Raw genomic sequence first — 288358 nt, 5'->3', positions numbered from 1 at the left:
CAGATGGAGTTTCCACAGGCTGCGGTCTCTGGGGCTGAGTGGTTTTTTAACAATGCCGTCTAAAGAGCAGGGTTGTGCTGGGAACTGTTCCTCCAGGCGGGGTTTCAGGCTGCACTGGGTCTGCACCTCCTGGACCTTGTTGTTTAGATACCCCCTCTTGGATCTGACTAACTGCTCTAAGATCTGTTCAATGAAGTACTCATTTGGGCTTGTTTAACCAGAGCCAGCTTCTGTCCTCTGCTCCTGTAGAACCTTAAGCCAATATCATTTCATTTCTTGTAACTGCAGCTAAATGATAAAAGATAGCACAGAAATTAAAAACCCTTAAAATGTAGCTGTAATTATGAAACATACACTTTCTGTAGTTGTAACTTGAAAAACCCTATTAAAACACATGATCAAGAAACACTTTGTGTTGGGGTGCCTGGGTGGCTCAGTGGGGTAAGCCTCTGCGGCTCAGTGGGGTAAGCCTCTGCCTTAGGCTCAGGTCAGGATCTCAGGGTCCTGGGATCGACCCCCCCCCCCGCGCCCCCCCCCCCCCCCCCGCATAGGGCTCTCTGCTCAGCGGGGAGCCTACTTCCTCCTCTCTCTCTGCCTGCCTCTCTGCCTACTCATGATCTCTGCCAAATAAATAAATAAAATCTTAAAAAGAAACATCTTGTGTTAATAGAGCAGTTGCCAGAGTAAAAAGGAAAAGATCTTGGGCGCCTGGGTGGCTTAGGTACTTACTTAACTCAGATACTTACTTAACTAAGTATCTGACTCTGGATTTTGTCTCAGGTTACAATCTCAGGGTCCTGAGATGGAGCCTGTGTCACACTCTGTACTTGGCGGGAGTCTGCCTGAGGTTCTCTCCCTCTCCCTCTGCCTCTCCCCAAGCCCTACTCATGTGCACTCTCTCTCTCTCTCAAATAAATAAATAAATCTTTAAAAAAGGAAAAGATCTGGAGACAAGATGGCAAAATGTCATCATTAAAAATCTCTATCTTATAGATCTAATAATACAAAATAGCATATTAATAAAGTTATTCACTGTGGCATCATTTGCAACACAAGAAAGCTGGAAACCACCTAACTATCCATCAATAAGTAGATGGTAATAAATAAATGGTACACCCATGCAGTGAGATGGTGTGTAGTTATAATACAAAGAATAAGGTCTTTATGTACTGATATGGAACAAACTCCAAAAATTATTCAGTAAAAAAAGCAAGGCACAAGAATAGTGAGTCTAAAATCTGCCACATAGGTTAAGGGGGAAAAAAATCCTATGTATTCTCTTGTTTATGCATTAGGCATCTCTGCAAGGATGCAGTTTGTCACGGTATATTCTTTTGTTCTTTGTGAAATTTTCCTAAATATTTAAAAAATGGATACAACGTTTGGACAGAAGAGGCATAAGACACATATGTGCAGTTTTATTTGGAGTAGAAAACAACACCCCTGTACTTGACCCAGGTCAAGAAATATCACATTGTTGGAAAAACCTACAATCGATCAAAACTTCTACCCTTTTTCTGGAGCTAACATGGTTTAACTCCATTTCACTGCTCCTGGTGGATAAGTTACTGTTATCTGGTATTGTAATTCTTGCCCCTCCTTTTTCTTAACCCCACGTCTTACAGTCAGTGTTTGCTTTTGTTTGCCCACCTCTTTACACCTTTCTTTGTTTTTCACTTGTCTTCTGTCTCAAACCCCCACATGAGCTTATTGTAATTTTTTTAAAAATTAATATTTTTTAAAATGATCACTCTTAATTTCTAATATGATAAATATCAATAAATATAACCAAACCAAACTAAAGCTTTTGGGGGACTTCAATAATTTTTAAGAAGTGTAAAGTGTGCCTGGGACCAAATATTTGTGAACCGCACGTCTAGTGGATTTTTACTATTTTCACCAGTCACACTTTGATTTACTCTCTCTGCAATGAACTGGGCTCGCCCTGCCAGGTCTTCATCTACTTGTTGCCTTGGGTGTAAATGGAACAACACTTCCAACACCATCCTCAGCTTCCAGAAAGCTGGCAACAACTTCTCCTCCTCCTCTTCCTCCTCTTCCTCCTCCCTCCCCTCCCTTTCCCCTCCCCTTCCGCCTCTCCCTCCTCCTCTTCCTCCTCCTCCTTCTTCTTCTTTACTTTTGGGACTTACTTTTCTTACAGATTTTATTTATTTACTTGAGAGAGAGACACACACACAGAGCAAAAGTGGGGAGGAGGGGCAGAGGGAGAGAGAAACAGACTCCCTGCTGAGGACCCTGGGATCCTGACCTGAGCTAAAGGCAGACATTTAACAGACTGAACAACCCAGGCACCCTGGGACTTAATTTTTTAATTGTGATAAAATATACATGACTTATAATTTAACATTTTAACTATTTTTACGTATATACTTTAGTGGCATCAAGTACATACACATTGCTATCACTATTATCCATCCCCAGAACTTTTTCATCTTTCCAAACTGAAACTCTGTATCCATTAAACACTAAGCCCCCTTTCCTCCTTCCCCAGCCCTTTGGCAACCATCATTCTACCTTCTGCCTCTATAAATCTGACTACTGTAGATACTCATATGAGTGGAACCATACAGTATCTTTCCTTTTGTGTCTCGCTTATTTGACTTAGCATAATGTCTTCAGGGTTCATTCATGTTATAGCATGTGTCAACATTCGCTTCCTTTTTAAGGCTCAGTAATATTTCATTGTATGTACAGATCACATTTTGTTCATTCATTCATCAGTGAACACTAGGGTTCCTTCTCTTTGCTGTTGTGAACAATGCTGCTATGAACACTGGTATACAAATAGCTGTTTGAACCACTCCTTTTACTTCTTTTTTTTTTTTAAGATTTTATTTATTTATTTGGCAGAGAGAGATACAAGTAGGCAGAGAGGCAGGCAGAGAGAGTGAGAGGGAAGCAGGCTCCCTGCCGAGCAGAGAGCCCGATGCAGGACTCGATCCCAGGACCCTGAGATCATGACCTGAGCTGAAGGCAGCGGCTTAAACCACTGAGCCACCCAGGCGCCCCTCCTTTTACTTCTTTTGAGTGTAAATCCTGATGTAGGACTATGCATCAAATGGATATTCCATGTTTCCATTTTGGAAGAATTGTCATACTGTTTTTCCTAAGTGCTGCGCCATCTTACCTTGCTGTATTTTTCCACATCTTTGCCAACACTTGCTATTTTCTTTTTTTTTTTTTAAGATTTTATTTATTTATTTGAGAGAGTGCACAAGAAGGGCAGAGGAAGAGAGAAGCAGACCCCCCTGAGCGGGGAGCTCGATGTGGGGCTTGATCCCAGGACCCTGGGATCATGACCTGGTTCCAAGGCAGAAGCTTAACTGACTGAGCCACCTGGGCGCCCCAACACTTGTTATTTTCTGTTCTTTTCATAGTAGCCACTTTCATGGGTGTGACATCATTGTGATTTTGATTTGCATTTCCCTAATGATTAATGATATTGAGCATCTTTTCATGTGCTTATTGGCCATTTGTATGTCTTCTTCGGAAGAATGTCTATTCTAGTCTCTGAGCATTTTTGAATTGAAATTCTACATCTTTTGTGGAATTTATTGTTTCATTTTATAATTGAATAGACTTATAGAGTTGCACGGTGCTAACAGACTACCACTGGATGCTGCTTGGATGACAAAGACCTTGACGGGGTGGCTGTGGCTCTCCTGGTACACATTTACAAGAATTTCTCTAAATGCTGTTTAAATGAGAACTACTTTTTTTATTAAATAAGATTTTATTTTTAAATAATTTCTACACCCAACGTAGGGCTCGAACTCACAACCCTAAGCCTAAGAATCACATTCCACCTACAGAGCCAGCCAGGTGCCCCAAATGAGTCCTACTTGTTAAAGTTAGTTCATTAGTCATTATTTTTATTTTCTGAGAACATATGAAAGTGATTTGGATAATGAATACTTAATGAAGAGGACCTGATACAGTGTTGTGGGGTATTTTTGTTTGTTTGAACTAGTTTTCTGAAACATAGATAACTCTCCCTTTCTGTTAAAGACTTTGTTTTTTTTTTCTTTTTTTTTTTAAGATTTTATTTATTTATTTGATAGACAGAGATCACAAGTAGTCAGAGAGGCAAGCAGGGAGAGAGGAGGAAGCAGGCTCCCTGCTGAGCAGAAAGCCCGATGCAGGGCTCGATCCCAGGACCCTGAGACCATAACCCGAGCCGAAGGCAGAGGCTTTAACCCACTGAGCCACCCCAGGCGCCTTTTTTTTTTCTTTTTTATGAAGAGATTTATTGAGCCCTTCCTTTTATACCAAGAACTTTCCTTACACAGAATCAGCTGTTTAATCCTTATGAACTCCCAACAAGTTCTTTTTTTTCTTTTTTAAATTACATTTTTTTCCATTTAAAAAAATTTAAACTCAATTAACATATAATGTATTATTGGTTTCAGAGGTAGAAGTCAGTGATTCATCAGTCTTATATAATACCCAGTGCTCATTACATCACATGCCCTCCTTAATGTCCATCACCCAGTTAACCCATCCCCCCTCCCCTTCAGCAACCTTCAGTTTGTTTCTTATGATTAAGAGCCTCTTATTGTTTGTCTTCCTCTCTCATTTTGTCGTTTTATTTTTTCCTCTCTTCCCCTAGGATCCTCTATCTTATTTCTTAAATTCCACATATGAGCAAGATCATATAACTGTCTTTCTCTGATTGACTTATTTCGCTTAACATGATATCCTCTAGTTCCATCCACATCATTGCAAATGTCAAGATTACATTTTTTGATGGCTTAGTAATATTCTATTGCATATATATACCATATCCTCTTCATCCATTCATCTGTCGATGGGGACTGTCGATGGACATCTGGGCTCTTTCCATAGTTTGGCTATTGTGGATATTGCTGCTATAAACATTAGGGTGCACGTGCCCCTAAGACTTTCTTTTAGACACTCCCAAGTTTGGGCATCTCCTGACTCCAGGAGAATTAAGGCTGAAGCCCTTAAAAGTAAGACTCCTGCCCCCCATATTCTTCAGGTTTCACTACAGACCATGAGCAGTGTTGCCGGAACACTGGGATCAGCCCGGTTTCTGAGGCCTCATCCTGGAAATGGGGCTGAATCCAAATCTCTAGTGGGGAAAGGGGGCTGGGCATCTCAGCATGAAGGTCAAGTTTAGGAAACTGAGAATGAATGTAAAAGTATTTAGTGCTCAATATGTAATCCACATTATGCGAGGAACTGTTCCAGACACTGAGAATTCCAAACCCCCTACCCTCATGGAACTTCACTGTAACAATGGAGACCATAAGTCAACGCACCACCATTTCTGGGAAGGATAATGCTGTGGTTTCTCTGTCTGGCTTTGATCTCTAGCTCATAGTTTCCAGGCCTCTTGGTGAAAGGGCCTCTTGCACATACTGCCATCTCTTTCCCTACTTACATTTTTAAACTTTGATTTTGTTCTGAGCTCATTGTAGTGGACTTAGAATATAGAGAAATCAGAGTTTGTGTCTTACATTGTATGTATATTTGAATCGTATGCTTTTGAGGTGAAGAATACCAAAAATAATCATGTCCGTTTAAGTGCAAAACTGCACACATGAACTGTACTTTCCATTTAATCCTGTTGCAAACCAGGCTTGAATGATTTGCGGTCCTGAGGAAGCCTTCCTGTGAGTTTCCCACTGGCCAGGCACATATTGGTGCATTCCCTTCCCTTCCCACTTCCCCCCACTGCCTGCCCTGGTTTGTTGCGATGGAGGGGGAGGGGTGTAGCCTATAAGCTGAGTGACTTTCTTGATGCACTGCACCTCTGTCTCCGCAGTTGAAATAGTATCTGGATGCATTTCACAGAATCGTCTGGAGGCCTGAATGGGCATATGACTCTAAAGGGCTCAGTGCACAGCAGACTAAATAACATTTGACAGCTGGAAAACAGTGATCGTTAGATAATACAAAATAATATATGTAATAGCGTGTAATATAAAATAATAAGTTTATACTATTTTTTTCCATACTTGAGATCTTCCTGGAAGCACAGTTTACATCTTTCCTCATTTCTTCCTTCTTTCCTTCCTTTCTTTCTTTCTTTCTTTCAATATTTTATTTTGTCTGTCAGAGAGATAGAGAGCACAAGCAGCGGGATTGGCAGGCAGAGGAAAAAGCAGACTCCTTGCTGAGCAGGGAGCACAATGCAAGGCTTGATCTCAGGACCCGAGGATCAGGACCTGAGCCAAAGGCAAATGTTTAACCAACTGAGCCACCCAGGCATCCCTCATCTTGCTTTCTTTCACTTGGAAATATGTCTTGGGCAGAGCCCCCTAATTCTAAAGCTAAGTCCTGAAATTCAGGACACCATGATTGATTTTGGGGGTACACTTTAAAATTGTCAAATATAAAAAAATTGTTAAATATAGTATTCTATATGCATACATATACAAAGGAATATTATAATTTGCAAAATTTAATTGGCCATTTAATATTTATGTGGTTCACTGTAAGTCATATCTTTTTTTTTTAAAGATTTTATTTATTTGGTATATATAGAGAGATCACAAGCAGATAGGGAGGCAAGTAGAGAGAGAGGAGGAAGCAGGCTCCCTGCTGAGCAGAGAGCCTGATGTGGGGCTCGATCCCAGGACCCTGAGATCATGACCTGAGCCAAAGGCAGAGGTTTAACCCACTGTGCCACCCAGGCGCCCCTGTAAATCATATCTTAATTGAAAAGTTAAATAATAATAAAATAAAGAGCATATATATGTATAATATGTATAATTTAAATGAACTCATGAGTACCCATCACCCAGACCAAGAATACTTCACAAGCCCCCACTGAAAGCTCCCCCATTTACATTCCTCTTTCTTTCTCCCAGAGACAACCACTATCTGAATTTTGAGTTAAATCATTCACTTGCTTTTCTTTTTTTTAAGATTCATTTATTTAGGGGCACTCAGTCGTTAAGTGTCTGCCTTCAGCTCAGGTCATGATCCTGGGGTTCTGCGATCGAGCCCTGCATCGGGCTCCTTGCTCAATGGGAGGCCTGCTTCTCCCTCTCACACTCTCCCTGCTTGTATTCCCTCTCTCCCCGTCTCTGTCTCTCTGCCAAATACATAAATACAATCTTTTTTTAAAAAAATATTTATTTATTTATTTGAGAGAGAGAGATAACATGCTCATATGCATGCAAGTGAGGGGGAGGGGCAGATGGAGAGAATCTTCAAGCAGACGTCCTGCTGAGGGCGGACCCTGCTGGGGCAGGTTCTATCCCCCAACCCATGAGATCACAACTTGAACTGGAACCAAGAATCAGAGGCTCAACCTACTGAGCTTCACAGGTGCCCCACACCTGCTTTTCTTTATAGTTTTGATGGCTAGGTATACATCTTAACTAATACATCATTTGTTTTGCTTCTTTTCACCATTATGGAAATGGAATATCATTGTCTACATTCTTCAGTGACTTGCTTCTTTTCTCACCTTTGAGCTTTGATTCATCTTTGAGATTAATTCATTTTGGCAAGTGTGCTACTTTCATTTTCACTGTTGTATAATATTCCACTGTGTCAATTTCCTACATTTTATTTGGGTTGTTTAGTCTATATTGTTACACACAAGGCTATTTTGAACTTAATTACATAATTACATATGTCTCCAGGTGCACATATGTGAGAATATCCCTCGATATGTGCCTAGAAATAGAATTACTAGATTTAAGATGGGATCATATTCAACTTTATTAAATCGTGCCAAACTGTCTTCTAAAGGTTTTCTACTTGGTCACACCTCTTCCAGAGGAATAATTCCCATTGGTTCTTACTCTCTCAATTTCTAGTACTCATGGCTATTTTTTGCCAGTCTAGTGGATGAATATAGTACCTCATCATGACTTTTTTTCTTATTAATGAACAGATCAGTTGTATTTATATATTTTGAGGCCATTTGTACAAACTTCTCCATGACATTCTTGTCCATTTCTTTTGCCCAGCCTTCCCTTTTGGATAATCTGTCTTCATTCATTCATCTGTCACATTTTATTAAGCATCTACGAGTGCCAGGCTCTCTTCTATAAGCTTGGGATACATCACTAAACAAAACAGTACATTAAAAGGTGACAAGAGTTAAAGGGAAAAAAAGGTAGGGACTGCTAAGAGTATGTGTATAGGAGTGCAATTTTAAATAGAGTAGTCTGGGTCAGCCTCATGATAAGGACATTTGGGTAAAGACTGAAAACAGATGAGGTGGGACACCTGGGTGGCTCCATGGGTTAAGCCTCGGCTTTGGCTCAGGTCAGGGCCCTGGGATCAAGTCCCGTATTAGGCTCCTTGCTCAGTCGGGAGCCTGTTTCTCTCTCTGCCTGCCACTCCCCCAACTGGTGTGCTCTCTCACTCTCTCTCTCTGACAAATAAATAAATAAAATCTTAAAAACAGACAAACAGATGAGGCATTAACCAGGAAAATATCTGGGAGAATGTCATTCCAAGCAAAGAGAATAGCCAATGTAAGGGCGCTGGGGCAGAAGTATGTGCCAGGTTTGTGCGACAAACAGCAGGGAAGCCAGAGAGGCCTAGAGTACAGTGTTGAGGAAGAATTTTAGGATTACTTTATATATTCTAAATTCTCATGTTTTGTTGGCTACATGTTTGTAAATATCTAATGTAGACAATCTTTTTCTTTAATTTTATGCTCTTTGGTATAGAAGTAACATTTTCCTGCCATAAGCTCATAAAGTATTTTCCTACATTGTCTTCTTTTTTTTTTTTTAATATACTAATAATATTTATTTTTTTTTTCAGCGTAACAGTATTCATTCTTTTTGCACAACACCCAGTGCTCCATGCAAAACGTGCCCTCCCCATCACCCACCACCTGTTCCCCCAACCTCCCACCCCTGACCCTTCAAAACCCTCAGGTTGTTTTTCAGAGTCCATAGTCTCTTATGGTTCGCCTCCCCTCCCCAATGTCCATAGCCCGCTCCCCCTCTCCCAATCCCACCTCCCCCCAGCAACCCCCAGTTTGTTTTGTGAGATTAAGAGTCATTTATGGTTTGTCTCCCTCCCAATCCCATCTTGTTTCATTTATTCTTCTCCTATCCCCCTACCCCCCCATGTTGCTTCTCCATGTCCTCATATCAGGGAGATCATATGATAGTTGTCTTTCTCCGATTGACTTATTTCACTAAGCATGATACGCTCTAGTTCCATCCACGTCGTCGCAAATGGCAAGATTTCATTTCTTTTGATGGCTGCATAGTATTCCATTGTGTATATATACCACATCTTCTTGATCCATTCATCTGTTGATGGACATCTAGGTTCTTTCCATAGTCTGGCTATTGTAGACATTGCTGCTATAAACATTCGGGTACACGTGCCCCTTTGGATCACTATGTTTGTATCTTTAGGGTAAATACCCAGTAGTGCAATTGCTGGGTCATAGGGTAGTTCTATTTTCAACATTTTGAGGAACCTCCATGCTGTTTTCCAGAGTGGTTGCACCAGCTTGCATTCCCACCAACAGTGGAGGAGGGTTCCCCTTTCTCCACATCCTCTCCAGCATCTGTCATTTCCTGACTTGTTAATTTTAGCCATTCTGACTGGTGTGAGGTGATATCTCATTGTGGTTTTGATTTGTATTTCCCTGATGCCGAGTGACGTGGAGCACTTTTTCATGTGTCTGTTGGCCATCTGGATGTCTTCTTTGCAGAAATGTCTGTTCATGTCCTCTGCCCATTTCTTGATTGGATTGTTTGTTCTTTGGGTGTTGAGTTTGCTAAGTTCCTTATAGATTTTGGATACTAGCCCTTTATCTGATATGTCGTTTGCAAATATCTTCTCCCATTCTGTCAGCTGTCTTTTGGTTTTGTTAACTGTTTCCTTTGCTGTGCAAAAGCTTTTGATCTTGATGAAATCCCAATAGTTCATTTTCGCCCTTGCTTCCCTTGCCTTTGCCGTTGTTCCTAGGAAGATGTTGCTGCGGCTGAGGTCGAAGAGGTTGCTGCCTGCGTTCTCCTCAAGGATTTTGATGGATTCCTTTCTCACATTGAGGTCCTTCATCCATTTGGAGTCTATTTTCGTGTGTGGTGTAAGGAAGTGGTCCAATTTCATTTTTCTGCATGTGGCTGTCCAATTTTCCCAGCACCATTTATTGAAGAGGCTGTCTTTTTTCCATTGGACATTCTTTCCTGCTTTGTCGAAGATTAGTTGACCATAGAGTTGAGGGTCGATTTCTGGGCTCTCTATTCTGTTCCACTGGTCTATGTGTCTGTTTTTGTGCCAGTACCATGCTGTCTTGATGATGACAGCTTTGTAATAGAGCTTGAAGTCCGGAATTGTGATGCCACCAACTTTGACTTTGTTCTTCAATATTCCTTTGGCTATTCAAGGTCTTTTCTGGTTCCATATAAATTTTAGGATTATTTGTTCCATTTCTTTGAAAAAATGGATGGTATTTTGATAGGGATTGCATTAAATGTGTAGATTGCTTTAGGTAGCACAGACATTTTCACAATATTTATTCTTCCAATCCAGGAGCATGGAACATTTTTCCATTTTTTTGTGTCTTCCTCAATTTCTTTCATGAGTACTTTATAATTTTCTGTGTATAGATTCTTAGTCTCTTTGGTTAGGTTTATTCCTAGGTATCTTATAGTTTTGGGTACAATTGTGAATGGGATTGACTCCCCTACATTGTCTTCTAAATGTTATATAGGTTTGTTTTTCACATTAACTCTGATTTAATTTTTGTGAATGATGTAAGGGGTCTAATTTCATTTGTTCTTTGTCTCATGAAGCACTGTTTTATAGAAAAGTCCACCCTTTCCTCACTGATCTTCAAAAACAACTGTGTTATGGATCGTGTATGTACAGATCTGATTCTAGGGGCCCTGTCCTGTTCCATTAGTTTATTTTTCTGCCCTTGTGCCAATACCACACTGGGTTAACTACCATAGCTTTAAAAGCCCTGTTATAGGGAAAGATCCTCCCCACCTTGTTTTCCTTATGGAAGACTGTCTTGGCTTTTTTTTTTTGTGGTTCCATTTGAGTTTTCTAATCAGCTTGTCAAGCAACACCAAACACATTTGCACTACTAACATTTTGATTAGGATTACACTGAATCCACCTAATACTTTGGGATCTTTTAACCCATCGTTTCTATTTTTTTTAAAGACTTTTAAAAATTTATTTGTCAGAGAGACAGAGAGGGAGAGTGAGCACAAGAGAAGGGAGCAGCAGGCAGAGGGAGAAGCAGACTCCCTGCTAAGCAAGGAGCCCAATGCGAGGCTCCATTCCAGGACTGTGGGATCATGACCTGAGCTGAAGGCAGTCACTTAACCAACTGAGCCACCCAGGTGTCCCTAAACTGTCATTTCTTTATTTACATGTTTTAAACTCCAAGTGGCTCTTGAGATGCTTAGATGGGTAGCTAGGAAATTTGGATCATGGAAATAAGTAACCACCAGTGAGGAGAAGTACGGGGATAACTGAGCATGATATTTGCCTAGAGTTGGAGAAAGGGGAAAGTCTTATTTTTCATTTGTCAGGAGAGAGCTAAACCAAGGTCATCAGCAAGATATGTTTCCTATTGTTGCAACTGCACAAGGATTTATAAAGGGCCACAGGAGAACAATAATGAATGATAATTGTTGCGTTCATTGAAAATGAGAGCTCCTTTCTATATAGCAGCTTTTAAGAAAGACCTTCCCTAAAAAGTTGAGGACAGAAGAAAGTTTTGGGGTGTGGTGGAGCTAATGGAAGTCAATGCAGCATTTGAAATGTCTGTAAGCTGGAGTTTGGGTGGGGTGGGGGTGGTTGAGGGTATATTGGAAAGAACAGGGTTTGGCCTTGAAACTCAGCCTGGCTAATTCCTAGCTATTGGGACAGGGCAACTCACAAAACCTTTTAAAGCCTCACTTTCCTCACCTGTAAAATGGAGCCCATGAGGATCAGTTAATTATGGGGCTTTGATGGCCTCACACAGACAAAGGGCTGGCGGAAAGCCGGGCACACTTTAAACCCCTATTGAGGCTGGTTTCCCCTGACTCCCCTCCTGTGGGACCTCAATGTGGAGCTTAGAGGCTGGACAGAACAGATGGGCTGTTTCTGAATAGTCCCCCCAAATTTCTCTTCCTTCCTATTTCCATACTGGCAGGCACTGTGGTGTATAACCCACAGGGATGGCTCTATTGTCTGCACCAACACAGGTGTGTCCCAGATTACCTCTCCTAACTCTACCCCCTCAGTTTTACCTCGTTCTGCCCTCTTCCCTGCTCTCAGGGTCCCCAGGACTGCCTGGCTTGTGCTGTACAGCAAATACACAGAGACCCTGAGATGGAAGAGCAGGGCCTAGAGAGAGGAAATCTGACTCCAGTTTCTCCCAACCCTCAAGAGCAGAGCCTGAAAGTTCTGGGGCCTCTGTGGGTTGCGGTTCTGCAATTTGCCAGATGATGAGAATCACCTGGTTTTAAATGCAATTTTCTAGGCCTGCGTCCCTGGGAGTCCAATTCAAGGGAGACAGGGCAGGCAGGGAGTTGGGTTTGTCCCAGCCTCCAGCAGTGTGTGTCTTCCGGCAAGCAAGAGACTGCTGAAAATGGTTCAAAGCCAGGGCTCTGCAGGCCTCATCTGATTCAAGCATGGGCTCCCCTGGTCCACACTGCCAGAGCAGCCTCAGAGAGGCACCGTCCTTAACTTCTTTGGGTTTCAATTCCCTCCTTGGAAAACAACAGAATGAGATTTGCAGGTTTAGCACTTTAGCCCTAGGTCTGGCACAAAGCAAACCCGAACAGATGTTAGGCAGTGATCTGTGCTGTTATCCTGTGCAGCTGTGGGTTGGAGCCGGGCAGGGAGCCTGTGGCTCTGGGTGACCATCCTGTGACGGGTGCTCATTTTCCACCCTGTTCTGTAGTAAGGTCTCCTGAGATGCAGCAGAGTGGGGTGAGGGGGGCAAAGTGCGTCCTTGAAATCCCAGCTGCTATGCCTCCCCCACTGGGAGATCTTGGGTGGGTCACATCTCTCTGTGTCTGTTTCCTTTTCTGCCCAAAGTAAAAAATAACTGTGCCTATCTCATAGACTGGCATCATTATGCCTGGCACACAAAAGCCTTCAAAGAATTGTTAGCTAGTGTTATTACTGAACTCTTTAATCACCTGACAAACACTTTTTGGTGCCTACTCTTCCAGCTGGGGCTGGGATGGCGCCGGGCACTCAGGCTTCAGAGCCTCCCTAGGTTTTTAACTAAGTGTAAGGAGCAAGTAGGCAAGACCTGGGGACTGCACTTCCCACACAGGGGCGACGGCCCAGTCCCAGAGGAGGGGAGGGGCTCGGCCCAGGAAGGGCATGCTTTCCAAGGAGCAGGGCAGGGTTCCTGGTTGTTGTCAAGTTTGTGGATCTGCTGAGAGAAGTGAGGGTTCTGCGTGTTCTTTTAAACACAGGTATTGAGGGATGCATGGGTGGTTCAGTGGGTTAGTGACTGACTTCCGTTAGGTCATGGTGGGGTGGGGGGTCCGGTGGTTCTGGGATTAAAGTCCGCAGGGAGCCCGCTTCTGTCTCTGCCTGCTGCTCCCCCTGCCTGTACCCTGGAGCTCTCTCTCTCTGGCAAATTAATTAATTAATTAATTAAAATCTTAAAAAAGGATAAACAGGTATTGAGATACAAAACATGGCTTTGATTTAAGGGCTTACTATATAAAATAAGATGGGAGATATTCTGATTTGGCAAAATCTTTATCTAATGACTGGGAATAACGCAAGGAGGCGAGAGGACTTCCGGGCCAGAGCGGGGCCTGACGAGGTGTCCTGGCTTCTCTTTCTTGGGACAGGGGACTGGGGGGACGCCTAGCCAGGTCTCTCCTCCGCAGCCTGCGCACTCCACTCCAGCCCGGGAAGCCAGCTTTTTTCCCTATTTAATATCATGGTGTATCTCTCATTGTTTTCTAACCGCGGCGTCCTTGTTTGATTTTTAAAAAATTAAATATAACTAGTACCCTTTGTGCTCCCCCTGGCGTTCCGGGAATGCGGGGCCAGCCTACGCCACTCCAATCTCTGCCCGCTTTGACACCTCCGAGGCGGCCCGCACTTGCCATCTATTTCTTACTTTTCTGTCCAGTTTGAATGATCTCACTGCGCGTCTCGTTTATGTAATAATTGAAAAACAAACACTACCGATTTAACGTGGGGAGGGATCGCTGTGTAGGCGTTGTTCGTTTAGGATACTTCTGACGCTGTGGTGCCCGGCCCCGGATCTGACACCCTCCGCCAGAGAGCAGTCCGTGCCCTGCGGCTTCCCAAAGCTCCACGCACTAGTTTGCCTCGTAATGAGCCTGAATATGAAGGCTGACATCCTCACCTTGCTGGTGAGAGAATGGGGTACACTCCGTTCCATTGCCAGAAGCAGGGTCCCGCTGCCACTTTGGGAGAGAAACCAACGCAATGTGGCAGGCTCTCATTTCTTCAACACGCCACCCCTCTGCCCTTGGGGTTGATGGGGCCCTCTTCCTTAGCTTCACGCTAGGGGAATGTATGACCTTGGCCTTTACCATAACCTCCGGTCCTCAGTTTCCTGGTTTGCAAATGAACACAGCTCAGAGAACTCCTGTAAAGCATTTAGCCTAGAGCCTGGCAGTTGGTGAGTCCCGTGCCAGCCAGCCACTGTTACCCGTTTGTGAGAGACTTTGGGGGTCGCTCAGCTGGTCCCTGAAGGGACATGACAGAGAGAGAGTCATCACAGAAAAATCCTGGCCAGGGGGAGGGGGGCCGTTGCCAGGCTGGCTCAGTCAGTAGAGCATGTGAATCTTGATTTCAGTCTGTGAGTTCAAGCCCGTCGCTGGGGAGAGAGTTTACTTAAAATAAACAAACAATTAATTAATTTAAAAAAAAGAAAAATCCTCACGGTATAATGTTAAGTGAAAGAAATATTTTCTCTAAAGTTAATGTCAGTGTGTATAAGATGGAAGAGGCAAACGGATGTGCAGGACCCCAGGAGGTTGTGGGCTAATAGGCTATTCTGATTAATATCGGTAATGTGGGTGAACTCCAGACAGAAGGATTTCTGTGGGCGTGTGAGTTAGGCCGCCTGCACGCCAGGGATGCATGGTAGGAGAGTGCCTTCTGGTTTCAGAGCTGATCTGATGGCCTGGTGGAGCTTCAGTGTGGCCCTCTGCGACATGGGACCGCGGCGTACATCAACAAGATGGATAGGGAGCGCTGAGAGGGCTGGAGGTAAAGGCTCCTAGCAGGGTCATGAGCCCAGAACATGCAAAGCTGGGACTGAACTGAACACATCCTTCCCTGGGTGCTCATCAGCCAGCCGGGTTTGGAACTTAGAGCAGAGGGAATAAATCCTGGGGCCCAGAGTCAAGCCCTGAGCTCAGCCCTTCCCCCTCCTTCATTTAGCCAAGTGCATAACTCTGTGATGGTCGATTGCCCACGGTTCAGCTCAGCACCTTGCTGGGCTGCGGCAAGCAAGCGGTGGAACTTCCTGGCATCCTCCCCTCTTCCACCAGCGGGTATGGCGAGCCTGGGAGCAGCACTTACCCGATGACAAGACAGGCACTGGCAGAGCTGCATGGGCCCGGCTGCAGGAGGGCTCCTGGTGGTACCAGGCCTGGCTTGGCGACTCTTCCTGTTCTCAGGGTACTTTAAGTCGAGTTTGGTCTCTGAACACCACAAACAATGTTTTGGCTGCAACCAGCTCTAGGCCAAATAGGTTAAGACCCAAGGGACCAGCCCAGCGCTTCCTGGGGAAAATCTCAGAAAAACCCATATTTCATAGGAACCCAAAACTCCAAACTCCCTCCCTCCCGCTTTCATCCGTTTTAAAGTAGCGCTGTTAGTTCCTCTGAGCCTGGAGGCTGGGGATAGAGGAGTGGGAGGTCAGGTCCGAGCCCCTGTGTCCGGGTGGGACCTGGGCTCAGAGCAAGGTATTCTTGTTATCCTCATTTTACAGACTGGGTTATGCAGTGAGCAAGCCTCACAGCAAGCAGGTTTTTAGCTTAATTTCCTCGAGCCTTTTTCTCATCTATAAAACCTGAACAGTAGCACTTGTTTGATCAAGACCTGGCAAAATTTGTTAAACGTGGAGAGGAGAGGACAGCCATCAGGTTTGGGTGGGAGTTTCCCTCACCACGTGAATTCTTGTGGCCAAGCCATAGCTGGAGGGGCAGTTGGCAAGACACCTCTCTGTGGAGCCCACCTGTGGCTGGGGCCACAGGACCCCAGGACCTCTTCCCGGCTGGGCTGGGGATTTCAGGGAAGCTTGACAAGAGCTTTGGTTCTAGGTTTTTCCATCTGTAAAATGGAGTAAGATGTTCTTTTAAGCAGGATGAATAATGGTATGCTCCAACTGCGGTGGACCGAGTTCCCTTTGCTCTCCATGTAATGCCCAGCACTTCAGCTGTGCCCGACATGTGGCAGGGTTCAAGGAAGAAAGATTGGGGAGCTCTAGGCAAGTGCCCTCTGTCTGTGAAACGAGACCTCTATTCTACACTACTGCTGTTTGCTCAGAGACCTCAGTCTGCTAAACTTTAAAACAGGACCTCTTTTGGGGAAGTTACTGAAGGTTATGCGAGATAATGCCAGGAAGAATCTAAGGAAGGACCCACGACGAGTTTATTATCATTATCGAATTTGTTCAGTGAATGCCCGTTCCTGCAGCGCAAGACCAGCCAGGCAGTCGGGCTCTGCTTTCTAAAATGCAGTTTCTTAAGCGCCGCAAGCTGAAAGACGACACATGCGGAATCAGTGCACTCTCTTTAATGAGAAGGGGATTCCCATTTCTTACAGCAACAGGTAAAAACATAAATACGGGTGGGTGGGCGGCGGCAAGGCAGCAAGGGCCCGGGCGCCGGGCCCAGGCTCGAAGAAAGGTGCACCCGGGCTCCCAGTCCCAACTGGCCCAAGTTCAGCCGGTTGGGGGTGCCCGTGGGCGTTTGGAGGGCACTCGGGGGCCACGGCTAAGGCACCAGGCTGCGGGATCAATCGCCGGCAAGATCTGTAAACGCGGCCACAAACTCTCCCGCGCTTGGGGACAAAGGCGCCTGGAACGGAGAAAGCTCCGAGGCCCCTGCGGGAGTGAATGTGAAATCCAAGGGACGTAGAGACACGTCAGGGGTCCTCCCTCCCCAGAGACTCAGTGTCCCTCTCTAGAGCTGGGATGGATCGGGGCGCCCCAGATTGGGCCCTTCCCTACCAGGCTCGGATACCGTGCAACGTGGACACTCCCGAGTTGCCCTGCGGAATCCCGGGGCTCTGCACCGCGTTCAAGTCCCCGACGCCAAAGTTCACGAAGTTGTTGTTGGTGGCGGAGGTCGCCGACTGCGCCGGGGGCGGGCCGGCTGGGTAAGCGGCCGCGCAGCTGTAGCCAGGGTTGCAGGCCGCGCTCCCGTAGCCCGGGTAGGCGGGGTAGGTGTTATAGCCGTAGGCGTTGAGGCCTACGCCGTACGCGGGCGCATAGGACGCCGAGTCTCCGAGGCAGGGCTTGCCGTCGCGCACAAGCACTGGCACGGCGATCCTGCGGGCCGGCGGCGGCGGCGGCGGGGGCAGCCCCACCAGCTCCAGAGTCTGGTCCTGCCGCTGCCGCTTGCACTTGTAGCGCCGGTTCTGGAACCAGATCTTGACCTGCGTGGACGTGAGCTTCAGCACGCTGGCCAGCTGGTCGCGCTCGGGAGCCGACAGGTACCGCTGCTGCTTGAAGCGCCGCTCCAGCTCGTAGACCTGAGCCTGCGAGAAGAGCACGCGCGGCTTCCTCCGCCGTCGCGCCCGGGGTCGCTCCGCGCCGTCGGCCTCCGGCTTCTCCAGCTCCACCGCCTTCTGCAGTGAGCACAGCTCTGCGGGGAAACAGAGGGGCAGAGGGACGCTCGGTCAAGTCAGAGCGGCCAGATCCGCGGAGCGCCTGCCGGGTAACTAGCCCTAGTGGGTGCCACCCGGTGCTGCCTGGAGAGCCCCACTGGGCTGCGGCTCGCTCTGCCCAGTGCACTGGGCGCCAGGAACAGCTCGGTTTCCAACTTACAGTCAGCATTTGTTGAATGTTTACTATATTCCAAGCATGGCTATAGGCACTGGAGAACCTAACACAAGAGAGGTTCGTGCCCTCGGGGAGTTCACGTGCTGGTGAGGGAGATGGAGAGTGACTTAAGATTTCAGGCTGCAAAGAAAATAAAACCAGATGATGCGCGGGAGAATTAGATTAGAGCTAGAGTGGTTTGAGAATTTAAATGAAGGGAGACCGAGGCCTCACTCCAGGATCAGTCACACTGTCTCCAAATTACGGAACCGCAAAGACACAGAAGAAGGGGTGTTGGTTTGCTGATCGAAGACTCCGGTGCAGCCACGGGGTTTGTCCAGCACCCATGAAGCCGCGGGTGGGTAGGCAGCCTAGGATCCTGCCCTGCCCGCCTACTCGAGTGGGTTTCCAATTGGTAGCGGTCAATTGAATTGACCCGCCGGCAGCTGCCCCGGGCCTTCCCTCTGTTTCTAGACGAAACTTTCTAGGCTAGAAAGATCCCTTCTCGGTTCACCACGGCCCTTCGCCCAGCGCACCCTGCCACCTCGGATTAGCGCGGACCCTGTGTTGGGACAAGTTCTTCCCAACATGCCCCTTTCCGTGGCACCGCGGGCCTCTCGCCTGTCCCGACCCGGGGCTGGATTGTGCGGCGATCCCGCCACCTTCCAAGGTCCTCTCCATTGCCTGGCGCCTTGAGTCCCGCGGCATTTTCTAACTTCTTCCAGAAGAGAACCCCTCGACCCTGGTAGCGTGGGGAATCGGTGCGGGGAGGGGGCAGGGGTGGGGGAATAAAGCTGAGAATCAGATTCCCGAGAGACCGCAGTATCTCATTTTTAAATCAAGGCCTTTGTACCCAAAGATTCCGCTGCCCTGGCACTAAGGAGAAAAAGCCCCAGAAACCCGGGTTACGGGTAGGATATAGAAGGTCCTGGACTCTTCTCCAGTTGTGAACAAAAGCCTATCTGGCGTGCAGCATTTTTACTCCTGGTTAGCTGTTTTCGGCAGATCCTGAAAAAGACCCTTAAATCCAAAAGAGATTTAATAAAACTCCAAAACCCTTATATAGAGAATATCTCGTTCTCTGTTCTACTACAAACTGATCTCTAACTTCATTGAGCAAGGCTGCTGCCTCCTGCGCTTTGTTAGGACAAAAAAAATATTATATTTCTTTTGTCTTTTGTTTCTGATCGTCTCAATCCAGCATTTCCTCTAAACCTCCGATTGGACGCGGGACTCAGGGGCCCTGGCGGCGACCCCGCTTCTCACACTCGGAGCCCCCTGAGTTCGGCCCTCTGCCCAGGCGCTCGCGTCTCCTCCACCCAGGCCAGAATTTCTCAGCGGCGGTTGGGGACACAAAGCGGCCCCAGGAGGGAGAAGGGGCTGGTGTTTCCTCCTCACCTTTCTTATCAGCTCGAGGGTCCTTGGTGGGGTCAGGGTCGCCATAGGCACGCGGATAGAAAGCGGGGGCTCCTGGAAAGGCAGGAGCACACTTGGCGGGCGAGGGCGCGGGGCCCAGCTCGCCGCGCAGCTCTGGGAGGGCGGGCGCTGCGGCCTCTGGCCCCGCGTAGGCCTCGGGCTTGAAGGCGGCCAGCATGCAGGAGGCGGGCGCCAGCGTGGCCTCCAGGCGCGCGGAGAGCTCCCCGGCAGCCAGGCTGCGCTGCTGCTGCTCCAGGTTCAGGATGTCTTTGACCGAGAACGGCGTGGGCGTGAGCGCGGGGCTGGGGAACATGGTGGCAGCGCGCGTCTCACAGCGCCAGGTGGGCGGCAGAGAGCAGCGCTGCCCACGGCCTTTGGCAGCCTTGCTGCATGGTGCCCGCCGCCTGCCCGCGCACCCGCCTTCCAGCTCGGGTTGTGGCCAGGCGGCAGGTAGTGCGGAGCACAAGGGGCAGCAGAGGCGGGACCAGGCTAGAGGAGGGGGGCTCAGCCTGCCATTGGGCCAGGGGCCCCGATGACAGGAGCGATGAGCAGTTTTGTGTCACCTAATATAGTCATGGGGCTCAAAAAAAAAAAAAAAAAAAAATCCTGTTCAGCTTTTTAAAGGGGCCGCGAGGCATTTGGAAGACTCTCCTACTGCTCCTGCAGCCTGACATTTCTACGTAGTACTACCCTGAAAACCCCACGGAAGCGCAGACGCGGGAAAGGACCTGATTCTTCTCCAGATCTGGCCTCTGGGCTGGGCTGGGTGGATCTGGGATTTGAAGAAATGTTCCTCAGCACCTAAAACAGAATGGGAGAGTGAAGGACTGGTGCGGGTGCTGGGGGAGGGGAGTCATTTCCAGGAGTCCTAAAGGCTTTTTTATGAAAGGAAGAGTTTGTACAAGAAAAGTAGCATGGGGGAGAAGGTTTGCTTTGGGGTGATGACAGAAGGGGGAGATTCTGGACAATTTGGGGGTTCTTTTTGGCTTGACTTACAGGGCCAGTCATGCCCCAGTAGTCCCCCTTTCCCCAGCAGCCCAGGCCCTGGGGGCAAAGTGGGTGGTTATGGGGTGGTGGGTAGCAACCTTCTATAGCAGCGTGAAAGTTACACACACACACACACACACACACACACACAACTCCAGGGGGCATCAGTTACTATCAATCTCCCCTTAAAGAAATGACTTTCCCCTTAATAATGAGACAAATCCAGACTCCCACCCGGTAAGCTCAGCTTCCTAGAAGAGAGCTGTTTTCTAGGGCATCCTAGCTTCCAGCCGCCTAGTTTCTCCTTTTCTGGAACCCACAGTGCCTGCCTCTCACTTGCCACTGCTCTTCTGCCTAGTAGCAAGGCCTCCAGGCCTCTGCGGCCCCAGGACCCCAGGCGGGGCCCAGGTTTAGCTCTCAGGCAGGCGGGGCTCCCTGGAACTCAGCCGGGCCAGGATTTCTCAGAGGACTCTGGGCTGGCTTTGAGAAAGGAACCCTGTGGCGGGGGCAGGTCCAGGTGCTCAGGGCAAGGGCAGGGCAGACGGGGTGTTAATTTTTAGCCCCAGGGTCAGTAAAGTAGGGAATCTCCTATCAAGACAAATCTGCCAGTATTTCTGGAGCACCAGCTACTGCGGCAGATCCTGCACCAGTCCACCTTACCCCTCTGGATCCCTGGGGAGTTCTGGTGAAAGCTCGGGCCATCCCCTGACCCCCAGAACACCGGAGAGAGGCACTTTATTTTGTGTAGTTTCAGGATCCAGGCAGGCAGAAAGGCCCCCCAGGTTAAGGTCACTGCCTTACTCTATATCTGGGGTTGGTAGGACTTGTCAAGGGAAGACCATTGATTTTCACAAGCTACAACCCAGCTTTGTGCCGGGAAGGTGCAGGCGGGGTGTGGGGACTTGCTAAGAATGGAGACTGGGAGGGCTCCGCTCTTAGTAGAGGTCGAGTTGGGGACTAGGGAAGAAGTGCTTGGAATAGAAGAAAGGTGCGCAGGGGCAAAGGCAAGCCAAGACCACAGCTCAGAGCCTGAGAGACTCTGTAATTCGCTCTCAAGGAGCGGAGGAAACACACAAAGCAGAGGGACAAGGTGGTGTCTGTCCTGAACACGGACCTTTGGGTGCTGAAGCCAGACAGCGAGGTATGGGGCAGCATAGCTGGGAGGGGTGAGATCGGATAAGCACAGACCTAACACTAGGACCTGTACAGCCCCTCATCAAACGCACACTTCCAGGACCCGTGGCCTCCGGGATACGGCAATGGAGAGTGGACCACCGCGTGGCTCTCCCGGAGTCTCCGAGCACTGGAACCCGACTGCCCGGAGCCAGGCGCCAGTACCAGGCCGGGCCTTCGCAGCGGAATCTCGCTTCAGATTTTCTAGCCAGGGTCCACGCATGGTTCTGGAATTGTTAGATAGGTCTGCAGAGAGATGCCTTTTCAAATGCGTGTGTATGTGTGTGGCAGGGTGGGGGTGGGCATGGGCGGTGGGGTCGGGGGTGGAGTTCTCAAGCCCTAGGAACCCTACTCATCCACGCACCTCCTAACCCTCCATCTCTGGTTTTCCCACGACGGACCTGCAGATCAGTAGCCTCTCTTTCACCCCTCCTTGCCACGCTTTTGGACAATGTTAGTTAGTGCCCTCAACTAACCTAGCTTGGGGGCCTAGCTCGCCTTTGAAGATTTTGGGGGGGAGTGGGAAAGGATGCCTATCGTCTAGGCGGTGACGTCTGGCAAACGAGCCACATCCGATTCAATTAAATGTCTCATTCAAAAAGAGCTCTGAGCGAGGGTCCTGGGAGCGCTGTTAAGTGAATGGGCTGGTCCGGCGGCTTGCGATGACAGTTTGAGAGATTAGTGTGAGCTGAAGCCTGAAATATTACCGTTTAATGGGGGGACATCGAGGCTACATCCGGGATCCCTGTTCTTAGTTTTTTAATTATTAGTATTACTATGTGTGTGTGTATGTTTAAGAGAGAGTTCTGGAGGAAGAAAAAAAATTTAAAAACCCTGGCATTTCCTCTGCAAAACAAGGCGGTTAAGATTTATCACCTATTTTGGGCTATGGTTCCCAGGGCTGACAGATAGACCTGCGGGTCAGGTGTCATGAAAAGGGGAGGAAAGAAAACCTCCCTATTTGGACGAAGTGACTTCTCCACTCTCTATACCCTAGTGAATCCGGTAATAATTTCCCTTGGCTCTAAGACAGGCCTTAGCGTTGCCGGAAAGAGGAAATCCAGGCAAAATCTAAACTGGGGCGACCTACGCTGGTCTCCACAGAGACATATCCAAGAGCGATTGCTAACTTTTATTCGTAGTTCGCACTTTCTGAATAAAACTTTTTGTTTTCTTTAAATAGAAGTTGCAGTGGTTGGGGGTGGGGAGGTACGAAACTTGATTCTCCAGCCTCACTGGGACACATCTTCCTTCCCAAGGGCGGCTGACCCAACCTGGCCGCCTCTCTAAGCCGCACTTTGGCCAAACCAGCAGGACAAACAAACAGCCTTCAGTCTAGAGAAGAGGAGAGAGAGAGAGAGAGAGAAAAGGAGGCAGAGAGGAGAGATCGAAAATCTATCCCTCTGTTTCCTTGCCTTTTAAAGAATTGGGGCTTTAAGATGAGCCAAATTCCAGATGACTTGAGCGCATTCTCCGCACATAAAATATTATTAATTGAAAAAGCGATCGGCACTGCCCGAGCCCGCCCCCTGTCCTTTCCTGCAATCAACAGGGCCCGCCGCAAAAGGTATATATGATTAATTGAAAGATAAGCTGGAACTATCACCGGGAATGTCATTAATGCGCCGGGGAGACGTCCATTGGAGACAGGCGGCGTTATCCGCGGCTTTATCTTCAACAACGCCTCGCTCTCCGCCCGCGCTGGGGAAACAGATGGGGGTTTCTGTCTGGGACGCTCGCCCCATGTTTATATTTTGGGAAGAATCGCAACTCGTGGGAGTCCCTGGCCGGCCCCCTGATAAATGAACATTAGCACTTTTTCGGACTACTGTATCAACAAAGGGGCTGCGGCCCGGCAATAATTGGCGAGAAAGCAAACAGAGGGCGGAGAGCGCGCCTCTGCTCTTCGTCCGACTGATGGATGAGCAGCGGCGGCTGCGGGCCCGGCTCCCGGCTCTCAACCCGGCTCCCGGGTCTGGCCGCGAGGCCCCTCCGCCGCCCTGGCTTCCTTCCGGGCCCGGGATTGGGGGCGGGGGACGACTCCGAAGGCTACCGCTCTCGTCCTTGGCTCCTGAAGACTACAGGCGGCTTCCCGGGCCCCGCATTTTCCCTGCCTCGGGACGCGCCTCATTCAGGTGGCTCAGCGGATATCAAAATTCTCCTTTGCCGCTGTTTCTAGAGCTCTCAGTGGGTGAGCCACACGCTCTCACCTATGCCCTCGCTGATCTACTTATCTCGAGTACTGGGCAGAGGAGAAAGAGGCTCAGAATGGTGAGATGACTTGCTCAAGGTCACACAGATGGAAAATGACAGTGTTAGAATTCGAACACAGGACTCACTACAGAGTTGTGAATGTTCTCTTTTATTGCACGTCACTGCCTCCTAGAGCCGCACCAACTGGAAAAAGCGATCCTTTTTCCAGTTGGTGCGATCCCTTCCCTTCCCTTTCCCCTAAGTCCCCGCAACCAGAGAAGAGGACCAGGCTGATGCAGGGTTCCCCAGAAACCTTCATCAAGGAGGAGGGACCTCCCACAACGAGATCCGTTGAGAGAGAGAAAAAGAAGGAGAAATTTAAGATTCTTTCTCCTCCTCTTCTTTTGGTAACAGCTTCATTGAGATTTAATAGATGTAAATCACATACTATAAAATTCATCCCTCTAAAGTATACAATTTAAAGATTTTTAGTAAAACCACGAAGTTGTGCAACTATCACTCAATTAATTTTAGGACTTTTTTTTTTTTTTAATCACTCCTGAAAGAGTCCTGTAGGTTTTAGCCATCAACCCCAACCTTCTCCCCCATGTCCTACCTCCCCAGTTCTAGACAACCACAAATCAGTCTACTTTCTGCCTCTATAGATTTGCCTATTCTGGACATTTCATTCAAATGGAATTATATTTCCATTTCTTTCAGCATAATGTTTTCAAGGTTCACCCATGTTGTAGCATGTATCAGTACTTTGTTCCTTTTTATGGTGGAATAATATTCTATTGTATGGATATACCACAATTTGTTTCTACATTCAGCACTCGATGGACATTTGAGTTGTTTCCATCTTTTTTTTTTTTTTTTTGCTATTATGAATATTATGAATAGCAAAACCCTCACCCACTTAATCTAAAATCTGAAGCTTTAGAGGACTGAGGACTTTTCTGGCTCCTCCCCTGATAATTAACCCTATCCTTCCCTGAAGGCTGGCTTAGAAAGGCCCTGTACTGTGCTGTTGCTGTCTTGAAATTCTTGATAAGTTTTGAAAAATAAGCACCATGTTTTCATTTTGCACAGGACCCCACAAATTATGTAGGTGGTCCTGCTTTGGGGCAGTCTGAACAGAGTCCTGGAAATACTATCTTCATGTTCCACTGTTATCTGTCTGGCTTTTGCCCTAGGATCAGCGTCTGCTAGCTAGCCAGGACTGGCAGGAAGTCCCCCTGAAGTGGTTTAAGGGCTGTTTATTGGAAGTTGCTTGGCCATAGGAAGGACCTGAGGCCCACAGAAGGGGTAGCAGGGGACAGATTTACCTGGTTGGTGGATATTGTGTATGTATATGTATGAGGGTTTGTCTTTGTGGAGGGGGGGAGTGAGGAGAAAAGCTACCCCCCAGCCTCCAAGTGACTCCATAGCCTAGTCACTATTGGATGTAGGCACGACTTCCTATATTTCTTCACCCACACTGACTGGGTGCCCACCATGCACCAGAAGCTGGGATTGCACAGCCCAAGTCACACAGACCCTCAAGAAGGCAGACTTATACTAGAAAGAGTACTAGACTATGCACTAGTACTGGGTTCTGGTCTTGCCTCTCTCACTGATTGGCTGACCCTGAGCACATCCCTTTTCCCTCTCTGGTCCCTAGTTTCATGTTTTTCTTTTTGGAAGTATTAGGCAAGTTCCCTCCCCAGCTGTGCTATTCTGGGCAGCATCCCAGGATGTTAAGTGAACTCACCTGGGTGGTGGATCCAGCAAAGAGTCATATTGGTGGTTGTCTAAACTACAAAGTGAAACTGATTAAGATAGGAAATAAGGTCCTTGCCAATTGTGATATTACAGTATTGGGGGGTGTAGTACACATTTAAAATAAAGTGAAAGTGGTGTTAGAGAGAAGGAAATGGATTATTCTTACACTGAATACATTCAATTCGAGATAGGTTAAAAATTTAAACCAAAGAATTAAAACATAAAAGTACTATAAATGATTAAGATAATAACTTTGGAGGGTTTGCATATTTGGAAGGGTGGATGAAGAGAAGTAAAGGACTAGAAACAATAAAAGACAAATTATATAAACCCGATGACATAAAAAGAAACTTGTGAGCAACAAAAACAAGCAAACAAACAAACAAAACCAAAACATAAATAGAATCAAAGAGAAAAAATATACAGCTTAACTGCTGGAAATAACAAAAACAAAAATTGTATTTCTACAATGTGGAAAAAGTTCCTGTAAATCAATAAAAAAAAAATGACTCAAGAAAACAATTGAAAAAAATGGCCAAGAGTAGCAGAACCTTGCTGATAAAATGAAAGTAAGAAAAGATGAAAGGAAGGAAGAAAGGTAAATTAAAACGCGAAGAGGCAAACATTTGCACCTGTCAGATTGGCAAAAATCGAAGTTTGATGATTACACAGCTTAGTCACTTTTAAAGTGTTCATTGGAAATGCAAATTGATAAATCGCTTTGGGACAGTTTGGTACTATCAAAATGAAAAATGCATAAGCCCTTTGAACTAATATTGCCACTTCCAGGACTCTATCCTATAGGTAATGCATACTAGAACAGTATTTTTTTTAAGGTTTATTTATCCATTTATTTTAGAGAGATGGAGAACGAGCGTGTAATGGAGAAGGGGGCAGAGGGAGAGGGAGAGGGAGAGAGAATCCTCAAGCAGACTCACTGCTGAGTGGGGAGGTCCATGTGGAGCTCAATTCCCGGATCCTGAGATCATGACCTGAGTTGAAATCAAGAGTCAGATGCTTATCCACTGAGCCACCCAGGAGCCCCAAGAAAAGTAAGGTTTTTGAAAAGATTTTATTTATTTATTTGACAGAGAGAGACAGTGAGAGAGAGAACACAAGCAGGGGGAGTGGGAGAGGGAGAAGCGGAATTCCTGCTGAGCAGGGAGCCCAATGTGGGGCTCAATCCTATTTCCCAGGGATCATGACAGGAGCGGAAGGCAGATGCTTAACAACTGAGCCACCCAGGTGTCCCCCAAGAAAAGTAATTTTATTGCAGATTTAATTTTTAAAGAATTAAAAAGAATTCTTTAAAAAGAATTTAAATCCCCCCCGCCATATATCTGTCTCAGGGGAATAGTTAAAGACAAGTTATATTCACCAGCAGAACAGAATACTAGTAGCCACAAGAAAAAATTAGTTACATTTATGTGTATTCTTAAAAAAAAATTTTATTTATTTATTTATTTACTTATAGAGAGAAAGAGAGAGAGCGAGCGAGAGCGCGCGGAGGGGAGAGGGAGGGGGAAAGAATCTGAAGCAGACTCTGCCCTGAACTTGGAGACCACCCCGCCATCCCTGTGGGGCTCCATCTCACCACCCTGAGATCATGACCTGAGCTGAAATCGGGAGTCCAAGGCTTAACCAACTGAGCCACCCACGTCCCCCTAGTTATATTTATATGTATTCTTATGGATATGTTTTGAGTACATTAAATATCAAACTGGGTTGCAGAATTTGTATTTTATATATGGGTATATTCACATATATAGAATTATATGGATTTTGGGGGGAAGGATAAAGAAAATGGTAATGAAACCTCCTGGGAGGAGAGCTGAGGGAGTGGAGTCAGGAAAAAACGACATTTTCCACAGTACACCTTTTAAGACAATTTCCTTCTTTTGGTATTTATTCATCATAAGCTTGTATTGCCTTCCACCATCAAGATAAGCCCTAAACGTAATGAATAAAATGCTGCCTTTATAGAAGGAAAGAGACTCAGATTGTGGACATATCTAGGCCAGTATCTCCTGTGGCACATGTTAAAAATGCACATTTCTGAGCCTCACTCCTCAGCTTGGAGTTTACTAATCAAGGGTGGGTATAGTCTGAGACAGCAGCCCAAGTGACAGTCCAGTGAATTCTCAGCGCACATGAGGGGGCTGGAGCTAAGCCATCAGTGGCAAGAAATCTGAATGGGGTGGTCAGTAGAGCCCCAGGGAGGGCAGAGTGCGATGGCCTTTGTCCCACACTACCTAGGGATAGAACCTCAACGGTCCTGACAGCCACTCAGCAAATTTGCCCTCTTGATTTTCCCCTAACCTGTCCCAGCAGCAGACCCACGTCTAAGGGTCACTGGGAATGCAGCCTCCTCAGAGTAGCCTGCACACTGGCTTGCTGGTTGAAGGTCCTGTGGGTCTGTGGCTGAGTGGGGCAGCAGATGAGTTGGCTGGTGGACTTGGTAACCCCACCCAGGCCTGCCTCCAGGTCAGCAGAAGAGTCTGGCAGTTGCTGGTTTTCCTGGCCCTTGGTCTCCAGCCCACTGTCTATCCATCTCTTGAGAGCCAACCTCCAAACACCTTTCTGGAATAGCTTTGAATCTGAACCAGATCTGGAATCTGTTCTAACAAAGCCTCAAAAAGTGACCCTTCCCTATCTTCAATGGCCTGAAGTGGAGATGTTTCTTTCATACCTAGTTCCCCCAGAGCTGGGACCCTTGGAGCTACTGATCCCAGGCTGCTTGCCCTATGGGGAGTTGGGTGGGATGGAGCCCCAAAGCTGTGGATTTGGTGGTGCATAAATGGCCAGGCCTGGGACTCTCAGGCCACTAGGGACCCTACCCGCTTGCCTAGCCTTCGGACTAGTCGGCTTCCACCCTGGGCGTGTCTCTAGCCCCTCCCCAAGCAGCTCTGGGCCTCTGCTTCTTTGCTCTAAGCGGGATAGTGCAGGGCCGGCCCGTGAGGGAACTGGGACACGTTTTCCAGGGCAACCTCCCTCCTGCTCCGGTGGCTTTCTATACCGTGCTTCTGTGGCCCTCCTGCCCTGAGAGTCCTTAGGGAGATGACAGCCACTCACACTGCACATAAGCTCTGGAAAAATCCTGGGTGTTCGTTTTCCGTTGGTGTGTTAAACATATGACCAAAACCCAAAGAAAGCAAATCTGAACATTAAAGATATTCGCCCCTTCCAAAATATTTTCTGGGGTTGGACAGAGCATGCTTTCCCTTAGCCCTACAATGGGGTGTACAAGCACCTTTGTTTTTGCTTTTGTTGGTTTCTTTAACAATTGTTTTGTATTCACATCACCGAATATCCTAACTATATATTTTCAAAAAGTATTACACCATAAAAACATGACAAAACCCAAAACAAACAGGTAAAAAAGTATACAATGTAAAGTGTCCATGCCTCTCCCCCAGCCACCCAGTTTCCTTCTCTAAAGGCAAAGTTGTTAGTGGTTTTATTTATTTTAAAAATCAACTTATTGGGGTGCCTGGGTGGCTCAGTGGGTTAAAGCCTCTGCCTTCCACTCAGGTCACGATCTCAGGGTCCTGGGATCCAGCCCCACATCAGGCTCTCCGCTTGCAGGGAACCTGCTTCCTCCTCTTTCTGCCTGTCTCTCTGCCTACTTGTGATCTCTGTCTGACAAATAAATAAATAAAATCTTTAAAAAAATCAACTTATTAAGTCAGACTGTTGCTAGAACAAAATGAACACAGTTTAAGTGTACGTACAGTTCGATGACTCGTGACACATTGAGAAGCCCCTGTAAGAACTGCCACAATCAAGATAGAAAACATTGGCATCACCCCAGGTTTCCTTCCGCCTCTTCTCAGTTAATTTCCATTCCCATTCAGGAGGTCAGCAGCTTTTAAAAAGTATATCTTTCTAGAGACATTTCCTGCAGATATCAGTATTATTATACATTGGTGGTTTTTTTTTCTTTTCTAAGAGCATCTACATTTTTCTAAGAGCATTTCTTTTGTATTTTTGCCGTGGACAGTTTTCTTGTTAGTATCTTTGTGTAAGTCACTTTCTCAGGCTTTGGCGGGGGAGAGGGGGGGAGTATGTTTCTAAAACCGAATTTGTCTTGCAGCCCTAGATATGACCCGCTTTAAAACTCGTGTTAGGATTTGCCAAATCGGAGGAAGTCGTTTTCAAACTTCCGTTGTCGTTTTCGGTGAATTTGGTGCTTTCATCTCGGTGTTCCGCTGCTCTCCAACCACACCCGCCCCCCCACCGCTGCAAACCGCTTTAGCGAAAAGCGCGCAGAGGCTGCGAGTGCCCGGAGGCTGGAATCCGTCCCTCAGGGTCCAGTCACTGAAGGTCACAGCTGGAAAAATCAGATGACATTTGAGTCAGATGGACGGATGATTTGGAACGCCGCGAAGAGGAAGATGGATTTTCTAGGGACGGTCCATACCTGCCTAGCTTGGGCGCAGCTTGGAGAGTGGTCTTGGAAGAACCCTGGGTGTGGACGCGCAAGGTTGGGAGAAGCCGAGCTAGGCGAAAGGCCGGCCACCCTTTTTTGGTGCAAAGCTTGAGGGGGTGGGTGGCGGGGAAGGCTAGCGAGGCCTAGAGCAGCGCGGTTCCGGGGTCGGGGGTCGGGGAGAAGAGTCGAGTCCTGATCTGCGCGGCGTCGCTGGCTCCGGCGGACACTCGGGTCGCTGCGCCCAGGGCTTCCACCCCTGGTTGCTGCGGCCTGGTCTGTGTTGAATTTCAGTTGGGAATTAAGGGAGAGATGGAACCTTCCTACGGCCGCCACCGTTCCTTCTTCGGCATCTTCCTTTCTCATCTTGTCTTCCAACCTCTCTGCGAAACCGCTGTGAAGTTTTCACAGTCCGGCGGAGCACGCTGCGAATGCGTAGATGGCAAATTGCTGCGTAGAAAGAAACCATTCGATTCCGTGCATGCGGCGCAATCAGTATTTGTTAAGAGCCTCCCCAGGGCATGGCTCAGGGAATCCACAGGCCAAAAGCTGCGGGATTCCGCAGCAAATTCAATGCCATCAGGGATATCGCCGAGGACATTTTACGGTCCCAGCAAACTCGTGAAATGCGGGAATTCAGACACAAAATGAGCGCACGCCAAAGGGTTGTGTTGACATAGCTCCATATTTTAAGTGAACACAGGACAATTGTAGGCATTGAAGCCCTTAAAAAGGAGCACAATGGAGCATTTACGTTGTACGCGTGTGTGGGACACATTGCCAGCGACCAGTAACCGGCTTAAATGTGCTTACTGGTGCGCTTTAAACATGCTGAGATGGCACGGGTACGCATTCTCGTACTTCAAGTGTACACTTTCTTTGTGTTCTAAGTGCACGCGCTCAAAAAGTTTCAAAGGGTACAGAGGATGATCCCGCGAAATGCCCCTTCCTCCCCACTTGGCTCCCGCTGCCCTCCAGAGCTGTTCTTGGCACGCACGCATTTGTGCACCCCGCGGTGTAATTGTGTCTCTGCGCTCCCTGCACCCTAATTGGACGTCGCTTGTGCAGACCCTCCGTTGTGTGTGGAAGGCTGTGGCCTTGTATCTTTAGGTAGGGAACATCTTTTGTCTCTCGGCAAGAAGCTTTCCTCTGGGAAAGATAAAGTAATCGATAGGGTCTTTTAAATAGCTCCGCGTTTCCTGTCGGGAGAGGAGTATCAGCGCGCGCACCAAATCTGCTCTGGTATGTCACCTTATCTCCCGTCCCCGCTGTTGTCCCCAAACGCCGCCTGTCAAGGGAGACGCCACCCGCATTAGGACCCAGACTGGGGCCCTTCCGCTCGGGGTCACACGCTGCGCCCTTGGCCAGGCGTCCCCCCCACCCGCCCCCCGGGGGTCTGGGAGGGAGAGGAGGGGGGTAGGGTGGAGGTGTGGGGGCCCAAAACTTCCAACCCGGACGGCAGAGGTTACTAACAAGCTGAAATCGAAGTGTCTAGGGGAAGCCTTGGGATGCAACACTCGCCTCTCCAGGAAAGGAAATTCTTTTTTTTTCTCCCCCAACCGCGAAAATAGTCGATCTGGTCATTAGGCTAGTGACAGCAGCGCTTTGGCGACTATGGGCAACCTTGTTTGATCGTGTCTGGAGGAAAATCAGGTTTAGTGACCTCCAGGCGACTCATGTCCGGTAGAGGAGCGAACTCCGGAGCCGTAAGGGTCAGCGAGACCACCGAATCTGGTAACCATCCGAGCCTGCGGAGGCTTCACTTCCTCGGTCTGAAGCAAGCTAGAGTCCGAGGTGACTCTAGCCCGCCCCGCGGCAGGGCGCAAGCCGAGTTGCAGACCTTAGTGGACCTTCCCTTGGTGGATACTTCCGCCGAGATCTTCTGCAAGCCAGGCTGGGCACAGAAATGTTTCTGGGTGTGGGTAGACCCTGGGCCTCCGTCATATCTAAGCACTGTTAATCCGCATCTCCTTTCTCCCTTTCTATATTGAAGTCGATTGCATCCAGGTTAAAAAATAATTTTTTTTAAGAAAAATAATCTAAACAACAATATCAAAAAACTTTCAGTCCCCTCCTCTTCACCCCAGAAGTAGGCACACAACCATCAGCCACCTGGATAAGGTGGGATCCAGCCTCCCTTTATTTCCAGCCTCACCATGACCCACGGGGTTCCCGTCTCCTGGGAAGCTGGTGGGGAAAAAATTACTTCTTGGCTTTAATACAGACTTGCTTCCTTCCAAGTTGCCCAGGATCATCTGGATTATTCAACTGCTGAGAGAGGACCACCCACCAAAACACATCTAGGGGGAAATGCACCCGCCTTGGGAAAATTTGGGTTCTCATTTATCGGGGTTTATTCATCCAAATAGGAACTCCTGTGGGGAAGTTAAATAGGGGAAAACATCACTTTCTCCCCCATAAGGAGGAGGCATTTCTGAATCTTCACATCTTTTAAGGCCCTGGTCTAGGCCTTCCTATTCCCTGTGGGCCTTTCCATATTATCTCAGCCTTAATTGAAAACATGAAAAAAATACTGAATTTGATTATCATCAATAAAAAAGGTTGGTGGCTGGGGAGGGGAATCTCTGGCTGTGCTTTCTTGCAGGGTGTTCTATGTATCATGTGCTATGCTGGAACTAGCAGAACGCGAACTGCACATCACCATGCTGTCTTTGAACCAATGGCTGGATGTCCTTCATCTCCTGGCCATTGGAGTTCTGCTGCTGACCTAAATTATTCAGTCCTGGGTAGACCCGGAAATAACCCTCCAACATGGGGAGGGCTGTCTCCCCCATTCTTCCAGGACAGGGGACCCTCGTAGAGGGTTTCCTCTTCTTCTTCTTTTTAAATCTTTTTTTAAAAAAGATTTTATTTATTTATTTGACAGAGAGAGATCACAAGTAGGCAGAGAGGCAGGCAGAGAGAGAGGAAGGGAAGCAGGCTCCCTGCTGATGCGGGGCTCGATCCCAGGACCCTGAGATCATGACCTGAGCCTAAGGCAGAGGCTTAACCCGCTGAGCCACCCAGGCACCCCAAGGGTTTCTTCTGAATGAACACTTGGGTGATTTCTTTTCTTCTGACAAATGCATGGGGTGAGAGATAGGGAAGTTGGGACATTTAGAATTGAGAGTGGTTAGAACAGCCACGGGAGGAACCAGGTATGGACCCCCCCCACCCCAGTACATTACCCTCTCCCTAGATGTGGCAGTCAAGAGCTACGAGCTCTCAGCCCTTTTCCTAATGGAAAGCTGTACTTCCTGTTCATTAGAAAGGGTGCCAGGTGGCACTGGGAACAGTCCTCCGTCAGTTACAGGATCCTGAGCTTGGCAGTGACTCTGGGAGACTTACTGGGAGTAAGAGTGAGCTCTGCTTCCCCATGTGACAGCCCCTGGGCTCACATAAGCTCCTGACCCAGTCCAACAGTGCCCTTACTGAACACGAGTGTGTGGCTTTGTAGCCTTCCTAGTTTTTGGAAACATTTTATTCCAGCATAACACAGAAGTACACAAAATAAAAATGAGCAGCCTGATGATTTTCACAATTTGAACACAGCTGTGTAACTAGCACCCAGTTCAAGAAGTAGAACATTACTTGTACCTGGAAGCCTCTTCCTTTTCTAAAATCCTGTAAAGTCGCTCTTCTGACTTCTAATGACATGGACTAGTTTTGCCTGTTTTTGAACTTCGTACGTATCTAATCATACAGAATGTAAACTCTTCATGTCTGGCAATTTTTACTCAATGTATGCTCATGAGATTCTTCTCCATTGTTTATAGTTGCGGTTAGCAACTTTTGTGTAACATTTCATTGTATGAATATACTACTATTCACCCATTCTTTCTTGATGCACATTTGAATGGTTTCCAGCTTCTGACTGTTGTGACTAGTGAGTGCTACTTCGAACACTTTAGTATGTGTCTTTTGGTGAACACAGGCACACATTGTTATTGGCTATATACTTTAGGAGTGGGACTGCTGGGCCATAGGTATTCTTTTTTTTTTTTTAAGATTTTATTTATTTATTTGACAAAGAGAGAGATCACAAGTAGGCAGAGAGGCAGGCAGAGAGAGAGAGGAGGAAGCAGGCTCCTGCTAAGCAGAGAGCCCGATGCGGGGCTCGATCCCTGGACACCGAGGTCATGACCTGAGCCGAAGGCAGAGGCCTAACCCACTGAGCTACCCAGGTGCTCCGGCCATAGGTATTCTTAAATGCAACTTTAGTAGATTCTGCTCAATTATCTGCTAATTTACAATTGTTGTACCGACTTACACGGCAGTGGATGAGGATAACAACTGCTCCACATCTTCATCAGCACTTAGTATTGTCAGTTTTTAATTTTAAGCCATTCTGGTGGGAGTGTAGGGCTGTCTCAGTGTGCTTTTATTTTGCCTTTCCCTGCCAACTAATGAAAATAAAGCACCTTTCCAATATTCTTTGCCTTTTTGAATATTCTCTTTTGTGAAGTGCCCATTTAAATCTTTTCCTTTTTCTTACTGATTTGTGGGAATTCTTTATATATTTGGATGTGAATCCCTTGTTGGATAGATGCTTTTTCTGAGTATCGTCTCCTAGTCCATGGTTTGTGTTTTTACTCTTTTAATGCCGGAGCACCCATATTGCCTCTGGTCTAGTGACATGTTTCTGACCTTGAGGTAGTAGCACAGTTAGGTTTTATATCTGGGTATTTGTGGTTGAGTTACCTTCCTGGGCTCTGGGCAACCACCCCTTCTGTCCATGGTGAATGCCTTGAAGACAGAAGCTGGGTCTGATTCGGCCTGCTTTCCTCACAGATGCTAGAGTGTCGTCTTTTCTGAGAATATTTCATCCATTTAATAGGGGAAATCCCAATAGGAAGGACCCTTTGGAGCTGAATTTATGCTCATATACCCTTCTCATACATAGAGCTAGGTCAGATATCTGTGGAGCAGTTTAGCAGAAGAATTTAAATTGTAGGAGTTTTCCAAATATAGACAGTATAAATGTAACCATGTAGCTGAGACCTCCCAGTCTCAGCGCAGCCCTGCCTCCCCCAGTGAGTCTTCCCGGATTGCTGAAGCTCAGGAAGAGCCGCTGTCCTCTTGAAACAGAAGTGAAGCACAAATGAACATAATTTTGTACATTCCTTCTGGAAAGCAATCGGGGAATTCTCATCTTAAGGGTCTTTGCAAATACATACAGTGAAAACAGCATATTATAATTCTTTTAAATTATTTTTATTATTTTCAAATATCTGTAATCCACCTGTATTTTTTTTAAATCTATCACATGCAAGCAGGTTTATCTGACTGTTTATCTGCTGAGATCTTAGCTTTGTCTTGTTGATTTCTATGAGCTCTTTATATTAGTTAGTAATGCTTTGTCATTTTATTTTATTTTATGTTACAGATACTTTTACCTTTTCCCGTTTGTCTTCCTAAAGCCTTCATTTGTATTTTTAGGCACCTGATAATTATGTGTAAAGGGGATAGTCAAACATTGGTGAGGTTTTGATTCCCAACTGGGACTGGCCAAGGGTCAATGGCAGAGTGAAGACTGGGCACCTTAGCAGCTGCCCCAAGGCAGTGGGGATTCCAAAGGCCAAAGGTCATTCCTACTCTGGCCCAGTAGAGCGTGAAGAGCCCATAAGTAGCTGACATTAGAGACTAGCAGAACTCAGAGTGCTGCCTTTCTTGAAATTTCCATCCCAGGCCCTGAGGCTGGTGAAGACTGGTTGGAGATGGGGACAGAAGGAAAGTCAGAGCAGGTAAACCAACAGAAAGAGGTGAGGAAAGAAGGCTCATGGAATTTGGGCTGGGGGGTTAGGGAAACTTCAGGTCAAAGGAGGTCATCAGAAATGATAGGCAGTAAGTTGTGTGGGCAATGGTTTGGAGCTCAGACCCTGGAGTTGGCTGTTTGAACCTCAGTGTCCTCATCTGTAAAATGGGGCTATAACTCATACTTCCTCAAAAGATGATCAGATGGGAATGAAATAAGATAGTGTTGTAAATGAGAGCCCCAGATTCTTAACCATGCCTCCCCTTGAGAGGTTGGGTCTATGTCCTTGCCCCTTGAATATGGGCGGGTTTGCCCCTGCTTTGACCAGTACAACAATAAAACACGTGCAGTGACACCATGTGACTTCTGTAGCTAGGTCAGAAAAGCCATATAACTTCTTTCCTGCTTGCTGGAGCACTTGCTCTTGGAGCCTTGAACTACCACACGAGAAGTCTGCCTACTCTGTGGCTTCTATGCTATGAGGAAGCTCGAGCCACATGAAGAAGCCGTGTATGGGCACAGTGATTGACAGTTCCAGCTCAACCTGCCGTCTAGTCATTCCAGCTTGGATGCCAGACCTGTGAGTGTCGAAGCCTCCAGACGAATCCAGGACCTAGCCTGCCCAGTTTTCACAGCGAAGGCCCAGACGTCACAGAACAAGGACAAATCATACCTGCTCTCTCCTGTCCAAATTCCTGATCCACAGAATCAGTGAACATAATACAATGTTTTTTTTTTTTTTCATACCACTATGTTTTGGGATGGTTTGTTACACAGCAGTAGATAACCAGAGCATTGTTTGAGCAAAATGGTCCACATACTGTTTGCTTGGTACCAGTGCTTAACAAACAGTGGCTTTTCGCAGTATTATTGGCAACAGAGTTGTCCCAGAGTAGAGAACAAGTGACTTAAGGGAGAAAAAGAGAGAGGCCTGCTATAGGAACCTTGATCGAGATGATCTCAGACCTTCCGCCTGGACTGTGTCTTCTTTTCAGCTCCGATCTTGGTTCTCCTTCCCCTGCCTTCAGAGTTCAAAACCGCAAAGGGAGGTAGTCAGAGGGCCTTAGCATTTTCTCTTTTTGCACACCCCTCCCCTTGAAAAAAAATCCTTGGCGTGGTATTGGCAAGGGCTGTAGGCTGGCGTGGAGCTTGGGGAATGTGGGGGCGGGGGGCAGAGCAGGTGCGAGAAGCCATTTTGTTGCTTAAACTATAAAACCATAGTAATATAGGAATCATAATACAAATCACGCAGAATAATGACAACACCTTGCCCCTGGGTGCTGCTTTTCAGTTTAAGTGCCTGTCTTCCTGTGCATGGCCTTGTCCTCGGGCATTTGAGGGCAGAGGATACATTCTTAGCTCACTTCTGGGCTGGGCGGACAACACGTGCTTGCAGATGGGTAAATAGGAGATCCATGGAGCAACGCTTGATAGCAAATCCATGTGCCGTGGGCTGTGCCTCTTGAACAGGAAGGGATCTTTTTGTGGCTATGATTCAGATTTTTGGTGGAGCCTGTTCAAGTTCACCTGTTTGTCTCTCCCTCCCCAGGGACTCAGGGTCACATCTAAGCGACATTGCATATGGGGCCTCAGACCTGCTGAAGAGAAATCCTTGAATGTAGCAAAAGCTGTAGAATTTTCAGCGGCAGCAGAATTGGCTGCTTTTACTATTTTACTGTTCTCTGGAGATGGTGTCCCAGCCCCAACAGCATCCTGGGGTGGGGGCAGGGGCGGGGGAGTGCGTGGAGAAGGGGGCCTGGGACTGTGCACCAGATCTTTCAGGTTTCGGTGGTGAGCGCTGCCTAGCACTGTTGGGAATCCCAGCGCTTTCCCCCTCTGAAGAGTGGCAGGCAGAGTGGCACTGAGAAATTTTCCTCAACTTCCAAACATCTGGGCAGATGGCTCCTGCCATCTTGGTGCGCACACTCACTTCTCTTGCCCCTCACTCTGACCTTCTGCGGTGGGGAGGCTGCTGCAGACCTTCTGGGCATCGCTTCTTCATTCTGCTTTGCTGTTTTCTCTACTGGTTGCTTTTTCTAGGGAACCCAAGAAGAGAGGGAGGGTGGTTGAAGGGATTGGAAGAGAAAAGAGAGATTGAGAGAGGAGATAGGTAGACAGACAGAGCCAGCGCCACCAAGGGGAAAGGAAGTTTCCGAGTCCTGGGAATGCTCAGGGCTGGCCTGGGAAGGCTGGGTGGGGGTGGGGAGAAGGAAAACTGGCTAGCTGTCTCAGCCACAGGGAGACTGACAGCGGCCAGGTGTCAGGAGAGGAGAGTGGGCATCAGAGTATTAAAGGACAATTAGCTTTGATGAAAAGGTTCGTCTGCTTGTTTAACTATTGGGAGGAGGACTTTCTTTTAATCAGCAAGATGTGGCTGAGTGGGGGGTGAAGGGAGCCGTCAATCATTTTGTGTCTGAGGGAACTCTTGTGTGTGAAGCAGGGGAAGAGCACTGCGGAGGACTCCGGGGGATGCCGTGTCTCTCGCCAGCTTTGTGAGGTCCTGGCCCCTTCCTTCACGTGTGACCTGGGAAGAGCAGGTCACCACCTTCTCTGCTGGGCATGAGAATTCAGTCTGATCCCTGCCACACCCCTGGCTCAAGACCCAACACAGAGGACGAGCTCCATGACCTTAGTGTTTTCCTCCACCTACCCATCTCTTAACCCTCCCAGCCTTCTGCCCTTTTTGGTAAAATGGGTATAATCACACCTGTCAGCTTCATTGGTGGTTGAGAGAGTAGGAGGGCTCATTGCTTACAAAGGTGTTATAGACATGTAAGCAATAATCTTTCAGTATTGACATTATGTTTTTGAAGAAATTGCCCCCCTCCGTTAAACATTGAATTGTGCATTGGATTATTGAAGAAGAAGTAAGAAAAAGCACGTAATAACCAAAACCAAACTCAAATAGACACAAGACCTCAACTTGAGGGAGAACCTTACTCCACTCAGATGTCCCAAGGACATCTCCTGGTAGGGACAGGGGCTGAGGGGGGCTCTGGTTCCCCAGGCGGGGCTCTCTCTGATTTGGAGAGTAGACGCAGGGCTAACGTTGGACAAGGCAATCATTACCAATGAATGACCTGCTTTTTAGTTGTGGTCTCTGGAAGCATCTTTCAGTAAGTACTATGAAAGAAGAGTAGCCTTCCTCTGGGGTAAGGCAGGGGAAGGCCCAAGAGTTTGGATTTCCTGTCGTCCACTTTTTGTCAATGCGATTGTGGGTGGAGTCTGATCCTAGCCAGGAATCTGGCATTGGAAATTTGGCTAGAAAAGAATGACATCCCTTTGTATCTCCGGGTTTAGAATTCTCTTGGAGTTCTTGGGTATCACAGATTCTTGGAACCTACCTCACCAATCCTTATTTTGTGGGGTTCAGGAGTCTGCTTTTTAAAACTAGCACCCCTAGGCTATTTTGATACATTGGTTTTCCCATCTGTATTTTGTCACAGCTTCAATCTGAATATTCTAGAGCACTGCCTTGTTCCCTGAGATAACAGACTTCTCATGGAGGCACCATGGCTTCCTGTTTCTAGATAGGTAAGGAAGCAAGGTGACCCTCAGGAAGCTTGCTTCTGGGGGCTGGCTAGGCGGGCACAGTCCCAGGGTCAGCCAGCCAGCCCCTGGAGCTGATGGGGATCAAATTTTTAAAAATGCAGACACTCTTTAGTGGTGAATTGATTTGAATACTATGTTCCCTCACAGTTCATTTATAGGTTGTTAGTTTCATATCCCATGTTCTGGTTCCTCATTTTTAAAATTTCAGATTTTTATTGTTTTATAAAATTATAGGTATAAGTGAATGTATTCTCACTGCAATAGTTTCTAATTCTACATAAGTGACTTCATTTCCCTAATACCAGTTCCCTACCCAGAGATAAGTCTAGTTATCTGGTGTGTCTCCTTCTAGCCTTGACCTGTTCTACAATACTGTAGGAAAAAAACCACATGTGGCCACTGAGCCCTTGAAATATGGCTAGTAAGAATTGAGATTGCTATAAGCATAATTTTGAGTTACACAAAAAAATGCAACTAAAGTTAGTTATAATTTTATTAGTACTAAAATGTGGAATATATCATTAATACTCTTTTATATGGGATATATTAGTTTACATAAAATAAATTTTACTTTGTAAAAATGCAGATATAGGGAAATTATAAATTACGTATGTGACTCATTTTATATATATATATATATATATTTTTAAAGACTTTATTTATTTGACAGAGATCACAAGCAGGCGGAGAGGCAGGCAGAGAGAAAGAGGAAGGGAAGCAGGCTCCCCACTGAGTGGAGAGCCCGATGCAGGGCTCGATCCCAGGACGCTGAGATCATGACCTGAGCCGAAGGCAGAGGCTTTAACCCACTGAGCCACCCAGGCGCCCCAACTCATTATATTTTTATTACACAGTGTAGTACTAGATCGCTCTCTATGCATTTTTATACATGGATCTATATGTCTACATATAAACATATAGAAAGATATATGTCTATATATATATACATATATATATATAGGCATATATATATATAGACATATAGAAAGATAACTGGAATCATTCATGTTGCATTGATAAGTCTGCTTCTTTAACCAATCTGCCTTGGAGATCTTTCTGTGTCAGTCCATATAGATCCACTTTTTCTTTTGAATCAGTGCATAGTATTCCATATTGATAAGCCTTTATTAAACCATTTATTAAACCATTTCCTATGGATGGGTAATTGGCTTGTTTCCATGTTTTCCCTGTTACAAACCAAACCAATGAACATCTTTGCCCAATGGCTTTTTTTTTTAATTGAAATACATTTGATCTCTTTGCCTTTTTAATCCCTGCATGTCTTGGCTTGCAGGGCTTCCTGAGGTTTTCCAGATTCTTACTGAAGAGCAGAGGTGGTGACTGGGCCAAAGACAGACTGACTATATAGTCTGTTGTCCAAAAGGGGACTTTTGAGAGGGAAAGGCAGTGATAGCAGTAATGTTTCTGGGCAAACTGGGGCTGTCCTGCCCAGGTCACCAGCGCCATAGAAGGAGTCCTGGTCTGAACCCTCATCTCAAACAAATGCTGGATCCTAGTGTCCAATTCGACCCCCTCCTTCTATCTGATCATGTGTGGGGACTGGAGTCATCTTCTGAGACTGGGAATGGGAAATGGATCAAAATCTCTAGAGAAAGCTCAGTGAATGGGGAGACCCATTTGCTGAAGGCTCTGCCTCATGTAATCTCCTTGTACAGTGGACAGTGGACAAGTCAGGGGAGGCTTTAAAGAGGTTGATTTCACTCTTGACCGCTCATTGCTAACTCGGGGACAATCTGAGCTGCTGTGACCTCGAGGTGAAACACCCCAGATCTTGTTACTGGTTGCTTCAGGAAACCTCCACTGTCTTCCCGCCCTCCTTTCTGTGACTAATTTCTGAAATCTCTGTAACCGAGGAGGCATTGGATGAGGTTTCCCACTCTGGGAGGGCCGCGGGTGCCAGACTGGGCCTGGGCGGTGGTGCCGGTGGGTGAGGGGTAAGACCCCTGTGCACACCACATGCCATCCCTCAAGAGCAGAAGCGGAGGCCTCTGGACTGGGTGGCCGCAGCTGGTGGGGTGTTGGGATAATCTTGCTGATGACTGGGTAGATATGAACCTCTTGTGTTAGTGGATTCCAGAAAGCAACGTGCTCCTTGATGAAAAGGCCATGGTCATTGTCTTGTGGGATCTGCCTGGCCCGGCTTTGACAGTTCTCAGCTGCTCCATAAATCTCCCATCAGTTCCATCTGGCCAAAAAGATGTCATCACCATTTTCTCAAGCGAAGAAGAGGAAAGGTCAGCGATGAAACAGCTCTGCCACTCCTGATCAAACCAAGGAAGATGAACTTGAATTTTTGCAATGGGAAGTCAGTGTTATGTTGGGTTGTTTATGCTATAGTGATAGTTTATATTCACGCATTAGAGACGATGACAATGAGGGTGATTATGGCTTAGGTATTATTGGATACTCTGGACACCCAGATACTTAGTTCACAAGCAACTTGGAATCTGAATGTTGGAAGGAACATTAGTCCCGTTAGTTGTTTCCAGAGTTTTGCTTTAGAGCAATGGAACACTTATCACAAATGATTTTTTTATTTTATTTTTAAAACCATGATGTTTATTGTGACTCATCGCTGAAATCCTTATGATAAACTGGATGCTGCAACAGCTGCCCTCTTGGGCTTAGGTGTTGTTCCTTCATGGAATCCATGCCTCAATCTGCGGTATACAATTTTTAGGTGCCTCATTCGACCAGTCCCAGTGGTGTTTCGTCTTTTAGCCGTGGCACTCCAGTTATATTTTCTCTTGAGCTTGGCAGGATAGCCGCAGTTGCCGCACGTGGACTTCTGAAGGTGGAGGCCTTCGAGCCCTGGCGGCGGCACAACCTGTGCGCCTTCTTGGGACGCTTTCCAAACGATGACGTCCCCTTCGTCCGTCATCTTGTTTCCGCGGCAGCACAAATGATTTTTTTTCATGCAGAATCCCAATTCCTAAAACAGAAGGACTGAGTGTAGGGGGGTGGTCCACCTGTCCTCATGGTGCTTCTGTTTGGACGCCATCATGTTCAAATTCTCTACCCAGGCCCTAAGTCCCCCCTGGAGCACTCCCAACCATTGGTTTTTAAAGTTTTTTGTTTATTTATTCATTTGTTTATTTATTTATTTGACAGAGAGCGAGAGAGTACAAGCAGGCAGAGCAGCAGAGGGAGAAGGAGAAGCAGGCTCCCCACTGAGCAGGAATCCAGATGTGGGGCTCGATCCCAGGACCTTGGGATCATGTCCTGAGCTGAAGGCAGTTGCTTAACCAGCTGAGCTATCCCGGCGCCCCTCAGCCATTGGTTTTTAATGTCCTGGTTCTGGTTGCCATAACTCCGGTGAGAGGAGCTTAGTGCCTGGAGAAGCTGCCTCTCCCTATGCCAGGGACAGGCCAATGGGCAGAAAGATTTACTTGAATACCAACAAAGTCTTACCTTTGGGAGCCTGGAGGCTCCCAAATCTGCCTCCAGGAGGTGCAGTAGCTCATTTGGTGTCCACCCTGGAGATGGTGGAGTTGCCATTTCTGTGCTTAAAGAATGACTGGATCCTTTTGTTGGACTATGTGGTTCGTCAGGGATCTAGAATGTTCATCTTGTCTCAGATTGGATGGATACTGCAACGAGCCGTGGAGGTCCCACACCTCCCTCCTTTAGGAGCTTGAGGACCTGACTGGCTCTGGGTGGAGGGTTCCTTGGTGGGGGAGGGGTAGGAGAGGCTCTGAGCCCTGCACCTTTTTCTTGCAGTAACTCCTCCAGCCCAGGGCCTCCCTGGTTCGTAGGGACTGCCTTGGGCTTCAGAGTTGACCTGCGTAGTACTCTCAGCTGGAGATACTCAGGTCACAAACGGTCTGGGTGATTTCCAGAATGAATAAACACAAAAACAACAAACCAGATGCATAGTCATCAGAGAGGGCTCACAGATAGCTTGGGAACTTGACTATGGCCTACCTTTGGTTTTGCTTTGGGGCTACAGAACAAGGTTTTGTTGGAAGACAGGGATTTTACTGGCCTCTGCGTACTTATGGATGGCGGTCACCAGTAGTGGTTTGGTCTGATTTTACTTCTTGATCAATGATACAAATTTAAGTTCTGGGCTGAGGATTAGAAATTCTATAATGGACTCTGCTAGTATTTTTTTTAGCCTTTAAAAAGACATTATTTTATGTAACATCGATACTTTTTCCCCTGCTAATATTTTCAGTAGCAAAAACAAAAACAAAAATGTCCTCTGGTCCCTCCCTTCTAGCTCCCCAGGAGGGCTGCCTGCCTTCCTAACAAGGGCTGGCTTCCCCTCCTGCCCCCTCCTGCCCTTTCTGCCTGTTCTGTTGAGCAAGAGCTGCAACTCAGGGTCCTGCCCCTCTATGGACCACTGACATGTTTCCGCTGGACTGTTCCTACGAAACTCCATCATTAAAGACAGAGCTCTGTTCTTAGGTGAATGGCCAGAGACCTAGGGAGAGGCGGACAGAGAGAGGGAGAGAGGTTTTGGCCTCCACCAACATTCACGCCGGTGTCCCCAGCATGCATGGGTATTTGCTCTGATTGCTTACTTTTTAAAAAAATTTTTTAGATTTTATTTTTTTAATTTGACACAGAGAGAAAGAGAGAGTGAGAGAGAGAGAGAGTGGGAGGGGCGGAGGGAGGAACAGATTCCACGCAGAGCAGGGAGACTGATGCAGGGCTCGATCCCAGGACCCTGGGATCATGACTGGAGCTGAAAGCAGACGGTTAGCAGACACTTAACTGGCTGAGCCACCCAGGTGCCCCTGATTGCTTACTTTTAGGCCAGTGGTTCTTAAACCTGAATGAGCACTAGAATCACGGGAGGACTTGTTAGCATGTGGATTGCCGGTTGCCACTCCTCTGTTTTTGACTCCGTTGGATTGGGCAGGGACCTGAGAATTTGCATTTCAAGCAGGTTCTCAGGTGATGCTCCTGTTTCAGGCCATGCTTTGAGAACCACTAGCTTAGTGCTCCAGTGGAAACATATTTAATCTTACTTCTTGTCATAGATTATTTACTAGTCACAGATCCCTCCCAGCCCAGTACACACACTGCTTTGAATGTGACTTTGCTGCTCCTCCCCCACCGGACCTGAGTCTATTGCTACACTGTGTACAATCGGGGCTGATTTTCTGACTTGCTTTGGCCAATAAAACGTGATGGAGGTCACCTTGGGTGAGTTCCAGAGCCCAGATCTCAAGGAGCCTTGCACCTTCTACCTTCACTCCCTTGGAACTCAGCCCTGAGACCATGTAGGTCTGAAGGAAGCCGGTCTGGCCTACGGGATGGAGGACTAGAGGCCACATGGAGGAGAACTGAGGCCCCTAACCAATAGCCAGCACCAGTGCAGATGCGTGAATGAGGGCATCTTGAATTTTCCAGCTCTGCTGACCCTGTAGCTTGGGTTTCTCAACCTTGGCACTACTGAGATTTGGTTCCAGGTAATGCTTTGTTGAGGGGGACTGTCGTATATAACATAAAATGTTTTGTGGCATCCCTGTCCTCTACCCATTAGATGAGAAGAACACCATCTGTGACGTCTCCAGACATTCCCAAATGTTCCCCGGGGGGGCAAAGTTCACCCCTGGTTGAGAATCCCTCCTCTAACTGAACGCAGCCGCATAAGTGAGTTTGGGGGGAACCAACAGAGGAATCAACCAGCCAACCCACAAAATCATGACAAATATTAAATTGTTACTTTAAACCAGTAACTTTTGTGTAGTCTCTTTTTCAGGGATAACCTAGATCCTTCCTGCCCGGTCATTTCTCCCAAAGCTCTTCCTCTCTGTAAGCCTCAGTGTCAGACACTAAAAATACTAATTCTTTTTGTTGAAGTGTTTGCTACTTTTTCATTTTCCTTTTATATTTATCATTTGACTTTCCTGTGAAGTAGTTTGACATTGAAAAATCTGTCCCCAGTAGAGGGATGAAATGAAAAGCAAGACCTTAAGTAAGTACTGAAGGTCGTGTAGCTCCTTGGGAAAGCCAGCCTTTCTGATTCATAGTCCAATTTAAGGCAGCCCCTGAGGTCAGGCTGATAAACCTTACTCTCTGGGACAAACACAATCTCGGGCAAGTCACTCAACTTACATGATCTTGTTTTTTTCACCTATAAGATGAGGCAAGTGATATCACTTACCTCACAGGCTCTTAAAGTTTTTTTTTTTTAAGATTTTATTTATTTATCTGACAGAGATCACAAATAGGCAGAGAGACAGGCGGGGGGGGGGGGGGGGGGGGGCGGGGAAGAAGGCTCCCTGCTGAGCAGAGAGCCCGATGTGGGGCTCGATCCCAGGACCCTGAGATCATGACCTGAGCCGAAGGCAGAGGCTTAACCCACTGAGCCACCCAGGTGCCCCAGTTCTTAAATTTTTTAAATTAAAAACTTTCATTTCTTTTTTTCCCCCTTCATGTGTTTTTTATGGAGTTTCAATGAGATAGAACATAGCAGGTTGGTAAAGCTTTTCTGGAAAGTACCAGATGGTAAATATTTTCAGCTTTGCAGACCATATGGTTTCTGTGACAAGTCCTCAACCACGGCTGTAGGTGACAGCAGCCGGACACAGTGCATGCTCCAATGGGTGTGGTTGTGTTCCATGAGACTGCGTTTACCGTCGGATGTAGGCCACATGGGACCCATGGATCTCAGCTTGTTGACCACTGAGAGAGAGCATGGAAACATCTTGGCCTTTGGTACAAGGGAAGCATTCAATAAATGGTGACTACTATTGTTAATATTATACTTTATTTACTTCCTTCTTATTCTTTATTCTTTATGCTTTATCGTTACTTCATTCCTTTAGCAGTCTTGTTCTTCTGCTTTCCATTTTTACACTTTCTCTTTCAGCACCGTTAATTGGTTCCACCTATTGGGATGTGATGAGAAATTCAGTTCTGTTCTGGCCAGCTGTGGTAGCCAGCCCCCAAGATAACCCCCAGGGGTCCTTGCTTCCTGGTAATCTGGAAGGATATGAGGCTGTGCAGAGAAGACTTGAGCCCCCACCATGACTAGGGCTGACCTGGTGGCCAGTAGGGTATTGTAGAAATGACTATGTATGACTTCTGATGCTCAGTCTTTTTTTTTTTTTTAAAGATTTTATTTATTTATTTATTTGACAGAGAGAGAGATCACAAGTAGGCAGAGAGGCAGGCAGAGAGAGAGGAGGAAGCAGGCTCCCTGCGGAGCAGAGAACCCGATGCGGGGCTCGATCCCAGGACACTGGGACCATGACCTGAGCCGAAGGCAGCGGCTTAATCCACTGAGCCACCCAGGCGCCCCCTGATGCTCAGTCTTAAAAGACACTGTGACTTCCTCCTTGCCCCTTTGGAACACTTGCTTTGGGCAAAACTAGCCACCATGTAGTGAGGACACTCAGCCCTGTGGTCTGTGCGGCACAGAACTGAGGCCTCTTGCCACCAGCTAGCTTGAAATTGGTGACCATATGAGCAACCTAGAAAGTGACTCTTCAGCTTCCGTTCAGCCTTCAGATGAGTGCAACTGCATTCAATCTCAGGCGATATCTGAAGCCAGAACAACCCAGTTAAGCTGTCCCTGTATTCCTGACCCAATTACTGTATGAAATAATAAATATTCTTTGGTTGTTTTTTTTTTTTTAGATTTTATTTATTTATTTGACAGAGAGAGATCACAAGTAGGCAGAGAGGCAGGCAGAGAGAGAGAGGAGGAAGCAGGCTCCCTGCTGAGCAGAGAGCCCGATGCGGGACTCGATCCCAGGACCCTGAGATCATGACCTGAGCCGAAGGCAGAGGCTTAAACCACTGAGCCACCCAGGTGCCCCTATTCTTTGGTTTTTAAGTTGTCAGTATGCGGAGTAGTTTGCTACTCAGCAATAGGTAACTAATACTCCAACGTAATAATTGAGAGTGATTATATGAGCTGATTGCTGTTTAGCTTGCATAAGAATAGAAGCTGGCTTTCAGGTGAGAGGTTGCTGATCCCCTAATGCTTTGAGTAATAGGATAATTAGCAAAACTATGATCACTTGGCCACTGTTGCTATGATTTGGAGGATCCCCTGACCTCAAATGATCTGCCTTCAACCTGACCATCTAGTTACATCTTCCAGAAACACGTCATACAACCTATATTGTAACCAAGCCAAATTATTAAAAGTGTTATTTGTTTGTTCCTTTGTTTATTTAAAGCAGGCTCCATGCCAACGTGGAGTCCAGTGTGGGGCTTGAGCTCATGACCCTGTGATCAAGACCTGAACTGAGATCAAATGTTGGACACTTAACCGGCTGAGCCACCTGGCTGCCCCAATTATACATGTGCTAATATCAATAAAATGACCATTTTTTGCATACTCGCACTGTGCTATGCCTGTTCTTATTTAATTCTCAGGACAGCCCTATGAAGACTGTACTAGTATTAATTCCATTTTATTCAAATCAGGAAACTACTTTTCAGAAGGTTACAGAACTGGGGGCTAAGCTAGAATTTGAACCGAGCATGCTAACCTTTAGACTCTGAACTTCTCAATACTCAATGCTTTTTGTCTTTGCTTCCCTGTCTTTGCTCATGTAGTTGGTTCCCTCTTCTGGGCATTCCCTTCCTCCTTCTCCAGCAGGTGAGTACTTGCTTATGTTTCAAGACCCAGCTCAAATATCACCTCCCTGTGACAGTTTCCTTGACATTCATAGCTAGTGACACATATTTCTTACAGGCTTGTTAAATGACAATCATTGGTCCAGAAGCTGGGTATGCACCAGTAAAAATAAATCAAACCCCAAAAGAACAACAAAAGTTTCTGCTTTTAAAAAGATAACATTCTAGTGGGAGAAAATGAACAAACAGATTCAAATAGTGAAATAAGATCATTTTTTTGGAAGTAGAGCACACTGATATGCTGATGGATTGGTTTGGGGGACAAAGGAAGGAGAAGACTTGAGGCTAACACCTTAGTACTGAGTGCCAGGCTTAGGTAACTACGATCACTTCCTGGGGTGGGGAAATTTTCAGTCTTATCTTTTATTTCCTAGAACATGGTATGCATAGTTGCTTAAAAGTGTTTGATAACTTCAAAATCTAGAGCCTCTGTGGGTCTCTTTCTATTTTTTTGTTGATTTTTCTATTTTTCCTTTTCAAAAATACTGCTTTATACCCCTCATGCCTTATTATTTTTTATTGTGTTTTGGGCATTGTATTTGAAAGTTGCATGCAGGATTAATTTGAAGCCTCAGATGATATTTTCTTACCAAGATTTGTGTTTGTTTCTACCAGGCTCTGGGGCACCAATGATCTAGGATTACTTAAATCTAATTTTGGGGCTTTAGAATACTTGAAGCTGAGCTGTGGTCCCTACGAGCATTTGTCTTCTTCTGGTTCACACTTCCTTGTAGAGAGCATCTTTTCAGAGTTTCAATCCTTTCAAGTCCCAAACTCTTGGTGGGCCTTAGATAGAATCTCTGCCCCTTTATCCCTGTGAAGCTGTCCAAAGTGCTACTCAGCCTCTCAGCCACCCTTGGTAGAATTAGCAAATGCCCCCATGTCTTCAAGCAGCTCAAAGAATGGACTTACTTCTTCTGGGCCTCTTTCTTCCCTTGGATCCTGGCTGCTAATTCTCCATTATTTTGTGAGCTCTCTGGTGTCTTTAAGCAGGTTTTTTTGTTTGTTTGTTAAACTGAATAATCATCAGTTCTATTAAAAACATAAAACAAATGTTCTTAAACAACGAAGTAAGCTGACAATATATTTCACTGAATTTATCTCTTTTCTTTCTCAAAAGGTATTTTGGCAGACAAAATTCTCATGAAGAAACCCCTTCCCAAAAAGGCACATTTAGATTTTCTTTCCATTTATTTCTACCTTTGTATGCCTTAGTGATAAGTCTTCATACCTAAACAAAGTGATCACTATTTAGGAATAATAATAATAACAATAATAATTGTAGTAGTAGTAGTAGTACATACTTGTACTACTGAGAAGAGTGGGTCGGTAATGTGTTCCTACTTTTGAGTCTCCTGATACTCTCCCAGTTTAAAATGTGCTGGGGAAAGTAACAGAACTTAGCAATATTCCTCTTCTTTATATGCTCCAAGAAAAATCATGAATTTCGTCCATTTGTGCAGTTAAGGATCTTCTGTTTCTGCAACTTTTATATTTGTCCGCAGCAGAATGGGGTTTGGTCCGAATTACCTAGCCCGTGATTACTGGTGACAGATGTTCGCTCTTCCAGATTTTGGTTCTCATCTCAGCTTGGTCACAAATTATTTGTAGGACCATGGGTCCCATGTACTGTGGTTTCCTCATTAGTTAGAAGAGGACAATAGCACTGGGCTTACTTGCCTTGCAGATTACTGTAGGAGCAAATAAGATAAGCTACTTGGAGACAGGCAACCCCGTCCATAGGCAAGGTGCTAAAGTCCGTTTCTCCTTGATTCTCACCCCAGGATTACCTGAGGCATCTGAACTCCTTGGAAAGAAAGGCCCTGCTGACTCCCAGCTCTGGGTGGTGATGCTCAAGGCAGTTTGGCTCAGGCAGTCCCCCTGTGACTTCCGAAATCATCAGAGCAAGCGAACCTGAAATCTGGATCATTGGGTGAGTTTTTAATCACAGTTTTCTCACTCCTTCTTTAAATTTCTTGCATTTCAGGAAGTATCCCTGGCTTCTTTCTTTAGCTTTTGTCCCTAATAGCTTTCCTGGAGCAGACCCACAGTATGCAGCAGCCAGGAACCAGGGACTAAGCTAATGGAAAAAGCCCCCAAGCCTTGACCTCTCAGCTAGCCACCCCCAAGGGCCCCTCTGGGTTGCACTTTTATTTTGGCCTTTGTGAACTGTGCAGAACCAGGGCTGACCCTGCCGATCTGTGGATGTGTGGCCAAGACAGGTCCCAGTGTCCTGCCGGGGCCGTGCGTGTGAGGGGAGCCTGGGATGCAATGTGATGGCATTTGTGACAGGGTGAGGGAAAGAGATTGCTGGCTGGGCCTTCAAGGGGTGCGATTAGATTACAGCTGGAGTTGCCTGTCTGGCAGACATGGGAGACCTGATCCTGTTCCTTTCGTATGCCGTGGAAGCCATATTTACGTGCTGGCCAGAGGGGTTCATGTCTGGAGCAGGGGGCACCAGCCCAACAAGCGCAGAGCCAAGAAACTAATTCCATAGTGCTGCCCTGTGCATTTGCTTTTTATCCTGGACTTTGTTTCCTTATCTGGCTTTCTGCGTCTGAGCTGATGTGTTTCCCAGTGCTAAAACGTCAGGAGAGAAAGACTGCCGACTACCTGGAGTCTCGTCACTCTCAGCCCATCTTCTTACCCCCTCCTTGCTTTCTGTGCACACACACATGCCCCTGCAGAGGTGGGGAGCAGGGTGGTTTGGGGCAAAGACCTTGGACTTTGGCTTCTGAGTCACCAGATTTGGATCTTTGCTTGGCTGCTTCTAGCTGGGCGACCTTTCACCAGTTAGTTAACCTCTCTGGGACTCAGTTTTCTCCTCTGAGAAATGAGGGTGTGATATATCAGATGTTGTGGGGGCAGCTTTACATGAATACATCCTGTTTCTAATATAATTTTTGGCACACAGTGTGTCTTCAAGGAATGGCATTTCCCTTCTCTTTTTATTCTCTCATTTTTTTTTCTGTTAAACATATATAAGGAAAAACTTTTTGATGAGGAGTAAGAGATTCAGGTATAGTTAGGATGAATTGTATTTATTATCCCAGCTGTCGTGTTTAATCTCAGTTGGTTCCCAAGGATCTGTAATGCACAAGCAGCGTCTGGACCAGGGTTGAAGCTCACTGGATCAGGAGAAGACTCCAGATGGAGCCTCATGCATTCACCTGGGGATGAATAGTGACCTCCGTTAGGGGCCTGCTGGCCTGCCACCTGCTCATTATGGAGCACCGTCCCTCTCTCTGATCCTCTGTGTGGATCCCTCTTTGTGTCAGGAATCTGAAGGGTGGAAATGAGTTCTCCCCCACCAAGTCAGACATTTGTACATATTTTTCAAAATTTAAAAAAAGATTAATACACGGGAGTTTCCTAAACTTTAGTTGTTTGTCATAATTAGGCAATATCTGTCTTATTTTTTATTTAATATTTTAATTTAAATTGACTCACTTTTTTTTTTTTTTAAATTTGGGAACTTATTTTCAGCCTGGACCTAAGTAATCCTATCTAAGAAATCATGGATTTCTCTTAATGCGCAGTGACTCTCAGGTCAAATGTCCCTTCTTTAGAAGGGTTAAGAAATTGGGGGAGAAACCCAGTTTTTTTTTTCACAAGAAAGAAGAAAAAAATATAATTTTACCAAGCAATGAAAAGCATGGACTGTGTTCAGGTGTGTGGCTTTCCATTATCTTTTTATATGTGTATTTTACATAAGTGAGATCACACCATATGCATTTTCTGTCCTGATATTTGTACTCAATATACAAGTTCAAGCATTTCCTCCTGTCATCGAATACTCTCTTCAGACTTGGTCTTGGTGGCTGAGCGTCCTGTGGTGGCCCAGGGAGGTGATTCAACCTCACACGCCCCTTTTTGACAGGTGGGTCCGATCCCTGTCACCTTCAGCTTGAGGCGCAGAGATTTGTGCAGCTCGTGGCTTACTCTCCTCTGAAATGTCTGTGGCAGATCTCTATGACCTTGTTCGGGGTAGAGAACACGTGACTCTCATCTGTGGTTGACTCTATGGAGCTCTTGTGTGAGAAAGTGACATGAAACTCCAAACAAAAATAGTATTATTCCCAATGAGTTGGGTTCTCCAAGCTAGAGAATCAGAGAACAGCCTCTCAGAAACCAGTCAGGAGGAGTCTTGTTTGCTGCCACCCCTAGAATGTGTGGAGATGACCAGTGATTCCACCTCCCATTGTTTCTGGTTTGTTCTGGAATGTTCCTCTCCCCTTTTCCTCTGCATACAGTGGTTGGTAATTATGGTTCCATAGGGAGTCAGCTATCTCAGGGGCTCCCTGAGGACATATTTCTGAGGCCCTACCCTTGCTTCTGAGTACCTCTGTGGCCTGGCCCCATTACTGTTCTTCTAGGGTGGCCCAGCCCAAGCTGACCTCATGGCTGCCAGCCTCTGTCTGCGTTGTCTGAGAGAGACAGCATGCCTCATGACCTGTCAGAAGGGACTGGAGTGTCCAGGGCCCTTCAGAGGCACAGCTGAGGAGCTGGGACAAAGCACAGAGTGTGAGGAAAGACATGACTGACGGCTGGGGATTGCTTGTCCATCAACTGGCAGCTCAGGAATCAAGGAATGCACTAAGTAGGACAGAGGAGGCCTGAGCTCTTTGCACCATCTCAACAAGCCCTAATTAAATGTCTTATGTGAGCAAAATGGCTGGAGACAGCAAGCCCGGCAGCTTCTCCAGGATGTGTGGCGGTCATCACAGGAGCAGTGGCTGCAAGCAGTCCTGTGGAGGAGCCGCGGTCCCCACTAGGCCACTGGGTATGTCAGCCTGTCAGAAATGAGGTCGGGAGCCTGGAGTTGGTGGCCATGGATCCTCCAGAGTGTGGGAGAAGCGTGGGAGAGGCCCCCACCCTCCCGGGCTGTGGGACGGGTGTAAGACCAGTGATGATCCTAATGCCTGGAAGTCAAAGTAACAAACCCCCAAACTAGATGATTCCATGTATATCGTCCGATCGCAGCGGAGACCAGGGAGACCAGGTTGGCATCACTGCACACTCAGGATTTCCACGGTGCTTCTAGAAAACGCATCTCTTCCCAGGCAGAACAGCAATCTGAGGTGTTTTTTCATCAGGTCTCTTTCTTCCAGTTGCTCTGCGCTCCCCAGCTTTGTTCTGGCTTACACGCTGGGCCCAGGCCACCCAGGGGCAGTGGGCTGCTGATGGGGGCAGCCCCGGCAGCTGCTGCCTCCAAATTCTCCGGGATTCCAGGCCGGGCGCTGGGTGATTACACCGCTGTTATCTGGGATTAGCTATTTTCGCTCCCTGTATTTATATCATGGAAGCTGCAGCGTGATGCTGCCAGATGCCAACACAGGCAGACAGTGCCTTCCTTTGGACCCACCTGCTGTTCTGCTCACACCCGGCAAGGTGGCAGTTGGTGGGGACCAGACCTGCCAAGCCCTCCGCCTCCGCGCCAAACGTGTACGGTGGCTCACTGAGACCTAGGGAGAGGCTCGGCTCTGCAGGCAGCTCCGTGCAGGGGAGGCTGGACCCAAGCCTGGGGGAGGGGGCAGGGGCTGGCAGCGTTCCCCCGCTCAGGACGCCTGTCACTTCCCTAATCCCCTGAAGTCTTGGAGTCTAGGAACCCTCTTGCCCGCCCCCACCCCTGCTCCACTCCCACCCCATGTGTGGCTTTCCAGCTTGCACGTGAGGAGTGCTGAAGGGCCCTCATTTTAGGCTGCCCAGAAAAGCACCAAGTGCCCAAGCCTCCCAAACTGAAGTGCAGGGGGATTAAAAGGCACTGCTGTGTTTAACTGGGTCCATCTTTGTTTCCATCCCCCCCACCCCCTTAGAGGAGCTGGGGAGATCTTAGCTTGTCAGCTCTTCTTTCAGGAAATGGAGAGGATTCTCGAAGGTATGTTATATCTCACTAGGATTGGACCAGATGACCTCAGCAAAATGACTTAAAAATGCAGTCTGTTATTTAGTGAGTGGGGGTTGCTCCCAGCCCAGCCATGTGCTGAGTGAGGCTTCTTTCTCCGTGCCTGGGAAGGTGGCTTACAGATACATTCCCTCTCCCGGGTTAGAGTGGACAACACCAGGCCTTGGCCCCAAGCTTGGGAGCTTTCAGACAGGGTCAGAAAGACGCCCTGGATAGAGGCAGGTGGAATTCTGCCCTAACGGAATTCACTGGGAAAAGCGGCACATTGAATGTGATCTTCTGTTTAGATGCCCGCTGGCGTTCCATGTGCCCGTCGCAGAGCCCCACCGCTGTCTGCGCTTCTCTGCCCAGGCCCACCTGTCAGGGTAGGACTCTCCAGGGTGGTAATGAGTATCTCTCTCAGATGTGTATTAAAGCATTAAAAACATTAATAGCCTGATTTAGCGTTTCCTAAACCTCAGTTGTTTGCCACAGCCAGGTGAGATCAAGAATGTATAAACACATCAAATAATGATAAAAGAACATATTAAGTATATGATATATTTATTGAAATACTATTTTTTGAAATAGATGTACTTTGTTTTTACTTGAAAACTTATTTTAGCCTGGACCCAAGTAATAATATCCAATAAATCAGAGGTTTGAGACCCTACCTGTATTTTATCTTAATACACTTATCAGAAAGTCAATTTTGTATTTTATCTTAATATTCTTTGAAATAAATCAGTTTTTAGTAATTTTTAAAAATCCGGGCACTACCATGCATTGGAAAATGCTAGCCTAACTCGAAGAAAAATGGAAAAGTGGGGAGAATTCAGGGAGCCCTGGTGGGCTGGTATGAGGTGGGAGGGGGACATATCTGGATGGGGGCTGATTGGTGGGCGTGGGCTGTGGGGGGAAGGAGAGGTGGGCTTGGGGAAAGAGACATTTGTTGATGGACAGAGAAGGTAGAGCAGCATCTTGTTTGAGGACTATCCATTCCTTAGGGCGGAAGGAGAGATAAAAGGAAAGCTCCAGCCCACTAATACAAAGGGTCTGATGGGGCTATCTTAACCTGGATTAGGGATTTTCCAGCACCAGCTACACAATGGCATGTGTACATATTACCTATAAAAATTCATTAGGGACAAACCTAATAGATGGGCCTGGGCCGAGGAGTTCCTATTTCCAAAGCGGAGGAAAGGAAAATACAATTCAGCCCTTACTCTATCCCACTTCAGTTACCCTTACACACAAAGGTGCCTGGAGGCCTCAGAAGTATCTCTGCAAGGAGGTCGGGAGATTTGTTTCTATCCTTCCCTGCCTCTCCCTCTCCCCTATTTTGTAAAAGAATTGAGCACATTTTCATGTATCTGTTAGCCACCTGGATGTCTTCTTTGGAAAATCATTCATGTCTTCTGCCTGTTTCTTTTCTTTCTTTTTTTTTTTTTTAAGATTTTATTTATTCACTTAAGAGAGAGAGACAGAGAGAGCACAAGCCGGGGGAGGGGCAAAGGGAGAGGGAGAAGCAGGCTCCCTATTGAGCAGGGAGCCGGATGCAGGACTCGATCCCTGGACCCTGAGATCATGACCCATGCCAAAGGCAGATGCTTAAGCATCTGAGCCAACCAGGCGCCCCTTCTATCCATTTCTTAATTGGATTATTTGCTTTTTGGGTGTTGAGTTTAATAAGTTCTTTATAGATTTTGGATACTAGCCCTTTGCCTGATAAGTCTTTTGCAAATATCTTCTCCTATTCCATATATTGCCTTTTAGTTTTGTTGACTGTTTCCATCACGGTGCAGAAGCTTTTTATCTTGATGAGCTCCCAACATCACTCATCATCAAGGAAATACAAATCAAAACCATGATGAGGTATCACCTCACACCAGTCAGAATGGCTAAAATTAACAACACAGAAGACAACAGCTGTTGGTGAGGATGAGGAGAAAGGGAAACCCTCTTGCACTGGTTGGTGGGAATGCAGACTGGTGCAGCCACTCTGGAAAACAGTATGGCCGTTCCTCAAAAAGCTAAAACCAGAACTACCCAATGATCTGGGAATTACACTACTAGGTATTTACCCAAAGGATACAGAAATACACATTCGAAGGAGTACATTTACCCTGATGTTTATAAGCAACATTACTGACAATAGTCAAACTTTGGAAAGAGCCCAGATGTCCATTGACTGATGAATGGATAAAGAAGATGTGATACACACACACACACACACACACACATAGTGGAATATGTATGTATCCATATATACAATGGAATACTATGCAGCCATCAAAAAGAATGAAATCTTGTCATTTGCAATGACGTGGATGGAGCTAGAGTGTATTATGCTAAGTGAAATAAGTCAGAGAAAGACAAATACCATATGGTCTCACTCATGTGTGGAATTTAAGAAACAAAATGGCATGTGTACATTCTGCTTATAAAAATTCATTGGGGACAAACCTAATAGCTACTCGATTGTGGAACTGAATCAGGGCTCCCTCTATAACTTGCTCCTGTGTTTTCGCATCGTATCCAGTGCTGTGTGCTCATGGTCAACAGTTGGATTGGATAGGCTGGTGGGGGCTCTCTGTAGCTGGGCCATGGGACCAGGAGGCAGCTCAACTCCACGAAGGCATCTGGGGCCCCAAGTTTCTTCTTCTTTTTGGTCACCATGTCTGTGTCCCAGCTTGTGTGATATGGGGCAGGGAAAGGGGAAAGAAAGTGGAAGGCAGGCAGTTTTCTCTTGGGAGGGGTGATGTGGAAGTTGCATACACCACATCTTCTCACTGTCGTTGGTGAGCACTTGGGCGGGGGCCACCCCCCTAGCTGCAAAGGAGTCTGGGAAACATGGTCTCTGCTTGGGCAGCCAAGGGAAGAGCAGGGGTTCTGTGATGAAAGAAAGAAGGGATGTGATGAGCACTGGGTGTTATATGTAACTAACAAATCATCGAACACTACATCAAAAACTAACGATGTACTAAAGTGGCTAACTGAGCATAATAAAAAAAAAGAAGGGAAAATGAGATTGGTAGATAAATAGTGGCTTCAGCGTGGGGGCTTTTATTTAAAAAGAATGGCTAAAATTTTTGGCTGTACAAGATTATTTTGCAGTCTTTTACTTTAACCAAACTCATGAAACTCTGTTACTGTGGGGGCAATGAAAAGGATGTAGTAGTCATGGTATTATCTCTATTTTCCTGTAATTATCCCTCAGTGAAATACTGTTTCTCACATGAGCAGCTGTAATGGAAGTTGTAACAACCAATTATTCAGTTAGGCAGCTTTGTCAAATGATATCCTTTTCACATACTTTGCTGGATGCTGGACTGGTTACAAAAGGAGCAAAGGACACAGCCTCTGCCCCACGCACCTCTTCCAAGATGACATTCATGCCAAACAGGGGGGATGAGAAGGGACCTCCCATCTGTATACTATCTACAAAGACATTGTGTTCTTGTTATGTACTAGGTAGGGATTATTTTTTGTTTTCAAGGGTGCCCGGCTAGCTCAGTTGGTAGAGCATGAGACTCTTATTTTTTGTTTTCAAAGATTTTATTTATTTGAGAGACAGAGAACGAGAGAGCACAAGCAGGGGGAGCAGCAGAGGCAGAAGGAGAAACAGGATCCCTGAGCCTAGATTCTAGGATCCAGGCCCCGGGATCAGGACCTGAGCCAAAGGCAGACACCTAGCCGACTAAGCCACCCAGGCGCCCTAGGTAGGGATTATTAACACAGAAGAAACTGAGGCCAAAGAAGAGAAAGAATTCACTCAAGATCGCCATTCAAGCTTGGGAATGGGAGAACCAGGTCAAACCGGTGTCTTGATTTCAAAACCACTGCACTTAAAATAGTTTTAACAATTTTGTCAAAATTATCTTACTCTATCTCCCCCAGCCCGCCAAACTAATGGTAACTCCCTTCTCCCAGAAACATTTTCAACCTATTTATTGTTGCATTTGTTTCAAAATAATATGCATCTCTTGGTTCATCAGTTTGACCATTATTGCTTGTGCCCACTTAAATCTTCTTGTTCCCTTTCCCCCAATATAATTTATCTCAGTATTTTATAAGAGCTTTATTCAGTACTTATATTATTATGACATTGTAAACATTATTCACTGCTGAATCTGATATATCGTCTACTATGGTTAAATTTCCTTTCTTGTATAATTTTTTGAAAGATTTTATTTATTTATTTGACACAGAGAGAGAGAGATCATAAGTAGTCAGAGAGGCAGGCAGAGAGAGAGGGGGAAGCAGGCTCCCTGCTGAGCAGAGAACCTGACGTGGGGCTCGATCCCAGGACACTGAGACCATGATCTGAGCTAAAGGCAGAGGCTTAAGCTACTAAGCCACCCAATCACCCCCTTGTATAATTTTTTTAGTTTTCTTCCAGTCTCTGACCAGCCATGCCCTGCTCTTCAATGGCTCTATAAACCTAATAGATGTGAAAATCGTACAATTTTCTATGTGGTCACATCTGTTAGGTAATTGATCAGTTCAATAGTTTTCTCAAAGCCCTCCCTCCTTCTGCACAGCTGTTGGCTGTCCTGGCATTTCCTTTCACTGCTACCTGGGATAATTGTTTGCCTTTCTCTCTCTCATGTTGGTTCCTTTTCCCCCTGATCCTTTGCCTTCTTTTTTTTTTTTTTTTTTTTTTTTAGAATATTCTTCAGCAGTTTGCTTAGAAAAGATGTACAAGAGGTGAATTCTTGAGATCCCAAAGGCGTAAAATGGCTTACTTTTAATCTTTTCATTGGATTTTTAGTCTAGTTGGATGTAGAGGCTGAAATGAATTTTTCCTAAAATTTTGAGGTCAGTTCTCCCCTTTTCTCTAGCTCTTGAGAAGTTGGGTACCATTTTTTTCTTGATCTCTTTGTATGTGACTTGCTTTTTTCCTCTGTGGATGCTTGTAGTATCTATTTATGTCACTGCTCTGAAATTTCAGAATAATGTTCTTTGGTACAGTTATTATTTTTTTTTTAAAGATTAACCTTTTATTTATTTATTTTTTATTTTATTTTTTTTAAGATTTTTTATTTATTCATTTGACAGAGAGAGATCACAAGTAGGCAGAGAGGCAGGCAGAGAGGGAGAGAGAAGCAGGCTCCCTGCTGAGCAGAAAGCCTGATGTGGGGCTCGATCCCAGGACCCTGAGATCATGACCTGAGCCCAAGGCAGCAGCTTAACCCACTGAGCCACCCAGGCGCCCTGGTACAGTTATTTTATCATTTATTGTGCAGGGAACTTTGTGGGCTTTTAAAACCTAGAGACTCATGTCTTATGATTTTGTGAAACTTTCTTATATTTTTTTGGTGATAATTTCCACCTCACCATTTTCTTTGCTCTCATCTTCTAGAACTCTTATTACTTGGATTTTCGTTGTAGGCTTCTTGAATCAATTCTCTGATTTCTTTTTCGTCTTTTCTCATCTCTTGTCGTTTCTTTGATTTTCTACTAGAGGAGGGGATTTCAGAGGGATACACTTAACTTGATCCTCCAATCCTTTCATTGAAGAGTTTGTTCATTTCAGCAATAATTAAACAAAAAAATTATTCTGAGAAATTTCTTGTTCTTTGGCTTTTCCTTTTGTGTGGTATGCTACTCTTGCCTCACAAGATGAGTAGCTTTCATGGGAGCTGAGGATAGTAATTATTAATCTTTGAAGTTTTCTTGGGCTCTGAATCACCTCCGTTTGTTCTGAGTTTCTTCATTGCCTTCATATGTTTTGGTCTCTGTCCTTTATGATCAAGATGTTCTTTAAGATTCTGGAAATCCTTGCCTCTCAGTTCATATTTAAATCAGAAGAAGCTGGGGCGCCTGGGTGGCTCAGTGGGTTAAGCTGCTGCCTTCGGCTCAGGTCATGATCTCAGGGTCCTGGGATCAAGTCCCGCATCGGGCTCTCTGCTCAGCAGGGAGCCTGCTTCCCTCTCTCTCTCTCTCTCTGCCTACTTGTGATCTCTCTCTGTCAAATAAATAAATAAAATCTTAAAAATAAATAAATAAATAAATCAGAAGAAGCTGATTGTAAGCTCTGCATGCTTTTTGAAAAAATTGATATAATTCATATACACAAAATTTATCCATTTAGTGTCCAATTCAGTTGTTTTTAGTGTATCTATAAGGCTGTACAAAAATCACCACTCATTCCAGAACAATTTTCATCACCCCAAAGAGAAACCTGGTACCCATTAGCAGTCACTCCCACTTTCCCCTCCTCTAGCTTCTAGCAGCCACCAATATGCTCTGTCTCTATAGATTTGCCTATTCTGGGCATTTATGTAAGTAGAATCATTTAGCATGTGTTCTCTTGTGCCTGGCTTCTTTCACTTTGTCTTGTTTTCAAGTTTCATGCATACTGCAGCCTGAATCTGGACTGCGTTCCTTTTGATGGCTGAATAATATTCCACTAGATGGATAAATCACATTTTGTTGCTCTATTTAACAGTCGATGGGCTCAATGTACTCTTTAAAGAGATTTTTCAAACTATTCCTATTTTCATTCTTGTGTAAGAATTGGTGAATCCTATACCTGAACCTTTTGGGCAGTTTTATAGAACGAATTCTGGATCCCTCCACCAGACCCTGCACGGCCTTGAGTCTGACATGCTTCCTCACTTTGGGTCATTTACGTTTCTCCAAGTGGTTGTGGTTCTATATACTGGGGTTGAGGATCACAGGCATCTCCTGGCTTCACTGAAGACACATTTTGTGCACGTTTCTTCTTATCCCCGTGCCATCTTGGAGAGGGGGGTTATTGTTCCACCATTTTGGAGCCAGAAGTCCACTCATGCGCCTCTCATTAGGCTCTGCAGCTTCGTTTAAAGTACAGTATGTGTCTCAGATGGTAAGTGCCAAAAAGAGGCATTCATTCAATCCATCACTCAACAGATATTTACTGATCGATCACCTGTTACATCTGGGCGGTGAACTAGGTCCTGGGGAGTTAGGGACAATAAGAGACACGTGTCCCTACCACGTACAGTTCCACAAGAGCACATGTTAGGGAGAGATCTAGACAAGGAAACAGACAATTGCAGTACTGTGGTATGTACTCAGATGGTAAGGTCAGAGAACATGCGCACCCAGGGCAAGCACTTACCCAGGCTTGGAATAAAGCTCTAACCTTCCAGAACACTTTCCTACACCCAAAGGAATTGGTTAAGTTCAGAGATGAGAAAGCAGCCCTCTATTGTGTCCCTCCTGCCATCTAATAGCATCTTCCTGTGGCGTGGAGAGAGCTCCCTGAGCTGTCCCAGCTCCCTGCAGCCCCTGGGAGAAAAAGATACTTAAAAAGCCAACTCTCAGGGCGCCTGGGTGGCTCAGTGGGTTAAAGCCTCTGCCTTTCGCTCAGGTCCTGATCCCAGGGTCCTGGGATCGAGCCCCGCATCGGGCTCTCTGCTCGGCAGGGAGCCTGCTTCCTCCTCTCTCTCTCTCTGCCTGCCTCTCTGCCTACTTGTGATCTCTGTCTGTCAAATAAATAAAATCTTAAAAAAAAAAAAAAGCCAACTCTCCTCCTGTGGGAAGTGGGTGCAGGGCCAGGTCCAGCCCTGGATGCGGAGAGGACGCAGTGATGACTGTTGGTGGAGGGGTGTTCGCGCTGCTAGGGGGACCCGGCTCCTGTGGTACAGGCTTGTGCGGACAGAAATGTGTTTTGAACCCAGCCCCGTTGGCCCCATTTATTCTCTAGTGCCTGTGTGTGCTAGAACAGGACGGTGACAGTGCAGAGATCCTGGGAGACAGAAGGGAGGCCTCACTGTCAGGGAGAAAGCGTGGGGGACAGAGGCTGAGAAATCAACCAGTGTCTCACCCTGACATTTGTCACTTCCCAAAGGGCTCCAAACACAGCGTCCTTTTTCTTTTCAGTATCGTACCTGCCCTGTCTTCCCCCCTTACCCCCGACTTGGTCAGGGTTAGACAAAGGGAGATCATTTTGCACAGACACTGGCCCAGGTCAGGAAGGAGGTGGCCCAGCTGGACCCCTGCACCCTTTTCTGGGCTTGTGAGGCTTGGGGTGCTGAGAGTGAGGGGGCCTGGTGGGGGCAGGTGGAGGGCTCTGAGGGCACAGGCGCTCAGCTTGGAGGCTCTGCCAAGTGAGAGAGGGCCCGGCTTCATTCTGTCTCTCTTCCAGGGCAGAAATAGACTTGGGGGAGGATGTATGTTGTGCGAGCCAGATTTAGCCAAATATATTAGGAGACATTTCTAATCATGAATGTCTTCATGAAGGAACAAGCTGCCTCATGCAGCAAGGATGGCCCCTCGGAAGTTTAAGCAGAGACTGGAAGTTGTTACTGGTTGTCAGCCGGGTTACCTTGGTCTTTCCGAGGCTGGGCTCCATGGTCTCGACAGTGGGAACTCATATCTATGGAGCGCAGACCAGGTGTCGCTTTACATATATGACCTTACTTCGCTCTCACAACAGCCCTCTGACGTCGAATGTTATTTTTAACCCATTTTACAGATGAAGACCCTGAGGTTCAGAGAGTTGCTGTGTTTTTGTCTTTGCTCTTTTTACCATCTAAGTGGCCTGCCCTCATGAAAGACACTAGAGTGTCATGGTTAAGAGGGAGCCTCCGTGGGCTTGGACTCTGGAGGCTGTCATATTTCCCAGCTGAGTGGCCTTGGGAAAGTTCCTTCCTGATTCTGAGCTTTGGTTTTCTCACCTGTGAAACAGGTATGACGCCAGAGCCTCCCTTGCAAGAACTCCGTCTAACACACAAACAGTAGCCAAAACCCAGCCCACTCTGACCCAGATTATGTCCCTTGAGAAGTCCTTTCTTTTGGCACATTTGCAGACTGGACGGCACCGTCTTCATGGGCTCTGCTCCCATGAGTTCCAGGGAAATGTGGCTTGAACTCTACTGTTTGACCTTGGAGCTTTCACACGTAGACAGGACTCTGGCTTCAGGGGCCAGTCGGGCTGTGTACACTCACTTGTTGATGCCAAGAGGCAGGAAACCCAGAGAGAAGGAGCAGTTGACAAAGCAAAGAGTGAAAACCAGGACCCACAAGTACCTTCTGAAGACCTCCCCCTCCACAGCCTCCTGCCAACCAAACACTTGGCTTTGATTCCAGCGGCCAAAGTGTCCAGATGTCATTCTTGCTGCCACTGGGATGAAGACAAAGGTCTCTGGTGGAACTTTTTGCCCCTTGCTTGGTGTGGAAAGCCAAATCCAGGTCCTGCCCTCCCTAGGGCCCTGCAGGGTGTCCTCTGGCTATTTGTGTGGCAGAAGGAGCATGGGCTTTGGGGAGGGACACATCGGGGTTCACACCCTGGACACCAATAAACTATGCGACTTAAGGCAAATGCCTTCTCACTGCCTCCATTTTTCATCTCTGAAAGGAGGAAGGTAACACCTGCTCTCTCATGAGGTTGTTTCGTGCACTGAGTGGAGGAACATACGTGAAGTGCCCAGTGTTCTTGGCACCTAGCGAATGGGTGTGTTTCATAAATGGCAAATTCTTCTGATGATGACACAAGCAGGAGAGAGGCCAGGTCTGCTCCAAATAAGGAAGCACTGTTCCTGAATACTACCTCCTTCCATTGTCTTCCAACATGTCTCATGTTGACATTCTGCTTTTCTACAGGGAAGAGAGCTAACCTATGAAACACACACGTTCTTATTTTCCAGTGCGCTTGAACGAACCATGGAGCAGGGCTTGTGTCTTCCTGCTGGCTGCACATTTTCTTAGTCACTCTCTAGAGTCCACTTGTATCTTAACCCCAGGGGTTTAGAAGTGACTTCAGGGGCCAGAAGCTTCAGGACTGTGGCATTACCTACTCTGCGTGTTTTCTGCCCCACTGTGCTGCACTAACACCCACTAACAGTCCTGGGGATTCAAAAGGGACTTAATATAAATGCCAGAGTATCTGAAAAAGTAACTTGTGGTCTGGTTACCTCAACAATTCCATTTCTATTTCCATTTCTTTTGCTTCTTTCCTACAAGCATATAAAATTTTCAGCTGGTTGCCATATATTGAACAAAATTTGCATCTTCTGTTTATATAATTGTCCCAAGTTGCTGGATAATATTCATCCTTAGGATTCAACAAGTCCATTCAAGGATATACCGTGATTGACTTAGTGATCGCAGTCATTTACATTGCTTGCAATTTTTTGTTATCCATAGCTAGGTCTGTGAAAGTGCACATAGCTCCCCATGCATGGCCTTGCCTTATTTTTGGTCTCCTTATCTTCTGACATCAGCTAGTACCACTTTTAGGGGTAGCGTGTTTCATACACTTACTCACAGGCAGCATTAGCCTATTTCTACTTTGCCTCTAGAATCACGCTCAGAGTGTAAAGAGTGGCCCAGTTTTGTGTCTGTGATTTGGCCCTTGAGGCTGGAGAATCGAGGAGACCCGGAGCCCGCCCAGCAGGTTGAAATCCAAAGCTCAATGTTGCCTCCAAGTGAGAATACTTGGAACTACAGGCTTCGGAGCGAGGGTCAGTGCCTTGAATGGGGGGGGTGCTTTGGTTTCAGATGTAGGGTTCAGGGAGGAGCAGAGTGTCCTAAATTTGAGGAGACACTGATCTGGTTCAGGGAAGGACCTGGAACAATCAGAGGACAGTCACCAGGCTGGAGACTTTCTGCATTCAGTTTTCATTCCATTCGGCTTTATGGTTGATTTCCTTTCCAGAAGAAAGAGATAATAACAATGGTAAGGAGTATGGTCACTATTTTTTTTTTTAAGATTTTATTTATTTATTTGACAGATGGAGATCACAAGTAGGCAGAGAAGCTGGGGGGCGGGGGGAGCAGGCAGAGAGCCCGATGTGGGGCTGGATCCCAGGACCCTGAGATCATGACCTGAGCTGAAGGCAGAGGCTTAACCCACTGAGCCACCCAGGTGCCCCAGTATGGTCACTATTAATTAAATGCCTGTTACATGCCAATCTTTTTGTTAGGCGGTCTGTGTATATCAATGCTAAGTTTTATAACAAAGTCCTTAGAGCTGCTATTTTGCACAGGAGAGAACTGCGGCTCAGAGAGGTCAGGTCTTTCACCTAGAGTCACCCAGGTGTCAAATGTGGGAGCCAGGTTCAAAGTCAGATTGGTTGGGTTCTAAAGCCCTGCCCATTTTATTAGATCAGGCCCATCTGCTGATGAACCTGTTAGGGCAGCACTCACCCAAACCCAGGCCGGATTGGCAGATCCCAAGGTCATACTGTTCTCTTTGCAACTCCACGATCCTGCTTTTCTCCCAGAGCTCTGTTTCACAGGCTGGGAAGCTCCATTTTCTATGTCAGCAGCCCAGAGGGCTTTCCTAGTCAGGACTGTAGTACAGACCTCAGTACCCAGTGACCCTGTCCTGGTTCCTCAAATGCGGCCACCAAAAATAAAATGGTAGCTCAGGGTGCCTTGGGACCTGTGGTCCATGGTGGAGTTTCCCACCCTGCTCTGGAGATAGAGGGCATCGTGGTGCCCACTGCTGCCAGGTGCCCTCCGCCCTTGCTCTGGGGGCTAAGGAGGCAGGGTCAGCAGCAAGCCTCATGTGGCTGCTCTCCTCCTCCTTTATAAACAGGATTGATTAGGTTAAAACTAAAAACACATGAAAAAGGAAAAGCAAGCAAAAAGTCTCCACAAAACCTGATTTCCGGACCACCCCTGTTAGTTAAATTAAAAAAAAAAAAAAACACAATACATTCCAATGGCAAAAACATAGTTCAAACAGCACAGAAAGGCAGAAAAAATAAAGCTCCTTCTTCCAGAGGTAGGTTTCAAACAGCTACTTGGATTTCCTTTAAGAATCTTCTTTTGTATGGACTAGCAGACAGGTAATATTTGTACTTATTTACATGTATTTAAAATTTACACAAATGAGGCACACTATGCACATGTTGAACGCTCTGCTTTTTCTCATTCCATGTATGTTGGGGACTTTCTGCATCAGCAGGGGCTGCACAGGGCTAAGCTCTACCTGCCCTGATGGTTTTAAGCTGCCCCCTAATGGCAGGCACTGATATTTTGGTTATTCCAGGGTTTTCTGAAGCAAGTCCAGTATGGTGACCTAACGCCATCAGCAGGTACAGGAATGAACCTGCTTGGAGGGGCTGGGCGGGGCCACCTGGTGAAATCTGCTCCCCTAGCCGGAGCCTCCCACGCCGGCCTGGGGTGGGTGGATGCCAGGAGATGCTGAACTGCTGCCCCCTTGTGGCCCGGCGAGGTGGAGCCTCTTGCTTACCGCGTGAGTCCCAGAAAAACTGAATCCCCCCTAAATCTTCTCCAGGGAACCTCATCTCATCGGCCTGTTCTTGGTGTGAAGGAGGGAGAAGGAGAATCCTCGGTCCCTACCTCTCATGGCTCACCCATACCTGTGGCTGAATCGAGCACCGCTCTTGGAACAAGGATGCTCTGGGGCTATTGTGCATGGGAGGGAATGCTTGGCAGTGACTGGGTGCCGGCAGTGTGCCTGGTTTGGGTGCTGAAAACCAGCATCTCCCTTGCTCGCAAATGCAGAGATCTTGTTGGAGTCAGGTAGACCTGGGTCTGTGATCGACCTACTGCCTATTCATCCATCCATCCATCCATTCAATCATTCGAAATTGTGTATTGAGTGCCACTGTCTTGAGTGCTAAGCTCTGTGAACTTGGACGAGTTACGTCACCTCTCTGAACTTTAGTTTGTACATTGAACATACTGACATTTATTTTTTATTTTTATTTTTTTAAAGTTATATCTGTATTTTTAAAGATTTTATTTATTTATTTGACACAGAGAGATCACAAGTAGGCAGAGAGGCAGGTGAGAGAGCGAGAGAGAGAGGAGGAAGCGGACTCCCTGTGAGCAGAGAGCCTGATGTGGGACTTGATCCCAGGACCCTGAGATCATGACCTGAGCCGAAGGCAGAGGCTTAATCCAGTGAGCCACCCAGGTGCCCCTAAAAGTTATATTTTTAAGTAATCTCTATCCCCCCAATGTGGGGCTTGAACTCACAACCCTGAGATCAGGAGACTCGTGCTCTTCTAACTGAGCCAACCAGGCACCCTTAAGCATACTGACATTTAAACCATGATGGGAAGAGTAAATGAAATAATGTAGGTGAGACACCTGGTGTATAGTACAGACTCAGTAACTGATATTTATTGACTCTGACAATTAGCAGATGCCTCATGTTCCAGAAGCTTACATTTTAGTCAGGGGGACCTGACATAGGTACATAAAGCAGTCAGAAACTTCTAGCAAGCACGAAATACTGTAAGACCATTGTGTGTGCATGTGTGTGTGCACATGTGTGTCCAAACTGTAGGTCTGTGGGCTGAAGTGATACAAAATCAGTGGTGGTGGTGGGGGGGGGTGGTAGACTGGGGTGGGCTTCCTGGAGAGACAGGAAGCTCTTTAGTCAGGCTTTGAAGGGTGGAATTGCTGGAGAGAAAAGACAGTGTGCCAGCAAGAAAGAACTGTACAAGCACAAGTCCTTTCTTCCACAGAAGTGCCACACCATGGTCGAACTTGCATCTCCAGCCTGTTAGCCACTGGATTTGCCCCCAAAACAATGGCGGGTCCTGTCAAGACTGCTTGTTTCCTGGGGCAGTGAGGCAGCCAGCCTCTGCCAAACTCAGAGTCAGTTGCAGCCATTTCTTTTAACTTTTTTTTTTTTTAAGATTTTATTTATTTATTTGACAGAGAGAGATCACAAGTAGGCAGAGAGGCAGGCAGAGAGAGAGAGAGAGGGAAGCAGGCTCCCTGCTGAGCAGAGAGCCCGATGCGGGACTCGATCCCAGGACCCTGAGATCATGACCTGAGCCGAAGGCAGCGGCTTAACCCACTGAGCCACCCAGGCGCCCGGTTGCAGCCGTTTCTTACTGCCCGAATCTGCCAAGGTCACTAATGCTCACAGTAACTTTGCCCCAGTAGCCTCCCTGGGAACCCAGGCAGACATTGTTAGATTAATTGCAGAGGACAGTTCAAGGGTTCTGATTTAGCTAAAGATTACTGAGCACTTGCTCTGTGCCAGGCATTGTGCTGGATCCTACACGTAGCTGTAAGGTCGAGCTATTACACTCATTTTCAGAGGAAGAGACTGAGGGTCAGAGTGGATAAGTGACTTGCCCAGGACCACAAAGCTAATAAATGTAGACTCGAGATTCTAACCCAAGCCTCTGGACTTCCTGGCTTCCCCCTCTATTTCCTGTCCTCTCCCATACTCTCTCCTGGAATTTAAGTCTAGATACAAATTAATTCCCCATAATTGGATCTTCTTTGTTGTTGGCACTAGTTTCCCTCCCCATGGGGGAGGACATAAGTGGCCTCACTTCATCTAGGATAATTGGAGGGGGACTCAGGAAAACTCCAGGGACTTCCCTCTCCTGAACATGTAACCCTAGGCACAAGCTCTGAGTTTCAATCCTGGAGTCTTTTAAATAACTACACACACACTATTATGGTAAGTCATGGTATCTTTGTGGGTCACAGGGATATTTTTCATTAGTTCGTGATGTTTACCTTAGGTTTCTTCACTTTTCTTAGTAAATGCATTTTTAAAAAGCAAAATAACTTGAAAAAAATCAAAGAAAATGAAAAGACTCATAATTTTAACAGCGCTTCTGACTCTAAGAGTCAGCCATATAGAAACCTCCCTGCCTCTACCCCCCTCCCCAGTCCTCGGGGCGACCTGAATTACAGGTATAGGGATACTCCTGGTAGCTCTGTCGTGTCAGCAAAAAAAAATTGGAAGTGACATCCATCTACAACGGACTGCTTGAAAGTAAAACAAAACTCTGTGGCAACGTTAGTAAGAATACAGTAGCATAGGCCAACATGGAAGGACCCCCTTTTTTTTTCCCCCATTTTTTTTTATTTGTTTCTTTTCAGCGTAACAGTGTTCATTGTTTTGGCACCACACCCAGTGCTCCATGCAGTACGTGCCCTCCCTATTCCCACCCCCCGCCCCTTCAAAACCCTCAGGTTGTTTTTCAGAGTCCATAGCCTCTCATGGTTCATCTCCCCTTCCAGTTTCCCTCAACTCCCTCTCCTCTCCATCTCCCCATGTCCACCGTGTTCTTTGTTATGCTCCACAAATAAGTGAGACCATATTGGAAGGACCTCTAAGATAAGTACAGAAGGTAGCTGTCATGTGCACCTGATTCCAGTGTCATAAGCAGTATACCATGTGTCATTTCTGGTTTTGTGTATAGAAACAGTGACTTAGTTGAATATGCACCAAATTACGTATGGGCATGTGGGGCATTGTTCATTTTCTATATTTTTCATATTTCTCTAATTTAAAATTCTGCATCAGGTGAGAGGCCGGCCTGCAGTGTCTGCTGGCCAGTGCAGGCAGGCGGTACCCATCCTGGGGGGTATGGAGACGCGGAGGGCGGGGCCTCAGGGTATACAGGTTCCCTGGCTGTGTGAGCAGAAGTGTGGAAGGTGTGGGGAGCAGCTGTGAGATAGGCTGTTGGTTGCACGGGGTTGGGGCTGCTTCTCTTCTACCTATCCTGGCAGACTGCAGGCCAAGACCACCTGTGCAGGGTGGCTCCCACATCTGTGAGGTACCTCGTAGTTCACCAGGCTTGGTTCTTGCCTCCTTTTCATGCAGACCCCCAACAACCCTGCGGCACAGAAATTATCATCTCTATTCAATACATGAAAAAACAAAGGCCCAGGGAGGGTAAGTGACTTGTTCAAAGTCACACGGCTGCTGGTAAAGCCCAGACTGGAGCCCAGATCCTTGGACTATGGGATTATCAATAGTGTTTTATACACTTAGGTTTGAGAAGTTCAATGCAAGTGCCAGAGACTCAGCTCAATCCAGTTTAAGAAAGAAAGAGGGGCAGAGTATAGTATGTTACAATGCTGAAAACTACAGAGATTAGGGTTTCAGATACAGCTGTATCAGGGTGCTCAAATGCTGTTAATAAAGATCTGCCTTCTCCATCTTTCAGTTCCTCTTTTCCTTGTCCTGGCTCAAATCTCAGGAGGGCTCTTTCCATGTGGTGGCAAGACAGTCCTCAGCATGCTCAATTTCTTTCCTTAGAGCAACTCAGACTGAATCCCAATGAAGCCAGAGCTGGGACCAGTGAGTCAGGAATATTATTCTGCATCAAGACTCCAAAGTGGTGGCCCAGAGACTTGCTTTGTTTGGTCTGCACAGTGTTTTCATTTACTAATTTATTTCACATTTAAATATTCACATTTATTTATTTTGCACAGTGTTTTAAAAATTTTTTTGTATTTTAAAGATTTATGTATTTATTTGACAGAGAGAGAGACAGAGAGAGGGAACACAAGCAGGGGGAGTAGGAGAGGGACAAGCAGGCTTCCTGCTGAGCAGGGAGTCCAATGCCGGGATCCCAGGACCCTAGAATCATGACCTGAGCTGAAGGCAGACGTTTAACGGCTGAGCCACCCAGGCGTCCATGCACAGAGTTTTTAAAAACTTTGGTTTAGTTGTCAACATTTGAAAATCAGATTTCATGTTAAATTCATATTTCTGGCTTCTTTTGGGGAAAAAAAAATGGAGTCCTCATCCCTTCAACATTGGCTGGTGGCTGCCCCCTCCAGGCTGGGTGTACACACCACAATCCTCACCGCTCCTTGTTGTCTCCTATCCCTGCTCTTCTTCACTCATCCACTGAAGTATGAACCATAGAAATAGTAGTTAATAGTATGGACTTGAGCCAGAGAGTCTGGTTTTGAATTCTACCTACTGGCTGTGTAACTTAGACAAGTTAGTTGACTGTTTGCTGCCCTAGTTTACAAACCTGTGCAATGGGGACAATAAAAGCACCAATCTCATGAAGCTGTGTTGAGAGGCTTAAATGAGTTAATATATAAAATGTGTCCAGTGCACCGACCACATTTTATAAATGTTAGCTATTACTATCATTGCTCTGTGACTGTAAATATTTGCATTTTTTTTTTTTTTTGGACTGCCACTTTCCCCTTACACACATTTTTTTCCCTTCTTGAGCTATGAAACTGTCTCAATCCAATCTGATAGATAGAAGGGTTTGCAGAGAGCGTTAAGAACTCGTCGGAGATGTTGACCAAAGCCAGGCAAATGGAGAATGGATGCCAGTGTGAGCTTCCCACCCTGGCTGTGCCTTTGGGGGCTGCTGTTCCCGGCCAGGAGCCTGCAGTGACCTGGGAACCACGGAGCCAGCTGTCACTCAGCGTCCCCAACACCCCGGCCTGTCAGGTGGAGCCCAGCCCCTTCTGCTCAGCACCAGACACCTTCAGACCCTAGGATGGGGGGAGTCAACGGCACCAAAGACGTTTATCTGGGCCGGCTCTCCTGCGGCTCAGCTGGCCTGCTTGGCCTGCTCTGGACAGGCTCAGATGACAGAGGCAGAATTTAGAGCCCTTCTGGATGGCAGCTGGGATTCAAGCTGTCAGCCGGAGGCGAGTCGACACAGCCGGGCTGCGGAGACCAGGCAGGCGTGCGGAAGGGCAGGGGGTGACGCTATGCAGGTCTCCCGCCCTTGCGCTTTCTTCTATTTATAAGTCCCCTTGATAATAGGGCACATTCATCCCCCTGCAGGCCACTAATTGCTCTGGAGCGAAGGGATGACAGCCTAATTATTCACTTCACGAAAATTAAAGTTGGGCCGTGTCAACAAAGTCCATTCGCTGTCACCCAGATGCAATCCGTTGTCCTTCATTGGGGCAAAGGGCAGTTGGAAAAAACCCCCAGCCCCTGGCCTGCTTCCAGCGGGAGCAGACTTTTATTTTCTGGCCTCAAATGATCTCTGGGAGGTTCTGCTTCGAGGAGACAGAATGCCTCTTCCTCCCGGCCATAAATTGCCGTCAGCCGGTCACTGCTCCCTTGATAGGAGGTGACATTTTGGTCCCCGGAAATGAGGCATCTGAGAGAAGGAGAGAGATCAAAAACCAGCAACTACAGGGCCCAGTTCAGCCCACGGATATGTTTTATTTGGCCAGTGGAGTATTTAAATACTTAAAAAAAAGAAGAAGAAGAAAAGAAAAAACCTAAAAAAACCCGAGTTAACATTCGCGTTACACAAAATTAAACATTTTGAAATGTACAATTAAGTGGCATTTAGTATATTCACAATGTTGAACCATGTCTATCTGGTTCCAAACAACATTCCTCACCCCAGAAGGAAACCCCAGTCACTCCCCATTCCCCGTTCCCGCCAGACCCTGGCAGCCACCGCCTGCTTGTTATCTGCTAGTCTGGATATTTTACATAAATGCAACCATGTAACAGGTGGCCTTTTGTGGCCGGCTTCTTGGCACTTTGCATCATGTTTTCGAGGTCAACCCATGCAGTGGTGTGTATCAGTACTTTATTCCTTTCAAGGCTGAATAATTTCAGAAAGATCTGAATTAGTTCATGACAGCCTTATTGAAATATAACCTACATACCGTCCGGTTCACCTACTGAAGCATTCGGCTCCATGCATTTCGCGACGGCGCGCACGATTCACAGAGGTGTGCAACCATCAGCACAATTAAATGAACTTTTAACATGGACAAATCGGGAGATTTCACAGAGCGCCTTGGAAAACCAAGAGATGTGGTCACAGCAAGGCCCGGGCACAGCACAGTCCTGCAGCCCAGCCCTCTGGATGACACTTGTGCTCCTTCCTTCTTGTGTGGAAGCAGCCACTTCCCTCATTTGCTTACAGCCGGGTCCTAGAGGCATGTGAGTGTGTGAGCCTGTCCAGTGCCCAGCATGGACAGATGAAGAAACCAAGACTCGGCCAGGCCAGGCTGCTTACTCAAGGACATGTGAGATGAGCTGCGCGTAGAATGCCGGCCTTCCAGCTCTCAGCTCCACATTCCTCCCACTACTGCGTGGCTCTTTCCACAGGTGTGGAAGCTCATTGTCTGACTCTCTGTCTTAAGGGAGGTGTCAGCCTATGTTTGTGACAGCTTTTACACCGTGTTTTTGATTAACGCGGGCATTGAGGATGACTGCCATTTCTACCCTCCTCTGGTAACTAAGCTCCAGGCTGGAGCTTGGGTTCATGGTTTGGGTGGGGCAGGCCCTGAGCACCCCTTTTGTAAAGGAGAGCTTATAACTTCCCAAACTGACAGTCAGACTCTTGCCATGGTGTTTGAATCAGGGATGAGGAACTTTTGTTCGATTATTGGGAAAGAGAAGCTCCTTCCCAGGTAAGGGTCCTGAGATGGCGAGATGTGAGTGGAGGTCTACGGAGGGCTATCTCACTACCTTGTAGAAAAAATCTGTCTGAGACACGAGCCAGTTTAGGGGAAAGAAGAGCTGAGAGATGGGGAAAGCAGATCTTCAGTAACATTTGAGCACCCTAATAGAGCTGTACCTGCAACCCTCATCTTTTCAGTTTACAGTGTTGTAACCTAATATATTTTGCCTCTTTTTTTTTCTTAAATCAGATTGAGCTGGGTTTCTGACACTTGCATTGAACTGCTCAATCCTAAGGGTATGAAACACTGTTCATGCACAGAATGCTTATTGAGCACTCATTCCATATCAGTGTTTTCACATACATGAGATCATGTGAGGTAGGTAGCTACAACTATTTCTCATGTAGAGGACAGAATGGGAAGGTTAGGGAGGTGACTTACCCAGAGGTACTGAGACTGTGAGTGGGTGACCTGGGTTTTCAACCTCAGGTTTGAAGCATGTTCTTACACCACAGCGCCCCAGTGCATCATGAGAAACATTTGCCATTTTCCAGAGTTTAAGCGTATTTTCTGCCCCCACCCCCATGATAAATTATGGAAAAGTTGGAATATATAGAGAGTATATGAAAAATTCTACCACTCACGAATAACCCTCATGAACAATTTAACGTCTATAATGTATCCAGGTTTTTATTTATTTATTATTATTTTTTATTGTTATGTTAGGCACCATACAGTACATCATTAGTTTTTGATGTAATGTTCCAAGATTCATTGTTTACATATAACACCCAGTGCTCCATGCAGTATGTGCCTCCTTCATACCCACCACCAGGCTAGCCCACGCCCCCTCCCCTCCTCCCCTCTAAAACCCTTAGTTTCTTTCTCAGAGTCCACAGTCTCTCATGGTTCTTCTCCCCCTCCGATTCCCCTCTTCACTTTCCCTTCCTTCTCCTAATGTCCTCCATGCTATTCCTTATGCTCCACAAGTAAGTGAAACCGTATGATAATTGACTCTCTCTGCTTGACTTATTTCACTCAGCGTAATCTCTTCCAGTCCCGTCCATGTTGATACAAAAGTTGGGTATTCAGCCTTTCTAATGGCTGAGTAATATTCCGTCGTATGTATGGACCACATCTTCTTTTTTTTTATATTTATTTTTTTTGTTTATTTACAGCATAACAGTGTTCATTGTTTTGGCATTACACCCAGTGCTCCATGCAGTACGTGCCCTCCCTATTACCCACCACCTGGTTCCTCAACCTCCCACCCCACCCCCCACCCCCCTGCTGCCCCTTCATAACCCTCTGGTTGTTTTTTCAGAGTCCATAGTCTCTCATGGTTCATCTCGCCTTCCAGTTTCCCTCAACTCCCTCTCCTCTCCATCTCCCCATGTCCTCCATGTTATTTGTTATGCTCCACAAATAAGTGAGACCATATGATACTTGACTCTCTCTGCTTGACTTATTTCGCTCAGCATAATTTCTTCCAGTCCCGTCCATGTTGCTACAAAAGTTGGGTATTCGTCCTTTCTGATGGAGGCATAATACTCCATTGTGTATATGGACCACATCTTCCTTATCCATTCATCCGTTGAAGGGCATCTTGGTTCTTTCCACAGTTTGGCGACCGTAGCCATTGCAGCAATAAACATTGGGGTACAAATGGCCCTTCTTTTCACTACATCTCTATCTTTGGGGTAAATACCCAGCAGTGCAATTGCAGGGTCATAGGGAAGCTCTATTTTTAATTTCTTCAGGAATCTCCACACTGTTCTCCAAAGTGGCTGCACTAACTTGCATTCCCACCAACAGTGTAAGAGGGTTCCCCTTTCTCCACATCCTCTCCAACACACATTGTTTCCTGTCTTGCTAATTTTGGCCATTCTAACTGGTGTTAGGTGGTATCTCAATGTTGTTTTAATTTGAATCTCCCTGATGGCTAGTGATGATGAACATTTTTTCATGTGTCTGATAGCCATTTGTATGTCTTCATTGGAGAAGTGTCTGTTCATATCTTCTGCCCATTTTTTGATATGATTATCTGTTTTGTGTGTGTTGAGTTTGAGAAGTTCTTTATAGATCCTGGATATCAACCTTTTGTCTGTACTGTCATTTGCAAATATCTTCTCCCATTCCGTGGGTTGCCTCTTTGTTTTGTTGACTGTTTCCTTTGCTGTGCAGAAGCTTTTGATCTTGATGAAGTCCCAAAAGTTCATTTTTGCTTTTGTTTCCTTGGCCTTTGGAGACATATCTTGAAAGAAGTTGCTGTGGCTGATATCGAAGAGGTTACTGCCTATGTTCTCCTCTAGGATTCTGATAGATTCCTGTCTCACATTGAGGTCTTTTATCCATTTCGAGTTTATCTTTGTGTACGGTGTAAGAGAATGGTCGAGTTTCATTCTTCTACATATCGCTGTCCAGTTTTCCCAGCACCATTTATTGAAGAGACTGACTTTTTTCCATTGAATATTTTTTCCTGTTTTGTCGAAGATTATTTGACCATAGAGTCTGGGCTCTCCACTCTGTTCCACTGGTCTATGTGTCTGTTTTTATGCCAGTACCACGCTGTCTTGGTGATCACAGCTTTGTAGTAAAGCTTGAAATCGGGTAACGTGATGCCGCCAGTTTTGTTTTTGTTTTTCAACATTTCCTTAGCAATTCGGGGTCTCTTCTGGCTCCATACAAATTTTAGGATTTGAAAAATACCAGTGGAATTTTGATCGGAATGGCATTAAAAGTATAGATTGCTCTAGGCAGTATAGACATTTTAACAATGTTTATTCTTCCAATCCAAGAGCATGGAACGGTCTTCCATCTTTTTGTGTCTTCTTCAATTTCTTTCATGAGTGTTCTGTAGTTCCTCGAGTACAGTGGACCACATCTTCTTTATCCATCTGTCTGTTGAAGGACATCTCAGCTCTTTTCACAGTTTGGCTATTGTATGTCAGGTTTTTAAAGTACAATTTTGTGACATATGCAAGTTTATATGGAAAATATTAGAGGTCAGCTGGTATGTACAATTTCATATTCTGTCTTTATCATTTAAAATGATGTTGTAAGAATGGAGACAGCTTTCCATGTGTTTCCTCCTGGGTCAGAGGAAAGAGGCAGCTTGCTAAAGGCTTTGGGGTAGACTTGGGGCTGACTGGCCATAGGCTGGCATTGAGCCCTGTGTGACACCTCTGCGGGCCCCCGGGCGGTCCCTTCCCCGCCTGGGGTCTGGCAGGCCCGTGGGGACTGCACTGAAAGGCCGGCATCCCCTGGTCTGTACTGGACTCTGCCTAGCACCGTGGGAGACCAGGGGGCAATTTGGGGGGAAGGCTTCCGTTACTGTTAACTACACGGACAGGTTGAGTTGTAGTGGAGTCAGAGCAAATGTGCGTCCCAGACGGAGGTGGAGCCTGCTGTGCTGGGAGCGTTGGTTATGCTCTTGGTGTGACATTAGGGTCACCTCCAGACCAAGGAAGCGCGGAGCCTCTCTCCCTTTGCCCACTTGGTCGAAAACACGCTGTGTTCTCCGTGGCCGCAAGGTGGCGCTATGGAATAGGAAACGAATTCGCGCCCTAGTGGCGGAAGGAGAAACAGAGGCAGAGCGAGATGAAGTCTTCCAAGAAGAGAAGAAAGCAAGCTGACAATGTCCAGCTACTGAGGGTGCACCATGTAGGGTGAGGAGGGAAGGTGAGATCCCAGACAGAAGTGGGAACGTACTGAGGAGGAAAGATACAGCGGTAATGAATTAATGAACATGTCCTCATGGAAATGAGAGGCAGCTGATGTAGAGGGAATTCCTGTGGGTTGTGGGGTCAAGCAGACTGGGTGTGGACCCACGTTCAGGCACTTACTGGTGTGATCATAGCAAGTCACTCTGTTTCTGAGCCTGAGTTTCTTCATCTGTAAAAGGTACGTGAGCCTACCTCTGGGCTATAGGGCAGATGAGAAAAGATTGAAGGGGGCTCTTGTCTGGATGGCTCCCATTGGCTGCCTGCTGAGAAGGGGTGATTAGTTCAAGGTTCTCCATGGTGTTTCAGCCCTCTGTGTGTTCACTGGAGCCTCAATGGTGTCATTTTTGCATAATGCCTGTCCTGCTGCCTCATACATATAATTTGCCCAGCACATTGTGTATTATATTGAATCAGCTGAGTGAATGTACAGTACAGAACATGACCATGGGTTTCAAGTTGTGAGATGGACAGTGGATCCTGGCCATCAGATGAAGGCATCTAGGAAGGCTTCTTGGAGCATGTGAGGTTTAGAAACAGGGGAAGACTGTATAGGGAGATGCTAATCCCAGTGTTCTAGACTAGGGGGCAGCATGAGCAAAGGCCCTGAGGTTGAGTGGGGGACTGGATGCAGTGCAGGATGGAGCTGCCTTGCTGGTGCTGGGAGAAGAGTGAGGAGCTGGAGCAGCTAGGATGGTGAAAGCCATAGGATCCTAGCTGTGAAGTGCTTGGATTTGACTTGGTTGGTGCAGGCAAACCACTGGGCAGTCAAGTCCAGGACACCTGTCCCTGGGCTAGTCACCAAATTAAGCTGGTCTTGGTTCCAGACACTCTTGCCTTGCCCAGAGGCTTAGGGCCTAGAGGGGCTGCTGTCAGTATAGGCGCCCGCCAGGTCTGAAGGGTGTCATTGCTGGCAGGCGGAATGGATGTCCAGCTGAGGTTCAAGGTCTCTTGCTCTCCCTCATCTGCAAGAAGGGAGGAAGAGAGGTTAGGGGACTGTTCTGAGGTTTTGAGAGACCCTAGTGGACCACTCCCATGAAATGGGAGTGACTACAACAGCCTTCCTCCTTGTGGCATGTGGGACAAGGAGCCAGGACTTCAGGTCCAGGGCTCCCCGACCGGGTGCGAGCTCAGTAGGCCCGTGTAACCTGTAGAGCTCTGGGGCCAGGAATGAGCTGGAGGATAGCTGTGTGCTGGGAACAGGCAGCTCCTGGACGCTGGCTGTGGACCTGCTAATTCAGGGGTTTGTTGTAAGGACCTCAGTGCTTCTGATACAAGTGGCTGCTGGACTGTTCTGGGAAGAAAATGGGGGACTGAGTTGGTAGAATTTCCTGAGAAGAGGAGCTGAAGTTGGCCTGCACCTGCTTTGTGCCAGGAACACAGACGTTATCTTGTCTGACTGTTTTCAAGCCTGGTGAGTTAAGTACTAATTTACCCTATTTTATGGCTGAAATGGGGCTCAGAGAGAGTAAGTGACTTGCCTAAAGTCACACAGTTAATCTGTGACCCAGGCCTGCCTGTTCCAAAGCCTCCTTCTAACATTACAATAATGACTTTGGTAACAATGGTCACACACACACACATACACACACACACACACACACACACACACAGTGATCTAATAAGAGTTTTACGAGATATAATTTACACCCCATATAATTCACCATTTAAAGTCTATAGTTCTCCCATGACAGTTTATATTTGCATGGTATTATTTTTCCAAAAGTGCTTCCCCATCTAGATATTATGTTAGTAACAGCTCTGACACCTAGCACTTTAAAATGCACAGAATGCAGAATGCAAGACGGCTGGGCAGCTCAGTTGGTTAAGTGTCTGCCTTTGGCTCAGGTCATGATCTCAGGGTCCTGGGACTGAGACCCACCTGAGGCTCCCTGCTCAGTGGGGAGTCTGCTTCTCCCTCTGCCTCTCCCCCTGTTTGTGCATGCTCTCTCTCTCTCCCCCCTCTCTGACAAATAAATAAATAAAAACTTTAAAAATAAAATACACAGAATGCTTTTGCTCATTCTCTCTCTAGTCTGTTTTTTAATCCTATGATACCCTGTGAGTGAATAAGGCAGTTAAAAAAAAATTATCCCTCTCATTTTACGGATAAGGAAATGGAGGCCAGGGAAGCTGTAGCTGGTCTAGGAGGCAGCTGACTTGTGAGAGGAGGGAACAGAAGCAGCCTGAGTCACAGACCCCAGGTCACTTGGTGGCCGCCCTTCGATCACAGGCAGGGCCAGGCCACAGTTCCTGCTCCTGTGGGAGGCCTGGCACAGTCTGGAGTTCTCCAGAAGTGTACGTGTGCCTGTTCTGGCTGGTGGGAAAGAGCACCTCAGGCCTGGGCCCTGGAAGGCACTGAGGGCAGGACTGTGGCCTGGGGTGAAGGGAAAGCAACTTGCCTACTGTTGTATCACTAACGTTACCTTTGGCAACGAGTAACAGGAAACCCCACCAACAATGGCTTGACCTACAGAGAATTTAATTATCTCATGGACACAGAGTCTGGTGGAAGCAGCTCCAAGTTTGGCTCAGTAGCCCCACCATGGCCTTGAAGATCGAGGGCCTCTCTTTCTTTCCACTCCACCATCTAGCATGTTGGCGTGTGGGCCTTTCATGTGTCCTCTAGGTCACTAGATGGCTGCTGCTGCTCCAGGCCACACATCCTCATGGAGTAGGATGCCAAAGAGGGCATTCCCCGCAGTGCTCGTTTTTTGGTCAGCGACCTCAGAAAATCTTGGCAGACTTCTTACATCTCATTGACCAGAGCTGGATCACATGACGGTTCCTGGACTCTCACTGGCAAAGAGGAACAGGATGGCCAAGATTAGCTTAGACAAAGCAGAATTTATCTGCTGGGCCTGGGAGAGAGAGTGGCTTTACTTAGCAAGACGTTTGAACAATGTCCATTTTTGTTATCCAGGAGGAAGCGGTAGGCAGTTGGGGGGTGATAGAGAGGAATGTTTGCTGGGTAGGAGGGCAGTGTGCCTCCCTCAGTTGTGTGGGGCTGGGTCTAGCCTGGCTTGGCAGGGGTCCTGGTTTGGGCAGGGGAGGGGGCTGTCATGGGAGGTGTGTACCTGTGATACAGTGGGCCCACCAAAGAGTGAGGACCTGGGGAACTCCTAACTCAGCCGCCAGCCGATAGCACAGGTGGGAGGGCCAGTGCGGTGGCCCTCGCCTGGCGGTGGATTTAATAAAGCTGGGGCCACAGCCCCTTTAATGAGGGGGAGGGCAGGCCTGGAACTTGGTGTTTCAGACTCTGTTCATCCTTCCTTGGGCTTTATTACTTGCTATTGTGATCACTCTTTATCTTTGTCTCAATGTCAGGGGCGCAGCTTGGGCGGAGGCTGCCAGGGTGAAAGAGACAGAGTTGGAGGACAGTATCCAGTGGGGATGGATGCACTCCAGGGTGGGGGGCATAAGGCTGCTTAGACTGTTCACTGCACAATTTAATAGGTCATAGTATTTACGGGCCCTCTGGCGCTGTGTGGACACAATCCATAAGATCTGCTAAAGCCATCCCTGCCATCAGCAGCGTGTAGACACAGGGCATGAATTTGGGATAGTTGGCGACACTTGGTTGATTGTAGTCTCCATCTCTCCTCTTTCTTCCATCCATCCTCTTGCCCCTTCCCTGCCTCTCAGTCACCTTTCCCTGCACCTCTGTCATCCAGCTGTTCTCTTCCATTCCCTGGAGCCACCACTCCCTTTTCTGGTCACCTTTGCCCATAAGGGAAGGCTCTGCTACTGGAACCTGTTGGTGTGAAGATAGGGAATGTTTCTAGTCCTCCTTGGATTTTCTCCAACTGTGCACTATGCATCTGAGCGGCCTCCATCTCCCCTCCTGTTCCTCTTGGCTTCTGCGCTGGTGGTCCAGCCCTGCTCCAACATCGGTGAGGGAACAGGTGCTCACGGACCCGTGGATGGGTGGTGCTTGGCCCCTGTGCTGCCGAGGTAGGCTGAGGTCCTTCCTCTTGCCTTCCCTTCATCTCAGGTCTGGGGCTGTCTTCTTGATTTCTCCAGCTGACTCACAGAAGATCCCTGCTGTTCTTGGGCAAATGGGGGGACAACAGGTGGAGGAGCTTGGACAAGGATCTGCACAAATTCCTCCCCCATGCTTGAGGGGGCTTCTGGGTTTGCAACCGCAGACCAGTAACGTCATCTTTACAGAGGAAGAATGACGCTCTGTTGCCATGTGGAAACTACCATCTTGGCTCCTTTGTTGTCTACGGGCCCGCTTGGAAAATGTGTGTTATCTGACACGAGGGATCCATGTCAGATGACACACACCACCGGTGGTACTGCCGTCAGCACTAGCCAGTACGGGAGGCCGGAGCAAAGCCTGGCAGGAGCTCCCTGGGTGCACGCCCCTTTGATCGGATGCTGGTGTTGGCGCGTCAGTCTGGTGTTCAAGCCGCTGTCTGATACTAGCTTTCCCTATTTCTTTGTCTGACTATTTTTTTTATTTTTAAATTTTTAAATAAACATATAATGTATTATTAGCCCCAGGGGTACAGGTCTGTGAATCGCCCGGTTTACACACTTCACAGCACTCACCGTAGCACGTACCCTCCCCAATGTCCATAACCCCACCACTCCTCCCCCCCGCCCCCCCCCCCCCGCAACCCTCAGTTTGTTTTGTGAGATTAAGAGTCTCTTATGGTCTTTGTCTGACTTTTAACACCCACTTTTGTATTGCTGATCTATGGAGAGCGGATATCTGGACAATCTGGCACAGAAGATGCCTAGCAGACATGAAGTGGAGAGATGGGAATGATAAACAAATGATCAAGGAACGTCAAAGGAGCGCTAAAAGGGACTGTTAAGTGGTGAGCTGCCTCTCTTGAATTGGGAATTTGAAATATTTTGCTGGAGACCTCTTTTCCACCCATGAGCCTGAAAATCATCATCATCGTCGTCATCATCATCACCATCAGGGACAACGATGTCAGTAACAGCAGCGACCATCACTGAGTGATTTTTTTTTAAGATTTTATTTATTTATTTGACAGACAGAGATCACAAGTAGGCAGAGAGAGAGAGAGAGAGAGAAGCCGGCTCCCTGCCGAGCAGAGAGCCCGATGAGGGGCTCGATCCCAGGACTCTGGGATCATGACCTGAGCTGAAGGCAAAGGCTTTAACCCACTGAGCCACCCAGGCGCCCCTCACTGAGTGATTTTTTATGTGCTTGGTCACTGAGCTCATGTAATTGAAATAGCAGCTGTTGTGATCACCATTTTACAGATGGCAAAACTGAGGCCCGGAAAGGGGAAATGAGTCACCCAAAGTCACACGGCTATTCAAGACTTAGAGGCAGTATTCGAACCAGGCAAGGGGGCTGTAAGACACAGGTCCTGAGCTCGGAGGCACGGCCGCCTCCCAGCAAGTCGCACTGAGGAATTCCAACTCACAGAAGGCCAGAGAGGCATGAGCTTTGCTGCCAGGGGTGGACCGAATGAGGAAGAGGTAGAAGTCTTTTAAGAGTTGCCCTCAGGGGTGCTGGGTGAGCTGTTCTTGCTCTGGGTGGGCCCTGTGTTTGCTGGCTGGAGCGGCAGGAGAGCCCCAAAGCTTCCAGAAGCTCACGGCTCTCATTGCCTTCTCTGCCAGATCGTAGCCTTGTCTGGGACTCGCCACTGCTTGGAGGGCACAGGTGGTGGTTCCAACTTTCCATACTAGGAGATGAGACTTGCCCAAAGTCCTGCGAGCCAGAAGTGACAGGAAGCCATCTGTCACACCTGGAAGCTGGAGTCATCTGTCACGCCTGGTCTCTGGGAGAGCCCACCTCCCCTGTGGCGCTTCTCTGCCTGTGCTTGGGAAGGTCTGGAGGGAGGTTCTCGGTGAAAAGAATCTCCTGAAGGGGAGGAGAAGGGAAGGAAGGACCTGTGACGGTTTGGGCATCGCCTCCCGAAATTGGTGGCTTGCTCTCTCTTCCTTGGGACTGCTGCTCCCTGGGTTCCCACCCACATCTGGGCCATGATTACTGTCATCGTGTGGCCCTTTCCAGGAACAGTGGGTGGAGTTATCCTGATGTTTTTCTGAATTCAAAGAATTTCTCCAATCTCCTAGAACTCAGGGATGGCCTTGACTTGGCCTGTGAGCTCTCCTGGGCTGTGTTTCCCTGGTCTTTTGTGAGGGTCAGATTCTCAAAGTCATTTTTCTATCCCTTCCCTCTGCTTCCCTCTCCTGTTCCCACCTTCTTCACCAGGCGGCCCCTACCCATTCCTTCCTTGATGCCTCCACACCAGAGATTCATGCTTGGAGGCTCTGCCTTTGGCTTGCCTGGTGGTCCTGCCCTGGCCCTGTAGTTCTTGATAGTTCACGATGCCTCGGGTGGAAAGTCCTGCTCCAGCCACAGGCCCTAGGAGCTCCAGCTCAGCCTCAGCCCCTTGGGGGCACATGGCAGGCCCCATCCCTGCCTCCTAGTCTACAGCTGCAAGACAGAGCATGCTGAAGTGAATGGGGGGGGGGGCTTGGGTGTCATGAGGCCCTGTAGCCCACGCACCTTTCCTTCTCTTTACCCCAGCATTCCCAGGACACTGAGCCATGCGGAAGGGTAGGGAGCCTGTTAGCAGTCTTAAGATAGAAATAGGGAAAAGGGAAACTAAAGTGAGAAACAAATGGAAAATAGAAAAAAGAATAGTAGCGCTATGGTTGAGTGAGGTACAACCTAGGTACTTTACAAAGGTTATCTTGCTCTGTCTCCATAGTAGCCATCTGCAGCAGGCACTGCTAATTCCATTCACAGAAGAGGAAACAGGTTCACAGCGGGACACTGACTTCCTCAAGGCCCCACAGCTGGGCAATGGCAAAGCTGGCAATCCTGGCTCTATCTTTATCCCAATGAATCCCTTTTAAATCTCCAGTCCAGGCCTTTCTCTCAGAGTTCCGGGCTCTTATATCAGAGACTCTCTATGTGGTTCTGCTCTGAGCAATCTTCTCCCTGGCCACAATGACTGTGGAAAAAACAAAACAAAACAAAACAACAACACAGGCCAGTGAGAACCCTTGGGAAGGAGAAGCTCTTTTTCCTCAGTGAATGCCAGTGGGAAGGAGGCTGTAAGCCTGCAGCATCCAAGGGATGCCACGTGGCATCCTAGAATGAAACTGGCATGGAGAGAATCAGGCCTGAGAGATGGAGAGGAGGTGGCTGAGTCCTCATGGCACTGTCTGAGCCTGGATCCAACTATGCCTGAAGCTGGAACCTGAACTTTTTAGCCAATAAATTCCCGTTGTTGGCTTAAACCAGTTTGAATTGGGCTGCTGCCACTGGCAACCAAAATCGTCTAATACAATTGCCAGAACTTGCCCTAATTCCCACTTAAGTGATTTTGTTAGGTCTGTCCTTTTGAAGCACCTTGTACACAAAGGCCTTATAGTTAGTCTTGCTCCCAAGTGGGGTCTGGCCTTTATAAGTAGTTGTATACTCCCAAGCCTGGTGCACAAAAGGTGCTTTATCCAAACTTTGTTTCTTTTAATTTTTCTTTCTGTCTTATTATTATTATTTTTTAAATAAATAACATTTGAGTTCTGGACTACCAGCCAGGAACCACCTCCCTCTTGCCTGTTCTAACCCAGCCATATATTTAGTTTTTTTCATCCCTCTCCTTAAACTTTGTAGCCTCTCCATCTCCCTGTTTTTGTTGTCTTTATAAATACATGTAACGCTCTGAGCGGCAGGTCATGAATCCGCAGAGGCCCCCTGGACTTCGGGGTTCCCACACACAATGTAGGAGCCTAGGCCCTAGAGTTTTGGGACACTCTAGCCTGTCCTGCTTCGGCCCCTCTGCCAGCCTCTGGTCACCTCTGAGAAATGCTCAGGGAGCCATTGCCTGCAGCTGGTGGCAGAGTCCTCCAGATTTCTGCTTTATCCAGTGCCCTGGGTAGACGGAGAACTGAAGATGCAAGCTGGGACAGACTGCAGTTCTCGCTCCTAAGGTGGGGCTGGGAGTCTAGAAAGTTCCTTACGAACGTAGTTGGCTTGGTTTTGAGGTCCTGTTGGACCCAGCAGAACCTGGACGGAGAACTGTCTCAAAGCCCAGCTCACTTCCTTGAAATGATCTTTTTCAGCCTCCTCTTACCCATGGGAAAACCAAGGCAGGAACCGAAAAATGACCTGCTCGAAGTCCTGACTGAGAGTCTGACCTCCGGACTTGGAATCCCACGGGCAGCTTCTCTGCACACGTAATTCCTCCTCCTGCTTTATTTGGTCTCTTCCCTTCGGAGCGGGGGTGGGAGGGACACACAGCTGTTGGAGCTCTGGGGAAGGGTGGAATGCTTATTAAGACCCCTGCTCCCCAGGCAGTGGTTCAGCGGGTGAACTCCTGACCCCAGGGAGGCTGCAGGAAGTGTGACATACTGGCTCCGGCTGGATTCTGAGGTCTGTGGGGAGAGGCAGATGAGCCGGATTGGATTCTTTCGTCCAGGAGGCTAAAAATGTGTAGGAATGGCAGAGCGAAAGCTGCTGATACACTTCTCTCGGCTCCTGGAGGCCTGGGCTCCACTGGAATGACATGTGAGCGTCTGTGCGCCTGCAGCTGGGAGGGCCCTGGTGGGGGCCGGTGGCCCGCAGAGGCTGCAGGTGTGGCCTCTGGGCCTCTGGGCCGCCGCTGGACACCTGCAGGCCGGGTGGTGGCTGCGAGGGGTTGGAAGGGAGTGGGGCTGATCTATCCCGGCTCTGGGAGCTCCAAGCTCTTCTCCGGAACCTTGGCTTTGGCTTGGGAATCTCCTACGGGGAGACAGGGGAGGCAGGGAACCTTCCTATGACTGCCTGGGAGCCAGGGGAGTCCTTAGATGGAAGGTTGGGCCCTAGATGCAGGAACCATCAGTGTCAAGTCTGCCCAGCCTCCCCCTACTCCTCTACCCGGTGCCTGTAGGGCTCTGTTGAGCTTTGCTCCCTGGTATCCATGCCCCTTTCTTTTTGGTAGCCGCATCTCTCAACTTCCTTTGGGGAAATCTCTTACCACCTGCTTAGGGTGGGGCTGGCCTTAGCTCCGTGATTCGAGGGTTGAGCCCTTGACGCAGCCGAGTGGAAGAGAACGCCACACCTTGCTGGCTGCAGGGGTGAGTCTGGTCCCGAGGTAAACTAAGGACACATGTCGTAGTGAGGGTTTTCCAGGTGAAGCTGTGGCAGTAGCAAATCAACCCCCGGGATTTCTTTACAACCACAGTATTTTTTTTTTTTTTCCTTTTTCTTAAATCCCCTCTCAACTACCTGCTGTCTTCCTGCGGAGGTGACAAAACTGTGAGATCTAAGTCTAGGAAGCCCGCTTTCAGGGAGCCTGCCTTGGAATGAAGCCGCCACAGAGGAAAGTGGAATGGAGAGAGGCAGTTTCCTGATAACCTAGCATTCGAGCACCTGGATGTAGTCTAGATCCCGTTACCTGAGCAATAAAGCGGCCCTATTCTTTCCTCTTTCATCCCTCCCTCCCTTCTTTCTTTCCTTCCTTCCTTTTTCTTTTCTTGTTGGGCTTAAGCTACTTTGAACTAGATTGCTGTTGCTTGTGCCAAAAGAACTCTAATGTATAAGTCCAAACTCTCTTTCTCCTGCAGGCTGGCTCAAAACTCACCTTCTCCAAGATTAATGGCTCCTCTTTCTGATTCACTTATATTTTCAACGCTTCCTCAGAATATACAACTTTTCTTTGCATGGCATCATTTAGTGTTTATTTATTTTAAAAATGATTTTATTTAATTATTTGATGCACACACACAGAGCATGCACAAGCAGGGGGAGCAGCAGAGAGAGGGGGAAGCAGGCTCCCCACTGAGCAAGGAACCTTATGGCCGGGGCTCGAGCCCAGGACTCCAGGATCATGACCTGAGACGAAGGCAGACACTTAACCAACTGAGCCACCCAGGCGCCCCTCATGCTTATTTATATATTGTCATTTTCTCATATAGTTGTTTTTAAATTTCCTTGATTAGGTTATTTTCAAGTCAAGTCAAAAATAAAGATATTAACCGGGTTCTTCTGAGTAAATGGCATTGTGCTGGGTGGTGGGGTGCAGTGAGGGTAAGTCATTTGAAAATCACAATAGAACATTTGAATTGGGTCAGAGATAAAATTCACGCATTTGGAAGTCCCATTCAAGCTGGAGGAGTGCAGGAAGGGGTGATGCCGGAGCAAAGGACTTTGTCCTGGTTGCTGTCACAGTCTCAGGACTGGTCTGGAGGACCCTTACTTAGCCTCTGATGATTTGGAGAAGAAGGACCTGTAAGCAGCGGGACAGGAGGGAGGGAGCCCAGCAGCCTGAATTGCTTTCCAGGCTCCCTCTCCTGTAGTCTGTGAACTTTTGAAGCTGCCTCAACTGCAGAGGCAGGCCTTGTTCCCACGAGCTGTCAGGGAGTGTGAAAAGTCTGTAAGGTCTCTCTGGCTGAGTCAGCATGCTATCACCTTGCTCTGACCCGGAGCTCGGCAGGCCTGTTTCCTGATGACCAAGCTTTGACTGACTTCCACCTGGATCTCTTGCCTGATAGAAGAGTCTTGCTGGGTGTGGGGTCCTACCTTGACCTGGGTCTCTGCAGGTGCTGAGCCCTGGGCTGAGTCCCTCCTGCTGGGCTCTACCTGCTCTGCCTTGCCCTCTGCTTACTTCTGTCTATCCGGTTCTCCCTGACCCACCTGCCACTTTCCTGTTGGGCCTTCTGGGCTCTGGGCTTTGGGTGGTTCTCAGAAGCCCATTGCATCCAGACAGATCTGGCCAAGATGGGTTCTGGGGCTCCAAAAGCTCCCTCTGCCCCCTGCCAAATTGCCTCCATCTCTCTGAGAACCATCTGCTTCCCCACTGAGACCTGGGATTCAGGGAGAGGAAATGACCGTCCCAAAGTCACTCGTGGGGTCTGTAGTTTTACCTAGAAATGTTGGTGAAACATTTGAGATTCTCAGATGGAAGGCAGCAGATAACTATCCTTAAAACAGCAGAGAATGACTTTTCTTTCTGGTTTTGGAGAAATTGGAAGGGAAAGGCTTGGAATTCTATATGCTCAGGCTCATAGCCCAGGCTTGACAAAAGCCCTTTCAGGATTGAAATAACTCTGCAGCTCCCAGCTTGGCCGCCCCTTTCTGGATACCAGCAGCACTTTCTCTTTGTCTGCAAACTGCTTGCTGGTGTTTGCAGAAGGGGTTCCTGCCGGCTGACTGTGTACTCTCGCGGCCCTGCAGAAGGCAACTTCCTAGGAAACCGGGCCTCTCATCCCACTGGGCCTCCCTGTTGTTTATCTTGTCTTCAGATGAGTCACTGCTTCTTGTGACTTATTGACAGGCCTGATGTGGCCCTGCAGAGAATCCAAAAGCTGCGGGTGGCCGCCAGGCCCCTTGGAGGAGTGCCTGTCTCGTGGAGGAGAGAAACCGGGACTCGGTCTCGGGGATTCCTGAGGTCAAGTCTCGGCAACTGCTGTTGTGACCTGGGGAAGTTGCTTAACTTCTGGGCATCTGTTTCCTTATCTGTAAAGGAGGAATAATAATTTCCATCTTCTGGGGGCATCGTGCAACTCTCTCTTTTTCAAACCCCGGTCTAAATGTGGGAGTTGAGGAAAGATTCCAGAGCCTGGGGCTACTCGCAAGGGTGTTGTCAAGTGGTCACTCATGGTAGGTCATGGCCCCGTGCACGCCACTCAATACCTTCCCTCCACAAGGCCAGCTTCTCAGTGATCCTTCTGCGGGCCTGCTTCTGGCTCCTGGGGCCTGGTGGGAGGCCGGAAGTGGTGATCCTGCACCCACTAGGTGTCTTCAGTCATCTGCCCAGGTGTGTCCTCAGGACCAGTGAGCCTGTTGTGCCGGTCCACCAAGCAAAACCGCTCCTCACTGGGCTGGTGGCTGCTTGTTCTATTTCTTTCCTTTTAAATTTTAACTTTTAGCTAACTAGTACCTATATATAGTTTAAAAATTTTAAACACAAGTTCTATTGGCAGAGACTCCTTTTTCCATCACTGGCACATGGCTTTTCAGAATAGAGATTTTTTTTTCCAATCTCCCTTGCAACGAGGAGTGACCATGGGACTCAGTTCTGGCCAGTGAGGTTTACACAGAACTGTTGTGTGGTCACGTCAGGGAAACATCCCGAAAAGACAATGGGGATACACCCTTTATCCGTCCCGCTGGCAGGAATATGGATTTGATGGCTGGAGCTGGAGCAGTCATGTTGAACTATAAGGTGATCTTGAAACTGGAGGCCACGTGTGTGGTAGAGCAACAAGAAAGAGGAGCCAGAGTCTCTGCGAACTTTGTGGAGCAGCCCTGAGTTACTTATCTGCAGAATTTTACCTGGCACAGAAATGCCTTTCTGGCTTAATGAAGGGATTTTGTTTTGCGTTTCTGTTAACTTTCTGCCAAACTGAATTCTAGCAGAACCACACTACCTGCCTCACTCCTCCCCACCAACAACCCTTTGCTGTCCTTTAGCTTTTTCTTCCAATACTTTCCTCCAGATGTCTGAATAATATGCCTCGCTGCTATGACTTTGTTTTTCTGATTTTAGACATTGTCTATGACTGCCAGCTACACAGTATTTGTATTTAGCTCTCTTTGCTCATCCCCTAACCCTCAGCTGTTCTCACATACATACTGCCCTCCTGCCCATCCAACCAGTACGGATTCTGGTTGAATCCATATAGATCGTGTATTTATCCATTGTTACCACCGTGTAATTACCATTTACCGCTGAGCCCCGTCTATACTTACAGGGAGTGTGCCACGATTACATTTTCTTATTAAATATAACTTTTTACTTTTCATGGAATTAATGATGTACCTTTTCTGATTTGTTTAGTTTCCTTTCAAGACTTTATTGAGGAATAAATCACACGTAGTGAGACATATTCATCTCAAGTGTGTGGCTTCATGTCTTTCACATACGATACACTTGTGGCCCAAGAACTATGACATCCCCAGAGTGTTCCCTCGCGTCCCTGTCAGTTAGCACCTGCCTGGCCCTGCCCCCTCCCCCTCCCCATAAGAGATAACCACTATTTCGAATTCCAATTCCACAGACTAGTTTTTCTTCTTTTTAACCTTATATCACTAGACTCAGACCCGATGTATTCTTTTTTGGCTGGCTTCTTACTCTCCTTATGTTTTAAAGATTCATCCATGTGATCGTGTGTCTCCGTCATTCATTCCTTTCATTCACAACGCTGAGTTGTGTTCCTGTATTCCTTTGCTTTGTTTATCCATGGGCATTTGGGCTGGTTCCAGATTTTGGCAGTCAGGCACAGAGCTACTCTGAATATTCTTGTACTAGTGTTTTTCTGGCTCTATGCACTCATTTCTGTGGACACATTCCTAGGAGTAGGGCTGCTGCCATAAGATGGACAGACATTCATCTGTATAAGAAGTTGCCAGAGAGTTTACCGGTGTCGCCATAGGCACCATTTGTGTCCCCATGTGCAACATATGAGAAGGCCAGTTGCTTCTCTGCCTTCTCAGCACTTAGGATTGTCTGTCGTCCTCCATTTGATCAATTCTTCTGGGTGGAGAGTGATTACCGTTGTGGCCTTAATTTGCATTTTCCTAATGACTAATGTTGTTGGGGTCTTTTTCATGTGCTTATGAGCTAGCTGGATGTCGTCTTCTCTCAAACGCCTGTTCAAGTCTTTTGCTCATTTTTGGTTCGCTTAGTTTCATGTAACTAATTTAACCATCACTAACTTATTCCTAAGCTTCCTGACAGTGCCTTGGAGTGATCACCTGTGGTCAACCTCTGTCCTCTGCTCTGCTCCCCCCCAGACCCTTCTTACTGTCCTCCTGGGAAGTCCCTTCCCTTTCTCCTGTGCTAGATCTCGGCTTCCTGGATCTGATTATGTCTTTGTTCTCACTTTACTCCCTCATGTTGGTGGAGCACAGCCTCCGGGAGCTTCCTGTGGAAGGATGTTTGAAAGGGAGATGTTTTGAGACTTTGCATGTTTTAAAAAGTATCTGGATTGTACGCCCACTTAATTGGAGATCGGACTGGGTGTAGAATTACTTTCCTTAGCATGCAGAAGTCTTGCTCCTTTGTCTTCTGGCTTCTAAAACTGTGAGAACTTTTGAGAAGTCCAAGTCCATGCCGATTCTTGATTCTTTTTATGTACCTCCTCCCCCTGCCCCTTAGAAGCTTCCGGGATTTTTCTTCTTTATTCCTAGGAGTCTAGAAATTTCACAAAAATGCATATTATGGGGCTGGCTTTCATTCACTGTCTCGGGTCCTCCTTAGGCCTTTTTGGTCTGACGAGTCATGTCCTTCAGTTCTATGTTCTTTCTTAGACAATTTTCTCCCTACCATTTCTACTGTTCCCTTATTCTGGAATTCCTGCTGTTTGGATGTTAAGTCTCTGAGACTGATCTCCTTTCTTATATTTTTCTTCCATAAATCAACTCTTTCTGAGGGATTTTACCACATTGAGCTCCTAGGTATTTTATTGTATTTTTCATTTTTCTTGCTTATATTTTAATTTCCTGGCACTCTGTTTCAGTTTTCTGAATGCCCCTCTTTGTATCCCCTTAGGAAATGGAATGACCATGAGTGGCTTGGATGCATCCATGAGTGTAGGCAGGTGGTCTATGGGGGCCAGGCTCATCAAGTACATTAGCGTTGTCCTGTTAGGACAACAGGGAGCGGTAGGGACTGTGGGGAACTGGAAAGAGGACTTGGGATCGATCGGTGGATGTTTTTATTCTTGAAGAGAAGCTGGAAATCTGCATTTTTATGGCTTGTACCTTCTGGCAACTAATCTGGCTTTTAAAAAAATCACCATGTGAGTCAAACCAAATACATGTAGGGCAATATTTGATCTGTGAGCCATGATTTTGCGAACCTCTAGTGTGGGCCTTCTGGGTTGAATATTACTGTTAGATTCATTCTCTTATTCATTTCTCACAATAACCCTGTGAAACCTCTTGCCCAAGGGCTGGCCGTAGGTAGAACCATTCTTAAGAACTGAGTACAGTGCCCTGCTTAAATGTATTTTAAAAAGTGCTGGCAATGGCGCCGCGGTGGGAGGGTGGGAGAGCGAGGCCCAGGTCTCCCTGCGGCGCTCTGTAGCTAGCGAGGCCCAGGTCTCCCTGCAGTGCTCTGTAGCTAGTGAGGCCCAGGTCTCCCTGCAGTGCTCTGTAGCTAGCTTGGCCTCCTCCTGCCTCTCCTTTGGGGCCCATCTCAGTGTCCAGGCTGCTCTCAGCAGGACTTACCACACGGGGTAGGGGACCAAGGAGGCCATGCCTTCTCAACACAGCCCTCCTCTAGGTGTACCCATTGCTCTTTGGTCCCGTACCCTCGCTGACACTTTCTCAGAGCTTCTCTGTAGTCTTGCGCAGCCTTCCCTCTGTCCTCCTCCCCCTTGGCAGGTGGCAGGCCTGCACCACGGTCTGAGGCTCTGCCTGCCTGCTCCAGCTCCAGCCCGCTCTGCGTGATCCTTCCCAGCCTTTCCCCAACAAATCTCTTGCACATTTAATTCCGTTTCTGCTTCCCCTAAATGACATAGCTTCTGAGGCCGCAGGCCCTGGAAACATATGTATTGAGCTTACTTCCATCTCTGCCTGTGGGGGTCTGTGTAGAAACCCAGAGGTTGGGAAAGGATTCCTGGGACATTCATGCCCAGCAGAGAAGGGCCTCGAGAGGGCAGCTGGCCCCATTCCTTGGCAGAGCCATGACCACTAGGAGGCCAGAGGGCCCCGCAACCCAGTCCCCACACCCCCTTCCCCTGTGGGCTATTGTTTGAATGGGTCAGAGGGATGGCTTCTCTTCTTGAAGATTCTGGGATGACTGTAGGGTCTGGTGGGGGAGGGGAAGGAATTCTCTGCTGGTTCCCTATTTTCTGTTAGAATGTAGTCCATACTGAGCTGAACTCTTCTTCCCAGACTCCCCTTTTCTGGAAATGTGAGTTTCCATGGAGTTCCATGCCCGTTCTATGCCCTGGAGGGGGTGGAACCCCATTGTGAACCCAGCACTTACTGGATGACCCAGGGGAAGGGAGACACAGAGCTGTGGCTTCTCTTTGTTCTCTCATCTCTTCTCATTATCAGGCTTGCTCACCACTGAATATTTCAAGATGAAGCTTTTGCAATCGGTCATCTGACCTTGGCTGTCGGAGGGGATGGAGTTGTGTCAACCTCTGAGGAGGGCACTTCCTTCCACCTCCCTCCCTCGAGGTGCCCCTGTTTCGTGAATGTGAGAGAGCGAGGGAGGAGTCCTAGGGCTCTCCAGCCCCCTTCGAGGTGCCCGGGCCGAGGTCATCTTTCCACCCGACTCCACCGTCACAGAACTCACTACACTTTCCGTATCAAAAGTGTGGAGATGCTTCCACCCTGCTGGATGGTTTTTAAGCGTCTCTCCTGAAGAGGTGGGCACCAGCCCCTGGGGACCACAGACCTGGCCAGCCCCGAGGATGCTCTTCATTTTCGTGGTGTTATTCTCGGTTTAGAAACCCTAGTGAGTTCTCGAGCTTTTTTGCAGATTCGCCCCACTTACTCTGAGAAGGCATTTGGACCCCATCCTGGGGCTCCATTTTGTTCCTTTGTGCCTTTCATCGTTTCGCTTTTTATAAAAATACATTTCTCTTCATTTCAGCTGAGTCATTTTCCTCCTCCTCCTTCTCTTCTTCTTGACACTCCCGGGAGCCGGAAGGAGCCCTGTCCCAAATCCTTGGCTCCACCAGGCCAGATCTTTTCCAAATGTCAAAGTCTCAGGAGCCTTGGCACGGAGCAGAGCGGAGTGGGCTCTGGCCCTGAATCTTCTCTCTCCCTCATCTCTGTCAGCCTCTGCTTTCCTTTCTCATTAAGGAGGTTTATGAGCTGGCTTTTTTGTGGGCACCTTGCCTTGAGGTTTGCAGACAGAGCCTGGCAGGAAGGCCCTCCACTCCCCTAGCCTGGTCCTGCCCCTGTCTGGCTGAGTATGCCCTTCGGAGCTCCCCTGGGAACTCACGTCTGGCAGGAGGTGTAGCTGCTTTTCGGCCACCGTCACATCTAGGGAGAGGCTGGGCCTTGCTCAGGGTCCCCACCTGGTTGCTGGTTGGCCTTGGGCTCTCATGCCTGGCTCAGGCAGGTTCCCACTCTGCAAAGCTGTCCCCCCACCCCCCGTCCCCAATCCTGGCCATGAAAAGCTTTGTAGCTGCCTCTGAGAGCCACCAGGACAGTGGAAAGGTTGGGTAGTTCATCTCATCTGGACTCTTGGCTATAGCAGGGGGAGCTTTCCCAAATGCAGGAAAAATTATACCCACCGTTTGCAGGACAGGCCATGGTCTTCAAAGCATTTCCTGTGTATCCTGACCCTTGTACAGCTCCAGATACTTTATCCTCACTGACCCCTGTAAGGGAAGCAGGCGATTAGTTTCCTTATTTTGTGGCCGAAGAAAGTTTAACTAATGTACCAAAATCTCAGGGCCAGTCCTGATTTATGTTTCTCAGTTGTTATTAAAAAAGAGAGAGAGAGGGATTTACCTAGTGCAAGAAAAGGAAGATTGGTATTCTTATGTCTCCTGATTCCAAAATTACAGGCTTCTCAGGGATTTTCAATTCACCAATTCTATGACATGTGGGTGCCCCTTATAAGGACAGAAGGTCATATTTACTTTAGAAGTGTGTTGAATTTTATCTGATTTGACAGCTTGGCACCCTTTTAGACATTCATTCATTCATTCATTCATTCACTCTGTGCAAAGACTGGCTGCTGGGCAGACATGAAATTTTGTACAAGTGACACGGTCTCATCTCTCATGGCATTTGGATCCTGGGGTTCTTACAAAACCAAGGATGAAATAAAAATCCTAGCTTGGGGTTGAAGAAAGTGCCACAACGTTCTCTAAATTCTCTTATGGCAGCCCGTCCGTGTCTGTCACCCTGACAAAGCCCTGCTTTGAGAAGACCTGGGGGATGGGGGCCAATGGAAAGACAAGAGAGGGAGGCCAGGAGCGCCTGAGCCACCATTCTGACGGGGCCACCAGGGAAGGGGACCCCCAGCCCTGCTTGCCCCTGTGGTTGCCATGTGGATAAGAAACTGACCACCTGACTGAGCCCTTTCTAAATTTCTGACCCACAAAACGGGGAGCAAAAGAAAGTGATGGTTTTAATTTGCTCCGTTTTAGAGGTAGCTTGTCGAAATAGTAGTCAACCACTAGGGCAGAATTCTAGCGCCGATCAAACGTGGGCGCTCCCCTTTTTGTGTATGTGGGAACTTGAAGAACCCTAAAAAGTCCTGGGAGCCAACTAATGAGAAATGGAACCAGCTGCTTCTCCTCTGCACCTGATGAATGATTGCCCTGCCTCTGAGCACTCCTCGAGGGAGCTATTCTTGTCACTCCCAGTTTTCATTCACCTGGGCAGACCCGCTGGTACGTGGCGGCTGGGGGACCGCATGCCCTCAGGAGCCACAAGGCTTGGGTTCTGTTGAGCAAGTGTCAGGCTTTATCCTGGTGGGCCCATTTCATCCATAAGCTTAGGTTGGCTTTGTGGGGTTTTTTTTTTTTTCCCGTTCTTTTCAGGGAGTGACTTTGTGTGTGTGTGTTCTTTTTGGGGAGTGAAAACAACTGAGTCGCTTATGCAAGCGGCAATGCATGACTCCTACTCTTTTCTTCTCCTCTCCGCCCACAAAAAATAATTTCACATGAAACCTGTGCTCTGGCCAAGGCTTGTCCCCTCCTCGGCAGGGGGCTTTCTCTTTTGTTGACTTTAGAACAAATTCAGATTTCTGTCTCCAGATTTTGGGGCGCGCAGCTCCAGCTTCCTTTGGAAACTTTGCTTAAATACCAGCATACTTGGAAGCCCTTCTGTCTTCTTCCTCCCACAGTCTAATAATTTCTGGACTGATGGATTGGAGCTGGTCCGAGAGTTGGGGGCAGGGAGCCAGCTGCTATGTTTGAACGTGGTGTGTTTCACCTACCTTTTCACACCTGGGCAGAGACACTGCAAGTAAGACTGAGCAGAGTGAGCCCTGGGATGGGTTGGCGTGCCACCTCTAGAGCTCGCTGGCCTTGGATGAGCTCCAGGCATATTAAGATGCCTTTGAGCCTCAGTTTCTCCATGTGCAAAATGGGGTTCTAAATAGTGCCGGTAGAACACATGGGGGGCACATCATACATTCAGAAGAAACTGCAGGTGTCATGAGGAGGAGGATGATGGCAGTGATGATTTCAAGGGAGCCCGGCTTCTCAGACAGAGCTGGCGACTGGGTGGGCTTAGCAGACAGAACTCTAGCCACAAATTCACAAAAGCCAGCTACTCCCCAAAGTTTCCTGCAGCTGCACCTGAGAACCTTCAAAAAATTACCTACATTTGGAGCGCCTGGGTGGCTCAGTGGGTTAAGCTTCTGCCTTCAGCTCAGGTCATGATCGTAGGGTCCTGGGATCGAGTCCTGCATTGGGCTCTCTGCTCAGCGGGGAGCCTGCTTCCCCCCTCTCTCTGCCTGCCTCTCTGCCTACTTGTGATCTCTGCCTGTCAAATAAATAAATAAAATCTTAAAAAAAATTACCTACATGCACAGAAAAGTGATGAGACTCCGTGATTCTTCTGCTTTCCTTTATCTGAACCAAAATTTGAGCCTTTGCAGAGAGGAAAGGTGAGGGCAACAATTTTCCTTTCTGTTCTAAAGCAGAGCTCCTCGGAGGTGCTATAAATATAAGAGTATAATTATTCTTTCTCTGAGCCGCATGTAAAATGGGAATAATACTCATTGGCTTAAATCAAGAATAAATCAAATGTGGAGATTCTAAGGCCGAAGTGGGGGAAAGCAGGGGGGCTTAGAGTCGCAGAGCTGGGTTTGGCTTCAGACCCCCACTCCCACCCCCCCACCAACCCTCTGTTCACTAGCTAGGGTTTGTTTTGGGTCCAGCTGCTTTAGCTGTTCCTATCTCGGTTTCTTTGCCTGTAAAATGTATACCCACTACTTGTAGGGTGTAGTCAAGGTGAGATGATGTATGTGAAATGTGCGGCAGGACGCCTGGCACGTGGTGGGTACACTGTGGGAAACGGGGACTCCAGCTCTGTATCGCTGTGGTGAGGCTGAACTGGGGAGGAGGCAGGAGCTTTCCTGCTGGCACCGGGCCGCTGAGCTGTCGTGCTGGTGGCATCGGCCACAAACTCAGTCTGCAAGAAAGGGTGGCCAGGCCGCAGGGGAGACCAGGGTCTCATAGGTGAGACCAGAGGGAGCTGCGAGGATGTCCCTAATGGTTGGGGGGCTGGCGCCCCCAGGCAGGCTGCATGAAGTTCGTTTTCCTCTGTGTCTTGGTGACTCAGGCAGTGTTTTGGACAGAGTCCCTCCAATGGAGGAGAAACCCAGGAGGGTCGTCTTCACCTGGTTTCCCTTCCTGTAAACCAAGCGTCCAGCATTTTAAACGGACTCAAAACTCACTTGCCCACAGCCATTGCACTGGCTTGTCCAAAGCGCTCTCAGATAACAATGCTACTCAAGGGAAAGCCATTTATTTGAAATCTTTATTAATGAATGGAGAAAAATAATGCAATGTGACAGTGTTCAGGTCCTGCTGCCTAAATCCATAACAGAAACAGACATTATTACTTAACAAGCTCACGTGGTGCCAATTCTGAGACCAGATGAGGTTGTTCTTCCTTAGGAAACGGGCTCCGGTAGCATTGTTTTTCCATGTTGTTTTAGCAAAGCCTTTTACTTGGTTCAAGTTTAAATGTCTCTGTGTGTGTGTATGTGCGTGTGCATGTGTGTGTGTTTATGTGCACGTCTAAGTATGACTACAGCTCTGGGCTGGAGTTTGCTATTTATTTGGTTTTAGGTGTCAGCATTTTGGTGTACTAGATCCTCTCCTTTCAGAATAACAGAGCTATTTATTGATACAAAGGAGAGGTGTTCAGATCATCTTGTTAAGATGCAAAGCTCAAAATAAACACCGTATCTTTATTTGGAAATCCACATCCTTCCTTAAAGGAAGGCTCAAGAGTAAATTTGTATGAAGTATGAAGTCTAAGCTGAGTGTCTATTTTTAATGACGACTTTGCTTACATTTTAGATTGTACAAATGCCGTGTCAACTCTTATAGGAATTTGGACTTTATTCCGTTTTGAGCCAAAGAACCTTCACGATAAATACTACTGTATGCTTCAAAAACGTTAAGAACCAGAATGAAATGAGACCTACCTGACTTTTGAGAAGCAACACGCTAGTGGTATGAAATATACACAACAGAGATTGGTGACAGGTTTCAAATGAACATGGTAAGCAATTTTATGCCTTGGGGGTAAACACTTGAGATAATAAATACAAATGACAAATATTTACAATAGAAGCAACAAATGGGACATCAGTAGGTGAACACATAAGACATTTACACTGAGGAAAATATAAAAGTGATGCCTTTCACACATCCAGCCCAGGAGCCGACGAACAAATGAACAGCTGACCCAGCAACGCGGGAGAATGTTATTGCTTCAGCTTTTGAGTGATGTAAGTAAAACAGTAACACGCCGCAGTGGCCCAAGGCATGAGACAGCCATGGTTTACGTTCGGTTCCCGTGGCAGAGCCTGACACACCCGTCCTCCTCCCCCGGAGGGCAGAGCGGGATTAAGCGCACCATCTCTCCTAGCTTTCTGCAGCTCTCTTTTTAGGTGCTTCTCCCAGCATTTTGTCCCTTCCCCCCTCACCCCCACACCCAAATGGTTTCTTTCTAACCTGGATCATGGAAGATTGGGGAGCTGACCTTCCAGCAGCAGCATGTCCGGGCACTGATGAGCTTGGGTTTGGGGTAATAAAAAACACTAGCCGGGTTTTGGGTAAGGGCATTCCCTGGAACAAATTAGAGTAGATAAATTTAGCTTTTTTATCTCTGGCTTCCGGTCGCTTTGAGGGAGAGCTATAAGCTGATCAAACGGAGGATGAGTATTTTGCCAGCTCATTAGAATGGGGGTCCCAAAACTCGGATCCAAGAGCCAGATCCAGGTGGGCACCTGCTAAATGCATTCTTACTGGAGCAGAGACAAGCCTGTTGGTGACATGTTGTTTTATATATGCCTGCTTTTCAGCCACAGCGACAGAGCGGAGTACTTGGGACAGAAACCGCATGACCCGCCAAATGAAAAACAGTGTAATTTATTTTCTGGACCTTTACAGAAAAAGTTTGCTGCCCACTGCTCTAGAAGGAACTGGCCCAGAACACCTGTCTACGCCTTGTAACCCTGGCCTCCTGTTTGAGTACTACCTGCAAGAGAGAAACTTTAATGTTGATAACTCAGTAGGCAAGAAAGAAAAGGCCTATCTGTGCAACGTTTTGAACAACCCCAAGAACCCCATTCTGCTGACCCTTTGTTACGGTCCTCTTTCCACTCCCCACTCCTTGCCTTGGATTTTTAGCTCTGTCCCTCCTCTCTGCCTTTATTTTGTCCACTCGGACTGCTTTCTTCGTTGTTACATTCCCAGTCCGGATCTGGAAAATCCTGTCCCTCAGTGCTTCCTGGCGGTCTCCTCCATTTATGTAAAAGGTCAGCCTTCCCTGCTGAAAACCACAGCCCCCTCTGCTCTCTTCTCCCCCTTTCTGTCCTGCACACCGAGAAGCCCCATTTCCGACTTGGCCTCAAGGCATCAGGTACAAGGCTTTATCGATCTTGGCTGAGGGTCAAGGTGGGGTAACCAAATGCTAAGGAAAAAAAAATCTGTCGAATGTACTTCTCACGTGTGCATTTTCTTCCAGGGATGTGGTTTGCTCTGAGTGGCCGTGAGCCCACGCCGGGCAGGCAGACACATGGCTACATCGCTCTTTGATTCCTTTTAAAAGAGCACTCAAAAGAAAAAAAAAAATCATCCCCAAAAGATGGGCTGTATTTCTTTTTCCTTTGAGCTGGTTTTAATGACCCAGTTGCTTTGTTCAAAAGCCATTTATTTAGACGACAGGTATGTAGATGTAACCAGATAAATAAAAAAGTGAAATAGAGATTCGAAGCAGTGGTTGATATACAGACACACAAGGACCACTCCCTCGGACATGGTCCCCCAGACGGAACAATGGCTCAGAAATTACACTTAGAACCCTTGCCCTCCCCATCCCCAGCCACTCCAAACCTCAAGGTCCCATGCAAGAAACTGAACTTCCATTTGGCACCAAGCACCCACACAGCCCCCATCTCCTCTCCACCCTTCTGACTCCCAGCGTGGTTTTCACATTCGCTGCTGCACCCCGATCCAGCCCGCCCTCTGCCAAGACAGCACCAGAAGGTGCAGGCCTGGGGCCCAGCACCGAGTGTGCGGTCCAGTCTGACCCCTGCCCTTCCCCGGCCCAACTCCCCAACAGCAGAGCAAACCGCAGGCCGCCGCCCAGGGGCTCCACGATGGAAAGAAGACAAAGTTGCAAGGAGGCCGCGTGCACGCTCACTTAGGGATGTGCAAGTGTGGGAACCCCCTGCGGGCCAGCCAAGACCTCGCTGCTGCCCAGGTCGCCTCTGCCTCACCTGTTCATTCCGCTAGCACACACCTGCATCAAGTCCGCAATCCCCACCAAATCCTGCGTGTAGACATCCCCCCTCTTTAATGGCAAATGTTTTGGAATGTCCATAGAGAAGAAAATGGACGGCATGGAGGAAAGATTTCCCAGCCAGGCCTTTCGTTTCACCTCCGGATATCGGAATACTCAGACTGTTCCTCCTCCCACTCGCTGCTTCCAGAAGTTCCCTGGCCCCTGTGGCTGGCGGCTCGGCCCTGGGCATGGGCGTTTGGGTGGCTTTTGCTACCTCGCTCGCCCTTGGCACCTCGGCTGGTCTCCCGACTACTGGGCTCAGAGAGGGGGTGACCTGCCTCCCCGTGGTGGGCCCTGGAGAGCTTGGCTCTGTCCGCCTGGAGCTGGCGCTCAGGGGACACCGTGGGGGGCCTCTGGATGGCCGAGGTACAGAAGCTCAAGATGGAGCACAGGCCTCCCCAGTTCTGCTCGCACTGCGCCTGGACGCTGTGGGTGACGGCCTCCTTCACCTCTTCCCCGCACGTCAGCAGCAGGTTCACCAGGTCCACGTACGGTCTGGAGATGGAGAGCAGGGAGAGAAAGAGAGAGAATGGAACCAGTCCTGAATGGGCCACAGAGGACATTGAGGCTACCAGGCACAAGGGACATATGGCTGAGGCCTTAGTTTGGTGAAAGAGCTTTCAGGAATTACTTCAGGTCTTTATCCATATCCTAAGGAGCGCTGGCCACAGCCACTATTTCCTAGATGGCCATTATCTCCCAGGCTCCATGCCAGCCACCAGAGACAGGCTGGTGCTTGAGCCTACCACCAGGAAAACGGCCAGTGATGATTTGCAGGTGCATAGTGCCTCTGGGGAAGGCGGGGGAGAATGCCAGGTAGGGCGGCTGTGTGAGTGTTGAAAAGGACTGTAGGAGAGCTCTGGGCATGTTTCCCGTGTGCCAGCTAGGAGAGTTTCAGTGGGAGGAGTAGAGAAGTGTCTTGGGGCCAGTGGAATAAGAGGCAAATGGTGAAGGGTGGGAACTACCAAACTGAGGGCTCTCTTTGGCAGGGGAGGAAGAGCCATCAAAGATTTGGGGCTGGAGAGCTCCGCATCGCCTTCCTGCCACGCGGTGTCAGTGGGGCCGGTTAGCTTTACACTTGGTGCCACTCTCCCAGGTCAGTCTTCTCTAAGTGAGGCTCCCCAGAAGCCATTTCCCCATGTCTGTGTTTGCCCCTGCTTTAGGCTCCTGATGAAGGGTGTTTCTGGAAGGTCCTGGAGGCACTTCCCTCTGTACTCAGTGGAGAAGGGTGGGAGGCAGACCACGGCCCTGCAAAGTCACTTCCCATGGAGTCTCCCTCATTCCTGGTACTAAAGGTCGAAGATGGGGAGTGGCTATCTAGGCATCGCTGTTCTTGCAGTCTGGCTTGGCTAGAACTGGAGGTGAGGGCTGGCCACAAGGGGCCTAGGTGTTAGGATGAGTGCTGGCAATCTGTGAAATACACACATTTGGTTCTGGCTCAGGCCATCCAGCTGCCCTGGGTTGTTCTTTGGGAAGAATGCTGGAGGAAGAATGAGCACATCATGCCGACACAGGGGTGGGAGGTGTGTGCCGCGGGCAGGAACAGTGTACCAGCTCTTTACAGGCCCATCTGGTAAGAGGTGTCCCCAGCAAGGGGCTCTCATAGCCCACTCACTGAGCCTTTCTTACATCTCACTGGCCTTCCAAAATGCCCAAGGAGAGTATAGAATGTTTCATGTGGCTAACCAGCATTCTTCAGCAGTCCTTGGCCAGCAAAGTTTCTGGGTATCTCTGCCCAGGAGCACTGCAGCTCTGGGCCATTGCCTCGGGCAGGGCAATCGCTCTGGAACGTGAGATCACTTATGAGGAACAAGAATTTTTTCCTCTGTGAGCCGGGACCACCTGGGTGGCTGCCTGTTAGCCCACTTCATCTTCTCTTTGCAAGCTGGCAGTTGCTAGGCAGAAGAGCAGATTGTGTTTTAGGACTTGTGAAGTAGTTCACTGCCATTTTTATGAATTAGTCCTCAAGTTGTAGTTGAACTGTCCTCATGTCATAGATGTAAAAATGGAGATGGCTGGTGGGGGGGGAGGGCGGGGGAGAGGAGAAAGTCAGTTTTTGGAAGCTTCTGGGCTGGGAAGGCCTAGTGCTGGGCTGAGAGCAGAGAAGAGGAATGTTCCGGCTGATAGAGATCAAGCTGCCTTTTAAGGCCTACTTGATGCCTTTGGAGTCAGAGAGTCTGTGCATGGCTGATGGACAGGGTGCTTCAACTCTCTAAGGCAGGCCCCTAACAGCGACAAGGACAGTGATAACACTCTTCCTCTCGGGCTGCGAGAGGGGGCCATGGGGCAACACAGAAGCAATGCTGCACGCATTTTTGCTTCCTTCTATCTTTTGACAGCTAGCAACCAACTGCCTCAGGGAGCTCAAGGTCACGGAGCATATCTGCTACAGCAGCGTCAGGATTTCAGCGCCTGATTTGTACCTGCCCCTCTCTGGGGCGACAGGAGCAAATTGCGGGAGCTCAGAACCTGTCTTTTGGGGACCAGCCCAATGATCTTCGAGTTTTCTTTCCCCAGAGTAAGGGGAGGGCTCTCTTGGGAATGTACGTACTGCCTCCTGGCCTCCTTTGCCAGGGCAGTCTGCCTGCCAGATGAGCTCTCAGAACCCCAAGGCAGATCCGAGAAGGCTGGACTAGCGAACGCTCTCTCCTGCCTTTGGCGCTCTCTCCCGAGGAGAAAGCTGTGAGCCACGGGGAGGGGTGTGTGTTAATCTAAGCCGTGTTTTGAGCTGGCATGGTGCCTTCTCAGGCTGCAAGCTCAGCCCGTGTCTAATGACAAAGCCCAGCTTTCTCAACTGGGTGTCAGCAAGGCTAAAGGATTTTTAAAAATACTTGGAGGGGGACGTGCCTGGAGGCTGCCAGCACCCAGTGACAGGGTGTGTGGTGGCCAAGGCAGTTGATACGGAGAAAGTGGGGCGGGAAGGGGTGAGAGGAACAGAGGGAAGCGGAGAGCTTGAAGGGAGCCACTTTAAGCAGACATGAGTGTTTTGGGGGTGGATAGGGATTGGGTTGAGGAATGGGGGTGATGTGGATTCTGGAGCGACTGTGACTTCCTCTTCTCTAAAGGGAAAAGCAAATTCAGTTCTTATTTTCTTATCTGATACCAATGCCACGCATTCTTAAATGGCCTTCTTGATATCTGGGGACTGATGGGATCCTTTGTGCCCAAATCAGTGAAGACAGTTAAAGAACAACACCATCCGTTCAGCTTGAAGTTCTAGTTGATGCACCCCATAGTCATGGCTTCAGAAGGAAGACAGTGGGGTGCTGGGGGGAGCTGGGGTTCAGTGAGACCTGCTGCCTGGAGACACTGGCTTAGCGAGAGGAAAGAGGACTTGTGTGCAGGCACAGCGAGTGTTCTTAAAAGAGGCCCAGGCTAACTTACGGGGTGAGTCGCCTGCATTCCCAGAGCGGGCTGGGGTGGAGGGCTATGTGTTCATTCTATTTTTTTTTTTATATTTTATTTATTTGACAGAGAGAAATCACGACTAGGCAGAGAGGCAGGCAGAGAGAGAGGAGGAAGCAGGCCCCCTGCGGAGCAGAGAGCCCGATGCGGGGCTCGATCCCAGGACCCTGAGATCGTGACCTGAGCCGAAGGCAGAGGCTTTAACCCACTGAGCCACCCAGGCACCCCGTATGTGTTCATTCTAAATGATGTGAAGATTCCCTAAGAAATAAAAATCTCATGGCCCCATGGACCATGTTTCCACGGAGGAGGTACCAGAGAAACCATAGTGCTTTACCCCTTCTTAAATTCCAGAGGGAGCAAAAATCCCTTCAAAACCTTTGGTTTTCCCGAAGAAGACTTTTCTCCAATCTTGGAAAAGACAAAGTTTTGTTGCACTGCAGGAATGCCTTACTGATGTATAAGCTCATGCCCTTCCTCCATTCTTGAGGCCAAGAAGCTGTAGTGGATGACAGTGGACTGAGGACAAAGGAGCATTGGGAGTCTCTCAGCCACGGAGCATTTGCGTGGGGTGGGGAGTCGCCTGCTCGGTGGCATAGCTGGGGGAAGGTCATGGCACCAACTGAGGAGCAAGAGTTCATAAAATTGTACTGATTTGGCTCCATGAGCCACTGTGTAAAGACCAATGGTGCCATCAAGCTGGTTGTGACTTGTTTCACTCCGCTTAGCTAGTGGCCTGCTTTCTGCCCTCAGTCTCCGAGGAGGAAGCCATTGTGACCTACTGCCCAGGCTGCATGTCAGGAGTACCTGGGTACCACATGCTCTATCACTTTGCAAAGTTTAGGATCCTACAGATGGGATTTTTTTTTTTCCCCTTAAGGGATAACATTTCCGGGGTTTATTACTGAATTGCGAGTCTTTGAATAAGTAAGTTCATATTTACCCACTTTGGCAAAAAGGTGTTTAGCTGGGGGCGCCTGGCTGGCTCAGTGGGTTAAAGCCTCTGCCTTCGGCTCAGGTCATGATCCCAGGGTCCTGGGATCAAGCCCCACATCGGGCTCTCTGCTCCGTGGGGAGCCTGCTTCCTCCTCTCTCTCTGCCTGCTTCTCTGCCTAGTTGTGATTTCTCTCTGTCAAATAAATAAAATATTTAAAAAAAAAAAAAAGGTGTTTAGCTGATTCAAGTTCTTAACATGGGCCTTGTGTTTTCTCTGGGAGGGAATCAATGTGTTAGAGAAGGTGAACTGGACCTTCTGAGGGAACAGAAGGCCATGGGGGCAGGAAAAAGGGCTATTGCTCTCAGTTCTTGGCATTGAAGCCTCCGGAGCTGGATGACCGGCTTTGCCTCTCATTCTCTGTATGACCTTTACTCTAGTGAATCTCAGCTTTGTGATCTGTAAAATGGAGATGAGAACCGTACCTCGCCCCCAGGACTGCTGTGAGGATCTGGGGAAAGATTCCCGCAAACCACTGAGCACAATGCGTGGCACTTAGTAAAGGCTCAGCCGCTGGGATGGGCTCTCGGCTGTCTGCTGGGGCACCTTCGCTGCCGCTTGGAATAGTCAGAACTGTTCGGATCCGCGCTGAGGGGAAGGGGAAGCGTATTTCTGAAGCCTACAGTACTATCTCTCGCTTAGTACGATATTTTCTATTTCTATGGCTCATGCTTTTGAAACCAACAGTGGACATTTCTTTCACTTTTCCTGGAGGCCAGCAGGAAAGGGCCTCCCAGGGGAGTCCGCGCAGCTTTCTGAGGTAGAGGGCAACCTTTCCCATTTGGTGGGAGGTCGGCCTCCAGACACAGGCCCCTCAAAGTCCTCCATACCAGCCTGAGGAGCGTGCCCCCTCCTTCCCACAGCCCCTGTGGGGCGGCACTCACTCGTGCAGCAGTAAGTCCTTGAAGTGAATCATCTCCACCATCACCCGCGTGTTCTCCTGGGCGGCAGAGCACAGGTCGTGTTTGAGGTAGCATTCCCGCTGTAACTGGAACACCATTTCCTTAATGGCGGGGCACTTCCGGCTTATGCAGCCGAACCTGTGCCGCAGAGCGTGGGCCTTACACTTCAAGGCATCTTTGATGAATGACTTGCCCTGAGAACAGAGAGGACAGAGAAGAGAGAGAGGGGCAGAAGAGACAAGTCCTCGTCAGAAGCTTGCAAGTCACACTTCTTGGCCTTGCATGGGATTTTTGTCAGACAACCGAACCCCAAGGTCCTGCCTCAGACTGACGCCCATGCAGGCGACAGGCTGATGACCGTCAGAGGGTACGTCTGGAATGACAGGACACCTCCAGCATTTGGTCAAAAAGGATGTTACTTCGGGAGACTAAAAAATCTGCCTCCTTCCTCCCAGCTGCTCTACTATTTGCCCTCATTCTGGGGCTTCTATGGCCGTCTGTCCTCTAGGCAGCCCAGGGTTGGCTGCTTGGGGACAAACTTTCTGGAACCCAAGGGGAATGTGGCCAGACATAAATCCCGAACTCCCAGCAAGAATGTTTCCCAAGGAGAAGGTGCCTGCTGATCCAAGTCTCACACCATTGCTTTTTCCTCTGACCCCATGAGGGACATCAAAATTGGGTGCTATCTGTGCCTCAGTGCCTCCCACGGCCCCCAACCCATACTCATGTCTCCTCCTATCCTTCAAGGAGGAGCATTCTTTTCCTTCTTGAAACTGTTAGGATTACTGCCTCTAAAAGGTCCGCCTGGCACTCTGCCTGGCAGCATCTGGAGTCTAAACTGCCCAACTGACAGTCCCTCCCCCACATCCCTGCCTCTGAGTGGCTAAGGCAGCCAGGCATACATCTGGGCTCCAGTTCTCTTTCCTGGCAACCCCACGAGATTGTTCTTATCCTAGAAAGGAGACAGCTGTTGGGGGTGCGGAGGCAGGCTGGGGCATGAACTCCCTTATCAACCTCTCAGGGCGGGGAGGCATTGTGGGATACCTACCTAGGGATCCCCACTCCCCCATTACTATAGAAACACACTGTCATTGGAGAGGGCACCCCTCTGTTTTTAGACAGATCTGGAAGTAACTGAGTGGAGAAAGAGAACGGGATTAGGTTGGAAGTGGGAAGTCAGCCAGCACATTTAATTCAGTTCTTCCTTTAGAAGCAACTGAAATGTCTACACATAGTGTCCGGTTGCTGAAAAAGCCCCTCCCTTTGGCCCCTTTTGCTCTGACTTTCCAGCGGGAGCCAAAGACGATGGAGGGTGGGGTGTGTCAGTTCATGGAGTAGTCACATGCTGGGAACCAGCTTGAAAGGGATGCTTCTCACTTGAGAGCATACTCCTCTTGGTTGAGAGAAAAAGGAAGATTAATGTATTCGAGGGCTGCAGCAATCTGTTTTGGTATTCTTCCCTGACATCCTGTGGGATCGCCCTTAAATACACATCTTTCCCCCGGATTTCCTATTACATTTCCTAATTCCAGTTAATCCAGAAGGGATGCTTTATTAGGGAACCTTGAGGAGTTCAAATGTTCTACTCTTTCCTTCCCTGGTCTCTGTTTCCCACCCCCTGCCACCCCACATCCTCTGCTGTGTCGGCTCCCAGCCCTGTCGCATCCCTTTCTGGTTCCCAGGCATTGCTTTGTCAGGCTCTCTACAGCATGTCAGTAGATGGCGGCGGGGGCATTTGTAAGTCACACTGTAACTGTTGGCCTTCTTCAAATGTTGTCCCCACTCTCCAATGGTAGGGGAGAGGAGGTTGGTGAGATAGAACAACAGAGGGCTTTGTAGTGCACATATGGGCTGGGGAGAACATGGAGAAGGTGAGCCTGATGCCACCTGCCACCTGAAATGTATTTGGGTTGTTAGCACTGGAACCATAGGGTGGCTTGCTGGGTTCTTGCCATGCCCCAAGCCACCACTAGGCTTTTTTTTCCCCCTGGCTACTCTGGGATAGCTGGAGTAGGTCAAGCCTTGTTAGAGGACTCCATAGAGTGGGACTCATTCGGGGTTTTTAGGTTGGGTGAGGAGGGTCTGCTACTTAGGAGGAAGAAGTCCGTTATTCTGGAAGCCCTGAATCATCCCTGTTACCTGCTCACACATCCATTGGAGATGATGAGTTTTTCTGAAGTTTGTGTCTCATTTATTCTCCCCTGGTAGGTGAAAACAGGTCTTGGAATGTATAATTGGAGGCCCTGTCCTCCCCGCACAAACCTGTTTCTAACGTGATGGGCCTTGCAGACTGAATTCTGGGTGGCCAGACATAGTGTGTCCCTTTACAAGATGTTTATTATTTGTTCTGCCTTTTGTGTTCTCTGCTAAGATTGCTTAGATGACTGTTTAACTTGCTCTCCATACCACTCTGCCTGTGTAGACACAGCTTAAGGGTAGAAAAGGACTTCACCTACTCCACGACAGTTCTGGGAACAGAACCCCATGAGTGGTGTGGGAAGAAACTGGCACCCTGCTCTCCACCAAGAATGGCTCTTGCAAACGCTAAAAAACGCCATAAAGATCAGCTAAGGAGACCCATTCACAAGTCCTTCCAATGAACACTTCAATCATGCAATGCCAACCTAAAACATTTTGTGCTCTATGTGATTTTTACCTGGGCATCAAATTTTCCAGCGTTGTGCAGAAAAGTCATGCAAATCCCATGTAAACCTCGAATCTCACAAGAGTTGTTCTCGAAACATTCAAACACACCACACCCCACATCGCCAGCGTTGACCAAACAGTGTTGAATTTCCGCTAAAATGAGAATGACATACAAATATATACAAAATTCTCAGCCACGCTGGGGAATGCAGAGAGATCGGCTGAATACAAACTAGTAATGACTACAAGAAAATTTAAGAAGATAAAGTTAGAAATGACTATTTCAGGATCTAAAAAGCTGGGCAAGGAAATGTCATCGTTTAATGTCCTTATGAAAGTGTCAGTATTTGTAAATGCTGTATCTGTAAAAAAATCAGCCAAACCTATGTTACAGAGATCACAATCAGAAGTTAGGTCTGAGCACTCCATTTTTCATCCTTTCCATGGTCTTCAAGTCTTTGTGAAAATACTTAGTTTGAGGGTGCCTGGGTGGCTCAGTGGGTTAAAGCCTTCTGCTCAGGTCATGATCCCAGGGTCCTGGGATGGAGTCCCATATTGGGCTCTCTGCTCGGCAGGAAGCCTGCTTCCCTTCCTCTCTCTCTGCCTGCCTCTGCCTGCTTGTGATCTGTCTGTCAAATAAATGAATAAAATCCTTAAAAAAAACACACTTCGTTTGAAAGCAAAAGCAATTTCAGCTTTCCAAACCCACAGACACAAGGAAGATTTTAAATGATTCGCGTGCTCTCTCCCTTCTGTACTTCATCAATGAAATACCCTTCTCTACTTGGAACTCAAAGCCGCTGCTGTTAAATCACAGCCATTTCCTTCCTGACCCCAAATGCGAGCGTCCAAAAAGCAGTTTCAATTCAGCTTTATGATTCAACACCTAAAAATCAAAACAAAATTCCTATTAAGGCAGCGCCTCCAAACCATCAGCATTAAAAATACCAGGCTAGGGGAGCTGCGGTTGCGAGCAGGCTCAGGAATGAGCCAAATGGGGGCTAGCCTGCAGAAACGCAATTTCGCACTTAGAAGCTCCTTTTAAATAGAGATCCGGTGTGAGATATCACTTAATCCCCTAGAAATTCCCGCGATCCGGGAGTTTGCTGCCGTCCTTCGCAGAATGTGGCCCTAATTCATCTCTCCAAAAGGATAGACTGAGGGAGTTAACTGTCAGGCTGTCGCGTGCAAGAGACTCTCTTCGTCCCTCCCCCCCACCCACCCAATTCACTGATTTAAGCCAACCACAAAATTACATCAGAAAAGTATATTTTGGAAGAAGGGCGGGGTCCGAGTAGATAATCCGCATTCAGATTAAATCTACCGAGAGAATGAGTGGAGTGTATTTGTGGAGGTCACCAACTACGGAGAATCACGTTCAGTTCTCAGGGAAAGCGCTGGAGAGGGGGAAGGGTGGGCGCCGGTCCTAGGCTGAGCCCCGCGCAGGCTGGGGGTGCGGGCGCTCGAGCGTGGAGGTGGGAGACTCCCGGATGATCCCACGCGCGGCCCCGACGCGCCGGGCAGGAGCGCGCAGGGCGGCGATTCACTCGCTGCGGGCGTCCCTAATGGGCACTCGTGCATTCCTGCTCGTGCGGTGAGCGCACGCACGCTGCAGCTGGGTCTCAGGCCCCCAAATCAAGGCGGCGGCTGGGGGTGGGGGGCGCCGAGTGAAGGAGCTCCAGGCAGATTGTCTTTCTCTGCCAGGAGCTGGGAAAAGGGCCAGCCCCCTGCCCTGCACGCCTGGCTCTGCTCGGCAGCTTGCCGGTGAGCGGAGAGCCGATGGAGCCGCAGCCGCACACGGGTCGGGCCGTGTCACCATTTCTGCGCCAGCTGACGGCCCTGGAGAGGGAGAAGGCGGCAGCACCTCAGAGGTACGCTTTGCGCCACCTCCCCCGATCCTTCCCCGGCAAGCAATGCACCCGAGGGGAAGTCCACAATACAATCTGTCTCGCCTACAAAGTTCTTGGATGTCGGGCATCTTTTGAGGAGTGGGGAAAGCGGTCCTCTCCCGGTCGGCCGGACCGCTGGGCAGAGAAGTTCTCCGGGGTCAGGGCGCAGGCTGGCTCCGGGGACCCTCCTTGCCTCCCGTGGGCGGGCCAGGATGGAGCAGGGAGCTTTGCACCCGACCGGGAACTCCCGGGCCGCCACCGGCCGTGTCAGGCGCTGCCTCGTTTACCCTCGACCCCGGGGAGGACAGCAACAAGTCCTGCTCCAGCCATTTCATCACCCTGCCAACACGTGCGGATTCCCGGCGCGCGGAACCCAGCGCGGACCGCGTCTCGCCTAGCCTCGCTCTTTCCTTTGCATGTCCCGCGCCACCCCAAGAGTTTGCGCGGCCCTAGATGGGCTCCCAGTTCCGGGCAGAGCGCCCGGGGCGCGCTGCTTGGGTGCACCGTGTTATCTCCCAGTAGCTCCCTGCCGCGGGGGCGCTCGCACTTACCTGTGTTCTGCAGGGACAGGCGGCCTTTCTGCTGGGAGCCCCTGTCTTGGGGACCCTCCGGCGGGTTGGTGGCGTCGGTCCCCCGCGCCGGGTCGAAGGTGACCAATACCAAAGCCAGGGTCACGAACTGGCCCAGCCGCTCGGCACACATGGTTCTGTGTGTAAACCTCCCGCCCGGAGACCTGGATTCTTTGTGCTCTCCTCCTCCTCTTCCTCCTCCTTGGCCGCTTCCCCTTCTCCTCCCACTCTTCCTCCTTGCTCGCCTTTTCCCTCCTCCTCGCGGTCGCAGCTCGGATAGAGGTTACCCAGCGCCCTCCCGTAGCTCTCTGGAGAGCATGTGACCAGGCCGTTAGCAGCGCCGCGAGTGCCCGGCAATGGCAGGGATGGTGCCTCAAATATCCCTGGAAGCTCTGTTGTCACTTGAATGAAGGAGTCGAGCAGGTGTTGTCCCAGCGGCTGGACCAATCCGAGACCCCGGCCCGTTTGACAACACGACTGGGAGGCGGGGCCTGCGCCCAACTACTACAGGAGGAAGCCGAGCTCCGCCGGGAGCGCCCCACAAAGTTGCCGACCTGGCGCCGGCCACGCGTTTGCGTGCGTGTATGAGTGTGTGTGAGCGCGGCCGGAGACGCGTGCGCGTGTGCGGGTGATCCAGGGCAATGGCCGAACGCACTTTAAAAAATAAAAGCGAATACCAGCTCCGATTCCGGCTAAGGAAGAGCGGGAGGAGACTGTTTGCGCTGGGACAGCGTCGTTCCCCCACCTCCCCCCCCCCCCCCCCCCCCCGGGCCCCTGGCTCTCATCACACCCGCATCTTGCTGGGAAAGTTTCCTCTTACTGTCGTTTGGAATTCAGTGAGCTCCCCAGACCCGAGTCTTGACAGATTGGAGTTTCTTGGGCACAGTGACGCTAGGGGCAAACTGAGCACAGATGGGAATTCCTGGCTTTGTGACGCTTTGCATTAAGAAAAAACCCTTTCGAACTAAGATAGGAGAAGTATTAGATAGGACTTGGCCTGCGCAACTGTCCCATCTCCCTTCTCTCTCTTTTTTTTTGCTCCGATTTGGTGGGCCGTGCAACACTTAGTGTGCCAGTTCCTCACCCCTCCCCCAATCCAGACGGATTCCGGGCTGGGCTACAGGGATCCAGGTGACCGACTGGACTTGCATCATTTCCAGGCGGGTGACAGGGAGGCCCAAACCGCCCTGAGTCAGCCCGCCGCGGAGCATCGCTTGCCCCGGAGGTTGGAGCTTGAAAGGCAACTTTACGCGTCTCCAAACACACTCTTCCATTTCCCCAAAGCGCTACTTGCCGCCCGGCTCCGGATTCCCTTTAGTCTCCAGTTATCGATGGAAATGGGCAAAAAACAAAAACCAAAAACAAAACCCTCAAACCAAACCCGGAGAGATCCTCTCCATCTCTTCCGTCTTGTTGCAGCTTCCTCCCCAAGCACCGCCGGGGCTGGATGGCTCCGGCTTTCTCCCCCGGCCCGCGAAAGCAGGGAGAAAGTTGGGCGCCGCTCTGAGCGCCTCTTCCCCCGCTGTGTGTGTACGTGTGCACGCTCACGTCTCCCCGGCGCCGGGGCCGGGGACAGGAACTGCTCTGGGCACCGTCAGTCCGACGGCTCAGCTCTGGGGGCTCGCGCAGCTGGGGGAGGGCGGGGACGCGAGCGCGGCGGCAGAGAGCCCCGCAGCACGCACGCACCCGGGTCGGCCCGCCCTCGCCCCTCCCCCGCCGTCCCCACCCTCCTCCCGGAGAACAGGTGAGCTCGGGTACCAGCTCCCACCCCCCACCCCCACCCTGCTGCCAGCCCGCCCGCGCCCTCTGCGGTAATGCGCCGGGGAGGTTTCATCACCCACTGCCCGCGGCGACGCGGCCCCGGGTCTCCGCGGCGGGACGCACTGCTGCGCCTCGTTGGGGCCGCCATGTGACACGGTTGGGGGAGGGGGGTGCGGAGACGCAGGGGCCAGGTCGTCCTCAGGCCGCCGCCGTTGGGCCTCCGGAGCTTCCCTATCTGGGTCCCGGTTGCACTGGGGCTTAGAGAAGGCGGAGGCGGGAGGCCGGGTGGCCGCCGCTGACCACAGCTGTACGGCGCGTCGAGCGGCCCCGAGTCGGGAGTCTGGGGGGTGGGGGGAGGGCGCCTTCGGAGTGGGCAGTCCACCATCCCCGCCCGACTTTCAGAGTCCCAATAAATGGTCACTTTGAAGGTTTGACTCTGCAGCCGTGACAAGAAACTGAGCGCTCATGCCCAGGATTCCAATAGCAATTACTACTTGCAGCCTCAGATCTTTGTGGAAGGAGGTGGGGTACAAGTACATTAAAATGGGTGGTTCGCATTTCCCACCCTGCTTTTGTTTGCATAGTTAACTTAGCTTCCTTTATTGCTTTATGAAAAACGCTCTCGCGTAGATCCTTAAGAGACAAAACATTAACAAACAAGGGCATTCTGGCCTCTCCAAGAATTCCATAAGCCCCTGAATTTCCAGTGTCGGCTTTTTTCCCAAAAAGCCTCTTTTGTAGGTGAGGATATGAGCAATATCGGCATTAAAAAAGGTATCTGGTCACTTGGCTCTCTGAGCAACAGAAATAGGCGAGGTCCAGGGGCAGGAGTATGCCCACATTTGCTGGATGCAGACACTGTTGAGTCTACTTGGCAGAAGGCTCCAGGCAGGTGTAGGTCTCCAGGCTCCCACTTCCTCACTGCCTTTGGTTAGGCACTACCTGGTGCCATGAGGCCCTCAGGGGACCTGCATTATTCAAATCTTCATCTTGAGGCTATTTGCTCTAGGCTCATGGGACATTCCTGTCTCTCCCCTGAGCCGACTGCCGACTGCCTCTTTATAGAAGGAAGAGTAGTGGCTAGATTTTGAAGTATTGTGAGCACAGGTACTCGTTCTTAAAGGCTTCATTGGTAGGCCACTTGGCTGGGGCCAAACATCCAGAGAGGAATGCCCATCCTGTTGAGTTCCATCATGGCTGAGAAAATTCTGCTCAACTATTAGGCAGTTTCCTGGGACAACTATCCCAGGCCCTGGGTCTGGGGTGGGACCTGGGAAGGGGAGAGCGACTGGTGACTTTGTTGTAACTGTCCTCCTCATTCTTCTGGCTCTAGAACTCTAGCCTCATTTGGCAGATTGTGGCTGATGAGAGTGAGGGTGGGGAGGGGACAGTAATTATTTTATTATTATAAAGCTAACATGGATGGAGAACAGACAACGGTACCACATACCGAATTTGTGGCTTTGGTGTCTCCCTAGACCTGAGTCCATCCTAGATGGGAACTGGGGACTTGGGAGGAGCAAGGACAGGACAGCTGGTGTTGTCCCAAGGTTCAGCAGGGAGTCTGGCTGGATGGGCCCTCCTTCTCAGTTTAAGACCCAGAGAGTGACAGGAACAATGAAACTGCCCGGGCTTCTGTGGTTGGTGCTCAGGACCCATGTTTCCCTCCAGTTAGATTCCGCTGAACACTTAGTGAGCAGTTTCTTTTTTGGGGGGTGGGGTGGGGTGGGGTGTGATATTTGGGTCAGACTATGAGAGGTAGGAGAAGATATTGACAAACATGGGTAAGGAAAAGTGAGAGGGCACCACAGTGGGGAGGACCTCTGTGGGATTTGTATCAAGAATAGGGGTTTCTCAGTTTGGTGTTAAAGTGGGAGATAACTGGTGAGGGCATCTGGGGCCCCGTTGCCAAGGCCGTTGGGACAAATCTGTGCTCATCATGGACGATCTTGTTCTCTCATTGTGATGGTATTTAAGGCTGAGACGCCAGCACGCTCCTAGACTAGATTCCCCTTTGGAAATAGGAAACGTGGGAGGCCCAGTGCTGCTGTGGTGAAGGAGGAGGCTGGAGAGAAGAATGGGAAGTAATTAGTTTGAATCCTGATGTGGGTTGCGATGCCTTGTTCCTGCTCAGGTGCGAGCAGGTGGGGCAGTGGAGGATGGGAACAGCCCTTAGGTGTTGAGGCAGTGATGTGTACGCAGATAGGGATTGTCTAGTTAAGGCTTACTGTGAGTTCCAGAGCCTGAGTGGAAAACGTGGCTTCCACGTGGAGAGCTCCTCCTACTGCACTCTCCGCCCCCTTGAGGCTGCCTGTCTGGGCTGATGGCACCACCTTATGGTCAGAGAGGGAACTGTCTGACCACAGAGTGGACTCTTCTGACTCAAGGGCTTGGGGCACTAATATGGGGTCTCCTGCCCTCTTTTCAATTTCTTTGGCAAATCAATTCATGCGGTCTCCTCATAACAACTGCTTTAGTTGTCTCTTCAAGGAAATATCTTTTAAACTTTCTGCCTTTCCTCCCCCATCCTTGCTGTGTAAGCCCCAAATCTACTCTCATCCTGGCTTTCCCCCATCATGTCTATATGAAGGAAAATGTGGGCAGACAAAAAGCAAACTGTTGCTATCAGCCTCCAAAATTCTTGAAAGCAGAAGTCTGTCCCTAGAAAGTCTCCATCTTTCCCCTTGTCTTCTTTCAATGAAGTGGTTGTTACATTAAATAAACTTCAGGATAAAGGAGAACATGTCTTCAATATTTGGGTTTGTTTATTAGTACTACAACAAAATTGCTTTCTACTAATTTTTACCGTAAAGTAAAGGGCTTCAATAACGTTATGAGTTAAGGCTTTTGTGGATCTGGTTTGGAAACCTCACCGTCATTTATAATGTTATTTATTGAAGGAAAATAAATTCTGAGTTCCCAAAACAACCAACTCCCAAAGATTTGGAAAACATCACTTTTGTGAATTGGACATTTCCTCTTGTGTCTTGGATTAATAGTCAAAGTGTATTCATGGATTGACTGGAAACAAAAGATAAAAAAGAGTTTTTTTAAAAACCCCAGGAGAATAGGAACATTGTCTCCCTCACCATAAATTCGTTTACTGGAAAGAATATAAAGCAGTACACGTCGGGCGTCTGATTATGGTCTGAGTTTTGTTGATGCCTTGCTTTGAAGCCTGAGTAGTATTCCGGAAGTCCTCTCTGTTTTCCTTGGGTCATCATTTTTGCTTCCTCATTGTGTGCCAAGACAAACTCCAGGAGAAAATGTCCCAGGCGAGGGGGCTGCTTAGTCTTTGTGGGGGGCGCTGGTGGAACCCACAGTATTGGAGAACTGTGCAGCTTGCATGGCTGGTTTTCCATGCTGGTCTGAGAAGTGATGGATTTCAAGTGGGTGAGGAAAGAGTCTTTTTGCAGGGCACTTTTCCAGTGGCCGGATTTTGAAACTCTTCATGAAAGAACCATATCTGTAAATATGATTTAACTGTCCATGTACTGTCAGGGTCCATTGGACCTAATTTTGGTTTCTGAGGGTTTTTTTTTTTTTTCCCCCTTAGCAGTTCTAACTGTAAAGGTTGATGTTTCATGACTTTTGCTCTTTTTAAAGAAATCTTCCAGGGATGCCTGGGTGGCTCAGTTGGTTAAGCGACTGCCTTCGTCTCAGGTCATGATCCTGGAGTCCTGGGATCGAGTCCAATATCGGGCTCCCTGCTCGGCAGGGAGTCTGCTTCTCCCTCTGACCCTCCCACTTCTCATGCTGATTCTCTCTCTCAAATAAATAAATAAAATCTTAAAAAAAAAGAAATCTTCCAAAGAGCAAAGAAAACATTTACTTTAAAAAAAAACAAACAGACTAAGACTCATTCTCTCTTGAATTTACCATATGGGACCATTGGAACCATTTATAAACCTAAGGTACCTCATGGGATCTTAGTGATCTTATTTTTCTTATATCTTGAAACATTTCCCATTTTATTTTTATTTTATTTTTTTGAAAAAGGTTTTTTTATTTATTTGTCAGAGAAAGACAGAGAGAGCACAAGCAGGGGGACCAGCAGACGGAGGGAGAAGCCATGGGACTTGATCTCAGGACCCTGGGATCACGATCTGAGCTGAAGGCAGACACTTAACCGAAGGCAGACCCTTAACTGACTTAGCTACCCAGGAGTCCCAACATTTTCCATTTTATTACCCCAGGAATTATATCATCATTACCCATATTACTGCTAGTTATTTTATGCTAAAAACACTAAAATAATAAGAAAATGGGAGAGTGATAGAATCACCACTTAGAAGGATGATACAACAGTGGAATAAGCCATCACTACTGCACCACCTTTCTGTTTTCTTACTACATTCCTTAGCATATTACATCATGTTTCCAGAAGGTGTAGAAGATGGAAGACACCATCTTTGTTTCTTTCATTGCATCCAGTTGAGAATCCAGGATTTTTCATTTCCTGTACAAAACGGTAAAGAGGAGAAAATCAACAAAAGAGAATTTTTTTTTCAAAGATTTTATTATTTATTTGACAGAGATCACAAGCAGACAGAGAGGCAGGCAGAGAGAGAGAGAGAGCAGGAAGCAGGCTCCCTGCTGAGCAGAGAGCCAGACGCGGGACTCGATCCCAGCACCCTGAGATCATGACCTGAGCCGAAGGCAGAGGCTTAACCCACTGAGCCACTCAGGCGCCCCACAAAGGAGAATTTTCATCATAGTCAGACACATCAGAAGGGAGAGCAGTGCTGTTGACTCTAGTAATGCTAGTAAAATTGCTTTTATAAGCAAAATCTCAGACTATGAGTCTTACAAGATAATAATCTGGATGAATTTTTCTCAAACTTCTGAATCAATGAATAAACAGTATCTTTCTGAGGACAAAGAGAAACTATGATATTCTTATCCAGTTAGTCATTCATCAGGAATGATTTCATCACCCAGTATTTTGCAACAAGAACCTGGACCATCCTGTTTTGCTAAAAGAATGGGAGCCAGTATTCTTTTACCTCTGGTGTTTGGTTACAAATGTCCCTGATACAGTCTGCAGGTGATGAAGTCAGATGTATTTACAAAAGCAATCAAAAGGAGATAAATGACATAGAAATGAACAAAAATTATTGGACTCATTCTTGCTGGTGTTTATGCATATAAACATGCTTTGCAATTTGAAGAAAAGAAGATGTTCATCTCTTTAACAAACTTATGAGCCATCAGAGGTTTTGAAAAGTACCTGGTTTTGTCATGTGAGTGCAAGGAGAACCAGAAATAATGATAAGCTAGAATTTATTGGAGATTTACTTGAGATCTGGAATCAGTATTGAAGAGATGGATCTGTCCCAGTTCCTCCATGACAGGTGATGAACAGTTAGTGGCGTACAGAGGACATTGTACATTTTGAGCTTATATGCCTTCAAAGTCAACAGAAGGGAATGAAAATTTGCCATATTTAAACCATTAAATTTTGTAATAAGGTTTTATTAAAAAAATTTTTTTTGACAGAGAGAGGACGTGCACATGTGCACAGGGTGGGGGAGGGGTAGAGGGAGAATCCCAAGCAGGCTCTACACCCAGCACGGAGCCTGACAAGGGCTTCAGTCTCACAACCTCGAGATCATGACCTGAACTCACATCAAGAGTTGCATGCTTAACCAACTGAACCACTCAGATGCCCCAAATTTTGTAATAAAGTTTTAGACTTTATTTAAATTTACTAAATTTACCCTGATAGTAAATGATGCTGACAATTTTAACCCGGTGTACTGGGGATGTACTGGGGGTTAAGGTCAGTGAGGCAAAATATCAATTACAAAAATCAAGTAAACCCCACTGTGTTAGTATTCGTCCACTCCCAGTCATTTCCCCTTCCCAGCTTCCCATACATGCTCACCATTAAGGACTGATTGTTTTAAATCGGGTGATTTGAATGAGAGACATTGTCATATAGCCTCTCAGGTGATTCTCTCCTTTGAGAGAATCTCCAGTGCTTCCAAAGTTCAGTGAGGATAAGAATTACTGTACAGGACACATAACATGGATACTGTATTTTAGTGTATGGTATACAGGGCTTTCAAAGTTAATTTTGAGCATTGAAGTCTTTTGCTTTGAAACCTTTAGAACCTGATTGTCTTAGTCCATTGGGCCGCTGTAGCAGAATACCATCGATTGCGTGACTTACGAGCAGACATTTCTTTCTCAGGGTTTTGGAGGCTGGAAGTCTGAGGTCTGGGTGCCAGCATGGTTGGGTTCCTGGTGAGAGCCTGCTTCCTGGTTACATCTGCATATGGCTTTCTTGGAGTGTCTTGGAGTGTGTGTCAGGAGAGAGAGAAAGAGAGAGAGAGGGAAGGGGAGTGAGAGCATGAATGAGCAGGCGGATTGTAAGCTAGGTGTTTGGGATGGCTGGGCAGGACGGTGTTTGTGGAGGAGAGGACTCACAGTTGTGCATCGACCAGAGCTAGACCCCTTAAGCGATAGAGGCAAGCACGTTACCCCCCATTCTGGGAAGTCCTGGGTGGTGGGGCTAGTGTGGGTGCAGCAGATGGATTGGACAGGGAGACCTCTGAGGAAGGAACACCCCAAGAAGTCAGATGGCAAATTAGAGACAGAAAGGAAGAGGTGATTTTGAGAAGCTTGTGGGGGACAAACTAGCAAGGTGACCTGCTTGTGCACGTGATGCGTAAGTGGCGAAAATGATGGCCGTTTAGGTCTCTCTTACCATTCCCTCCTGCACCTGCACCATGTCCCTCCCCGTCTCCTCCACGACATCTCAGTCAGTGCCATCATCACATTTCGGGATGCTCCAACAACTCCCCATCCCCCACACTGCCACCAGGAGTCGTCTTTGATTCGAAGTCAGTCTTTTCCTCCTCCCTTCATGCTTCTGTGTGGATTTATCACAGATTCTTATTTCTGATTGCAAAATACGTATGATTCCATTCACCTCCCACCCTTGCTGCCATCGGCTCCTCTTTGTCTTGTATACTGCTGCGGGATCACCCAGCTGGTCTTCTGCTTCTCCTTTTGCTCACCGGCACGCTCTCCAGTCCAAATTCTCTGCACAGTAGCCAGACTGAAGAAGACCAAACCAAACGAACCAACAAAAATAAACCCCAAACCAAATCATACCGCTCAGCTGCTTAACCCTAGAAGCCTTCTCAGAATCCCTTTTATAGTCCTGACCGTGGGCCTGACGGCACGGCAAAATCTGGCTCTGCTGGTTTTGAAGTCCTCGTGGGAGCCACTCTCACCCTTCCTCATTCCCTTCCAGCACCTTCTTTTCATACTGCAAACAGGCCAACCTCTTCCCTGCCTTAGGGCCTTCATGCAGCTGTTCCCACAGATCCAGGGCTTTGCCCGGTTATTACCTTGTTTGTTTATTTAAACGGTTTGTTGTGTCTTTTTCGTTCTCCCACTCAAAATGAATTATAAGTGCCTGAAGGAGATGGTGTCTGCCTCGGTCAATGTTCAGTCCTTAGCGCCTGCTAGAGTCCCTGACTCATAGCAGATTAAGTGTGTGTCTGGTATGTGTGTATGTGTGGTTATTGGATGACAGAATGCCTCCTGATTCCATTAGCGGAACTGAGACTTAGGGAGGGGAAGCCCAGGCTGGTGGGGAGGGGTGAACTGAAGGGTCAGTGGGTGTCCTTCCAACTCTTGAGGCATTTCATAGTTAGGCCGAGGCCCGATCCCATGCTGCTTTGTGCCGGAATTATTTGTGGGTTGAAAGTGCTTTCATGCATGTCACTCCCTTAAACCTCTCTATAACCTTGGGAAGGATAGAATCATTATTCCCATTTTACTGATGGAAAATCTTGAACTCAGAGATTCTTGCCCAAGACACACACACAGCTGGAGAGGTCCAAGTCCAAATTTGGACATGAGTACCCAAACTCCCAATTCTTTGTTTTTTTATTATTGTCCTGGAAGTCATAACCCACTTCTCCATCCCTGCCAGTGAAAAATAAAGGTTATAGATCATATTGCAAAACACTTTCATTTTGATGCTGAACAAAATGATTTTAGTTAGCATGACAGTCAAAGGAATTCAGTACCTCTATATGTATATATAATACTTCTATGTCTTTTTTCTACAAGCTCTTAAAACCTTGAAAAAGGCAGAAGAACTAGGAAGAGAAATAAGTGAAAGAGAGAAAATTAAGAGAAGACCTCAAAGCAAAGAAATGGAGAGGAACAAAGGTAAGATTATAATCTAAAAGGAAGCCAAAGAATATTTTCCCAAACTTGTTTTTTTTGGCAAGGTCACAAACTAAGGAAATGGGTAACAAGATAAGTTAGGCACACAGAAATAAAGCAAGAAGGCAAATAACTGGTGAGAAAAAAGGGAGAAAAGTGCCCCCCAGGGGAAAGCAGAGGAAAGGAGAGGCTGACCAGATGGGGTGACTCTGAGAAGCATGGGTACGCTGTCATGGTAGGCCTGGCACGTGGGGCGTGTTTATTAGTCCTTGGTGTCAGCTGACAGTGGAGATGAAGAGCAAGGAGAGTTAATCTATGGAGTGTGCATGTGGGGAACCCCTTCTGGATGGGTGGAGAGGGCTGGGGCTTTAGATCAAGATGCCGTGAGGTTCACATCTCAGCCTTGACATTGATTAACTGTGTGACCGAGGCCAGGTGACTTAGCCTCTCTGAACTTCAGTCCGTTCAACATAAGCCCAGGGATAATACCACCTACTTTGTAGGGTTGTTGTAGGATTAAATGAGATAGTGTGTCAAAATGCCTTGGTCCGTGCTTGGCACCTGCCAGGCACTGAATAGCCATTGTTTTCCACAGTGATCAAAGCAAGAGGTGATGGTTGCTTTCTGACCCACATTCGAGTCTCAGTAGAAACTGTGACCTTCTGTTGCTTTGGGCACCCTCAGATCCTCAGAAGGCAGAAACAGAGTTGGGGAGCTGCCCCCTCCTCCTACCTTGGTTCCAGTGTGCCTTCCAGATGGTGAGATCGGGGTGGGTTTCTTCTCGGGGCAGCTGTATGGGTAGTGATTGGGTACGTTTTTATTTGCAGGTTACTGTGTGCAGTAACTTCTCACATTTGCTTTTTAAAAGTGCCTTAATGGACTGCTATAGTAGAAGGAGAAAAATCTTTCATTCGTATGTGTATGTCATTCAAATGGTATTTTTAAAGATTTATTTTTGTGTGTTCATGATGTTCTTGAATAATGTTTCCATAAGTACGGTCAAAGATAAAACTTGCACGGTGCGCAAAATCTGGTCATGCATATTTTAGAGTGTGACCGTCTTTTGGCCGGCCTCGGGCTCCATTTGCCCAGCTCTTCACTGGCCATGTTTCCTTAGGAGGGCTCGCTTGAGCTGGCTCACCTACCCAGAAACTTCTGAACACTGGCCAAGCTGATGGTGGTGCCCTCTGCTGGTGTCACCCCTCTCCCCTCTCCCCCTCCAACAGCCGGGCTCTCCAACTGAACCAGTGGAGGCCAGACACTTGTGTCCCAGTCATTTGTTCAGTAGATAGCCGGTGGGCTTCGTTGATGTGCTGGGAGCTGTGCTGGGCTTTGTGGAATCTGGTGGTGAGTAAGATGGGCAAGGTTGCTAGTCTCATGCAGCAAAGGAAGTAAGGAGAAGATACAGTGTCTGAGGGCCTCTGTCAGGGAGGAGTGTCTGGGATGACCTCCTTGAAGAGAGATTATTTCTTGAATGACACAAAAACTTGAGTGATGCAAAAAGACTGCCCGTTATGAAGATCAGGAGAGGCTGCTTCCAGGCAGAAGCAGTTAAATACCAGGGCGTCGAGGTTGGCATTCGGTTTGGCTAGTTCACAGAACTGGAAAGAGGCTGGCGTGGCTGGAGCCTGGTGAGTGATGTCTGGAGAGTGGCAAGAGATGAGTCCTTGAGGGCCAGTGGCCAGGGTAAGGAGTATGGATGTCTTGGCTAGCTCCGGATGCTACCACAAAATACCGTCTACCGGGCAGCTTAAACGCCAGACATGGATTTCCTCCCAGTTCCAGAGACTGGAAGTCTGAGTTCAGGGTGCCAGCAGGGTGGGTTTGGGAGCACGTTTCCTGGCTTGCTGATGGCTGTTCTTAATGTGTCCTCCCCTGGTGGAGAGAGAACGAGAACAAGCTCTCTGGTGTCTGTTCTCCTAAGGGCACCAATCCCATCATGAGGGTCCCACCCCACGACCTCACCTAACCCCAGGCACCTCCCAAAGGCCCTACCTCCAGGTGCCATGATGGGGCACCAAGAGGCACCCAAAGGTGTCAGCTCTCAAGATGCAGAGGAGAGTGCAGCGGCTGTGAATGCCTGCCTCTGTTCCCACTCAGTAAGGCTCCGGTCCCTGGATTCCTGAGTCAGCCTCAGACTGGGAAGGAAGACAAGTCTCTCACAGACCGGGCAGCGTTCAGAGTTTGAGAGCAAGGAGCACCACCTCGGGAAGGCACAGAATTGGTGGAAGCTGGTTAGGCAATGGCCCTCAGTCAGGCCTGAAGGACGGAGCGGAGGTTCTCTGCGCCACCGGAGAAGGACCTTCCATGCGGGCTCAGGGCAGCCCGGGAAATGACTCACTCGTGTCCCTCCTTTTCTCACGCTTTTAGAAGCACCGTCCTCTGATGGCTCTCTCTGCCGCCAGGACGGCACCAGGGGCCTAAAGTGACTTCCTGGGAGCCAGGTGGTGAGGAACGCGTCAGGGCTCTTCTGCTCTGAAGCGGATTTCCGTAGCTCCCGAGCCCCGCTCTGCGGTCACCCAGCCAACCCTGGGGTCTGTTTTCTTGTCCCTGATGCCCCACCGCTCTCCATCTGCTTCTCCCCTGTACATTCTGTTTTGCTTCATTCTGTAGCAGTTTCTGCAAATTTGAAGACCTGCTCTTTCCAACAAATGCACGATAAGCTTCCTGAAGTCGGATTGCTTCCGTGTGATGCTCTGGTCCTGGATGCAGCTGCGGCTCTCGGTAAACACTTGTCTGTTGAATCAGTTGGTGGTGCTGACCTGTCCTCAGTTAACCAAGGACCAAGATGGGTCTGTGGGGTGGGGGGGTCTGTATTTAGACAATTTATGTCAGGATCACCAGTCATCTGTTGTTAGCTTGTCCCCTTTGTGCCATACATGCATTCCACCGTGCAATTCCTGGCTTTCTGCTTTTCTTTAAATTGGCTCACGTTTTCCCCTGACATAATTAATTCCAGCTGAAAACTTGATAGAATGACTGTGTGTGAAAACCACTATCACCTCCCATAAATAAAAGGTGATTGTAAAAAGAAAGCCAAATCTCTGAAATGGAAAGTACGTGTTTCTTGCCCCATGAGTCATCTCAAGGGTTCTAGGAATCCGCACGCCACACTTCGGGGAATTGTGATGTACATGACAAGTGAGGATGCGTTTAGGAAAATGACAGCCATCCCCGGACATACTTCTGGATCTTGGGCACCTTCCCATCCCGTGCACTGTAGGCGTGACAGTCAGGGACTGCCACTTTCCACGGATTGCACAGGGAGGCAGTGGGTGACAAGTGAGCAGTACTCTGCTGCCGTTCTCCTGTCTTCGGAGACACCTGGCTCCTTGACCTTCTGACCCACGTCAGGCTCTTCCTGGGACTAGGACGCAGTATTCTTCCTCCGCTAGCTGCTAGTCTGAGAACAGTTGGGGAGGAGGGGGAGGAGGGGACGGGAGGGGACCAGAAAGGGAGGGGGAGGAGGTAGGGGTGGGTGCAAAGGGAAGGGGAACTGGCTGTGGAGCAAAGGCTGGTCAGTAGCTGCGAGGAGGAGAGAGCACGATGAGGGACCAGAAAGGGATGGGCTGAGAGTTGTGCCTTGCTGCAGAAAAGTGGTTTTGGCCGAGAACCAGGGGAGAGTGAAGTGTGTATTTGTCTGCTGAGCCTGGAGGCGCTGGCTGGGTGGACAGAAGCAACACTTTGATTCTTACACTGCAGTGTGTAACCCTCTGTAGGATGAAAGATTTTAAGAGGAAAAGGCAAGGTACAAGTGTGAAAATAGTATGATTATTATTCAGGTAACGGCTTTCATTCTGTGTTAGATGTTTGGACTTGGCTTAATTGCCAGTTTGGATCAAATGACACAGCAGATCATCTGCGAGCCTCCAGATTCTAAGTCTGTTGTGTCCTGACTCACTGTAGGTGCAAAGACTCAGAGGGGACAGGGGCCTTGGTGGGAAGCAGCTCCCCAGAGCCCCTTAACTGAGCCACTCCCAATGTGTCTGACATCCCCAGATTCTGAACAGAAGTCTGGTTGGGGGGGGGCCTTCCTAACAGGTGACCCCCTAGCTTCCCAGGGCCCCTCTAGCATTGTGCAGGTTAATGCTAGTGCTTAAAGCAGCAGCCCCTGCCCTCTGCGCTCTGGGCTCCTATGCAGACATCATTCTGGTGGGGGACAAGTCTTTGCGAGGCTGTTGGGAACCAGTGTGCCTGGTGGAGGACCTGGAGGAGGCATTGCAAGCTTCTTTCACCTCTAGACCAGGTTGCTCATAGGGTTGAGCCAGGCTGGTGTGCTTGCAGGTGGGCAAACCAGGCACCATATGTGTGCTTGCAGCCTGCGTTTGAGTCCTGAATTTATCTCCTTGCCTTATGCTTCCAGACAAATCATCTCACCCCTCACACTTAAGGTTGACTACCTTGAATCCCAGCTTTGCCCCTTGCTCCCTGTGTGACTTTGGGCAAGTTGTTAACCTTTCTATTCCTCTATTTCTCTGTAAAATGGTGCTAATAATCATACCTCTCTCTTCGAGTTGTGATGATTAAGAGACTTGATGTATGTGAGTCTGCAGAGCCCTGAGAGGAGCCCTGCTTCTCAGCGTCCCCAGCCGTCCCCAGGCTCCAGCCAGCTTGTGCTGTTGCCTGTATCATGGGCAACCTTTAACAAACTGCAGAGGCCAGGACACAGGCCCAGGACCTCTTCACAGAGTCCTGCCCCTGCTGACACTCCTGTCTTGTGGCCCCTGCGTTTGGCTCACTGTCCTCAGCACTCTGTCATGCCATCGTCTCCTAGGCCAGCCTGCCTTGGCACCCTTCATCCTCACCCTGCCCTTTCTTGCTCCTGAACCCAAAGCTTCTTGTCAGGTTAGCTTTATGGAGTAATTTGACTAGGTCAAAGGACCCAGTCGTTGGTTGAATCAGATGCTGCTCTTAGTGTTGCTGTGATGATATTTTGTGGCGATGGTTAACATCCACCCTTAGTGGTCCTTAAGTAAAGAATGTTACCCTTGATGTTGTTGGGGGGGGGGGGGTGCGGCCCATAAAGTCACCTGAAGGCTGTAGGAGCAAAACTGAGGTCTTGTCGGGATGGAATTCTGGACTGTGGCATCAACTGCTGTGTGTTTCCCAGCCTGCTGCCCCCCCCGAGTTCCGCCGTGCCAGCTCCCCATGACCACACGAGCCTGTTCCTCCCAAGTGTGTGTGTGTGTGTGTGTGTGTGTGTCTATATCTGTGGGCATGTATGAGCAGTCCCACTTCTCCGCGGCTTCACTTTCCATGGCGTCCTTTACCTGCGGTGAACTGTGGTCCAGAAGCAGACGACCCTCCTTCGGATGTGTCGTCAGAAGGTCAGGAGCGACCTCATGCTACGTCTTGGTGCCTGTGTCATTCACCTACATCATCTCCTCTTGCAGGTGTTTTGTCATCTCCTGTCTTCACAAGTGAAGTACAGTACAATATTTTGAGAGAGAGAGAGACCACATTCACAAAACGTTATCTGTTTTATGAAGTAGTCATCATTGTTCAGCTCTTACTGTCTCCACTCTAGGAATCAAATATGATCATAGATATGTACATACAGGAAAACCAGAGTATATGTTGGGTTTGGTACCACCAGCAGTTTCAGCATCCGCTTGGGGTCTTAGAATTTAACCCCTGTGGATGGAGGGAACCGCTCTGTGTACACATACATGTATGTATCACTGAGTCTGTTTCTCCGGAGATCCCTCACTGATAGACCTTCTCTGGCATGGCCCAAGCCTGGCTTTCTGGAATCCTTCTCTGATATCCAGCCTTCAGGAGCTGTGCCCTCCCGCCTATCTCTAGTGTTAACGATTGTTGGGAAGCCTCCTTGACTTGGTTCACATGGTGACTGGTGGGGTTATGTATCTTTAAGGTTATACACCCATTTTCATATTCGTACTTCTCTGGAGCTTCCTCAGCTCCCAAGGGAAACTGGGCACATAGTAGGTGATTGATTTCCAGATATCTGCTTACTGAATGCATGTGGGCCTCAGTGGGGAGTCGGGGATTATAAACACTTCCCTGGATTTGCAGGGGGAGAATCAAAAGTGTCTAGCCCAAGGGCATACTTCAAAGAGTTGGCTTATTCTTTTCGTGTTGGAGCCCCGAGGCTCTAAAATATACCTTAACTACATTTCTTTCCCCTTGTCCTCCCTCTCCCTGCCCAGCATGGTTTCCAGAACATAAAATACAAGTTCAGACATGGCCGAGGAGACTAGAACATGAAATTCCTGAGCTTTCAGATGGTTATTTGGTTGGTAGACACAGCTTGATTGTTGTTGTGCTTGGGAGAACTATGTCTTGCTCGTGGTGGAATATTCTGAGATTTGTCTTCTAAGTGGCCATCCCTTGGGTATCTTCAAGCAGTTCCAAGTGGAAAACCACACAAGTGCCTGTGTAAATGCAGATGGCTGAGTAGACTTCAGAGTGGTGGCATCCTGGGGACCTGGAGGCCAGCCTCTACCATGTAGGCCGGCCCCTTCCATGTCCCTGGCGATGCTGCACCACATGACCTGGCATCCTCGGTGAACATTCACTCAAGAAGTTCCTGCCTTGAGCTAGGGAGCTTTTCAGTTTTAACAAAAGCCAAAGCCTTCCTGGAATTTTCTTTTAAAGTCCCAGTACATAACCCTGCTTTACCTCTACTGGGACTTTTTGGAATTGACAATGCTTTTAACCAAAAACACCCCTCTTCTTGGTGGGCGAGGCGGAGTTAATGAGCACAAGGAGGGCATTGCAAATGAGTTTTGAAATGGCAAAAATTCCTTTTATTTTGTCCTTTTTATGGAAAGGTCAAATAGTTGAAAAAAAATGTCCTCGATGAGGAGTTATACTTAGGGTTTACAAAAAAGCACACTTTGTTGATAAAATATGAACTGTTTGAAAGATTTATAAGAGTCTAAAATCCTGCATAGCCCTTCAGAATTTGAAGCAGCAGGAAACCACTGTGATATTTTTAAAACAAGTATTTATAAAAGTAATTGGGTACTCTTGATGTGGAATAAGGAGGAAAAAAAAACTGCTAAGGAAGCTATATTGGACTTGACATAAAAGCGAGGTATGTAATTTGGGAGCAGAATGAAGGGCGAGGAACGTGTGCACACAGTACCTGCGGGCCCGTCTCGTTCAGAAGAGCCAGAGGCAGCGACGCAGTGCAGGGAGAGAGGGCGGCTCTTCGGGGCCCGCGGGCAGCACCCAGGTAGCGCAGCTTGTTGCTGAAACCCTAGTTTAAAACTCCGAGGCCCTCTGAAACTGATTACATGCAAACGGGACAGAAAACACATGTTTCTGAGAACATTTTGGTTAAAATTAAAAATGTGGCAGAAACAGTGCCAATAATTTACTCGAGAATATCTGAACCAGATGCTGCTAGCCCGTAATTCCGAGTAATTTGCCAAAATTATGTATTTACTTTAATCCCAGAGATGAAGCTAAAATATGCATGGTTTTTGTTATTTGTGATGCAGAAAAAAAAAAAAAAACAACAGAACCCCCCCCCCCCCCCCCCGCCAAAGGCCCAAACAAAACCTTAGGTGACTTCAGCACATATGGGAGAGAGCACGAGAAAGGGACAGGATGTCTATGAGCTGCGGCTCGAACCTGCGCCGAGTTAAGCTAAGGGCTGTCAGAAATGGATCCTCAGAAAGCAGAGACCTTAGGAGGTTAAGCAGACATCTTGGAGTAGGTAATTTATGAAATGACAACCTCGTATTAAGAGTGTCTCTAGGGGCGCCTGGGTGGCTCAGTCGGTTAAGCGGCTGCCTTCAGCTCAGATCATGATCCCAAAGTCCTGGGATCGAGCCCCGCATTGGGCTCCCTGCTCAGTGGGGAACCTGCTTCTCCCTCTCCTACTCCCCTGCTTGTGTTCCCTCTCTCACTCTCTCTCTCTCTCTGTCAAATAAATACATAAAATCTTAAAAGAAAAAAAAAAGAGCGTGTTTCTACTGGGGATGGTTCCTGAGTTGCTCCCACCTATGGGCCTATTCTCTTGTTTAGGTGATGCCAAACATCTGGATGCAAATGGAAAAAAAAATTGGTTAGCTGTCTGGTTTCCTCTTCTCTGTGAAGTCAAATAATTGAATAGTGGGGCTGGTTGATCATTAGACAACTGGTTTTTTTGTTCCTGTTTAGATAGTATCTAACTGGACAGAGGCTGTTTAGTGTAGTGGGTAAGCCTGCAGGCTTTGAAGTCAGACTGGCTGGGTTTAAATCCTGTCTTTGGGAAGCCAGCTATGGGGTAGTTCCTTAAGTTCTCTGTGCTTAGTGTTCCCACCTGTGAAATGGGCGTGATAACAGTATTTCCCTTGTAGGGTCTTTTTTGAGGATTAAATGAATTAATACGAGTATGATACCTGAGTACAGTAATTGTCCTCGATAAACATTACTCATTTTCATTCTTCCTAGTATTTGAGAAGTATTGAGACCTAGGAGAGGTCCTTTTGTCTTTTTTTTTTTTAAATATTTTTTTTTTCAATATTTTATTTATTTGACAGAGAGAAATCACAACTAGGCAGAGAGAGAGGAGGAAGCAGGCTCCCTGCGGAGCAGAGAGCCCGATGCGGGGCTCGATCCCAGGACCCTGAGATCATGACCTGAGCTAAAGGCAGAGGCTTTAACCCACTGAGCCACCCAGGCACCCACCTTTTGTCTTTTTGACAAAATAAGTAGTCTCACTTGGAGAGGGAGAGGGTTGGTTTTTTTTTGTTTGTTTGTTTGTTTGTTTTTAGTTGTGGTAAAATATACAAAACAAACTTTACCATTTTCACTATTTTTTAAGTGTATAGTTCAGGGCCGTCAACTATATTCAGAGTGTTGTGCAATCATCGTCACCTCTACAGAAGAGAATTTTTTTTTTTTAATTATAAAAATAATCCTTAGAATCCATGGCTGGCTTTCGACACATCAGTTTGGCCCTTGTCCGCTCTCTCTCCTGAACCGTTATCATGGCCTGGTGGCAGGCTTCCTGCTCTTCTCTAGTTCATACTGGCTCTAGAGCCATCTTTCTGAAATGCTGATCTGATCTCTTAGCCTTTGGGGATCTTTCCGCACCCTCCCACCCCGTGTATTGTTCCTGCGAGACAAAGGTTAGCCTCATTAGCATGGCCTTTTCGGAAACTTCATCCCTGATGGCCCTATACTTGGTATGCAGGCTCTGAGAAGTGTTTGGGGGCCTCTGCATATGTAGTGCCCTTGGGATAAGGATCTGGGAATCATGCCCATTTTACAGATGAGAAGTGGTGTCTACTTCAGCTTGGGATGGTGCCCCATTTAGAACTGGGTGCTTTTTGGAGTCTATCTTACTGCACGCAATTTGAGGGCCACCAGGACCCGGCCAACATTCTCTGCTTCCACACTCCTGCTGGGGGTTGGCCCTTGCATGCGCAGTGGAGCTACCAGTGAGTTGGGCCTAAGGAGATGTGGGTTCTAGTCCTGCCTCTGCCCCTCATTTGTGGTGGGACCCGATTTTCCATCTCTGGTCGCTTACATGAAGAGGTTGGGCCTTGTTCGTCTATGTGGGGGTGGGTGAGGCCTGGAAGGGTGAAGGATGCTTCCTCAGAAAGGTGGAGAGACATGGTCAGAGGGAGAAGGACAGACCTTATTTACCACTTTGCTTGGTGAGATGGTAGCTGCTCACATTCTGAGAATGTGCAGCCCAGGGCCTGGTCCAGCGCTGATGTCCACTAGGTACCTGTGGAGTAAAGGGATGATCTTGGACCTCAGTGATACTTTAGTGACACTTTGGACAGTCACTCACTGGTGAGCAGACTCTTTTTTTTGGCTTTGATCACTGATTCCCTAACCTCGTCTCCCTCTGTGTTAGCTACGATGCCCTTCATTAGCTAGCCATTGGCCTGTTCTTCTTCTTTTCTTTTTCTTTTTCTTTTTTTTTTAAATTTTATTTATTTATTTGACAGAGACACAGAGAGGGAACACAAGCAGGGAGAGTGAGAAAGGGGAAGCAGGCTTCCCACCAAGCAGGCAACCTGACGCAGGGCTCAATCCCAGGACCCCAAGGAATATGACCTGAGCTGAAGGCAGATGCTTAACAACTGAGCTACCCCGGTGCCCGCCACTGGCCTGTTCTCATTCTGCAGTATCAGTCTACCTTGGGGAATCGACGCCTTTCTTCTGCATGCTTAGAAAGCAACCGAATGTCAGGAGGCTACATGCCTGCTCTTTGCTTTCTATTTCTTACAGGTGCTCCCATTATTTTGGAAATGATCCCAGAGTTTTCTGGATTTACAGATGGGACAGGGATCTCCCTGGAGGGGCATGACTTCAGATTCCCCCAAGTCTGTGGAGAAGCTGCTCTTCGGGGTGTCTTTCCTTCTGACCTGGGTCTCACACACTCCCTCATTTCTCTCCTACATTAAGCTGACCCTGGGGAAGGCTTTGCTTGTCTTGAGTAGAGAAAAGGCTACGAAATGACTTTTTTTTTTTTTTTTTTTTTTTTGTACTTGAAAGATGCTGTCAGGTTGTTGATGGTGTTGGGATTAGACAAGGAAGATCCCTGCTTGCTAAGAAGTTTCTGCTATGTTTCGCTTTTCTGCTGTTTGCCTGGTTTCCAGAAAGGCCCCCAAAGTGAGGCCCTGTCCCATGGAGTCAAGAATGGTGCCATCCGTAGGGTGGGCTTGAGGACTTGTGTGACCGCTGTCCCAGCTGGGGGATCCCAGCTTGCCTCAGCAGAAGGAGACCTCAGAGGTTGGACACGTGGTCTCCTTTCCGTGCACAGGCAGTCGGGCCACACAGGGCTGCCTGGGCCGCTGCTCCTGGTCATTTAGACCCCAAGCATCTGCAGGGAGGCTGGAAAGAGCAAGCTCTTTCCTTCTTTCCAATCTGAGGAATGTGTGAAAGGCAAGTGTCAGACCAGAAAGGAGCGCCCTTAACTCTGCCTCTGGGGCTGCCAACCGGCCTGCCCCGCCATAGCCCTGCTTTCTGTCAATGTGTCAGCAAGTCAGCTTGAGCTGCTGCGCCGGGCAGGAGTCATCTGCTGCCTCCAGGCAGGGCGGAGGGCCGGCTCCCAGGAGGCCGTTTATTTGGATGAACAATTTTGCTGGCAATTAGGCCAGGTTGCCGCTGGGAAAGCACCAGTGCGTTGGTGAGGGTGTGGGCGATCGGGCTGCCTCTGGGTGTGGCCGCTTGCACGGACACATGCGTGTGCCACGCCCTCATGCACATAAGTGCATCACGGACACACGTGCCTCCCACGGAGGCACATGGATGCATGCACAAGCACGTGCTCACACACGTGGATACCCACCTTGCAGCTCCTTTATTAAGCAGGTCAACGTAAGCACCAAACACCCTGTTCATAGAAATAATAAAGCTTGCAGAAATTAATTAATTAAATGCCAAGGCAAAATTTTGTCTTTTTCGCTCTACTGTGTCTCCATTGACACTTTGTCCTTCCCCTTCTTTATTTCTCGTTCGGCTTTGAGAAGACAGGCCCCTTCTTCCTCTCACCCTGGCTTTGAAAGCAGCCCTTGAGTGTGATTCTCGGCTCTCTGGCCAGAAGGAAGGTAGTCACTCTGCCTTCTCCGGGCACAGTGTCGTTTTATGACATCTGGAATCAGGCTGTCTGAACTCATAGGCCAATTTTGACACTTATTGGCTGTGTGACCTGGGGAAATTCACCTAACTTTTTGTGGCTCAGTGTCCTTGTCTGTAAAATGGGGATAATAATTGTCCCATCTTTTGGGGGCATTGTGAGAATTAATAAATGCTGAGCACAGTGCCTGGCACATAGTGAATATACCATGAATACTAGTGTTTATTACCTTGCCCCTGGCCCTGATTATTTTCTGGAGATACTCCTGGCTGTCTTGGGCTTTCAGCCTCTTGTACTCAACTATGCAAGTGTTTATGTCTGGGGAGCTGGAAAAGAAGGAACCAGCTGGGAGCTGAAGAAGGAACCAGGAAGGTTAGGCATAGACCTCGTGATTTCTTTCTCCAATTCATGGACTTCTGTCTACCTGACTGCCTCTGTTTATACCCTTTGGAGCTGTAGTTGGGATTATTCCTAATTTACTTCACATGGTTCCTTAGCAACACTCACTAATATAGGATTAGGTACAAAAATACTTTTGGTTAGAATTTCAAGGATCTTGATTTATTATAGACTGTTGCTTTAAAAAAATAATTACTTAGCTTTCCCCTTCCTTATTTCAAAATTAATTGTAAAATATTTAGGATACCTAGATGACCAGGAAGAATAAAAACCACCCTTCTGTCAGCATCTTCGCATATAATTTTCCAGTTTTAAAAGTATATATATACATGCATCTGTCAAAATGGGAATTGTTGTACATGTCCTTTTTGTGAATAGCTCCCCCCACAATGTCCACCCACCCATAATGTTTTGAAATGATTTTTTGAAAGAACATGATATTTCCAATCACATGAAGCGTGGCTTCCCCAGGAAGAATGTGGTACCCATGTACACTCTTTTTTTTTTTTTTAAAGATTTTATTTATTCATTTGAGAGAGAGAGAGAACACAAGCAGGGAGAGAGGCAGAGGGGGAGGGAGAAGCAGACTCCCTGCTGGGCTGGGAGCCTGATACGGGGCTCAATGACAGGACCTCCTAGAGATCATGACCTGAGCCGGAGGCAGACAGTTAACAATCTGAGCCACCTAGGCACCCCTGTGTACACTCTTCATGGAGAGGAGGTGGTTGTGTGTTGGCAGAGGGCTGGATTGGTGGGTACGTGGCTGCAGGGGCACCCCAGCAGAGCACGCCTGTGGAAGAGGCAGGGAGGATGCATTTAGGTCATGAGTGGGAACAACATCTTTCTATCCTGATTTTCTCCTCCACCTGGAGATGGCTTTCAGCCCATTTCAGTGCAGCGGAATGGATGGACAGCCTGCGGTCACTGTCATTTATGGACACCGGGCAGTTGCCAGGGAATGTGAACCCCCTGGGACTGGACAATAACAGAGGGGTCTGGGGCTGACCTTCCAGGGAGGCAGGCAGAGGTTAGGCACACAGACACTGGGACGAGACTGTTTCTGTTCAGGTCCTACTACTGTTGCTTGTAAACTTTGTGGCGTTGGGCAGATGACCTCCTGTTTCTCTGTGCCTCAGATTTCCCATCCGTAACATGGGAATCATCACTGTAGCTATCTCCGAGTGCAGTTGTGTGGATTAAGTTCACAGGCACATACAAAACATCTTTAAAGCCAGCAGTGGTGTGGTTGAGTCTTGCCCAGCACCCATCTGATCTCTTCTGCTTCCTTTTCCCCCTCTTAAGAACCTCGTTACATCAGGCCAACCTGCATAACCCAGGATACTCTCTTTATTTTAAGGTCAGCCAGTCAGCAACTATAATTCCATCTGCAACCTTAATTGCCCTTTGCAGCATAGAGTGACATACCCACAGGTTTTGGGGATGAGGACGTGGACACCTGTGGGGGCCAGTTTCTACCACATCTGTTGTCTTGAGCAAGTCTTTGTGTCTTCTGTGGTGATTCATCTGGGGTGGCGTGCTCAGAGCGCATTTCCTTCCCCAGATGTGAACTCCTGGAAGACTGAACTTATGTCTTGTTCTTATTTGAATTCTCTATGACTTGATCTGCAGACCTGGGCTACAGGTATCCCTCTAGGCGTGGGAGAACTTTCTAAGGGGACGTGGACAAAGATAGTTTTAAAGGGACCCATTTATGGATGTACCTGCTATGGAGGCCAGTTTTCCTTTTCTCCTACTCTTTCCAGATTCTTTTCACTCACTTTCACAAAGAAAGACTCAGGCCTCCCTCGCCCTGAAATATATAGTGCCAAATAGTGACATTCAAAATACTGGTGTCTGAGAAGCCTCCACGCATCCCCTCATCCTGAGTAAGACTTGTATTTTCAAGTTCTATGTGTGTATTTAACAAGCACACAGCAACCTTTGTAATATATCTTTATGGCCTCGATCAAACATGTGCAAATAATAATTGCAGTGATAACTCAATCCAGAGGAAGAATTTTCAACACTCAGAGCCCCACTGTTGTAGAAAAGAAAGAGTAAATGAAAATTTCAGTTGATATACATTCTTCTTCCGTAGAATTATGATAAGGTGAATGATAAAGGACTTGCTACCATAAAAATTAAATTACAATAAAATTCTGTGAGGAAAAGTAAATACGCTTTCAAGGAGGGAAAAGGAGGAACTGTAAACTTTTCCAACTTGTAAAGAAGAGTTTGTTTATGTACTTTTTAGAAGAACTGATGGTGGGTATCAAATTGCTGTGGCATTTAAATTCCGGAAATGTTTAAGAGAGTGATGTAACAGTTTTGTATTTATAAAATGTCAATATTTACAATACAGTAGGAACTGCAGCCTTTGCATTATTTAAATTTCTGATAAAAAATTTTCAATGCTGGGGCGCCTGGGTGGCTCAGTGGGTTGAAGCCTCTGCCTTTGGCTCAGGTCGTGATCCCAGGGTGATCTCTGTCTGTCAAATAAATTATAAAAAAGAAAAATCTTAAAAAAATTTTTTTCGATGCTAACCAAAAATACACAGGGGCCTACAGAGTGTATGAAAATTCCTTTAGGAGGAATATGAACTTGACTGAAGACCACCTGCTTTTGGCACCTCCCATGCAGTAGGTGCTTCAAATGTTTGTATTTGAGGAGCAATTTCAGTGAAGTTTGTAAAACATTAGAAAGGATAATTTTTTTAAAAAAGATTTTATTTATTTATTTGACAGAGAGAGATCACAAGCAGGCAGAGAGGCAGGCAGAGAGAGAGGGGGAAGCAGGCTCCCTGCTGAGCAGAGAGCACGATGTGGGCCTCAATCCCAGGACCCTGAGATCATGACCTGAGCTGAAGGCAGAGGCTTAACCCACTGAGCCACCCAGGTGCCCCAATGAGAGAGTTTTAACAAGATTCTTGGGTGGATGGCTTAGGTGTGCATCTCTTAGCAGCTCAGAGGCATCTTTGGGGTCTCTGTGTGTTTCATTGTCCCCCCAACAACTGGTTCTTCGGTTCTCTGATACCAGTTGGGAGGGGTCCCACAATTTGCTTTGATTCTGACACCAACTATGCAGAGGGGCACAGACCCTGTGGTCTTCCAGCACTGCCCCTGGTGCCAGGTGCCAGGTACAAACTGGGTCCCCTGGCTACCTGCACTTCTGCCTGACCAACTACACATTTGTGGGGTTTCATGACCTTCATGCCCCTCCCCTTTGATAATTTGCTAGAATGACTCATGGAATGCAGCCAAGTGCTGTACTTAGGATTATGGTTTTATTTTAAAGGATATACGTCAAGAACAGCCAGATGGAAGAGATGCATAGGGGAACTCTGGGAAGGGTGGAGACAGAGCTTCCATGCCCTTTGTGGGGTACCACCTTCCCAGCACATCCATGTGTCCACCAACCTGAAAGTTCCCCTAACACTATGTTTCAGAGATTTTTAAAAAATATATTTTATTTATTTATGATGGAGAGAGATAGCGAGAGAGGGAACATAAGTAGGGGGAGCAACAGGCAGAGGGAGGAGCTGGCTTCCCACCCAACAGGGAGCCTGATGTGGGGCTCGATCCCAGCACACTGGGATCATGACCTGAACCGAAGGCAGCAGCTTAACCCACTGAGCCACCCAAGTGCCCGTGTTTCAAGATTTTTAACGGTTTTATTATATGGGCACGAATGATTAAATCATTGGCCATTGTTGCCATTGTTGACTAATCTCAATCCCTGGTCACTCTCCCCTCCCCAGGGGTGGGGCTGTGCAGGGTGGGGTGGGTTCCTTGGGCATCCAGCTCCCATCCTGCAACCTTTGAGGGGGCCTGCCAAAGATTACCTCAGTGTAAATTCAGGTATGTTCACAGGGCTTGCTAGGAATCACAAAAGACTCCCATCACCCATAGAATTCCGCATTTTTTAGGAGCTTCATGCCAGCAATCCAGGACAAAGACCATATATATATGTATCATAACACAGTGGGATTCTCAAAAATCCTAAACTTTCTTTCTTAATTTGGGCAATTGGGGATTGGCTTACAGTAGCAGGGATAACCATGACCTATGTCCTTTGCCAAGTCTTGGAGGAATAGCACGTGGGAAGGGGATTTAGGGTTCTCATTAGAGATTTTAGTTGTTCATTTAACCAAGTGACTAACGAACTGACCAATTCACCAGCTTCACAGAGCTCTAAGTCCTCAGCTAGGAGCCCAGGGGCCTGGAGGCAGAGGTCAGAGGGGAGACCAGAAGTACAAAGTTGAATTAAGTTTGGTTCCTGCCCTGGAGGAGCCCGCGGTCCATGGTGAAATGCATGGCTTCTTGCCTTCCCAAGCTTTTCCTGGGGACCATCTCTTTCTGCCTTCCTTTATTCCTTGTGGGGTCATGTTTCGCTGGCAGAACGTGCCTCTGGTGGGAAGGCATCTGCTGGACACTAGCAGCTTTTGGGAGCTGGGTCTCCAGCATGGCCACTGTTCTCCTCTTGCCCTCTGCATACCCCCTGGGATGACTCCCGTACCCTCCCTCACCTATGCTCTGGGTTGCCTTAGCCTCTTGATTCCTCCTTGGCAGGAATGAGTCCATTTTTAGGAGTGATGAGTGGATGGAAAAATGTCACCAATCATTCATGACCGATGTCTCCAAAGCTTAATTAAGACCAGACAGTTTCAGCTCAGCGACTGTGGCGATGATGTTGGAAGAATGCTGGACCCAGAGCAAAGATTCAGGGTCTCGGGAAGGATTCTTCTGTTACCTTTGTCTCACCTTTGTGCAAAGAGGTGTGCTCTGCAAGGTGGGGAATGCAGAATGTGTTAGATGGAGTTTCTGGCCTCATGGAGGTTACAATTAAAAATTTAAAATTTGTGTGTGAAAAGAAATAAGATCAAACATAACATTGTATTCACACTCCTGCTGCCATTGGCTCTCTAGAGGGGAATGGGGGATGGAGAGAGATAAAGAGAGATGGAGAGAGACAGAAAGACAAAGAGATCGGATTGTGGATTCTGGCCCTGGCTGCTCAGGCTCTGCCTTCTCTCTGCTGAAGGAGGCTGTCGGTCTGTCGGCTGGGCTCTGGAAGAAGGTGTAGTGGGTGAAGGCATCAAGAACCTTAGGCTGGGGTTTTGGGAGAGGTTCTGATGGGGAATCAGCCACGACTGGGCTGAGGAGGGAGGCTGCTGAGGAAGGTGTGGGGTAGGAGAGACGAGGGCTAAGAAGGGGAGAAGTGGGGGAAAAGGGTTTGATTGAATGTCAGTATGGACTATGAATTAGATCCTTCTTGAGCTTCTAAAAGATTGGAATGATTTTTCTAGAAAGATTGGAATGACTTTGAATTATTTTTGGTCTCTAGACCATACTTCCTAAAATGTGCTATCAGATAGATACTGGAGCAATACAATAAAAATAATAACTCCTAGTTTAGACTGAGGCCAGCTACGCTATGGAAAATATCCTCCAGCTAATCATGCTAATCTTCCATTCTCATTGGCACTGGAAGTGAAATCCCATCTCCTTACTGTTGCTTCAGGATAGGCCTCTGTCCACCCACCTCTCCCAGGACATCTCAGGCCATTTTATTCATTGTGCTCTGGCCACACTGGCCTTCTTTCCAGTTTCTGGGGCACTGTTCATTCAGCTCCTTGCCTGGGCCTTTGCACAGACGGTACCCCAGTCAGCAGTGCCTTTGTCCCTGTTCCCACTTCTCTACTGTGCATAATATGTTCTTCCTCATTCTTAAGGTCTCTGGTTAAATCTCACCACTGAAAAGGCCCCCCGACCATGCCCCTCTGATCTAAAATCAGTTACCCTGTTATTATTTCTTACAGTGTAGTGTAATGGGTGGCCCCCAAGAGGTAGGTCCTGGAAACTGTGAATGCGACCTTATTTTGAAAAAGGGTCTTTGAAGATGTAATTATGTTAAGGATCTCAAAATGAGATCATTCTGGACTACCTGGGTGGGCCCTAAAACCAAAGTGTCCTTCTTGATCCTTTTTAGATCCTTGTTTGTCCAAAGAGACAAACAGAGGAGAGACACACGGGGAGAAGGCTCGAGAAGGCCTTGAGGCCATGTGATGATAGAGACCTTTCTTTGCCATAAGTGCCATAAGGCAGGAAACACCTATGACCACCCCAAGATGAAGAGGCAAGGAATGATTCTCCCCTAGAACCTTTGGGGGGGAGTGGCGCCCTGCAGACACTTTGATTTCAGACTTCTGGTCTCCAGAGCCATGAGACAGTCAATCTCTGTTGTTCTAAGCACCGAGGTTAAGGTACTTGACTCACACACACAGCAGCCTGTTCCTTTCCTTCCTAGTGTTTATGGCGGCTTACTTTCACATCACGGACTTGGTGATCTGTTTACTCTCTACTCCCAGCTCCCCCTCCACGCCGCTCGGCACTGTCAGATCCAGGTCCTTTCCATTTCCCACGGTCTCTGCAGTGTCCCGCCCAGTATGTGACACACGGCAGATGCTGGAGAGACATTTACTGAGTGAATGAAAGTAAGTACCACACCTCATGTAGAATGGTGGACGAAAGCACCACCTTCTTGGAGAACCTCAGCCCTGTTGAGGTTGGAATGTGTGCCTCTCAAGTGCTTGATGTCACCTGCAGATGTCCGGTGACAAAAGCCTGCAGCTAAGGGCTGAGAGGGGTAGAACCGTTCCCTCCGAACGTGAGCCCACTGGTACTTTTCCTTGCTAATCCTTTCTAGATGGAGACAGTTAGCTTCCCGAGGTCCTTGTCCCAATGAGCCCAGAGGGCAGTGTGAGATGGGGGCGGCCTAGCTCTGAGCCTGGGGGTGAAGTGCAGGAGGCCTGGGCGCATTGTGTCTCAGCAGGGATCAGCGCCGAAGAAAACACATTCTTTGAAGAGAAGGGAAATTGTTGAAGGCTTTGTCTAATGTGAAGGCAGAGGGGATGGACCATTTGAACTGGGTTAGTATTCATGATAATATACGGTTCAGGACTCAATAAAAGGGTATAATTCTATTGAGGGATTCCACTGAGCTCATAAACCACGGGAGTGTGGCTCGTCAGCAGAATGCTGAGCCTGGGTTACCACGGAGCTTGTCAACAGGGACCACTCTGGGCTGTTGATCACTCCCGAGAAAGGATTTTCAGGGGGCCCCTCTGGACTGCATGCCTAGAGAAATCAGGGCCCAAACAATTTAGTTAAATCGTGTGTGTGTCTATGGTCCCAAAGGATACCGTGGAACAAATGGTTTTATTATGTGGGATTTGTTAATGGAATCGATGTACAAAAATTTTTGTCTCTAAAGATGCTGTGAATGAGAAAGTGGGTGTTTCCTGAACTGTGGGTGAAACAGCCTTTACCTTTACTCAGAATCATGACAGTAAATATGAACGTGTCATGGTATCAGGGTAATAGAGAATAGTGGGGCCCATGGTCAATAAGAAGGTGAAACCCCAGGCTTCAACCTGGGGTTTGCCAAACAAGACATGTCTGAAGGCCTTGGTTTACATGTTTATCTTTCCTGTAGACCCGGAGTTCCCAGACTACAGCCCCTGGGTCCGATCTGGCCTGCCACTTGTTTTTGTAAATAAAGTTTTATTAGCACACAGCCACACCCATTTGCTTATGTTCCATCTGTGTGTGCTTTTGAGCTTCAAGGAGGATGAGCAGTTGTGCAAGAGGACAAATGATCCTCAAAACAAACGAAGTTTGCCAATTCTTGCACTAGACTGTGAGCTTCTAGGGGGCATCTTGGCAGATATTCTAAACTCAGTATTTATTTATTTTAACTTTTTAAAAAAATTTTTAAAAAATTTTTTATTTATTTGAACAAGAGAAATCACAACTAGGCAGAGACGCAGGCAGAGAGAGAGGAGGAAGCAGTCTCCCTGTGGAGCAGAGAGCCTGATGCAGGACTCGATCCCAGGACCCCCGGGATCATGACGTGAGCCGAAGGCAGAGGCTTTAACCCATTGAGCCACCCAGGCACCCCTATTTGTTTATTTTGAGGAGAGATTTTATATTTTCTGAGGCGGGTACAGGGGTTGTTTAACCCAACAGCCATTCCCTCTTCTTTGCTAAAAGGGCAGCCATGGACTTTGGGAGTGGTGGATGGACTTCTCCCAGCCCCCAGAGGGGAACTTTGCTTAGTTCAAGCTAACGGTGGTTGTTTCCTCCTCCTGCTAGGTCTGTGGTTAAGACACAGGGTTGTGATGGGATTGTGGCCAATGAGATGTGGAAAAATGCTGATTTTCCCCATGATGGAAGTCTACTGAAGGTTTCTGAGAAGTTAGGTCTAGGGGATGGGTTCACACTCTTAAAAAGGGGCCCAAGGAGTGCTGTCTTTCCTTCTTTTGCTGTTGGACCTTGTTGAAGGAGGAAGGTGCTTGCAAAAGCTGTAAGATCTTGGGACCAACCAAGGCCAAAAGCTGAAGGTGAGGATCTCAGGGTGAAAATAGAAGGTGGGATCTCAATGACATAATGAAAACCGAATTAACCAATCCAGGATCTGTCCTACTGTGTATGTGTGTGTGTGTGTGTGTGTGTGTGTGTGTGTGTGTAAATGTCTTTTTTGCTTATTCACTTTTTAATTGAGTTGATTTGAAAACTTGTGTGCTAAGTAATTGGAAATGTTACATTGTTAGATCTGGATTTCTAACTTTCATGTCTGTTTACTAGGAAGGGCTCCCGTAGATTTTATGAAAATGTTGTTTGGATGTTGTTTTATTTTTCATTTAGAACCTTACTCCCTCAGGAATTCAGTTCTTTCTATGGTATGAAGTAAGTGCTTTTCATGTTTCTTCTTGATGGAGAAATACATTTTTTTTGAGTGCATAGTAGTGAGTGAAATCCGGTGTGCTTATAGAATTTTCATAAAGATGGTATGTTATTTTCTACACTGGAAAATGGTATGGCAAGACTGGTTTCTCATAGATAGCTTCTTAGAAAACAGCTAACCTAATGGATGTTTTTAAGGGTGATACTGTTATAACTGGCTTGTTTGCTGTTTCCTAACAAAGAACTTAAGGTAACATGAAGATCTTGGCCAGAAGTTATCAATTTTAAGACAGACCATATCATGTAAGGGAAACACCAGCCCTGCTAAGTATATCTAATCTGGCCCATCCCAAGGACAGATAATTGAGTTATTTCCTGGTCCTGATTAGAAACGTTGAAAGAAAAAAAAAAGTGAAAATTTATCAGCATCTTGCATTGATTTGAAGGAAACAGTTTGATTTTGGACTGCAGAAGTTTCCCATATCTGGAGATAATTGGTACTGGGAAACAACCTTTCAAGTATATTTTTCCATATACATGACCAAAGATTAGTATCAAGAATGTAAAAAGAATACCTGCAAATCAACAAGAAAAGAAAATAGAGACATGGGCAAAAGACATTAACTGTTATTTTTCAGAAGAGGGAGTACAAGAAGCCAATACATTTATGAATTCTTGTTCATATGGTTAGGATCAGGGAAATTCAGGTCAAGATCTCAATGAGATCCCCCTATCATGCCCATTTAACTGGGAACAATGTACCATACATTTAACCAAATTTAGTTTATAATTGCAACTGTGCACTAACTCTTAGCATGTGCAAAGCAAGGGTCAAATATTGATTTTTTGGGGATATAACATTTTTAGGACCATAAGCTGTGTAATTTTTAAAAAATTGTAAGGCAGTGCTCGCTTTGGCAGCACATATAATAAAAAATTGTAAGGCAGCACTAAGTCTCTAAGAGTCATCTTATAACAAGGATCGATGTTGACAAAAATATTTGAGGACATCGAGTTCTGATGTTTAAATCATTCTTTTAAAAAACTTCTTGTTTTGGCATCATCCCTGTGGACTTTTCCCTTTGAGTTATAACCAGGCTAACTTTGGCCAGATCCTCCTTTGCCAAGAGCCCTGCGTTGGGTTTGAGCAGCTCTCCGTCATCACTCTTCTGGAATTCATGACTTCTTACATCTTTGTCAGTGTCGCTTTGCAATCTGTTGGCAGTGAAATCATGTGGCATTGTAGAGCCTTTGCAGTTTCCCTGCGACGCTGACAAAGAATTTGACTTATGATTGATGAGATTGGGAATGTGGGAGAACACCGGCAGCTGGGGTGGCTAATTGTGGCTTTGGTCTCTCTAGTAATCAGTTTCTCCTTTTTGGAAATAGCACCCTGATTTTCCTGGGGAGATGTACTCTCCTCCAGCTCTCAGTCCACATGGTTTGACTGAGGCTGCTCCCACCTCCAACTCCAGGGCTGCACGTGTGTGCCCCAGGCCTGACCAGTCAGAGCATGGACATTACCCTGGTCACATTGATTGGTTCAGGGATGGACATGTGACTGAAACTAGGCCCGTGACATTCCACTCGGTAGCTTTATGGAACCCTTGGAAGAGAGGGTGTTCCTATCCCCTGGGGCTGCTGGAGTATAAGCCTGGACATACTGTGACCACTTTGCTGTCATTAGGGGAAAGCGGATCTGAGAATAGAGCCAACAAATAGCAGCATGCTGTCACAGAGGGAGATAGCTTCTTCCTGACATTTTTTTGGGAACATGGAGAAGTTTTTGTTTCTATTTTTCCCATGAGTTGTGTGAGTTGGATTTCTTTCACTGGCCCTCAAAAGAGGCTGGTGGATGGGTAGGATGGCAGGATTTAGACCTGAGCACACAATTCTTAGTCCTAGGTCACTGCATTCCCCTCCACACTTGGGTGCTTCCCCCAGAGCCATTGTTCAATGGTCATAGCTTCTGGATCTGTAGTCCAGTGAGAGGTGATCTCACACGTGGAAGAAACTGCCATCCCTGCTGACAGAACTCAGCCCACATCAGGCAACCGGTTATCTGGGAACACGTTTTTTCCATGGAAGGGTGGACCTTACTTGACTTGCCCTCGGCCCTCTCGTACAGTACCTTCAGAATGAAACTGCCTTGTAAAAAGTGACTGGGAACCAGAGCCGGCAGGGGAAAGTGTAGGCCCTTGAAGAGGGTTAGAAGAACCACTGTGTGGGTCCCGCTTCAGCTCCTGTGTGCTCAGTAACAAGTAGGGAAACACCATGGGGCTTTCTTTCTCTTCTTCCCATCTTACCAGATTCTGTGCCACAAACGTGACCTGAAATGGTTGTTGTAGGTTTGGGAGGAAAATAAGCAACTTGATGGGGTGCCTAGTTGGCTTAGTGGTCCTAATTCGGGATCCTTAGTGAGGATCCTGGTTCAGGTCATGATCCTGGAGTCTTGGGACTAAGCCCTGCAGCTGGACTCCCTGCTGAGCAGGGAGTCTGCTTCTCCCTCTTCCTGTGCTCCCCCCCATTTGTATGCACTCTCTCTCTCTTTCTCTCTCTTCTTCTCTTGCATGCTTGCTCTCACTGTCTCTCAAATAAATAAAACAAATACACAAATACATAAAGTCTTAAAAAAATAAGTGATTTGACAAAAATACCAAGTGCTTCTGTATGCGAAGTGCTGAAGGATAAAGGGTATGACACTAGGGTGTATGTATCAGTCAGGCAAGACTAGGTTTTGCTGCAGTAACAAAGAATGCCTAGATCCCAGCAGCTTTTAACAACAAAAGTTGTTTCTTTCTCACGCTACACGTCCACTGTGGGTTGGCAAGGGGACAAGGCTGCTAGAGCAGCCACCACCTCAGTTAATAGCCAGTCTCCTTCCCAGATGGGAAAAGAGAAATGAAATAGCATGTGTTACTTCACTTAACTCATGGGCCAGGACTAGGCTCTTCCCAACCATAAGGGGACCAGAAAGTACACTCCTCCTGTGAGTTAGGGGAGGAGAACTCGAAATATTTGGTGAACAGCACTTGTTATTTCCATGGTAGGTAAGTTCCAGCCTTGTGTTTGATGGAGGGGGGAATGAAAAGGGCACTAATCCTTTTGGGGCAGGAAGAAACGTATGGGTGGAGGAGGCTGGGGTGGGATGAACAGGCCTCAGTGTCATATGAGTGTGGGATACAGTCTGCTGAACCTGAAGTTACTCTTTTTTTTGCTTAAAAATACAGCATTTCGCACCTCACCCCAGACTGAACTGAATTAGAATCTGCATTTTTAGCAAGATCCCCAGGCAGTTTGTATGCACAAAGTTTGAAAAGTCTGACATGTACAAGAAATGAGAGTATTTTAGGTGGCATATGGACATATTTTGTCTTGGTAATTATTAAATACCTATTTGTTTTCATAATATTTGATAGTTACTGGTTTTATTACAGACTTTCCACATTTTCATCCCTAGCCATCCCTCCTCCCACATTCCCTGTCTCCCCCCAACTCTCTGTCTGCTTGCAGAGTCACCTGTAACCAGCCTATAGAAGTCACAGGTAGGAGGTAACAGGACAGAGACACACCTGGGATCTGCTCATGGAAAGGGAAATGACCATTCAAGTTCAAAACATCTGGCTGGGAGGGGGAGTTATCTGGAAGTATCAGGCCTAATAAATATTAGGATCCTGAATCATTCAGCCAGTTTCCTCATTTCCCCAGGCACTGTGTACGCATCTGTGTGTACAGCCTCAGAATTCTCCCCATTAAAGCTTATCAGACTAAAATAGAAAATCTCAAATGAGAACAACGGTGTTCGAAGAGTTCTCTGCTCGTTTTCCATTTTAAGCTGCTCCGTTAGAGATCGTGTCTTTCTGAGTCCTTAATGGTAGGTGATGGTGATTTTATAAGGTGATGCTTTTTTAATTAGCTTTAATGTGGTAGTGGACTCCTCCCAATATCCATGTCCTAATCCCCCAAATGTGACTCTATTGTATTACATGGCAAAAATGACTGCCAGTGTGATCCAGACTCTTGAGACGGGAAGATTATCCTGGATTATCCAGATGGGCCCAGGATAAACACAAGAGTCTTCTAAGAGGGAGGCAAGGGTCAAAGGCAGAGAGGAGATGTGACGGTGGGAACAGATGTTGCTTTAAAGGCTTTGAAGGTAGAAGAAGAGGCCACTTACAGAGAGTTGTGGGAAGCCTCTAGAAGCTGAAAAAGACAAGGAAGCAGATTTTTCCCCTAGAGCCTCGAGAAGAAACACAGACTTGATGACACCTTGATTTTAGCCACATAAGACGCATTTTGGACTTCTGACTTCCAGAATTTTTGGATAAGAAATTTGTATTGTGTTAAGCCACTAAGTTTGTGGTGCTTTGTTCTAGCAGCAAGAGGAAGCCAGTTTCCCTCAACCCCCACTGCCCACTGCAGGGGCAGACTCCAGCAGCCCATGGGAACAACCTCAGGGCCACCTTCTCAATTAAGACCCCCAAATGGCCATTATCCCATGAGCTGGGCTCCTGCCCCCATCCCCATCCCCACCAAATAACCTGCAAGGTCAGGTGCTCCTCCCAAGGAAAACTCACTTGAGTGCATTTGCCTACTTTAATGCTGTGGATGTCCATCTGGATGATGGACAAGGCAGGCCAAAAGATACCTCCTTTCCAAAGATCCTGTTAGCAAAACAAAACAAAACAAAACAAAAAACCTTTTAAATCACTCCCACAGTAATGTCCAAGCATGAAAAGCTTTCTCTGGAGGAGGTGGGGATGGGGGGGAGGGTTCCATCTTCCTGCCCCCAATCTAAGTAGGATTTTGTGCATTTAGGGAGAAGAATGCATGGTGGCTTCCTCAGAATTCCCCCAATTCTCCTCGTCCCATTTTGCACTTTATTTTTAAATTTTGACAATGTTTTTTTGTGTGTGTGTTTTCCCATGGACCAGAGGCTGAAGGTCATTTATTTCCTGCTTTCCAACAATAGTATTAGATTCATATGAAATTAACTCACACATCCTACTTTTGTTTCTTGAAGTCGACCAAGCGAAATGGTGTGCTGGGGCTTTTTCCACACAGAGATCCAAGTTTGTTTTCCCACTGCGTCCCTCTCAGCTGTGTGACTTTGAGGCAGTCACCGTACTGCTCAGAGCCTTGTTTCCTCCTCTATAAAACAGGAGTGACAATTCCAAATTCTAAGGGTTGCTGTGAGGATAAGTTAGTGAAGGACGTGATGTAGAGAAAGCATGCACAACTGTGTTCAGATGCTGCTGCTCAGTAATTAGGAACTCTGATGGCACTTTCCTCCTGAATTACACGTGAGCTCATCTTACAGTTTTGACTTAAGAGGTAGGGCATTTTGTGAGATTTTCCCCTGGATTCCCTGGCACCGTCGTATCTTACTGTGCTGCTCCTCCCACTCCACTCTCCTTGTGTCCCACGGTAGGCATTGTCCCCTGAGTACCCAGCATTTACTCCTCCTTTCTCCACTGCCACAGAACTGCTTTTCTGGTTTCCACTTCTCCCTGGAGGAAAATCTGAGATGCCCCCACCTCAAGGGCTTGGATGACCTAGGATGGTTCCCAATAATTGGTTTAGGGATTTGGATTTGAGTCAGTGATCATGTGGCATGGCCCTAGCAATAGTGATTGGGTCAGCATGGGTATGTAGCCAAAGCTGGAATGAGCTAAGTCATGATCTCTGTCTCCCCTGATGTATAACAAGTGCGCAAATTCATTTGCTGTAGACTGCCATGAAGGAAGCCAGCGTGAGGTGCAGTCAACATGTGGAGGAGGTCTAAGCTCAGAGACCCACAGAGAAGTTCAGATAGAGCCCTGATCATACCACACCTGAAGCCTATACCATCTGTCGACTCCCTGTTACAAGAGATAGTGTGTCTTCTGACTGTTCAAATCAGTTTGCCTCAGGATCAACCCTCCATGGAAGAATTTTCTCCTCTATGTAAGTGGGTATTTGCTATACAAAAGCACTATCCTTCACATTGTTCCAACCCTAAGGAGTTCCCCTTAAGGGGTCCGGATGGGGCTGAAAACTGCAAGTCTAAGTGAATTTAACAAAAATATCCAGACTAGGGATTATGCTTTCTCCTCACTGAGGTAAGAAGTCCACTGAAGATGGGTTGATGACAGATCCTCAGAGAGCTTCAGTGGGAAGTGAAGTGAGGCACTAATTTACCCCTTTTTACCTCTTTGAGAAGCAGCATGGCTTGGTGGGAAGAATCATTCAGAACCTCGACTCTGACTTGGGTCTGGATCCTGACTCTCCCATTCCCTAACTGTATACCTTTGGACAAGTCACCCATTTTCTCTAATTTGCCATTTATTTAATGTCTTTGAATGTATTCTTTCTGTTGTTCTGGGTGCTTTCCATGGATTAGCTTACTTTATCTTCCTGCCCCCGGAGTGGGGATGTTGAACCGACAGGGAGATGGGCTCAGGTAAATGAATAACTCCCCCAGAATCACAGAGCGGCAAGCAGCGATGCTGGGATTTGAATTCAGACAGTGGGACACCAGAGACACATGGTCTGACCCAACCACCACACTGTACTCCCACCAAGCTTTGGAGAGGTTGGAGTGGCTGGTCACATCTAGGCAGGAGTGCTGAGGTCAAGTGACAGGGAAGCTCTAATACCCAAAGCTCCAACAGTCTTTTAATTTATTATTATTATTTTACATTTTATTTATTTATTTGAGAAAGAGAGTGAGCACGAGTGGGGGGGAGGGGCAGAAGGACAAATAGACTCCCCACTAAATGGAGAGCTGTATGCAGGGCTTGAACCCAGGACCCTGAGATCACAACCTGAGCTGAAGTCAGATGCTTAACTGACTGAGCCACCCAGGTGCCCCTCCATCCTTTTATTTTTAACTTCCTTCTATAGACATCCCCAAGGCTAGGAAGATTTGCTTTCAGCTTTCCAACTTACAGCATGGCACGGGTGATCATGACCTTCTAATTCAGGCATGGCAAGGACACAGAAAGCTGAGCTCCCCTGCAGTGACACTTCCCTAGTTCCAGTACACCAATAAGTAAGACCTGTGTACACCCAGCAACAGAGGCCCCCCCCGAGAGGCCCCCGGTGATGCCGAGAGATCAAGCTCTCTCTTTTTTTTTTTTTTTTTTTAAGATTTTATTTATTTATTTGACACAGAGAGATCACAAGTAGGCAGAGAGGCAGGCAGAGAGAGAGAGGAGGAAACAGGCCTCCTGGCGAGCAGAGAGCCCGATGCGGGACTCGATCCCAGGACCCTGAGATCATGACCTGAACCGAAGGCAGTGGCTTAAACCACTGAGCCACCCAGGTGCCCCTCAAGCTTTCTCTTTAGAGGCTCTGGGTTCCCATGCCTCTCACGTGCCTGGTCAATCCCAAGCACCATTCTGCCCCCCAACCACAGCCTGCCAGCCCATCCTGCAGACCGGCGAAGTGAGTCCCACACCTCCCAGGAAAGCCCTAGCCAGGTCAGCATCTCTAGCTGGAAAATAAGACCTAGAGATGCTGGGCCCACCCTCACCAGGTGCCAGTCAATCATTTCCATCTAATAAGTGGGAGGGGTCATAGAGGTCTGCCTTCCTCACACATGTCAGGGGGACTGTATGTGTGAGATCACTTTGTAGACTAGAAAGTGTTCTGTGAATGTGAGGGTTGCATGACTAGTAGTAATGTGGCCATCTCAAATTCCTTCTCATTTTCCTGCATCTTGAAAAAGGGTGACAGAAGGCCTCCGGATCCGCATGAGACAACAGATCACAATGGTATAGGTACAGGCCCTGGGGTCCCATCGAGTTAGGCCTTTGACACTTCCCAGCTGAGTGATGTTGGGGCACCGATGAGGCTCAGGTGCTCAGCTTCCTTGTGTGCAAAAGGGAGTGGTGATGCCCATGTTGTGCTTGCGAGGCTCCATTTGGACTTAAAGTGCTGTTTGAACCTCTGTTTTGCCCGCGTCGTCACCAATCACTACCCCTTGCTCTAGAAGCAACACATGATTTCCCTCTGAGGTGCGTCTCTCCTGCATGCAGTCTTAGTGGGGTTGCCCCTCAGAGCACCCTGATGGTGCACCCCAAAGCCTGTTGCACCTGTGTGACGAGAAGACAGGAAACGTGGGAGCTGAAGAGGCTGTGCTTTGATCCTGCTGCGGACAGCCCTGGAGCTGACCTCGTTGCCACCGGGAGGCCTGCTTCATCTGCTCTTCCTCTTGTTCTGGGAGCTCCCCTGGAGTCTGCCAGTAGCCCCCACGGTAGCTTGTTGGCCAGAGTGGATCTCTGTTGCTGACCTCGTGAGCAGGCTACCTGTGTGAAGGTTCTCACGGGAGCTTAGCAGCTACACTGCTCGCACGTAACAAGTGGGAGCTCTACATTCAGCGGGCTGTGTCACGCACTCACGGGACCCTGCGGCCTGTTCACTCCACCCCAGCGCCCTCCACCCTCACCTTTCTTTCCTCCTTCATATGTTTGCTGCCATTTTTACTCCCCTTCTGCATGTCATTCATGCCCCCTGAAAGATAGGGCCCAAGGCCCAGAACTTGCCTACTACGGGCATCATGAGAGCTGCTCACAGATGTTTTTAGTTCTCACCTTCTAACACATGGTACCATTGCACTTTCTGGTCTCCTTATGGTTGGATGGGGCCCAGTCGGGCAAATGAGTTGTGATTGGAAGTGACATGTGTCACTCAACTGCTAGGATGTGACACTCCCCCCGCCCCACCCATGGCGTTTTAATGCTTTCTGGGATGCTGACCAACTATGTATGAGACAGGGGCTAGGTACCCTTGCCAACCTATAGTGGATGTGGAACGTGAGAAAGAAATCAACCTTTTTGTGGTTCAAAGCCCATGGGATTTAGGGATTCTCTGTTACTGCAGCAGAACCTAACCCACCTAGTATATAGGCCCACTTTACCTTTCAGCCCTTTGCATGTGGGGAGCACTTGATAAGTGCTTGTCAAATTGTTTGTTTTCCTCCTTAAATCTATAACCACGATATTGGCTTTTTTTTTTTTTTTTAGATTTTATTTATTTTTGGAGAGAAAGAACATGAGCATGAGCCGGGGGGGGGGGGGCAAGACGGGGGGAACAGAGTGGGAGGAAGGAGAGAAGCAGACTCGCTGTTGAACACAGAGACCAACGTGGGGCTCGATCTCATAACCCTGACATTATTATGACCTGAGCTAAAATCAAGAGTCAGGCACTTAACTGACTGAGCCACCCGGGTGCCCCCATATTGGCATTCTTCTATCATTCTGGCCATGTTCAGTAGCATTGAATTTGATAAAACAGGAAGAAGAGAAAGAAGGCCCAATCCTATTTCCTTGCTTCTTTGAGTCATGAGATGTACATCACACTCTGGGAATCACTGCAGTGGGGTCACAGAGATGATGGGGTTCTCAGGTGTAGACATTCATCGCACCATTCTAGTGGGGACTCATTTAGCCAACATGTACCAACTTAGAACCCTGCACTGGGTGATGTACTAAGTGTAGGCAGGTAGGAAAAGATGTGAGTAGGAAAACCAGCAATCTCAGCTCAGCACTCCTCTGGGCATAATCCACATGGCTCAGGAGTCGAGAGGTAGGAATGATTAACCCCAGTTTTGGAGATTCACGTGATATTTGAGTTGAGTCCTTAAAGAGAGCAGGACTTACCTGGGCCAAAAATAGTTTTGGAATATAGTGATCCAAAGGGTACGTGCACCCGGATGTTTATAGCAGCAATGCCCACAATAGTCAGACTATGGAAAGAGCCCAGATGTCCATCAATAGATGAATACATAAAGGAGATGTGGTGTATACACACACACACACACACACACACACACACACACACACACACACAAGAATATTATGCAGCCATAAAAAATGAAATCTTGCCATTTGCTATGAAGTGGATGGAACTAGAGGGTATTATGCTAAGTGAAATAAGTCAATCAGAGAGGGACAATTACATGATTTCACTGATAAATGGAATTTGAGAAACAAGGCAGAGGATCATAGAAGAGAAGAAAAAAATGAAATAAGATGAAACCATAGAGGGAGACAAACCGTAAGAGACTCTTAATCTCAGGAAACAAACTGAGGGTTGCTGGAGTGGAGGGGAGTGGGACGGATTGGGTAGCTGGGTGATAGACATCAGGGAGGGTGTGTGCTACAGTGAGCACTGGGAATTGTGTAAGACTGATGGAGCACAGACCTGTACCCCGGAAACAAATAATGCATTATGTGTTAAAATAAATGAATAAAATAAAATACATAAAAGAGTTTAAAAAATAACTTTGGAGCAAAGCCAAGGGCATCAGCGTGTTGAGGGGGAGATTTCTTGGCTTCCAGCTCCCTGGGTATAGTAGATAGTGAACCCCCAGGAACCATGGTGTTCTGAAAATATGTGTGTACTGGGCAGATCATTTCTTCTAGCACTTTTCTTGTTGTTGTTGAGAGATGGGGATATGGGCAGCCGAGGAAGCAAGTTTTCATCAAGTATTTAGAAAAGAGCAGGACTTGATCTAACATAATGCCAAAAGGAATGGGAACAACTAAAGCCAGATTTTCCCTGTGGTGCTTGGAGGAAACTAGCAGCCAGGGGAGCCAAGAGGGTGTCAGGCTGGGCCCTGGGGGTGAAATGTACACGAGATGGAGAGACTTGGGCATTGCCTCAGTTCCAGGTTTCAGGCAGAGTTGAGCCACATGGGCACATCACGTCAGAGTTACTGTTTTAAAAGAATGCTTCCAGAGACTGAAGGGTCATAGGAGTGAAGGTTTTGTGTTCAGAGGGGAGGCCCCTCTAATTTTGGCAGATCCAGGAACAGCCCCTGCAGTAAACAAGTTTACATGAAAGAAAATATATCCTCCCCTCATTGTGCACAATAAGCGTGAAGTTTTTCAATAAGATGAAGTTAACACACTTTAGTGATATCAGTGCCAATAAACACATAGAAATGTGATCAATCTTGTCAATAATTAGGAAAATGAAGAGCCGTGATTCATGCTCATGCTGTTACGTTGAATTCTCAAGCTTGTGCAGGATCCGCTGAGACCTAGGTTGTCTTCTTTCCTGCTGGACTGAAACCTGAGAGGATGTAGGCTGATGTTGTTGCAGCCATCTTGCCACCATGAGGGGAGAGCCAATTGAGAATGGAGCCATTCCAGAGGAAGGAGAGATTAGAGATGGAGAGAGAGAGATAGAGAATAGGGCCTCCCTGAGCCACTGAGTCTCTGAATCAAGCTAAGCCTGAAGCTAGGACTGCCCTCGACTTCTCAGTTATGTGAATTAGTTTGAGCTGAGATTTTCTATCTTTGGTAAGAGTTCTAGCTGACATGATCATAGTGATGGAGGGAGAAAGGCTCATGATATCTCTCACTTACTGAGTGATTACTACACACTGTTCTCAGCACTTTTCTATGTCTTACTTCATTGAATCCTCCCAACAAGGCTATGAGGTAAGGCACTCTAATCCTCATTTTACACGATGCAAGGAAACTGAGGCATATATGCTAAAAAGCTCGCCCAAGATCCCACGGCCAAGCTTGGAACTAGGCACAGGCAGTCTAGCTCTTAACCACATCCACACTGGAATCCTAGGGCACAAGTCAGGAAGGTTTGGAGCTTCCTGGGGTTGAATGAGGCCGGCTTTGCCTGCAGGTTTGTGTATGTGAGCTCTGCCCATGGGATCCTGGACATTGTCTGCAAGGAAAACCCACAAGATGTTTTCAGATCTATGGTCTTCCTCCATGTAGAAGCTGCCGCTGATTTTCCATCATGCGGTACAATGATATGGGATTAATTTGGTAATTAAATGTTTGTTGCTGGGAATGTATAATCGTCCTTCCTCACTGGGAGAGTTTGTCATGTCACTTTGAAGTTGGAGAAGCAAGACGCCTGCTTGTTTATTGTGGCATTCACTTCCACTTTGTAACTTCGTATAATATATGCTGACAGTATTTCCCCGTTCATATTCTCTGGGAAGATGTTATTTACTGTCCCTGACGGTAGAGGGGGAAAAAAAAATGAGGTCATTGCCTCACACGTCTTTCTTAAACCATCTGAGCACGTGCTTCGTTAGGCAGAGAGGCATTTTCTGAAGAAGAGAAAACCGGTCCTGTCTTTTTTCTGTTCCAGCCCAAATTTTCTCCAAGACTGCTGTGTTTGCTGATAGCATTTGAAAATGATGTCAGATAGGTTTCTTATTCTTTATGAAGTGCGTGGTCTGCATTCTCTGGCCCAGCTGTAACATTATCGAATTTTAGGAAGTCCTAAAGTCCTTTAACCCCCAAAGCATTGACTTTGTGCAGCTCTCCTGCCTCTCGCCATTGGAGGAGGCCATCTCCAAAATGTCCTGGCAGGTAGCCTGCCCCCTATCCCCTGGGGACATCTCTGACATGGCCAGGTTTGCATTGCATGCCGCATGCAGCCTGGGCGACAGACTTGTGCAGGTGAACTCTTTTGAAAGCTGCCATGTCCTGTACTGGTGTTTTATGGATGACACTTTGTTTTTTTATTTTTTAATATTTAAAAAATTTTAAAAAATTAACACATAATGCATTATTTGCCCCAGGGGTACAGGTCTGTGAATCATCAGGCTTACACATTTCACAGCACTCACCATCGCACTTACCCTCCCCAGTGTCCATCACCCACCCACCCCAACCCTACCCCCACTACCCCCCAGCAAGTGGATGACACTTTGTAAAGAGTCGCTGGTCCAGCTTGTTACTACCAAATTATATCAATGTAGAGTTAAACGTCTTGTTCTTGGTTTTGATTTGGGGGAAATAATTTGAAGTAATTTACTTAAAAAATACATAGGACATTGGAATGTGTTTTTTGACTCGTATTGTACCCTAAAATAGTATAGAACTTTTGTCACTTCTGAAAAACAAATGTTGCATGAAGCTCAGTCATTAAAGTCCCTTGGGAATCCCATGCAATATTTATTCTCAAAATATTTTACTCAGGTTGGAGGAGACACTGGGTGAGCACGTATATGTAGGTTTTTGAGTCCAACAGATTGGGTCAAATCCAAGGGCTTTACTTAGTAGCTGTGGGACTTTGGGCAAAATACTCCATATCCTGAGGCTCTGTGTCCCTCCTCCATAAAATGAAGGAAATAGTATCCCTGTGAGAGGAATAAAGAATAATATGAGTATCTGAGACATAAGAGGTACTCGTTGAGTGAGAGCATTTTAATTATTGCCTTCCCTTGTGGCTTCGTCCCCTAGGTGAGATTCCCACAGGAACTTGAATATCGACCTTACACTTAAGATGGGGAAGCGGGGCTGAAAGGTAGTGTGATGCCCCTGGGTACTTTGTGCTAAGCAATATTTCATGAAAATTAGGACTCAGAAGCAAAACACAGTGAAAGGATGTTGGAAGCAATCACTTGCTTCCAGAAAGATCTTTCTATAAGCTCTCAGCCTTCCTGATTTATTTAAAACATGAGTGCATTTTCATGCCCCTTTTGGGAAGGTATTTCAGACATCTGGGGTCTGTACTCCAGGATGTTGCCCTGGATCTAGAAGATCCTGGGGTTCTCTTGAAAAGCAGATTTAAGGTAGAAGCCAGGGGGCGCCTGGGTGGCTCAGTAGGTTAAGCCTCTGCCTTCAGCTCAGGTCAAGATCTCAGGGTCCTTGGATCCCACATCGGGCTCTCTGCTCAGTGGGGAGCCTGCTTTCCCCTCTCTCTCTGCCTGCATCTCTGCCTACTTGTGATCTCTCTGTCTCTGTCAAATAAATAAATAAAATCTTTTTTTTTTAAGATTTTATTTATTTGACACATAGAGAGAGATCACAAGTAGGCAGAGAGGCAGACAGAGAGAGAGAGGAGGAAGCAGGCTTCCTGCTGAGCAGAGAGCCCGATGCGGGGCTCGATCCCAGGACCCTGAGATCATGACCTGAGCCGAAGGCAGTGGCTTAACCCACTGAGCCACCCAGGTGCCCCTAAATAAATAAAATCTTAAGGTAGAAGCTCGGGCATTACTGGTTCATAGGAGGAGACAGAAGAACAGAAGGGATCTGAAGGGAAGAGGGAAGAGAAGTGGGCCTGGAGGAGGGGCAGCCTTGGAAATCAGGAGCGTCTCTGAAGGAGACTCCTGGAGGAGGGGCAGGAGAGGGAGAGGAGAGGCCAGAAGACAGGCGGCCCTATGGCTGTGTGAGAAAAGCCACACACAAATGGTTAAAATATTGCTTACTTCTATTATATCATGAAAAAATGGCAGTGGCCAGAGCTGCCTGGATTAGGAAGAAAGGGTGTAATTCCATCTTGGGGCTTCTGGTGAGTTGAGCTTGTGGTTCTGTGGTTTATGATGTCACCAGAATCCCTGGCTGGAATTATAGCCTTTTAATTTACAACTTGGTAAGTGGGAAGGCCGAGGGTCCATCCTGCCTCCTGGAAATGTGGCGAGGACCCAAGGGTCGAGGTTGCCTTGGGAGGTCAAGTTCTGGAGGCTGGCCCCTTCTGCCCTTCATGGGTGGTCTTGCTTAAGCCACCTTTCCTGTTCTGTCCTCTGTTTCCTCTCTTCCTGTCTTCCCATCCCTCCCTCCTCATTACCCCCAAGTTGCATAGCTTGATTTTCCCATGATTTATTTTATGAAAAACCCATGTGAGCCAGATTCCTCTGGCCTTCCTGCTCATTAAGCTCACAGTTCAAACATTTCCATCTCAAAACACACCCAAGAAAGGCTCAAGTGTGACATCTTTGACTTTTGGAAGAAGAGCCCTACTGTGAATTAGGAGGTTCACTTCTGTCTTTTGTTCTGCCTCCAACCTCCCACTTTACTGAACTTGTCAAGGTCAGGAAGTGATGGGTTAGCCTCAACTGAGTGACTGCTCGTGGCCTCCCCAAACATGGCGGCATGTTGGTACCTCAGGGCCTTTGGTTATCCTCGTTCCTCAGTCTCCATTTATCCTTCAACCAGTAACAAAAGTTTCCTGAATATTTCTTGCTGACAGGACATGCTAGGGTGAGATCTGGGGATATAATAGAAGACAAGATAGAGGCGATTGCTGTTCTCATGAAGGCTCCACCATTTCGGGGTTGCAGAAATCTTAGAGTTAGTATGTCTCAGCCCTTGTCTCCAGCTCTGCTCCTCCTCAAGTGTCCCCCATTCAGCTTCTGCCACTATCATTGCCTTGTTGTCTCCTTTTCCCTCATCCCCACCCTCTACCCACCCTCTAGTCTGTCAGCTAGTCTTGTCCGTGGTGTCTCCAAAATAGAGCTCTTCGGGATCACTTTTCTGCACCTCACGGAGATCATTTTATTCTACCAGCTCTTAACAATTGCAACAGCACCAAGTGGCTCCTCCCACTTTTTTGTTGTTCTTCCTAACCCAAGAGTTCTCAAAGTGGGGTCCCTTGGATCAGGAGGAACCGCATCACCAGGGAACTGTTAGACATACATCTTCATGGGCCTCCCCTGACCTATTGCATCAGAAGCTCTGGCAGTGGGGCCCAGCAATCTTGAGTTTAACAAACACCCTGGATTATTTTGATGTAAGCTCACATTTCACAGCATCTTCTGTCCATTTGCCAACCAAGAAAGGCACTCAGAGCTTTTTATGAATTCTTTTATTTACTTTCATTTTACAGGGGAAGGGACTGAGGTCTGATCTTAGAGAGTAAATTGCACTGTATCACTTCTGAGCTGAAGACCATGCCAGAGCTTCCCACACCCTTTTCTATGGCCTCTAAGATGCTATCCCATCTGACCCCAGCCTCCCCTTGAGCAACACTTCTTTGGATGCACTTGCTTTAGCACATTCCAATCTTTCAGTTTCAGGAACACATAGTTCTCTTTTCAGTCTCAGGGCCTTTGCACATACTGTTCCTGGTGCCTGGAATACTCACGGTCCTATTACTTTACATGGATAATACCTTCACTTCATCATTCATGCCCAGGAAAAATGTCACCTCCTCTGAAAGACTGCCCCTGACTGTCTTAAAATAGGTTTCTCCATTTCTTTTTTTATTCTTTTTAAATTTTTATTGTGTTATGTAAGTCACCATACAGTACATCATTAGTTTTTGTTGTAGTGTTTCATGAGTCATTGTTTCTTTATAACACCCAGTGCTCCATGCAATCTGTGCCCTCCTTAATACCCATCACTGGACTCACTTTTCCCCCACCCCACACCCCCAAAACCCTCAGTTTGTTTCTTGGAGTCCATAGTCTCTCATGGTTCATCTCTGTTTCTGTTCCTTATATGTCTCTATACAGCACACACTTAGTAAAAACTTCATTCATTTATTTTTAATGTCTCCTCCACTGGAAGGTAAGTTCTTTGGGAGTAGGGGCTAGGTCTGTTCACCGTGGAATTCCTAGTACCTACCATAGTCGCAGAGATATAGTATGGGACAAATGAATGAGTGAATGAACAAAGGAACAAAAGTAGTCTAGATTATTTTGTCAACAAAATCCTTACTTGTCCTTAAGATCTCAGGCCAAATACTACCTTCTTCAGGGAACCTTCCCTCGTTGCCCTTGTGGAATTAATTCTGTGTTCTTCCAGGGTTCTAGAAGGCACCATCATGCCAGTCATTTCCTTGCGAGGCAGCATGGGTGGGGGCAGTGGGGAGGCAAGAGTGTGGGCTTTGAGACACAGAGACTTGAGTCCATAAAAGAGCCTGTGTCACTTCTGGGCTGCTTGCCATCTTGTGTCTCTGAGTTCTCTCACATGTAAGATGGAGAGTCTCTTGTGAGGATGGGTGTGATGTGCCCAGCACAGAGTAGGCCCTTTAGAAGTGGTGGCTCTTAGTGTTTTAAAGCTGGTTATTCATGTAACTCTCACTCGGGGAGAATGAGAGAAGGAGCTCCCGGAGCACTGGACTTTGCCTTGTTAGCTGTGCTGATTGAGGGTGGAGGCAGCATGAGTCCTCTGCCCATCCCTCCCCTTGTGTGCCCAGGGCATGGTTTTGGTGGCCAGTCGGCCAGAGGACAGTGAGAGGTCTGTCTGTGTCTGTGGGTGAGCCCCGTCTATGACTCACAGGCAAAGGGAACACAACTGGTTTCAAAAGCAAGCTAGACCTATTTACTGATGGCCTCCTCCGGTGAACATCACAAACAGATGAGCCCCAAACTCAAAGAAAACTATGGGGTCCTAGTTTGAGCCAAGTGTCCCATTTGCCACAAGACGCCACCGAGTTGTTTTGCAACACCATTTGGAAAGGCCCACCCAGACTTCTTCCTCCCAGCGCTTGGCCTCTGCTGCGTGGGTGGCACGGGAGGCAGGAGACCCCGGCTTCCTGGGAGGACGCGGGCAATCTGCCCTATCCTCATTCAGAGATGAGCGACGTCTGCTTGTCTCTGACTGAGAATCCTGGCCTCCGGGTAGATGCTGACGACTGCCAGTCCCTTCTCCATTCTTCAGCCTGCTCTCTTTCATGGAGCTTCCTGAGATGCTCTCCTAGTATTGACTTCTGCCCGTGCCCGTGACCAGGGTCCCATCTCCAAGTTCCGTGGCAGCCGCCATCTTGTGCTGTGTTCAGTTGCAGGGCCACTCAGGAAGGCCTTGGCTTCTTCTGGAGGCAGGATTCTGCCACTGGTCAGCTTCCCGAGTGCCCCCTGGTCACAGCACACGGTCTTGGGACTTCTGCCTCCATCCCCCTCCCCGCCGCCTCCCCAGTGTCTACCAGTGTCTCCCTCATCTGAAGCTTTTGGATCATACCTTAATGATTTCTGCCTTAGTATGTTTGCAACTGATATTGTTACGTCATATTTTTCTTCGAAGCTACTCACTGTTTAATATCAATAGACATTTTACATGGAAAATTTATACCTCTATCATAGGTAGAAAACCCATATCAATTGCCATTAAATATGAATAGTAGTACAACAAAGGTAAAATCACTTTGTTTCAGCTAGATCTTTCTGCCTGTCCGAGACTTGAGCTTGGAGCGTGCTTTCTCTCTGTTAAGAGGGAGAACAGCAAGTTTGAGAGATGTGTTAAAGTTGGATTCGCAATAAACTGTGACCTTTTCCTTGATACAGAAAATTTGAAAGAGAATCGAGAACCAGGTCACTCCTTGATTTAATGTTATTTAAGGCTATGTGTGGGTACCCCCCTAACCATTTCAGGTATAGTGATTTTAGTCAATAATACTATATCCTATATTCCAAAATTCCCAAGACCCTGGATTACAGGTGTTCTTACCACAATAAAGAAATGAAGGTTATGTGACCTGATCAAGATATTAGCCAAAGCTACAGTGGTAATCCTGTTGTAGTATATAAATGTGCCAAATCACCATGTTGTATATCTAAAGGTATACAATATTGTATGTAAATTGTATCTAAGAAAACCCCGAATACTTACATAGAGAAGGCACTAAGTTTTTTGCAGAGATTATCTCCCTGTATTATTTTTTTTTTTTACAACCCTATGATGTTTATCATAATTATCCCTGTTTCAGATTAGGAAATTGGGTCATCAAGAGGCTAACATGTCTCTTCACAAAGCTTGTACTAGTGGAGGGAGAATTGGAGCCTAGCTGTCTCATTCTAGAAGTCTTGATCTCAAATGCTAGTCTCCATGGCCTTTTGAAGCGGTCACTTTTCCCGCCATTTTTGGGAGATGCCAGCCCCGTGAAAGGTTGCAGGCAGTGAGGTCTCATCCCTGAGCAAGGTGGGTCTGGGGTAGGTAGAGCTGCTTCCTGCCAGGGCTGGGGGCTGTCGTGCTCTTGTGTCTTTAGGTCTGTTCTCTTGGTTGAGTGACTGCTGTGGGCATGGCACTGTGCTGGGCGCTAGGGTTGTGGACACAAGTGCACCCTGGCCTTGGTCTCAGGGAACTCCAGTGGGGGGTGGGGTGGGGATGGGGAGAGATGTGTAAATGACCCAGACAGTGCCACATGTTGGAGTTCTATTACAGAGGGGAGCAGGGGGGCGAGGTGGGCTGTAGGCACCTCCCTCACCTTGGGAAGCAGAGAGGCAGGTGGGTTTTGGAAAATGCCTCCTGAAATGACGAAGGATGCAAAGGTTATGCAGAACACAGGGAAAGCTTGAGAAAAGGCCTGGGACTGACCAGCTGGTTACGGGGAGGGCAACCTGCTTCTTGACTCCCTTGAAGAGTGTAAGTCATTCTCTGAACATTCTGGGGGAGAAGTTGTGCCGACTCTTCTTTGTCATTGATTTTTCAAAGGACCATCCGGGATTTGTGCATGGTGACCAGTGAAGACTCTGGCTCGACAGAGAGAACCTGGAGGCTTCGGTCCCCCGCCATTCCCCAGAGAACCACAGATCACTGCAGCCTCTGTAGCACTATCACAGCCCGTGACTGAGATGCAAATTTGGCCAGGCCAGAGAGGTAATTTTAGGGGTAAGTTTGTTTATATGAAACCCCACACTGGCAATTGGGTCCAGTTTTTATGGGAGGATTTTGTGTTCTGCATATAAGGATGTACTGCTCGTTAGCTACTACAAATGTGCCCAAAACCTCCATCTCCTGAATAAACTGGTGCTTTGCAGATGAACTGAAACATTCTGGGGCCACACTCAGAATAGAACGTCCTTGGCTGGGCGTTGTAATCCCTGGTGAGCCGCTGACAAGAACCCTGGAGTGGGGACCGCCACGCTCCATACTTGGAGCGCCTTCCCGAAGGCAGGCGGCTTCAGCACGCGGAGCCGAAGGGCCGTGATGAATGGCAGGCTGTGAATGTTTGTGGGGAGAGGCAAACGTTCCCTGGACTGTTTCAAGGATGCACATACTCTGGGGCAGCGTTTGATAGGCCAGTTTTGGCACCAGTTGGGAGGAAAAACAGTCACAATTCAGACCTTCTAACCAGAGCAGCTGAGGTTGTATCTCCATGGAAAAGGGAATTGTTTGGGAATCTGCTCAGGAAGCAGAGGCAGGTGGGCAACCAGACTGCCTAACTTTTCAAGAAAACCATGTCGTTTTTTCTTTTTTTCCCTTATAAAAGGGGAAGGTGAGGCCAATTGGGAAGCTTCCAGGTCACTTTCGATTTTAAGTCCAGTGATCATCTGGGGACAGTAAGTAGGAATTTGCTGTTGTTTTGCTCCATGTGTCGGGCAGGTTCCTTAGCTGCAAGTTATAGAAATACTCGGGGAGTTTCTCAGCAGGACATTGAGTGCACTGGCAGGATTGATAGCAAAGCTGAGTGCCTGAATCATGCGAGGGAGGGGAGCTGGGGAGACACTGGGGATCTGGGGAGCTGAACTGAGATGCTGTCTCCTGGGGCTTCAGTGGTAAGTCCATCAAGCCTAACCTTTTGGGTCTTGTGTTATTCTACTCTAGCCTCAAAATTCCTGGGTGAGAGAGGGCCTAATTGACCTATCTTGGGTCCAGTATCCACTCCTTGGGCAAGGGAACACAGGGTGCCTGGAATCACAGGCCCATCAAGACGGAATGCAGTGGAGTGTGGCCTGGAGGCAGGGAGTGGAGTCAAGAAGAGAAGGATAACTGTCCAAGAGGAAAGTGCATTGTTACCAAAAATAGGAGGCATGGATACTGGATGGGCCAAAATAACAGATTTCCATTACCCTGACATGATGGATGAAAAGGAGATAATTTGGACTGTTACAATGCCCATTTTTAAGGTCACAGTGAGCAAGGCAACTGCTCTTCTCAGCCCAATCCTATCACACATTGGCTTACATATTCCACCCGGCTGCCTACAGACGAGCTTTTCTACATGTGGCCCAGGAGTTAGTCAGGGCAGGATCCTGGCTCTTGCAGCTGTCTGGTCCACCGATGAGCAGAACTACACACACACAGTAGTAAGCAGGGCTGCACAGATGGCAGTGGTAATAGTGGGGAATGTGTATTTGTAGTTTTGGAGTCATAACCATAATCGTTTGCACATGTTCCTTGGACCAGAAGGGACAAAAAGAAGAGGAGGAATATGAGGGGAAATGATAGCAGTCCCAAAGCCCTTGGTTTACTTTATTCCTTTGCCCTCTTGGGTTAGGTGAGCAAGGGAGCAAGTTACATTGTTAAATTTCCACCAAGTGCTAGTCTTACCATGTACTGTCAGTGGAGAAACAGTTTCCAGCAGCATTTTCCAGAGCAGTTCTATGGGATCTAGGCTTTGAGAATCTCAAGACAAACAAATAAAAAACAAAAACCCCAAGCCCCAACAATAAAAGAAACGAACAACAACAACAAAAAGGAATGTGTTAGAGTCAATTAAGCTTGGAATATGTTGCAAATTATATTCTTTTGGGTATTCATGATAGGCATTGGCACTGATAAGCCCTGCAGCATACAAGCTTGTTTAGTCTAATTTGGCATTTCCCAAACATTCTTGACCACACAGCATTTTAAAACAACACCTATTACTAGGTAACATCTTTGGTTTTGAGGAATGCTCACAGTGCTCTTGCACTTCCATTGATCAGGAACCTGTGGGGTCATTGGTCACCTCTTCCTCTTATAGGCACTTGGAGATTTCTATGCAGTGATTTCGGACACCGTGTTTCCTTATATTTGATCATTCTAAAGCAAGCCTAGGGCCTCAAAGCCTACTTACATGTTGCTCCAGATTTTCTGTGACAAGGTTGATTTAGCCTCCCACCAAATGTTTGTCTGATGCCAAGATACAATGTTCTAGGAGGCATAGTTGGAAGTAGAGAAATGAATAATGGATGGGCGCCTCCTTATAGAGCCTCTGGGCTCAAAGGGCAAGAGTGCGTGCAAAAAAAAAACACAAAAAAAGAGGTGGGATGACTAACAATAAAAAGATGGTCTAAGCCAGCTCCGGGAGGAGCTTGGTGTCTCATGTGCAAGCTAAGACACTCAAATTAGGCACATTGTACCTAAAGCCCAGCAACACTGCTCCGTGGGTATTATGTTCCCTTTTCACAGTTAGGAAAACTGAGGTTTAGAGAGGTCTCTCTTTTGCCCGATAATGTGTGGCCTGTGAATGATGGAAGCAAGTGTTCAAACTAGCTCTGTCTGACTCTGAAACCCAGGGTCTTCCCAGACACCCTGCACCGCTGCCATTTACTGACCAGATTTCCCAAATCCCAGAGCCCGGTCATTTTGGAGACTCTCAAATATTAGAGTGGGATCAACTGTTTAAATGAGTATTGTCCCGGAAAACCTGAGCCGTGATCTTTGTCACTGGTGGGAATTGAGAGGAGGGCAGCTTTCACCTCTAAAAAAAGTGATTTCTAATTGTGTGACCAATTCATAAATGCACTCATGAAGAATGAAATTATTGCTCCAGGCAAGCTAAAATATGGCTGCTAATCCTGGCCTCCTCCTCTGTGTGATCAATTTGGGACGTATTCCTCTGAACCTTTCTCTGTGTGTTACTTTATGTACAAATGCCTATAATCATGGAAAGCGTTCCACTGAGTGAAATATCTTGCACATTTTTTTTCACTTAACAATATATTTGGAGCTCTTTCTATGCTAGAACACATAGCTATATCAGTTTTTTTAAGCAACGTTTCCTTTTGAAGCAGTAACTTTAAAAAAAGATTTATTTATTTAGTTTAGAGAGAGAGAAGGAGTGTGCAGGTGGGGGGAGGGCCAGAGGGAGAGAGAATCCTCAAGCAGGCTCCCCGCTGAGCAGAGAGCCCTACTAGGGTCTCGGTCCCAGGACCCTGAGATCATGGCCTGGACCGAAAACAAGAATCAGCCACCCAGGCGCTCCCGAAGAAATAACTCCTTAATTTTGAAATATAAAATTTGCATGAATACGATGAGTAGTTCACAGAATTTTCAAATACCTTTTAATATTTTGCCCTATCTGCTATCTGTATGTGTGTGTATGTATATAATGTATATACACACATATTGTAGACATGATGTGGTTTTCTATTCTGAATCAGTTGAGAGTAAGCATTATACATTGTACTCCTTTCCCCCTAAATACTTCACTGTACATTTCCCAAGAGTAGAGATATTCTCCCAAATAGCCATTAGTAGTTATCAACGTAACTACATTTGATATTGATATGCTGCTTTTATGCAGTCTTCCATCTCTATTCTATTTTTTTGTCAATTGATTTTCCATTTTTTGTCAATAATGTCCTTTATGGTATTTTCCCTGCAGTCTAGGCAGCCATCTGGGACCAGATATTCTTAATCATCATGTCTTTTTGTTCTTAATTAAGATGGAACATTTTTTATAGTATCTCTTTGGGTTTTGTGATATTGACACTTCTGAAGAATATGGAATGGACTGTTTCTTACCTGGGGTTTTCTAATTTTCTCTTATGATTAGATCGATGATTAGATGCAAGGCTTGCATTTTCAGCCGGGATATTATAGATGGGATGAGTCCTTCTCAGGATGCCACATCGGCACACGCATGTCTGCCCGACCCTTGTTGGGGATGCTCATTTTGATCACCTGGTCAAGATGTTGTGTGACTTGTCTCCTAGGAAGTTACTGGTTTTTTTCCCCTTGAAACTAATATGCATTCTCTTGGAAGACACTTACGGCTATGCAAGTGGCCTGCTCCTCATCAGTGTTTCTCCCCAGATTTAGCATCCCTTGATGATCTGTGCCTGAGCCAATTGTTATTAAGATGGTTGTAAAATGATGATTGTCCAGCTGTAACAATCCATCCACATACACCAGTGGGCTTTGCATTCTGCTGTAAGCCAGGGCCCTCCTTTCCCCCCTCTCTGTTTGTTTACCTATTTATTGTGGACTCATGGGTTCTAAGTTTTTAAGGGTCTATGATTTGTTATTATCCTTAATTATTTTGGTGCTCAAATCATCTCCCATTTGCCCAGTGGAAGTCACTTCTTGTGTCCTTGTGACATGTACTCAGCATTTTTTGAGTATGTTTTTACTTTCTGGCATTACACAATGTTCCAGGCTCATCTTGTACCTCCCCTGTCTTAGCTCCAGAATCAGCCATTTCTCCAAGGAGCTCTGATTTCTTTTAGTAGGGAATGGTATCAGAGACTGAGATCTGCACACTAAAGTGCTTGTTGCTATGGAGTTTCCATCTCCTATATTCTTTTTGACTACTGCCTGGTATTTCATAGAACAGTTGCATGATAGTTCATGTATCTGTTGCCCTATTGATGGATGCTTAGGTTTGCTTCCAGTTTGTGTCCATTTCAGGCAACTCTGAATGAATAGTCTCATCAATGCTCTTTGCACATTTGTAGAAGGAGCCTCTCTCCAGGGTGAGTGACAAGAAGTGGAATTGCTTGCTCGTAAGCTGTGCATGTTTACCATTTTACTACATACAGCCAGTTTATTCTCCACAGTGGCTCCACCAGCGTTGGACCCAATAAACAGGATATGAATGTCTTTATTTTTCCACACCCTTTCTGATGTCTGGTATTGCTCAATATTTTGTTTTTACACAATTTCAGTGGTGAAAAGTGTTGTCGTATTGTCTTAACATTCATTTTCCTGATTGTGAGGGCAAGCATCTTTCGTGTGTTGATTGGACATTTGTCTTCTCATTGGAGGAAATAGAGAAAGCTTTATGAGGGATATCATGGTTGAGCCAGACCTCACTAGACAAGAAGACTTTTTGGAGGTAGGCAAGACAGAGAAGTTGTTTCAGACGTAGGAAACAACAGAGCAAACCACAGAGTAGTTAGGCCAACTGGTCGTAGACTTTGGATCCCCCACTTTCCTGGGGTGGGGCCTGCTATTTCATCCCAGTGCTGCCTGGTTCACGGTCATCCCTGTGACAAGCTTTGAAAGAGATGGGAGGGCAGCTCCCTGGCCTTCTATTTTAAGGTCATTTTAGAGTTCACACACACCTTCCTTGTCTGAGCAAAATGTAGCTGGGGCTGAGGTAGCTAGATGTTTTTCTTCGGTGGTAAAACCAACTGGGCTCACCAAAAATCAGATCAAGTGAGGGCACTGTGGATGGAGGAAAGAATACGGGCTACATGACCTGCGGCGGGAAACAGATTGATCATTCAGTGATATCAAGCAAACCAAACTCCACCCACAAATGACAGGTGGAAACCCAGCACAATGTGTGTGTAGGATCAGGACTTAATGAAAGGCTAGCTTTTCATTGTGGCCCGGTGGTCAGAGGCTTGGAGGAAAAGCAAGAGAGTGTTGAAGAAAGAACATCTTATTGTGACCACTTTGCAGTCTGTACACACATCAGATCATTAGGTTATACACCTTAAATTGGTACCTAATTATATGTCAATTATGTGTCAATAAAAATGGGTCAAAAAAGGTAATAAAAAAGAGGGAGAGAGAGAGAGAGAGAGAAAGAGAACAATGATGGTGTTCTGCCAAGAGAAGGGTGCCGGATAATTTAATAGGGGTTGGGAAGACCTTCCTTCATAGAAAGGGGGCCCTCTGTGAGAGGAAAGGGCAAGAGGAAGGGATTTCATCTGGAGCATGAAGGATTTAGGTTGGAGGTTTGGAACTGATGGGGACGATCATAACTATATAAGTGATTTGGTAGGGGAGTTTGTGGAAGGTCCTTTTCCTTTTTGACAAAGACACAGATTCTCTTCCACTGGAATGATCTGAGGCATTGTGTGTGAAAGCCCCCGTACCTGGCTTCTCTGCCCAGTGAGGGTCTCTGGGGGGGGTTGCAGGTGTAGTACCTGTGGGCAGACTCTGGTTTACGGCTCGCACATCCACAAACCTCTTCTGTCAAGGAGAGGGGAGGGGCCTACCCAGCAGGACCCGAAACTCTCTAGGGTAAATGGCTTTTGGGACTGCAGATGTACTTGGGGAAATGGCACAGCAATTTTTTTTTTTCCTCATTGGTATCTCAACTTACTTCTAACAGTACTATGATTTAGGAATTTTTATCCTTTTCTCCCCCAGCCTTTTAGTATGACAAATTTTAAGCTCACAGAAACATTGAAGGTCTAATAGGAACACTGCTCTGTTGATCACCTGGAGTCAACAATTTCGTCTCTATTTCCTTTGTCTCAGTATGAATTTGTGTACATGTGTGTCTGGTAGAGCTCTACGTACACACATTTGAGTTTCTGTACTTTTTCCTTTTGGCTGAACCTTTCTTTCTTTTTTTAATCTTAAATTTTTAATTTATTTCTTATTTTTTATAAACATATAATGTATTTTTGGCTGAACCTTTCTAAAGCAAGTTGCAAACATTATGGCACTTCACCTGTTGGGGAGACAGAACTCACAGCTGCTGTCTGAGTGGAGAGAATGGACTCTAATGACTTAACGAAGCATAAAGTTATAACCAGGTAACTGAAAGAGTTGGAAGAGAACTCTAATTGGAGGAGGCGATTTCAGGAAGCCATACCCTCTTTGGAGCTGGTGGCCTAAGGACGAAAGGCTGGGGTCATTAAACCAGAGAGGCAGCTTGGCTGGCGCTGGCCTCTGAGCTGTGGGGCTGGGACCTGGGTCTCTGAAGAGGAAAGACATGCTGGTGCGAGGGGGAAGAAGCAGTGCTGAGAGCCAGAGCAGGAACCGGAAGTAGACAGGAGGAAGCAAGGAAATCCTTTCCTCCCCTTTCAGCCTTGCAGGCTCTCTCTAGCGCCCTCTTTTGGCAGAGTCTATTTTAGGGTTTGCAGAGTCCCAGACCCAGCCAACTATAGAAGAGTGAGTTTGGAGTCAAGAGACAGCATTTTGCTCACTGGCACAAACCTTAAATACTTTAGCGTGTATCTCCTAAATTAAGAAGGCACTCCTACCTATACGTAGTAGCATTATCATGCCTAAGAAATAGTAATTTTCTAATATCTAATGGACAATCCGTGTGATAGTTTCTCTAATTATCTCCCAAATGGTTTTATGGCTTTGATTTTAATCTTTTTTGGGAATAGAATCCAGTCAGGATTCCTGCATTGTATTTTCTCGATATAATTGAGTCTCATTCTAGAACAGTCTACTGCCTCCCTCTCCTTTTTAAAATTACTATGATGAGAGGCTAGGCTCACTGAGCTGTACAAAGTGTTTGTTCATGTTGTTTCTTTACCTATTCTTCTGTCCCCAGTATTTCCTGTATCCTAGAAGTTAATTCTGAAGCCTTGATCAGATTCATTCATTTTGGTCAGGAATTTGTAGGGGGTGTTTTGTTCTTCATTGCAATGTGTATTTTAGCATATAAATTCTAGTGTCATCTTTTAAGACATTTATTAACCTCAGATACAATTTTGTACCCTTGGGAGCAAAAGCCAAACAATTCTCATGGAGGACAACCATTTTCACTTGACAGGTGCTGTCCATTAGTTCTGGTAGAACTTGCCCTTACCACTATCCACCCCCCACCCCTGACCCCGTGCATGACCTGCACCCCCCCCCCCCGCCACCTCCCGGCCATCCTCTTGCGTCATCTGGAGATGTTCTGTACTGGAACTGTTATGTACTGGAACTTCTGCTCATTGAGGCTGGGTTTTATCCCCGAGCATCCTGTTTTGCAATCCTTTGGGTTCCCTACGTGACCTTCCAATGTACAGTGAGTGTGGCATCACCACTTCCCTGCACGTGTAGGGCTTGGCTCTCTGTTGCCCCTGAGTGCTCGGCAGCAGAGGCAGTTTGCTAATTACCTGTGAAAGTGGAGTTTTCTCTTTTCTTGCTTGTGGTTGAGTCTTTGTGAGTTCTTCTGGGGGCTACCTTTCTGGACCTGCACTGTGTGATGCCCTCCCTCTTCTGTGGACATGCCTTTCTCACTAGAGATTCTGGACTTTCTCAGCATTCCTAATGTTCTCTTTGACTTGCCATTCATCACATGGGATCTTGGACATCCTGACATTTCTTTGGCATCACCAAACAGAGCCTTCACTTACTACTTTGGATCCTCTTTCTATTTCCATCAAATCTAGTTTCCTTCCCATGTGCACGAGTAGAAAGTCAGGCATGCTTGTGCCGAGCCAAGTCATAGGACAGGAGTTCTAGGTTCACTTCTTTAATTTGGATACGTAGAGGGTTCCAGGTATAGTGAAGTTTCAAGGAAGACCCAGTGTAAGAATGCCAGGAGTTCAAGTTAAGGGAGAGATGGCAACTGACCCCCAGTGTGTGCGAGGTGGGGATGATGGTGAACTGGAGATCTCATGGGAAAAATAACCATAGGCTCCATGAGCTTCTCCCCATCAAGGGATGAAGTCTATTTAGGTAACCCTTGAATCTGAGTGATCTTGTGTCTTGCTTCAACCAATGAGACATTAATAAAAGGCATGCAGTCAGAGGCTTGAATAATGCTTGTGTTTCAGGCTTGCCCTCTCTCCCTGGTGGAAGAGCACCGAGCTAGCCTGCTGGACAGGGCACGTGGAAGAGAACTGAGATACCTCTAACACCTGTCTGCTTCTGACCATAGTCCTCTGTGTGAGCCCTGGTGAGACCAGCTGAGGAAACACTGAGCTGGGCCCAATCCAAATTGCAGATACTCATAGCTAATGCATAATTACTGTTTCATGCCATTAAGATTTGGGGTGTTTTCAGCATGGAGGTTCCTCAAAATGTTGAAAATAGAACTACCCTATGACCCAGCAATTGCACTACTGGGTATTTACCCTAAAGATACAAACATAGTGATCCGAAGGAGCACGTGTACCCGAATGTTTATAGCAGCAATGTCTACAATAGCCAAACTATGGAAAGAACCTAGATGTCCATCAACAGATGAATGGATAAAGAAGATGTGGTATATATATATATATATATACACAATGGAATACTATGCAGCCATCAAAAGAAATGAAATCTTGCCATTTGCGACGACGTGGATGGAACTAGAGGGCATCATGCTTAGTGAAATAAGTCAATCGGAGAAAGACAACTATCATATGATCTCCCTGATATGAGGACATGGAGAAGCAACATGGGGGGTTAGTGCGATAGGAGAAGAATAAATGAAACAAGATGGGATTGGGAGGGAGACAAACCATAAATGACTCTTAATCTCACAAAACAAACTGGGGGTTGCTGGGGGGAGGTGGGGTTGGGAGAGGGGGAGGGGGCTATGGACATTGGGGAGGGTATGTGCTATGGTGAGTGCTGTGAAGTGTGTAAACCTGGCGATTCACAGACCTGTACCCCTGGGGATAAAAAATACATTATATGTTTATAAAAAAAAAATTGGAAGGGGGGACGAACCATAAGAGACTATGGACTCTGAAAAACAACCTGAGGGTTTTGAAGGGGCGGGGGTAGGAGGTTGGGGGAACAGGTGGTGGGTAATAGGGAGGGCACGTTTTGCATGGAGCACTGGGTGTTGTGCAAAAACAATGAATACTATTCTGCTGAAAAAAAAAAAAGATTTGGGGTGTTTTCTTACACAGCAAAGACTAAGTGTACATGCACTGTGGGATGAGGGAAGTGCCCACTCAGCCCCAGCCCAGGACTGCCATGCCAGAATATGGGCCCAGGATCGCCATATCTTCCAGTTTTCCAGAGAAGAGAAACATTCAATATTAGTTTTATGTGAAATATTCTAACTTTTAAATTGGCTTCAATGTTTGCCCCACATCATTCTTGATCCAGGGGAAGTGGTCATTTGAGGGAGACACACGAGCCAGCAGCTGTCTCTAGGGACCCATGGCTGAGGGCTGGAATGGGAGCAAAGACATCTTGGCCGGCTTTGGAGCACTGAGTCAGTGACAGACATTTGTGGCAGATGAGGATGCCTTTGAAAAAAAATCCCTGAGAAGGGCATTTCTTCTGCTCATTCTTCAAGACTCAAACAAAATGGCATCTCCTATGAGCTTCTCTGCCACAGAGTTCATTCCTCCATCAGGGCACATAAATCCTCTACCCCCACCATCTGCTTCCCTCACTAGACTTGAGGGGGCTCCTAAAGAACTTTGTCTGGGAGACTTACTTACCTTCCCACCCAATGGCCAGACTGATGCATGCTGAAGGGACAGGTGACCTGGTAAATGCTTGGAATGTTCTTGTGTGCCCCTCCTTTCTTTGGGACAGGCTGCATCTTGTCACTGTCCCAGTCACCCTTCCTTGAAGCCCTGCATCAGAGTGAGTCATTGAGCACAAATGTTCATCTAGCTAAGGAATTCAAGAAAATGGAATTTTCTTACATTTTTGCCAGTTTATGGAAAAGCCACAAAGAAGCCAAACACAAACCCCAAAACCAAACACAAAGGTCCTCCACATGTCAAGTATGCCAGAGGTTAAGCCCCCAAGATGAAGTGTCAAGCTGGCTTTTGGCCTGGGGAGGATTTGCCTCCTTGGGGTCTTGGGGCTGGTACAGCCATAGGGCAGGCGACGATGTAGGCCTCTGAGTGAGGTGATTTACCCCGAGTGGGGACTGCGGGACTCTGTGGGGCCTGTGTAATTCGGGCCAGCCAAACATCTGGCTGATTATGGAAGAGTAAAGCCTCCCAGAAACTGGTCCCCTAATTCCTTGTAGTCCCGTTGAGAGAGCAAGTGCACAGACACGCGTTTTCCATTTTCATTTACATACTTGACATCTCATAGTCCGAGGCGTGGCGTGATCAGAGTAGGCCAGAAAAACTTTGTGTGAAGGTCATTGAAGACCCTCAGGGGAAGCCTGGGGAGGAACCACTGTGCCTGGCCGGGCCTCCTCCTCTTTTCCACAATAGTCCACTCTACTCTGCTGGCTGAGGGCTGCTCTGACTCTGCGGAGCGGGAACTGGAGCCTAGCTGGGCGGTGCATGGCTTCCCTCTCTCCACTAGGGGGTGGGGGAGTTTGGATGTCCAGAGAGGAGGCTGCTGCCTTAAGCTCCAGCGGGCTCGGAAACCAGGCGGCTAGGAGAGCTAGTGAGACACAGGGACCCGATGAGGTTGAGGCCTTTTGATGTGTTGCCTGTTGGAGGCAGGTCTGGTTCCTGGGGAAGAGTGGGCTATTTTGGGTCTTTCCCGGGTTGGCCGGAGGCAGGCCAGTGAGGGCGGCTGCCCTGGGCTGTGACTCCTGCAGTCCCCACCTCCAGGCTAGCCTCCATCCATGACAGCTCTGTCCCTTGTCCTAGGCCAGCCATCAAAGGTGACTGTGAGCTGGGTGGAGGGCACAGGGATGGGCTTCCTCTTCTTCCCTGTACCCTGCGGCGTGGGTCCCGAGGCGTTTCCCTGGCAGGGCAGTCAGGGTGCCAGGAAGCCTGCTGCCACTGGGAGAATCTTTCCCCAGCCTCCTGCTAACTGCCCGAATGCTCCGCGTTTGAGAATAAATTTTATTCCTCTGGTCAAGGTGTGGGTGCTTCCCTGTGGTGTCTTTGAAAAATGCGTCTCCCTCTGAGAGACAGAAAATGTTAACAAAGGGCCGGCATAGTTCCCTTAGAATGAAGGAATTTCTCACACTCCTCTCCCCACCAGGGTCCCTCATCATGTAGCAGAGGACGAAGGGAGAGGAAGGACCAAGACAGGAGCCTGGGGAGGCAAACCACGGTTAGGAGTTCTGGGGCAAGTAGGGAAGAGTGGTGGTAGAGGCCTCTTGGCAGTTTCCTAGGGAGGGAAAAGATGGAGTAGAGAGAGGATTTTTGGAACGCAGGCGGGAACTGAAGCACGAGGGGCGCGACGCCGACCAAAGCATTCCGTAAGTTAACCTCACACTGCCTTTCTGTCAGAACTCCTGGAATTCCGAGCCGAATGTTTTGTTTCTCACCCTTCCCAACGTCCTGGTCACTTGTCACTTACTGAGGGACTGACGAAAGCTTGAAATGCAAACTCAAGTGAATTCATGTTCCAAGTTTGGGTTTTCTTCTTGGTAAAATGGAGAGAACTCTACCCATCATTCTGCATGGAAGGATCCAAGCATAGTATCTGCAAGGAAATACTCGTTTACCGCTGCCATAGAAGGAAGTGTAGAGTGTTTCCCTTTACCCCTATATGGAAGAGTATGAAAAATAAAAGGGCTGCCCTTTCTGGGAGGGTGCAGCAAGGAGTCTAGTGAGAACGGAAGGCCCGGAAGATGCTGGCCTCCACTTGTGAATTGCCCTCCAGTTGGACCGGATGTTACCATCAGCTGAGAGTATGGAAAAGGGTCCAGATTTGGGCTCTGGATTTTCAGAGAAGTGCCTCAATTTTAAGATTTTTATTTAGGTGAGCTACACGTAGACTCAGGTTCTAAGGACACAAGAATTAAAGAAAAAAATTCTCCAAACAAAAATAGACAAGTGATATACAAACACCTCTTTTGATGATTGACACCCAGACAAATAATTTCAGAAAACCAAAATCTACTACAAGTACAAAAAGCAAACAATGTAAAAATGCACCATGTTTTTTCCTGGGACAAGCAAGATGTCTGTTTTCCTACGTGCAGGCAGACTTTTCCCGTCCTGTGGCCCATCTTCATGGAGGGAAAAGAAGGGCTGAAAGATCTATGAATCATCTCTCCTTCATTCAGGAGCCTTAGGACAAACTCACAGTACACAACAGGACAACCTATGTAGAGAAAGATGTGAGAGTAAAAGGAGTAAGAATGACATGGGAGAACCTGCCAAGGGTAGACCTGTATGCAGACACCGAGCCTTCAAATCCAGTGCAGTTTCTAAAGGCGAGCTGCAGATCTGGCTCTGAGCACAGCGGTGGCCAAAGCGAAGACGGAAATCAGATCTTCAAGAGGGCATCCCACTGCTGAGCTCCCAGACCCAAGCCAGCTCACTTCGGAGAAGCACAGGTCTTGCTGGAACCAAACATCTGGCTGATTCTGGAAGAGTAAAAGTTTCTACCCAGGGCTTTCATGGAGGAAGCACTGAGTGAGGAAGTCGAGGACCTCTTTTCCACAGCGCGGCAATACACGGAGCGGTGAGTTTTACACGCCTCACCAAAAAAGTCCCTCCATGGAGGCAGATGCCAGGTAAGCAAGGCCTTGCCAATGAAAACGATCGCACCAGAACCCAAAACACTCTGACCCAAACATTTAGCTTTTTTGGGCAGTTGGATTTGGCCCAAAGGTAAAATTTAGAAAATGTGGAGCAGTAACTTGCAAGGTGTGTCCTGGGGGATAATAATATGCAAGATGTGAAAAAAGGTTAAGCAAAGGTCAGCAGGCTATTTTTGTAGCTGCCAACCCTCTCAGAACATTTCCTGGGCTGATGCATTCAGACCTCTCTCTCCAAAACCCATTTACCTGCTTAACTGCCTGTGTGTCGGTAGGATGTTGGGGGTGGAGCAGAGAGGGGAAGCCTGGAAACAAAGAAAACTCCCCCAAGCCCAAAAGTGAGAGCTCCACTGTCTTGTGTCCCAACTATACCCCTGCTTCTGACTTGTTTTTTAAAAGGGAAGCTTATACAGTGTCACCAGGAAGTGTTCATCTGAGGCAGTGTTTCATGGCTTGGCTATTATTTTATGGGAAATGTAAAGAAATAATCTAAATAAATTTCTAACTACTTTAACAATGAATGTTCAACTCAGCCCTATCTGGAATGATCTTACATCTTAGCAGCGGTGATGGCCATCCCTTTCTGGGGATGTGGGGGTGTGGACCACCACATGCCTTTCTATAAATCCTCTACAGATTCAGGGTCTCATCCCGGGGACGGTAGGAGAGTTGGCAGAGAAGAGTCTGTAGTTCTTCTGTGGCCTGGCCTTGTGCTACCGCAGCCCTGGGTTTGGCATGCCCGGTGCAGAGAGGACCTATTCACTCTGGACTGGCATGGAGTGTGAGGCAGGGAGGACGTGGAAAGAGGTTCAGGGTCAGAACCCGCCAGTGCTTGACCCTTGTGGGTATGAGCTAGAAAACGAACATTACTCCCAATTTCTTAAACTGCCCAGTGTGTCCACTTCTTCTCCTTTGTTTGCATCTTTTCTTGTCTTCTTCAGGGGGAGATTTCCAGATGGGATCCTTCAAGTTGTAGGACAGTGGATCAGGTTCATATCCTATCAGATCTTCAACATTCCCCCCAGTTTTGTGGCCAAGTGTTTGGAAATGTTTGCTTTCCAAAGGCAGCCATTCATTTATCTCTTGGTGCAGCAAACATACATTCAGCGCTGACCATATGCAAAACCAGAGTGAGCAGATTCTCACAAATATATACAAAAGTCATCTGAAAGTTACATAAATCTCTGTATAAATAGTATAAACCACATTTCTAGCCAGAAATGGCAAGCATCATGTATTTGACAAAGAACATTTATACAACAAACTCTATTCTTCTAGTAAAGTGGTTTTTAAATAATTTACACTCAAAGATCGTTGCTTGCCAAACCCGTCTTGTCATTAAATACAGACATCCTGATTTGGGACAAATTGATGTGGTCAAGGTTTTTACTTTTCTGTGTCTGATTTTAAGCATCTTCCCTCTGCTCTGGCCATAAGGCCTTTTTCTGTCCCTTTCCTTCAGACTATTGCTCGGGACTAACCCCCTTCATGTACTCGCTAAGCCTATTCAGGGAGCATTTACTGGCCAGGGTGGCTTAGCACCTTCACATTGGGCAAACGTTCATCCCCTCCCCTCCGAAAACCTCTGGGCCCCACCTCGTGTATGAGAACTTTCTCTCAGGAAATTTTCTCTGTAGCTTTCTGCCCGACAGGTCTCTGAAAGAACACAGAACACCCCCTTCTGGGAGAATTATGTGAAGAGAGGTTTAGCTGCAGATCATTTCCAAGCGAGATGAGGTACTGCGCTCATAAGCCACCTGAACAGGCTGCGATCTGGTCGGTAGGAAATGCGCAATCAGTGGGACGAAGCCCCAGCGTGTTAAAAGCCAGTGAAGATGAATTTCTTTTACCATCCCATTCTTCAGTTAAGAAATAGTACATTAGGAATAAAATTCTCTCTACATGGTAGGTCAAAGATCAGAAGGGGTTATTGTCTGGATCCTGGAGAAGATCGATAATACGAAAACAGGAGACAGAATTCTAGGGTGCACACACTCGTTCATTAGATGGTAGGACAAATTCATATACGAATGGCTTCCTGACTTGCCCAAAGGACGTGACTGGACAGTGAGACATTCCTCCCAGCGCACGGGTGTGTCTGACAAGAGTAATTACTGAACTTGCCAATCATGCTTCAGTATTCTGGAGGTTAGTGCCTACTTGGGAGGGTCTCCATAGGGACGGTGGAGGAGAGGCATCCATGGATTAAGCCACTAACGTCCTGTTGACCCATTTTTCCTGTGTCTAACCTTCCCCTTCATAGAGATGTTGTATTGTCCTACCTGTCTTAGTCCTGTGGCCTCAGTGCTTTGTGCTGGCCTCTGCTGAGAGGGAAAATATTTCTGGTTGATGATGTGAGGTCAAAGAGGAGTTTTGAGAGAAATCTAGTGAAATCCGCTGCCAGCGTGATCCAGCCAGTATTTCATGGGCAGCTACTATGTTCGTGGGCGTGCTAGCCCTAGAAGAGCTCTGCAGGGCAGGGAGGGTCTCTAGTTTCCCCTGGTTAAGGTCTCATCTCTTTTCTTGCCATGACACATCGATATTTTTCAGCTGGTACATGGCATTTTCTCCTCAAATAGACCCCTTTCTTTATCTGAAAAGTCAGAATTTCACACTGGCACAAGACAGTATTGGTGGTCCAATACTGGGCCCAGATATTGGGGTCCCAGAACCCCATGAAATCTGCCTTTCCACCTTGAGTTTTAAAGATACATTTGTTTTCTTCTAGGAAAATAAGGGAGCAAGCTTCTTTTCTTCTTTTCTGTGGGTAAGAGTAGGTTATGATTTTAGAATGTTGTCCCGGTCCAGCAAGTTTTGCAATGCAATGACCTCATCTGTATGAACTCATATTCTGTGGTCTAAAGGCATAGAAGATTAATTGGAGGGGTTATTTGGAACAATTGATACTACTTTATCTTATTTGATATGCCTTTGGTTCTTAACTTGTTGACTTAAAGATGTTTGTTTCCTGATTAATTACTTGAAACGACTCTTGGATGTGTTTCAACACTGGTATTTTCAATGGCAGAAAAACATAAAGGAGAAAATTAAATAACCAATAATTGGGTATTTAAAAATTTTCAATGCATATATATATATATGTACATATATATAGCTATCTTTATTTATAAAATAAACCATTTTATAAAATGATTTATTTATAAACCATTTGTAACCAGTGTTTTTCACTCACTGTATCAAGAACATTTCCATATTGTTTCATATTTTTCTCTATTATCATTTTAATGGCTGCAGTTATTCCCTGTGTATAATACCATAATATATTAAACCAGTCCTTCATTGTTTGGACAGTGAGGATATTTCCAACTTTTTGCTTTTATAAACAAATGTTCACGTGACATCCAAATACATGTATCTTTAGTCATGATGATTTTCCTTAGGGATAAATGCTTAGACGCAGAATTGCTATGTCAAAGTTTATGCATATTTTAACAGTTGTTAATAAGCTTTGCAATATTGCTCTCCAAAAAGGTTTTACCAATTTATCCTTCTAAGAACGGGGTTGAGGTTGTTTACCTGTCTGTCTTATCAACAAATATTATAAAAAATTTTGAAACATATTTGCAAAGTTTGAGAGGCAAAAATGTGATCTGATTTTCATCATGTGCCCTCAGTTATTAGTGGGGATGAATATTTTCTGTTTACTGGCTATTTGTATTCTTTTCTTTTATGAATTACTTACTTATTTTAAATATTTTCCCTCCTATCATAGTTTAAGGTAATACCTTTTTTTGCAAATAGAAAATTTTCAATTTTATGTGGTTAAGTTCATCAGTCTTTCCCCCTGTGGTTTTTGCCTTTACCATGTGCTTAGCTCATAGTGTGTATATATATGTGCATTTTAGCCTTAATTTCATTTTTTTGAGAGATTAAGGGGTGGAGGGGTATAGGAAGAGGGAGAGAGAGAATCCTAAGCAGGCTCCAACCGCAGTGCAGAGCCTGAAGTGGGGCTTGATCCCACAACCCTGAGACCATGACCTGAGATGAAATCAAGAGGGGGACACCCAACTGACTGAGCCACCCAGGCACCACCTTTATAGCCTTTCCTTTAAACACTGTAAATGCAATGCATGCTCCTTATGAAGGCTGCAAATAATGGGTATGAGTGTAAAAGAAAAGAGTTTTCTCTGCCTCCTACTCTGCGACCCCATACTCCAGAGTAACTGCTGTTTGCCATTTGGAAGCCTTGGGTCTTTAAAACAGGTATAGTTGGTCTTTGGTCTGTGGAGGGATCGTTTCCCCATGTTGATGGCGTGATGGTGCAGAGAGCTGCGGGTGGTGCCCACCTCACCTTCACTGACCTTCCCATTCTCCATTCTGCATTTGCTTTCTTCCAGCTCCAAGACTAGTATGTTAGCATCTGTTTTGGGCTGGGGGGTCCTCTCAGCAGACAGGCCCTTTGGTTCTTGCTCTGGGACCCTGAAAGTAGCTTGTCCAGAGGCTGAGGTAGGATGAGAACAGCACAGTCCTGCTGGCCCAGGACACTTTCTCCCGGGGCATGAAATTTGCTGTTAGATGCTTTGTGCAGACCAGGCCTTCTACAAGGGACACGCCCAAAGGGATCCTCCATGGCTAGCATTGGGTGGGCTGAGTCAGGCTGTCTGGGAGTCACACCTGCCCTTGACTGCTGGTGACCACAGCCCCAGAGTCATGTGCCTGTGCTCAAGGCTCTGTCTGCTCAGCTGGTGCTTTTTATGCTCTGCGATTATAATGGATCAATCCTTGAAATGCTTTTGTCAATATGAAGGGAACTGAATGTTCTGAAAGTTTCACATTCATCTTTATAGAGGGTTAAAATAAAATAACATTTTTTTGTTGTTGTCGTTGCAACATTAAAGAGAAGCCAGCCTCCATTTTTCACACAGTGTTCCTTAGAACACTATTACATCCTTCACCGAGCCACACAGGAGGTATAATGCTCTTTCCTGAATGTTTTTTCAAATCAAGAACTTGGATTGGATGGACATTGGTTTCACGCACAGAACATTTTGATGTCTGATTTTTGTTCCTGTCCAATAGTCTTAGAAAATACTCAGGTTTTAGTCCAGGTTCAAACTGTTCTGCTTTTTTTCTTTTTTCTTAAAAAAAAAAAAAAAAAAAAACAAAACCCAGTTCTCTTTGTTTCACTCTTTCATAGCAAGCTGAATTTGGGCGCCCAGCTCAGGGTTCAGCTAGAGAGTTTGGGTTGTTTTGGTTAGAGACTGACAGTGTGAGCTCTTGATTTGGACTGAATTTCTTCTGTTCTAGGGGGAGAATCACTCATCTGTTAGTCAGCAGCCTTCACAGCTCCCAAAGCTGCTCAGAATTCCCTAAGGATAAGACTTCGGCTCCTGGCCAAGTGGGGAACATGGCCCTGAGCTGAGGAGATGGGGCTGGGCCATCAGCACAGATATGGGAGAAGCCATCGGCAGGGCCCTTGTGCTTCCGATTCGCAAACCTGGGCTGCCTAGCGAGACAGCCCCAAAGGCCATTTGGCCTGTCCTCTTGCCTGACCTGCACCTTCCTGAAACACGCTCACAACAGATGAACCCATCTGCAGATGTTTGGGAGGAGCGGAGAGGTGATGAGCCTCACTGAGCTGAAGCTGTAAGTGTCTGTGATCTAGAAGTTTGCCATCTCAAAGGATCCATGTTCTTGGGATACTTGGCTGGGTAACCTCTGGCAAGTGACTTATTTTCTTTGAGCTTCTGGGCCTCATCTTTAAAGTGGGGATAATGAGATAATAACCATCTCATGGGATAATGAGATGAGAACCATCCTCTCCCTACAGGATGGCTGTGCGTGTCATATAGGAACCTGCATGGGATGGGTTTAGCACAGCGCCTGGAATATGGTAATGCGCTTAACTATACTAAGGAATTTTGGGGGAGCACAGCACATATGCATGGATTGTGGCCTAATAATTTCAAGGCACTGTAAGAACCAGTGAGTGGTTCTTGGACAGGCAAATGTTGTAGGAATTCAGAGGAGGGAGAAATTGCCAAGGACTTGGGAGTGAAGGGCAGGTTTCTTAGAGGTTTGAACTAGGATTTTTTTTTTTTTTAATTTAAATTCAATCAGCCATCGTTAGTTTCTGACGCATTGTTCATTGGTTCACTAGTTACATGTAACACCCAGCTTTTGAAGGGAATTCTGTGGAAAGTAAAGGCAGAGCAAACCTGGTGTTTTCTGCTCAGAGTCTGGGAAGAGATCTGTATGTTACTTCTCCATCCCCTTTGTTTTCCATGTTAAGGGCCTTGACCAAAGCTGGATCACCAATTAGGGGCAGAGCTGCAGCGAGAGGTGGTTTTCTTCTTTCATGCTTTATCTGTTGCTATTTCTGTTAGTTATTGTGTTTTTGGGTGCCAAGGACAGAAAAAACCCAACTCGTGCTGGTTTAACCATAAGAAAGCAGCAAGAACAAAACCCCAACAACAGGGAAGGGAGTGCCTTGACTTCGCTCTTGAACAGATCTTTCCCACGGTGGCTCGTGGCATTGGCAGGCTTATGTGCTCCTGGCCTCTCATCCAGCAGAAAGGAAGCATTCCCTTTCCCCCAGTCTACCATCAGGTCTCACTGGCCTGCCTGTGCTCATGGGTCCACCCACGACCAACCACGGTGGCCAAGGCTCCCCATGAAGCCTTTAAAATGACATGGTCTAGGAGGATCTTTCTGGTAGGAGGGGGAATGGCTTTTGAGAAGACAAGAGTAGCCATGCTCAAGGACAAGGCTCACATGCTTCTTGTGGTCATTTTGTCCACAGAGTTAGGAGGGGCACTGTAGAGGGGCCAAGAGGCAAGAGCTTCCTTTCTCTGGAGTTCTGAGTAAAAGTTTATCTAGTGGCAGCAAAAGAGGCAGCTCTGGCTGCCTGCGCTCCCAGAAGTAGATGAAATCAGAGGGCCCATCATGGGGTCCTGGCACATGGCTTTAGGGGCCTATCCAAGATGGGTCTGGAGAGCTGCCTAGTGGAGTTCTGGGTAAATGGACTTGGTAGTTGACCCACTGACTGCTGAACATTCCAGAGGCACTGCAGTAAGACAAGGAGAGCTTGAAGAGGGCAAGAATCCCAGTGCCTTGAGTCCAGGGCTCAGAATGGGGATGAAAGACAGAGTGCCTGAGTGTCCCGTGTCAGCCCCGCTGTCCTTCTTCTCAGGCTGGGAGTCTGGTTGGTTTCCCTTCCTGTGTGGTGGTCCTGGCTGCTGGGTACTCCGGGGGCCACTTACTCACTGCTCTGTGGCTGTCAAGAAGTGGGAGGCAGGCCCCAGGTTGTGCCGCTGAGGTAGTCTTCTGGGGGTTGGTAGGAAGCTGCTGTCCAGGCCCCATGGCCCCCTGCTCTTTGCAGTGTGCGGAGCGCACTGGCCTGGCCTGTTTGCACCCGGGTCCTCAATTATGTCCCTTAGAGGACTGGTGGGCAGCTGATATATGAAGTGAGAGCTCCCGAGCAAGAGCAGTCAGGGATGGAAGCGGGACCCAAAGCCGAGCAGGAGAGGGATTTCAGACAATGCGTGAGCGTGGCTTCAGCTCCATCCTGCAGGGGACTCTGGGGTGTAATCCACCTCTCAGAATTGGTTCTGAGCAAGAGAGCTGGGCTTTGATAATTGACTCTCTCTGCTTGACTTATTTCACTCAGCATAATCCCTTCCAGTCCCATCCGTGTTGATACAAAAGTTGCATATTCATGGGAAGGTGGAGAGGAGAAGGGAGTTGAGGGAAATTGGAAATTGGAGGGGGAGATGAACCATGAGAGACTATGGACTCTGAAAAACCACCTGAGGGTTTTGAAGGGGCGGGGGGGGTGGGAGGTTGGGGGAGCCAGGTGGTGGGTATTATGGAGGGCACGCATTGGATGGAGCACTGGGTGTGGTGCAAAAACAATGAATTCTGTTACACTGAAAAGAAATTTAAAAAAAAAAAAAAAAAAGAGAGAACTGGGTTTTCACACCCCCATGACCTGCAGTCTTAGGGCCACCTGGAGGAAAGAAAACTCCTGCACACTTTTTGCAAGCTCACGATTTTGTAAACAAAAACACATGGGGATTGGGTACCAGAAAGAGCTAAGAGGCTCTGGGGTAGGAGTGTGGTCTGGATGGAGCAGAGACACTGTCTACCCCTGTAGTTTCTTCTGTTCACAGAACTCTACCACATGTGTTCCTGTGGAGAACTCATGAGCACACTTCTTCCCCATGGGGAAGGAAATACCCAAGTCTGTATCTGAAGGCTCCCTGTATTAACTGGGTCTAAGTAAACTGAGCTAAACATAATTAGCTCATCACAGTGAGCAGGACGGAATAGATCTAGCTTCAGGCATGGCTATATCTAGGTGTCCAAATGGTACATCAGAAACTCTCACTGTCTCTTGACTCTGTCTTTTTCCTGGCTCCAGCCTCAGGTTGGTGCTGTCCTCATGGTGGGAGGATGGCTGCCAGCAGCACTGGGAGGATTTAGGTGCAATGCAAGAGAGCACTTTGCTCTTAGGCCTCCAGCAAGAGTCATGGGACGATTTATGATTGGGCTGTATGCTCATCTATGAACGAATCTCTGATGTTCTGGTGACTAGGCCTGGGCCACCCTCACCCCTGGAGTCGTGTGCATGTGTGCGCGTGTGTACAGAACCTTGCCATGGAACACTAGGGAGATGGATAGAGCCTAGGTTAATGCTGGGGCTCAGGCCCCAAAGCCAGGCCTTAGGGACTGTGTGGTTATACCCCAAGGACCTCTTCCTCTCTCCTGATGCTCGTGGTGACCTGTCCCTGGAATCTGGGGCTCGGATCTGAGGGGCCAGTCTCCTGGAATGGTTTGCTGTGTGCACTTATTCACTTCATTTTTTCAATTTATTTTATCATTTTATTTTTAAAAAAGATTTATTATTTATTTATTTGTTTGTTTATTTTATTTGTTTATTTATTTATTTATTTGTCAGAGAGTGAGAGAGTGAGAGTGAGAGAGCACAAGCAGGGGGAGCGGCAGGCAGATGGAGAAGCACGCTCCCCGCTGAGCAGGGAGCCTACTGTGGGACTGAATCCCAGGACCCTGGGATCATGACCTTAGTTGAAGGCAGACACTTAACGACTGAACCACCCAGGAGCCCCTCACTTTTTCAATTTAATATTATAGAAGTTATATGGAGGAGTGTTACAACATCAAATAATATATAACCCATATAAACTCAAAATATATAAATATTATTTTAAATATAATATATAATATATAAAAGTATTTTCTTATCTATTATCTATTATTACATATATTTATATTTACATTATTTTACACACATGTAAAATACAAAATGCCAATTATTCATAATCTCAACCCCAGAGCAAGTCATTGTTAGCAGCTTTGGGGAAAAAATCACTCTCTAGGTAGCCCTTTCCCCATCTCAGTGACCCAAATTTCTACCTTTTTTTAAAATATCTGGATGAAGTCTCTCTAGCCCTTAACTTTTGTGACAGCAAGGAATCCTATTTTACCTAAGTAGTAACTCATCGTTTCTTGCCCCGAGCCCATCCATCCACGTGTCCCTTCATGCCATTTTTACAGAGTGCCTATCAGACATCAGGAGTGTGCTCTAGGCACCTGAGATGTGCTGGTGATCGAAAAAGGCTAAGATGCTGCCCTTGTAGGGTTTAGGTAGTAAATGATGAACCCAGCAACTGAACCAATGATCTCACCTACGAAAAGATGCTAAGTGCTGGAGGGCTGGAGCAGGGTGAGGGGCCAGGATGGAGGCTGTGGATGACAGGTGGCAGGGGTACCTAAGGGAGGGCCACCTTAGGGAGGCAGGGTTGGAGCAGGGACTTCAAGGACGAGCATGGCCATCTGGGCAAAAAGCATCCCAGGCAGAGGGAATAGCCAGTGTGAAAAAGTTGGGAAAGTGTCTGGAATGTTCTAGGAAGAGAAAGGAGGCCAGATGAAGGAAGCCAAGTGAATGGCAGGGTCTGTGTGTAGGAGGTGGTCCAGCTGGGTAGCCGAGTTGGGTAGGACTACACAGTGGGAGTCTGGAAGGCTGTGGGGACATTGGCTTTAATGACACAGAATGGCCCCCAAGAGCACGTTCTGCTGGAGGAGAGAAGCCTCTGACTTGTGCACACTTGATGGGGGCTCCATATTTTCCCTGGGCTTCCTCCTCTGCAGTGGCCTGCAAACTCGGCAGGCCTCCCTCCTCCATTCACCCATGGCAGGACGGAGCCTAGGCTGGCTAGAGGATTCAGAGGCTAAGTGGCTTTATCACCACTGAGGTACAATATGGGCACGTGTGTGATGGTTGTGTAAATGCAGAGACGTACTTGCTCTTGACAGGCTAAAAAAAGACCAGGAGGTTATACAGTGCTGGTCAGGAAGCAGGACTTGGGGCAAAGAAGGGGAGACTTCTTGACTCCTGTATTGTGGCTGCGATCTCGTCAAAAGTTATGGCTCAAGCAAGGTGCTTCTGTCTGTGTTCCCACAGTGCCTGTAGCTGCCAACCTGGCCTGTCCTCACCTCGATGCTTCTGCTTGTGGCTGGCATCCTCAAACTTCTCTCTCTCCTCCCCCCTCCCCAGCTGCTGATCCTCTCTGTAAGTCTCCCATTCATTTTCCCCAAGATCAAGGATCTGCATGGTTCTATTAACCACCTTGACCCTACTCCAGGCTGCGTGGTAGATCACTAAACTGGCTCTGAATAAAATAGAAAGGTGCCTGTGTGCTATCCCAGTCCCTGGGAGAGTGTGCATGAGAGGTATTCCTGTCTCACTCTCCAGGAGGTCATTAGGGATCTGTATGCATGGTAGGGAAGACAACGGTGGCTCTGTTCCTTGGGAAATTCTGCTTTGCTTTGCACCTGTAGCCACTGTCCAAAGAGTCTGTTGCTTCATGTTTCTGGTTTCCACTTGTTTAGTCATTCCACAGATGCTTTTAGAGCATCAAGGGCCCGTGCTGGAAATTGGAAGCATACCGATGGTTTTAATCAGAATCTTGACCCCTGGGGGACACATACTTGTAAGCTGGGGGAAGTGTTCCAGTGTATGGGGTTGTAATCATCATCATCATCATCATAATTGCCATCATATTCTTCATCTTTACCACTGATATTTATTCTAATTTGTCTAAACATTCCACCTGCATTAACTTACTTACTCCTTACAACCATTCTAGGAAGCAGGTGCTGTTATGACTCCCATTTTATAGATGAGAAAATCAAAGCATAAAGAGATTTAGTAATGTGCCCAAGGTCCCATCACTAAAAAGTGCCAGGGCAGGGATTTGAATGCTGGTGGTCTGGATTCCAGAACCGGAGAAGTAACTGTGGTCCTCAGTGCATTACCGTGTCATTCAATACTCTGATGAATGTTGGTTTCATGAGATGTTCATAGACATTCCAGAAGGAAAAGGGTATTTAAATGGTTTGGGAAATGCTGGGCCAAACAGGGAGGTAAGCAGCCTTTTATTGCAGGCCTTCTCAGAGCCTTTAATTTGCTAAGGTATGAATCTCTAGTGGCAGCAATTTCTAAACAAAGCTGACCATGCTTTTGGGGAGTGGGAACACCTATCAATATTGCCTGGGACTGGTATTTCATTGAATGAAATTTGAAAGAGCTGTTTTGTGGCTTGTTTTTCATTGCCATTCCTACTTGTAGCTTTCTTTCTTTTTTTTTTTTTTTTAAAGATTTTATTTATTTGACAGAGATCATAAGCAGGCAGAGAGAGAGAGGGGGGAAGCAGGCTCCCTACTGAGCAGGGAGCCCGATGCAGGGCTCGATCCCAGGATCCTGAGATCATGACCTGAGCCGAAGGCAGAGGCTTAGCCCACGGAGCCACCCAGGCACCCCTTACTTTATCTTTCTATGACAACTTCTGGGGTATTCTTTTACCACTCATTCTACTCATGTGACCCACCCAGTGTAGGTGGAGGATTTCATGCAGAGGATATTGTTCTGACACTTGATGCTCGATAGCATTTTTCATTGATAGGAATGATACTGGTGTGGAGTGGAGCAGTCAAGTGCTGAGCTGGACTGGTGGAGTGGCCCAGAAGGGCAGGAGGGCACCAGGAGGTCAGCTAGTATGGGCCACGTGTGGTCTACTGAAATTCCACATGGGAAGGTAGGGGCCATGTCTGGGGTCCCAGAGAAGGTATGGGGGATTGGCCTTAGTATCCAGAATGGACCTGAGGATCAGGATGTCCACTATGTCTGTAGGTCTAGTCTAGGCTGTGGCTTCATCTGTCAATGGGGCTCACTGTTAATCCCAGCTGGAGTGGCTTTGCCCTCCCCCTGGCTTTTGGCACCTTCCCTAGGGTGGACCATAAGGGCTGGAAGATTTATGCTGATCTCTGAATGAAGCAGGAATGATGCAAGACTCAAGATTTGCTTTCAAGTTTACTTGTAGGGATCATTCTGGGACCGTTTCCATGCCTGGTTTTAAGATCCTCAGAGCAAAGGAAAAGGCTCATGGGACAAGGATTTAAGGCAAGATGTGGTCAATGGCTGAGAATGAAGTTTGAATTCAGTCTGGTGGTCCAACTTCTTGGAATCCAACTCTGAGAAAGAGAGAGTGAAGGATAGCAAGTGAATTTTCAAGAGAGGGGATGAGAGAACTGAAATTCCCTTCCTCTTCTTCCTTCCTACCTACCTTCCTACCTTCCTACCTTCCTTCCTTTTGAATTTGTATTTAAATTCTAGTTTGTTAACATATAGTGTAATATTGGTTTCAGGAGTAGAATTTAGTGATTCATCCCTTGCATGTAACACCCAGTGCTCATCATAACAAGAGAGAACTGAAATTCTTTAGGGAAAGAACAGGCAGGACTGTGTGAGAGTTGGCCTCTATGGGAGGTGATCGGAGGCAGTCATCATTGAGGCTGAGATGGCTAGTGGCCTCCCAGTGTCCATCCTCCCTTTTAGGAAGCATTGCTGCCGAGCAAGTCACAGCCTCCCTTGCAGCTAGGGGAGGACATCTGACTAAATTCTGCCCTGTGAAGTATAAGGAGTATTGCATGGTAATTCAAAAAATGACCATAAATGGGAGGGAAAAGATCCTTCATCTCCTCTTTCTTCTTCTGGCTGCTTGGAATGCAGAGATGATGCCTGGGCTTGAGCAGCCATCTTGGACCGTGAGGTGACATGCCAAGGATGGTGAAGTACAAAGACAGAAGGTGACACGGTGGAACCACCACACCAACCATAATCTGGCTGTCTCCAGACTACTTGTATGTAAAAGAGAAATAAATTTCCATCCTTTTTTAAAGCCCTTGTTACTTGCAGTGGGCTGATGGGGGGAGTTCTGTATATCAGTGAAACAGAGATAGCCATAATTCTACCTTCTTGTCCTAGATGGGTGATGGCCTGTGAAGTAAACTTCTGGAGATCTGAGGTCAGAGTAGAAACCCTGAAGGCCTGGGGTGGTGTGGTATGTTCTCCCAACTGGCTCAGGCTGCTGCTGTCCACGGCCTCAGGCACTCCTCCTTTCTGGCCAAAGCAGTGAAAGAGATGGACGTGGGATGAGGCAGGGGAGAGGGGTGGGGCCTCTGACTGGTCCTCGTGAGCCTGGGCTGCCAGAAGTCTTGTTCTGAAAAGGGAACAGGTTTCACACAGACAAGATGGAAGGACTGCTTGTTCCCTCTGGAAAGTTCTATTAAAATGACCAACCCAGACACACTTTAATATTAATGGGAAATTCCTCCCGTTGTTTATGAAATCATCTTAGAGTTGATTTTAAAAAGAGAGGGGAGAGAGAGAGAGAGAGAAAGCCGTTTGTTAGCTAAACGAAGGCCAGACAATTATTTATAGATGCATCGATGTGGCTTGTTTTAACATGGAGCAACTGTCTGAAAAGACTCCACTTTGACACCGGTAAGCACCCCTGGCACTAAGAATAAATTTATGAATGTCTTTTATGAGAGTCAACACACTAGACAAATAGCCCCACAGACCGCCCTTCACATCGAGAACCAGAACAAAGACAGTCGTATTCGCCATTTGCTCAGGGCGGGCACGGCGCCCAGCAGCACAGCCCTCACGGGGCCGGATGTTCCCCTCTAGCTAATGCCATTCCTTCGGGCACTGCCACGGTGGCGGGCAGACGCCTGGTTTATTTCCATGGCTCCACTTCTCCGATTTGTTTGGGTAGCTAAATATCTCTTTCCCAGGAGAACATCTGCTCTTTTAAAAATGGAAAAAAAAGCAGGAAGACCTCCAAGCCGTTAGGGCTGGAACTCACTGCCTGGTGAGACAGACCAGAGCCTCATCGAATGTGGCTTCTGGGGTCCGTGCCACCTCGTGAGAGGGAGTGTGTACCACCCAGGCATCTGTAGGGCTCCCGGGACTCCGCTCGCTTGCACGGACTTCAGGGCAGCTCACATTCCACGCTGGGAGGCATTAGGCTGAGGCACTGCCTTGACCAGGTGCAGGTCATTCTTGCTGTCTCATTTATGGGCGACTTCATACCATCAGCACACCACGCTTGGTTGGAAGTGAACCCACAACAATTCAGAGGTGCCAAAAAATATGGTTCAAAATCCTCATGCTTGTCAGTTAAAGGTAACCTCAGTGCTTCGGAGTGAAAACAGTCTCTTTGGGGGGAAAACAATCTTTCAGAGCTTTTTTTCTCTCGTGCCCTCCTGCCCTTTCCAGGGGGTCTCCGGCTGCTGGGGGAGGGGATGCTCACAGAGCACTGTGGCAGCCGGCCCGTGGGCCTTGCTGTGGCCTCGATGATCTGGCCTGGTCCCTGCTGCCCTGACTGGGTCCTGCTGAGGAGCTGGGTCTGCTTACCCTTCCTGGTCAGTCTGTGGGTCACGCCAGCACCCACTAGTGAATTAATTCTCTGATCTCTCCATTTCCTTTAGTAGTGAGGTGCTGGTGTTTGGATGCAGCCTGGTCCCACCTTGTGGGCCACTGTCGGTTTACTGATGCTCATTGGTGGGAACAGCTAACCATGCCAGATGACATTTCTGCATTTCTTGCCTTCTCCTGTGGCCTCTCTCCTTGCATGGCAGATGGCAGTCTTATCTCTGTGTCTTCACAGGACCGTCCCTCTGTTTACTGACACCCTGCTGACCCTTCTTATAAGGACGCCAGTCAGATTGGGCTAGGGCCTTATTCTGATAGCTTCATATTTTTAAAAAAGATTTTGTTTACTTATTTACTTACTTATTTATTTTAGAGAGAGAGTGCAAGTGGGGGGAGGAACAGAGCGGGAGGAGAAGAAGGGAGAGGCAGGGGGAAAGACTCTATGCTGAGTGGAAAGCCTGACATGGGACTCGATCCCACAACCCTGACATCATGACCTGAGCTGAAACCAAGAGTTGACGCTTAGCTGACTGAGCCACCCAGGTGCTCCTCTGATAAGCTTATTTCAATGCAGTTACCACTTGGAAAACCTTATCTCCAAATACAATTATACTTTGAGATACTGAGGGTTGAGACTTAAGCCTATGAATTTGAGGGGATGTAAACACAGTCCAGAGCAGTTCCCTTCCCTTCCATGTATCTGGGCTTTCTGGGCTTTCTCTTGTCTTGCTGGGCCCTTCCTGGCCCCCTGGCCAAGGCCCAGGGACGGTTGGGGCTGCTGGGTCCTTTAGAGATCAGGCACCATCCTCGTCTGCATCTCTCTCTGGTCCTCTAGACCAGAAGGGCTTTTCCTCCTTCCTGCTGGACAGGAAGCCTGGAGAACTCCCCTCCTGTCAGGTCCCGACTTTTCTCTAAATATAGCTAAATAGGTTTGGACCATCACATGTTGTGCTTTGCAGGGGAAGCAGTTTGGAATTTAGAAATCCCTTTTCTCAACAAAGCTCGACTTTCAAAACAGTTTTCTTGCCGCTGCCATTACAAATCTTGTTGGAAATTCACAGCTCAGCAACTGCTTGGCCTTTTGAAGCACTGACTGGGGAGGGAGCTGCAGGATAACTTGATTTATAGGGAATGCAAAATAAATCAGTACGATATTGTCATAATGACAATTTCTGCTTTATATGTCATGTGACCCAATTTGTTATTTTCTTCAGTTCAGATATTTTTTAAGTTTATTTTGTCTTATTGTGGAAAAGCAATACATGTTCATTTTAGGAAATTTGGTAAATAAGGTCAAAGGAAAAAATCATGCTTAGGTGTAACAGAAGATACCTACTATTATCATTCTGACCTATTTCCTTCTAATTGTTCTCCTGTGGATGATTTTTAGGCTTTATTTAAAATTTATTTTTATTTATTTCTTTTTAAGGATATATATATTTTTTAAAATATTTTATTTATTTATTAGAGAGAGAGGGAAAATGGGAGAACGTAAGTGGGGAAGGGACAGAGGGAGAGAGGGAATCTCAAGCAGACTTTGGGCTGAGCACAGAGCCTGACACCGGGCTTGATCTCATGGCCCCAAGATCATGACCTGAGCCGAAATCAAGAGTCGGATGCTTAACTGACTGAGCTACTCAGGTGCCCCTAGGCTTTATTTTTAACTTAATTTATATTTTAAAACCTGGTAATACTTACAAATGGTTAAAAAATAAAAACAATACAGAGGTGTACAATGAGAAGTTCTGCATACACTATAATTTCTCCCCTTTCTTACCCAAAAGTTCCTGATGCTCTAGAGCATTCTGTATCTGGAGAATTTCCCACACCAGCATTTCTTCCATAGCTTCCTGCAGCTCTCTTCCTTCCAAGCTGTGACACTTTGGGCAAACCCCTTCACCTGCCTGGGTCAAGCTTCAGCAGTGATGCAGGTCTTTGAATTTGGGGGAGCTAATACTACCCGTCTCCTTTTCCCTCCTCCTAGTAACAAACCCTGCCAGCTGCTGTCCCACCGTAGCCTGGGTCACAAGTGTGGACACATGTCGCAAGTCTGGGCAATCCACTCATTGTCCTGCTGACAGTCATTGGTATGGTCATGCGACTCTTGGCGCTGGTGGGAATGCCTGCCTCTCACCCCTCAGGGCTTGCCATGTTGGTGTGAACGTGGGCCTGCTCGTGGTCATCTTCCGCATCGTGGGGAGGGCCCATCCCTGGTAGGACAGACGTGGCCAACATTCAGAGAGAAGCAGAGGGGAGATGTAAAATGCCTGATGACTCCTTGGAGCCCTGGATGCAGTGCTCCTGCAGGGTCCACCCCTCTTTCCAAGCTCTGAGGGTTTAAGCTGCACTTCTGTCACAGCAGGGGGCGTCCTAGCTTGTACAAGTTCAGTGAAGCTATTCAGGGAAGGAGGGGTGTTTACCCAGAGGGGAGGGTTAAGGGCATAGGCTCTGGATTCAGACTGGCTGGGTCCACATCCTGCCTCCACCACTTAGTATGTGGCCTGGGCCAACCGTGTGACCTTGCCATGTCCATTTTCACACTTGCAGGGTGATGTGATTGGATGAGTGGATGTATGCCAAGTATGCAGCCCTGGGTCATGGTAAACCAGTGATAAATGCTATTGTTGTGTCCATCTGTTTGCACTTCCCAGGTGTCCTTGCACGCTCACCAGCCCCATGTCCATCCTGCCCGGTCTCACCCTGCCTTCTCGCCAGCCGAGGGGTGAACATTCACGTGAGCTGCATCAGGCTGGCAGCATCAAGATAGTAGGAGAGGACGGCTGAGGTTTTTCAGCCAGCAGACTCCTAAGGCTGGGCAAACAGACAAAGACCAGTTTCCAATGAAAAACCCTAAAAGAGAGCAAAATTTTAAGGACAGACTGAGAAGGTACAGCCCCAATATACACCCACAGGAGACCGTCTTTCCCCCTTTAAGAGTTCTCTTTCTTCAGGAGGGGCCTCTTGTCAAGATGGTTTTCCCAATACCAGGTTGTTCATTTATTTATTTTTTTAATCTCCCTATATTAGTTTGTGAGGGTTGCCATTCAGAGTACCACAGACTGGGTGATTTAAACAACAGACAAGGATTTCCTCTCAGTTCTGAAGGCTGGAAGTCCGGCTCACAGGCGTCAGCAGGCTGGGTTCGTGCTGAGGCCTCTCTCCTTGGCTATAGATGGCCGCCTTCTCCCTGTGTCCTCACGTGGTCTTCCCTCTGCGCACACGTCCATGTCCTCATCTCTTACGAGGACATGAGTTGCATTGGGGTAGGGACCACCCTACTAACTTCATTTTTAATTTAATAAGGGCCCTGTCTTCAGATATAGCCCTATTCTGAGGTGCTGGGGGTTAGGACTTTCACATACAGATTTGGGGGACACACAGTTCAGCTCATAACACTTCCTGAAACGGGGTTGTCACTCCTGCCCCACTTCTCAGACGTCTCTCCTGCTTAGCACCCGTGTTCCCCGTCCCCGAATCCCAGACACCACAGCATGGTATTTTGGTAGAAGCAGCAAAGGGGCTTTCATGAGAGTCCCAGGCTCCTGACGAGGGCACGCTGTGAAAAGCCCTCCTGAGGCCGTGGGCGTGGAGATGAGGAGGTGTGGGCAGGAGTATTTTGGGACTGTTTGTCCTTCACATGTATTAAAGGCTGGCTTAGTTTAAAATGGAGTCTTTCCTATTTTTTTTTTTTTTAATTGTAGTTTTGAAAGAGGGTGGATGATTAGAGTGTGTGCCCAGGAGCCTGTCTTGGGGTAAAAAATAAGCCAGTGGACAGTGTCCATAACTGGGTATAGACGATCTCAGGGCGCTGAATAAAGGAACACGGCAAAATTCTTGCCCTTCTGTTTTCTAGTTTCTTCCAAATATTTTTAGTTGATCTATCATTTTTAGCCTCAAATCATAGGAGGGATGGTTTCATTTAGTTCTGTCACCAGGAGAGTTAAGATCGTTGGTTGTCATCTTGACACAGTGGGGATAAGGGACAAAGAGCACCCCTTTTGTTTGGGTGGCTGAGAGCTGAGGATGCAGCCTGGGGACTGCGACTGCAGGGGGCCCGGCACCTGCAGGCTCCGCTCCGCCTTCCTTTTCCATACCCGTAACTTCAGGTTCTTTTGTTAGATTAGATCTCTTTGTATCAGCTGTCTTCAAATCCATTCATCCATCCATCTCTCCATGCATATTAAAATGATTATGTATATGAAAATATATAAAAATACATAAAATATACATAAGCATATATAAATATTTGGGAATATTGTTCTGTATCTTGATATGACGTTGGAAGCAATCCAGCTTTAACCTTATAATTGGAGGTAGGAGCCTCATAAATATTGTATCCAGCCGTGTTTAGGTAGTGTCTTTCAGATTGAGATTAAGAGTAAAAAGCAGGGGTGCCTGGGTGGCTCAGCGGGTTAAGCCTCTGCCTTCAGCCCAGGTCATGATCCCAGGGTCCTGGGATCAAGCCCTGCATCGGGCTCTCTGCTCAGCAGGGATCCTGTTTCCCCTATCTCTCTGCCTGCCTCTCTGCCTACTTGTGATCTCTCTCTGTCAAGTAAATAAATAAAATCTTTAAAAAAAGAAAAGTAAAAAGCAGAGTTTTTTTTTTTTTTTTAAAGGATGAATGTATTATGTTGAGCGAAATAAGTCAAGCAGAGAGAGTCAAGTATCATATGGTCTCACTTATTTGTGGAGCATAACAAATAACATGGAGGACATGGGGAGATGAAGAGGAGAGGGAGTTGAGGGAAACTGGAAGGGGAGATGAACCATGAGAGACTATGGACTCTGAAAAACAACCTGAGGGTTTTGAAGGGGTGGGGGGGGGGTGGGAGGTTGAGGAACCAGGTGGAGGGTAATAGAGAGGGCATGCGTATTGCATGGAGCACTGGGTGTGGTGCAAAAACAATGAGTACTGTTACGCTGAAAATAAATTAAAAAAATAAATTTTTTTTTTAAAAAAAGGATGAATGTACTTTCTTTGGCTTTGAAACATACCCTTTGCATAGATATCTTTGAGCCTGCACATCTGCAAATATATGTACACACATTATATACAGACATAAATAGACTGCTCAGTAATATTTAGGATTCTGTCATTTGGCATGATTAGGATTTGTGAGATGTTTTGGTTAGTGGAATATTCTGGCTAATGGTAAATTTTTTGTGTGTTATGTAAAAAACTACCAATTAAAATAAGAAGTTAGACTGTGCAGAATTGGACTTTTCTCTGTCATTCAGGAGGGACTCCACTCTTGGGATGATGTGTGTAGCTATGTCAATGGACTAGAGATAAACCATGTAATTCCGGACATTTTCTGTTAAGTTAGAGGAATATACACCAGAAATCGCAAATTTGTGGTTTTGGGCTGTCTTTTATGATGATGGCACAAGGTTTGGATTTTTTTTTTTCACAGTGTTGGAAATTTTTAAATGAGGTGCCAACTTTTACAAATTGAGAACTCACATAATCTAGATTTGAGGATAATCTTGAGTGATAGTGGTCCTAGACTCCAGAGGCCCGGCTTGTCTCTCTGACCTCCCTGGTCCTTGGTAAGTTTGATATCACAACTCCTGAGCATGTCTTCCCAGCTTATTGCAAGTTCTTTTTTTTTTTTTTTTAAAGATTTTATTTATTTATTTACAGACAGAGATCACAAGTAGGCAGAGAGGCAGGCAGAGAGAGAGAGGGGGAAGCAGGCTCCCCACTGAGCAGAGAGCCCGATGTGGGGCTTGATTTCAGGACCCTGGGATCATGACCTGAGCCGAAGGCAGAGGCTTAACCCACTGAGCCACCCAGGCACCCCATTATTGCAAGTTCTTAATAAACAATGATTAAATTCTTAAAATAATCTGTGTTTTACATCTATTTATTTGTTTGTTTATTTTTCAAAAGTGTATCAAATCCATTGTCTCCTGGTTGCAGCCCTGTGGGATGGGCAGAGTGATAGCATTGTACCCATTTCCCAGATGGAGAAGTTAGGCTTCCTGGACAGGAGATAGCAACTTCCATATTTAATGGCCCCTAATGCTCTTTGGGACGCAATTTAGAGTCTTGTCATTCATGAATTTTTAAAACTTGTTTTGGACTCTTAACTCTAAGAAACAAACTGAGGGTTGCTGGAAGGGTCCTGGGTGAGGGGATGGGGTAACTGGATGACGAGCATTAAGGAGGGCACTTCCTGTAGCGAGCGGTGGGTGTTACATGCAACTGATGAATCACTGACCTCTCCCTCTGAAACTAATAATGCGTTATAAGTTAATTTATGATTTTAAAGAAAACAAAATTTTAAAAAGCCTCTTTTGAGGTTATATACACGTCCCTGCCAAATGAAAATATATTTGCTATTTTTTTTCTGATTATGTAAACAATACGTTTTCAAAGTAAAAAAGCTTAATGAATGCAGAAGTGAAAGAAGGGAGGTAAACATTACCCCAAAATGTCTCCACACAGAGATATCACTGTTAATTTGGTGAAGTCACTTCAGAACCTTCCTAAACGTATCTGCAGATGTTTGAGGGTATGTAAATTTACCTGAATGAGATAGTACTGTTGATGGGTTTTATAACCTACTTTTAATTTCAGTCAGGAATATGTCACAGCTTTCCATATCTGTACACCAAGATATATGTATCATTTTTAAAAATTTTGTTTATTTATTCATTTGAGAGAGAGAAAGAGTGTGAGCACAAGGAAGAAGGAGAAGCAGACTCCACACTGAGCAGGGAGCCCGACGTGGGGCTCGATCGCAGGACCCCGGGATCATGACCTGAGCTGAAGGCAGACGCTTAACCGACTGAGCCACCCAGATGCCCCCTGTATGTATAATTTTTAAAGCAACACAGCATTTTGTTAGGCATGCACTGAGGTATTTTTTACCGAGGCGTCTGTAATCAGTCCTCCCTGGTCAGCCATGTAGGATACTTCCATTTTCCATTATAAAAAAGGCTGTAAGGGACATTCTTATATATGTATCTTTGTGCACCTGTTCAGTGAGCCCCTAAGGGCAAATTACTAGTTTGAAACCGTGTACCTGTGCACATTTTAACTATTGACAACTCTGGAGAGAATGTTCTTCAAATCCACATGAGGAGCAAGTTAGTATTGGTGGTGTCCTCTTTCTCCAAGTATAAGCTTTGTGACCAAGGACATTACAAAATTTAACAAAGCCTTATTGACCATCTTTTACATATACTAAGCAATATACAAAGAAATAAAATACTATTTTGGCCCTTCTTGAGCCTGACTCCTAGTGTCGAAGCACACACCCATACACACACACACACACAATGAACTATAATACAATATGGTAAGTGCTGAACTTCCAGGAAAATGAGTCAGAAGGCAAAATGGGTAATTATGCCTGGGAAAGTCTGTAGTGATAACATTCCCGCTAAGCCTTGCGGGATGAATAGTGTTACAGCAAGCAAAGATGACCAAAGGCATAGCAGATGGAAGGAAACATGGGACAGCCTGATGGTTCAGAAGTTCAGGGAGATGCATGGGAATCCTGGTAGGGCTAGATCTTAGCAGTGAGATGTGAAGAGCCTCCCTTGGGGACTTGTTTGTAAAGACCTCTTGGTCTCATCTTTCTCATCCATGTAGGTAATAATGTTGCCTGTTTCAAAGGGTTGGAGGATTTAAAACGTAGTAGGTATAAGGTGCTTAAAATGGTGTCTGGCACATACTAAATGCTTAATAAATGTGGTCCCTTTGATTATGATTATCTGTTCCCATCACAGTTTATTTGAATGCTCCTTTCAGCCATTAGCTTTCTGAGCAGAAGTCCGGACACCTCCCAGGACAGCACTCCTGTGCCCAATGCTCCGGGGAGCTCTCTGGACCATCTCCAGCTCCATGGTGACTGTCCCTGAGACCTCCAGGTTCAGATGTGGAGGGAGAGAGAAAAGAGGCTCACTGTATTTGGTTTCAATAGCTCAACTTGGGAAAGTTTGTTTTTGTGCTAAGGACTCTTGTACAGCACACTGGACTTCTAATTTGGAAATGTGGAAAATCCATATAATTCAAATATTTTCCATGATGTTCTATAAATTTTTAGGGCCAGGCAATAGCGTTGTCTCAGGGTGATGAAATGGAAAAACCCACTGTTTTGTGTGGTGTGTGTGGGGGGAGACTTTGTTTTGCCACAAGCCACAGCTGTCCCATTTCAGACAATCCCTTCATCTCCCTGGGCTTCAGCTTCATCATGCTATCAATGATGGTGATGATGAGGATGATGAAGACGATGAGGGTGAAGAGAAAAAGGAAAAAGCAGAAGCCGTAGAGGGCATGTGCCAGGCTCTCAACATAGATTATTTAATCGTATTTACTACTTGCCACAACCCTAAGGGGTTGGCACTATTATTCCCATTTTTCTAATGAGGAAACTATGTCCCAAAGGCAATAACTCAAGTTGTTTAAGACAATATAACTAGTAAGTGCCCAAGTCAAGTTCAAATTCAGGGCAGTTGACTCTAAAAACCAATAGTCATCACCGCTGTCTCTCAGTGTTTTGTTTTTTTTTTTTTTTTGTTTTTTGTTTTTTGGGTTTTTTTTTGTGGGGGGAAATGAAGAGATTTGGTGAGATGACGTCAAAGGGTGCTTTAAACTCTACAGTCCACAGTCGGTGGAAGCCTGCCCACCGCTGTCCAAAGGTCGTTGATGTTATTGAATACAATGCGGCATCTTTGTCACAAACATGTTGCTCTCGCCCCCTGGCGGAGCAGGGTAGCACAGCACGCACAGAGGACGGAAAGTTGGTGTCACCAGCACCTATGTTGACTCAGCCTCAGAGTAGGAAGGGTGGAGGGGACAGTTCCCGTCCACACTCCCTGATGCCCGGTGGGATTAAATTCATCATTTGATTTGGGAGTTTTTGTTCCTCCTGGTTTGAGCCACAGCCTCTGAGGTAGTTGCTTTTTATAGACAAGGTTGCTGGGGCATGTTCTGCAGGCAGAGCCTCTCCACGGGCACCTGGGAACCAGTGAGGACTCAGGAGGGACATGGGTCCCAAGTTATCCAGGTCGTTTGGCTCTTGGAGCTACTCAGAGGGAGAGGGGCCAGCAGCCGTGGCTCTCGCTGGCAGGATGGGGGCTGTTCTCAGCCCCAGCGGAACCAGATTTACCAGCTTATTAGAGAGAGGCTGCTTTACCAGGTGAGGGGAGGGGAGAGCTTTATTTCTGGTCTCTGGATTCACAGACCAGGATCTGTCACACTACCTAGGGAAATACCTGGATTCCGAGGTGCTTCCTTACTGAAAAGGGTATTTAGGGATCTTCATGTCAGTGGGGCTGATTTCTTAAACTGCGGCATAACATGCATACGTGAAAGTGTAATAATCTTTTTGTGTGTGGTAATATATATGTAACATAATACTTCACATTTTAGCCATTCGGAAGTAGACAATTCAGAGGCACTGGATACGTTCCCAGTGTTACGTAGCCCCCACCACTATCTACCCGAACCTCTTTCATCATCTCCAGCCCGAGCTCTGCCTGTTAACCAGTAACTCCCTCTTCCTCCCTCTCCCAGCCACTGGGAAACTCTGTTCTACTCCTGTCTTTGTGAATTTGCTTCTTCTAGGTATCTCATAGAGATGGAGTCGTGCAATATTGGTCATCCTGCGTCTGGCTTACTTCCCATAGCATAATGTCTTCAAGGTCCACCTGCATTGTAGCAGAGATCAAAATTTCATTCTTCATAGCTGAATACTGTTCCATTCATTGTATGTCTATACCACATACCCCCTCCTCCTTTTTTTTCACTGTGGTAAAATACATCTAACACAAAATTGATCATCTTCACCATTTTTTAATGGCTAGTGATTATTTTATTTGATTTGATTTTTAAAAAACATTTTTATTTAAATTCCATTAGTGAATAGTCGGTGTTGAATCGGAACCGTTTCTGCACAGTCCAGTGGTGGTAAAGACATCCACACTGCTGTGCAGCCTGTTCCGCTATCCATCTCCAGGACTCTTTCTGGTTTCTCTCCCCATTAGACAGTATCTCTCCATTCTCCCCTTCCCGCTGCCCCTGGCGACCTCCAGCCTCCCCGGTTTCCATGAGTCTGACCACTGGGGGAGCCTCACAGAAGTGGAATCGTGCAGTATTTGTCGTGCTGTGACTGACTGACTTCACTCGGCATGTCGTCTTCACGGTTCATTCATGTTGTAGCACTTATCAGAGTTTCCTTCCTTTGTAAGGCTGAATAATATTTCGTGGTATGTATGCACTACATTTTGGTTGTCTGTTCATCGGTTGATGGACACTGGGGTCATTTCCACCATCGGGCTATTGTGAAAAATGCTGCTGTGAACATGGGTGTGCAAATATCTGTTTGGGCCCCTGCTTTCAGTCATTTGGGAAATATACCTTCGTTTGGATTTGCCAGTGGAATGTCCCAATCTTAAATATACAACCTGAAGTTTTATATATGTTTACGTTTGTGGACCCACTACTCAGATCAAGGTGTAGAATATTTCCGTATTTCCCTCGGGCCATCCTTGTTCCTCTCCCCAAGGTAATTATCATTCATTCATATTTGCAGCCTCAGGGTTCCTCACTGGCCAGGTGTAGAAACTCTGGAGGGTTAAACAGGACTACCAGATCAAAGAGGAAGACCACACACGTGTGTACACACACATGCACACACTCACAACTGGTCTCTCTGTCACCTTGTAGCCAAAGACATGCTTTTGATCCAGCTTTTCATTTAGGCTTTTTGGTTTCTTGACTTCTGAGATATGTTTACACGACACAATGATTCTCAACTCCTTCGCTTTTTGAGGAAAGAGGATAGACTCGGTTGTCCAAGGATAGACTCAGATGTCATCTTGCTGGGATGGATTTTCACTTCCTGGGCCTGAAAATGTCATCAATGAGAAATGTTTTTATGAGTTTGACTTTTAGATTTCACATATAAGTGATGCCATGTAGTATTTGTCTGACTTGTCTCTCTCAGCATAATGCCCTCAAGGTCTGTCCATGTTGGGTTGTCCTTGGGCAGTGGCAAGCTAGGGGGCAGGCAAAAGAACTGGGGTCCATGCCTGTTTCAGGCCTGTAGCGTGCTCCATGGAAATGGGTTATTTTGCATTCTCTGCCCCTTGGAGCAATCCTGGGACTGTGTTCCTACATCCATCCCTCCCCTTACCTCTCCCAGGCTCCTGGGGGAAAGCTATGGAGTTTCCATCTTGAAAACTCAGTCATTCGTGCCCAGCCAGAATGGGACCCTGGCACAGTCAGACATTGCTTGCTCCTTTGTGAGTGGCCACTGGCTCTTAGACCCACATTTTGTGTCTCTATGTCCAGGCCTGGAGTCAGGAAACCTGAATTCTAGTTTTGAGTCCACTGTTGAATCATTTATGCTTCCCTGTCCCTGAAGAGGCCAGAGGTTCACTTAGTTTTCTGAGGTATTTGTGGAGAGCCGATGGTTTGCCCACAGCAGTGTCCAGGGCTCTCCAGAAAAGTAAACCAAGGTAAACCTAAACAGCTGCTCCCTCTGCCCCTGGAGTCTTTGCAGTTGTGCACAGACTCAGGATTCGGACACCAGAAGCTCTCCCAGGCCTCAGAGGTCAGGGCTGGGAGCATCTGCTGTGGGCCAGGCCCCATGCCATGCACTCTGCTTGCAAACTCGCTTATTCCTCCCCCTAAGTGGAGGTAGGTGTCTTAGCCCCCACTGCTAGATGTGGGATCCTGAGGCTCGCTTATTCCTCCCCCTAAGTGGAGATAGGTGTCTTAGCCCCCACTGCTGGATGTGGGATCCTGAGACTCAGAAGCTTGGAGGGACCTGCTTAGGGCCATAGAGCCGAAGAGGCAGCGGAGCCAGCATCTGGACGCCGGCCCCCTGCACTGCTGTGCCTTCCTCTTCATTCAGCTGATGGCGGAGTCCTCATCTCCGCTCTCTGGCTTCCATATGACCCATCTCCTTTGTGGGAAAGGAAGTTGCGCGGGACAGTAGTGTTAAACCAACAAACAAATAAACAAGCATGGGGGATTGGAGCCCAGGGAGCCAGCCCGGACTGGCCCCTGCTGGCCGCGGAGGCTGCCTCAGTCCCTGTTCCTCGGGGGAAGAGAGTTGTTGAATATTGTTAGTGTCAAGATTTTGTTTTTCTTGTGTGGGCGGTAAGGCAGGGTGTGTCTTCTCCATAATGCACCTGTGTGTTCATCGAGGAAATATTTATCCCATCATACTTACTCTGTGTGAGCCACACAGTGCCAAGAGCCAGACAAAGATTTGGGTCAGTGATTTCTTGAGACGCCTCCAGTCTAGAAAGCAACAGTGGCGATCCCATAGGAAAGGATGTGGTCTTTATCTCATGGGAAATAGTAATAGTGATAATAATGAAAATATTAATAGCAGCCACCAGCAGAAAGTGTCCTTCGCGTCTGGCTCTGCCCCTCCTGTTCTATACATGTTAACTCATGGTGAGAGCATCCCTGAGAGGGAGGTTTTGTTATTTCCCATGTTTCATAGGCGAGGAAGCTGAATCGAGAGGCAGGAGACTCGTTCATAGGCACACAGAGTTAGTGGGAAGCAGGCATTGGAACCCCAGTGGCTCCAAATTGAACCCCAGGCTCCAAAGCCCACTGTGTAAGCACAGTTGCACTCTGCCTCTCTCCATGCCCCAAGCACTCAGAAAACCAAGTTCACTCCCAGCTGGGGGGAAGTCTGAGCAGGCTTCTGGGAGGAGGGAGCTTTGAGATGGCCGGATATGGGGGGTGGGGAGAAAGGGGGTTTTCCCCCACTGGACATATGGGGGACAGCCACTCCAGGCCACCCTTCACCCCCTCATGCCCTCTGTGGCAGGAACTGAAACCTGATGTTTTATTTTTCCAACGAGCTACACCGTGTCACACAAGTGTATTAGTGTGGATAGTCATAAATCAGCTACACCTTTAAAATGTCGCATGTGGCAAACACACACGGGGTCCCAGAAATTGCTCCTATGATGCATCTGAAGACCTTTCCTCCATTGCTTCTACGTCTCCTTCAACTGCTGGGGGCAACCGTGTGCACTTGTATGGCAGGACAGGATAAATGTGAGGGACTGGGGCGTTTTCCTTCTGTCCTTTGATTTGGAACCCTTTGAAACACTTGTGTTTATCTTTGGAAGGCTAACATGTGTCAGATCATTCTGCCTCTCTCCCTAGGGGCATGGATCTCCCTCCCTCCTGTAGGCGTGTGTGTGTGGGGTCTCTTCCGGGCTAAGCACCCTGTGAGGTGTTGGCATCTGGAGGGAAAGCTACTTCGAGACCCCAGAGAGGTTAGACGCTAGTGGGGAGAGTGTTGTGCAGTTGGGTGATCTTAAACCAAGATCATACTCACTTGGAGGCATGGAGAACGTGTACACTGATCAGGGGCCAGGGTGGGCTTCAGTTCTGGGGTGATGGCAGGCTTCCAGGGGAGGTGACGGTGACTGACTTACCAAGGACAGGCAGGCAGATAAGGCAGAGCCGTGTGTTCCAGGAGTCACAGAATCGGTGCATTGGCAGCCGGCCATGAATGGTGACAGGCGGTGACACTAAATGGTTGCCGGGGGGTTGGGCTGGTCATCAAATCCCGTGTGGGTCTCACCTCAGTCTCCATCCTTCCCCCCAGGTGAGGTAGAAAATGCTGGTTCTGACGACCCCTCAGGGTGCCTGGGCTCTGGTTGCCCTTTTTCCTCTCCCCCTACCCCCCTACCCCCTGGCCCAAGGCAGTGGCAGAACCTACAGCCGAAGCCGGGCCACGGCAGCAGTATGTGGAATTTCCTCGTGTGTTGAGAGCAGCAACTGGAAAGAAGGCTCCGATGGAGAATCGAATATATATTTTGTCTTACTTTTCTGTAAGATGGATTACTGAGGAAGGATTCCCTGATGCACCACACGTGGACACATTCTGTTCCTGACGTGGGCTGGGCAGAGCCCCTTCTCCCCACGCAGCCCCTCCCCAGATCCCACGAGCAGGTCTCTCTGAATTCTTACTATTTCCCATCAGGGTTGGCTGTGATACAAGCCAGGTTCTTCCCCCATCCTCAGCGGCAGAGTTCAGCGTTGTCTGGAGAGATCAGGCAGAGGGGTTTTCTGGGAAGGAGGCCTTAAACCAGAGAAAGCCCATCAGAGGAGCAGAACCTCCATGCTCTAGAGTGAGGGATAATTTTAGGGATCTGGCCTTGCCCAGTGGTGCGAGCTGGTACAGACTCTCTGTGAGGCATTGCTTTGGCATCTGGGTATGGGCCTGAAGTCAGCTGGCCTGGCCGTCAGAGAGGAGGTGGATGGGAGGTGGGGGAAGCCAGGGCAAGCTGCGACCCACGAGGAATGGCTGGACTCATGGGCCATGGTTAAGTACTAAGACCCAGTAGCAGTCCAGGAGCTGTTCCTCAAAAGGAGAGTAGTTCTCCGCAGAAGACGGCAGGGCCTTGCTCCAAAATCCTAAAGGCCTGTGCTGTGGTTTCCCTCAAGGGTCCTGCCACAGGTTCCCAAGCACACCCCTGTCTGCCACTGCCATGTCAGGCACCATGGAATCCTCTGGATCGTCTGCCCGAGTGGCCGGGCAGCTTGCACAGTGGCCCGACCTCCTGTAGAAACTTCTCTTGCTTTTGTCCTGGGCCCCACTCAAACCAAGCAGTCTTGGGGGTCATTCGTAAATGAGCCACAGCCACACATCCAAATCAGGAATGTGCTGCCCCCCAAATCCAGAGGCTCACTAGGCGTTGTACCTCTTTCTTGCTTATAGGACAGGTCAGAAGCAACAACTTGTCCTTCACCTTAAAAAGATACCCCCACATGCCCACACCACTGGACCCCTAGAAGTTTCACTGAGGTAAAAAAAACTCCTGGATTTTAGTGAGATTTATTTCCCATCCCTGATATGCAAACATCTAGCCTAGAATAGTTGCTACATCTCCCCGACAAGGTACGATCAGCACCACACCATCCGTGTGCCCACCCAGGCCATGTCCTGTGGAATGGGAAGGCAATCGACACCCCTGCACACTCAATAACGAGTGACATTCACGCATCCCCTGGTACCCAGTCTGTGGCCATTGCTGTGGCCAACGCCTTTTCCTCCTTCCCCATCCATCAGGCCCGCTGGAGGCAGTTGCTTTCGCCGGCGAGGCTGGCAGTGCCCATCCCCTGTCCCACATCAGGGGCATATCAGCTGGGTACCCCTGCAATTGTCTTGACAGAATGGCCTTTGGAAGACTCAAAGTAACAGGTGGTGATACCTTGGAGGAGCTTTGTGGGGCTGAGTCAGGGCTCTTCGGAAGGCTGGATATGCTCTGAATCAGGATCCAAGTCCTGATTCAGACAGGCTCTGAACCAGGATTCCCAGGTCCAGGAATCAAGGGGTGGACCTGGGAATGACCCCACTCACTATTACTCCCAGAGACCCACTAGCAAAATTTTACTTCTTGTTCCCACAACTTTATGGTCTGCTGGCCTAGAGGTCTTTGTTCCAGAGGGAGGAATACTTCTACCAGAAGACACAATGATGATTCTGTTGACTTGGAAGTTAAGACTGCTGCCTGGCCACTCTGGGCTCCTCAGACTTCTGAATCAAGAAGAGAGTTATGGTGCTGGCTAGTGTGATTGATTCTGACTACGAAGGGGAAATTGTGCCACTGTTCCACAGTGCAGGGCAGGAAGAGTATGTCTGGAATACAAGAGATCCCTTACCATGCCCTGTGATTAAGGCCCAGGGAAAACCACCACAACATGATCCAGGTAGGCCTGCTAACAGTCCAGACCCTTTAAGGGTGATGGTTTGGGTCACCAACCAAGTCAAGACCTCCTGACTAGTTACAGAAACAAGGACTGAAATTGTCATGAGTATTTTCTCCCAATTTTGTTATAAATATGTGTCTCAAATATCTTTGTTGTGTCTTTGTTTTCTTCTCTCTCTTATTCCCTTATCATATATGTAAGATCTATTGACCTTATGTCTTACTCCTTAAGTATTACAAATTTTATGTCATAGGTTTAAATTACATCATAGATTTAAGAAGAGTAAATATTACACAAGGACTTTACCTCTTTTTTTGGGAAAGGGGTTAGTGCATTGTTGGTTGTTTGCAGCGTAGTTGTATCGTGTTCGGTGGAATTGTGTTATTGGTGATGTCTTTATTTGGAAGACTGTCCTCCTTGGGCCCCTGCTCTCTCTCAACCTTCTCTTTTCCCACTGATCTCTCCCGCACCCCTCCAGAGACAGATGGCTCCTATTGGCTCCTCAGACACTTTGAACTTTGCACTTGCCCTTCCATCCTCCTTGACCAGTAGGTAAAATGGCCTCCCCAGTTACTCGTTGGCTTTTCACCTGTTTGTTGCCCTCCCAGTTGTCATTAGTCTCTGTTGGCTTGTTTCTCTATGTGTTACCTGTCTCCGCTACTAGAATGCGGCCCCCTGAAGGCTCAGCCTTATCTGTCCTATTGACTGTGGGTTGTCCTCTTGCCTAGCAGATGTTGAAGGTACTCTGTAAACATTGGTCAGATTGTTGAGTGGAGAGTGTGGTGATGCAGTGGAGAACTTGTGACAAACACAGATGTAGATCTGGGTGGGTGGTAAGGGGTGTTAATGATTCTGTTCGTCAACCACACCATGGGATGCCTGCTGGCTCAGATGCCAAACAGGCCCCTGAAAGCTTGCAGTGCAACTTTTTAGTATGAGAGAAAATATCATAAACCCGATTTTCCAAATGAATACCCTGGTTGTATGAGTCACATGTAATTTCTCATGCCAGTAATCATGATATGAGTAGCACACGTTTATTGAGTGTTTACTATGCACTCAGCCTTGGCTCTGTAATAAGCAAATACAGGATCTCAGGGGTGTTCAGCTCATACATCTTCAGGTCAGCTGGGATTTGCCTTATCTACAGGGACTTGGCTGTGTTGGGCTCTGGCTATAGTGTGGTTCCAGACCTATTCCATGTGAATCTCGTCCTCCTTACATTAGCTGGTTCTTTGGGCCACGGCAGGATCACAGGAAGGCATTGCCAGTTATGCAGGCACATTTCAAGCCATTGCTAGCATCGCATTGGCCAGGGCCAGTGATATAGTCAAGTCCAAAGGCAAGGGCAGGGGAGGTTCCTCCATAACCCCTGAAGCCATGTAAAGTTGGATGTATAACACTAGCACAGGGGCATGGAGAAATGTGAACAGTATCTCAGTCTTTGTCAAGGATGTAGCTTAATCTACCAACAACCCTATAAAGGTTATTATTATTGTATTACTATTATAATATTATATGTTATACTATATGCTGTATTATTATATTGTTCTATTTTACTATACTATATTAACTGTCATCTACAGCATAGTATATATAAATTTGTACATAATATGATATACAAGTGTAATATAACATTGCATAACATATGTAACATATAATGTATAGTTAACATATATTCTTACATAAAATATATGCAGTATAATATGCACTATAATATATAGTATAATATTGTATATATAGTATAATGTATCATGTATACATATACATTATATATTATGTATAATATACATGTAAATATTTTATGTTACATTACATAATATGGTTTAATGGTATATATAGTGTATATGTAATATATTATACTATTTATTATAGTATACTAGAATATATACTATTTAAGAAAATATATAATGGTATGTACAGTATCATATACTATATAGTATACTATAGTATATTATATATTTAAGTATATATTATACAATACTATTAATAGTATAGTGTATTTGTATGTATTTTATATTATAACATTATCCCATAAGTTCTTATTATTATCCTCTCTCTGCTGGTAACTGTTGAAAAGATTTGCACAGAGTCACACAATTAGAGGCAGAGCTGGAGTCTGGACCCAGTACGTCAGACTCTAGAGCTTAATCACAGCTCATGCTGCCTTTCATTATTTTGATAAAAGGAGCAAAGTGCCTCCCAGTTGAGATGCAAGAAATGTTGGATACTGGTGTTTTTTCATCTCAAATTCTGGCTTTGTGCTCTGCCTACTTGCTGGTGTCTTAGAGTGTTCCTTGGCCTGGTGTTAGTACAAAGCCCTCTTTTCCTCTCATTAAGATGTGCACATCCAGGGCTTCATCTCTGCAAGGTCTCTAACACCCCAGGAGTCAATGGCTGGTAATGGCTTAAGAGGTAATTTTCTAGAATTTTCAAGACCCTAAATCCAAAGGCTTGACTGATGTGTGAATTTTAGATTCCAGGCAGACTCGTGGAAGAGGTAGTAGGAGATAAAAAAGCTTTTTGGGATCCTTAAATCACTTTCAAATGGGAAGTTTATTTACTTGCCTGGAACACTTTCAACAGAGCAAAGATTTCCTTAGCAGTTAGTCTGTGGTAGTCGTGCAGAGAGAAAGAGAGTGAGATAGAGAGTAAAGAGAGCAGGAAGCCTCAAGATTGATGCTGTGGGTCCACATACATAGATATGTCCTTACATAAAGGCATTCTGTGCTGTGCAGAGGGCAAAGCCGCTGCCTGCTGAGAATCTGTTTCAATTATGATGGAACATTTCATCCATCATTTGGCACATTCTCTAACCAGAGGTCTTTCGGCACAAGACAGGCTGGTGGGAAAGGGATCTGTGTGGAGGACTTAATGCCATGCCCTGCTCTGTGTGTCTCTGTGTTTGTGTGTTTATAGAAAAATTCAGTACTTAATTGTATGCTTGGCCTGCTCACCACTAGTTTCTAAAAGAGGCGTTCTGTACTCTTGGTTAGATTTGCTCATATCTCATAAAAGCCATAACTTGACTGTGGGGGCCCAGAACTTACCCTGTGTGGGGATGGGTTTAGCAGTCACCTTGGAGGGTTTGAATTTCTGGGCGACCCGCTTTGCTGAGAATTACTGGTCATCTTCCTAGCATCCATTTCCCCTCCTTCTTCCTAAAAGGACTCTAAATTGCCCAGCCTATGGTTTGGCTGGCTCCATCCCCAGGTCTAGAAGTGGATCTGTATCAGTTGAAGGCAATTAGCTTAATTACTACAGCCTTGAATTGGTTCAGGACTGGGAATATAGTGAGTGGCTCCAATAAGAGGGAACCCAGGAGTTCTTTGAAGGTTGGGGGGAAGAGAAACTCTCTCCCTCTTGAGATGTGAATGAGAGAGATGAACCCTGTTATAGCTCTCTTGTGACTGTGAGAGGAGTCAGTCGTAGGATGAAGCTGACACTGGGGTAGGTCCTTAATGAGAAGGAAAGAAATGGATACTGAGTAACATTGTTCAGCTACTGGATCAGACCATTCCTGAAGCCTATACTACCTCCAAAATCTTTAGTTCCTTTACAGGTTGAGCTTTGGTTAGTTTTTGGTTAGGTTTTCTGTTACTTGGAACTAAAATAACCAGCACTGTTAAACCCAGCCAGCCAAAATATTATCCTTTGCTGGTCTGCTCTGGTACTGGAAACATCTTCAAATAAAATCCCAGCTCTGGCACAAATCATACTACCCAAAAGACCTCATGAAGCACTTTAAAACATTACCCTGGAATTCCGGCTCATCCTAAGAGGAGTTCCTAGTCTTGTGGAGGAGACAGATGTGTCATGTCATGACAGGATGGCATGTGAGCACTAAGTTGGAGATGGACGTGTGACGTGTATACACAGAGTGAACAATGACCCCAGAGCATAATCTAGCCCAATGCTGCCTCCCATTGTTTTGATAAAAGAAGAAAAGTGCCTGAAAAATGGAATATAATCTCTTCCCACAGGACTATGAGAAGGTTTCACTCACAATATTTATGGGGTCTCCATCAGCCCCCAAGCACTGTTGTAGGTAATGGAGCTATCACAGTTTGTCTTAGGTAACAAAATGCCATGGCTTATGTGGCTTACCAACAGACACTTGATTCTCAAAGTTTTGGAGGCTGGGAAGTCTAAGATCAAGGTGCTGGTCTGTTTTGTTCCTAGTGGGGGCTCTCTTATAGATGGCAGCCTTTTTGCTGTGTCCTCACGTGGTGGAGAGAGAAAAAGAGCAGGCTGTCTGGTCTCTTCTTATAAGGACATGAAACTCTTTTTTTTTTTTTTAAAGATTTTATTTATTTATTTGACAGAGAGAGATCATAAGTAGGCAGAGAGGCAGACAGAGAGAGAGAGTGAGAGGGAAGCAGGCTCCCTGCTGAGCAGAGAGCCCGATGTGGGACTCGATCCCAGGACCCTGAGATCAAGGACATGAAACTCTTTATGAGGACCTGACCCTCATGACTTCATCTAAACAAATGACCAAAGACTCATCTCCAAATACCACCACGTTGAATATTAGGGCTTCAACTTAATGAATCTGGGAGTGGGGGGGGGGGCTCAAACATTCAGTCTATAGCATGCAGTGAGCAAAACAAAACCCCTGTCCTCATAGGTCTTACATTCTGTGAAAGGAGGCAGACAGTAAAGAAATGAGCAATGTACAATTGATGATGGGAGAGTATAGAAATGCTCTGAAGAAAAAATGAGGCAAAGTAAGGGGGATTAGGAAGTGGCAAGAGTATTAGGACGTAATAGTGGAGAAATGACTTGAGAGGAAGTGAACCATGAAGGGAGCAGAGAAAACAGGAAGGACAAAAGCCCAGGGATGGGGTGAAATGGGGGTGGGGAGGGGAGGGGACTGCAGCAGAGGGAGGGAGGGGCGGGGGGGTGATGAAGTAAGGGAGTTAGTGGGGACAATGTCCTCGGGTCTTCCCGGCCATGGTGAGGACCTCTGATATCACTGATGAGATGAGCACTTATGGAGGGTTTTAAGGCACAACATGTTGTGATATATGGTTTTAAAGACCCTTGACTGGGAGCTGAATGGAGAACAGACTCCGGAGATGTTTAGTGTGTTGGATGGTGGCCCCCTCAAAAGCTACCCTCATCCTCACCCCTAGAGCCTGTAAGTGTAAGCTTATTTGGAAAAAGGGTCTTTACAGATGTAGTTAAGTTATGGATCTTGAGATGAGCTCATCCTGGATTGATTGGATTCTAGTCCAATGACAAGGGTTCTTAAAAAAGAGATAGAAGAAGAGAAGACACAGACACAGAGCAGAAGGCCACGTGAGGATGGAGGGAGAGATCGGAGTGCTGCAGCCATAAGCCAAGGGATGCCTGAAGTCACTAGAAGCCCGAGTAGGTGAGGAGGTGTGGTCCTGCTGACACCTTGATTCTGTGCTTCTGCCTTTGAGCGCTGCGAGAGAATACATTCCTATGGTTTTAAGCCACCTGAGTTGAGGACATTTGCTGTGGCAGCCACAGGAAACTAATGCGAGAGGCAAGAATGGAGCAGGGAATCTGGGAGAAGGAAGGCTGTTGCCGTAATTCAGGTGAAAATGGAACTTCCTTGGCCTGGGCTAGGACCAGTGAAGGGGCAAGAGGTTGTCCTGTTGTGAAAGTGGGCTTTGCTGAGACGTGAGATGTGGAGTGTGTGAGAGAGAAAGGTGTCAAGGAGAACTCTAAGAGTTTTGGTCTGAGTAACTGTGAATGAATAGGACGCCTTCAGAAAGGGCACTGACTGAGAGAATCTGATTAATGTGTGTGGGAAGAAGTGGAGCTTGAGATGTCTCTTAGATGTCATGCAGGTGGCAGTGCCAAGTGGGGAGTTGTTATATGAGCTTGTTACCCTGAGCTTGCTGGGTTCTTAAAGCCAAGAGCGTGGAGGAGCACACCAAAGACTGAGAGTAGACGGGAGAATGAGAAATGGATGGAGCTCCTGGGCACACAAGGCCAAGGAGGTAAGAAGGACTTGGTGAAGGGCACTGAGAAGGAACAGCTGGGGAGGCAGGAGGAGAACCTGGTGAGTGTCCCTGACGTGGGTGGAGAAAGTTCTGGCCAATTCCAGATAAGGTGGCCATAAGAAGAATTTTATTATGCAGTAATCAAAATAAAACTTTTAGGACTCAAGAATCTTGGTTTATGCTATTTCTTCCAACCTTGAGGACAGAAAGAAATGTATTATGTCTGCCATTTCATTTTAACTGTAATGTGCCACACAGGCCTGGGGTAAATACCTTCTTGGATCAATATGTGTCATGGGACATGAGGAGAACATGTTGAGCCCTTATAAGATGATAAGCAGTAATTAGGATAATTGCTTGAAGAAGAGGTTTTCACTACCTGTTCAGACATAATCCAGTTACTGAGTAATACATTTTTCAAAGCATCTGATTCTTTTTGGATCGTGCTGTATTTTAAGAGGAGGGCATGGTCATCTGTGTCATTGCTAATGGTCAGGCAAGGCAATGGGGACTGAGTATTGACTGCTGGTTTGAGCACCATGGGGGCCTTTGGGAAGAACCATTCCAGGGGGATGGAGAGGCTGAGAGCTAATTTGAGTGGACCTCAGAATGAGAGGGGAGAAACTAGATAGTTTGAGTTCAGTGAACATTCTAGAAAATCTACTCTGTGAAGGAGAAGAAAGAAATGGCAGTAGCTGGAGGGGAAAGTGGGGTTGAAGTAGTTAAAAAGTATTTTTTTAAGATAGGAGGAAGAACAGCATGTCTGTAGGATGACGGAGATGCAGATGATTCAGCAGAGAGGGGAGACCCAGTCATGTAGGAGCCAGAGGTTTACTTGCTAGAGTAATGTCCTCAAGGAAGTGAGAGGTGATGGCATTGGTGGCCTAGGGGAGCTGCTGGCCTTCGCAGAGAAGAAGTGACAGAGGAAGGCAGGAAGATGGGACAGAAGCGGGTGGGGTAGTAGTCCGTGGGGGTTGCATGAGGAGGCTCTCCTTGGGCTCCTTCCACTTACTCGAAGTGCAAAGACAAGGAGATCAGTTGAGAGTGAGGGAGTAAGCATTGGAAGTTTGAGGAGAAGGTCCAGAGAATAGTCCCCAGGTGAGGGGACTGACTAAGGAAATGTGGGGTTGCTGGGCATGGCCAGGGGGTGTTTCAGTGAGGCCTGTTAGCATACCTGGGTGTGTGTCTCCACCATGTTCAGCTGCTAGGAACAGACACAGCGTAGGCTGGTGGGTGGGCTTCACCAAAATTGCATTTTGCTAGGCAATGAGGAGGAAGGAACTGTATGCACTGGGATTGAGGGTATATGAAAGGGGGTGTAGACCTGGAATCTAGCCAGGCAAGGTGGGCAGATGCTCTTGGTGCTTGGGTCAATGAAGGAGGTCTCAACGGATTTTTAAGATGATTAGAGTTGGATTCATGGAAAGACTGGGGATAGTGGTTTATGCCTGGGGTGTTTGAAATGGGAATTATAGAGAAATTGAAGGGGATTAGTCTGTTAGGCCTGTCATAACAAAATACCACGGGTTGGGTGGCTTACACAGTAGACATATCTCCCAGCTCTGGAGGCTACGTCCAGGGTCAAAATGCTGGCAAGGCAGGTTTCATTCTGAGGCCTCCGTTCTTGCTTTGTAGGAGATCTCCCCTCTCTTTGTGTGCTCACGTGACCTCTTCTTTGTGCATGTGAAGGAGGGGAGAGAGAATGAAGGAGAGAGAAGCAGGGGGATGGGGAGGGGAGAGAGGGAGAGAGGGAATGAGAGGACATGCAAGTGAGCTCTCTGGTATCTCTTTTCACAGCGCACCAATCGCATTCGTAGGGCTCTATCCTTATAGCCTCACCCAACGCTAATTACCTCCCCCATCTCCAAATACCATCATATTGGGTGTTAGGGTTTCAGCATATGAATTTTGGGGGGACATAAGCATTCGGTCCATAATGCGCAGTTATTGCCAGTGACCCGATCTGAGCATCTGGCTGAGGTTATAGGATTATAGGATGAAGAGCAGGAAAACTGGAGGCAAGGAGGCCAAGGAATGAAGTGGAAAGTGTGCTGGGAGAATTGTGTTCGTGGAATTGAAATCACTAAGCATTATGACAGGAGTGGTTTTAGAAAGAGAGTCAGTAGGGCAGGTGCTAAAATCTTCAAGAAATGGGGGTGAGCGGAGGGTGCCACCATATCTGGGAGTGAGTGGGTGGGGCTGGTTAAGAGGCCAGAGTCTAGTGCAGGTTCCCTGAATGTGAGTCTTATCTGTGTGATCCTTGGCAAACTGCTTAACCTCTCTGTGCCTCAGTTTCCTCATTTGTGAAATGAGGATCATCCTACCTGCCCCGTGGCTGTTTTGTGGGGTTAATAAATGAAAAGCCCAACAGAGTTGGGACAGGAAGGGGCTGGGTGGTGTAGTCTAGTGGTTCGAGCTTCTAGGTCCATGAGCTTTTTCAGGGAAGCACGAGAGAGAAAGTCCTGAATATGGCGAGGAGGACATCTTGTCTACCTATGGGTCAGTGGCACAAGGAGTTTAAGCAAGAGAAGAGCTACCCTTGAGCAGGCAGAAGAGGAAGTAGAGTTTTTAGGTTTTGGGGAGGGGCAAGGTGAAGGGGAGCTCCAGGGAAGGGGTTGAGAATAGAGGATTGTGCTGACAATGGACAGTGAAAGGCGCAGGACCTATGAGAAGGCTGGGACACTGGCATGGGGGGACAAGAAGGTCACAGCAATGTGTGCATGGAGCCCTTTGGGGATGGAAGAGCAGGCGATGTGGGATGATGGTTGGGAGCTGTGGGCTCCAGGCAGGGGCTGAGGCATGGTGGAACTGATCTGGAGGGTTTTTAGACTGCGGTATCGGGATGGAGTGTTGGGATATGTGTGTGGTGGTGACAGGCGGGCTGTCTTGCCGAGAGCCCTGGGGGTGTCTGCTCTGGAGCACCAATGGCACCATTGAGACCCCCTGCGGGGAGCTTGTGGAGCTGAGCAGAGGGTGAGCATGTCACTGGAGCTGGGGTCGGGGGTGCCTGGGGACGCACAGGGGAATAGGAGTGCTTGGCCTCGTGAACTGATGGGGACGTGCATCTTGAAAGGCCCCCTGTGCATTTTTCACAATGCAGACCTAAGCCTGAGAGTCATGGAGAATGAGGGTGGTCGGTGGATGATGGAACAGGGAGAAAACCGTCTGCATCATAGGGACCCGTTAAGGGACTATCGCAGTGGATAAGGCAGCAGATTGTGAAGGCCAGAAATCAGCAGGGGGAGGGGGCAGGAGAATGGAGGGTAGGGGAGCAGACTTGAAAGAAATTTCAGGATCTGTTTCTTGGTGATACTCAGAAATCTCTGAACAAACAGGCCCTAGTAGAGTCATTGGGACCCAAAGTTGCTAAAAGGAGGCCGAAGAGGGGCAAGGGATATGAAAATTTCGCTCTTTATGGGGTCGCCTCACCACGTCAGTAAGTTGTCACTTATAATGATTCTCCTACGTTTTCTGGAACCTCCTTTCCCTGACTGTTCCACTAGCACAAGAATATATCCAGCTTTCCCTCCCCTGGCATTTTGTCAGCGGGGAGTGAGTGGATGGGATGTCGTTACACATTTGAGCACTTCTGTGAAAGATGCCTTCTCTTTGCAAAGCACATTCATGTCCATTATCTCCTGCAGTGCTCACGGTTCTGTCAGTCAGTGGACACAGATGATGATGGCGAGGGTCACGATGAAGGCCCCTGCTGTTTATGGTGTACTGACGAGTACTAGTCACTGTCCTAAGCATTTGCCAACACGGTTTTGATTCCCACAGCAATGCCTCAAGGTACGCGATATTTCCTCTCTCCATTTTAAAGATGAGAATCCTGGAGCACGGAGAGGTTAGCAGATTTCCTGAAGTTGTACTCAGGGTCTGGAACTGGGTTCTGGACCCAGGCGGTAAATGAACACCACCCTCACTTAACCACTTCTGCCGTATATGTTCTCATTCTTGCATGAGAGGAAGGGTTGGCAGATCCAGCCCACTGATTGTTTTGTAAATAAAGTTTGAGTGGAATCCAGTCATGCCTGTTCACACATGCGTTGTCTGGGGCTGCTTTCCTGCGGTGGTGGCAGTGTTGAGTACCATGACAGAGACTGCATGACTCGCAAAGCCTGAAATACTTACCTTCTGGCCCTTTGCAGAACATTTCTTGAGCTCTATGCTACACTGTTTTTTTGTTTTTGGTTTTTTTTTTTCCGTCTGTTTCTCCTTCCTCTTCCTGCCTGCTTTTTTCTTTCCCTCGGCCATATAATAACATATAAGATATAAAAGTGAAGAAACAGTATTCCTAATGCAGTGTCCCATTTTCATGGGCATTTTACCAATGCCAAGGTGAGAAAGAAAGAGCTGTTAATGTGTCATCTGGTGAGTTTTTTGATGAGGACTACTTTTTTTTTTTTTTTTTTTTAAGACTTTTAAATTTGTTTGAAAGAGAAAGAGAGAGATTGGGGGGTGGGAGGGCAGAGGGAGATAATCCCCAGGCAGGCTCCCTGCTGAGCACAGGGCCTGATCCCACAATCCATGAGACCACCGGAGCAGTAACCACGAGTTGGATGCTTAACTGACTGAGCCACCCAGGCACCCCAGTGAGGTCTACTCTTAAAGTTAGGACAAGGATAAAAAATGGTGCCTCATTCTCATAAAAATGTTTAGGAGATACTTACTGTGTGTGTACCAAGCACTATTCTAAATGTGGTTGGGATTTCCCCCATCCGTAAAGTGAAGGGATTGAAATTAAACAATCTGGATTAGGGTCTACCCATCTCCAACACATCCTAAGTTGTTTTTTAAAAGAAACCTTCTGTCTGTAAGCAGCTGTCATGTGCACACGAGTGGTATACACAATCAAATGCACCCAAGGGAAGAACCCGCTTTTTAGAGATTAATTCATAAAGTGGGCTAGATCACAAACATGCAGGTACTGGGTCATAGGAAATGTGTTTTAGCTCATTTGGCCACAGCAAGGGGAGAGAAGGAAACCTGTCTTCTCCTTCTCTCCTGACACGGTTAGCAGAACCAAACCCAGCTAAATGAAGGTCGCCAGCAACCGTTGGGCATCCTGTGCTGGGACTCACATAAAAAGTTGTAATGTCACCTCCTGGCCACTAGAGGACTTCATCCTATTTGAGCAGAAAAAAGACTTGCTAGGGGCCTTTCTGCCCTGGGGGGGAGGATTGCTCATCCTTCCTTCGCTGAATTCTGCCCTTAGCCTTATGGGGTGATGCTTCGTGAGATAGAAAGCATCCAGCTCTGGGGTTCCATTCTTTATGATTTTGAGCACAAAAACATCTCCTGCAACTTCCACCAGTTGGGTACCCTCAGCATGAGGTTTGTCTGGATTCTCTATCACGTTCCCTTCCCAGATGCTCCCTCTGCCCTGGTGGAGAAGGCACCGTGAAGTGGCTTGTATTTACCACGAGCTTACAGAGCACTTACGGGGCACTAGGCACAAAGTTCTTTACCAGTGTTAACTTAGTCCTGTGAAACAGGTGCTCTTATTAGCCCCTACTTACGGAAACGGGGGAAACGTCAATACAGATTTTTAAGGAACTCATGGAGGGTCATGCCATGTTCAGGGGGTAAGGCTGGGATGTGAACCCAGACGGTGAAGTTTCGAGCTCATACTTTTAACTAGTGTGCTCTGTTTCGCCCTCTGCCAGGAGAGGGGCCAGAGAAAAAATGAGATATGTTAAAAACATTTTAACCTATTTTTTTCACTATAAGTACATAACAGGGAATTTGGAACATCAAAAAAGAGAGGAAAACTCACCCAGGCTTACCACAATCGCAGCCAGCAGTCTTGTGTTATTTGCTTTCATTTTTTTATTATAACCCTCAAGTGAATATTTCTTTTAAAAAATATTTATCTATTTATTTATATTATGTTATGTTTGCTCTCATTTTTTTTAGGTGCATGTGTGTTTTTTCCAATCTCCATGCATGCATTTGGTGTTCTGCTTTTCTGCTTTGCATATAATGTCCTGATGTGATTACATACTTTTTGTAACCATTATTTAAAATATCGCAAGAATGTATGTGTGCAGTGACCTAGTTAGAGCTCTGGAGGAGACAAGAAATGGCCACAGAAGGGAAGGAGCGGGACAAGCCATGGATGCAGAATGCCTGTGGGACCTCTGGACCTGCATGAAAACCGCGAAAGCTGACGCGTCACGTCAGTGGCGTTGAGCTAGGAGGTGAGAGCTGGCCAGCCAGTGCCTCACAGCATTTGGAGACTACAAACAGCTCTGTGAGGTGACAACATGTGGTGAAGACTCCATGGGGAGAAATGGCTTGTGCTCACTGGGGTGTCTTTTCCCCACATGTGTGTGGATTCCGAGAAGTCCCTGAGTTCCAGTTCCAGACTTGTTGGCTGTGTGACCAGAGATACGTCCATCTGCTTCTCTGGGTATCAGTGTCCTTAACTATCGCATGGGAAGAGTAACGTGGGTAAAAATGATCATTGCATCCATTAGGGGTGCTTTTGGCTGCAAGTGACAGCAAATCTGATTTATAAAGCATCGAGCAAGCAAGACTTTTAATTAGTTCAATGAACAAGAAGTTTGGAGCTGAGTATTCCAAGGCTTGTGTAAGGGCTCAGCAGTGTCATCAGGGAACCCAGACCTCTCTTTGCAATACACCATTCTCAGGGTGTTGGCTGCAGTTCTTGTTTTTTCTTTTTCTTTCTTTCCTTTTTTTTTTTTTTGCAGTTCGTGTTTTTGAGGACATTTTGATGACTGGGTCCATGGTGGAGTAATAGTAACCTTTCCTTATATAGGTGAGTTTCAGGAAGACACTCTTATTCTATCTGACCAGTAGCAAGGCGCCTATCTTTCCAGGAGGGCTCAGTATCGATCCTTGCACAACTAAGGCAGCTTCTCTGTGAAGGAGCCTTCTAGCATGAGGTGAGAACTACTTCCAAAACCATTGTTTTAGTCTGCTCTAAGACTAGCTAAGTGGGTACTGCTACACACACACACATGAACACACACACACGCACACCCCATAAAACAAAGCAAATTAAAATGGAAATAACTAGAAGTGCATGAGACTAGTATGATTAAGTCCTCTCTCCCCTGGGCGTGTGCACTCCATCTTGGAGACCTGTGATCCAGGACATTTCAAAATATAGTCTCAGTGCTTTCATTTAGCAGTTGATTTGGGGGGTGGAGGCGGGTTTAAATTTTGAATTGGTTTTTCTACTAAAATATTTTTGTAGTAGAAATCCATACACGTGATAAAATTTCAAAGTCTATGGAGGAAAGTATGAAGTAAGAGATACATCTCTGTTTTCCCTACGGCAGTGGTATGGGTTTAAATTTGTCTCCCTCCCCCAATTTATACGTTGGAAGTCCTAACCCCTGGTACTCCAGAATGTGATCTTATTTGGAGATAGGGTCTTTATAGAGGTAATAAAGTGAGAGTGAGGTCGTTAGGGCGGGCACTAATCCAATATGACTGGTATTCTAATAAAAAGGGGAAATTTTGACTCAGAGATCCATAGATGGAAGCCTGTATGAAGAGACAGGGAGAGAAGATAGCCATGGACAAGCTGAGGAGAGAGGCCTGAAACACATCCTTCCCTCACGGCCTACAGGTGGACTCCAGCCTGCCAGTGCCTTATTCTCAGACTTCCAGCCTCCGCACTGTGGGACAATGCATTTGTGCTGTTGAAGCCTCTCACTTTGTCGTACTTTGGTATGATGTCCCTAGGAAATGAATCCAAATAATAGTTCTTTGTGTGTCCTTCCAAAAATTAAAAATCTGCCTATATCCACGTATGTGTTTTGTTTTATTCTTACGTAAGTGGATCATTTAATAATACATTTCTAGACGTGGGTCTCTTCACGTTCTGGTTTATCGTGCTAATCTTTTTATGTAGGCGCATGTGGCCCCATTGAATTCCTTTTAGCAGCTGCGTAGTATTCTGCAGTGTGGAGAAACCACACTTCATTTAACCACTCTCGTGTTAATGGACCGGTTGTGTGCTTTGAGGAATCCTAGGAGTGCACAAGTACCCCAGCCTTAAGTTCGGTCAGGTTGCTGAAGGACAGATGGACAGCAAGTGTTCAGGACCCAGGCAGGAGAGCAGCTCAAAAAACAAAACAGCCTTGGCTTTATCGGCTGCTTCTGTAACACTGACTACAGCCCATGCTCCGGAACTCAGCCGAGACCTCTTCCTGTGATGAGTCAGGGCATCGTGTTTCTATCTGCTCTTAGCTGAGTTGGGGTTTTACTGGTCTATGTGGTTTTCTGAATTTCTGTCTTGCTCCCCAGACACCCTGACATTGCTTTTCAGTGTGTCTGGCACCTTGAACATCATCTTGTTCGATCAGAGGGGATCCTTAAGATCCTCCTCCCCCCCACTCACGTGTGTGCTCTCTCTCACAAATAAATAAATATGGTCTTTTTAAAAAAAATGAGTTACCACAGCAAGAACATAAACTGGGAATCAGGAAACTTGGCCACTACTCATGGGACTTTGGCAAGTGATATAGTAAGAGTAAGAAAACACCGTCCGCAATCACTGCTAGCGTTTATTGACCACTTACTGTGTGCAAAGCATTGCATCTGGCATGTGTTATCCGGCTTAATGCTCACAGTAAGGGAGAAGCAGAGAAGCAAAACACAAAATAGGAACACGGCTTCTCTGCTTCTCTCCTTGCAGAGAAGCAAAACACAAAAATAGGAACACAGCTAAGAGAGGCCAAGAGACAGCCCCACAGTCACACATCTGGGGAGTGGCAGTCAGGTTTTCACTCCAGGTTTGAACCACTACCATATCCCTCTGGAGACCTTGATGTCCTCCTCTGAAAGGGGGAAGGTAGTTACTGAAGAGCAGCTCCAGGCCCCTGGGGCTTTGAGGCAGGAGATCCCTCTTAGAAGAAGTTGGGCCGTCTGTAGCAAGTCGGTTGGGCACTGAGGATCATGTGTCTTCAAAGCAAAATATGCCCACACCTGAAACATTAAGAACCAGACAGCAGAAAGTTACAGCATTGGCCATGCTGAGCAGAAGAGTTCGAAGTAAGAGTAGTAAGAGAAGTTAAAACCAAAACCACAAGGAGAGATCATCTCACACATGCAGTAGGAGAGCTGCTGTAAACCACAATCACCCCGACTGCCGGGAAATAAGTGTGGACGGGGACATAGGTGTGGGCGAGGGCGTGGAGAGATTGGAACTCTTGGGCGCTCCTGGTGGGAATGTAAAGCAGTGCAGCCTCTCTGAAGAACGGTATGGCCCTTTCTCAGAAAATTAAGCATGGAACTACCACACGCTCTGCCAATCCCACCCCCGGGTGTAGAGCCAATGGCACTGATGAAGAGAGACCAGCACTCGCGTGTTCGTGGCAGCGCTCGTCATGATGGCCAAGATGTGGGAACAACCTAAATGTCCTTCTGTAGGTGGCTAGGTAAAGAAACCGTGGCACATACATGACATGGAATGTTATTCCTCTAAAAGGATGGACCTTCCGACACCTGCTACAACATGGTTGAACCTTGCGGTTGTGAGGCTGAAATGAAATAAGCTGGAATCAAAAAGACAAATAAGGTACGATCCCCCTTATATGAAGTACCTGGAGTCGTCAAATTCAAGAGACAGACAGTGGAACGGTGGTGATTGTCGGGGGCTGGGGAAGGGAAGTTATTGTTTAAAATGGGTGCAGAATTGTTTAAAATAGGCGCTTGGGTGGCTCAGTGAGTTAAGCCTCTGCCTTCGGCTCACGTCATGATCCCAGGGTCCTAGGATTGAGCCCGGCATTGGGCTCCCTGTTCAGCGGGGAGCCTGCTTCTCTCTCTGCTTGTGCTCTCCTTCTCTCTCTCTGACTAATAAATAAAATCTTAAAAAAAAAAAAATAGAATGGGTGCACAATTCCAGGTTTGCAAAATGAAATAGTTTGGAGATTCAGTATTAACGCTACTGAACTGAACAGTTAGAAGTGGTCAGGATGCTAAACTCTTGATATGTGTACTTTATTACAATTTAAGATATTAAAAAAAGAATGATGATAATGACTATGATCTCAGAGGGTGGCCACTGGCAGTACAGAGAGCCACAGGGTTTTGCTGGAACATCAGGAGCTTGACTCTGGGGGCGGGGGTTGAGTCTTGTCTTGGGAGCTCTCTGAGCGAGCCCTTGGTTGTGCCGGTGGCCCAGTTGGCTGTGACAGCTGAGCAGAGAGCCTTCAAGGGCCGAGGCTGCTTTCATGCCTTACATGAGCCCTGTGGCATCTGTACTGCCCGTATCATTTCAGGAACTTGAGGACTCCAAGTGGGGAGCCCTGACAGCTGGCCTGGGGGATGGCTGGAGGGGGAGGAGATGGCTCCCAATCAGCAGCCGATGGCATCTGGCCAGCTACATGCATTTGTGACATTGCTTTGGAATGCATTTCAGGGGAGAGGACCCTCTGTGACAAGATAGTTTCCTTTCGTTTAGAAGGGGGTTGGTTTGATCGGTTTTTAATGCTCTAAAGTTCAGAAATATCCTGTTCAGCTTTGTCATATTCCTGAACACTGAGGGAGGCAGGGATAGGAGGGGATGACATGCTCAGGCGTTTTTTCCCCCCAAGAAAAATGAGAAAATTACTAAGAAAATCGCAAGTGTCTGCATATACAAATAGATGCTTTGCAATATTCCCGACCAACGATGATGTCCTTTGCCATTGTCAAGGATTTGGAACCACCGGCTCAACAAAATGGCAGAGGTCAGCAACAGAAATTCCAATGGAGGACCTTGAGAATTCTATGCCCTTTCTTAGCATTAAACAGACTTCAAAGATGCAAGATGGAGAGGAGCAATTGTACAGGGTGCCTGATGAAGGGAGCGTCCTCAGTGGGGGAGGGAAATAACCCAGTTTCACAGGCTGAAGAAACAAAAATTTATGGGCTCATACATCAAAGGTGTTCAGGATACTGTTAACTTAAGGCATAGCTGGATCCAGGTGTTCACACAAGGGCTTTAGGCATCTGTCTCTTTCCGTCTTTTAGCCCTGCCTTTCCTCAGTCTGTTTGGGGTGACTTCAGCATCTCTGAGCCCAGATCTTACCAGAAAGAGCTCCTCCTCCCAAGAGGTTCCTGCAGGAGTCCCCTGGTTGGCTCTTTTGGGTCTGGCTTGGGTCATACGTCCATCCCTGACCTACTCACTGTGGCCAGGGGAACATATGCTGCATAGTACGAGCCCATGCCTACAGCCAGAGAGCAGGGACCCTTCCGAAACCACAGGGCTGATGGGCGGTGGCTCCCCAGAGGGAGGATGGGGGCTAGTGCCAGAGGAAGGGAAAAGGGATGTGAGGCAGGCAAGCTCAGTCATTCATCACATGGGGCATGAGAGGCGGAAGCTGGGTCCATTCAGGAGTCTCATTTGTTTCCTTGGGGAGTCATCATTGCCAAGTGCTGTGGGGTTATTGATGGAGTGGCTGCTCTTCTCTCTTCTGTCCTGCAAGGATGGCAGTCTATTTTTTAAAAATAAAATATTTATCATCCTTTTTTTTCCAAGATTTATTGAGCTATAATCAACATATAACATGGGGTAGGTTTTAGGTGTAGAGTGTAATGATTTGATATACCAATATATTGTGAAATGATTACAACTATAAGGTTAGTTAGCACATTCCTCATCTCACATAGTTACCTTTGTGTGTGTGTGTGTTTAGGAACTTTAAAAATCTATTCTCTTAGCAACTTTCAAGTGTGTGATACGCCATTGTTAACTCTAGTCACCACACTATCCATCACGTCCCCAGGACTTCTTCATCTTATAATGGAATTTGCACCCTTTGCCCACCTCGCCCATTTCCCCTGCTCCCATCCCCCCACCCCCAGTAACCGCGGTCTCTTCTCTCTTTCTATGAGTTTAGTTTTTTTAGATTCCATGTGTAAGATGAGATCATATAGTACTTGTCTTTCTCTGTCTGACTTATTTCCCTTAGCACAGTGCCCTCCAGATTCATTCATGTTGTCTCAAATGGCAAGATTCCCTTCTTTTTTGTGGCTGAATAATATTCCATCTCTCTCTCTCTCACACACACACACAGACACACACACACACACTCACATACCACATTTTCTTTATTTGTTCATCTGTCAGTGGGCACTTAGGTTGTTTCCAGATTTTGGTTACTGTGAATAATGCTGCATTGAACACACGGGTGCAGATAGCTCTTCCAAATGTTGATTTCATTTCCTTTGCATGTATACCCAGAAGCAGGATTGCTGGATCATGTGATAATTCTATTTTAAAATTTTTGAGGAATCTTCATAACTTCATAACTATTTCCTATAGTGGCTGTACCAGTTTGTGTTCCCACGAATAGTGCACAGGGATTTTCTTTTCTCCACATCCTTGCCAACACTTGTTATTTCTTGTGTTTTTTTTTTTGTTTGTTTGTTTTTTTTTTTTTTATAACAGCCATAACAGCCATTCTAACAGGTGTCAGCTGATATCCCAGTGTGGTTTTGATTTGCATTTCTCAGGTGATCATTGATGTTGAGGACCTTTTCAATATACCAGTTGGCCATTTGAATCTCTTCTTTGGAAAAATGTCTATTCAGGTCCTTTGACCATTTTTTAAAAAAGATTTTATTATTTATTTACTTGAGAGAGAGGGAGAGTATGCACACGTGCACCAGGGGGAGGAGGAGAGGGAGATGCAGACTCCCCGCTGAGCAGGGAACCCAACACGGGACTCGATTCCGGGACTCCAGGATCGTGACCTGAGCCGAAGGCAGATACTTAACCAACTGAGCCACCAGGTGCCTGCCTTTGACCTTTTTTGAATTGGATTATTAGTAACTATTGGACTGTATGATTTCTTTACATATTTTGGGTATTAACTCCTTATCAGAGATGTGGTTTGCAGATATTTTATCCATTTCCATCTATAGCCTTTAAATTGTGTTGATTGCAGTCACCTCCTGGTTTGGGGCAATAAGGAACTTTGTGGTCAGGATGCCAGGAAGGTTGTTTTGGGGCGATGGCCATTCTGTTTGCGTTTTTCAGCATGTAGACAACTACAGACATTTGTTTTCCTGCTCACGAGTCTGGGGGTTGACTGGGTCTTGTTGGGATTGACAGCTTGGCTCTAGGCTGCTGGTTGAGTCCTAGTCTCTTTGGACTAGTGGCTGCTTGGGGCGTGCCTTTCTCATGGTGGGTCATGAAAGTGTAAAGGGGCAAACCAAACTGTGCAAATCCTGGGAGAGTTCCTCTTGTGTTACATCTACTGATATTAGCTTGGCCAAAGCAAAGCATGTAGGCAAGCCCAGTGTCCGTGCGGTGAGGTTGTGCTCTCCATGTCACCCTGCTCTGCAAGGTCACATGGCAGAGGGCGGGGAGAAGAACGGGAACAATTGTCGGATCTCCCATGTGTTCCATCTGATCTTCCGTGTGATGTGCTTCTGTGTGTACCAGATGGACCCTCGTTGATGGGTCAGTCGTCCTGCCCAGAATTAGCTTCATGGCCCACCCAGTCCTTTCTGTGTCCGATGGTGATGGTGATAAGGGGGTAGTTTTGCAAGAGTTTGAGTTTCCTCCTTGAGGTCAGAACCAGGGTTGAGATGGGTACCCAGAATCTTCTCAGGTATTGCTCCACTTAGGGTGTAATGGGATGATCTTCTCTCATATCTGTCTGGAGTCACCTGCTGGACAGCCGAGTGCAGGGCTGGGACAGCCTGACCGGCGGGCTGCAGAACATGGAGTCAAAGGTGAGCTGGGAGAGCCAAGTCGACAGCTAGGAAGCCAGTCTGGCTAATAGACCTGTCTGGAGGGGTAGACAGAACGAGATTGAATCAGGGCAATTGGACAGAGCTCAGGGGACAGGCCAAGGCAAGAGGGTGCTGGACAGATTGGGGGGTGGAGGCTCAATAAAGTTCCCAAGAAACAGGAATTCTTTGCCCAGAAGGGAAGGAAGTGTTAAGATTTGAGACGTGACCCATTTTTTTTTTAAACCCCAGGGAGGAAACAGTCACTGGGCAGTCAATCTCCCCTCTAGTTCCCGCCTCGGCAAATTTCTTTAAACTGCTTAAAAATATCGATATCCACAATCACCATAAGAAGCTCATATACCATAAGAACACTTGCAAAGAAATAAGAGTGTGGTAGTTATTTTTCTTTTTTAGTTCCTGGTGAAGGCTGATATTTTCCAAGATGAATGGTTACTACTGAAATTATCTTTCCAGAACTCTGAGTTTTTTTTCCTTATAATTAACTTCAGGATTGCTGAAGTGGGTTTGTTGCATTTGAGTAATGGAGGCACAGAGGAGCAGCTGCAGTTGCAGAAAAAAGGGCACCGTTACTGTAAATGGGTATTTCTCTGGTGACAGAGCTGCTCTGCGTAGTCCTGTTCCATATCGGGAGTCTGGGAGGCAGAGGGCAGAGGCAGAGCAGGTGGAGGGGGGGAGGGGAAGGCTCTTGGAGGGCAGAGAGCAAGTTTCTGCTGCAGAGAATGTGGGGCCTTCTGCACAGCTGGGTGTCCGCAGATGGCAAGGATCATGTTTCCGGATCTGGTGTGAGCAAAGGAGGAGCAGAAAGCCTCTACTTTTCTGTGCAGTTGGGGGCTGATATTGGTACCAGATGGGTGAGAACTCACTTATTATCATTGGTGATAATACCACAATCTACGAGGCACTTACGATCCTCCACAGAGTGGGTTCAGACTGTCCATGCTTTATCTCATGACAGTAACCTGATAAAATATGTACTATTATTATTCCCATTTCACAGATGAGAAAACCTGGGGTGACCATGGTGAAATAACCTATAGGGGTTATATATCCAGTAAGTGGTAGAGCAGGAATCCAAACCCAGGAGCCACTGAAGCTCACGGTGAATCAGCCAGTGTAAGCCCCCAGCATGGCATGACTGTGGAAGTCCCAGGTGAGGTTTGGTGAGTGTCTCTGGGTGCCCAGGGTACTGACAGGCACAGCTGCTCTCCACAGGCTTAGCTGGAGAGGGCAGCCAGACTGCAAGTGGCCCCAGGCCCCCTACCTGCGGAGGATCAAGGGAAGGGACTGGATTTTTCAACCAAAAAAGGAGAAGAACCATAGAGTAGACATGGTCGTTGTGTCTCTGACATTCACCATACTTCTCCCCCCCCCCCATTGTGTGACACCAGGAGTGGGGGAGGAGGAGGGGTTTGGTAGATTGACCCACAGCTTGGATGGACCCTGGTTGATCTATAGCTAAGCCAGTCATGGAAGTCCCACCCCCCTTGCCTCTGTGACTGTCTTAGAGATGGTGGATTTAAGACATTTCAGGCCAATGAAACACAAGGAGGGGTTTGGTAAGGGCTTCTAAGAAAGTAAGTCTGTGCTTTTTTGAGGGGGTTCAGGAAAGGGCCAGCTCTCTGTCTACCCCTTCCTTCAATAGTAAGCAAGAAAGCAGGTAGCTTAGCTGGCTGTTGGCAGCCCCCCTCTAACCACGAGGTCATCCAGCCCTGGGAGAGGGCAGAGCCACTAGATCAATCCCCTCCCCCACACAAGCCCATGCCGACTCAGGGCTGCCCGCAGGCAAGTCTATAAATCTCCTCATTGTTTTATCCTCATTGAGCTGTTTGTTTTCTTGAAGCTACTGCATTTTAACTGGCATATCCCGGGTTACGAAAGGAAGGTAAGTTCAATGTCTTTGTTTCCAGGAAAGCAGATGAGAACTATGGGGAGCTAGGTATCTGTCTCAGTGGAAGGAGCTGACTTGTAGTGAGTGCTCTAGCATTTGAAGCATCCAAGCTAAGACTGGGGAATCTTCAAGAGATTTCTCCCTCTTTCTTCCTTCCTTTCTTTCTTTCTCTCTATTATGTTCAGTTAGCCACTGTATAATACATCATCAGTTTTTGATGTAGTGTTCAGCGATTGATTAGTTACATATAACACCCAGTGCTCATCACAAAACCATAGTCTCTCATGGTTCTCATGGTTCATCTCCCTCTCTGATTTCTCCCCCTTCAGATTTCCCTCCCTTCCCCTATGGTCCTCCACGCTATTGCTTCTGTTCCACATGTGAGTGAAACCATACACTCATTGTCTTTCTCTGCTTGACTGACTTCACTTAGCATAATTCCTCCCAGTTCCATCCATGTTGATGCAAATGGTGGGTGTTCATCCTGTATACAATGCAATCAATATTGTCCAAGAGATTTCTAAGAGGGAGGAGACACATGGCTACTGGTATGCTCACCACCATCAGGATGGGGACTCCTGTGCCACTTAAGAGTGGGAGCGGAACACTGAGGCAGGGAGCTGCAGGACACTGCTGCAGGACAGTGTCTCAAGGACAACTGAGGGCACCCATGTAGTTTTTCCTGCATCATCTTCAAAGACACCAGAATTTTAAAAGTCGTTTCCCCCAAAGCTCCCATATATTAAGAAGTTGAGTCAAAGTGGTGCTCACGTGATTGTATATTATAGCTAACATATCGGCTGTAGGTCAAGTTGGTGGTGCAGTTGCATTGTATTTTTTTTAGTTTTTGGTATGCTTTAGAGTAAAATGGGACTTTTCGTATAATTAATGCAGCGGATACAGCAATGTCCATCATATCGGGCATGCTGTGTAAATTCTTAGCATGGCAGATTGTTGTAAAGGTTTATGGTTGTGATATATTTGCTTTCCTAACATATTGAGTCATACTTATGATTTAATCATTGTGAGGTCCAGAGGTCGGAATGCTTAATAACCTTGCCACAGCAATATTGTTTTTGCGGGGTAGAGGGAAGCCAATCTGTTTTAGTCATTGTGCTAATTTATAAACACATTGCCTGTTCTAGGTTCCTTTCATAATCCCTTCTGGAACTGTCATCTGTGAATTTATTTGAACATTTAAAAAGCATCAACTATTTCCAGGGTGTACCACCCACTTCCTGCAAGAAGCCATGCTTTCTTTTATTTATCCTAAACTTATATCTCCTGAGATGCCAGTATCTTCAGCGTTCCCCAATTCGGATTACTCTCCAGGGGCATGACAAGCACAGGATGACAAGCAGCAGTGGCCTCTCTCATTCTCACCGAATGCCACCTTAACTTAGTTTTGAATAAGTGGCTCATTTACTCTCCTCCACTGGGTCTCAAAGCAAATTAACAGTATCAGGAGATTTTGCTAAATGAAGATGGAATTAAGCAGAGACCACAGAATATATTGGTGCTACTTTGGCAGCCTTTCATGTGATGAAATGAGGGAGAACTTGGCTCTTGGCTGCCTTGCCTGGCACGTGACTTTATGCAGGAGGATGGCTGAAAGGAGGGCTGTATTGCAAGCAATGTGTTCTGGGTTGTTACTAAGTCCAGAAGGACTCAGGTTAGATAGTGGGGGTCCTTATTTGAATTCATAGAAGCAGCTTATTTTGTGATCTAAAATATGGGCACAGGACAAGAAGAATCAGGCATGTTCTCAAATGTCTGGGATAATAGGCTTCATTTTCTTAAATTATCTCTGCTTCCTGTAGAATTAGTTTTTTGAGCTCAAAGTCCCCTGGGTCACTTGCTAGCTGCCTCAAAGCAGGCGTGTTGCACCCCTTTCTTATCCCAGAGCTGCAGATGGATGTCTGAGGTCTTTTCTTCTTGCCTAGTGCCAGAGGGAGACCACACAAACTGCTTAAGCTTTGCCCAAGGAGCTGGGTCCAGTGTGTGGTCCATCAGCCCCAGTGCTCTGTGTGGCCAGCTCCACACTGAAGCTCCCATTCCTGTTATACAGCTAGGAAATGAGACTGTTTGCAACTTGAAAGCCCATCCTTGGCGAGGGCACTTGCTAGCACAGATCTTAGAGGAATTAAGGACTTCAGCTTTTGCTCTCCAGCCCAGAGGTGCTACTCTGTGTGTATTTTGGTGCACGCTTGTCTTTCTCTCTGAATTTTTGATAGCAATTGCTGGTCCTTATCGAAGGCTGACTTTGACCATGCATTCACTTTCTCTAAAGCTCCCAACCACCTTACAGGGTCTGTGTCATTCCTCCACTGGATGGTTGAAGGAAAACTCATGCTCCAGGGAAGGAAGTACCTAGCCTGCCATTACACTGCTTCAGGGTGGCAGAAGTGGGATTTCCAATGCTGGAATGCCACTGTCTACCGATTTGCTTATACAAGATTGGAGGAGCACTTTAAAAAAGATGAGAAGAAGTAGGAATGTGTTTATTCTAAGTTCCTTGCCTATAACAGTTGGCTGGGCTTTTCATTTCTCCAGGTTTTGATGCATTTGTAAAGGCAAGACCCATACTTCGTTCTCTGTCCCATAAGCACTCCCTCCCTTGGCAGAGCAGGGAGCAGCGAGCTCTTAGGGCCCCGGGAGGTGGTGCGTTACTCAGAGGATTATTGACCCTCATTTAGTGAAGGGCCTTGGGGCTTAGACTGAGGAGGCTAAGGCTCTCTACATGGTCTCAGGAAGGGATGAATTTAGTTGTGTTGCTTCTTTGAGTGTGAGGATAAACCTCGATGGGCTTCCTTTTCCTGCCTCCCTCTCCCCCTCTCGCTACTCTTGTGTATATTTTCCTGTCTTACTTGATCAGCATTTTCCCCATGATTTTCGGGATCATTTTTATTTCTTCTCTTGTAAATGATCAGTTTGTGTTTTCTAGCACCAATTCTAAGCCTACATCAGTAACACAGAGAGGTCTCTCTGTTTGAAATGCTGTATTCGCTTTCTGTCACTGGCCTCCTTTTTGGCCAGAATAATAGGCATTCTGGAAAACATGCATCTCCTAAGACCTTCTTCCTGCCTCGCCTGCTGGCATCACTAGGTTTTCTCTCCTCACATCTTTTTCATTAGTGACAAGTTCTCTTTCCCTTGGCTCATGATGGTGCACCAAGGAATCCTCTTGCCACTTAATAAGATTCTACCTGTGTTGGAAAACCCTTATCAGATGCTGTTGCCGCCATGTGGTTCTCCCTGAGTTATCCTCAGCTGGGCATATCCTCGTCCTTCTTCATACCCTCAGTGCTGATATTCTATCTCTAATCATTTTTTCTTTAAAACATGCTGTTTCTCCATATTTACCTAGTTGCAAAATTAGCACATATCCATTACAGAAAATGGAAAATTCCTGAAAGGCACAAAGAAGAAAGTAAAAATTAGCGAGATAATGATAAGCTCTAGCATTGAGGGGTGTCATATGTATGCATCTTCAAAGCTCCTCACGTGTCTTCGTCTAGCTCATTTTCACAGCTGCTCCTGGAAGGTGCTATTACCAGAATCCTGATTTTACACACGAGGAAATGATGTGCAAGGCGGTCATAACCTGTGTCTCAGATGTCATCGGGTCCCTTGTGTGACATTGGAGATCTTACTGAACTCTGCTGAGCGGGTTCCATGGCTGGGAGAGTTGGGGAGTCCTGGGTAGAGCCCCTGGGCTTCTCCCAGTTCCTGTTCTGGACTCCATGCTGCCTGGGGTTCTGCTTGGAAGTCCAGCTGGAGAAAGCAACTTTCAGAGGCCACCTCTGTGTGTTACTTTCTTCCTGCTTCTCCCTGTGTGACTTCTCCTCGGGTCAGACGGAGGCTGCCACATATAAAGAGAAGCTGGTTTTAATTGTGGGAATAAAAAGCACAAGAAGTAATAACCACAGCAAACATTTATGGAGCACTTACCATGTGCCAAACCCTGTTCTGAGAGCCGTGTGTGTGTGTGTGTGTGTGTGTGTGTGTGTGTGAACTCCTTTCCTCCTCACACAACAGCTGTGTTCTGGATGAAGGGACTTCAGCACAGAGAGATTAAGAAACTTGACCGAGTTACACAGCTAGAATGCGGTGCATTTCAAACTCAGGTGGGTTCATTACTTCTGTAACCTTACAATTAGAAGAGTCTCACGGGCCTCTCCCCACCCCAGACCACAGGGGTGTCTCTGGGCTGGAGGGAGGACTGGCAAAGAGTGGGTGTGGGGCATAGTATAAGATGGGGGACTTGACTGAGGTCCAGGCAGAGAGGGGAAGGTTAGCAATGCGAGACTGTCAGAGACAGCCTGGGAGCTGACCAGATGCCCAAATGGGAGTCCCGAATGCCCTTTGTCTAGTCACTCCAACCTGTGGCCTCCGGGACACCTGTGGATCACCCCTTAGAACAACACTCACCTGAGCCCAGAGACTTCACCAAGTCCCATCCAAACAGCCCTGTGTGGACACCCCCGTTCTTTCAAGGTCCATCACACCTGTAGCCCCTGGAGATAGAGGGTAGGGGGTCTTGACACCCAGAGGGATGGTAGCTGTGCTCTTGAACTTGGGTAAGAACAGCAGTGAAACCCATTAACTCTTCTCATCTTCAGAGGACCAACTGAACACCTTTCAGGTCACGGGAAATCAGAAATGGACAGTCCTGTGGATGAAGGCTGGGAAGACTTCTCAGAGACAGAAGAGCATAGCCTGGTTCTAGAATGACAGAGATAAATTCACGTGGAGGAGGAGTGAGGAAGGAGCACACACCAGGCCAAGGAGAAGGGCTGAGAGAGGGGAGAAGCTCGGCATCCAGGGATACAGACTAATAGGACCTTCCAGAAGCCAGGCTGGGGTGGATGGTAGGTCATGTACCACCTGAGATGGGGGTACACATTGAGGTCAGGGAGAAGTGTGGATGTGAGACTCAGACAGACCTGGGTTTGAATCCTAGCTCTGCTACGTATTAGTTAGCTGATTTCTGACAAGTCACATGTCCTACCCTCATCCTACCCTCAGTTTCTTCATTTGTAAAATGGAAGCTGTAACAGCTACCTGAGGAAGCCCCAAGCAGGACTTGGTGAGGTTGTGAACAGACAATGCTTAGCCCAGTGCCTGGCACATACGTAGGACTTGCATAACCAATGGTATCCATTACTCTTGCTCTGCTGGGAAAGCTCCTCGAACTGCTGCTTTGGTTTATATGTCTTCATGCAGCGGTCCCCAAGAAGACACCTTCTAGCCTCCACATATGAAAGAAAGGGGGGGAAATCTTAGTGGCCGTGGATGTTCAGCTAGAGGAAAATTATACAGTGGGCATAAAGAAAATGTGGGGATGCCATTCCTCCATCTTAATTTGCTTTTGGTTTGCTTTTTATGGGAAACTGTATTCATTTGCGTAGTTTTCCTGGCAAACACTGGAAACATATGTCTAGTTCCTTCATGCACAACAGGGACCACTTCTGGCTTCCGTCCTTGAACAGACCAGGCTTCAGGAGAGCTGTTTGTCTTGTGGTAGGGTGGGATTTGACCTAACCCACCTCACCGCCCTCTACTCGGCCCATTTCTGGGAAATAGAAGGCGATGGACCCATGTTGCTGCTTCTCGGCCCTCAGTGCTTCACAGTGACCGCTGTCCCACCCAGACCCTCCCCAGGAGCTGGCCACCCTGGCAATGAGACAGCGGCAGAGAACCTCTCAGATTCAGGTGAAATGTGCCAGGTAAAATGACTACTGGCCAGATTGCATTAACTAATGAGTTTTTACATCAGAATCATAAATATTCAGTTGAGTCCAGTACTCTGTTAGTGACAGCACCAAGCCAAGATAGAATTCAATGGGAAATTAGAGGTCATTGGCTCACGACTCTCCTTGTCTCTCTCTCAGCAGAGGCATCCACATGAGGATCCTCTGTCTTCTAGAAAATGTCTGTGTCTCTGTGTTCTTCAAAGTAAACCAACAAAGTTCTGCGTGTACTTGCTTCCGCAGGTAGCATTGAAGGCCTTAATAAGATAAAGCCAACTTTTGGTTTTCCTGCCCCTTTCCTGGCCCCATCCACCATTTTTTGGCTGTGTTCACATCTGGTCCGTGTCTCCCAGGGTGTGTAGCCAGTGCCAGGCATGTAGTTGGCATCCAACAGGACAAAGGTCATTTCCAATATCTCGTTTATCTTTACTCCACTTCTTCTTGCTCTGTAGCTCCTTCCCTGGTCCTCCTGTCGGAGGCATCAGTGTTAAAGATCGTCTAACCCGATACCTGAACCTCACTCACCACAAATAACTCCCAGTTATTTGTAATATATAAGTACTGGTAGCCATGAAATAGATTATGTTATTTTTTTGCAGTTTTGGAAAGAGTGAATTCCTTTTAAAAAAAAACTTTGATTCCAGTCTAGCTGACATACAGTGTTACGTTAGTTCCAGGTGTTGAATATAGTGATTCAACAATTCTGTACATGGCTCAGTGCTCAATATAAATGTGCTTTAAATCCCCTTCAACTGTTTCACCCATCCCCCCACCTCCCCTCAAACAGATTCTTAAAATGAACTTCAAAAAAATATATGCATCTCATTTTAAAGGAAAACTTCAAGGCCTCGATGAGCTAGTTACGTTTTTATAAGCTGAAAAAGAAATCTGAATCTGTTGGAATGAAATAAAATTAGGGAGTGTTCCTTTGCATTCCACCTGTGGAATCTGTCTCACAGTCAGCTGATACGGTTGTGAATGAATCTCTTCATGGTGCGGGTGAGGAAACTGAGGCCCAGTGGTATGAAGTCCCTTGCTCAAGGCCACACAGCTAGCCAGTGGCTGAGCTTGGACTTGAACCAGATCGTCTGAGTTATTTATGCGTCTTGGCAGCCATCTATCCCTCTGATTCATGTGGTCCCACGGAAATGTTTGGAGTGCAAGCACAGCTCCAGGTGTTGTGGCAGATGCAAAGAGCACAAAGGAGGGCCTGTTCTGGTAGACTCAGGAATCGGTGGGGGAGACAGTGTTCCAGCAGGCCATCTCAGTGCTGAGTTACGTGACAAGGGCTGTGATAGAGACAGGCCAAAAGGATCACGGGAGAGAGCAGCTCAGGGTTTGGGATTGGGCATCTGGATTCTTGTGCTGCTCTTATCCAGGGCTGTGGCAATGCCACTCTCTCTGCAACAAGTAACACTCAGGCACCCGTTTCCTGCCCCACAGTCCTGTCATGTGGCAGAGTGTGTAGACTAAGGGAGAGTACCACCTCTGGTGTCCCTCTGACCTGAGTTCAAATTACGTGTACACATGGCTAGCTTGTGACATAGCCACCTCGCAGCTGCGGGCTTCCATGTGTAAGAGCTTTATGTGGCCTGCCTATATTTTATAGATGTGGAAAGGAAATTAAGTCATGCATGCACTGAACATTGCCTGGCCTATCATAGATATCCAAGAAATGAGAGTTCTTATGTGTTCTAGACAGATAGTTGCTACACATGCCTGCCATATCCCTTCCTCACACCGAATCATGAGCACCTTTTTCCTCTTCCCACCAGTCTATCTGATAGTGCAGAGCCCTGGGGCGAAGGTCTTTCACACAGCCTCTCATGTGATCTAGGGCCCTCCAGTCAGAGTTCTGGGCATGTCCTTTATCAAAGCACTCATCTCTCTTGCACATGCAGGTGACAGGTTGGCCCTTAAACACAACTTGGGAAGTGACTTCCCATGAACAAAAGTCGGCATAAAAACATGGTGGCCTCGTGGTCTTTGGGCCCAGCAACAGGAAGTTGGGTTGAGTCTGTCTGACTTCATTTCTGGAGGCAGACGTAGCTCCAACATTACCCAAATTGGGCAGTGAGGGAATTCTCATGTTCCCAACACTTTCAACAATGTCCCATTATGCTTAGTGAGTCACAGTTGGGCCCTTGTCCATGGAACAGCATGTGTCTCTCTGTAGTGAGTACAGTGCCTTGCTGTATGTTTGAACTCATTTCATAGGCTTGTCTCCACCGCGGATGTTACTTGCCTTCTCTTCTGACGGTTGCTGGAAGCTTGTTGTATCAGAGAAAGCCAGAAAAGAAAAGTGCTGGGATTCTTTCCACTGGGCAACTGTGGGGGTAGTGCCCGGGAAGGAAAGTTGGGTTGAAGATGAATTAAAAGTGAAGTCTTGGGTATCTGCAGCAAGGCACTTACCTTAGTTGGCAGGTCAAAGAGAACTCTCAGGTCACCTGTGATTGTTGTGGTTAATGCTGAGGGCTTGCTTTCCCTTGACAGGCAGAGGAAGGGACAGCAGGCTATTGAAACAGTTCCCTGGACATGCCAGGGTCAAGGAGGCACTGTAGACTGTGTGCAGAGACAGCTGATTTGCTTCTTGTGTTATGACGGTGAACTTGGACAATTGCATAGACAACGGAGAATCTGGGGAACACAGACTTGATTTCTAGCATTCCAAAGGGAGGGAAGAACTGCTGGCATCCACTGAGTTCTGAGGACACCGTGGCCGGTTGTTTTTTCCCACTGCCGGGCCCATGTGCCTTGGCTGTGCCGAACATCGGCCCCTTAGCAGGGCTGTGTGAAGCTGGTGGCCCATGGCCAGCCCTGCTTGCACCCTCTCAGAACTCTGCGCTGTTGCAGATACTGATTGCCTACATCCCCTTGGTTCCCTGGTGAACTCCTTGTCAAATGGCAGCAGCCAGTGGAGATGGCAGTTTCTCTAGCATGCCTCTGGACCTCCCGTCCTTTGCGTAGCTGCCTCCAGTCCCCTTGTGGGTTCGCAGCCTGTCCTGCAGTACTAAGACGGAGACTTAAAGCTCCTTGACAAGGTCTTTGCTGATTGCTCTGTCTTCTCAACTAGACAGTGTGCTTTCTGAGAGCAGGGAGCTTTGCTGTCTCTCTTACTCTCTTATTAGCACACAGGATACTTCCTAGCAGGCAGAAGGTGCTCAGTAGAAGCTCAAGTGCCACAGGAAGACAGGAGTGAATGAGTAACTTCTGCAGGAAATGCTCTGTGTCTGGTGAGGCATTGTCAGTTTCCAGGAGACCCGAAACTCCTGCAATTAGCCATTCTGGTGTGTTACGCTATTGTCACTAGAAGGTGCCCTTTATTTACTTTATTTTATTTTTTATTTTTTTTAAAAAAGATCTTATTTCTTTATTTGACAGAGAGAAAAGGAGTGAGAGAGGGAACACAAGCAAGGGAATGGGAGAGGGAGAGGCAGGCTTCCCGCTGAGCAGGGAACCCGATGTGGGGCTCGATCCCAGGACCCCGGGATCATGACCTGAGCTGAAGGCAGATGCTTAATGACAGAGCCCTCCAGGTGCCCCTAGAAGGTGCCCTTTAGAAGTTCCGTTTGTGAGCTGTTGTTATTCCTCAGTACTTAGCATGAGTGAGTTTGCAGGGTTACAAGGTACCTGAGGAAATAGACTGGGCTCCGTAGTGATTTTGGGGTGGAAAGAGGGCACTATAAGTGTGAGAGGCAAGGGGTGAATAAGATCTGGAATGAGGCTGTGGGGTACTATCCAAGCGGGTCCCTGAACTGAGGGGCTCCTTCTGGGCATGACACCTAGGGCAGTGTCCTTGATAGGGAAGAGCAGTGGGGAGGAGAAGGCAAGAGGTCAAATGTTCCTATTAGCCTGAGGCAAAGCCTGGGGCAACATTATACCTGGAGATGGGGGCAGGGGAGGTGTCCCAGATGAGTTCCTGGTCCTTGTTTCTGGTTTCTTAGACAAGGTAATTGCCGAACCCACTTCCATTCATTTGTTCATTCATTCATTGACCTAAACCACACTGAGCTCTTGTAATGTATCAGAAACTGTTCTAGTTGTTAGGGTATGGTCAAAAGCAAAATAGACAAGTCTCCTGCTCTCACGGAGCTTATGGTCTAGCTGGGGAGAAACAGATACTAAACTCTTGTGATACCAGATAACCAATATGTGTCCTGAAGAGAAATGGAGCAGGGAAGGCCAGTGGGAAGCCATGAGGTGCTGCTTTAGAGAGGGCAGTCAGCAGGGCTGTGTTGAGGAGGGAGTACCAGGATAGAGAGTAAAGGAAGGGACTCTGCTATGTGGTCTGGTCACTGGTGGGAGACAAAGAGACTGAATGCCAAGTCCAGCTCCCTTGCTTTTTTTTTTTTTTAAGATTTTATTTATTTATTTGACAGAGATCACAAGTAGGCAGAGAGGCAGGCAGAGAGAGAGAGAGAGAGAGAGAGAGGAGGAAGCAGGCTGCCCACTGAGCAGGGAGCCCGATGTGGGGCTTGATCCCAGGACCCTAGGATCATGACCTGAGCCGAAGGCAGAAGCTTTAACCCACTGAGCCACACAGGCGCCCCAGCCATCTCCCTTGCTTTTGACACGCATTTAGGATTGGGAGAAATATGTTCCCTTTGGAAGTAATTCTTTTATTTGAGCTGAACGGGGGTCTTTGAAAGGCGGGTGTGCTGGGCGTCCTTGGCTTTGAGTTGGCACGACACTTTCCACTGAGCCTCAGGTAGCTCCTTTGTGAAGTGGAGACGGCTTAGATCCCCTTTCCAGGCTCTCTTGCAGGTTCAGTGAGCTGACTGGATGACTGTGAGGGACCGTGCCCAGGAGTATGATCTATATGTCTCCCACGTGTCAGCCTTCCGGGTGCGGAAGCCCCACAGCAGTTGGTGGCCTGCTGATCCTGGGGAACTGTTGGACACCCTCCTTCATGCCCTCAAGCCTGATCCCCTGACCTGTGCCCCAGGACTCCCATTAGGGTTAGGTTCCGACAGTGTAGAGGTGAAACTGAACAGCCTCGTGACTGGGGGCACATTATGGTCCCTATGCTGTTTCCATATCTGTAAAACAGGATCGGAGAGTACTGTTTCATGGGGTGTGAGAGAAGGGAACGGATGGTGCCAAAGGGCCTGCAGCCATGCCTACTACATCGCCCTAAGTGTCTGACTTTCTGCCCATTACTTCTGTGCCTCCCCAGGGCCACTGGGACTTCCTGTGGCGAAGAGGCCTGTTCCATTCATCATTGGCTCCCAGTGGCTCCGTGAGGCTCAGCAGAGGGTAGGCCTTCAGTAAATGTCAGATGGGTGTGTGGCTGGACGGATTGGTGGATAAGTGGGGGCAGGGGGACTCCTTTGTATTTCTCCTAAACTTTATGATCAAGGCGGTGAAAGCGGTGAAAGAAAATGCGGAGGGCGCGGACGGTAGAGTTTGGAGAAGGGGCAGAGCACAATGTAAGCTTTCCTGCAGGCGTGCCTGAGGACGGAGGGGAGAAGGCACCTGACCGCCCTCAGCTGGTCCCACAGCTGACTGGGTGTGGGCTCTGTGCCCAGCGTGGAGCAGCATTATCTGTCTCTTCTCCTCACAGCCACCCTAGGGGGCGGCAGTGGTACAGCTTCCCTCTTCCAGGCGAGGAAGCTGAGGCTTGGAGAGGTGAACTTTCTTTCTTTCTTTTATTTTTTTTTAAATTTTATTTTATTTTTTCAGTGCTCCAAGATTCATTGTTTATGCACCACACCCAGTGCTCCATGCAATACGTGCCCTCCTTAATACCCACCACCAGGCTCACCCAACTTCCCACCCCTCTCCCCTCCAAAACCCTCAGTTTGTTTCTCAGACTTTCTTAAGGCCACACCCAGGACTGTTGATTCCAGAACCTTCGTCCTTAGCCCTGATGCTCCACTGGTGGGTCTGTTCCTCAGCCACATTATGAACAGTTCTGCTCCATACTGCGGACCTAAAGGGACTTACTCTTTGGAAGTCCCTCTTTAATCTGAAGTGAATGGGGACCTCTGGCAGGCGAGAGAGCCAGCTCTGAGTGCTAGGTATTCTCAAGTGGGGGTTGTTTACCCCACAGTCTTCTAAGTAAAATTCTATGATCTCTCCAGAGCAGTTTGGCTGAGTTCATTCTGTTCACCGGTAATGATAAAGCTTGTGTCTGGTGATGTACACCCTCAATTCAGAAATTTCATCAGAGAAATGTGAAATCGAGAAAAAGGAGGTGAGATCTTAGAATGGAGGGAACACAGTGTTTATGGAGTCTTTACGATACACTGGCACCTTGTATATTTTCTCAATAGTCTTTTTTTTTTTTTAAAGATTTTATTTATTTATTTGACAGAGAGAAATCACAAGAGAGGCAGGCAGAGAGAGAGGAAGGGAAGCAGGCTCTCCGCTGAGCAGAGATCCCGATGTGGGACTCGATCCCAGGACCCTGAGATCATGACCTGAGCTGAAGGCAGCGGCTTAACCCACTGAGCCACCCAGGCGCCCTCTCAATAGTCTTTTAAAAAAATATTGATACGTGCTTTATTTATCTTGTATTTTCTCAATAGTCTTTACTCATAAGGGCTCCTCCTGAGATCGGAACTGGGTCTCTTAGGCTTTCAAACCCTGCCCCTAAGACTGGGAATGAGTAGTTGGTTGTGATGAAGAGAGGGTTCCCTGAGGTTCAATACCCTCTGGGCACACAGTGTCCTGTTAGAAGTCAGAGTGTGTGTAAGTTCGTAATTGCTATGTTTTCCAGTCACTTGACAGCTCTGTCATTTGCTGAAGCTCAGAGAATGCTGGGTTTTCTACCCACCTCTCCCTCTCAGGGGAAATTTCACTGCTCAAAAGAAATCCCAGTGTCTCGACCCAAAAGAACTGAAAGCAAGGACTCCAAGAGATATTTGTAAACCCATGTTCATAGTAACGTTTGTCACAAGAGCCAAAAGGTGGAAGCAACACGAGTGTCCATCGACGGACGAGTGGATAAGGAGAATGTGGTACATACATCCAGCAGACGACTGTTCATCCTCAACAAGAAGGGACATTCTGACACATGCTACTGCGTGGTTGGATCTGGAGGACATGGTGCTGGGTGATGTAAGACAGACACAGAAGGACAAATCCTGTCTGATCCTACTCACATGAAGTCCTTAGAGCAGTCACATTCACAGAGACGGGAAGAAGGGTGATGGTTGCCAGGGCCCGATGGGGAGGAAATAGGGAGCTGTTGGTTAATGGGTATAGAGTTTCATTTTCGTCATGATGAGAAGAGTTATGGTGATAGATGTTGGTGAGGCTGGCACAACAGTGTGCTTCATGCCACTGAACTGTACCCTTAAATATTGTTACCACGGCAAATTTTGTGTTGTGTGTATTTTACCGCAATAATAACAACAAGAGCAATCCCAGGTGCGTGGGGGCAGTTTAATATTCTCTGATGGGAAGGATTTGGATTTCACTTCAAGAAACTTAACTCTTTCTGATCCTTACCGGTTAATGGGTAGGAAGTGGGGTAAGGTGGAATTCTGTTGGATTTCTCCAAGTAAAGCAGGTACTTGAGTAACTCCTAAATTCCTGGACAGGGTTCTCATGGGTGGAGAATCTCCTACCTTCCTTCCTCCCTTCCTCCCTCCCTCCTTTCCTTTCCTCCCTCCCTCCCTCCCTCCATCCCTCCCTCCTTCCCTTTCTTCCTTCCTTCCTGACGTGTTTATTAAATGCCTACCATGCACCAGCCACTCTGTCAGACACTGGACATAACATGTGATCTGTGCCCAAATATGCTCACATTTTCTTCCATTTTTACTGTGTTTTTGTCAGTGTATATGCTGTTTTGCTTAATATTGATTCATGCTCCATTTATTTTCTATGCTTTTTCCCCCCAGAGCAGAACTGAGCAGTCGCTTCTACTTTGACTTCTGATACTTCACGAAGGCTGAGCTGAAGGCTGCGCCACCAGAAGCTTGGTGAGTGTGGGTGACTGGCCTTGGCTGGGAAGCTGCCGAGAAGTTCAAGTGGGAAGGGCCCCAGAGAGTCAAGTGAGTGCTTTCAGTTTTCAGAGTCTGGCATCATGGGAATTTGCCCGGCGTGCTGGATGGAGAGAGGCTGACTTGGATTCTGCGGGCTTGGAAAGACAGTCAAAAGACTCTTCCTTTCCCTGAAATAGCCATGCATTTGTTTAAAGACTTGAAACGGTTCTGATGCTGGAATTTCCCTCTGTGTTTATTTTCACATCTGGGTGATGGTCTTCTGCCACTGAAGGACTTTTAATGAATCACTTCAGAGATGGCTTTTAATGTTTCCCAGATGAGAGGGGGCTGGCGCCTGTCTCTTTTCTGAGGCCTTACAGGGCAGGACTGACTTGGCTGCCTGGAGCTGTCCCTTGGGTAGGCAGACAGACATTTTTCGTTTTTCTGGGAAACCTGTTCCTGCAGAGCTCCGCATCACAGGGCTCTCTTTCCACGAGAGGAAGGGGGGAAAGGTGGACTGGAGTATAAATTAAAGAGATAGGCTGGTTTTAATTGGTTCCAGATGTTCTAGGTTGCACTCGCTTCAGTAGCCACTGGCAGACAGCACCCCTCTGTGTTCCCAGGCTCTTGTCTGCCACGGTGGGAGCTCCAGGAGACAATGGCGGCTGGGGTGGGCTTCCAGGGCGCAGCTTGGAAGGCTTGGGAAGGTGTTGGCTTAGCTCAGGAGTCATTGGCTTCCAGGCATCATTTGATGGACGCCTGTTCCCAGGGCCCAAATCAAAGGCCAGCAGTGGTCAATGTCTCTACGACCACTCTGGGTCAATGGTTTCCACTCACTCTTAGCCTGACAGATGGGCTCACTTTGTGGTCACATCCCTGCTCCGTGTCCCTCTGTCACCTCACACCCCAACCCATACACCATGTTGCAGCCACATTTCACACACTCTGTTCGCTGCCTTCCAGTTGCCCCACCCCAGATACTCCCTCCACTCTGCCCTGCCCAGCGCTAAGCCCCAGGGATTGGTACTTGGGGTGCATCACCTACACTCCCCTGCCCTGCCCTCTGGCTTCCTATTGAGCTTGGTGGCTGGGGAGCCCCATAGGCGGAAGGGAGAGAGAGATGGAGGTATTGATTTCCTTGGCCCCCATTCTGTGGGGTCCTCTCGGGTGGGCTGCATGCCTTAGATGTCTCAAGGTGAAGACAGGTAACTGCTGCCCACCTTCATCCTTTTGAGTCCAAGGGTAGTCTAGCCCTTCGAGGCCTGTACTATTTCTTGCGGTTTCCCTGTATCTTGCCATATCTTTATCAGTCATCTGTCTTACTGAACCTTTCCTGAATTCTCTTAATTCTCTTTAATTTGAGTATTCCTGCTGGCGATTAGACTGATAGATATATGGTGTCATTTTCTATACTTGAATCTTTCCCATGTTGTTTTTTCTGCCAAGAATTCCATTCTTCACCATGGCTGCCTATTGAACACGTCCTTCAAAATTCCACTGAAATGTCACCTCTGGGACTATCTTGAGTTCCTCATAAGAGTTCATTATTGCCCCCCCACCTTGGCTTTCTATCTCTCTTTGTGGTGTCAGTCTTTTCTTTTGTGTGTGTGTGTGTGTGTGTGTGTGTGTGTGTGTGGGGGGGGGGGTGTCAGTCTTTTTTTTTTTTTTGTGGTGTCAATCTTGTTCATAAACCATCCATCCCCATCCTCCCCCCCTTGCTAACAGACCTGTCCAGATGTTCTCCTCATCAAAATTTTATCATGTTTAATTCCTTCAAAGTCTGATTCAGTGACTGTCTAAAGTGCTTACTTCAATGTGAGGCCCGGAGTAGATGCTTAATAAATAGTAGCTCTTATCAGCCTACTTCATACTAAAGTGTGAATGGCTATGTGGTTTAATCCCTTATCCCTCCCAGGAGCAGCTTGTGTTTATAAAGGACCTTTTAGAGTTAATATTCCCTCCAATGTCTCTCTAAATTGGCAGAAGGGTGAAAGGTCAGGGGGTCTGTCTCTGGGGTTTCTCAAATTATATTCAGTCCAAGGCCTGTCTTGTCTACAAGTTTGAGAAAACAGAATCACTTCGGGTCAGTATTCAGCATGCAGACACTGCTTGGAAAGGGGACAGGTTGCTCAATAGTGGCCTGGGGGGATAGCGTCTGTGGAAAAAGACAGATGTGACTGGACACATCTCTGCTCAGCTAATATACCCTTCTAGTGCTATTGGAATGTGATTTTCTAAATTGTGACTGGCTGACTTTCTTCTCTTGTGGTTGAGTTTGTAATAACATAGACTATGACTCTAGTTTTGCCAAAATGGAAAAAAAATGCCATCCAATGGATTTTTATGGTGGTTCTTAAACATTTTTTAAAATATTATTAGAGATGTAGCTCAATAAGTCTTTAATTCCTGCTTCGGGGCTGAGGAGCCAAGGCCCAGACTTATGAGGCTGGGTGTGGGCAGCTGAGGGGGCACCTGGGAGGTGCAAACACTGGTTTAGTTGCTCTTTGCAATTTTGCCTAAAAATGGAGCTACCTACGTAAGTACAAAGGCAGAGTATTTTGATCGCCCATGGCTTGGGGCAGAGATCAAAGCTAAGTGTCTCACTCCTCATTAACTTCAAGAAGCCAGGGAACCTGCTCTGTTCCAAGAAGTCCAAATACATCCTTCCTGGACTCTGGAGAATCACAGCTCATGTCTTGGGTAGTGGAGAGGCAGGTCTAAATGGAACCACCTCTTGCAAAGCTGGCTGCTCTGTGAAGAAGGGGGCCCAATCCGACATAGTTCCATAATCAAGACATCTGGGGACATGTTTTATAAGAGCATCCATGCAGCTGGCAAAATGGCAGGGTTCTTGGGAAGAACCAAAAGTGGTGTTTGCTGAGTGTCTTGGAGAGCTTCTAGGGAAGAAGATCTCTCATGGGGGTGATAACCTCAGGGGAACAACATGGAAGGCCCAGGCACCTGTATTTGCTGCTCCCCCATCCCCTGCCAGCTTCTTGTGTCATCAATGTCCCAAATTCTCCCTTTTCCAGGAACATCCATGTAGTTACCATGAGGTCCCAAAACCTGGGAAGGGAGGCTTGTGCACTGGACTGCAAAGGGGGTCTGTCCCGGTGAGGAATGGCAGCCTAAGCTGACCTTCCGCATACCTGAGCTCTCCAGCCCCCTGTGGTCACGGTCTCTACTGCCCAGCATGGCTGTGCCTACACACACCTCTCTACTCAGGAGATGCTCGGGAAGCATTTGCCAATGGGATAACTCTGAACGGTAGGCTCTCTGTTGTCCTAAGATGCAGTTCATTTCATCTCTTCTCCTCAGTGTTTCCTTTTCTTGGGCTAGGCCCCATCTCCGGAGGCCACTTCCATTGGTCAGAGTGACACTCTCACTTTGTGTCTCTGGCCTCAGGATGGCGTTCCTGTAATTCTAGCTTTATGGCTTCTGGCTCTTGGACTCTGAACCTTCGCTGCACGTTGCAACGTGGAATAGGGCAAATCCCCCTTGTTTCAAAGAACGGCACATAAATATATTCAAGACATTTCAGAAATTTCCAGTCAAAACATTTTGGGAAGAACAGCCAGATTTTGTAAAGGAAAAAAAAAAAAAGGCAGTTTCATGGGCAAAGATACTCTGAGTAATTCTACGCTTGGGTGACTGTCCAAGTCAAGAAGCCGGTTCGGACGAGCATTTTCAGGAATTGTAGTCTCCAGGCTGGCTTGTCATTGGAGCGGCTTTCGTGGGTCACATGGAGGGGCCCTGGTCCTCTCACTGCGTGGTTGCCCTTGCCCTGCCTTCCCATGACCTTCCCACCCCCCACCATGGAGTTCTATATCAGGAAGGCAACAGGTGAATGTGATTTGCCTTAGGACAGGTGGTGCAGGGATCCGGATGAACTAAGCACCACTTTGGGTGCTTTCCCCCACACCTGGAGGCGGGAGTGTCTTCCGTGGAGACACTGGGGCGTTCTCCCGTTGCACCCGAGCACACCTACTGCTGGTTTCTGACTTCCCGGCCCCTGGCGCAGGTGCCTAGGGTAAAGCTGGAAGAACATGTGGCGGAGAGCCTGTGGTGACGTGACTGCTCCTGACTTCTACATCTGTGGTGTTCTCTGACCCGAAGCAGGTCTCTTTACACCTTCGTGCCTCAGTTTCCCTCTTCATATGGCATAAAATGGCAACTGTTCTGGTGCAGCCTGTGGGAGCTCATGTTCTGAAAAGGGCTCTGTCCTCACTGACCCCTTTTCGTCCTGTCTCCTCAGTGGTCACTTTTCATCTCTTGCTGCTTCTCAGTTCTATTTCTCTCTCAGCTGGTTGCCAGTTTCTCTCCCTCTTAGATGCATGTTGGTAATAACTTGAGACGTATTTCCTTTAGACACCCTAAAAGTAAAAGAGGATTCTGGAAGGCCAAAAGCCTTCAAGATGCAGATGAACAAACTTCCAATGACGATATTTCAGCAGAGATTTTTTTCCGAAAGGGAGTCTTTTCTAAAATGCCTCATATCCCATCTCTCCCAGGGTGGCAGAGGGGACTTGATGGAAACCATCAAGTTTGCTTTTTCCTGCTTAATATTATAACATCACTATATTTTCTTGTCATTTAAATTATTTTATAGGCCTCTACTTTCCTGACATTTTCTTATACAAAATAAACAATGCAGAAAAATTAAAGGAATGTTAGAGGGAATGCTCACATACCTGTCACTCAGAGCCTACATGCATTAATATTTTTCAAAATTTCTTTTGATTGATGTATTTTTAAATTAATAATTATTTTTATTTATTTTTAAAATTTTATTTTAATTTTTTCAAGTTTTTTAAAAATTACATGCATTAGTATTTGACAGGCATGGTTTTATCATGCTTCTGTCCATTCGGCCCTTCCTCTCTACATCTGTCCATCTGGAATTTTGGGAGTGCATGTCAGAGTAAGTTGCAGCCATTAATAACACCCACAGTATACTTTAGCATGTGTATTACTAGAGTTCACTATTTGCTTGTAGCTTTTTCTGAACACACAGTAAAATGCACACATCTCAAGTGCACTGTTTGTAGACAGTAATTTCTTAAAATGTCATTTCTATTTTCACTGTGGATTCCCATACTTCTTTACCGAACAGTTAATTAATTACAGCGCCCAGGTGACCACTCTGTATTCCCCATTTGGAAGCTGGAGGCCTAGGGTCCTTTCTTCTTCAGCAAGAATTGTTGCCCCACCTGAATCCCATCCAGTGTCATCTCTCGAGCTCCAGGCAAGGGAGGCAGACCCTTGGTTTCCTCCTCCTCCCTCCACCCCTTGGTCAAGGGGGCCCTGAGCTGCTTCCTGTGCTGCAGCCTGGCCTTGTCCAGCCAAACCCAGAGATGCTGACTCTGTCGCCCCAACATAGTTAAATAATGACAGACATCAGCTACCATGCCAGCCGCTGTGAAGTCCTTCCAGTTTCTGAAGAGTTTGCCTTCATGTTCATTCATTCAGACCTCACTGCAGCTCAGTAGGGTGCCCATCATGGTGGTGATGCTGGGGCTCAGCGTGGGGAGCTCGTGCAGCGTGGTCTGATGCAGGCCTGTGTGGCTTCATGTGCTGGGCTGTTCCCTGGGGCCCCACAGGGTTTTCACCTGCACTGAATTCGCAGGCTGTGAAGTAGTGGCTGTGCTTATCCCTAAGTATATGTCATCATCACTTTCTGGGAAGTTTGATTTGGGCACAGTGTTACACTGCCGGGGGCGGGGTGGGAGGCTGGTTGCAGACATAGTGACGTTATTTGCTGGTCACGTGATAGGGAGATGTATAATCTAGTGGAAAGACCCTTGGTTTTGGAATCAGCACCCTGGGGATAACCAGGCTCTCCTTGGGTGTGCCTTTGGGCCTGTGAGATCAGATGTGTGAGGGTTTTTTTGTTTTGTTTTGGTTTTGGTTTTTTTCTTTAAAGATTTATTCATTAGAGAGAGAGTGTGAGCATGAACGGGGGGTGGTGGGGGCAGAGGGAGAGGGAGAAGCAGACTCCCTGCTGAGCAGGGAGCCTGACGTAGGGCTTGAATCCACGTTCAAGATCATGACCCGAGCAGATGGCAGATGCTTAACTGACTGAATCACCCAGACGCCCCAGATGTGTGAAGTTTTATCTCCAGAGAGAAGTAAACCTTGGTCTCTGTCTTTATGGTTCAAACACAGAGGCTACAACTGGATGCCCTTGGGCCAAATTTGGTCCACATGGTATTTGCTAGAGAGTTTTCGTCTCTTAACTTAGGTTGTCAACACTTAAAAATTGAGAGGATGTATATAACAACATCTTTTTCCAGCTTTACCTTAAAAAATTTGAACACATGGGCAAAATAGTTCCCTGTTTAGGCATGAAGCAGCTGGCTGGCTTGGAGGCAGCTGAGGCCTGATCCCTAGTTCTCCACAGTCCCCACCATTCTCTCTTGTCTCCCACTTCCTGAGGCCAAGTGGCAGTGGCCATTTCTCATCCTGTTGCATTGTGGTTTTGCTGACACAGGCTCATTTGACTCACTTTCTGCCTGGCCCCTGTGGGCATGTGGGTTTGTAGACAGAGCAAAGACCAAATACCTCATGGGGCACATCCTTATTATTTTCCAGAAAGGAGCCACAGCTCAGGTCATTTGCTGTCTATGAGAATCAAAGATCAGGGTGTTCTCACGGCAGTAAACACATACAGGTACCAAGGAATTTTCGGAAGGTATTTACTTCCCAGCTAGTCACACACTGTTGGTCATACAGAGCTTTGGGTGAATACTGTGACTGAATCTAGGGCTGTCCGTTTTAGTCTTCCAGGAATTTTCAGCACATACCTCTCCCCAGCCTGTAGTTTCCAGGTGGTTGCCCAGGGCATGGTAAACAGCTCTCCCTCTGGATTGTGCATCCTCTTCTCTAGGACTTCAGTCTGGGAGTGGCGACAGTAACATAGCATTTCCCCAGGTGGGGCAAGCATTTCGGTAACACACAAGCATTTTTTAAAAATGGTAATTGTTTGGTATTTTTTTCATAACTACTAGAAAAATGTAACTAACACACTGGCACATCTCTGATTTTATTTTTTTTTTTAAAGATTATTTATTGCTAGAGAGAGAGAACAAGCAGGGGGAGGGGCAGAGGGAGAGGGAGAAAAAGTCTGCTTGCTGAGCAGGGAGCCCTACGTAGAACTTGATCCCAGGACCCTGGGATCATGACATGAGTCTAAAGCAGATGCCCAACTGACTGAGCCACCCAGGCATCCCAAGTCTCTGAGTTTAAAAACATCATTGCTTAGGAGGAAGCTATGTTTTAAAAAGAATTATTTTATCTTATTTTTTTTTTCTAAGTAGGCTCTGCACAGTGTGGGGCTTGAATTTACAACCCTAAGATCAAGACCTGAGTGAGCTGAGATCAGGAGTCAGACACTTAACTGACCGAAGAGTTATTTTAAAGTTGATTTACAGAGAAAAAGCAAGTAAATGCTGCTATAGGTGAAAAGTGACAGCAAAAGCACATGACATTTGATTCATCAATAACTGAAGTTTGGGAAAAACTGCATGGGGCCTCTGTCATCCTCTGCAGTGTCCTTGGGCCATGTCCAGGAGCAAGAGATAGAGTCCCCTTTCATCCCTTGCCTCACTTCCGTTGCTTCCCTAAGTCTGGGGAACCTTGACCTGGGCATGATGGGAAGCTTTGCTGTTCATAATCACAACTTCTCCTAAGTCAATCACGTTGCCTTTGCAAATAGGCCCTTTACGGGCCTTGAAGGCAGTGTGCTTTTGAAACTAGGGCAGGAAAAGATTTCCATTGCGTGTCGTCTCTTCCTTAGGGTAGAAGATACAGAACACCCTGGCTGTTGCATGAATGGGGGAATTATCCTGGGGTAATGCGAAATGGCAGGAGAAGAACAAAACCCTTACCAGTTAGTAGTTTTGAAGAAACATCCCATCATAGGTGGGTGTGGCAACTAGATGTACGAACAGCAGTTGTTGGAAAGAATGTAAGTTGTTGGAAAGAACACAAGTTCACGTAAATGAACTTGGCTGAATTTCTTCACCTCTATGCAGAGTGGCACGTATCATGTGTTTAATGAATGGTTGCCTCTGTGAGGATGAGGACAAGCCAGGATCTCTCTTCCAGTGCTGCTGTTACTTTAGAGAGAAAGAGGGGATGTATCTTGAGGTTTTGTGTTGGAGTTTTTGCCCAGGAGAATAATCTTGACAGAGAGCAGTCTGTTGACATATTAACGGCCGTGCCCTGGGGGCACCACTTTCTTTTGCCTTTGTTTGGTCTGCGGGGACAGGGAACATTCTATTCTGTTGGTCATAAGGCCAGACAGTGGGAGGAGAGGGCAGCTCTAGGCACTTGGCTACTTTCTAGATTGGGTAAAAGCCAGTGAGGACTGCCTACAGCTGTCCCACCTGGTTCTCAGGCATGAATGTAGGTAGAATTTAATAAGTCCCAGCTGAGGGTCCAGTGGAGGGAAGGGGACACATGAGTGTACTGCCTTGAGTGGAGATCGCTAGAATTCTTACGAATGCATAATTAACACAAAGGAGAGAAAGGGCCCAAGGAAACTAGCTTGGCTTCTCCCAGAGAGAACTCCCCATTGAAAATGCATTCTTCTCTTCAGTGGGTTTTCATGTAATTTGCAGTCACTGTCCCTGATTTTGCAGTGACGACATTTTCTTGTTTCTGTGTTTTGACGCTCCTCTCATTGGTTCCAAAAGGACCCAGCCCTGCCGACATCTTGACTTGAGCCAGTGAGACAGTTTTCAGCTCTTGGCTTCTGTAATTGTAAGAAAATGAACTGCTGTTTGCTTTTCTTCCTAAGACACTAAGTTTGTGGTGATTCCTTGGGAAAATAGTACACATAGCTTTCCTCCATTCAGTCAGTACATCTTTGATGTGTGTTGTCTGTGAAGCAGCGGCCATCTTTTCTCTACACAGTGCCTCTGCAGGGGAAGGTGCCAGTGGGAGGTATCCCATCCCATCCAGTTATAGCTGAGTTGGTGACTGGTGGAGGAACATTCGCCTCCATGCTCTCCAGAGGCTCCTGCTGTCTCTCTTTGATCAACAGGGCTCTGAGCCTGAGCTCAGGGGTTTCGTCTAGAAGAGGGGAAGGGCCAGGATGTCTGGGGGCTGTGAGATGGGGACACAGTTGTGTACTGGCAGCATTGTCCCAGCCACGAGAACCAGAGCCTGGCTTGGGCCAAGCACAGGGAGCTACTGCTGGCATCTGGATGCAGTTACTGCAACATCAAGGACTGTAACTGCAAATTACAGGAGTTTCCTGGTACCACAAAGGTGGTGGCTTAAAAGGTAATGGCTCAAAACAGCACAGGTATATTTATTTATTTCTTTTTACGGTTCCAGAGACTGAAAGTCAGAAGTCAGGCAAGGCACTGGCCTTCTGGAGGCCCTAGAGGAGAATCCATATTCTTGGGGTTCCCACCTGCAGAGGCCACTTGCATGGCGTGGCTGCTGAGCATGGCTCCAGCTTCAGAGCTCAGCACCCTGGCCTCTGGTCCGTCATCACATGGCCTTCTTCTCTGACTCTGACCCTCCTTGTGCCCCTCTTATAGGGAGGCTACAGGGTCACCTCCCCATCTCAAGATCTTGAACTTTGTCATATCTGCAGGGCCCCTTGTTCCAAGGTCACAATCATAGGTCCTAGGAATGAGGACAGGGACATCCTTGGATCTCAGTACTTAGGGCCATTATTCACGCAACTGCTGATCCCCTTAGAGCAAGAAGGTAGCCAGTGCACTCTGAACTTCAGTGGAAGCTTGGCCCACAGCTCTGGAAGGTGATAGTTGGTATTCAGAGCCTGACGCCGGCCTTTTGCTGTGTACTTGTTAACACCACGTAGTTTGAGGGCCTCCTGTAGCCACCACTTGGCCTTTGCTATGCACTTATCTGTTGCAGGGTAATGGGGTCTTCAGTGGTCTTTCCAGAAAAGACCATAGAAACGTGATCATGAGATTCTGTGAAAAGCACTCAGCAATTACGGTAAGGCCCAGGGAGCTGTCTGGGAAAGATTCAAAAACTCTTATAACAGATGCCTGTGGATTTTTTTCCCCCCACGGGGCTTTAGCTGTTTCTTTTCTGAGCACTTCCTAACTAATCTGAAGCCAAGTGGAGCCTTATCTAAAGCCCCAGGTAAGGCCGTGTTGATCAGGACTCCCATTCTTGCTTTCTCATCTACCACCATGAGAACATTAGGTATAGCAACTGGAGTTTGGGTTCCTCTAAAAAAAGATCTTGGGCCGTGGTGATTACACCAGATTTAAAGATCCGTGGGGATAATGGAGAGCGGTGAGGTCTGCAGGCACAGCTTGGAGAACCACTGGAGTTCATAGTGAGAAGAGAGGGTGGAGGGAAGGGCAGCATTGCGAACGCTGAATCCATTCATTCATTCGTTCATTCATTTATTACATTTTATTTTGTTTTTCAGTGTTCCGAGATTCATTGTTTTTGCACCACACCCAATGCTCCATGCAATACGTGCCCTCCTTAATACTGACTAAAGATAACCCGTGTTTGGAAAGGGTAGATGGTAGGGCCCTAGATAATTTCTGAACTGCCATGATTGAGTGTGCTATGTGCAGGGATAGGCTTGGTAGGGAATACCTAGGTAGTCTTTACTTATAAATTATCCAGGATTGGGGTGCCTGGGTGGCTCAGTGGATTAAGCCGCTGCCTTCGGCTCAGGTCATGATCTCAGGGTCCTGGAATCGAGCCCCGCGTCGGGCTCTGCTCTGCAGAGAGCCTGCTTCCTCCTCTCTCTCTGCCTACCTCTCTGCCTACTTGTGATCTCTCTCTCTGTCAAATAAATAAAATAAAATCTTTTTTAAAAAAAAATAAATAAATTAGCCAGGATTGGTTGAACATGAACTGGTTTAAGCAAAAGGAAAAGAAAAAAAAAAAGGAAAAATTTTGGCTCAAATATCTTCAAGCTCCCATAGATAGAGGCTGCCTTCAGGCATAATTGAATCTGGGGGTCCAAATGTGTCATCAAGACTCTATCTCTCCCTGTCTCAGTTCTGCTGTCTTCCCATTAGCACCAAGGTCCTCTGGACTTGCCTTCTATCAGCTAAACAACCTCAGTGGGAAAGAACAGTGTCTTTCCCCAAAATTTCAGCATACGTTTTTGGGCTGATTCCCACTGGCCTGGTTTGAGCTGTGTGACCATCCTTAAACCAATTAACATGTGACCAGGAGGGTGTTATGCTCTGATTGTCTGGGTCTGGGTCACCTGTCCCTCCTGTCCTGCAGCCATGACAGGGGGTCAGACCTAACCACACCACCAGCCCTGAGAATGGAAAGTTGTCTCCCCAAGAAAAATCAGTTGTTAATGGAAGATGAAGAGCAGGTGCTGGTGAGGCAGAAATAGCAAAACGTCCACGGCAACTTACAGCACTGGAAGGGCTTGTTGAAAGGCTATTCGATTACTTTCTAGAAGGAAAGGAGTGTGTGTGTTGCTGTTACAAATCTTTCTGAGAACATTTGTGTCATCATTCTTGGCCCTTATCCTCAGTTAGGGGGCAAAGCCCATCAGCCTTCAAGACAACTGGGGTTTATTTCACAAAGTTGACAAAGTAGGGAACAAAACACAGGCTTTGTGAAAAAACAAAACAAAAACAAAAACAAAAACAAAATTGGAGATCCTGAAAGTTCAGAGCAGTATCTTTCCTAGGTGAGGTTCAGGGTACATAAAATGAACAAAAAATGCTTACTGATGTATATAATCTGTACCCAGAAATACCATTCATTAAATCTATCTCCAGTGAGAGACTCTGGGAAGGTCTTAATACTCTGGGACCCTCGGGCTTTCCCTTTTAAAAAGGGAAGTCTTGTTCTGGCTAGTTCTTCTGGCCATGGTTCAGTGAAACTTGCTATGTTCTATGTCCCAAATTCCCTTTCAGTTTCCTGTGGAATTCTTCCCTTTTTTTCTTTTCTTTTTATCTTTCTTCCCTCTTTTTTCCTTCCTCCCTTCCTCCCTCTTTCTTCCTTCCTCCCTCTCTTTCTTTCTCCCTCCCTCCCTCCCTCCCTCCCTCCCTCCCTCCCTCTCTTTCTTTCTTTCTTTCTTTCTTTCTTTCTTTCTTTCTTTCTTTCCTTCCTTCCTTCCTTCCTTCCTTCCTTCCTTCCTTTCTTTCCTTCTTTCTTTCTTCCTCTTTCTCTCTTTCCTTTTAGAAATTGTTAAAATTCTTTTTCGAGCCTGAATCTGCTTCCTGGTTATTTATAAGAGCTGTGTGCCCCCCAGAGGTGGCTGGTTTTTCCGACAGAGACATAGAGACATAAGCACTTTTGTCTTCAGTGTTCCTCCTTCATTTGAATGTGGAGTGAAATGTGACCAGACCCAGGGTTTGGTCAGGGGTCGCCATGTCTAGAGGACGACAGTAGCAGTTAGAATTCTTTGCTTTGAAAGTAACAAAAGACCCAGCTCAAACTGGCTGAAATGCTATAAGTATTTATTGGCTCGGGTAGCTCCCGTGTCCAGGGATCATAAAGCTGCAGGCCTAGTTCGATCAGGCATTTCACCTCCTTTATTCACTGATGTAACAACCTGGGCACTTAGAACACTGTTCAGAACAGTCAATATTTTTTGAATGAAGAAAATTATTCTGACCCTGCCTTTTCCGTGAGTTGGTTTGTGGGTGAAGAGGCAACATCTTCTTTCTGTCTGTCTGTCCTCCTTTCTCTCCTCTCCCCTCTGCCAGCAGTGCTAACACTTGCATTGTTATTTTGCTAAATGCTCACAACTGCCCAAGGCCTCTAGCATTTTATAGAAAAGGAAACCAAGGCCAGAACTCTGGAAGAATTTGTCTTTGGACAGTCCTTTTACCCTCCTGTAGGGCACTGATGACCGAGATTTCTCTTCTAACTTCTCACCCCGTATCTTTTGTCTGTATCTCCCAAATGAGCCGCTGCCCAGGATGAGGAGGCCAGCAGGATGAGGAGATGAAATTCATTTTCTAGTGCTGCTGGTCTCTATATATTCAAGTTGGCAGCAAATCCCTTTTCTAATCATAACTGCTGTTAGTCTGTGAAAGGGGAACCTGTGGCAGCTCTAGCGCTCTGCTGGGCGAGTGGAGAGCCCTGGGCCACCCTGGGACGAAGCATTGCTGTCACCACCCCTCCCCCAGCCCTAGGCCATTTCTCCACAACACTGGAGTTGTACGGATTCCAGGTTCTCCAAATTTAAACCTTTTATGCCTCCGGAGCATCCCAAAGCTCACATTGTCTTCTTTCTTTCTTTCTTTAAAGGTCTTTTATGATGATGATGATGATGATGATGATGTTCAATTAGCCACGTTGTCTTTTTTCAAATGACCAAATGCACCTTGATTATGTGTTAGCTGGATTTCCAGCTATTCATTTCAAACAGTAAATTTTTTTCATTCTCTTATTTAAAAATGTCTCATGACCTTGGGCTGAATCTCCTGATGAAGGAGGTTCTCTGGCTTCTCCTGCTACTCCTTATGGATTATATATCAAGGAAATGCCTCTGATGCCTGTTGGGCCCTGACACCCTTCTGGAAGACAGATATGAGGAACCAAGTCCAAGGTGAGAAAGAGGACAAACAGAGCCCAGTGAAAAAAAATTATGTGGTTTGAACTTCAATCAAGACCCCAAAATCCAAGGCAGTGTGGGACAGGTCCCACGTGGTTGCCAGGATTTTTAAAATGGGCCTCTCTTGCCAGGCTGAGGATCCACAGAGGCTGGCCAGAGATAACACCGAAGAGGAGCCAGGAGTCTCTCCAGTTGCGGTGTGGGATCTGCAGCAGTAGCCTGGGCCAGGGCCCACAGCATTGCCTGCGTGCTCCGTTGGGTCACTTTACCACACCACACTGCCTGGCTCTTCGTGAACCCAGACAAGAAGAAGATGCCATTAGCAACCCGAATGCCAAGCTGTTCCTTCCTCTCAACCCCCAGCTCGGGAATTATCCTGTCGGGTGAGATGGGGGAACCATGTAATAGAAGGCAGAGCAGGTAGGCGTGCAGCACCTGCTTGAACAACCTTCTTGGTGAGTGGGCGGAGGCCCACCTGCCTGGAGGTCTTTCTTTGTCCGGCATTGTCAATCACGGTCTCAACAGAGAGCTGTGAGGGACGTAGGCTTATCACAATTGCGGCTGAAGCAAAGCCAGGATAAGAAGGCAATTCTGTAGATGACAGAAAGCAAGCTCCAAGAGGTCCCAGGCTCCAACCAAGCATGAAACATAACAGAGAGCCATATCAAGTCTTGGGTTTCGATCCATGAAATCAATTCCGTCATCCCCACATCACCAGGAACACCTGCCTTTAACTCCCTTCCTGAGGTACCAACTCTGAATGTCTCTCTCTTTACTCAGAAAGGTTCCTTCAGGTCTGCAGACCTTTCTCATGGATCCCTTTCCTCCCTGAAGTGGTTTCTGGGGCTGTATGGGAATGTTCTGCCCGACCCCACAGGGGCCCTCTCCTGCCAATACCCTCCAGCCCTGTGGGACCCACCTGGGGGACAGAGTGGAGCCTGTGGCTTCCAGAGTCACACATAGGACATGAAGTTCCATAGACTGGGGGCTAGGCAGAGGCTTCACAGGACCTTGGGGCAGGCTGTGCTGCTGAGCAGGTGGGGGCCACCTTGCGCTGAAAGTTGCTGGCTGGGAAGTGGGCCTTCGAGGCTGCCATAGAACTTGCTGCTCATGACTTCCTGTTCCCAGGCTACCTGCTCTCCAGTTTTGGAGGGCTGGGGTCTTCAGGACTCTGCTCTCTGCTGGCCCTGCTTCATTTGTTTCTGTCAGAATCTTTATCGCAGCTGCAGATTTTTTTTTAGGGGTACGTATAAGAGTAGTTTAAATATTCTCTGATAGTTCTTTTTTTAATTTATATTTTATTTTCTCCCAATTCAATATGTGTTTGTGTGTGTGTGTGTGTGTGTGTGTGTGTGTGTATGTGTGTATGTTAAACATGTGCAGCCTCTGTGGATATTGAATATGGAAGCAATTACTCGAGGTTACAGTAATTACTTTTATACAACTAGAGTTGGAGACTCGTGAATCAATTCCATGCCCATTAGCAATGTGTGCTGGAGCCAAGATTTTTCTTTTCCTTTCTTTTTTAAATAGGACCGGACAGTGTTGAATCCTTGAAAAAAAAAAATAACACTTTTTTTTTTTTTTTTGAAGCTGACAGCACATTCCGTCTACTCGGCAATGTAGAACTAATGAAGATGTAAGTGTAAGAAAACCTATAATTGAATCCAGCACGTAGCAAGCATAGTTTAACACAAAGCACACCCAGCTGAAATCACATGTGCTAGCTAGCGGTCTAATCCTGTCAGGGCAGCCAGCACCAGGAAATATTTCTGGATTGTGTCTCAGGCAGTGTTTGCTATCCTCGTGGTCAAGGCGGAATAAAAATGGCTTCAAGCTAAGTCAGGGAAAACCCAACGTGCCTTTGATAAGGTTGCCCTTTCGTGGATTATTTAAAGGGTGAGGAAAGATAAAATAATCCTGAGAAGCTGAGGTGTTTGGATGAGAGATCTCAGAACTTTCCTTCCGTTTCAGTGTTTGTCAGCTCCCCGCGTGGTGGCCAGAGGTGTGTCTCTTCCCACATTGCAGAATTGGGGCAGTCCCTCAGGGATGTACGTGCCTTTCGGTCCCAGCCCTCGGGTTTCCAGCATTCAGGGCCTGATCAACCCAGCTGACTAGTTTCTTGCATCCGAGGACCCCTTTGATGTGTGGTCAGCGTGGGAGGGAGACTAGAGTGGAAGTATGTGTTTTCCTTTCAAAATTCTTGATTGGTGATTCACTGCCAGGTGTCCCCAATGCCCCCAGCTGCTCTGTCCCCTGCAGTTGCTCCCTTGGGACGAGCGTTCCTGATGCCTCGTCCTTGGCTCTGCCTTGCTTCCTGGCTAGGGAGGGAAACTGTGGCGTAGCCCCCAGACACTGTGCTCTCTTTGGCAGGCAGATGTGTTCCTTTGTGAGCCTTTTAGACCCTCCAGACTCACAGAAGGAGCACCGGGCTTCGGACAGCTTGAAGTTGAATGCCTTTAAGCATTCAAGTTGGCTCCTCTAGGACCCATCACTCCATGTTGTTTCCCACCCAGCCATATTTGGGTTCGCTGTGGCTTCCCCCTCCTTGACTAAGATCACTGGAGCTGTGCTTATGTGGAAACTGGAACAGATTTACACAGTGACACCCACCACCAGGCTGCCCCCGCTCTGTCCCCAGTCCTTTGGGTTGAGGGCATGCTTTGCGGCCTGGCCCCCATTCTGCTCCCAGTCTGTGGAAGCTACCATAACCTTCCGGGCAAGGCCCCAGAGAACCGGGCCAGATGTGCTGCCAGGCCCTTTCCCCAGAACCTCAGAGGCCTATGTTTGGAGCTGCACGGAAGTCCCTGGGGGTCTACCGAGCAGGCGGCCTCCTTCGGGACACCCAGCCCTGTCAGCTGTTGAGCCCTAGTTGGAAGAAGCATTCCAGGGACATTCTTTCTGTCTGGATCAGCAACTTGGCCTGAACTATGAACCAAAAACCAGAACAAACTGCACCAGTTTGCTCAACCTCGAACCAAATCCAAATAGTTTTTATATCACTAAGAACCAAACCAGAGGTCTGGGGTTTGGTTTGGTTTGTTTTCCCACCAGAGAACACTCAGTGAACACGGCCAAACATGAACAGGACTCTTCTCCCTCCTCAGGCGACTGAGAGGGAACGTGAAGAGAACCTTGGCATGGATTTTGGACCCAGCTGGCTCATGGGCTGGAACACACTAGAAGGCCGGGTTAGGTCTGCAGAGATTGCTCTCGGTTGACTCCGGGATGGAGAAGTTGTGGTGTCAGACCTCTGCTCAGAAGTTGGGCCAAGTTGCAGAGCCACATCTCTGTGGACAGTGTTCTGTGGTGTGGGTGGCCCAGAAACTTGCTACCAGGCAGCCATGATGCATGCAGGATGTCACAGGGCGGCCTAGCACCATGCAACAGGTAGGGATTTGAATAAGATGATGTTGATGTTTCAGAATTCTTTTCCGGTCTGTTCTGGGTAAGTCGGGAGGCAGTGGGTTAGCTCCTGGCACATGCTAAGGCAAACCCCAAAGAAGTAACAACAGTACGACTCCTGCTGTCTCGGAGCCCACTGTATGCTTTGGGGGTGTTGTGTGACACTACAGTGTACTGAAGAGAAGCTGTAATGGTTTAAATAGTGTACCCCCACCCCCCACATTTATATCTGCTTGGAAATCCAGGAGGCGACTTTATCAGGAAATTGGGTCTTTGCAGATGTCATTAGTTAAGGACCTCGAGATGAAATCATCCTGGATTTAGGGTGGACCCTGAATCCAATGACGGGGGTCCTTATAATAAGAGGAGAGGACCTAGAGAAACGTGGGGAGATGAAAACTGTATGAGGACAGAGGCAGAGGTAGGAGGGGAGCAGCCACAAGCCAGGGGGATGCCTGGGCCCACCAGAAGCTGGAAGAGGCAAGAGAGAACTCTCCTCTGGTGCCTTTGTGGGGACCACAGCCCTGGTGACACCCTGATCTCAGACTTCCAGCCTCCTGTATCTTGCAGGAGAATAATGTCTGTTGTAATGAAGCCATCCCTTGTGTGATGCCTTGTCATGGCGGCCACAGGGCACTTACTCCAGGCAGCCCTGGAGACCCCAAGAGCCTGCCACACCCACATCTCCTCGCTGAGGAAATGGTATCTTCTGCGTAATTAACCACATCTGTGTCATGTGGCATCACTACCCTAGTCCACACAACTGGACCAAGGATTGGCCGGACACATGACAGTGGCCGCCCGTGTGGGGCCTGTTTCCTCTAGATGCGAAGGCCTTCTACCCACTGTCCTTTGACCGAGGGAAACACATACAACCTGTAGGGGCATGATGGGAATAGAGAGATGGGGCCAGGAGGCAGAAAGCACAGGGCAAGCAGAGCAGGAAAGAGGGAGAGAGAAGGAGAGAGAGAGGAAGGCTGTGTTGAGAGGGGAGGTGTCACTAGAGTCGGCAGCCACATGAGCCCCTCTGAGAGGACAGGTCCCTGTGATGCACCACAGAAGCCTGAGTCTGGTTGCTGTGACCGTGCTTGCTTTCTGAGCTCCTTCACTTTCTCTGGAGTCTTAAGGTTCACCCCCAAGTCCAGAGAGAATGGGAGCATTTCTCTGTTCTCTTCAATCTGAAATAGCCCCACCGACACAAAAACACCATGGAAGTGAGACCACCACAGAAAGATAGGAGCTTCCTGTGGTTGTGTTTAATTCAGGGCTCAGCTGTATAACCTGCTTGCTGGCTGTGTTACCCTGGGCAGGTTCCTTGACCCCTCTGAGCTGCAGTGTCCTCTTGTATCAGACGGGATTACTGTCATCCTTCAGAGTGTTTTTTGAGGAGTAAATAAGCTGTAGAAAGTGATGTAGCCACCACCATGCCTAGCACAAAGCATGCTGTTGACAGTTTCCTTCCCTTCCAGTGACTGTACTTGACGCTGGACTTGGGTCTGGGCCAGTGGTGTTGGAAACAGACTGCGTGCTTCCAGTTTGAACCAGTCTGGCAAGTGGCATTTTGAAAATGCTTTGGTTGGGTTTAATAATACAATTTAAGTTTAATTTGTTTGGAAATTTAGCAAATGAGTGTGGTTTTGGGTCCTCCCCGCTCTCTTTATGTTTGTTGGCTTAGGACTCCATTCAGTCGTTGTCCCTGAAAGAACCCAGCCATATAGCATTAATTTAATCAGCAGAAATCTTGCAGAAATAGAATTTTGGAAACCACTAGCCTGCCAGAACATTCCCTGGCTTATCAAATATATTTTACAAGTCCGATAACACTTAATACATCATTAGACCTAAACAGTACTCTGCAGCCAAATCGACTTTGGCCTCACCCACCTTTTCCCAGTGCTGTGCCTTTCTCTCTTCCTCCAACCCTGAGGCCTCCCGCTTCCTGTCCCTCAGTTCCTTAAGAGAACGAAGAACATGAGATTTCTCTAATGTTGGCATTTTCATCCTGAGCACCGCAACTTAACAACAAAAGAGAGTTTGGACAAAACAGATGCTATGATCTGTTGCAGCATATTTTGTCTTTGGAAGGCTGAAATGCATTTCAAGCCCTAGACCGTATTTTTCATCCTTTCTCTCCTCCACACCCCACTCCTCCTCCTCCTAACAGCTGTGCTCAGCAGGCCTTTTCTCTGGCCGAGCCGCTCTACGAAGTGGCTCTCCTTTACCACACCCTTCCTGATACGGTCACCTGCCGAGCTGAGTGGAAGGCAGGGCAGAAGAGCTCGGTGTGAACGGGAATATTTGCCAGCTAGGGCATGTGAGGGCAGTGGGACAAGGGGTGAGCTTGTGCACCGAGGCTGCCAGGGGTTCTACAATATTTTCTTTCTTAAAAAAAAAAAAAAAAAAAGATGTGTGGCAAATATGGCATAATGTTAAGACCTGATAAAATTAGAGGTTACAGTATATGTTAGTATCCTCAAGGCTTATTAAATGTTTGAAAGACCTTATCATGAAACTTTGTTTTAACAGTACTTGGCCAAGAGAGTTTTTGGACTTAAAAAGAAATGAATGCATTTGCTGTGTTAAGAAAATCTTCAGTTGTAGCAGTCCCTACAGAATTTGCCCTGTGTCAGTGGGTACTGGGGTATTGACATGGGCCTCACATTTGAATGACTTCCTGAGCATGTTTGGAGATCAAGGTTGGAGTAGCTTTTTTTCTCCCAAACAAAGCCTCATGTCCAACCCATGGACCCAGTGTGGACCCTTGAAGGATTTGAACATGTTTGAACGTTTCTTCGAAGAAGACCTTCTCTGTAGTGGTATTTTTTGTACTTTCCATCCAGAGCTAGTTTCTTTCTCAAGATTGTTCCCTGCTGGATCAAAAAAGAAGTATCTGTGCAGTCATTGCCCATGGCCAGGACACTGGTTCCTGGGGGTCTGTAGCCATTGTGAAGGTTGTTTGTGGATTCCCAGAACAATGTGTGTCATGAGAGGGCCACTGCACACTCCCCTCCTGTACATGAGGGAATATATGTGCTCCTGGATCTTGGTCTGTCGGTCATCCGTGGTCCTCTCAGTGAAGCCCTGTGAAGCACCAGGGCTAGGGCAGGGCAGTGAGTTCATGGCCAGCACTGCAGCAAGCTTTAATTTGCTCCTGAGATGGTTGAGGACCAGGGTAGCCCTATTTATAGACTTGAACCACTTCATGATAACCCGGCGCTGCTCACATATTTTTTGTTTTTCCATTGAGGTATATAATTACCCTTTCCCTGTCTATGAACTTTTAGTATATGGAGCAGCCACACACACAAGGACCTCCTACGACCAGCGGGTGACTTCTTTGACTTTCTTGGAGGAGCTGCCCGGTGATCTCAGCCTGTCTTCTGGGCTGCAGCAAAGGGCCCAGGGTGGGCTGAGTGGGTGCAGTGGAAGTTCGGAAGTGAGAGGTGGGTGGTCATGTCCTGGACTTTCTGGTCACTTGAATGGACTGCCTTTTTCTTATCTTTCTCAGGGCAGTGATAGTATCCAATCAGAATGCTGCTGAGTAAATGAAAGCGCCCCTGGCGGCCAAAGCCAGAACAAACTGAGCAACAAAATAAAGTAGTGTTGCTTTATTACCCAAAGTATAAAATAAATATCCATGAGTCCATACTAATATAAACAAATGATTAATAAAACAATAAATGAGGTAGAAGAAATAACTCTCTGTGTAGATAAATTCCATAAAATACATGTACATACTTCACCTTAAAGGAGGGAAGCGTAACTCCCCAATCCTCAAGTGTGGGCTACCCATAGCAACTTTCTTCCAAAGAAGACACTAAGCAAAAGGAGAAAAAAGAGGAACTTCCCAGTGGAGAGACCTGAAAAACATCTCCTTTGCCAGGAGATCAAGGTCAGCATCAACAGTCATAAATCATGTTGATATATTGTAATGAAAATAGTTCTTCATCTCTGTGACCCATCTCTCCCAAACCCATAAGCTCAATCTAATCATGAGAAAAACACTAGACAGATACCAGTAGTAGGACATCCTGCACTATGCCTGACCAGTGTTCTTAAAAACTATCAAGGACTTAAAACACAAGGAAAGTCTGAGAAGCTGTCACAGCCAAGAGGACCCTGAGGAGAAGTGACTGCTAAATATAACATGTCATCCTAGATGGGATCCAGAACCGAAGGGCATTAGTTTAAAACCAAGGAACCTGGGTGCCTGGTAGGCTCAGTTGGTTAAGCATCTTACTCTTGATTTCAGCCCAAGTCATGATCTCAGTGTTGTGAGATCGAGCTCCTTGTGGGGCTCCACACCGGGCATAGAGCCCGTTTAAGATTCTCGCTCTCCCTCTGCCCTTTCCTTCCCCACCTCTCTCTAAAAAACAAATTAAAAACCCAAGGAAATCTGAATAAATGATTAAATTAAGTAATTAGCTATCAATATTGGTTCATTAATTGTGACAAATAGGGAAACCTGGGTGGCTCAGTCAGTATTTTCCTTCGGTTCAGGTAATGATCCCAGGGTCCTAGGATCCAGCCCTGCCTTGGGTTCCACTCAGCAGGGGGTTTGTTTCTCCCTCTGCCCCTCCCTTCTGCTTGTATATACTCTTTCTCTCTCAAAAATAAGAATAAATAAAATCTTTAAAAAGAAACCCTATTAAATAGACGAATATACAATACCAATGTGAGATGTTAATAATGGGAGAACTGTGTGTGCAGAGGAGGCACATATGGGAACTCTATCATATCTTTGTAATTTTTCTGTAAATCTAAAACCTTTCTAAAAAATGAAGCCTATTAATTTTAAAAAATTAAAGAAAATAGAAAACATACATAGACATATTATTGCAAAACATTTGTGTTCCACACGTGTGTAAATTGTTAAGATGTTGTCATATTTATTTCAAGTTCGTTTCTTTCTTTCTTTCTTTCTTTCTTTTTAAAGATTTTATTTATTTATTTGACAGAGAGAGAGATCATAAGCAGGTAGAGGGGCAGGCAGAGATAGAGGGGGAAGCAGGGTCCTTGCCAAGCAGAGAGCCTGATGTGGGGCTCAATCCCAGGACCTTGAGATCATGACCTGAGCCAAAGGCAGAGGATTAACCCACTGAGCCACCCAGGCACCCCTGTTTGTTTATTTTAAAGACTTTATTTATTTGAGAGATAGAGAAAGTGAGCACAAGCAGGGGGTGGGGCAGAGGGAGAGAGAGAAGCAGACACCCTGCAGAGCAGGGAGCCTGATGCGGGGCTCGATCCTAGAACTCTGAGATCATGACCTGAGCTAAAGACAGATGCTTAACCTACTGAGTCACCCAGGTGCCCCTATTTCAAGCTTATTTAGGAAATAAATTATTAAAACTGAAAAACATTACTAGGAAGAGCAAATACGGATTTGAAAGTGCTGCAGTATCTGGGGTGGGTCAGAGACAGTCATGAGTGCTTTGTCTCTCCCCACACCCAGGGGTGGGATTTATTTCTTCACCTCCTCAAATCAGGGCAGAAATGATGCTGTGTCAGTGCAAGGTCTAGCCTTGACAAGCCTAGTGGATTTGGCTTTCTCCCTGCTGGCGTCCCACCGCCATGCTGGGAGGCAGCCCAAGCAGCCACTTGGAGAGGCCCATGATTCTTCTCTATTTGTTGATAGCCTCACTGAGCCCCCAGCCAACAGCCAGCACCAATTTGACAGCCATATGAATGAACCACCTGGAAAATGCATCTTCCAGCTGCAGCCCAACTGCCCTCACTGACACCACACGTAGCTGAGGTGAACTGTCCTCACCAAACCCTGCCCAAGCAAATAAAGGTTGTTGTTTTCAGGAACTAAGTTTGGGGAATGATTTGTTACATAGCAAAAAGATAACCAAAACAGCACTGTACAATAAGAAAGATTTGACCCCATGTCCTGTCTTTTACTTTGTTTGTTTGTTTGTTTGTTTATTTGTTTATTTACAGCATAACAGTGTTCATTGTTTTGGCATCACACCCAGTGCTCCATGCAGTACGTGCCCTCCCTATTACCCACCACCTGGTTCCTCAACCTCCCACCCCCCCCCCCGCGCCCCTTCGAAACCCTCTGGTTGTTTTTCAGAGTCCATAGTCTCTCATGGTTCATCTCCCCTTCCAGTTTCCCTCAACTCCCTCTCCTCTCCATCTCCCCATGTCCTCCGTGGTATTCGTTATGCTCCACAAATAAGTGAGACCATATGATACTTGACTCTCTCTGCTTGACTTATTTCGCTCAGCATAATCTCTTCCAGTCCCGTCCATGTTGCTACAAAAGTTGGGTATTCATCCTTTCTGATGGAGGCATAATACTCCATTGTGTATATGTACCACATCTTCCTTATCCATTCATCCGTTGAAGGGCATCTTGGTTCTTTCCACAGTTTGGCGACCGTAGCCGTTGCTGCAATAAACATTGGGGTACAGATGGCCCTTCTTTTCACTACATCTGTATCTTTGGGGTAAATACCCATCAGTGCAATTGCAGGGTCATAGGGAAGCTCTATTCTTAATTTCTTCAGGAATCTCCACACTGTTCTCCAAAGTGGCTGCACTAACTTGCATTCCCACCAACAGTGTAAGAGGGTTCCCCTTTCTCCACATCCTCTCCAACACACGTTGTTTCCTGTCTTGCTAATTTTGGCCATTCTAACTGGTGTCAGGTGGTATCTCAATGTGGTTTTAATTTGAATCTCCCTGATGGCTAGTGATGATGAACATTTTTTCATGTGTCTGATAGCCATTTGTATGTCTTCGTTGGAGAAGTGTCTGTTCATATCTTCTGCCCATTTTTTGATATGATTATCTGTTTTGTGTGTGTTGAGTTTGAGAAGTTCTTTATAGATCCTGGATATCAACCTTTTGTCTGTACTGTCATTTGCAAATATCTTCTCCCATTCCGTGGGTTGCCTTTTTGTTTTGTTGACTGTTTCCTTTGCTGTGCAGAAGCTTTTGATCTTGATGAAGTCCCAAAAATTCATTTTTGCTTTTGTTTCCTTGGCCTTTGGAGACATATCTTGAAAGAAGTTGCTGTGGCGGATATCGAAGAGGTTACTGCCTATGTTCTCCTCTAGGATTCTGATAGATTCCTGTCTCACGTTGAGGTCTTTTATCCATTTCGAGTTTATCTTTGTGTACGGTGTAAGAGAATGGTCGAGTTTCATTCTTCTACATATCGCTGTCCAGTTTTCCCAGCACCATTTATTGAAGAGACTGTGTTTTTTCCATTGAATATTTTTTCCTGTTTTGTCAAAATGTCTATACTGCCTAGAGCAATCTATACTTTTAATGCCATTCCGATCAAAATTCCACCAATATTTTTCAAAGAGCTGGAGCAAATAATCCTAAAATTTGTATGGAATCAGAAGAGACCCCGAATTGCTAAGGAAATGTTGAAAAAGAAAAACAAAACTGGCGGCATCACGTTACCAGATTTCAAGCTTTACTACAAAGCTGTGATCACCAAGACAGCGTGGTACTGGCATAAAAACAGACACATAGACCAGTGGACTAGAGTGGAGAGCCCAGATATGGACCCTCAACTGTCTTTTACTTTTTAATTAAAAAAATAATTCTTCCACAGGTTGAGATGTTTTCCAAAATTCTTCACCGGTTTTCTGGGATGATACTTTTTATAATTTGTTGTAGAATCTCTTGTCATGTTGTATCTCTTGACCAGGTGGGAAGGTTTTAGCCATGGTCACTTTTTAGGGCAGGGTTTCCTGAAGAGTGCCCTACAAAATGGAAGAGACCCACACAAGTCACTAGCACTGCATTGTCCAATATGGTAGCCATATGTGGTTACTGAGCACTTGACATGTCCTAGAAGCATTCAAAACTCACCAGGTTTTATTTTATTTTATTTTTTCAAAGATTTTATTTATTGATTGATTTGACAGACAGAGATCACAAGCAGGCAGAGAGGCAGGCAGAGAGAGAGGAAAGGAAGCAGGCGCTCCGCTGAGCAGAGAGCCTGATGTGGGGCTCGATCCCAGGATCCTGGGATCATGACCTGAGCCAAAGGCAGAGGCTTTAACCCACTGAGCCACCCAGGTGCCCCAAAACTCACCAGGTTTTAAAGCCTTAGCACTAGTCTTCAAAAAAGAATGGAAAATGTCTCATTAATAATTTTATATTGATTATGAATTGAATTGGTAATATTTTGGTGTATTGTATTGAATAAAAGATATTTTCAAAATTAATTTCACCTATTTCATTTATTTTAATGTGGCTACTAAAAGTTTTAAAATTACACATGTGGCTGGCGTTAGTTTTCAGTTGGACAGCACTGCTCTAGGTCAAAGTAATTTGGGAAATGCTACTTAGTTATTCCTTCCTGAGGAATTACAGGGTTTGCGTATTTTCTTTTTTCTGGTCTGCTCAACTCTTTGTATATGATTGGTGCCATTTCTTCCATAAATATTTAGAGGAATTTACTTAGGGGAAAGCCATGTATCCCTGGAGAGGTGTTTGTATAGATATTGTTAACTACAGCTTCCACACTCTGATAGGTATAGGACTATTATAGGTTTTTATTTTCTCTTTTATCAGTTTTTGTTAGCTTTGTTTTTCAGAGGATTTTTCATTTTATCTAAAATTTAAAATTTATTAATAATAAATTATTCATAATATATTATAATTATCTTCAAAATATCTGTTGCATATGAACTGATGTCCTTATTTCAATTCAACTGATAATATGTGCCTTTTTTATTATTTTCCTATCAGACTTCTTAGAAATCTAGTACTTTTATTATTCTTTTACAAGTGCCAAATTTTAGGCATATTGATTTTCTCTCTTGAATGTTTGTTTTATATTTCATTAATTTCTGCTTTTAGTTTTTATTATTTCTTTCTAGTTTCTTTAAGTTCATTTGCTGTTTTTCTTATTTTTGAGATAAATAACGAGCTTTGATTTCTGTTTTTTTCTTTTAAAATATATGCATTTAAAAACAGTAAGTTTTCTCTTAGCACAGGTATAGCTATATCCCCTGTGGTTTGATATGTTGTATTTTCATGGTTTCCAATTTCCACTGAAATTTTTTTCTTTGACCTATTTAAAAGTATATTGTTAAATTCCTAAGAAAATGAGGAATTTTTACTTATTTCAAAAATTTATTTCCAGCTTAATGTTTTTTTGGTCAGAGAACATATTCTGAGTGATTTCAATCCTTTAAAACTTGTTGAAACTTCTTTTATGGCCAGCATAAATGTTCCATGTATACTTGAAAAGAACATGCATTCTTTTCTGCACAGTGTTCTGTACATGCCAATATGTCAAATTTGTTAATTGTATTGTTTATCTTATATATCCTTACTGATTTTTCCCCCTTTCTGCACCTTTTATTGGGAGAAGTGTGTTATGTTTCCCATTATGAAAGTAGATTTGCCAATATTTATAATTCTGTCAATTTTTCTTTATTATTTTGAAGCTATGATTTTTATATACATATAAATTGAGAATTTAATGTTTTCTTGGAGAATTAACCCTTTTATCTTTATGAAACTTGTATCTTTATCCCAATCTTTTTGCCTTGAGTCTTCTTTGCTATCAATATAGCTCTTCCAGCTTTCTTTTGAAGAGAAGTTGCATATTTTTAATCATCTTTAATTTTTTAATTACTCTATGTATTATGTTTAAGGTATATCTGTAGTAAGCAGCATACATTGGATTTTATTTTTAATTTAGTTTAATAATTATAGACTTTTTTTTTATTTGTTTATTTTCAGCGTGACAGTGTTCATTGTTTTTGCACCACACCCAGTGCTCCATGCAGTACGTGCCCTCCCTATTACCCACCACCTGGTTCCTCAACCTCCCACCCACCCACCCCCGCGCCCCTTCGAAACCCTCTGGTTGTTTTTCAGAGTCCATAGTCTCTCATGGTTCATCTCCCCTTCCAGTTTCCCTCAACTCCCTCTCCTCTCCATCTCCCCATGTCCTCCGTGGTATTCGTTATGCTCCACAAATAAGTGAGACCATATGATACTTGACTCTCTCTGCTTGACTTATTTCGCTCAGCATAATCTCTTCCAGTCCCATCCATGTTGCTACAAAAGTTAGGTATTCATCCTTTCTGATGGAGGCATAATACTCCATTGTGTATATGTACTTACCCATTCATCCGTTGAAGGGCATCTTGGTTCTTTCCACAGTTTGGCGACCGTGGCCATTTCTGCAATAAACATTGGGGTACAGATGGCCCTTCTTTTCACTACATCTGTATCTTTGGGGTAAATACCCAGCAGTGCAATTGCAGGGTCATAGGGAAGCTCTATTCTTAATTTCTTGAGGAATCTCCACACTGTTTTCCAAAGTGGCTGCACCAACTTGCATTCCCACCAACAGTGTAAGAGGGTTCCCCTTTCTCCACATCCTCTCCAACACATGTTGTTTCCTGTCTTGCTAATTTTGGCCTTTCTAACTGGTGTCAGGTGGTATCTCAATGTAGTTTTAATTTGAATCTCCCTGATGGCTAGTGATGATGAACATTTTTTTAAAAAAATAATTATAGACCTTTAATTGAACTACTTAACCATTTACATTTAATTACTGATATATTTGGGTTTATATCTACTATCATGCTACTTTGCCAATCTACAGGATAATAAATGGAAAGTTATGTTAGCGTCTCCTTCCTGACCCTCTTTCTTTACTCTCTCTCTCATTCCTCTTCCTACCTCATTCATTAACTGTTTCTATTTTTGTTTTTCTTTGCCTTGCCTCTCCCTTTTCCCAAACTTCTAAATATTGGAATTCCTCTTACCCAATTCTCAGAATCAATTCTTCTCTACTCATTCCTTAAGTGATCTTATCCATTGTCATGGCTTTATATAAACTGCCAACTCCCAAATTTATAGCTCTACCCTGGACCTCATCCTGGAACTCCAAATACACATAGCCAATGTCCAACATCACCATTTGGATGTCTAACAGACATCGCCAAACTAATGTTTCTAAGATTAAGGTCCTAACATAGAACTTCCATGTTATGTTTTCTGCAATTTTCCTCATCTCAGTAAGTAGCAATCCCATTTTATCCCTTCTTAAGTCAAAACTTAGGGCCATTTTTGACTCCTCTCTTTCCCTTTCAGTTGACATCTCATCCACCCAGAAGACTTGTTGATGTTACCTTTAAAATATATCCACAATCTGACCAGTTTTCACCACTTCCTCTGCTTTCAGCTTGGTCCAACCCTGTGTCAGCCTTCACCTGTTTTATTACAGTAACCTCCTATCTGGTTTTCTCGCTTCCAGTATAGCTTCCATGAAGCCTACTCACATAGCTGCTGGAATGATCTTTGTAAAGTATATGCTGCATTGCATCACTTCTTTGTTCAAGACAAAAATGGCTTTCTATCTTATTCAGAGTTAAATCCAAAATCTTTTCCATGGCCTGTAGAGCTCTAATTGATTTAGTTCCACATGACTTTTCTGACCTCATCATCTACCACCCTTCTTTCATTCACTCTGCTCCAGCCAATCTGATCTCCATGCTATTGCTCAGGGCCTTTTCACATGCTCTACCCTCTCTTCCCTCATACCTTTGTATGGCCCACTCACTTCCTTCAGGTCTCTCTTCCAATATCCTTTTCTGGACCATCTTATATAAGATACTAAAGAGCCCTTATTTTTTTTCCCTTTGACATTTTTTTAAATACCTCTCACCACCACTTGATATATTATATTCATTGTTTGATTTATTGACAGTCTGTTTCCTCCAACCATAAACTCTGAGACACAGAAAGTTTGTTTCATCCCTGATGTATCTCCAGAACCTAGGTCAAGTTCTGGCATATAGTAGGCTACCAATAAACAGTTACTGAATGAAAACCAAATGCATTTTTACAACAATCCTGTGAAGCTGAGGTGAATATTGTTATCTGCTTGCCAAAGAGGAAGCTGAAGCTCAGTGCCTTGGGGTGATGTATAGAAATCACATAGCCATTAATTGGCTTAGCTGGAATTCAGACACCTCTTTTTCTGCTCAGTTTAGGATATATTCCACAGCAGCACATATCTTAACCATGGCAGATTCCGTCCCGCCAGCCAATGATGACAAAAATTGGAAATAAGGGTTAGGCAGACTCTGAAGTCACCTTTGCTCCAGTTTCTACATATCAGCAATACCAAAAAAAAAAAAAAAAGAAGGAAAAAGAGACCTTGTGATGTATGTAGCTTCCTCAAAGTTTGCTATGGGTATAAAAGAAGTGGGTGCTGAGTGAGCGAGTTAGTGAGCATTTGGAAAAGGTGTGGCTTGTGATCAGGATGCCCTTCCAGGGACTGGGGAAGTAGGATCATATATAATGAAGCAGGGAAGTTTTTTTCAACATCAAATATGAACTCCCTATTCAGATTCTAAGACTGAAGGAAAATTCATACATTCATTCAAAAAATATTTATTGGGCAACTTACAATGTACCAAGCATGCTGTTCTAGGCACCAGCATTAGAGTACTAAACAAAACAGGTCCTTGCTATCCTCTAGTGGAGAAATGATTAAGTCTAAGTGCATTATCATCAAATGAATGAATTTCAGAAGAACATGGGGTTTCCTAGTGAGAGCACATTCAGTAATTTTTCACAAATTACCTCCTTGTTGAAAGGAAGGACTTGTACTTAGAGGCCAGAATTAGGAAACTGTGAGATGTCACATTGGAGCACAGCTAAATGGACACATGTCAAGCCACAGAGAAGCAGATTAGGGAGGGGTGTCAGTGGAAGAGATGAGAAGTAACTGGTGTTTGGCAGATCCAATTAAAACATCTGGGTGGCATAGAATTCTCTAATCATCTAGAAAAATCAATTTGTCCCTTCTGCCTGGCATATAGACTATATTCCTTCCCTTCCCTTCATATATGGTCATATCACTGAGTTCTTTTTTTTTTTTTTTTTTAAAGATTTTACTTATTTATTTGACACAGAGAGATCACAAGTAGGCAGAGAGGCAGGCAGAGAGAGAGAGGAGGAAGCAGGGTCCCTGTGGAGCAGAGAGCCCGATGCGGGGCTCGATCCCAGGACCCTGAGATCATGACCTGAGCCGAAGGCAGCAGCTTAATCCACTGAGCCACCCAGGCGCCCCATATCACTGAGTTCTATGGGTGGAAGTGTTGAGTGAAATTTGTAGGTCTGGCCCTTAAAATCTCTTCTGAAGCCTTTTCAGTATGGCAAAAGTGCCACCAGCCCGAGTCCCCGAATGACTGTCCGGAATGTAAGCATTGCTGACTTGAATCCCCACCTTGAATTGCTACACAGAAAGGATCACCCTTTATATTCCAGTTTAGAAATTTGGGATGTTTGGAGGTTTGGAATTCTTGAAAAATCCCATAGGCTTTTTGGAGTCTTTGAAAGAGATTCTTGATGGGCACTAAGTTTCATGAGTTTTTCTCCATTTCCCAGGCTTCCTTGCAGTTATTGTCACGTAGCTCAGTTCTGCCCAGTAGACTATGGGGGAAAAGGATATATGCTACCTCCAAACTTGGGCCATGAAGTCTCCCATGTGAAACTATCCATTTTCTAGCTAGCTGATACCAGGGCATTTTTGAAGCTACAAGATAGCAGAGCCACAATATTAAAGGAGTCCGGGCTCCTGGATGAGCATTTAGAGAAGAGCCCCCTGAGAATATGAACATCAGAACTTATATAAGAGATTAGTCTGTTTTTATTACTCTTAGTCCCTGATATTTGAGGTTGTTTCTAAAGCAGTTAGCCCACTCTGGCTAATGATTATTTGTTACTGTACTGTAGTCTGCTATAACTAATGCACCAAGTGTGCAATGGGCCCAACCCTAAGACAGGAGAGTCTCAGCTGATACTAGAGTGAACTGTGAAAGAAGGCATGGGGACAGTTTTATTTTATTTTTTAATTTTTAAAATTTCTTTTCAGTGTACCGGAATTCATTGCTTATGTACCACACCCAGTGCTCCATGCAACACGTGTCCTCCGTAACACCCACCGCCAGGCTCACCCAACCTCCCACCCCCCACCCCTTTAAAACCCTCAGATTGTTTTTTAGAGTCCACAGTCCCTCATGCTTCGTCTTCCCCTCCAATTTCCCCCAACTCCCTTCTCCTCTCCATCACCCCATGTCCTCTGTGTTATTTCTTATGCTCCACAAATAAGTGAAATCATACGATAATTGACTCTCTCTGCTTGACTTATTTCACTCACTAATCTCCTCCAGTCCTGTCCATGTCAATACAAAAGTTGGGTATTCATCCTTTCTGATGGAGGCATAATACTCCATAGTGTATATGGCCCACATCTTCCTTATCCATTCGTCTGTTGAAGGGCATCTCGGTTCTTTCCACAGTTTGGCGACCATGGCCATTGCAGCTATGAACATTGGGGTACAGATGGCCCTTCTTTTCACTACATCTGTATCTTTGGGTTAAATACCCAGCAGTGCAATTGCAGGATCATAGTGTAGCTCTATTTTTAATTTTTTTGAGGAATCTCCACACAGTTTTCCAAAGTGGCTGCACCAACTTGCATTCCCACCAACAGTGTAAGAGGGTTCCCCTTTCTCCACATCCTCTCCAACACACGTTGTTTACTGTCTTCTTAATTTTGGCCATTCTAACTGGTGTAAGGTGGTATCTCAATGTAGTTGTTTTGTTTTTTTTTGTTGTTGTTGTTGTTTTTTTACAGATTTTATTTGTTTGACACAGAGAGAGAGATCACAAGTATGCAGAGAGGCAGGCAGAGAGAGAGGGAAGCAGGCTCCCTGCTGATCAGAGAGCCCAAGGCGGGGCTCAAACTCAGGACCCTGAGACCATGACCTGCGCTGAAGGCAGAACCTTAACCCTCTGAGCCGCTCAAGTACCCAATGGGAACTATTTTATTTAATACTCTGTCTTCACTGCTTCGCATGGTACCTGGCACATAGTAGGTGCTCAAAAGTGTATGTTGAAATGATGATGAATGACCAAATAAATGTCCGTTTAGTACTGTTTTTGACATATTCTGACTAAACCCCCAAATCTAGATCCATGATATTCATGACACAGTTAAATTGTATATAGTGTGGCTTTTGAAGAGATATGTAAAAGATGTTGGAGTCAGACAATCCTCAGTCTGTGATCTTAAAAACATGTAGTCTCTCTGGGCCTCAGTGGCCCAATTTGCCAAAGGGGTCTTGCTCCCCACCTTACAGATGTATGGCAGGACTGAATGAGGTAATGTCTGTAGAGAGTCCAGCTCTGTCTACAACCAAGTGGGTCTCTTTTGTTTGCACATGGTGCCACCAGCAGGTATCATGTGATTCTTAGAGGAGATCCAGGATGGTCAAGGGATTCCATGACAGGGCTTATGAAGCAAGGCCAGTTACTTAAAACATTCCACGAGATCAGAGAATGTCGGGGTGTTCGTAAACCTATGAGAGGCTCACTCATAGAACGAGATAATGAGAGGCAGTCTGGAGCTGTGAAAAGAGTTGGCTCTGGAGGCAGACCTGGGTTTGAATCTTGTTTATTTTATACCCAACCACTCTTTCCTGAGGGCTTATTCTGTGCAGAAGCTGTTCTGGGCACCGGGAATCCAGCAGTGAAAAAGAAAAAGGTTCTAGAATGCCTCATGGCACTTTCAGTTCTGTGGGGGAAAACCATAATAGTGAAATCTATCACAGATGTGCTATGAAGAAAAAGTAACTAACTTACTAACTCTGTGGCCTTGGACAGGTTATTTTTATCTCCATGAGCCTCAGTTTTCCTCATCAGTAAAATAAGAAGTGTAGTCTCCATCTTCCTCTTTGTAATGATTGCAATGCTGTATGTACATAAACTAGAGCAAGCTCATGGCTAATGAGGAGTCAACTGCAGCTGTTGCTGTTACTGTTATCATTGTTGAGCTCAGGATTAGTGGCCATACATGGCCTGATGCTGAATCTCCTGACTCTGATTGCTTTCATTGTCCCTTATTATTAAGGACTACTTACAGGGTTACTTGTAAAGATGTTAGCAGAAAAGTGCTTTTCTTGGGTGTGTGTTTGTTGAGAATATTTAAGTTATAATTGATAGAAACATGAACTCAAAATGGCTTAAACAATAAAAGGAATGTGTCGGTTCATACTACTAATTAGTCCAGACGTGGGTCTTTCTTACTTCAGATATGGCTTGCTCCAGCATCTCATACCAGTGTTCCAGTTTGTTTGTTTATTTATTTATATTTTAGTTTGTTCCTCCCACAGTCATTAACCTGTAACTAAAACTGTCTGTCCTTTTCATTGGAAGATGATTTCTGAGACCTTCGTCCTTTCTTGTTAACAACATATAGCAAGAAATATCCAAGTTGTGAGAAGAATCCTTCTTTGTAGTGAGAAAACTTTTCCCCCCAGAAATCCCAGCAAAAGGTGTTTTATGTCTCCTTTGTCTAGGCTGGGTCATCTTCCCATCCCTTAGCTAACGACTATATATAGCCTATTATGGCTTCATTGATTTCTTGGAGCTGAGGGTGAGATTGACTAACCAAACTGCACATGGGAAGGGTGGTTTCCTCAGGGAAAAAGGTGGTGGGGGTTATCTTTTACTACAAAAAAGAAATGGATCAAGAGCCAGTAACTGGTATCCACTCAGTTTTTCAGGAAGCTGAGATAGACTGGCTCCCCCTCCAAGGTTGCTTCTCTCTCTGATTTCCTTTGGATTGAGTATTTTTATTACCCATTTTATCTCATTTACTATTAGCTGTCATTCTTTTTTGTTCTTATTTTTGTGGTTGCTTTAGGCTTAGTAGTATTCATCCGTATCTTATCACAATCTGTCTTCAAGCAATATTATATTACTTCATGTGTAGTATAAGAATCTCACCAAAGTATATTTCCATTTTTCCACTCCAACTTTTATGCTGTTATTGTCATTTTGTACATTTATTATAAACCCACCAATACCATGTTAGTATTTCAGTTTAAATAATCACTTAAAAGACATTTAGGTATTAAGAAAAAAGTCTCTATCCACATAATTAGCATTTCCAGTGTTTTTTATTTCTTTGTATGAATCTGTATTCCTATCCGTTATTGGTTTCCCTCTATCTGAAAAATTCCCTTAACTTTCCTTGTAGTGCAGATCTTCTGGTGATTTTTTTTCAGTTTTTGTATGAAATCTTTATTTTTTCACTAGGTATAGAATTTTTGGTTGACAGGTTTTTTTTTCCTCTTAGTACTTTAAAGATGTTGCTCCCCTACCTTCTAGCTTTCATGAAATCGAAGGAGAAATGTGGTGTCACTCCTACCTTTGCTCCTCCTTATATAACGTATCTGTTTTTTCCTGGCTGCTTTTAGGATGTTATCTTTATTGTTGGTTTTGGGAAATTGGCTTATGTGTATTTTGAAGTGGTTTTCTTCATATTTCTTGTTTTGGGAGTTGTTTGAGCTTTTTAGTTAGTTGCAGTTTTTATTTTTCATTAGATTTGGATAATATTTTACCATTATTTCCTCAAATCTTTTCTTCTGTCTTCATTTCCCTCCTTTGGAGTTCAAATTACACATATACTAGGCTGTTTGATGTTGTCACGTAACTCAAATATACCATCCGTTTTTAATGTATTTTTTTCTGTCTGTGTTTTACTTTGGAATATTTTCTATTGCTATGTTTTCAAGTTCGTGAATCTTTTCCTCAGTGTCTAATCTGTCATTAATCCCATACAGTGTATTTTTAATATCAGACATTGTAGTTTTCATCTCCAGATGTTTGATTTGTTATCTTTTCATATATCTTCCATGTCTCTACTCAACATGTTCATGTTGCCTCTATGTTTTGAACACATGGACCGCAGTTACAATAACTGCAGTTTCTGGCATATTCTCTTCTGCCAGTTTTAACACCTGTGACATCTTCTGTGTTGTTTTCAATTAATTTCTCTATTCCCTGTGGACCATATTTTCCTGTTCCTTTGAACGTCTTCCTCGTAATTGATTGGGTGACAGACATTATAATTTTACCTTCTTGGTTGCTAGCTATTTTTATACTCCTATTAATATTTTTGAGCTTTACCCTAGGATGAGGTTAAGTTGTTTGGACATAGTTTGATCCTTTCAGCTCTCACTTTAAATTTTCTTTTAGGCTGGAACAGAGCAACATTTTATCTAAGGCTAGTCATTCTCTGCTACTTAGGTAAGACAGTTTTTAGTACTTTACCCAATACCCTATGATGTATGAGGTTTTCTGGCCTCAGCTGACTATACCAGGTACTGTTCCCTCTCATCATTTTGGGTGGTTCTTTCCCCAGCTTTGTGCCGTTTCTTCAGAAATATACACTGATCACTATTCTGCTGAATACTCAGGGACACCCTCTATAAATCTCTGAGGATTCTCTGGGCAGCTCCCTCCTGTCCACTGTTGTGCCCTGCAAACTCTAGCTGCCTTGGTCTCCCTATACTCTAAGCTTTATCTTCTAAAGTCAGAGACTACTCTGGGCTTTTCTTGGTTCTCCCTACCTTTGCCATAGCCTGGAAATACCCTCAAGGCAGTAACTCAGGATAATCATAGGGCTTATCTTATTTTTTTCTGTCTTTCTGGGGTCATTATATTTTGTTGCATGGTTGTCCAATGTCTTAAAAACCATTGTTTCATATATTTTGTCCAGGTTCATAGTTATTTCAGGCATGAGGGTAAATCTGGTCCCCATTATTCCATCATGGCCAGAACTGGAAGTCTCCACTTGGATAGTTTTGATTTTGGGGGCTATTTGGGTTATTGTTCAACTCTTGAGTCATGTTGATTTACAAAGCCCCTGATGGTCCAAATTGGGGTTTATTATGCTCATAAATACTTCAGAGAGCAAAGAGGACAACCAGGTAACCTCATTTTTCCAATTTAAAGTACATTTTCAGAGTATAATGATTATGTGGGGCCCTGAGAATGGTACAGTTCCAGACCAATGAATATTCTAATGGAGTTTTACTATGAGAAAGTTCCAAGAGACCATAGAACTTGCTTTAATAATAAATCTAAACTAGTTTATAAAGTTTTGAAGTAGCCAAAGGAATACAGAGTCATTATTTAAACATTTAAGTATAAGTACATAAAATTAAGAATAAAAGCTTTTTCCCCTTCTGGTCCCCCAAATTTTACTGCCCCAAAATGATTATGGTGACATTATGATGAAACTTTTGAATTTTAGAAGTGAGAATTTAAAGGTTCATTCTGTTTCTTAAAGTCATTGACTACTCAGTCAACGTGTATGTAAGAGAGGAATTATCTTTTGGTCCCTTCACTGCCTTGATGTCTGCTTCATTGCATGACACTTATGTTCTCCTAAACAGTGATTGTGCAGACACTAGTTTCTTCATCCAGGGAAGGAAGGAACCTCTGGACTGTCCATTTCTCATTTTGAGCACTATATCACGCAGGGGACAAGGGATCTTGTAGATGGAGTGCTAGATCGAGTCACTGGCGTTCTATGCCTCAGTTTATCTCACTTTGCTTGCAGAGGGATTGAAAGCTATCCTGGAAAGTTTGAAAAGTTCTTCAGAAGTGGGGAATATACCAAATCTGAAGTCTTTCTCACCATGGTAATCTGCAGACCTAATCGTTCTATCTGAATCCCAGCAGTTCTGCCTCACCTCCACGTGCTGATTCTATTACCAAGAGCTGCTTGGGGAGGTCTCAATTCCGCCATGCTTCATTGTTCTCACTGAGTATGGTGCTTTACCCAGGATGTGATCACAAACAACTAGAAATAAATTAAACTTGTCAAAGTAATAAGAAGAGTCCTTTAAAAAGATGAGTTTCCCTGAACTTTCCTTTCAAATGGGGACATCTTTCTGTTTCTTGACCTTTATGTTTTGGCCATGGCCAAAAAGATTTGATGATGATTAGGTCTATTAGCATTACCATTTAGATATTTGTCTGTCAAATTCAGCAAATAGCAACCAAGCTTCTCGGCATACAAATTATTTGATGTTTGCCATTGACAGCTTGCTTTTGCAAGTAAGGGGATGTCACAATTCTGAGTTGGAGGGACATAGGAACATCTACAATGCCATATCCTCATTCACATGTATAGCAAAAGAGATAACCTGAACAGCCCTACATGTATTAAAAAAATTTACTTTCTAGAAAAATTTTCCCACAAGGGAACCTTATACTCAAAGTATTACTGGATTGCTAAATTATGGGGAGAGATTCTGTGTTTATGGATCTATTCTGTTCTCCTCTAACTGGTTCAGTGATGCAACAAAATTTAAATCAAAATCTTGCAGGCCTTTTGGAAGAAATTGACAAGCTGATTTTAAAATTCATATGGAAATGCAAGTGACCTAAATAACTAGAACATGTTTGAAAAAAGAAGAACAAAGTTGAAAGATTTACATTATCTGACTTTAAGACTTATTATAAAGCTATAGTGATCAAGACAATGTGGTACTAGCATCATGGCAAGTGAATAGGTCAACGGAACAGGGCCACATCCATGAGTAGGGGCACATGTATATGACCCATTGATTTTTTTTTTTATCTTAAAATTTTTTTTATTTATTTCTTATTTTTTTATAAACATATAATGTATTTTTATCACCAGGGGTACAGGTCTGTGAATCACCAGGTTTACACACTTCACAGCACTCACCATAGCACATACCCTCCCCAATGTCTATAATCCCCCTCCCCCTCTCCCAACCCCACCTCCCTCCAGCAACCCCCAGTTTGTTTTGTGAGATTAAGAGTCACTTATGGTTTGTCTCCCTCCCAATCCCATCTTGTTTCATTTATTCTTCTCCTGTCCCCTTAACCCCCCATGTTGCATCTCCACGTCCTCATATCAGGGAGATCATATGATAGTTGTCTTTCTCCAATTGACTTATTTCACTAAGCATGATACTCTCTAGTTCCATCCATGTTGTCGCAAATGGCAAGATTTCATTTCTTTTGATGGCTGCATAGTATTCCATTGTGTATATATACCACCTCTTCTTTAAGTGGCCCATTGATTTTTAACAAAGGTGCCCAGGAAACTGAATGGTCTGTCTTTTCAACAAATGGCATTAGAACAATTGGATATGTATACCTTGTACATATATATATAAAACTTTTGATTCACACTTCGCCTCATATACAAAAGTTAAGTAAAAATAGATTACATAACTAAATATAAAGCTGAATACTATGAAACCTTGTGAGGAGAGCACAGGGGACTGGAGCTCAGCTGGGCTTACCCATTTCCATGCATGCTCCCTAGACGTGGTTATGCTCCTGAAGCCCCTGGGTGATTATTACACCACAGATGTCTCAGCCTCATGCCAGACTTAGTCCACATCTCCAAGAAAAGGGCTTAGGAATCTCTGTACTACATGCCCACTGATGGTTAAGATGGTTCAGATTTAAGAAACACTGCTTCCAAAGTGTCCAGGCCCTCTGGTCATTTGTCACCTGTTTCCCAGGCCCCGGCCCACTTCCTCTTGACCTTTTCTTCCACGCCATAGACCACTTACAAAAGTTTACAGGAAAGTTTTCTTTCTCATTCTGAAAATATCTGTGAGTTTGGGTTAATTTTTAGTTTAATTGGGTTTTATTGTCATTATTACCATCCCTATTGCTATGTATCACTGCCCTACAGGAGCCCTGCAAGATGGGTATTGCCTTCCTCATTGTACAAAGAAGGAAGCTAAGACTCCGAGTGAAATAGTTTGTTCAAGCACACCCAGCTTGTAAATTATTAGATCAAGGATGTAAATCCCAGTTTTATCTGATTCTAAAACCATCTTCTTAACCCTCACACCTGCAATGATTTAGAGGTACTGGGAACTCCCTCTCACAGGGTTGGTTCATGTACTCATTCCTGTTACAAATATACCTACTGGGGGGACACCTGGGTGGCTCAGTAGGTTAAGCCTCTGCCTTCAGCTCAGGTCATGATCCCAGGGTCCTGGGACCAAGCCCAGCGCTGTGATCCCTGCTCAGAGGGGAGCCTGCTCTTCCCTCTGCCTGCCAAGCCATCTGCTTGTGTGTGTTCTCTTTCTTTCTTTCTCTCTCTCTCTCTCTCTCTCTCTCTCACACACACACACACACACACACAAAGAAATAAAATCTTAAAAAAAACAAAACAAAAAACCCCACAAATATACCCACTGGGTCCTGGGACTTTCACAGGTAACAAAGGTGAGTATAATTTTCTCATCTTGCCCTGAGTAGCTTTTGACTCTCTGGAGATACGGGCTATAATAGTGTGATTTATAATAAGAAATATGTATTTGGCCTTTGACCCAGTTTCTGACACGGAGCTCCTAAAACCTTGGAATTTCCCAAGTGATGAGAACGACAGAGGTGTCTCCTGTTATGTCAGTGAAGTGACTTTTGGTCCCCACCTAAGGGTGCTGGTTGCCAGCAGAACCAACCATGTGATTGAAGGGTTGAAACTTTCAGTCTCACCCCCCTGGTTTCTGGGGAACGGAGAGGGGCTGGAGGGTTGACTCAATTGCCAGTGGCTCATGATTTAATCAACCATGCCTATGTAATGAAGCCTTCATAAAAACCCAGAGAGTTTCCAGTTTGGTGAACCAGAATGCTCCCACATGCCGCCATTCCACGTTCAAATTCCATGAGGACAGAAACTTCTTTGTTTAGGACCTCTCCGTTTATCTCTTCATCTAACTGTTGATTCATATCCTGTGCTATTCTTTGTAAACTGGTAATCTAGTGAGCAAGTAGGTTTCCTGAATTCTGTGAGCTGCTCCAGCCAAATAATCAAATCCAGGTCGGGGGGTCATGGGAACCTCTGGTGTATAGCCAGTCAGTGAGAGGCACAGGTGACAACCTGGGCTGGTGACTGGCATCTGAAGTGGAGGTCAGGCTTGTGGGACCAGACCTTCAGCCCGTGGGATCTGACCCAATCTCCGGGTAGGTAGGGCCAGAATTAAGTTCAATGGTAGGACACCCAGCTGGGGTGGGGGAAAGGGGATACACCCATACTGGAATTGGGTACCAGAACCCTTACAGAGAACAAACAGAAAAATTAAAAAAAAAATCGGACATGGTTATTAAGTACAGTAATAAATTGCTGACAAGAATTGGAGAGAAAATGAGCAAGACAGTGTAGGAAGGGAGAAAGTAGGCAAGGAAGATAGACAGATGGCATCTGTAGTGAGCCCAGAGTTTGCCCATGTGGATGGGACTGACTGTTCTTTTGGCTTTGCTCACACTGACGAGAAACTGGACACCACCCAAATAGCCACCAGTGGGGGAAGGGAGAGCAAAGGAATTGTGGCCCATCAAAACTGCGAAATATCCCACAACTGTGTACAAAATGCATTTGGTTTTGTCTACCAATGGCAGAAGCCATGATGCCTTGTTAGGAAAGAAAGCATGTATTGTAGGGTCCCAGGTTTGCAAAAACTAGCAGCCCCAAGCCAAGAGGTTGCCTGTGCATCCATTTGCATATATTTATGTGAGCAGGAGGGAACAGTTACATCCCAATATGGTTTAGGCATGGGAAGGGCAGATGAAAAGGGAATTGTGAGAGATGATGAGGTTTTTTTCCCCTACAAATCCCTACTGTCGCTGCATAGGGCAGACACATTACTTTTGTAAATTTTGAAGAAACACTTGCTAAGAGGGGGAAAAAAAAAAAGCTTGTCCAGCAAAACAGGTGATCAGAAACAGAGGAAAGATCCATTACCAAAATGATACCAGGAACAAGATAGATGGCTTCCTAACTCTTCTTAGTGACCAATGCGGCAGTGAGACTCCAGAGGGAGCAGGCCCCATTTTATAGGTGAGACTTGAACAGACTTGTGATGTCTAAGCGGGGAGGCTCTGCATCCTGGCCTCAGAGCTGGAGGCCTTCCCTGTAAGTGACGATGACAGGATGGAGTCAGGAGCCTGCTGGGGACAGCACGATGGTGGCGGGAGCCCACGCACACCCGTGCAGCCTAAGGTGGGGGGAAGAGAGAGGCGCCCCTGAGCACGCTCAGAGGCTGGGAGGCTGGGCGAGCTGCCCATCCCCGGGGCTATTGCAGGGAGGGGGCCCCAGGGAAGGGGAAGCCTGCAGGCAGCTGTTGACCTGGGGCCATTCCTGGGCCTTGGGAGTGGGGCAGGTGGCGGTGCAGACACAGACCCCCTGGAACAGTAAATCCCCCAGGCGCAGGGGCTTGGGGAGAAAGGCTGCCAGTGAAATTGAACTCTGGTTCACAGAGAGTTGTGCAGAACTCACTGTCTTCAGCCTGCTAAATCTCTTCTCTTCACCCTGGCAGACCCCTCTGCAGGTCCAGTGCTAGGCAGTGTATGGTGAAGGGAGAGGCACCTGCCTTCTGGGATGATCTTAGCCCTGGCACAGGGAATCCTTACCTTCTCCAAACCTGCTGCCTCTGACTCCCAGGGCAGGTGCTTCAGGAGGAGCTCCTGCCCGCTGTTTTCCCAGTTGCCAGCTGGCTCACGGCTCAGAGACAACCTTGGGCTATGCCCCTTGTATCACTGTGGAAGGCAGCCTTCGCCTTTGTGGACACTCTTCATCTTCTTTTCTCTCCCTTGAAGCCCTTTGCCCCCGACCCCCTGGAATCCATTTCCTTTTGAATGGAGCTGGAGTGGGGTGTGGTGGGGGTGGGGGGTGTCTTTGAACCTCACTTCCTCCTAGCCGACCTTCTGCCGGGGCTCTCTCTCTTCCTGGGCCCTGAGTACTTACCACTTGCCTGGCAGACCCCTGGCCTTGCGGTGTGCCTGGCAGACCATGCCTCTACAGGAAATAGAATTCGAAGTCACGACTTAAACTCTGGAAAGGAAGTTCTTGGTGAGTCCACACCGCCTAGGTTTCCCTATAGGCCCCCCACACCAACTCCCATGCATGCTTTCTTTCTTTCTTTCTTTGTTGGCTTCTAAGGACAGTGTTAGATCAGGAGCTGAGAACCCTAATGTGGGGTTGCCCCAAGATGCCACATGCCCACCTAAGTGTTTGAGAGCTCCTAAGAAGCTGAGCTGCCTCCGGTAACTGCCCTGCCTCTAGCCGAGATCCCTGAAAGATTTCAGGTAGAGCAGGAATCTCCTTACCCATATGCGGCCTTGGTGTCCACGGTACCATTGCTGTCTTTCTCTGTTCATGTAATGGCTCTTAGAAAATATAGAAATCTTCTTGGGCCCAAATCTCCTGCTTCTGCTCTTCTCCCTTTGCCTCTGCTTCTCCACAGGTTGATTTTCTTTCTTTCTTTTTTTTTTAAAGGTTTTATTTTTATTTATTGGACAGAGAAAGAGAGCACAAGCAGGGGGAGGGGCAGAGGGAGTGGGAGAAGCAGACTCTCTGCTGAGCAAGGAGCCCAGCTCGGGGCTTGATCCCAGGACCCTGGGATCATGACCTGAGCCAAAAGCAGACGATGAACCAACTGAGCCACCCAGACACCCCCAGAGTTGACTTTCTTATGTGGGTTTACTCTCATCCTAGGATCTTCCCCTCTGATGCTTCCCACTTGGCTCTGCAGGATCTTCCATGAGCCACAAGAACATCTCCCACCGGCACCTGTAACTTGGCACTCCAGCCGTCAGCTCATCCCTTTCTAAAGAAGCACTCTCATGCCTGGTAGCAGAGTCACTGCCCTTCGTCTTTTCCCATCTTCCCCTCCATTAAGAGCCCCGTTTTTTTCCGGATGAATCAGAGCCACCTGTGGCAGTCCCCTTCTCCTTAGTCAGTGGTTAGCCTAGGAGTGAGCGTTACCCCCAAATCGGAGCAGGGGATGTAAGGGAAAGTCAGCCAGGAGACTTCAGGGGAACGGTTCTCCTCCCTCCTAAGGAGACAGAGTCCTTCATGTTTAAGTGTCAAGTGCACATATGGTGTTTGAGGCTGCAGCAGTCATCTTGTGACAGGAAGGCTGACCTGCCGTCAGATGGGGAGAACTGAGCCCTTCGGAACCAGTGCTGCCTTCCCTGGGCTTCTCGCAAAGTGGCCTAGGGAGGGTCTCTATGGTTTCAGCCACCCTTCACTTGATAATCCATGACTTAAATTAGTTTTGTTGCAGCCAAAAGCATTCCAAGTGATACGCAGGGTACCCCAGATGAGTATACCATTCGTCTGCCTCCATTCCTTTAAAATCCATCCTGTACTAGGTAGCAAAATTCTTTCTGCAACAAGACCTTAGTCAGGTCACTTCCCTTCTCCAGAGTTGCTAGAAGATTCTGACAATTTACTAATTTGAGCTGCAGCTCCTCAGCAGGTCTGGCTTGAATAGAGACTCTCTCATTTGGAGCCTGCGGCTAGGAGGTCATGATGGGGCCACTACAGCCTTAAAGGTCTGTATTGTTATTTGTGACACTGACCATGAAGGGTGGTCACTGGGACCTGCAGAACTGCAGAAGTGACTTTCAACCGTGCTTCAGAATCCCCTGGAGGGCTTGCTAAAAACTGATTGTTTGGTCTTACCGCTGAGTTTCTGATTTGGTAGATCTGGGAAGGGGTCAATTTGCAGCCATATTTTAAAGTCCCCGGCCAGGATCTGGATGCCTTTCTTAGTGTGGCGGAGACTTGTTAGAGAGTTTTCAGCAGCAGAGCACGTGGGCCCAGGGTTGGCTTTTAGATGATGTATCCTGGCTTTGTCCACTCACTCAGGAAATTATAGAGGATGTCTACCCAATGCTTTAAAGGGGCCTGGCCTTTAACCACGAACATGCTAAGTGCTGCTCTCAGGACAAGTGGCCCTGTTTTCCTTGCAAGTGGACCAAGTTGTTAGTTCCCTCATTCATTGAGAAACACTGAGCAGACACCTCCTCTCTGCTGGGCTCTTCACAGATAAGAGCCTGCACACACATCTCCTTCCCGGACGAGCCCTGTAAGACGGCGGGAAGGGCGTTATGGACCATGCTCACAAGATGAGGACAGAGGACTTGGTGCGGATGGAAGAGCTGAGACAGAACCAGGATTCGGACCCAGCTGCTGTTCTTTCTGCCTCAGCCGATTGCTGTTTGTCCACATCCGGGGGGGTGGGGGGCCGGGCTGTCCCTTTGGTCTCTGACTCGCACTTCTGGTATCTGATATCCAGGAAGAGGACACCTCACGCTGGATGGCATGCACCCAGCTGGGCAGGCCCAAGGGCAGAGAATTCTCTGCTTTGTGCCCACAGAGGGGGATTTATAAAACCCACCTCAAAGCTTAGCTAAACATGCAGTGTCTCTCTGCGGCGTGTCAGCATGGAGAACCCAGGAGTTCGGCCGACCAGGGCCGGGCCCATGCCTCTTGCCCGACGGACTCTGGCGTCTACCCCAGAGGCTGTGCCTGGTCATCTATTTCAGTGCTCTGATGAAAAAGTCAAAAACAAGCCATTCTGGCCACCTTGTACCTACTTTTGCATGTGTGTGCAATACATGCTGTACTTTTCTCGGGCCCAAACAAGAAAAAAAACCGGAACAAAAAACCCCAACCCTCTTGGCCTATTTGAAGAAGGCAGGGGCGCTTGGAGAAGCCTCTTGGAAGCATGTTTGCGCTGGTCTGGGAAAACGCCTCTGAGTGTTTGCCGATAGAGGTCTTGGAGGCCGAAATTCCATAGACTCAATCAGGAATAGTCAGCGGCAGGTCCTCAGGTCTTGCTGTTTCTGAACTCAGACAAAATTGGCAACGGCTGCTCGGGCCAAGTAGGAATGCTTTACGATGTGCTGACACGTCTGGGAGACATTACAGGGAGCACTAGGTGCCATCTCTGGGGGATGCAAATTTATGACTTTCCTTTTTGGAGCCCTGGAATGCAGGCTCCCCACCTGCTTGCTCCTGACAGTGAAGAGGGAATATGTTAAGAGTCGCTTCTGGGGGTGCCTGGGTGGCTCAGTGGGTTAAAGCCTCTGTCTTCGGCTCAGGTCATGATCTCAGGGTCCTGGGATCGAGCCCCGCATCAGGCTCTCTGCTCAGCAGGAAGCCTGCTTCCTCCTCTCTCTCCGTCTGCCTCTCTGTCTACTTGTGATTTCTGTCTGTCAAATAAATAAATAAAATCTTAAAAAAAAAAAAAGAGTTGCTTCTGCACGGGGTCTGGCCATGTCCAGATGCCATTCTTCGAGGTTTTGGCCATCAAAGGCTAGAGTAAATCTTCCCTTGGCAGCACACGCTGCCTCCCCTAATGGTGCTAATGTTCCGAGAGAGATGCTTTATGGGTCACTTCTGATGGAAAGATGCATTGTGGCTTTTGAATGACACTAGCTCGGGCCTGAGTTCCCATCCCATCTCTGCCACTTTCTAGCTATGTGACCAGGGCAAGTCCCTTGGTTTCTTCCTCCTTAAATTAGGGCTAATAGAGCCTCCCCTCTAGAAGAGCAGTCAGCAGCTGATACTGATTGAGTGCTTAACTAAACTCTTCCCATGGATTATTTAACTTGTTACTCACAGGGTTCCCATGATGGGCACCATTTTGCAGAAGAGGAAATGAAGCTCAGAGAGGTGAGGAAACTTGCCTGAGGTCACACAGCCAGCAGGATTAGAATCTGCCAGAATGCAGGGCTGACCATCACGATCACCAATCTCCGTAGATGTCTGTTGAACTATTGTGAGGATCAGATGTCATTCAAATTAAATGTTACTCATGGCCTAGCTTGAGCTGCAGCTCCATTTATATTAGTTCCCTTGCCTGCTGCCCAGTTCCTGAATGAAGAAGACAGACACTGTGGTCAGAGCTGGCAGGGAGCCCAGTGGGGCTCCGCTTCCCCTGGGGCCTGTGTTAGGCTGAGCAGCTTTTATTTCTTTTAGGCTTGAACAGTAGCCTTCAAGAGCTGGTTAGGAGCCTGGCACCTGATATGCGATAGTCCCGGGGATGTTAATTTGCTCCTGTGGACCCCAGTTTCCTCACCTGCAGAATGGGTTGATAGCAGTTCTTCCTCAGGGCAGTTTTGAGGCCCAATAAGACAGAGCATAGAGAGCACGTGGAATTATATATGGCTTACAAGGAGCACTCAGTTGGGGGAGATATCATTGTCCTCCCTTGAGGACTCCAGATGAAGGGCAGAATGAGAGTGGGGAACTGAGCCTTCATAATGAAAATATTTTTGGAAACAGAAAGGCAAAAATCAAAGACACAACTATGATTTTACACCCAACAGACCTCCCCAGTCTTTCTGTCCTTCATTCTCTGTGTATCTAGTTTGAATCTTCCTTTTAAATGAAGCAAGAAGTCCCATCCCTAGGCCATCCTCAGGGAAATATGGCAGATTCGAAGATGCTGCTAATGTCCGGCTTCTGCCGAGAAGGGCGGAGCATTGCCTCCCCGAAAGCACGGGCTGTCCTGTACTCTAAGTATCCTGGTCAGGGTTTGCTGTGTGTTACATTTAAGGCACATAATTAGTTGTGCCTTTTTCCTGAGGTCTTTTAGAGAAATCCTTAAATTCCCACAGAGTTCACTTAAATCTTCTAAACAGTAAAATTCTTTTTTGCATTAACCTTAAGGGAACTGAGTGGTTTGTAGAAATGTCTGAAAAGCAGTCATTTTATGGGGGCTGAACTCTGTCATGGGGCCCACACCAAGAATTCCGATAGTGCAGCAGAATTCTAATGCCCACAGAGGGCAGGCATTGTTCATGGCTGACTCTGTGTCCGTGTCCCCTTCCTTGCTGACAGCACCTTGGTTCAGAGCAGCAGTGAACTCAGTCCCCAGTGATACACTCACTTCCTCACACATCCTTGCAACTAGAGGCAGTCACATAACATATTCTGGACATGCGCACATGGGAGAGCTGTGGGAGCTCTGTGGAAGTGTGTGTTTTCTGCCTTCTCCCATGTTTCTACCTTGAGCGCAGACATGATGGGTGGAGCCGTAGCTGATATCTTGTAAACAAGATGAAAAAGAGAGGAGAATTGCAAAGGCAGTGGTCCTAACATCACCGAGCAGCACATTCTACCTGTAGGTATATCATGTGGGAAAAACAAACTTCTTCCATGGTGAGGGAGAAGGTTATAGTGGCAGTTGACCAGATGACTGAACTGGTCTGGGGCAGATCCCTAAAATGAGGACCTTGTGGGTTGGGGGACAACCCCCAGATGTCAGCATTTCCACCTCACCCTCACCTTTCTGTCCCACAGCGGGTAAAAATGTGTTTAAATCACTTTAGTTGAATTTTTTGGTTACTTGCTGCCTAGAGTATTTCTAACTGTTAAGCAGAACTCCAGGTGACCTTTGGAAACCTAGTTGAGGAAAACTGGGAGGGAAATTCAGGGCTAAATTTTTACTCTCTGACCATGGCGTCTCCACTGTTTGGCTGAGTTTGGCTCCACTCCAGAGTCTCCACTCCAGAGTTGGGCTGAGTGAACATTTGGAATGCAGCCCGGCATGATCGGAAAATCTAGATCAGGAATTCTAGCTGTGTCACAGACAAGAAAAGAGAAGGTCATGAGGGTCCCTGGGTCACAGACTCATAGCCTGTCTGGGGAGAATGTTCTCTCAGAGAGCATCTGGGTCACATTTTTCCCTACCTCCTGGGTTTCCATTTAGGGTTGTCAAATTAATCACCCTTTCCCAAACATTCTGTGTCTTGGCCGATCCATTTCCTTGACTCTAAAGTTCTCATCATCTCCTCTTCCACCCTCTCTTTTGGCTTACCTTTCAAGGCCCCACTTGGTGACCTCATCCTTTCAGGTCCTTGTGACCACTGCCATGCCTCCCCACCCACACAGGATGCATTGTTCCTTCTGCTAGGCCATCTTAGTTCCCTCTTCTGACATCATTTCCAGAACTGTCTCATCCAATAGGCACTTGTCCCTTGACACCAGTCTAGACACTTAGCATATGATGTTATAGTACATTGTAGACATGTTTATGTCACCTGCCAGAGTAGGATTTCTTTGAGGACAGGATCTATTTACAGTGACCATTTACATTTTTTCCATAGCCAGAAGGATACATGCAATGAGTGCTTGGGTGTTCAGGTCTGTACTTTGGACAGCTTTGGATCACCAGTTTCCCAGGGTGATCTCAGGACTTGCACACCAAAAGGATCCCATGGTGCAAGAGGTGTGGAGAATGGTAGACTATATGGGATTTTTCAAAGTCCTACCCATATAGGGAATCACCAAGAGGGAGATTCAGTATGCAAAGCTTCTCCAGTGGATTTGATCATGGAGCTCTTTTTTTTTTTTTTTAAAGATTTTATTTATTTGACAGACAGAGATCACAAGCAGGCAGAGAGGCAGGCAGAGAGACAGGAAGGGAAGCAGGCTCTCCGCTGAGCAGAGAGCCCGATGTGGGGCTTGATCCCAGGACCCCGGGATCACGACCTGAGCCGAAGGCAGAGGCTTTAACCCACTGTGCCACCCAGGCGCCCCATGGAGCTCTTTTTCATACAGAACCTTGAGGGACTAAAATGTTGAGGAATGCATTTTGGAAACCCTAAGTCAGACAACTCCTTTATTTTAAAAGGAAAGCATAAGCCAGTGCCTTTCTTAAAGTCTACCAGCTGTTTGGAGGTGTAGGTGAACTCTAAAATTGAGAGTCCTTGAAGGCATACCATGGGTGACCTCAGGGATCACTAGACAGTCAGTGAACTGTAGTTCAAAATGTAGGAGTTTGAAGGGTCAGGAAGATCTGGACTCAAATCTGGATTTTCCACTTTCTACATGAGTCACCAGAGCACACCCTCCAACCTCTCTGTCTCCAGTTTCTCATCTGTAAATCTCACGTGGCACTTCTGATGTCTGAAGGGTCTATCTACCATGCACCAAGGCTCCATGAATGGTTACTGTGGAAGCCAACAGGTTCTGCAGACTTCCAGGGATGTGAGGAGATATCTTGCGGATATTAGAGGTAAACATTAAAGAAGAATTAATACCATTTTGGGTACACATACCAGTGATATATGGTGATATAGCCAGAAAAGGCTTTCCAGGTGAGAGTAAGGACTCTCTAGCCCAATATTGTCAGTAGGACAAGGGTCTGTTCATTCTGGAATCTTCCTTCCTTCACCTGGGGACCGACAGGTGAAATACTGCTCTAATATCCCTCAGTCCTCAAGACCAGCTTCCTTCCCCACCCTAGGAGCTACCTTTCCCTGGCCCTCCACACACCAGAGTGGGCAGCCGTGCAG

The 288358-nt window shown here is 46.8% G+C and overlaps 2 protein-coding genes and 1 long non-coding RNA gene across 3 annotated transcripts; 1 reads left to right on the top strand and 2 right to left on the bottom strand.

The window, feature by feature from the left end:
• Positions 1–17163: 17163 nt before the first annotated feature.
• NKX2-5 (NK2 homeobox 5) lies at positions 17164–19709 on the bottom strand. Its single transcript, XM_045998636.1, has 2 exons — positions 19379–19709; positions 17164–17804 (listed from the first exon to the last, which is right to left on the bottom strand). The coding sequence occupies exons 1-2, from the start codon at positions 19707–19709 to the stop codon at positions 17164–17166; spliced, it is 972 nt and encodes a 323-aa protein (XP_045854592.1).
• A 77235-nt stretch (positions 19710–96944) lies between these two features.
• On the bottom strand, positions 96945–111099 carry STC2 (stanniocalcin 2). The gene is made up of 4 exons (XM_045998747.1): positions 110388–111099; positions 107958–108100; positions 105284–105495; positions 96945–100495 (listed from the first exon to the last, which is right to left on the bottom strand). The coding sequence occupies exons 1-4, from the start codon at positions 110536–110538 to the stop codon at positions 100093–100095; spliced, it is 909 nt and encodes a 302-aa protein (XP_045854703.1). The 5' UTR covers positions 110539–111099; the 3' UTR covers positions 96945–100092.
• A 9186-nt stretch (positions 111100–120285) lies between these two features.
• On the top strand, positions 120286–239448 carry LOC123939360. Its single transcript, XR_006817830.1, has 3 exons — positions 120286–120359; positions 160173–160349; positions 239374–239448. It is a non-coding gene; the product is annotated as an uncharacterized LOC123939360 (long non-coding RNA).
• Positions 239449–288358: the final 48910 nt, after the last annotated feature.

The sequence above is a fragment of the Meles meles genome, chromosome 3, assembly GCF_922984935.1.
Source record: "Meles meles chromosome 3, mMelMel3.1 paternal haplotype, whole genome shotgun sequence".
Taxonomy (NCBI): Eukaryota; Metazoa; Chordata; class Mammalia; order Carnivora; family Mustelidae; genus Meles; species Meles meles.
This window is presented reverse-complemented; position numbering and strand designations above follow the sequence as displayed.

Coding starts and splice junctions, on each gene's coding strand:
- NKX2-5 (XM_045998636.1), bottom strand. CDS start 19,709: ATGTTCCCCAGCCCCGCGCTCACGCCCACGCCGTTCTCGGTCAAAGAC. Junction 17,805..19,378: donor CCCTCGAGCTGATAAGAAAG/GTGAGGAGGAAA, acceptor GTTTCCCCGCAG/AGCTGTGCTCACTGCAGAAG.
- STC2 (XM_045998747.1), bottom strand. CDS start 110,538: ATGTGTGCCGAGCGGCTGGGCCAGTTCGTGACCCTGGCTTTGGTATTG. Junction 108,101..110,387: donor CCTGTCCCTGCAGAACACAG/GTAAGTGCGAGC, acceptor TTCTCATTTTAG/CGGAAATTCAACACTGTTTG. Junction 100,496..105,283: donor AAGGACTTACTGCTGCACGA/GTGAGTGCCGCC, acceptor CTCCATCTCCAG/ACCGTACGTGGACCTGGTGA.